At 47.8% G+C, this 288,358-nt stretch overlaps 2 protein-coding genes and 2 pseudogenes across 5 annotated transcripts in view; 2 read left to right on the forward strand and 2 right to left on the reverse strand.

Moving 5' to 3' along the window:
• The window catches only part of SLC25A51 (solute carrier family 25 member 51), an 18,905-nt gene extending 15,971 nt beyond the window's left edge, over window positions 1-2,934 (reverse strand). For 2 of the 4 annotated variants that reach the window (XM_040225807.1, XM_040225887.1), the window contains exon 1: window positions 2,236-2,429. The gene's annotated coding sequence lies outside the window, so the exon portion shown is untranslated. Of the gene's footprint in view, window positions 1-2,235; window positions 2,430-2,813 lie in introns of those variants that run through there. The other 2 variants (XM_040225762.1, XM_040225959.1) reach the window with 2 other exon arrangements.
• An 8,458-nt stretch (window positions 2,935-11,392) lies between these two features.
• On the reverse strand, window positions 11,393-149,555 carry SHB (SH2 domain containing adaptor protein B). The gene is made up of 6 exons (XM_040226066.1): window positions 148,201-149,555; window positions 99,416-99,536; window positions 61,911-62,126; window positions 42,982-43,153; window positions 36,200-36,319; window positions 11,393-15,314 (listed from the first exon to the last, which is right to left on the reverse strand). The coding sequence occupies exons 1-6, from the start codon at window positions 148,909-148,911 to the stop codon at window positions 15,131-15,133; spliced, it is 1,524 nt and encodes a 507-aa protein (XP_040082000.1). The 5' UTR covers window positions 148,912-149,555; the 3' UTR covers window positions 11,393-15,130.
• A 25,994-nt stretch (window positions 149,556-175,549) lies between these two features.
• LOC120852745 lies at window positions 175,550-177,551 on the forward strand (annotated as a pseudogene).
• A 17,379-nt stretch (window positions 177,552-194,930) lies between these two features.
• LOC120852811 lies at window positions 194,931-196,211 on the forward strand (annotated as a pseudogene).
• The last annotated feature ends 92,147 nt before the right edge of the window (window positions 196,212-288,358 follow it).

Consider the following 288,358-nt stretch of genomic DNA (forward strand, 5'->3'; position numbering starts at 1 on the left):
GTATCTAGCTGGGGCCTCCTTGACCTGCTGATTGCACTATTTTGACTTGTTTTCTGGAAAAGCACTTTTGATAAAAGCTGTATAGACTTCCTCCTTCACACCAAAAGTAATTTATATAGTACTGGCATTGTGCTGTGGAGTATTTGAAGACTTAATTTTTAAACTTATTAACCTGTTTCTGACTGTGCTAACTCCCCTTTCAACAGATGTCTCCCTTAATTCAGGATATGATCTGTATGTATGACAGCTGTCCCTCACACACAACTTTTCCAGGTATGCATAAATCTGACTTTGGGAGAACTGGAAAAAAACAACACAGTTTTTTAATTTGTTTAAAACAGATCTTCTGTTACATTTTGTGTTCTTAACGAATTAAAAGCATCAACAGCATTTTTAGTTACAGAAAATTTGTCCTATAGACGCTTGAGAAGTTTGCCAGGGCATAGAGTTTGATAATTATTAATCCATCAGTCTTCTATATCCTTTCTTCTTATCGTTTCAGCTGCCAGACATGAGTTCAAACTCTTACTAGTACTACACTTGTCAATCTAAGATTAACCAATATTTTAAAAACGGCTTAGCATAGAAATACTTTATATCCATGTAATGCTTTGCCCTTCTTCAGTTTCAGGAATAACCAATGTTAAAATCAACAAAAACATCCAGATTCATGTATGTTATTATGCCATTAACACAGTGACAATTTGTAATGTAAAAAAATTTCATTTTTACATACAAAACACATAACAGTCTAAATTATAAAGTCACAACCTACAAGCTATTTAACAATATACATCCTTGATAACACAAACCAAGATACTTGTACACCTGAACAACAAAATTTTGTTCATGTTCACTCTTAATTACTGGAATGGTACTTGCATTACGTTACAAAATTTTGCAAATTAAAGTACTTCAACCAGTTTTGTCATGACTCTTTGGGTCTGTTATTAAACACACAGAAAACTGTGGCTAATAGAAGCCAGTCATTTCTTAAGGACTACTGTATTGAATTATTTTAAGAAATCTGAAGAACATGTGTACATTTAGGGTTTCAGATTTTTAAAAAGTAAGCCTGGACTTAGGAAAAGGGAACATAATGAAATCTTTCCAGACTTCACAGATTTACAGCTTTTTCCCTCATTTCATCCTACACACCAGGATAGTGTGAACAGGTTCTCAATTTAGCAACAGAAGGAAGGCTAGTGTGCAGGATATTCTTCTGTAGCAAAATTTAAAATTTTGCATGTTTATCTCGAGTGTGAACATGACTAAATTTCTTTGCTAAACTGATCTGTATATTTAAATTCTTTAACATAGATAATAATTCTTTGCAATTTATTGCAAAACTTATTTGCCATAATTTTACATTTGTTTCCTACCTAAAATACTCAACCTATGTCAACATTAGGAAACAAAGTTAATTAAGCTGACTTTCATTAAACTCCAAGTATCAATCAAACTTCCGTGGCAGAAGAAAACAGTGTAAAGTCTAAATGCTCACTGTAATTTACAGCCCACGGTATAAGACCGAGATGTGAGCCAGCACAAAGGTCTTTGTGCAAAAACTGGGGAGAAAACAACTGTAATTCTCAAAGGATGTTGACTCCCACAAGTCAGCAGGTCTGAGTCAGCATTCAGAGCAAGATTAATCTGGGTTCTAGTCCTAGTTAGGACACTATCTTGCTACTATAAATACAAAGCAATGTCTATAATTTAAAAATCCCACTTCTCTGGGCTAACTTTAATCTACCAAAGGAGAGACCAGATAAATCCACTCCCTGTTAAAGGTAACAGCTTGTGATCTTTCCCTGGGATGCACTCGAGGTGACTCCAGATCCAAAGCGCCTAACCTGTGCTCTAGAACCACTAGCGGGCCCAACTAGTCCTGACACCTTTTGATTTTATGGAATTCTTCAAAACAAGGGCACTACAGAGTTACTTTAAGGGCTTCTGTTTCACTGCTTGCAGGTGGGGATTAAGACCAGATGTGTACAGCTGTAAGGGGCAAAAAAGAAAAGCGTAAATACAGCTGAGGCATCGACACGCTCCACCTAGATAAGCTACTAGATAAGCTTAGTAATTGGTACAGAGATTTTTCAATTCACAACAATGCCCACCCCCACTTCCCTACCATCACGGAAAAAAACCAGCCTAGTACAAAGGAGCTTCTCGCAACGCGAAGCAACATGGTGTCGCAGAACAAGCATTGTTTGGCAGGGTAGCTGAACTTACCGCTCCCCTGGCGTCCATTTCCCCGGTCTGTGGTTAAGGGGGTGGGGAGGGGAGTGGACGGGATCTTCCAGGCCTCTCCAGTCCCTGACATTCAACAGAACCAGAGGTCCTGGAATCCCAGGCCCCGAGATAGCAGGGGCCGTTCAGCGGTCCCAGCGCCGCTCTCCCAGGACTCAGGCAAAGCCCGGCCCGTCCCCGCCCCGCTCTCAGGGCTCGCCGGGAGGCACCTCCCCGCCCGGGGCGCACCCAAATGAACGCACAGCCTCCTCTGCCGAAGAGGCTCTTCCCAGCAGCCAGACGGCGCCCTCGGCCTGGAAAAGGCCGGTGGCGGGCGGCAGAGCAGGGAGCGTAGAGCTGGCCCCGGCGACTGCGGACCCCACCCGGGATGGCGCGCGCGGGAACAGCGGGGCGCACCGAGGGGAGGCAGCGCGCGCGCGCGGAAGGGGGTGGGCGCCGAGCAACCGAGCCAGAGGGCCGGGCAGACGGCCTCCTCAGAGCCTCCTTCGTGCTTCCACTCACTCACTCCACGCGGAGGCCGGGGGAACCCCGTGATTTCCTTTCGCCTGCCTCCCACTCACCCATCGCCGCGGGCGCCCGGCTTCCACGCCCGGTAGCGGCCCGCCGGCAGGTTGGTGAGCCTGCGAGCCGGCGCAGGCGCAGACCTTGACCGACCCAGCGCTCTGGGCGGAGCGTGACGCGGTCGACGCCGCCGAGCCGGGTCACGTGAGGGAGACGCGTCCGCACCGCCTCTCGGTAATCCCGTGGAGGGTCAGGTGATGCCGCCTAACTCCTGGCAGCGGTTCGCCGCCGCAGGGCAGGTGTAGGATCACCCATCACACCTGTCGTCAGGCTTTGGGATTCCGCTTGCTGGAATAGCGTACCCTTGGTGTATGGTGGCCTTGCCGTGCCACAAACAGCCAACGCTTTTGCTAGTGTACAGCCTGTGGGAGGACCACTGGGAATCGACAGTTGTGGATGGCAAGCTTGTACGTGGGCCTAGGCCTTCCAAGTCCCCATTTCACTACCCTTTGTATCATTGGTTAGATTTCATCAAATGCTTGGAGTTGCCTTTTGTCAGCTACCGATACTGCAGTTCACAAAACACCTTTAGAATATATAAATGTGTGTGCTCTAAAATAACATTATTTAAAAGCCCTGTTTCCTTCAGTTTCAGACAACTTGCACGTCTTGGACTCCACTGCACTTGGAGTTAGGAGCCCTAGGTCAAGTCATAGCGATCCTGAGCCCCAGATCTCTGAAAAGTAACCCCTGCCTTGCATGCATCCCTTGGCCTTTGTAAGAATCACTGGGAATAATGATCTGACTCTTTTTATCAACTGGAAGGCACACAGATGTGAGGGACCGAAGGAATTGGAAAGGTCAGCCTGGGAGCGAGGTCCTCCGGAGGATCATCAAATATGTGATGGCTTACCAGGTGGCTCGTTGCTAAAGAATCTGCCTGCCAGTGTGGGAGGTGCAAGAGACACTGGTTCCATCCCTGGGTCAGGAAGATCCCCTGGAGTAGGAAATGAAAACCCACTCCAGTATTCTTGCCTGGAAAATTCCATGAACAGAGGAGCCTGGTGGGCTACAGTCCGTAGGGTCCCATAAGAGTCACACACAACTTACAACTAAACAATAACAGCGTGCTCTTTACTTGGGGTGTGTCCAACAAGCAACTCCACTGGAGTGAAACTGGGTCGGTGGTTCTCCCTGTGCATTTACCCCTGAGATCACTTTGTAGATACTGACTGCTTGAGCTGGTCTGATTAACTCCTTGTGATGTGGGAGGCCGTGCTACCTAATTTCAGCCAATGCTCTGCTGAGGTACCTGCTGTGTGCCACTGTGTTCTCTTGGGGGAGCTTGGAGTGCAGTGAAGGCTGTAAAAGCAAAAACTGAAAATTCAGAAGCATGAGGGGCCTTTCCCCTTAAGAGAGAACCAGGGATGGCTTCATAGAGGGGGAAGTCATCTGGGCCTTGGAGGATGAATGAGTGGAATTTGGACTAGTGAGGAAAGTCATAGCAGAAGGAGGTAAAATTATAAAGGTCAGGTGGTGGGGTCTGATACTGCAAACCTTGACAGTCAGACGCAGGCACCTGGCATCTAACCAGTCTGCAGAGATAGATTTCGGGCTCCACAGATAATGACAAGGCCATTCTGTACCTTGGAATCATTAAAATCAGGCAACAGTTGGGGAAAGGCATTTATGCCGGAATTATGTTTGCCCTGTCTTGTGTGAATTCCTATTCAGATGAATTATTTGAAAAATAAATAAATTAGGCAGGCACCCAGCGTGTTCATAGCATAAATAATTCATTTCTGATTAGAATGGAGAGGTTATTCTCCTGTGGTAAAGCCTGAAAAGGAGGCAAAAATGGAAACTAAACACACAGCTGGATCACAACAGACTCAAAAGAGGGGGGAGTCCCCTCCAAAGACAGCAGTGTCGACAGAAACACTCAGGTCTGGAGCTAAGCCAGTCTGTTTCTTTTATGCAGCAGATCACAGCGCTGGCCTCTCCCCAGCCAGCTCTTAGTTCCTTGTCAGAAACCTCCCAGATCCTTAATTGGCTATTCTTTGACATATGAATGTTGAAGGTCAAAAACCTCTATTATCTGATTCAGGATTCATCATAAAGTTATCCTTTCATTTCTCTGTCCTCATCCACCCATTGTTGTATTCTTTCTTCAGTCTCTTAAAGTGTTCTCTATACCTCCAGCTTCCACAGCATCTGTCAGATAACATCCTCTAACCGAGTTTTTTTTTTTTTTTCCAGGTTGCAAATGGTAAGCATTTAGTGGTTTTCTTTTATTTATTTGGATGGTATTTTATGTTATTTTGTCTGATTGGAGAAAGTGAAAGTCGCTCAGTCATGTCCAACTCTTTGCAACCCCATTGACTATACAGTCCATGGAAATTTCCAGGCAAGAATACTGGAGTGGGTTGCCATGCCCTCCTCCAGGGGATCTTCCCAAACCAGGGATCAAACTCAAGTCTCCCGTATAGCAGGTGGATTCTTTACGAGCTGAGCCACAAGGGAAGGCCAAGAATACTGTCCATCTGATGGAGAAGTCATGTCTTTTTCATATTTTTTTCACTTAAAATTTTTTTAAATTGGGGGATAATTGCTTTATAGTGTTGTATTAATTCATGCCATATAACAATGCAAATCAGCTATAAATATGTATATAAACATATATATTTATAGCTTCCCTCTTGAGCCTCCTTCCCTCATCCTCTTCCACCCCTCTAGGTCGTCACAGGGTGTCAGCCTAGGCCCCCTGTGTCTAACCCAATTTTGATTATCTCTCACTTCTCAGCTTCCCTGGTAGCTCAGATGGTAAAGCGACTGCCCGCAATGCGGGAGACCCGGGTTCAATTCCTGGGTGGGTCGGGAAGATCCCTTGAAGAAGGAAAGGCAGTCCACTCCAGCACTCTTGCCTGGAAAATCCCATGGACGGAGGAGCCTGATAGGCTGCAGTCCATGGGGTCGCAAAGAGTCGGACAGGACTGAGTGACTTCACTTTCAGCTTAAAAACTTCTGAGGGCCCCATCTTGTTTCTGCAACAAATCCAAACTCCTTAACTTGGCTCATGGGTTCTCGGTGTCCTGCCCCTTTACTATCTGTCCACCTCATCTCTAGCTTCATTCTGTGCTTCAGCGTTGCGCAGTCTCTCAGTGTGTTGCAAACTCTTGTTTCTTAAACCTTTCTCCCTCTTTCATCATTGACTCTCAGTAGTCAAACATGTTAACCATTTAAGGCCTTCTGCCTTCTCCCTGGAAAAGCATGTCTTATTAACCTGGGCAGACATGGTTGCCCTTGCCCTGCCCATCGCACAGTTTGGGGCGCTTCTAATATATGTTTATGTTACAATCATTTGTGAAGGTGTCTCCCTTTTCTACTAAGGCACAGCTGTCTGACGTTTCTGACCCTCCAATTCAGTGCTTGACATAAAGGGTATTTCCCCAAATGAAATGCTGGTGGAGAGGGTCTGGGTTCTTGGAAAAAGGGCCTTGGGAGTGTTGCCGATGAATCTTTGCTTAAGCACCCTCTACTCCCCCTGCAACCTCCCATTAAAATGCTTTCTAGAAACTTGTCTAGTGTGCTTATGGGCCCTTCAGTTCAGTTCAGTTCAGTCGCTCAGTCGTGTCCGACTCTTTGCGACCCCATGAATCGCAGCACGCCAAGCCTCCCTGTCCATCACAAACTCCCAGAGTTCACTCAGACTCGCGTTCATCGAGTCAGGGATGCCATCCAGCCATCTCATCCTGGGTTGTCCCCTTCTTCTCCTGCCCTCAATCCCTCCCAGCATCAGAGTCTTTTCCAGTGAGTCAACTCTTCTCATGAGGTGGCCAAAGTACTAGAGTTTCAGCTTTAGCATCATTCCTTCCAAAGAAATCCCAGGGCTCATCTCCTTCAGAATGGATTGGTTGGATCTCCTTGCAGTCCAAGGGACTCTCAAGAGTCTTCTCCAACACCACAGTTCAAAAGCATCAATTCTTCGGCGCTCAGCCTTCTTCATAGTCCAACTCTCACATCCATACATGACCACTGGAAAAACCATAGCCTTGACTAGTATGTCCACAAAACTGGCTTTACGCAAGCTGTCGTCAGTGATGCCTTGGCTACCTTGAGAGGCTCTGCCCAGATAAGGTCACTGGCTTTGTCCCTAGCAAGGGGTCAATGACTTTTGTTTCCCTTTCTGGCCACTCCTCTACACATCCCCAGGCTCCAGCCACAGGCCAGCCACTTCTGGGTCCCTTCCCTGAACTTTCACCTCCCTGCATTCTTTGACTTGTCTTAGAACCATGTACATTTTGTCCTTTGCTCCTCAAAGGCTCTGTCTGCTTCATGACAAAGGTGTATTCACCCGTCACTGCTCAGCTTATGCAGAGGCTTTTTGCTGCTCTTTCTGACCTCACTATCTGACATAGAGCTCCCTCACAGGGCTATCCTTTGTGATTGTATGCATTTTACAGATCAAAAAGTTAGATCCTAGCAGATGCACTATGAAATCAGAATTTCCATGGGAGAGGCTTGTTGCCCTCTCTAGCTCAAACACAAGCCTCAGGTGGTTCTTTTTAGACACGTTAGAGAAACAACAGCTCTAAACTGATATTCTGACCCATAATAGTAACTTAAAGTTTGAAAATTTTAGTAACCTAAAGTTTGAATTCCCCAATGGCAGGGCTCAGGAATGCAGCCCAGACAGGAAATTGGGGTTTAGTCTTAACAAGAAATGAGCAGGGCTTGAAACAGACATATTGAAACAAACACTGTGAATGTCCATAGAAGAATGAAAATGCCCTAGCTACAATCAGGGAAGGCTACCTGGAAGAGATGACCCACAAAACTAGGAATTAAAACAAGGTGGGCTCCAGAAAAAGCATGGGACAGGAAGGAGTGTGTAAGGAAGGAGACAGCAGGCTTCTCATTCTTCTTGACCTCATCCCTGTCCCCCAGCTTTGCTTTTCTCCCAGTCACATTTCCAAGCAGAGCCTATGGTCCCTGGTAGCCCTCAGAGCTCAGAACATTGTTGACCTTGGGGTGGGATCCTGGGACACCTTACTTTGTATCTAAGTGACACATACTTGTGAAATACAAACACATTTCTATCTGGCAAGGGCTGAATCAATAAAACAACATCAAACATTTGCACAACAGTCTGAGTTTTCCAAGCAGTGACGCGATAGCTATCCCCTCTGGTTTTCATGTAATTTGTGTACGCAGGGAAGTCCTGTGACCTGCTTAAGTTTAGTAGGTATCAAGAGGTGAGGTTGGGCGGCACCACCTCCCACCATCTTTGAGAACAGAAGCACTGTTGAGTAACTTGTGCCTGGCACTTGGGGAAGAATCTATGGATGGTGAGCTGCAGAGCAGCAAGGAGACTGGCCCTTCACCCAGGACACTCTCATAAGACACCTGAGTAGCTTGTCACCAACACAGGTTCCTGGTGCCCGTCAAGGCCTACTGGCTCAAACTCTCTCGAAAGAAGGGCTTGGTGCTGCTGCTGCTGCTGCTGCTAAGTCGCTTCAGTCGTGTCAGACTCTGTGCGACCCCAGAGACGGCAGCCCACCAGGCTCCCCTGTCCCTGGGATTCTCCAGGCAAGAACACTGGAGTGGGTTGCCATTTCCTTCTCCAGGGCATGAAAGTGAAAAGTGAAAGTGAAGTCGCTCAGTTGTGTCCGACTCTTAACGACCCCATGGACTGCAGCCCACCAGGCTCCTCCGTCCGTGGGATTTTTCAGGCAAGAGTACTGGAGTGGGGTGCCATTGCCTTCTCCGAAAGAAGGGCTTAGGAATTTGTAATTTACAAGAGGCTTGAGTGAACTATATGAGGAGGCAAAGGTGGGACCCACTGAAGCAGATGTGGCAGGTTGCAAGATCAGCAGACCCAGGTTTGAGTCCTAGACCTGCACACCTACAGATCGGTGTGTGCACAACGTGAAGGGCACACACAGTAAACCCCCCGTACATGGGAAATTTTATCATTGTTATGTCACTTAACAAATACTTATCAAGCACCTACTGTGTGTCAGGAGCTCTCGACCTCTGCTTGTGTGGAGTCCACATTCTAGTGGGTAGAGACGGATAAATAATGGACGTGATATGACAGAAACAGTCAAGACACTGCATGGACTTGAAACTTAAACAGTAAAGACAATAAATGCGACGGGATAACTATTTAAATGGTAAACAACAGCTGCTTATTATTTAAACAATATAGTATGGTAGCGTTAATTTAAATACACAAAGATGGGACAGCAGAAGATGCAGAGGTAGGGGAATGAAGAGAGCAATTCTGGACTTCAGTCCGGACAGGAAAATGATCTTGAGCACTGATCCTTCGTGATGTTCAGTAGTGCTGGGGCACTTTTAATTTGTAAAGTGGACTCCTCTGTCACCTCCTACAGGAAGCCTTCCTAGAACCCCAGATCCTCTTTCCTTTGAAATTCTGTGGCTGTAATGAACGCTGCCTTTGCTGAAAACACACCTTGTTCTCATCCTAGCTGATGCTGTCTGTAGGTTGACGAAAGCTAAGACATGTGAACAGTGTTTATCCAACATTGTGTGTAATCTTTGCAGTAACCCCGTGAGGTCACTTCTCATGCCACTTTACAGTGGAGAAAATGGAAGGTTTTTACACCTTGCTCAGGTCACACAGCTGGAAAGCACAAGAGCCTGGGCTTTAGTTTCTGTCTGTGTAAAAGGCCCGTCGACCTGGAGCTGCCTTCCCTTCCCGCTGAGACTGGATGCAATGCTAAAGATAACCACATGAGGGCGCCAAAACCACACTGGTGACACCCTGCCACCCAGCCAGATCATGGTCCCTTCAAAATTATCCCCCACAGCCAGAGATGATACTAGTAAATGCAGGCTGGGACACTCCCACTCAGGAGGGAGCAAGAGAGAAGGAACCGGCTCACAAACTGTCCTAGAAAAATCCCCACCCCTACCCCCGTCTTTCTAGAGCTGCTGCACCAGCCAAGGTAACGCTCTGAGCTGGCCACCCTCAAACACCCATGGCACATGGAGATGGACTCGCTGCGTGGCTCTGAGCGGCCTCCTATCCCTCTCTGAACCTCAGCCTCTGGCCCTTGATGCTGGTCCCTGTGCAGAGATGCAGGGAGGCAGGCGTCAGGTCGCCCACCATTTCCTGTCGACTAGCTAAGGAACATGTTACCTGGGCTCACCTTGCTCCTGCTCACCAGCTCTTTCCAGGTCCTGTTTTATCCTCAATGTTTCTAAACCGAACCAAAACAGAAATTTAAAAACTCCCCCAAACATGAAATAGGCATTTAGAAGTGACCACCGGAGACATTTTCTCGTCTCTTCAGGAAATATCCCTGGTTTCAGAGTACTGGGGTTTGCCAGTGTTGGGCCCGGGAACATTCCAGGGCTTTGCCCTCCCTTGAACATGGGCCTCCCACAGCAAGCCCTGTGTGTGTGTGGTGGGGAGGTGTGCTCTGATGGGCTCAGGAGTTGGACCTGTGGATTGGAATATGGAGTCAAGGCCCGAGACCTGGGGAAGCAGTGGTGGAGGAAGCAGCCTGCTAGGGGACAGAGGGCCACACCCTTGGGAGGGAGGGAGAGATAGGGAGTTCCCGAGGGCCAGGTGGGGGTGGGGCTCCACTCCAGAGCAGGCTTCCAGGCAAGCTGGGGTGGGAGGTGTGGGGTGGGGAGGTCCCTGGCCTCCTCAGGTGACCCGTGAGGGAGGAAGGAGCTCGGGCTGCAGACCCTCTAGGCCTCCGTGTCCCAGGCTGCGTAAGGACGTCATCATGATCATGACACGGGAACAAACAATAGGAGACTGAATGCCAGTCGTATCCTACCTGCCTCTCCCCGGAACGCAAAAAGTGTGAGTGTCAGTCCCTCAGTTGTGTCCGAGGGTTGTAGCCCGCCAGGCTCCTCTATCCATGAAATTCTCTAAGTGAGAAGACCGGAGTGGCTTGCTATTCCCTTTTCCAGGGGATCTTCCTGACCCATGGACTGAACCCAGGTCTCTCGCATTGCAGGCAGGTTCTTTACTGTCCGAGTCACCAGGGAAGCTCTCAACGGGCCAGCATCTCTCAGTCTTCAGGAAGACCAAGAATGGCTTCCTGCCACAAGCGATGAACGCCCCTCTCCTTGCCTCCACAGAACGAAGCCCTCAGAGGCCCAGAGGCCTCGCCATCTCCTACTATGCAGGCTGTGCTACACTGTGACCCCCACATGTTACCTCTGCTGGATTACCAGGCTTTCAGGCTCATCCTCCAAGGCACAACTTTTCTTGACTGCTGCAGACAGACTCAATCGCCCCGCATCTGCCCCCCACCCCTGGCCCGCCTCTATTGCATCACGCGTAGTTGCCTGTTTTCCCCCACACTGGACGCTTCCTGAGGGCAGGGGTTGGGTTCTGTTCTCCTCTGTAGCCACCAGGCCCAAGGACTCAACAAATGTTTGCTGAACAAATTAATTTGTTTTCACTTAATGAGCTCATTAGGGCTCTAGCTTCCTCCTAATTAGGAAGCAAGAAGTTTCCTTTTTTCCCTGTAACGATCCATCTTTGGGGAATGATGGCAGAACTTCAACTTCGGCAAGAAGAAGGCAATCAAACTAGACCCCGGGCACACGTTTGCATTTGAAAGAAAGAAAACATGCAGGCTCAGTGAGGTACAGTTTAAACAAAACACATGTATATTAAAAGGTTCACATTAAATATACATTATCATACAGTTCATCACACAGAATTAGATCTTTACAGGACACTTTCAGCAGGAGGTGGTGGTCACGAGGCTCCTGGCAGTGAGACAACAGCCCCGAGGAGAAGGGGAGAGGCTGGGGGCTGTCCAGACCCAGGGGGTGCCTGAGTGGGTCTCTGTGGGGTTCTGGGAGGTGCTCCTGCATCTGGTCTCTGGGTTGTGCTGGTTCCACTGGACAACTTGCCCCATTTGTCTCTGTCAGTAATCGATGGTGGAAGGTAAAAGAACAGACGTGGCAGCTTGCTGGATGACCATCTGATCCCGCCAGGACCCTTCACGGGCATCGATGGGCCAACTCCAAACACCAGCCTGCCCTGTCTGCCCGTTTCTGCAGGCACTGTCCTTGGGGTCTGTGAGAGCACATGGTAAGCCTGGCTGTCTGTCCCTGCTGGGCCCTTGATCAAGTGACATCAACTGCTTCCCTGAGTGTGTACTGGAAAGCTGGTCAGAGCTCGGTGTTCTGAATCTTAAAAAGGCAATCTCCGGGGCCTGTGACTGCAGAAGCAGAACATCCACCAAGGGCTCCACCTGTTGATTCCCAGGCCCCCACTGGAAGATGGCCCTCTGTCTGCCCACCAGAGCCGCTCTGGGAGGGGAGGCACAGCTCAGCTGGGATTGGCCCAGCCTTCTGAAGAGGGGCCTTTTCACCTCTTTCTTTAGAAGGGTGGCTCTGTGAGCCTGTCTCCTAACAGGCAGGTGGGCCCTCTCTCCCCACAAAGCCTCCTTTCTTTCTGGGTCGCCATCTTGCTCTGGAGGGGCTGCCCAAAAGGCCTTGACTCCTCGGTACTCAAGGACATTGCTGCTGAAGTGGTTGGGGCATTATGGTCAATAATGAAGCCAGCAATGGAGGGAAAGAAAAGGGGGAAAAAAACCCCAACAGTCCTGTGGCTCTGAGCAATGCAGCCTGTTAGGGGTTGGAGGCTGCGCTCTGAGACAAAATGCTGAGGCGGGATATTGTGTGGCAGGGAGCTTTTTTTTTCCCCCTCTAAGAAATCCAGCTCATTTTCCCCCTCATTAATTGGCAGCAGATGAAAAAAAAAAAAAAAAAAGCCAAAACAAAACCCAAACCAACGCCAATAACCTGAATGTGAGTGTTTCTGAAAGGGAAAAGCTGTTTCAATTGTTAGATGTCCAAGAAAACATGAATACACGCCGCCAGAGGAAACAGTCACAATTAGAGGAAGAAGAGGGAGAGGTTCATAAAATTAAGGAAAAAAATTCCTTTTAGCAGCTCCCATCCTGTAAACTGGCTCCTCTGCCGACCTCAGTTCCCAAGGGGAGCTAGAGGTTGGGCCTCCCAGGGAAACTTCAGGAAGATGGAGGCAGGGCCCAGGAATCCCTTAAAAGAGTAAAGGCAAGAACAGGGGGTGAAGCAGCCTTTTTTCCCTCAGACCATGGGGTGGAGCCTTTTCTGAGGAGAAGTCTGTTCAGTGAGAATGGTCGTGGGCTCCTGTACTACCTGACCTGTGGTTCTTAGGAAGGGCCCTGTGGGAAATCTGGATTTGCTGGTGGAGGAGGGGCTACTGTGAGGTTCATCCCAACGCCCTACTCCTCGGGCTACCGCCCCTGTCTCCAATCTCTAACTGGGTCCTAGGGATCCACTCTCCTTTGGCACCTCTGTTTGGACAAGTGCCAACACTTCACTCATTTTCTCACTCACTAGGGGAAAAAAAAAAGAGGAAAGCGTGAACCACTCTAGGTACTGTAGCCTCAAAGGATGTTTTGGAAAGAGCAAAGGAAAGGTTAGGGTTGAAGTGTCGGAGACTAGGCCCAGGTCACAGGCAATGAGGCAACCAAGAGGTGGATGGACCTGTGGGATTTATGGATGGGAGGGGCTGGGGCTGCCTGGACTGAGACAAGGTTTCAGGAGACTGACCTGATTGGCTGAACTGGGCAGGAAGCAGATGCTAAGGGAACAGCTTTGGCCATAGCTTGCTAAAATCCACCAGACACCTAAAGGGACATGGCTGGCTTCTAGTCCTGCTTTGCACTGGCTTAACGGGCAGCCAGGGCAAGTCCTCTCCTCTCATGAGGCCTCCATCTCTTATCTGAACAGAGAGTCAGGAGCATCTCGAAGGCCTGACAGTGCTGGTGATGTTCAAGCTGAATTCAGCCCCCTCCTACTGGGGACGATGGTGACCAGACTTCCATTCCTCTTAGCCCACTGGCAGGCAGGATGACATGAGCTTGGTGAAGGTGCTGAAACTCGTGATGTATCTGGACCCCTCGCACCTCCTTCAGTAGGTGAAAGCCATGCCTTTCATGCTATTCCATGAGCTTGTTTCTTCCATTGCATTTAACTGTGGCATGGGGGTGGGTGGGTCGGAGGAAAAGGAAAGGTAAGAGTAACAGCAACCTCACTGTCTGCTCTGTCTTGAAGGATCCGGCTCCTGTGAAGGGTGGGGCAAGATGGTGGTGGAGTGTGGGTGTGTGTGCAGGCGCTCCTCTGTGTGGAGGTAGTGCAGATGGCCAAGAGGACTCCATGTCCCCAGAGAGGTCAGGATTTGCCTTCCTCCAGGAGCAGGGTGACAGCAAGAGACAAAGAACTGGCTCAAGGGCCTCCTCTGCTTGTGGACTGTGAACTTGGACAAAGCACTCTCCTTCTCTGAGCCTCCCTTTCCCCACATGTGAAGTGCTCGTGGGGTAGCACTGATCCCAGTTAACGGTGAGAGCACTTTATGAACTGCTGCCTGCTGTGCACCTGTGGGGTTGACACACACTTACCATCACGGGGTGGCTGTATGCAGAGGGAGCATGGATGCTGGGTCAACATTGGAGGCTACCACTGCTGGAGCGGAATGCCCCTTCCTGTAGGTTGACTCTCAAGGGTGCAAAGAAAACCCCTCTGCCCTGAGCTGGGGGCTCTGCCTCCTTCCCACGTGCCCAGAGGAGCTGCACCTTGCTCTGGGAACGAAACTCACAGGTAAGCACTTAACCCCTCTCAGAGACCCACTGCAATATATTAAAAAAAAAAAAAAAAAAAAAAAGGGATAAGAATATATATTAAATGACTATTTTATTTACACACCCTATTCATAAATAATTGAATCCTTTTTTGACTGCACAACGATCCCTTGGAGATCTCCTAATGATTACGCTGAGTGACTAGAAGTGGATTAGTGGGCTTACATCTGTGTGTGGTCGTGTTCTCCCACCAATGTGCTCACACGCGCGCATACACACACATACACACCAGAAGGGAGGTGGGACTCCGGGGCCTTCTGGGCTCTCAAAACACCAGCACTTGGCTCCCAGCACCAGGGGGGCCCCGGTGGGAAAAACATAGTCCCTGTACACAGGTGTGAATTCCTGACGGCTGGAGAACAAAGAGCCGCGACCCGGGAGCTGCCGCCCCCGCCCCTCGGAGCTGCTCTCCTTTGTTCATCCTGGAAGGCATCTCTTTGGATTTGCAAATATTTTAATTCACAGAAACTCGAGGAGGGGGTTGGGGGGGGGGGGGGGGGGGTGGCGCGCTGGCTGTCCTTCAGTCTTTATCCAGGCCTTCTCCAGCCCCCCGCGAGTGGCGACAGCATTCTAAGACATGCAGTGGTGTGCTAGTACCATACACACGACACAAACTGGACTCGACTGGCAACGGCGGCCGGGGGCCACCGGCTCCACGTCTGCGCCCCGGCTCGGCGGGGCGGGGCTCACAGGGTCCGCACAGCCACGGGGTAGAGGAGGGACAAGTGCTCGGCGCCTTTGATGGGCAGCTTCCTGGTGGTGTAGTAGTGGATGACCTCTGGGACACTGTCGAACGGGGGGCTGTTCTGACCCAGGACGTATTTCTCTTTGGTTTTGGCCAGTTTCATGTGCATGAAGCCCTGGTTGCTCCTGTGAACAAAGCGCAGAGGTTGTTAGGATCCGCAGAATGAGGAAGGCCGAGGCCGCCACGCTGCTCGGGAGGAGGGAGGGGGTGGGAGGGCCGAGGGTCCCTCAGGAGAGCAGTTCCCAGAGAGCCTCTCGCTTCTGCCCTGAACCAGTTTGTCATGAATTCACACTCATTACCGGAGAGAGCTCTCCCCTCTGGCCAACCTCCTGTTGAGGTGTGGAAGCCTCCTTGCTGCCTGGGACAGACAAGAAACAGCCCTGAGCTGCCCCTCTCCCAGCCAGGAATGGAGCCCAGGCCCAGCTGAAATGTGGCCTCACCCGAGGGCCCCTCAATCCTAGCAACAGGCACGGCTGCAGGAGAGTCGTCAAAACTCAGGAGATGTTGAGGAACTTCCTCAGGAAAACAAGCGAACCCCCAAACTTGGCTCCTCTCCCTATTACTGATGCAGAGGAGAATTTAAAAAGCCTTGCCTGGCAAGCACCGTGTCAGGGGTTATCACTCCCACTTTACAGTGTGGCAGGATGACAGGTGAATTGTTTGCAAAAAACTGATGCTCTCCCTTCAATAATAGGGAACTGTCAGCAGGAAGGGGCTGCCCAGCCTGAGACTACATTTCCCAGCCTCCCTTGCACCCACTGCTGTCATGTGACTAGTTGTAGCCAATGGAATGTGGGGAGGGGTGCTCCCCAGCTTTTTCCCAACGCTGGCAGTCTCCTCTTGGTGCTTCCTCTCTCTGCTCAGTAACCCCTGCCTGCCTCCTCCAAGGCCCAGCCTGAATGTCTCCTCTGCCAGGAAGTCTTCCAAGTTCCCACTGGCAGAGCTCCTTCCTTCCTCCAACTGCACCGAGGATATAATGCCTCCATCAGCACTTTTCCTTCCTGAACTGTAATTACTTATCCATCTTCTCGATTCCCCTGGGAGCTCCAGAGCAGGGTGCAGGCTCTGTGCCCACCATGCTTAGCATCTGCTGAAACGGGCAGTGGGTGGGTTCCTCGGAGATCAAAGCAGAGCCCTGAGCCCGTGACATGCATGCTGGGTGGGGCGCCACTTCCGCCTGGCCCAAGTGGACCTCTCCCACCTCCCACTGAGGACTCTGACCACATCGGGTCACTAACCCCCAGTTAACCCACCTTTGCTTAGGCTGCCCTTTCCCTGCTCACTCAGCTCCAAGCCTGGCCTAGCCACCACACCTGTGGATGCCTGGTTTCCAAAACACAGTCCAAATTTACTGAGTCACTTAGTGAGAAAGCTGGGGCTCTGACCTCCTGCGCCTTCTCCAGAACCCATCCTTTGTGAGCAGCCCTAGGGGCCGGCTTCCAGGAGACCAAGCCCATCCCAGGCGAGGCCAAGAGCACTGTGTGGACACAGGTGTGCAGCCTGCAGCCCTTCTGAGCTTTGGTTCTCGTTTCAGCTGTTCCCACATCTCTTCCATCCAGGACTGGGTTCTCCTCCCTTACCGGTGCCTGCTCTATTAATGCATCAATTTGGACTCCAGGACCATTTTCAGATGGGGAGAGCAAATGCTTAATGAAGTGCAGGCACTGAGTAATACATCTGCTCATAATAATGTATTTAAAGATGTCACCCCCAGCTTAAAGGAAATCGTTCGGAGAGCAATTATGTTTCAAGAGAGAATAATTCCTGTAAAGAACTGAAATTTAAATCAAGATTTTTTAAGGCTGACAATGTTCTAATTACAGAGCCTGTGGCAAGCTCTGCTCCTCAGTGAAGGGTCATTTCACTGGAGAATTGCCTCATCTGAGAAGCAGGAGGCGCACTTGCTTAAGCCGGTGCTCGCTTTAAAATACGAGCAACTCCCTCTGAGCCCAAGACTCAGCTACCTGCTACCCACCCCCGTGGAGAGACGGCAAATCTGTGCTGGCCTAGAAGAGTCTGTAACTGCTTGAATGCAGGGCTGAAATTGTATGGCTAATAAAACTGGGGACAGTTAATAAGACTTGTAGTCTTGGAGGCCACGTGCTCAGTTTTACCTGGAAAAGGGGTGGGTGGGTATGGGGGCAACAGGGCTGAAGCAGAGGTGAGTGACCTGAGTGGGTGGGAGGGTGTGGCCTCGGACATGTCATGCCCTCTGCCTGGGTATTTTGGGCTTTGCAGCTGGTGCTGCAAAGCACAGGATGTGTTAGATCTCAACAACTAGCTGTGAGCTGGCCTGAACGCCAAAGCTTTCATGGCATCGTGGGTATGAGGTCGCTAGGGGAACCAATTTACTATCTAAGGAGGTTAAAGAAAATAACTCATATGGGTTAACAGGATATTTTCACACCAGTTGTTCTGAAAATATTCAGTGAGGAAAGTGGGCAGGGATGCTGGCAACAGGACAGAGCCATAGAAGGAGGCTAAAGCTCCTCTGTTCCCAGATCGAAGGCTCTCAAGGTCACCACATACTAGGAACTCCACACTGATGTCTCCATCTCAACAGACATGGGCAGGCACTGGGACCTCCCTGCAGTCCTTCCTGACTCTCCAGGGCCACTGGTTTTTCCTCTGATGCTGGTATTTCAATACATACTAGTTTATAACCCTGAGCTGGGCTATGCCGAGGGGCAGGCTATCACAAAGTTCAGAGCTCAAGGCAGAGAACTCAGGCCTGTGACCCTGGAATCCAGGGCCTGACTGTCCCCGGCAGAGGGAGAAAGGCCCACGAGCTGGCCCTCAGGCTGGGGTCCCTGCAGGAACAGCCCTTCCCCTTGGGCTCATGCACTGCACCCTCTGGTTCTCTGGACCTCAGGCTCTCCTTGGGCCCTACTGGGCTCTGTCTCTACCCATACTGGACACACGGGAAGGCTAACTGCATGGCCTCTGAGGGCGCTTCTAGATCTAAGGTCCTAGATTCCATGTCTATAAGCATAATCTGCTGCCCATGAAGTGAGGGCTTCCTGCAGGAAAGGAAAGGATCAAGTCAGCCTCATGCCCCCTCCACTGCTGCTCTTGGCCTCCAGTCCCATTCTCACAGGGCGTTGGCCTGGATGGCTCTCAGGGCTGATGTTTCCTGGGCACTTCCTGTGAGCCAGGCCATGTGCCCACCACTGAAGCTCCAGATGGGAGGTAGCTGACTGGGGGTCATGCAGCCATCAGCTGCTGCTGCTTCCCTCCGCGGGGGCCTTTTCCAGAACCCATGCTCCTGACCTCAGCACCGTGAGCTCCAGAAGAGGGCTCAACCTAGCCCCCAACACTCCCCGTGAGGCCAGCCAGGGGGCAAGTGAGAGGCATCAGACCCTGAGCAGGTGACTTCTTGACTGCCAGCCTCAGTTCCTAAGGCACCCACCCTGCCGCTAACAGTGGATTAGAGCAGCACAGGGGCTGGCAGTAAATGGCCGTCCCGGGGACCAGGGATGGTATGTACTGACCAGTGGAGTCCCCAGCCATGGAGGGACCATCATAGAGTTGGTGGGCCTCGAGAGGTGAGCGGGGCTTTCTTTCTGAGACAATCTGTCAAACCCCGACTTAACGCAAACGATGGGCAGAGCCTTGTCAACACACACCCAGGAGGTGTGATGCAGTGATAAATCCTGATCGGTCACAAGGTCCCCACGAGTGAGATGCCACCTAACGACAGCTGAAGATTTAAAAACAGCTGCCAGGGATGATTCTATTAACTGCCAACTCAGAGGAGGAAATCCAGCACAAGATTAAAATTCTCGGAGAATGGAGGGTACATCGGATACCCAGCATGCACAGGGATGTGTGGGGCTTTAGGAGCAAGAAGTAGCCTAGGGATCATGCATCCAGGGCTGGTTCCAGGCCTGGCCACCTCCCCGTCATGGCTTCTGAGAAGGCATGGGTCCCCGGGGAGCTCAGACAGGCTGCCACCTCCTGCCAAGCTCCTGCGTCAGTCCTGTCTCCTTTGATAGGACATCCTGCGAGAGCTAAGTCACAATTAGGGGTGTCTCCAGCGGGTGACCTGTCTAATGAGTCTTGTAAGGCTGGTGGACGCTGGGGATGCTGGGGCTGTCAGGGTGTTCAGATCGCTCATTACCATCACAAAAAGCATCTCCTTGTAACCGGGATTATCAAACGTGCCTGGCGCGTCAGGCCTAATAACAGGCCCCACCTCGTCTCATAATCACGGGCTTTAATAAAACATCACTCAGCCCGCAGCTGCCGGCCCGAGCAGGGTACGAGGCCTCACCTCACGCTTTTAGACCTAATTGCTTGATGCATATTTCATGAAGAATCTTGGGTAATAGTTATGTTAAATCGCTTCTTTTCATGATGAAATGACTTAAAAAATACTCGATATAATATTTATGTGGGAGAAGTCGAGGCAATTGTCCTTTGGGATTAGTGTGTAGGACCTGGTTACAGGAATCCACGCTCAGAGGCGTGATCCCAGGGCTACCTCTTTTGAAAGGTAGTTGGGGAGCTGCTCTCTTCACGGAGATGCTCCAGCACATTGTCCCTCAGCTCAAGACCATGCAGGGGTGTCCTTGGGACCCTGCAGAATAAAGGCTCAACCCCGCTGTGCACCAAGCTGCCGCCACAGGCTATCTCCTTTAAGCCTGCAGCAAGGCTGACACTTTGCTTGGTGTCACTACCGTTGTTGACAGAGGGGGAAACCAAGGCTGAAGGAGGCTGTGTGCCTCCATGGGCACCTCGGGGCCTACATGACAGGTACTTCCTGAGGCAAGGCTGCCTCCGCAAGCAGATGGCTCTGATTCAGCACATCTACTCTCTGACCTCCAGGGAGATGTCTACACAGAAAAGTGTCTACAGAGAAGACACTTTTCCTCCTCATCACAGCTGTGAGCAAGCCTCTCCAGAAACACTCGTGAGTGTCTGCAGAGAAGCATGCTCCACGGAGCTGCTGTAGGAGAAACCACCCAGACCTCCAGTGATGGGGGCCTTTAGGGGAAAGGCACTGGGGTGACATCTCCTGAGGACTTTGCGCGTGCAGGTTGGCCCTGCACAAGCTTTGAACTTCCCGCTTGGGGCCAGAGAGCCTGGCAGAACAAATATGTGCAACGTGATTGTCACTGCCCTTGGTCGGTGACTGGACCAACCTGTGGCTTCACAAAGAAGCTGGGAGGGCTGACATTATCTGCAAGAACACCAAGTGCCAGAGGGAGAAGCAATCTGCCTGAATTGCAGTGAGAGGACATCAGGGCTTTCTGAGTCCTTATAGCCATGTGGTGGGGTTCTCCAGCTGTGCCATGCATGGGGAGGCATGAAGGCCCCTTCCAGCTGAGACGTTCTGGGGGTCGAGGGAGCTGGGGGAAGGGGTTTACGAGGTCACACACCTTCTGAAATCGCCTTCAGGGGGACAAGCCAAAGACACATGCACCAAGTTATAGAGCGCAAACATCTAAATGTGAACACCGCTGAGCCAAATGACTTGATTTACAACCAAATAATCAGACTTTCAATAAATGCATTGGCAGTGACTAGCCTCCCCAAGAAGCCCAGGCATTTCTCAAGCTCGAAGTTGGCGGCTCAGGGTGAGATCATCAGTAAATCATGATGAAAAGCCATCTCCAGGGGGAAGGAGAGCCAGCCGATGCCTTTTGCAGCAAGAGTTGTTTTGTGCCACAAAATGCAACAGGTGGGTCAGAACGAACCCATCGGGGGCAATTTTCTCAAGAGTAGACTAATAAAGGGTTAGACAGGAGGACTGCAATGATCCAGACAGCTGAAGAAGTGAGCCTCCCATCGCTGGAGGTATGTGACTGGAAGGGTAATGATGTTTGGATGACTTTTGTAATTCCTCTGGCTGGTGTCCCTACATAGGCTTCAGCAAGAGCACACGAAGACTACAAGGGGAGATGTGGGTGCAGAGCGAAGGGTGACATGTGAAATGTTTCAGAGCTTGAGGACTTTCCTGGGGATACGAAGACCCTTTTGTGCTTGAAGCACATGGGGTTGATGGTGATGGCTGGACTGAAGTCAAGATGCCTGGGTTCAAACTCTGATCCCACTCATGTCATTGGCTGGGCAGGTTCCCTCTCCCTGGGCCTGAGCATGCTTGTCTGGAAAAGGTAGAGGGGGTTCCTCCAGCGTGGAGGTTCTCAAGCCAGTGAGAGGCGTCACAGGGGCCTGGGGAGCCGCACCAGCACTGCCAGTGGGACTGGTGTACTCACACAGGGATAGCCAATTTCCGGGCTTGGGGAGAGCACAGGGGCAAAAGCAGGCTTCTTAGCATCTGTGCCAATGGAATGGACAGAAAGCATTCAGGCCTGGGGGAATGGGGCGGGGGGGTGTCTCCTTCTACAGGACAAGCCCCTCTCTACCCACACTCTCCTTGGGGCACTGGTTGTCAATGGGGCAAGTTTACCTCCTTCCTGGGGGCACTTGACAATGTCTGGAGACAGGGGAGCCGCTGGCACCTCTCGGTTGAGGTCAAGGATGCTGCAGAGGACAGAGCCACAGCATAGAATAACCCAGCCCAAACTTCAACAGCGGCAACTCACGGTCACCAGTGCCTCAAATCCTTCATCTGTGAAGTGGGGCTAATAAGAACAGATGCGAGGGAGAAGCGAGAATGTGTCTGTGAAGGAAGCAAGGACACCTGTCAGAGGTTAGTCGTCCAGCTCCTCATTCAAGGGGTGAAGACGTGGCACAGAATTTGCCAAAGGGATGCAGAGGCTCCAGGCTGCCTCCAAGCCCGCACGGTCACTCCAACCAGCAGGTGCGGGGGAACACGAAGCACCTGAAGGCGGGTCCAGAACAGGGGTCGGGCAGGTGCTGGGCAAAGGCAGCTGTTGAGGCAAGCACCAGTTGCCACGGAGAGGACTTGGAGGGCGCAGTGGTTTTCATAGGCAAAAGGGGAGCTGGAAACCTGAGGCTGAGCCAGGTGATGTGAAAGGGAGATGAGGGGAGCACTCCGGGGTGAGTCAGACGAGGGCAAAGGGATCAATGCCTGCAGGTCCAGAGGGACCCAGACCTGGGCTGAGTCTCCCAGGTCTGAGAGTCTCCCAGACTGCCACTTCTGAGCTGTGCCTCTCTCGGAGCCTCAGTTTCCTCACTGGAGCTTTCACTGCCCACCCGGAAGGACTGTCCTGAGGTCCCAGCTGGGTGGGGCATGGCTTTGCTTGCACCCACACACTGCAGGAGCCCTCGTAGAAGGTGCTGCCCCGGCTGAGCACTAAGTGTGGCCCCCCTCTGCCTGGTCTGCTGTTCGTAGCCGTGTTGGCGGCAGGCCCACCTCCTCCAGAGGGGCAGCCTGCCTGGCTGAAGTGGGAGGCCTGGCTTCTGGCCCCAGCTCTGTCACCAGATGGGCATGGTGTTTACATCCCCAAGATCAATTTTCCCAAACATCGAATGGTATTTCTCAACACTCTCAAAAGCACATTGTTATACACCGGGGTCCACATGAAAACAGAATGGGAATGATGAGGAAAGAGCCTTCTCTGCTTAAAAAATCCTGGTCTAAGGCAGTACTGTGGGTATTGCTTTGCAGTCAACATTTCTGATGGACACAAGACACCAAGCAGAGGCTTTTGAGGCCATGTCTTTCCCTGACTTTATTTTACAGATGACATGAGACCCAGAAAGGGGTGGAGGATTGCTCCCATTCTCCAGTGACCCCTACCTTGTGCCATCAGCCATAGGGCACTATCCATAGCCTCTGTATGCTCTGAGAAGGCAGTGATGCTCTACCGGGTGCAGGGTGGAGGTAGGCAGGCAGGGACGGGGAAGGAGACAGCAATCCATCTATACCCCAGTTCTCACCTTTGTCCTTAAAGCACAGTGCTTACCCTCGTTATCCTACAGGCTCAACTCCTTTCCTGGTGGGGCCTTCCTCGCTAACTGAGCAACTGATTCATTAGCACAGCAAAGAAGGGGACTCGCCCACAAAGCATCTGATCCAACTCACAGTTTTACTTTAAAAAACAAAAACAAAAACAAGTAAAGAAGGAAAATCCAGAAAGGTCTTTAAAAACTGCAGACTAAAACAGATCTATTTGCTCAGCAGCCCTGCCTCTAACCTGAAGATCCAATCTTTCTCCCTGGAATTTCAAAGGCACACACTTGACTCTAAACCAAAGTGGCCCTGGCCAAAGGCCTTTTGCAAATCATGTGAAAGACAGTGATCGGTGGTTTTCAGTGGAAAAGCTCCCAATAAGCCTTGGGGATCTGGGCCACAGTCTCTTCATCTGTGAAATAGGGAGATCTTTATGACGTTCCCTAACCTCACTGAAAGCAAGGGAAAAGAGCCCTGAGCAGGAAGTTGAGACCTGGTCCCACCTCCGGTTCCTGCCCTCTTAGGCCTTGGTTTTCCCATCTACACAACAGAGAGAGAGGCCGAGGTGATCACTGAGGTCCCACAAACTTCTAAACCTTTGAAACTTAGCACATAGAACATGCTCACACCATGCGATCAGGAAAGAATGACTTCAGATATTAAACAAAACAATTGACCTTCATTGCAGATGCCCCAGAGTTCCAGGGCTGGAAGAGAAGTGCAGGTTTCTCAAACATAGAGTTCCTTCAAATGTGCCCCGGGATGCCTACATCAAGGTCCCCGGGGATTTGCTAAGCCTGTGGCTTCCTGGACTTCTCTGGAACTAGAATCAGCCTTTAACACGCTCTTCAAGAGATTCTGATGCACATTCAAGTTTGAGAACCACCATTCTAGTTCTTATCTGGTGATGCAAAGTCCACATTCACATTTCATGTCCAGCATTTTCTTTTTGCTCACCCACAGCGCTGGGCTAGCTCACTCCTTACAGGGACAAGTTTTTCAACCTTTGATGGGTCTCCCCATGAGAAAGTCCTTCTACGTTCTGAGCTGAACTGTGACTTAGCACAGTCCTGCAGGCCACAGCTGCTCCACCTGCCCTGGGAAGGCCCGCCTGAAGAGCAGGGTACAGAGCAGGTAGAGACCCAAGGATGCTCCTCTCTCCAGCTGCCCTCAGAGGGCAGAAGCTCCCATCCTTTCCCATTCTGGTCCCCCCTGCTGCTCACAATCTCTCATATGCTGGAGCTGCAACCGGACAGTGTCTCCCATGGGTCTATCCCACTTGGCCATTAGTCCAGCTGTCTGGACATGACTCCATCACCTTCGCTGAACTTCTTTCTGGTGTCTGCTGACCTCCAGAGTCCACTCTGTCTTCCTCCTCGTCCTGATCCCAAAGGATAGGATCTCATTGGCTTTAGAGCGTTAGTGGGTCAGACAACATGCACCTCTTGACCCAAACCAAAAAGGGCACCAGCCCAAGAACATGAAGAAGCAAAAGCCCACTGGCTGTAGCCACACTTGGAAGGTTTGCAAATGTAATTTTGAAAGGTCACTGTCAGCCCTTCGTAATTTGGGCTCTGGAGGGCGAATCCTCTCATGTCGGGCATCCATTCTGGCAGCTTCTTGACAACCTCTGTCCACAGGGTAGAGCATTCTCTCAAAATTAAATCGCTGGCTCTTTGCTCCCTAATGAAATTGATTTCTGCCTTGATACACAACAAAGCTTTCATTTTATTATTTGGCTAGGGTTTGACCACATTAATTACAGTTTTTTTTTCAGCATGGCTGCAAGTAATTGAGTTCCAAAAAGTTACTGACTATTGGAACTGATGGCTTTTTAAAAGCATAACTACCACAGAAGTGAAACGGTCAACTCTCATTTTGTCACAGAAGATTTCTGGGGGGTAAGATTGGAACAATTCAGGACAGGAAGAAGCATTTTTCTGGTTTGAAAATCTGAACTCAAAATTGGATTGTGCTCACATTTGGAGCCTGTTTGTGAAATGTGGGTGTGCTCGGCACACACTACCTCACGCATTTGCCGCCTCAGTGGCTTGATCATCACTTGTGTCAGAACGCATAAACTGCCCCAAGTTTTTAATCATTATTATTGGCACAAGTCTACCTACCTTAGAGGATACGCTGTGGAAGGCTCTTCAAATCAGTTTCTAACACCAGGTACCAGGGATTGCAAAGTGCCTACCTGGCACTGTGTAAATGTGTTTTCCCCCGAGAGGCTGTGTTCAGCCAGGGCGGGCTATACACCTTAGTGTCAGGTGGAAATGATGGGCACACAACTACTCTGAGCAAGTTGTGGGGTGGGAAAGAATTCTGCAAGAGAGAAAGGGCCAGAAATGCAGAAAGCTGTGGGGAGAGAGAAAGAGAGCTGACCAGGACTTCAGAGTTTATAAGGCACAGCTTTGTCCACCTGGGCCAAATGTTTAGTCACCTTGACCAAGGAGGGCTGACATGGTGAGGACAATTGAAAACTCAAGTTGGCACCACAGGGAGAGGGGACACTGCAGGGACCTCTCCTCTAATGCCAAACCTAATCGTCCTTCTACCTTGCTGTTACTTCACAATACATTATTATACTTCTAGGCCCTGCTCACACGCCACCTCCTCCAGGAAGCCTTCCAAGATGCCACCAGTCAGACTCACTTTCTTCTTCCCTTATTTATTCCCTGCCACACTTCCCTCCACCACACCCCTCACCTATTCTTGTCCCTCTGTCTCCCTATCCAGCTGGAGGCCTGGTGCCCAGCGGGAATGCAGCAGTGACACCTAGGCAGCTGACCTGTCACCCCTGCCCTGAATGTCTGTGCTGAGAATGTGACAGGCTGATCCCCAAACCGCCTGGAGCTGTGAGCAGCATGTGGATTTTCAAAAGGAAAATAGCGAGAAAAAAAAAAAAAAAAAGGTTCTAATTAAAGCATTTCTAATAAGCCAGCTTTGCCAAAACCAATTGTTTCTTATATTCCTCCTGGGTGAAGCAATCTTTTTTTATAAGGGCATTAAAAGTGGCAGAAAGCACCCTAGGCTGGAAGGAGGTCGGGGGCTGCTCACTGTTGGGGGGTGGGGCGCACTCAGCAAAGGGCGGGTTTGAGGCACAAAATGTGTGCATGTGTGAGTTTGACACACACTCAGACACAGCAAAACATCATTTTTATAGCTTTAGAATTTGAACTGTGGGAGCAAAGACGAGAGCTATAAAATCTGACATCCGATTTTATAAATCTGCTGCAAATACCAAGAACGTTTATGGAGAAAATGAGAGAAGAAAATATAGTGCTATGGGGCTTCAGAAGGGTAATAACCCTGGGATGGGAGTCGAGACAGCTGGGCTCCACCAGCAACTCGCTGCGGGACCTTGGGAAGGTCCTTTTCCCTTCCTGTGCCTGTTTCTCTCATCTGAAAGCCAGGGTCTTGACCTGGATGATTCAAGACTCTTCTGGATGCAAGGGCCTGAGGATGCGAGGAACAGGAAACCTTGAGATTTTACTGAATGAAGCTGGGTGCTTCAAGCCCCACCAAATGCCTCAAGGAGGGGGCTGGTTATATTTCCTCTGGGGAACATCCAGTTATTTACTTAGCTATTAGCAAAATAAGATCCCCAATACTTCCCTGGGGAAGGCACAAGTCTCTATAAATAACCCCACCTGCATTTATACAGCCACTCGGGGTTTACAAGATCTTCCTTCCGCTGTGTCCCTGAGCCTCGGGGGTGAGGCTCAGAGACGTGAAATAATTCGCTGGGTGACCCCCACAGCCGGTGGAAGCAGTGGGATTCAGGCCCTGGTCCCCTGGCCCCTGACTGTGTCCCTTCTCTGTCCCTTCTCTGATGGCAGGTACGAGGTCTGTTAACTGTCAACACGGCTGGGCCTGCAGTACCCACGTGCCCTCCTAAGTTCCCAAACAAGCCATTCCCAGATGGCTTTTGCAAAAATATTGTTAAATAAATCCTATTAACAAGATGTTAGAAATGTGACTGGAAAGAAATGTTTTTCACCATTTTGAGACCAGTGCCTCAGAAAGGAAGCTGTCCCAGGGCATGAGAGGCTTCCTGGCAATGGACGGGCAGTTGGAATCGCCCCCCCAACCCTGCTCCCCTACTGCCACTCAGCAGGCAAGCCACACGGCAGATTTATGTGGCTGATACAAGATAATTAAAAACCAGCTGGAAATGTAATCAGGGTGGCTCAGATGCTGGAGAGGACTAGGGAGCTCCCGGGGGAGTAAAGGGCAATGCTGTGTGCCTGGCTGGGAGGGGAGATGCGGCAGGTCAGGAAGGGAAACCCCAGCCCATCAGCAGGCACCTTGGGCGCTGCCAGGCTGGCAGGTGCTCTGGACAACGGGCTGGCAGTGTGAGTGCAGGCACCTCTTGCCTCTGGGTTTGGGGCAGCAATTGGGGCAGGGATGAAAACTTGTCCTGAGTTAGGATGAGTTTCCTGGGTTTTTCAAAATTGACAGTTCCGGGTCTGTGTTGCAGCTGACGGAGCCACCACTCACCCGCCCGTTCAGAAATCGGAACGAGGCCCCAGGCTCCTTGCTCTTTCTCATCCTCTTCGGTTCTACCAAGACACGACCTCTGTTTACTCCCACTGCCTGAGTCCTTCGCTGAACTGTTGCAGCCTCCTCGGCAGGCAGCCCTCCACCCCGACCTGCCTTCCAGATTCAGCCACTGTCAGATGGGGCTTCTGAAAACCTCTATCTCTAAAGTTCACTGTTTTCATTTCGTCTCCTGCACAGAACGTTTGAGGAGCCTCTTGTTTTGCCTACAGCAGTAGCTCCTAATTGCACCATTTCCTTTAAACCTTTTAGAGAAGGAGAAAACATGCTGTCCACTAATTGAGCAGAAAGTTCATTTTTCCTCCATCACCCCTGAAAGGATGTGAAACCCTCCGTGTAGCAAGAGCAAAGATGCAGATAGCCCCACCCTCTGCTTGCTCTTTGTCTCAGGCTGACACAAATGCTGCCAAAACACAGGGCCTGGCTGAGAAGCTAGGAGGCAGACAAGCTTCTTCCTCTCTCTGGCCTTAGTTCTGCATGCCTGTTGAGGTGGCCATCATCTTCAGGAGCTGATGAGGAACTGGCAGATCAGAGAGGTAAGTGACTTACTCAAGGTCACACAGTCATCAAGAGGGCAGCCTGGATTTAGCATGGGCTCTCAGCTCTCAGTGATTTGTCTCAGTCATAGCAATGCAGGATTTTCTCAAGTGGCAGCCTGTCTGAACTCTAAGATCCTATCACCATAAAGGGGAGTGGATGTGGGCATGGACAGTCAGGTAATTCTCAAGGTACTGAACCACACCAAGCTCTTTTCTCGATAACCCATAGCTGTAGCAAAGTCTGTAACAAAGACAGTGAGCTACCACTGACGTACTGCCTGCTGCGCACAGGCCAAGCACTTCATGTATATCATCTCTTCATGAGTACCTCTGTAAAACCCATTTTATAGATGAGAAAACCGAGGCTCAGAGATGTTAAGTCCCTTTGTCCAAGACCATCCTGCTAGTAAGTGGCAGAGCTGGGGTTCAAAAGCCCATGCCAGATTGATCCAGAGCTCATGTCTTCTGCTACACCAAGCTGTCTCTATTCTGGGGAGATGGGGGGGATGTTAGTGATTGGATCGACTGAAAACTGGGTTGGAAAGTAGGCAGCTTCTCTTCTCCTGGTCTGCTGTTTCCTCAGCATGGGCAGCTGCTTATCCTGCCCATCCCCAACTGTCTCAGCCCTTCTCATTCCCCAAGGCCCAGGTCAAAACCCTTCCTTGCCCCACCCTCTCCTGCCATCACTGCCTGCCTAGAATCAGCCAGCTACCTCTGTGCCAGTTTGCCTGACCCCTGCCTCTCTTTCTTTGGTATCTCCCCTCTTCCAGCCCCTACACCCACCTGGCAGCTCACAGAGGTACAGAGTAAGGGGGTCGTGGGGGCAAACAGCCAGGAAACGAGGGCCCCGGTCATCAGAGCTGGGCAGTGCCCCGGGCGGTACATACCTGCCTTCCTTGAAGCCCTCAGGGGCAGGCTAGGGAGGAGGGCAAGCAGTGACAGAGTCCCACATTCTGGGGCAGGAGGTCATGCTGGGCAGGGAAGCCCACCGTGGCTGGGAAGCCTCCACTGTGGTCTGGGAGACCACCCTGGGGGGTGAGATCACCCTGGGGGCTCACCCATGGGAGCAGCCACGTGGGGCTAAGAGGACGAAGCCTCAGACGCCCACTCAACAAGGGGTGCTCAGACAGCAGAAGGAAGTGAAGTCCGTGCTCCCTCTGATGATCGAAGGGCAAGCAGTCTTTCTGCGTTCCCCCACCTCTCCCCACCCCACAAACTGCTATTATTTCTTGCTCCTGGCTGTCAGCAGCAACAAACTAAGATTAATCACTTGCCCGCCTGCCTAGACCCAGACATGCCTACTGTTTGAAAACTCTCTCCTTTACCATATAAATCAATGAGGGGAGAGCAGAAAGAAAAACAGCCTTAACAGAAATGCGCCCCCAGCACCCCAGGAACACAGCTCATCGTCTCCTCTGGCCCCGCCACACGTACCACCCTCCCGGGGAGCATCTGTTGGATGAAGGCTGGCTGCCCAGCAGTCAGCACAACCTCAGCTCCAGGTGGGAACCTGAAGGGCCTCTTTTGGCAATCAGACCAGGAGGCATTTTCTTGATAAATCGTCCCGCCCCCTCCTCCCCACCTGAAGAAGGAGGTGGGGTCTTCCCACTGTCCTTAGGACAGAGCAGAAAGAGAAGCTTGTCCTGACCATGGAGACCTTGACCTGGAAGCAAATTTACGAATCAAATGCTGGACCCTCTTTCTATGGGCACTGGGTGTGGGGACAGACACCGGCGCAAGTCATCCAGAGGCAGCCATAGCCCAGACACACCCCCAGGGTGTGTGATCCGGAGCACCCTTGTCCACCATGCTGGCTCCGTGGCAATTTCTAAAGGCTCTGGGAAGGCTGGGAGGAGTGGAGACCGGCATATACCGAGTACTTGCTGTGGGCCGGACCTGCTGGGCTGCGTTAATTTTTATAAGAACTTCATGAGAGTGGCCTACACAGCTTTCCAAGTGATGATCAGGGAGGTAAATTCATGTGGCTAGAACCACATAGAAGTTAAGAGTGGAGCAAGGATTCAAACCCATGTATCTCACTGGTTGCAGAGCCCATGCTTTTCACTCTACATCTTTACTTTTTTAAAAAAGCAGATTTTGGCCACACTATGCAGCATGTGCGGAGAAGGTAATGGCAACCCACTCCAGTACTCTTGCCTGGAAAATCCCATGGACGGAGGAGCCTGGTAGGCTGCAGTCCATGGGGTTGCTAAGAGTTGGACACGACTGAGCGACTTCACTTTCACTTTTCACTTTCAAGCATTGGAGAAGGAAATGGCAACTCACTCCAGTGCTCTTGCCTGGAGAATCCCAGGGACAGGGGAGCCTGGTGGGCTGCCGTCTCTGGGGTCGCACAGAGTCTGACACGACTGAAGCGACTTAGCAGCAGCAGCAGCATGCAGCACGTGGGATCTTAGTTTCCGACCAGGGATTGAACCCGAGCCCCTTGCATTGGGAGTGCAGAATCTTAACCATTGTACTGCTAGGGAAGTCCCTCCCTCTACATCTTTAAAAGTGATCTCCCCCGGGACTCCCACCCACTTCTTGGACTGTGCTAGCTTTGGTGGCATGTCTGTGGACATGAGAGGGCACAGGGAGGCAGAGTGATGCTCCACTCGACACCCGGTTCATGAATGGTTCTAGAGCACAGCTCTGGGGACAAGACTGCAACCCTGCTCAAAACCCTCAGGAACGCTCCCTGATGTACAGGATAGAGCCCCAGTTCCTCAGCTGGATGATCAGTGCTGCCTTTCTCCTTGGCTCCTGCCAATGTTACTTGCTATTCTTACACAAGCTCTGCATTTTCCTGTCTCTGTGCCATCTTCTCTGCCTGGCTATCCTCTCTGCCCTGTCCACAGTCTAAGACCTGCCCAGCCTTCCAACACCCCCTCTTCTGGTTCCTTCCCTCTTGCACGGACCTGAGCACTTTCTGCCTTGAAAAGTGAAAAAGTGAAAGCGCTAGTCACTCAGTCGTGTCCGACTCTTTGCAACCTCATGGACTGTAGCCCACCAGGCTCCTCTGCCCATGGAATTCTCCAGGCAAGAATACTGGAGTGGGTAGCCATTCCCTTCTCCAGGGGGTCTTCCAGACCCAGGGATTGAGCCCAGGTCTCCTACCGTCTGAGCCATCAGGGGAAGCCCACTTTCTGCCTTAGGTAGCCTTAAACATGTTCTGTGAGTATTTGAGTTACCAGTGTAAATGCCACCTCTTCCCCACTTGGGCTATGAACTCCTGGAGACTGGAGCCCAGTAACTGACAAGAAACTGAAGGGACAGAGCTTATGGGCTGAGGAAGACTCTTGAGAGATCGGGGCTGAGTTGCAATCTGATGGAAAGGTCAGAAATGTCTCTTGAGGACAGAATCTGGGCCACATTTGCAAGGTTGTTGCGCAGTTTGCCTGTGGGGATTTGAAAGCTGAAGGCACCTTTCGAGGCCTCCCTGGGGCTGTGTACCCTACTGGGGATGGCAGCTCAGGGCCTAAAGAGAGCTGGGCTGAGCCCAGGTCAAAGCAGCAGGGGCATCTCTGTGAGGCCAGGAGGGTCACTCTGTCTGTCCCCTTCCCAAGCATACGAGGAGGCCCTGGTGCCCTCCTTACCTCCCAGCTGTCAACCCTCCAGGCTTTGAAGTCCTGTTTCCCTCATCTTGTCCAGATTCCTTTGCAAAAACTCATGAAACTAGAACTTGCAAAGAGTCATTCACAGTCCAAAGTGCCTAAAGAACCTTTTTAATGAGTTTTTTTTTTTTTAATCCCTTTCTCCCACTGCTTGCCTTTCCAGACAGGAAACTGTGTAAGAGGGTGATGTTTTCTTGCCAGCTTCTAAGAGCTCAAGCTTTTGCTTTCCTGAGGCTAGAGTGAGTGTACCAGGGGTCAATGGTGTGTGCTGGCGGCCAATGGCCCAGTGCCCTGGTGGGTCAGGCTGGAGATGGGAAGACGGAGAGTTCTGCAGAAGGGGTTGAGGACAGTGTTGAAAAGTGACGAGGCAGGACCTCTGTGAGACTGCTTCATGGTGGGGGCTGCTGCCGTGGAGTGATGTGAGAAAATGAGGAAGGCAGGCACCGTCTTGGATTACCATGGGTGCAGGGAAAGGTTTTTGGTGAAGGGGCAGGGGGGTGGCTGCTTGGCCTGGTCCAGGGATCTGACTGGTCCCCACAGTGGGATGCAGACACCATCTCTATTGTCTGTGTGGTCACTTGCAGCTGGGTAGCTGGGTCGGTCGTGAGTCCCCTCTGGGTCTTGGCCTCCCTGGCCACAAAGCCAAGGGACTGGACCAGCTGGGCATCTAAGGTCACTAGAGGTTCGACATTGATGACGAGGGTGGTGATGTCTGCCCTGACTACCCCATGGGGCTGTCCCGACATCAACATGCAGGTTTTCTAAATTGTGAAGTACTGTGAGTACTCTTGCCTGGAAAATCCCATGGATGGGGGAGCCTGGTAGGCTGCAGTCCATGGGGTCGCGAACAGTAGGAGACGACTGAACAACTTCACTTTCACTTTTCACTTTCATGCATTGGAGAAGGAAATGGCAACCCACTCCACTGTTCTTGCCTGGAGAATCCCCGGGATGGGGGAGCCTGGTGGGCTGCCATCTATGGGGTTACACAGAGTCAGACACGACTGAAGTGACTTAGCAGCAGCAGCAGCAGCGAGTACTCAGGGTGGAAGTGAGGTTTAAGCATACGGATGGATGCCTGAGGGTGGCCCCATCACTAAAAATTGAGTATCAGCTCCTCTGTGGGGCTTGAGCCCTGCCTAGGCTCTTCTGCATCTCCAGGGCTCTGCCTGGCATGTCCCTTCTACCTGAGATGCCCACCAACTGTCCCTTCCTAGGGAATACCTACCCTCTCCTTAAGGTTCAATGTACCTCTGCCCTGCGGCTTTTCCAGACCCTCCCGCCCTTATGCCAGCTCTGGCCCCCAAGCCCTCTGCCAGCAACAAGGCCCAGACTGGGAGCTCTGCTGCTTGGGCCAGACTGTCCTCACCTCTGCTCCCCCCTCTGCCCAGCCTCGTGCCTGGTACCCAGGGCTCTGATAAGTATCTGCCAAGGGACGGATGGATGAGCCCTGTCCTCTGGGGTGGAGGGCCCTGTCCCCTGGGGCCACCCTCCCCCAAATTCTCTCTCTTCCCCAGAACACCCTCGCAGCAGGGCCCAAGGCTCACATGATAACATAGCCAGAATTCCAATGTCAATATGCACTGCAATCCTGATAATGCCACTCCCCACCCCACCCCTGCCAGGCAGCCTTCGGCATCAGAGAGACCCCAAACCTCCATGGTGGCTGGCAAAGCTGGCACCTGCCCCAAGCAGCTGGGACATTCAGTACCAGGGCAGTTCCATTTGGGGTTGAGGTGATGAATACCAGGTGTCTCTCCCTGGATGGCAGCCTGGCTGGTTACTGGGGTTGCTCTGGAAAACAAGCCCAACTCCCCTTAGTAGGTTGCCCTGACCAGCCATGGACCACCCAACCCTCCTCCCTACTTCTGGCCTCCTTTGAGGGAAAGCTGACCAGGTAAGACCACCCCTCTGGCGTTTGGGCTCTAATGGCTCTAGACAAGCATGCAAAACTAAACCCTCTACCTGTGCATCCATGGGCAGAGACCAGTCAACCAGACTGCACTTCCTGATAATGAGAACAGACAGGACGGGTGCAGGAGGACAAACGCGGGCTTGCTGGCAGAGTGCTCTGGTCGAGGTCCCAGCACAGGGCCCCCTGAGCTGCGCCCCCGACCTTCTCCTCTTGCCCGGGAGGTGCAGGGGATCTGGCCACAGCAAGCCAGGGGAAATCCGGAGAGCCAGGGACACTGGTGGGCCTCTCCGTCTATATGGAGAACAGCATTGCCTCTTGTGCACAGGGGAGGACACAGGCTCAGAAAGGTGACACGGCTGCTGAGGCCACGAGGTCGGGGAGTGGGAAAGCCTGGCCCCTGGACTGTAAGCCGGTGACAGAGCAGGAGGGTCCAGGGAAGGGAGCAAACCCGGGACGAAAAGGGAACTACACCCTTAGAACCGCGACACACACACTCTTCTGAAGCGTGAGCCAGCATTTGTGTCTGTCCACATGACAGATGGCACGGGCTCAGGGTGCTGGGGAGCGGACCCTGCGGGCCCTGCTGGTGTGAGTAGTTCCTACCCCTGGTTCAAGATTCCTCGTGTGCTCCCGGTGAATAAACGGAGGCGCGATGGGCCCCTGCCATGCACAGGAATGACTGGGCTGGAGTGGGGCGCCCCACCGCCTCTTCTGTGCCTTCAATCAGTCCTCTAGGGAAGATGCCTCTGACCTGGTCCCAGATGACGGAATTCCAGGAGGAATGAAATACACTGAGGAGCTCAGAGACGGCCAGTGTGATGAGTGTGAGGAAGACCAGGGAGTAGGCAGTCTGTCCAGGTCAGCAAGGAAGGATGGATGGTGACATAGAGTCCCATATCTGATGTCACTCACCTCTCTCACCTCCTGCAGCCCAGAAAGGCACAGCTCACCTGGAGGCAGGAAGGTGAAGATCTGGAAGCATCATTCATGGGCACCCGGGTTGCTAGGTTACCTCGAACAGTGGGGGCGGGAAGGGGCAGCATGGAGCAGTGGGGAGTTCAAGACCCCCGACCCTGGCAGCACAGCAGTGGTGTGCCCCTCTACCCACTGTTGCCCTCCCCCCTAGGCAGGGACAGCCCCTTTGATTTTGGCTGCCACCAGCCCAGCTACAGTTTAGCGTACTGAATTCTTGGCTGCAATAAAACCTGCCTGATTCTAAGCTGTCAGGCCTGATGGTGGACAATGAAGTAGCCATGTGCCGCTTGCTCTGAGTGCCCTCTCAGAGGCTCAGAAATCCCCTCGATGTCCTCCCTGGCAAGGCAGCTGTCCAGCTCCTGGTTGCACACCCCCAGTGATGAGACACTCACTACCTTCTGAGGTAGCTCTGATTCCTGATAGGCTTGAAGGGTTAGAGAACCGCACCTCTCGCTGACCTGGAATCCATATGCCCATCTACCACTTCTGCCCTGATGTCCTTGAGAGATCTGTGGTTCCTCCATGTCCCCACACATCCTCCCTTCTCCAGGCAGACTTCCAGTGCCTCTGTTTCCTGCCCAGGCTGTACTCTGCAGTTTGTCACTGTCCCTTGCAGGTGGGGTCAGTCATGAGCGGAGAACCCAGGCCAGTCTCTCTCTGTTTGTGCGCACTGACCCTACTGACTTCACGGCTGGCCTGCACAGGGCTCTTCTGATGCATCCTAGCAGTTCTCTCTGCATCACCTGGCCTTGAAAAACAGCAAGCTGAGTAGAAAGAAAGCAGGCAGTTGCTTGCTTTCTGGTGGTCTGTGCTGGCTGAAGGACCTGGGTTTATATCTCAGTTCTGTCATTAACTCTTTAAATCCCTCCTCTCTCCCAGCCTCACTTTTCCTATCTGTAAAATGGGTTTTAATCAATCTGTTGGGTTCCATCCAGCAACAGCATTGAAGGATGAAACCCTCAATCAAAAAACCCTTTTCTTATTTCAGGGGCACATATCCTAAAAGCAATACAAAGCAGCTGTAGGTGATCATGTCAGCAAGATTCTTCCTGGCTCTCCGTGGGGTTCCTTACAACCTTCGTGCGACACATAAAAGGTAGACTTTCCCAAACAGTAGCCAAGAACATAAGGAAAGGGTGGTTCTCATGGGGGCAGCAGGAGCAGTGGGGCGTCAAACATCCGGCCTTGAGTGCTGACCCAGCCCCCTCGGGTCAGCCCTGGCCCCTCTCTGAGCCTCAGTTTCCTCACCTGCACAATGGGGACAAGATGAAGGAGGGACAAGACGCGCTAAGTGCTTCTATAGTCCCTGGCTCACGGCAGATGTGGAAGCTATTCTTGGATATTTAACATAAATCCTAGGAAAATGCCCCTCCTCTTCAAGGAAGGTAGAAATGGAGAATATAAAAACTCCTCTGTGTCTCAGGAGAATTAGATCAAATTGGAAAATCAAGACCTGAAATAACTCATGCTGGCAAGTTTCCCCGGGGGGACACTGGTGGGTCTTTCTGCCTCAGACAGCCAGGCCGGGTGGCACATTGCGGGAGGCTGCTGAGGGCCAGGGGTGGCCGAGGTTACTCACTTCAGGGAGAGGGAGTAGTCGTGCCTGCTGGTCTGGCTGTTCCGGACAAGGTAGCTACACTCCTTACAGAGGCGCAGCAGGTTCTCAGCATCGCCCCTGCTGATGGCTCCGTGATACCATCTGCGGAGAAGAGATGGGGTCAGAGTGCAGCAGGGATAGACCTCCACCATTGACATTCCGAATCCTATCTGCCCCGAGGAGGCTCAGCCCCACTGGAGGGCAGCTGTGGGCATCCTGGGCCTCCTTGTCACTAGGCAGCATCCCTGTACATGCAGATGTCACATGTGCCTGTGCACACGTGTGTATTCAGTCATTCATTAGACATTGACAGAGCGCCTGCTGCATGCAGGTCTTGGGGAGAGTATGGTGAGCAAACCTGGCCTCCACACCATGATGTGCAAAGTCTAGTGTGGGTGCCACGAAGGACATGGAGCAGGGTCGCCTGGCTTGGAGCTGGCAGGAGGGACTGCTGTCTTAAGCAGCAGCAAGGGAAGCCTTCTGCAGGGCGTGACATTTCAGTATGGACCTGAAGGAGCTGAGGGAAGATGCCACAAATGAAGACGCTGGAAAACAGCCTATTTGGCAGAAGAAAGGCAGCCAAAGCAGCATGCCTGGCATGTTTTGGAAACAACAAGAAGGCCAGTGACGGCTAGATTGAGGCAAGGGGGTGGTGTGGGCGCTGAGGCCTAAGAGGCCCCGTGGCAGGGCTGGGTCGGGGGCCTTGTGCACAAGGTGATGCGAGGACTCTGGTTTCTCTGAGAGACACGGAGGCCGTCAGAGGGCGCTGACAGGCGGGACACATGCTGGCTCTGCGACATCTGCGGGACAGAGGGCGGTGCTCGTCACTCAGGAAAGCAAGCGGTGGGGTGGGGCGGCCAAACCAGTGCTCCCGCCAAGTGCACTGGCATCGACCGACCACGTGGGAAGCCCAGCAGTTCTGCTTCCGGGCAGAATCACATGGGAGGGTGCCGTGGCAGGTGCCTGGCTAAGGCCCCGAGCGCAAGAAAAAGCAGGACGTGGGTTCTCAAGACTGGAAGGGTTGACGGTAAAATTTCAGTGGCAGAGTGAAGACCTTGGACACTGGTCAGTAGGTGTACTCAGAACAGGTCACTGCTTCCTTACATTATGGTCTCTGAGGGATTGGATTAGTGGGAAGATGGCCAGAGATGTGGTTAGGAAGGGAACCAGAGGTGCCAGTGGTCAAGGATAGATCATGCTTTAGCCGCGGAGGCACAGACCTGGCTCTGCCACTGGCTGGTTGGGAGTCTGGGGCAAGAAGCTAAATCTGGGTGCATCTCAGTTTGCTAAGTTAGGGTCACTCCATTCCTGTTTTGGGGTTGTGAGGATTAAACAGAATGATGCATTGAAGGGCTGATGGAGAGCCTGCAATGGGGTGAGTTTCAGCAACTGGCAGCTACCAGCATCAGCCAAAAGAGAAGTGAACTTGCAGACAGCCAAAGGTCACTTCCCCAACTACCAGTATTTCAGGCTGCTGCTGTGTAGACTGCATTTTAATTTTATACCTCCCCCAGGTGTATGGAGGAGCCTGCCTCTGGAACGTGGGCCAGGAGTGCCCTGTGAACAGTACCCGTGAGAGTTCTGATACAAGACACCCTGCGTGGAGAAAAGCATCACACTGCCTTTCTCTGCACGTTCTGCCATTTTATAAGGCAGTGTTCTAAACAGTTAGCAGCAATGAAGATGACATAATTATAACCTAAAAAAAAAAAAAACCCCAACTCAACCAGCTCTAGGAAAGCAAAGACTGCAGAGTGATAGAGATGTGAGTATCCCTGTCCATTGAGCTTGTGATAGAGTCACTGATGGCCCAAGAGGTGACCGCTCACAGGTCAGACCCGGGGCTGGACATCTGGAGGGGGACTCGCTGAGGGAAAAGGCGAGGGGAAGTGTACACTGCAGACCCACCTTCCTGTCTATACTTACACAGAAACTAAGAGGATGTGATGCTGGGAATTGCACGGATTGCCATAATTACAACACTCCCAGGGATGGGACGGGCCAGTGTATGTTTAAGAAAAGATACGTGAGTGTAACTGGGAGACGTGGTTAGACAAGGATGGAGCTGACTTTAGAGATGAGAGTTAACAGTTTGGCCAAGGTTGTTTTCCAGGAAATTTCACCTGTGTAACACAGCCCCAGTGAGCTGACAAAATGCTATTTTATTAGCCAAGCAAGTTTCAGCTATTTGAAGCAGAGCCATCCTCAGGGAAGGCCAAGAAGTAGTCACCAGGGAGGCGCTGCCTGAGTCCGACTCCCAGAGCACAGGACACGTGTCTCTAAGGGAGGCGTTGGCAGACGGGCCTCGGGGGTTCCAGATCCTCGTTAAGGGTGACCCTGGTGGGTAAATAGGGTAAGCTGCTGGTTCCTTCCCCAGCTGCTCCAGCCATTCCACATGTAGAGAAAGGCAGGGGGCTCGGGGTCGAAGATCAAAGGAAAAACGGGAGGAACTGGGGAGAGAAGAGGCAAAGGATACTCAACTCCGGGATGAGGAGAGGGCAGACTGTCAGGATGAGGATGGCTACCAGGAGACAGGATGGGCCTGGCTGGCAACCCCTGGGCCCAGGGAGGACCTGCCTGAACTGAAAGAATCTAGGCAGGAGGCCATCTTGGGGATGCACTGGACTTTGTAGAGCTGGCCGCTCAGGCGTGAACCATGGGAATTAAGAAGACTCAACCATCACCACCCAGTCCATCCAACACCCATGAGATCATGCAATTATTTACTTACCACTTACTATATCCTTGTTAAAGGGCTGATGCAGGCAGATAGAGAGTCAACCAACAGATTCAGGAAACAATTTCAGATAGTGACAACTGCTATATAGCAATACTGGGTTTGTGATAAGGCAGTGACTGGGGTGGGGGAGGTGCCTACTATGGAATGAATGGACAAGGGGGCAACCCCGAGGAGATGACATTTGACCTGAGAATCTGCACGGAGAAGGAGCCAATCATGTGAAGAGCCAAAGAAAACACGTTCACCGCAGAGGCAGCACCAAGTGCAAAGGTCCAGGAGCAGGAATGAGCGTGGGGTGCTCACGGAGCAAAAAGGCAGCAAGAATGGTTCAGTGCTGTGACTGTGGGAAGTGGGACAGGATGCCGGTGAACAGGGGGCGGGGCCCAGTTCCCCGAGGCCGTGTGGGCCACAGGAAGAAGTCTGATTTCATTGTAAGCATAGGGAAGGCAATGAGAGTTTTAAATAGAGATGTTAAGAGATACTGGCTCTGGACGATTTTACAAAAGGAGAATGGCCAGAGGGAAAGTGAAGCAGGAGACAGGCGAGGAGGCTTCTGCAGTGGTCCAGACGGGAGGACCTGAGATGACAGGAATGGATGGATTCGGGATGTGTTTTGGACGGAAAACTGGCAGTTCGTAATGTACTAGATGCTGGTGTGACGCCAACAAAGGAATCCAGATGACTTCAGGACTGTGGCTTGAGCAACGTGGTAGATGTGATGCTGTTGGGGTGGGGTGGGGAAGGTGGTCAAACTGGGGAGGAGCGGGTGTCCAGGAGATCAGGAGTCCAGTTTTGAACGTGTTAAATTTAAGATGCCCAAGCCAAGTGGAGATGCCAAGAAGGCAGCTGGTCGTAGGAGTTAGGAGTTCTGGGAGAGGTGTGGGTTGGGAATGCAAACTGGTGACTCACCACCAGCATCCTGAGGAGACTACCCAGGGAGGGCACGTAGCTGGAAATTGAGCCCTGGACAGTATAACCTTCAGGTCAGCTTGAGGTGAGCAGCCGGCGGGGGAGGCAGAGGAAAACCGGGAGCAGAGAGCGTCTTAGAAGGAGGGAGCCGTCTAATGTGCTGGCTGCCACAGGGGTCAGAAGAGGTCAGCTGGTTACCCGGGCAGAAAAGGGAAGCAGATTGGGGTGGATGAGAGAATGGGAGGTAATGGAAGGGAGAGCGAATGCATTGACAGCTCTTTGGGGATTCTGTTCACCAAGGGGACAGCTACCTATTCACTGAGCACCTATTATGTGCCAGGCACCAGTCTAGGCACTGGGCACGCAATGGTGACCCAGACAAGTTCCTGCCCTCACGGAGGTTACGTTCCCAACAGGGGCTACAGTCAGATGGGGATGTCTAGTCGAGATTTATTTATTTGTTTGTTTTAAGAAGTTCATAAAGAAGGCTGAGTGCCTAAGAATTGATGTTTTAGAACTGTGGTGCTGGAGAAGACTCCTGAAAGCCCCGCGGAGAGCAAGGAGATCAAACCAGTCAATCCTAAAGGAAATCAAGCCTGAATATTTATTGGAAGGACTGATGCTGAAACTGAAGGTCCAAAACTTTGGCCACCTGATGCAAAGAGCTGACTCACTGGAAAAAACCCTGATGCTGGAAAAGACTGAGGGCAGGAGGAGGGGGTGACAGAGGATGAGATGGTTGGATGGCACTGATTCAGTGGACAAGAGTTTGAGCAAGCTCCAGGAAATGGTGAAGGGAAGGGAACCCTGGAGTGCTGCAGTCCATGGGGTCACAAAGAGTTGGATGTGACTGAGCGACTGGACAACACCAAGAAGTTCATGACTAGGACATGTTTATGTGCTGATGGTAATAATAATGCAGAATGGAGCGGGCAGTGGGCTGCCTCTAGGAGGCTGGGGAGCAGTTGCCCCTTAGTACCTGAGCAGCTTTTCCACTGTCCCAGGAGGGCCAGAGAGTAGTTTGGGTGCCTGGGCAGAAGTGTGACTACCCATCCCTGACAGCCCTCTAAGACTGGGGCACCTGCTCAGTGTGCCCACCTTCCCTCTCCCCTGCACTAGGGTGGGGAAAAGTCGGGAATTGGAAGTGCCTACTAAATTCTGAGGCAGCATCAGCCCGGTTGGGATATAGTGAACCTCTCGGCCTGGGTCCTGGGTCCTGGGTCCTGGGTCCTGAGGCCCTGCTAGAAGTGGGATCTTACCTAAGCCCACCACCCTACCTCTTGGGTGATGAGGCAGGCCTCTAGCAGGCTGGAATAACCCCAGGGAGATGAGATGATGGGGAGGAAAAGCCAGCCACGACTCTGGATTTGGCTGGGGGCCTTTTGGGTGGGAACAGGAAAGGAAAGGCAGACCTGCCCTCACAGGGCTCATGAAGTCCGTCCGGGTGTGGGCAGAAGGGAGGCTGGGCCGCTGAGCCCAGGCAGACCTGGGTCAGGATGCACGCTGAATAGCTCCCAGGCTTCTCTGGATTATATTTTGTTTGTTGATTAAAAAGCACACAGTCTGATCAGAAATAAGCAAAACCTGCCACCCAATCTGTGTGGCTGTGAGACGTAAGAGATTAACACGACACCTGCTGGGAGCCTCCCCCTCCCTCCATGTGCTCTGTGCAGCAGGCGCAGGGCTGTCACAAAGGAGGCTGCAGCACACGCTTAAAAAAGGGCACACGAGCGCATGACATCATTCGGAAAACTCTGCATCCTGCCCAGCGAGGGAGCATTTCCTGTGAGGGATGCACTGCCGGCCGGGCGAGACCAGAATCCCCTGGGTGGAGACTAATATAGTATATGAGGCACTCGACGAGGTCTCACAAGGAACCCGCTGGGTGTCTGCTAATCTCCTGGCCTTACTGAGTGCCTACTCTGTGCCGGCCATGTGCTAAAAGTGAGGGAAAATTGCATACAAGAGGGAAGTGAGAGGAAGGTGTGGGGTCAAGTCACAGCATTCGAATCCTGCCTCAGCACTCTGAGCCAGGAGATCCTAGCCAAGGCTCCACATCTCTTGGGGTCCCGATTTTCCCATTTTGCAATAAGATGATAACCCCACTTATCCCACATTCACCTGTGAAGAGGGCGATGCCCCTGATGGTATGAGCATGGGATCCAGGATGTGCTTTGTTAAGTTCCCGGAGAAACTTACTCTAGGGCAGGTATGTGGAACAATTCACAGAACGAGTGGCAATTTGGGGAGGTGGGATTTTATCCTGGAGGCCATGGGGAGCCATGGAAGGTTTCAGAGCAGAGCAGGGACCCGAGACCCCAGCGGAGAAAGGAGACGACCATCTTGGTCAAGGGGATGCAGACAACACTCACCGGAGTGTTGTGGAGAAGCAGGGGGCAAGGGGCAGCAGGGATGGGACTTGGATGCTGATTAAAGCTGGGAACTCTCTGGGGGAAACCCAAATCAAGAGTGCCAAGGTCTTGCCCAACTAAGACCAAGCAGATGTGGGGCAAAAAGATCACTCCTGCTATAAAATAAAGCTAATAGGCAGCAGGATTTAGCATGTGTATGTGTTGGTTAGTCGTGTCCAACTCTTTGTGACCCCATGGACTATAGCCTGCCAGGCTCCTCTGTCCATGGAATTCTCCAGGCCAGAGTAGTGGAGTGGGGAGCTATTCTCTTCACCAGGGTATCTTCCCAATCCAGGGATCAAACCCGGGTCCTGTATGGCAGGCAGATTCTTTACCATCTGAGCTTCCAGGGATGTGGGGCAAAAATATCACTCCTACTATAAATAAAGCTAATATGCAATCACGCAAGAGGGTTTAATATACATTTAGCTTTTTAAAAGCTCACTTGCTACATGATGAAACTAGAATGGAGGATACAGAAGTAAGGAGAACACCATGTGGATGATCTTCTATCCTTCCTACTAGCCATCCGAAGGCGGGCAGGTGATACAGAGGAGGGAGAGGAAGCACAGGGCCAGGAATCAGGAGAGGTGTGCTTTAACCCTGACCGGGCAGACTCGGCCGTGGCCTTGGCCTTCTATGAGCGTTGACAGCGACTCCGCGAACTGGCCGCTGAGACTGAGCTTTGCTCCCTGAGGACTCACATTTGCTTCTCCAGTGGCACAGCAGGGTCCACTCTCTCTCCCAGGATCCCACAGAACTCAGGGCTCCCATGTTTGATGGGCTTGAAGCCTCCTCCGGGAGCTCGAAGCTGGCGCCGCCGGTCCCGGGAAGGCGAGGGGGATGACTGCCGCTTCTCACTGCCATTAAACTGGGCTGTCGGGGAGAAAGAAAGAGCACGGTTACCTGGTTACCCAGAGCTCAGCCCAACAAGTTACTGGCGGCACATAGTGGGGCCAGGAAATCAGCACGGTTGGTTGATGATTTATAATCTGCAGGCAGAAGAGTTCCAGGCAATGAACAAACATAGCTCAAAAGTTGTGGGCTTTCCAAACCAGGATGTGAGGTGCCGTCACAATCAGATGGTGCAATCGTGGGGCTGGTTGAATCTCCAGAGGACACTGAGCTCAGCCTTATCCCCAAAGGAACCCTCCCGCAACCTCTATCAAAGGGGACATGGTACTCCCAGCGGGGGCCCTGCTCCCTAGACTGTTATCAGGGACAAAGTTTTTCTTTATTTTGTGCCAAAAACCTGCCTCCAAGTGGCTCCTCTCCTCCTCCATTCTCCTATCCTCCCCTGAGCCCAGGGCTGCACTGGCCACATCTGCCCCCTTTCTCCTGGGACAACCAGAGAGTTCCAATCAATGGGTGTGTTGCATCACAGCCATCTGCTCCTCTATACTCACCCCACTGCGTGGGTCCTCCACACAGCCAGCCCCGTCCTGGATTAGCCCCCAGGTGAGGCTGGAGCAGTGCCCACCACAGTGGGATGAGCCCTACAATGTGCCTTCCTTCCAGCCCTGGTCCTGCAAGAGCATCCTTCACCCATGGGCTGGGGAGGTACCTTTGGAGGGCAGGACCCTGGAGACAACCCACAAAGAATGGAAAATACTGAGCTAAAACTGGAGTTCCCAGGACATCCCTGGTGGTCCAGTGGTTAAGAATTCACCTTCCAGTGCAGGGGATGCAGGTTTGATCCCTAGTCAGGGAACTAAGTTTCCCACATTTCTCAGGGCAACTAAGCCTGCATTCTGCAACTACTGAGCCCATGTGCTCTGGAGCCCTTGTGGCACAATGAAAGATCCTGCAGGCCGCAACTAAATAAATATTTTAAAAACAAACAAAATTGGAGTTGCCAGAAGTGTTGGCAGAGACCAGTAGTCCACCTGCAAGTCACGTCTCTGGGCTTCCGGTTGCCTCATCTGAAAACTAGGGATGACGACTGTACCCAACTCGTGGGGCTGTTGTGAGGAGTCTGCCAGGGGGTTAACAGCTGTCTCGGCAGAGCGCCTGGCGTGCTCAGTAAATGCTATCATAAAGGTTTGCCTTCGTTACTCTGATCATGCCTACTCAATGTGGACACGTACTAAGTACTTCGCAGAAGCCTCCGAACTGCCCTGAGTCCCCCTCTGAAGTTGGCCATGACCAGCTGTGCACCTTGGCTAAGCCACTCCACTTCTCCGAAGCCCTATTTCTTATCATACCGACTGCTGTGGGAATCAGATGAGGGACTACATTTGATGGCCCAGCATATACTAAGTGCTGAGTAAACTGGGCCAGGGCCTGAGGAACCATGTACCACGTCCAGCTACAGGTCCACAGACACACAATGGTAGAAATCTCCCCAGGCCTAGCCAGCAAGCACGGACGTGGCGAGCCGTCCTCTGACCCCAGCTACACAGCAATCAACTTCATGTTCACGGAAGGTGGTGGGAAACTCCTGCCATGACAGTGGTGATGTGTGGTCTATGGACCACCGAGGATGGTGAATGAACTCGTGTGTCTCAGCCACGGAGCCAGATCATCCATCAGGGCGGTGGAGCATTTCCATCCCTCTGAGACAGGCTTCTCTAATAATCACTACAGAAAACAGCGGGGAGGGGGGTTCCTGCCAACGGAAGGCTCGAGACAGGTTGGACCCACGTGTCTGGTCACTCTCATGACTGCAGCAGGGTCTGACAGGCTGTCCCTTCTAGACTCTCGTCCACGTGGGCCAGGCATGGTTCGCAGTTGGGGAAACAGCACTGAGCAAAACAGAAATCCCCACTTCAGGAGTTCAGGGTCTGAGAGACAACAAGTAAAGTCAGTCAGATCCACAGCACACCAGCTGGGGCTAAGTGCTCTGGAGAAAAGGAAAGCAGGACAAGGCAGGCCTCTCAAAGGACAGCATCTGAATAAATGCCTGGAGGAAGCGGGGCGAGCAGTGTGGACCTCTGGGGGAAGGACATTCTGGGGAGAAGGAAGAACAGATTCAAGGCCCTTGACTTTAGGAATGGGCTGAGGGTGACTGATAAACAACACAGCCCAGGGCAACTGGAGCAGATTGAATTGGGTGGGATTTGAGGCCCAGGGGAGTGAGAGGGAGCAGGGCCACGTGGCTGGGGGTTTTGTGGACCCTGGGAAGGACTCTGGTTTTATTCTGAGAGAAATGAAGAGCAATTCTGACTTCTGATGGGGAAAGCTTTCAACCTGGTACTCTTTAACAGGCCTGCTGGGCTGAAAAGGGACGGAGGATGTGGGTCTATGGGAACTCTCCATAATTTCATCTCAATTTTGCTGTGAACCTAAGACTACTCTTAAAAAACCAAAAGTTTGTTAATTAAAAAGAGAGAGAGAGTGAGATGGATGAGGAGTGAGGCCGAGCAGTGAGAAAGCTCCTGTAGGACGGGCTGGTATTAGAGAGGTGGATGGAAGTGACTGAGAATCGGACTTGTGTATGTCTTCAGGATGGAGGGAGAGAGAGACAGAGGGTCAAGGTCACTACCGACTTTCGGCCTGAGCGTTGGAGGACGGGGCTGGCAAGTCCAGGTGAAGAAGGCTCACAGAAAACCCTAAGCTCCGTGAGAACACACAGCAGAGGCCAAGCCCCAACCTCCAGACACCCACAGCCTGTGATGCCAGGACTGGGGCAGAGTGAGGACCCTCCTGGGGCCTCCCTGCCCTCTTCTCTGGCTACAGTTCTGTCCTGTGTCCAACCATGGGGACAGACAGCCAGGTGGCAATGACCTCAAGGCCCTTCTAGGGGACAGATCCTGGGGTTGAATGTCTGAGAAACAAACATTCTCCTCCATCTGGCTGATGAGCTGAGCTTTCACAGTGGTGATAAAAGGGTGATGTTCAGAGCAGGGCTCCCACACATATGTCCTTCCCCCGGCTTCCCAGCAGCCCAGCTCCCCAGTCAGAGCTCGCAGGGAACCACACCAGCCCTCAGGGCAACCAATCAAATGGGGTACATGTTCTGGGAGGGGGTGTGAGGGAGAGGTGAAGCAGGTTCTGACCTGAGCCATCTAGCTTGCAAAGCCCTGGATGGCTGACATTGGGCAGGGGCAAGCACTGGGATCAGGTAGACAGGTGAGGGCCTGCTCACCTTTCTAAAGAGCTGGGACTTGATGCTATGCGTGGGTTGAATCAAGGAATGTCATCCTTCAGACTGGGCTTTAAAGACCTCTCTGACTGCTGATGGAGAGAGGGTTTAGGGGTGACCCTGGAGGCAGAGAGATAGGGAAGGTGATGGAGGCTGAATCCCTCAATGATGACAGGGGTATGGGAGGTGCCTCCAACAGGACTTGACTACTTGCGGGGCAAGTCAGGGGAAGACTCCTGTGCAACACTGCACTGCGATGGAGATCGGGGCCCAGTGGGAGGAGGGGTCAGGGAGAACGGGACCAGTGTGCACTTTCCCATGAAGCCTCCCGTCTGCTAGCTTTCTGGTTTTGGGGAATGGAGAGAATGGAGACAGGACAGTGCATCAGGCCTCTGGCCCAAGTGGTGAATGGTGCCCCAGGGGTAGCAGAGTGGGGGTGTGGGAAGGGTAGGTGGGAGACGAGGTTCTAGACTTAGTTCTGCCATAGGCAGATAAGAGTGAGAGACCAGATGAACTGTAAGGCACTTTCACCTCGGACAATCTGGGTGCTCCACTGGCTAAATCGGAATCTGGGAAAATCTGCCAGTATAAAATCCTACTACACACCTCCTGGCCCAGAAGGTGAGAAGAGAGGCATGGAGCATGCAACATGATCATGGAAGGAACGCAGGTTCTCAAGACCAATAACCGGGCAACCTATCTAGTCTCAGGTCTCACCATGCCACCTTCCAAGCTGTGTTCTTTGTGTGAATCATCAGGACTCTTGCCTTTCTCCTCATCCACCTTGTTCTTTAGGAGTCACCTCTTCCAGGAAGCCCTCCCTGGCTTCACCCTCTTCCCAGACTCACCTTGATCTCAGCCTCAGTTCAGTTCAGTTCAGTCGCTCAGTTGTGTCTGACTCTTTGTGACCCCATGGACTGCAGCATGCCAGGCTTCCCTATCTATCACCAACTCCTGGAGCTTACTCAAACTCATGTCCATTGAGTCAGTGATGCCATCCAACCATCTCATCCTCTATTGACCCCTTCTCTGGCCTTCAATTTTTCCCAGCATCAGGGTCTTTTCCAATGAGTCAGTTCTTTACATCAGGTGGCCAAAGTATTGGAGCTTCAGCTTCAGCATCAGTGCTTCCAACGAATGTTCAGGACTGATTTCCTTTAGGATGGACTGGTTGGATCTCCTTGCAGTACAAGAGACTCTCAAGAGTCTTCTCCAACACCACAATTCAAAAGCATCAATTCTTCGGTGCTCAGCTTTCTTTATAGTCCAACTCTCACATCCATACATGACTACTGGAAAAACCACAGCTTTGACTAGATGGACATTTGTTGGCAAAGTAATGTCTCTGATTTTTAATATGCTGTCTAGGTTGGTCATAGTTTTTCTTCCAAGGAAAAAGTGTCTTTTAATTTCACGTCTGCAGTGATTTTGGAGCCCAAGAAAATGAAGTCTCTCACTGTTTCCATTGTTTCCCCATCTATTTGCCATAAAGTGATGGGACCAAATGCCATGATCTTAGTTTTCTGATCTCAGCCTATGGTACCCTAATGGCCAGTTTCTTTGTTTGGCTCCCCATGAGCCCCTCAAGAGCAGAGGCTACACCATATTTGCCCCCATTCCCCCATCCTTAGTACATGACCACAACATAATAGGGACTGAATGAAGAAACTTAATGAGCTGCTGTTTCATTTTACTGGGGAAAAATATCAGTTTTCATACCAGATAAATTGGATAAAACCTAATAATGTTCCAGTCAACACTGCAATTCCCCACTGAATTAATTTATACATTCGCTTGCAAGCTTAATAATATAGACATATATTTTAGAGGGAACAGGTGGTGATGAATGACAGGCTTAATTAGGCAAATCATTCCACCTAAAATAAAAATATACAAACTCCAAGTGCAGTGATTCAGCAGCACAAGGGAAAAAAAAAAATGTTAAGAACAAAAGCTCCAAACACAACTGTTTTCATTCCTTCTAATTAAGTTTCTCTTTAATCTGCAATTTTAAAAGGCAGTTCTTTTAATTTAGTGATTTTCTGTAAAAGATAATGGAAGATACAGCCCTCAAAAGAATATCTGCATTTAGAGAAAAAACATACCATCCCTGTGAGTCGTTAGAATGACAGTATCTAATTAATTCCACCTATAGGCAATTACAAATAGAAGTCAGGGTTCTGCTGGAGGGAGGGGAGACTCAGGCAGGCAGGGCCAGGCCTCTGGAGCCCTTCATCCTTGGTGCGATGACGGGACCAGAGCCCTGGTGGCAGTGGGAGAGGTGGTCCAGTTAACGGCTCCACCAGCCTCTGTCTCCAAGGCAGGTGCGGTGGTCCTTCGCGATGCCCTAAATACCCTTCCAAAGCTCTGATCTGATGAGATCTTTAAGACCCAGCTCAGATCTCCTGGGAGGCCTTTCCTCCATCCAGGTTAGCCTTTGCTGTTGGTGGTCCCCTTCCTACTTGTATTATAGATTTCATAGCAATCAGGCCTGAAGTTGGGTCAGTGTTAACAAGCACCCATGCTAGCTCTAACCCTCAAGACAACCCTGCCACCCTGTGAGTGAAGGGAGGGGGTTACCATCTGGATCTCAGAGCTAAGTGACAGGGCTGGCCCGGCAGGCATTGTATCTCCCTTATTTAGTCTTTGAAATGACCACCAACTGTATGATGTCTAGAAGCTTCCAAGGTCTGGCACAAAAGCCTGCCTTCCACAAAACCTCCGCATCCTGCCTTCTGAGAACTCCCCCTCCTCCAGTATAGCTCACAGCACTCCACCCTTCTCTTGTATGTTGCTTAACAAGCCCCCAGCCACTCCTCCCCTGACAGCCCATGGGGTTCTCTGGGGGACAGTACCTAGGACTTATTTTCCTCTCCAATATCTTGTCAGCCCCTAAACTGACTACAGTGCTTGGCATAGAGGTGGTGCTTAGTAAATATTTGCTTAGATGAAATAATAAATGTGTTCCTTCTAGATCTGGCTCCTTCCTGTTTATCATTCAGGGCTAGCCAAAGAGATCAGGTTCCCAAATTCCCATAAGCCTCTAAAGCACAGCTCTCTGGGTCCAGAAACCCTTGCTAGCTCCTAGGTCCCCAGGACAGGAAAGGACAGAGAACTCACTCTGGTGCTTGAGGCCCTCAGTGACTTGGTGACAACCCTTCTGGGTTCCACACCCACCCCTCGGCTCCAGTCACAAAGAATAGCTGGTCTCCCATCCCTCACCTCCCTGCTTCCAGGCCTCTGCTCTGCTGTGTCTGCCCTGGAGAATCCCTTTCTTCACTATCAATGGGTGCAAAAATCCTAGCCATTTTTCAAAGGTCAGCTTTCATGCTGCCTCCTGGGGGCAACTTTGGTCAAGACCACCCAAGGTGGAAGGCTTCTCAGGTGGTGCTAGTGGTAAAGAACCTGCCTGCCAATGAAGGAGACAAAAGCAACATGGGCTGGATCCCTGGGTGGGGAAGATCCCCTGGAGGAGGGCATGGCAACCCACTCCAGCATTCTTGCCTGGAGAATCCCATGGACAGAGGAGCCTGGTGGGCTATAGTCCATGGGGTCACAAAGAGTCAGACACAACTGAAGCAAGTTACACGTACACAGGGCCCAGAAGAAAGGAATTCCTTTCTCCTTTCCGGAACCCCGCCTCCCCTGTCTAAGGCATTGTCTGACCCCACCGCAGTCCATATGACAGTGCAGGGTACACTGGTGTCTTCTCAGAACCAGATGGAGATGAGGCCTCATGCCTTAGCCTCTCCTGAAGTTCTCTGTGCCTGACACACAGTCCATGGGCTGCAACAAGGCCAGACAAAAGAACTGCAGCGGCTCAGCTTCGTGGAGAGGGTATGGACTCTGGAGTTAGGAAGATCCAGGTTTGAATCTTGCCTCTGCCACTACTGTGTGACTTTGGGTAAGTTTTTAAACCTCTCTGAGCCTTAGCTGCCACTTCTATAAAACAGGGCTGACAAGGCCTAAACCATAAAGGATTATGGAGGTGATTAGTAAGAGAGGACATACCAAAGTCCAGGCAGGGCCCCTGTACATGGTGGTCCCTTCTCCCCATGGCCACATCCATGCTCAGAGCAGCTCCTTTTCATTTACTCAGGAGGATTAAGTGCCTTGTATCAGAAACCACCTTCTCCAGCCTGAGCTGAAATTCCTAAGACTCCAAGAAGACAAGGCATATTCTGTTTTTTTCAAAGCTGAATTCCCAGTGCCTAGGATAGTGCCTGATGCTTAGACTCTATTGAGTGAATGAATCTCCACGCAAATTTATGGTCAGCAGGTCCAAAAAAAACCTCATTCATCAATCAAGAAAGGAAACTTAGGAGCTGGACACCCCCCTCAAATCATTTTAAAATAGTTTTGAAAAATGACTTGACCTTTATTGAGTGCTTCCTGTTCACAGGCAGGCATATGTGAGGACCCGATGTGACATTCTCTGACCCTCACAACAAACTGAGGAGGTTGGTGGGACTTTATGTTTTTATGAGTGGGGCCTGGACCGGGCAAGTAGACTGCCCAGCAGAGAGGAGCAGGCTGTCACGCCAGGCAGGGGGCCCCAGCCCTCTGCCCCTGCCCCTCTGCTTTGGGATAAAAGCCTGGGCAGCCTCCCCTCACCTAGGGGTGCTCTAGGAGTGCCTTTCTCTAGGCCAGCCAGGGAAAGAAGACTTGACAGTCTGCCAAACATCCCTGAGTTCTCCGGGCTGACCACGAGTATGGATGTTGGCCCCTAAGGATGGTTCATAGGGAACTGGAAGGAAGTGAAGGGGACCTAGGGCCTTGGGTCCCCAGGTGGGGCTTGTGGATCAGTGGCTGCATCTTTCTGGCTGGCCTCCGGCCTCCCCAGTTCTCCAGCACAGGACAGAGTCCCTTACGCAGGGGCAACAAGGATTAGAGAACTGAAAACAAAACCCTGTGCTCAGAGCTTTCAGGTGCTGAAAAGGCCTTTTAAGGCCCCATGTGGATGAGGCGGAAACAGATATGGGGCTGACAGGAGGGGCCTGCATAGTGTTCCAGGTCTGGTGTTTGTTCATGGATATCCTATTACTTTGAAAACACAAGGGCAGAGAGACTAGAACGAAGGTGCCCACAGCACCCTTTCCGCACAGTCTAGGGTGCTGATTCCTGCACACTGCTGGCTTTGACTCTGGCCGGTTTTTGGTAGAGGGGACAGGTGTGGAGTGGGGAGGGCAGGGGTGGAGAGGCATATAAGGGGCTGCAGCCCAGGCAGTCATGAGCCCCCAAGAGGGGGCAAGGAGGGAGACTGTGCACTGATTTGGGAGGGGAGCCCCCCATGACCCAGAGTCTATGGAAGCTTTCATGACAATGTGCAAGCACTCCTACTTGACTAAAACTCGGTTCCCAACAATGGTCCTCTGCTGCTTCAACTTTCTAAACATACCTTCTGCATCATCTCACTTGTTCCTCATAGACAAGCATTAGAATTTCCATTTTACAGGTGGAGAAACTGAGGCCCAGAGAGGTGAAGCCCCCTTCTCCCCTGCAGTTCAAGAGCAGGCCTCACTCTCTCCTCTCCCCAGGGAGTGAAGGCTGTACCTGCAGATAAGTTTTAAGACAATGGGCAGCTCAGCACATGTTTGGCTGGCTCTTTTAGGATCACCAACAACAGGCCTCTGTGTTCCCCTCACAGGCACATGCAGGCCCCAGGACACCATGCTGCCATATCTCAAGGGCAGTGCCTGAGAACAGAATTTCCTCATTATAAGAGGGTGTAGTGGTGACTTCCCGAGAAGCAGGGCATGGGGAAGCCTGTGAAGTGGGTGCCTAGAGGCTGCCTGGGCTCTAGGAAAGCCATCTGGGTTCCAGGAATGCTGTCCATGCATGTACACCCAAGCCTGGACTGGGGAAGGAGGGGCTGGCACGAGTGAGCATGCCTTTATCCTCCTAGTCTGCACCCCAAAAGGGAAACATGGATGTGGCTGCCTGGTGCAAAGACCCCACCCCGAGGGCTGCTGCTTGGCTGCAGGAAAAGCAGGGTTAAGTCCTGATGAAAATGATAAAATGACCTAAATGCAGAGGCCTTTACAGCTGCCAAAGCAGGCCATCTCCACCATCATAACTCATTTTAGAAATGAGAAATGACCAGCTGCAAAAGGGACTGTCCCATGTCGACAGCTAAGACTTGAACTTGAACCCATATCTTCCGAATCCCAGGGGTCTCTAACAAGTTCAGCACAAATCCTATCTAGAGTGCAACAGGTTCTCAAAAACAGTAGTGATGATAAAGATACCAAAAGCCAGCATCCACCGAACACTTACTGTGCTCCCGACTTCTGGCACCAATTCCAATTACCACCTGGTTTTACAGATGAGGAAACAGGCTGTTTGACCCAGGTCACCCTGCTAGCAAGTGACAGCCCAGGGGTTTAAATCTGGACCCTGCAGCTCTGCTAGCTCTGGGCTGGGCTCCTGTCAGATGGAGAATGCCCACTCAGATCTAATACAGTGTGTCTCCTAACACTTTCACCTGCAGATACCCACAGACACTTAGAATCAGTCCTAGGGCCTGGAAGAGGGACTTCGCTCATCCACAAGCCTCAGAGCATGTGCAGGAAGCAGGCTGGGCACTTGTAGAAATGAGTCTTCCCTCCCAGGAAGCCCCAGACCTCAACCCAGCTGCTCATTGTTTCTGCTGCTGCCCATCCATAGATGGAATTACAGGAGAGGAATGACAGGATGGGACAGGTGCCTGGCTCTCAGGGCCCTGCTTGTCACCTACTGGCATACCAGTCTCCCCACCCACAACCTGGCAGGCGGATTCACGGGCCAGTCCTCAAACATCCAGGGACACACTCTCGGCTTCTAGTTCAGACCAATGGCAGCAACCACAGCCATCACCAGCCACTCACAAACGCCCCTCTTTTGTGCAGGCCCCTCTTCCTCATTTGAAGAGAAGACAGGTGTACAGCTTGAAAAAGTGATGTGAAAACATACCATCTCTGTGAGAGCAGGCTGTGTTACCCCTCAAGAGAACTTGGGGTTGGTTTTCCTGAGACCTAATTTACTCAATAATTTAATAAATACTTGTGTGTTCATTACATGCCAGGCACTGATCTAAGGTGGGGACCTAGGTGTCAACAAGGCCCGCTGAGTCTCTGACCTCACAGAACTTAAAACCTCTATCCACACGAAGACCTCTGTCTTCTCATTCTACTAAACGTTTGGGTTTTTTTTCCACACAGGAAACAAAGGCACTTGAAGAAGAAACATTTCTATCAACATAATTAGCAGGCAAGCCAAAGCTATGAAACACCAGTGTTTTTCTTTTCTTTTTTTTTAAGGTTACTAAATGAATTCATTCATATGTCAAACAGAAAAACCAACTGGAAAAACCTGTCCCTCAGTAACATATCAGCCAAAGGAAGCGAGTGATCCCAGTTCTCTCCTTTAAACCCTCCCCCTCCTCTCTGCAGACCTGCTGTTCACACGTGTTAAACATTAATTACAACTGTTACTCATTACATAGCAAAAAGCTCGGAGTACCAACACAATTGTTAATTTCCTTCCAGGCCCAAGGGATTCTGGGAAGCTGAGCAGGGGGCAGGAAGCATGCTGGAGCCCCACTGGGGCCAATGGTGAGGAGGTGGCATGCGCAGGGTGCAGGTGATGGTGGCAGATTCCCCGTGGACTCTTCTGCCGAGGCTGAGCCTGTTTATTCTAAGCACACGAGCATGAGTCACAGGCTTGGTGGGAACAGGGAGCCTGGAGCAGGCGCTGACGCATTCAGTGTCAGCACCACCACCTTCAGAGCACTTGCGTTTTACAGTGACAAGTCGCCAGCTCAGTACGGAGTGGGCGCAGTGGCTTCTGCCTTAAGAAAAGCCACCTTGTAAAGTAATTAGCCTCCAATTAAAATAAATAAATTTATATTAAAAAAAGAAAAGAAAAGAAAAGCCACCTTACCCCAGCACAGGTAAAGGGAAGGTTCAGACCTGCCCGAGACATACTCACAATGTCAATGCAGCATGGGGAGAGCGCCTGACTCGACTTCATTAGCTCTGTGACTGTGGACAGAATGCTCACCGTCTCTGAGCCCGAGTGGTGCCATCTGTGTGATGGCAGTGAAACCACACCATCCCTTGCAGGACTTCATAGGGTCAACCTACGCCAGCCTCGTAACTGGGCCTCACTGTCTATTAACTTCCTGCCCCTCCTCCATCACCCCCTTACCTTCATGGGATTATCTTAAATTAGCCAACTGAGCTGGCTCAGGGATGACTCACAAATAGACATACCTGAGACCTCACTTTCCCCTTCCTCTGCCGTTTGAGCCTCACTTGATGAGGCTGGGAAAATGTCAAAACTCAAGAGAGTGCCTGCCAAAGGGGTGACCAACACAGCAATAGCACCCCTTCAGCTGATAGTGACAAGGGAGTATCTGGCTGTTCCAGACTAAACCAATGCACATCCACAGGGGATGTGGGGGGAGCACAGAGGGGCCCCAGCCCAAACTGGGACAGGGGTGGGGAAGGGAGTCATGCCAAGGGAGGCTTCCTGGAGGAGGTGGCAGTGACACCCCCGAGCCAAGCTGGGATACCCCTTCCCTACCTCCTCCCTGACCCCAGCACCTAACATATAGTAAATACCGAGCATACTGGAGGTTCTCAAAGTGGGGTCCCCACATCAGCAGCCTCAGCAACACCTGGGATCCTGTTTGAGATGCAGATTCTCCAGCCTCATCCTTGGAACCTACTGAATCAGGAGCTCTGGGGGTGGGGCCTTGTAATCTGCTTGACGCTTCTTGCAGGTGACTCTGCCACATGCTCTGAGCAAACCAGCCACCTAACGAATACGCCACAGGTAGAATCGAGAGGGCTTTGGGGGAGGCTGGCAGTGGAGACCCTCTCACACCTGGGGACCAGTGGCCTGGTCCTCGGGAGGGACCGAATAAAGGATGGAAGAACTGGGTGGTTCATGGTGAGAACCGTTGCTGGAATTGAGATGGGAGAATCTCCTACAGAAGCACTGTTTTCCACACTATCCATACCTCTCATTGCCTGCAGTAACTGGGAATGAATTTCACAAATGGGCCCTCTGTGCCCCCAAAGCAGCTTTTTATGCTGTACTGTTTTAATATATAAAATTAAATTTTATTGAATACAGCAAGCCTTCCCGGAGCACAAGTAACCATTCTCTCAGGCATGACCCTTTAGAGTTTATGAAGTCTTTCTTCAGTCTTCTCCCTTGATCACCACAGAGATCCAGTGTGATACAGTCTGTGACAATCCCCCGTTTTACAGACGGGAAAACTGAAGCTCAGGAGGCTGAGAGCCTGTCTGAGATCCCACAGCTGGTGAGTGGTGGGGCTGGCACTGCACTTGGGATTGTCTGACTCCAACTACTGTCCCAGTGGCTCCTGACACCAAGACACTGTGCTGAGCTTTCAAGGGCAGAGAAATTGGCCAAGGAACTTAGTAAGGAAGACAGATAAGTACTCAAAATAAGTATATTCAGCATTGACTCATGTCTGTCTATTCTTTTCGCTAGAAGGCAGGCCCATTGCTGGCTGAACCCAGGACACTGCTTTAAAAGTAACTTCAGTGGGGACAAATCTCCAGACAGTGAGTCAAAAACAAAATGACTTTATTTCTCTGAAAAATCTTTTTTTTTTAATTTGACCGTGCCAGGTCTTAGTTGTAGCACCTGGATCTTTGATTTTCATTGCGGCATGCAAAATCTTTCAGTTCAGTTCAGTTCAGTTCAGTCGCTCAGTCGTGTCCAACTCTTTGCAACCCCATACAAAATCTTTAGTTGTGGCATATGGGATCTAGTTCCCTGACCAGGGATCAAACTTGGGCTTCCTGAATTGGGAGCAGGAAGTTTTACCCACTGGACCACCATGGTAGTCCCTCTCTGAAATATCTTAAGGGTGCCCTTCACCCACTCTCTTGCTGCCCGGCACCTTTAGTAAGCACTCTGATCACTTGCTTCTTCTTGGAGGCAACTGCAACCATTAAAAACATAGCTTTTAACTTGACCCACTGAATTAAAAAGAAATGTTGATCCATCCTCTGTGTATGGCCCAACTGGCTCTGCCATGAGGTCTCCAGCAGTTCCTGTTCCCTCCCTGGGCCCCAGTTTCCTTGGCTGGACAAGAAGGAGTGGGATGCCATGGTGCGGGGACCCCTCCCTGTGCAAAGCAGAGGCAGAGCATGACCAACCCGTGGGATGGCTCTGGTCATCCCCATGCAGTCACGAACTTTCCAGAACTTGGGCTGCCACAGGCTCCTCAGTTGGAACCATTTCGAGTGGAAACCTACACCCCAGGCAAATATCCTACTCACTGTAGACACAAGGAGAAATTGGTGACATTGCCAACAAGGTCTATATAGTCAAAGCTATGGTTTTTCCAGTAGCCATAAATGAATGTGAGAGTTGGACCATTAAAGAAAGCTGAGTGCTGAAGAACTGATGCTTTTGAACTCTGGTGTTGGAGAGACTCTTGAGAGTCCTTTGGACAGCAAGGAGATCCAACCAGTCCATCCTAAAGGAAATCCTGAATATTCATTAGAAGGACTGATGCTGAAGCTGAAACTCCAAAACTTTGGCCACCTGATGCGAAGAACTGACTCAGTTGAAAAAACCCTGATGCTGGGAAAGAGTGAAGGTGGGAGGAGAAGGGGACGACAGAGGATGAGATGGTTGGATGGCATCACCAACTTGATGGACATGAGTTTGAGCAAACTCCAGGAGATGGTGAAGGACAGGGAAGCCTGGAGTGCTGCAGTCCGTGGGATTGGAAAGAGTGGGACACAACTGAGCGACTGAACAACAACCCAGGGGCTCTGGGAGGGTGAGGGCTCCAGCACGTTACATGCAGTTTCTTGGGTAGTGCCAGAGAATTGAGACATCAACAGGGTAAGGGCTTGGGTTCTAAGTGGGACTTAATAGGTTCAAATTCTGGCTCTGCAGCTGACTAGCTATAGGATCCTGGGCAACTGTTTCTTCTCTTTGGACTTCAATTTCTGTATCTGTAAAAGGACAAAACTAAGATCCCAGGAGGCGGCTGGGAGGATGAAATGAAATAATGCACGCTAAAGAGTTCTGCAAATACCAGCACTACCAGCACAGTGTTCTGTAAGCCTCACCAGGACTCTCTGCAGCAGACACATTTCCCCAGAGAGCACAGGGGCCCCAGGAGAGGTTCTATCCCTGTTCTTCCAATGGCCCCCAGAGATGTGGAGACTCCACATCCACGCCCGTCCCGCCCCCCGAGCCCAAGTCTGCTTCTCTAGGTTACCCACCCAGTCTTCAGCCGCCTCCCCATGTGGTCACCTCCTGGGTAGGTTCTGTCCATCTTACAAAGCCCAGGGGCCGGTCAGACCCTCTGCACCAAGCTGTGGCACCCGAGACAGCATGGAATCACTCAGGGTACTTCTCTTGCCCCACAGTGCGCAGGGGGCTGCATCAGTGAGGGGGTGGACCTGCTGCCTATGAAGTCTCTGGGAGGGTGAGTCAGAGCAGCAGGGGGAACCAAGTCCAGCCAGCTCTGAAGGCAGGTGAGTCTGCCGAGTGGGCAGGGGGCTGACAGCCTGATTGTAAACCTGATAAGGCATCCATTTTGGGGGTTGGGATGAACTCAGTCCAGGCATGTGTGCTGAGCCTCCAGTGCTGGGTGCGTGGGGGCAGGTATCCTGGCTGAGGCTATCAGCAGCTTCCCATAGGGAGGGCAGGCAGGAAACCTCCTTCACCTGCTACAGAACTCTGAGAGAAGGAAAGAATATCATTCCTAGGAAGTGAGGACCACCTCACACCCTGCAATAGCTGTTTTCACGACAACCAGGAAGTGATAATCGAGCCTTCTTGAAAGGCTGCACTGGCTGAGAAGGCCACCTTCTGTGGGGAATGCCGAAGCACCCCTTACAAAAGCCTCCTTTCATGAATGCAGTGCAGGACAGCACTGTGAAGGGCAGAAAGCACTTTTGCTTCATAGACTGAATCACAGAGATAGTTCAGAGGGCTCCTCTTCCCCCAGCCTCCGGCCAGCATGCTGGGGTCCTGATGAAATGAAGCATAGAAGGAGCCTTGGAAGTGGGGGGTTGCAGGCCAACCTCCCACCACAGGGCAAAGCCCTCCTGATACCAATGCTGCCTCACTCAAGCTTCTGCTGGCCAATCTCAGTGACAGGAAGCTCATGATACACTTTCAGGTGTACCACTCACCGGGACCGTATATTCCTATGGCTCCTCCTTGGTAGGCCCACCTCTGCCCTTTGGGGGTCCCCACACCGTACACCTTTGGAAATCTGAAAACACTGCCCAGGTTCCTTCATGCGAGCTGAACAGGCAGAATCAGAATATAAGGGATGGAAAGAGATGATGACAGTTTTGCCCAGTGGATTTTTAGCCCAGCTGCAGATCCTGTCCCCAGGCTCCCAGGGCCCATCACAGCACCCAAGGGCCCAGAGAACTGGGCAGGGCACTTCACACAGGTGTTGTGAAAATGAGAACGAGGCCCAGCTCAGCACTGCCTTGCTCCCTGACACCACCAATGACATGCTGAAGCACGTGCTGCACACTCTACTCATTCAGGCAGGAGGTGGGAGCCACCTTTGTTCCTGAGCAGCCACCCTTCCTGGTTTACAAATGGGGCTCTGGCAACACTTCAGCAACCCAGTAGAGCTGTTTCCACTCGTTCTGATTACCTGAGAGGTGGTGCATCCACCTCACTCCACCTGCACTTTGGGCTAGGAAACAGAAGGGTGCTCCTCACCTGACAATTTCTGTCCAGATGTGGGGAGGGGATCTGGTCAAAGACTCAAGACTGGTGCGCACAGCATCCCTCCAGCCAAGGGAAACAACTTCCTTATACGCCCCAGAAATCAGAACTGAGCCAAAAGCTTCTTGGAGAAAGCACAATCAGTATTCAGGGCTTCCCTGGGCACTCAGCAGTAAAGAATCTACCTGCAATGCAGGAGAACTGGGTTTGATCCCTGGGTTGGGAAGATCCCCTGGAGCAGGGCATGGCAACCCACTCGAGTATTCTTGCCTGGAGAATCCCATGGACAGAGGAGCCTGGTGGGCTACAGTCCGTGGGATTGCAAAGAGTCGGACACGACTGAGTGCCTTAGCACACACCCATAATGAGTATCCACTCCAGAGCAGGACACACAGTTGACGAGGTAAGTGACTTGATGAGACACAGGTGGGGACAGGATTCTTCTGCATCTGCCTCCTAACAGCAGCCTAAGAAGTTGACCTACAATGACACATGTGATAGCAACTCAGCAACAGAAAACCAAATCCAGAATGGAGACCTGTGGCTCAGAAACTTATGTGGGGACCAGTTCTAGCTGAGACCTTGTGATCCTTTGTGAAATGTATAGTAGTTCTAAGACCAGCTTTGGGCAGAATTGGGCAAGTTCTGGCCTGAGAGCCTTCTGAAGAGATGATGTCGTGAGGGGTAAGTGCTTTCCATTTTAACAAGCCTGAGAACCCCCTGGGGGTCTTTATAACTTTTTGACTCTGCAGGTCTGGGGGCTTCCCTCATGACTCAGATGGTAAAGAATGTGCCTCCAATGTAGGAGACCCAGGTTTGATCCCTGGGTTGGGAGGGCCCCCTGGAGAAGTGAATGGCTACCCACTGCAGTATTCTTTCCTGGAGAATCCCATGAACAGAGGAGCCTGGCAGGCTACAGTCCATGAGGTTGCAAAGAGTCAGACATGACTGAGCAACTAACACTTTCACTTTCTGCAGGTCTGGTCTGGGGCCCGAGACTCTGCATTTCTCACCAGTTTCCAGGTGATGTGATGCTGCTGGTCCAGGGACCACATTTCGAGCAGTAAAGCATCAGACTAGACCAGAACATCAATGATAACATGACCTGCAAGGTGGTCAGTCCAGGAGAGGGTGAGATGCCACACCTGCCTGCAGTGTCATCTCTTGCCATGGCCTCTTGGTATCTAGAACAGTTGTCACACGAAACGTTTGGCGCTTTAATCAAACTGGTGTTTGTGAAGAGCTGCCTCTGGAACAGCGTCAGTCCCATTCTAGATTCTCCCACACCCAGGATCAACCATGCCAGGGGATAGTCCTTGGCTTTCACTGTACCGAGGGCAGGAACGGCTGTGAAATGCACTGGAGAGATGTGAGGTGACCAAGGACCTCTCAGTTACCCAATTACTCTCAGCCCCGGCTTTTGGCTGGCACACACCGCCTGCCAGAAGGGCCCAGCATCTACAGCACTGACTCTATATGGTGAAAGAACTGCCCCACCAGGGCCACGAGCAGGAAGCTCTGCAGGCCTAGAGAGGCAGCAAGGAAGCCCGTGGGACGTGTGGATGTGCCAGGAGGGCTCACAGTGGTGGCAAAGGAAGCACAGGACTTTCCCAGATAGGACACAGCTGGGAAGGGCACTCAGCAGAAAGCAGAGACTGCACAGAGTGCTGCATCCAGGGAACTGAGACATACATGCTAGAGTAGTCAGAACCTCACCTGAGGGAATCAAGACAAGCCCTGGATACTGACTGTGCTTTCTCCAAGAAGCTTCTGGCCCAGTTCTGATTTCTGGGGCATAGAAGGGAGGGCGGAGGAGCTGATTTCTGGGGCCACATCTGGAGGGCGGAGGCCTCACTTCTGAGCCCCAGAAAGGGAGGAACGGTCTAGTTGTGCTTGAAAATGGGAGATTCTAAACAAAATGAATGTTAAAAATAAAAACTCTTCCTTTATGACCTTCAATGTGATAAGAGTTAGTCACCCCATGTTTCTCTGTTCATATGCCAAAACTCTTAGAAGCATACAAATTTTTTTGCATCTGACTTTTCCCTCTTAACATTAAACATAAGCATTTCCCGAGGCTGCTATACATAATAAACTCTTTGTCAACGTCACTTTTTAGTGGCTGCTCAATATTCCATTTAATCAATCCCCAATGCTGAACATCCAGGTTGTTCCCCATCTCTCATGATCATCATGCCTTTTTCTGTGCTTTCGATCATAAGTTTGGATCCTAAGGACTGAGATTAGGATCAAAGGGTGTGAACATAGCTGAAGACAGGTGACACATATGGCACACTGCTTTTCAGAAGGCTGTGGGAGCAGAGAGGCACCTGCGCCATTCAAGGGGCTCCGGGCCAGGGGCGGGAGAGGTCAGCCCCGAGGTCAGGACGTGCCCACAGCCTGTGCTCTGTGAACAGGCTTGGCTGAATGAAGCTGGGACAGGAAATGCAGTGGCCCTGGCTGCATGCAGGCCGTCGTAGCCGCACGACAGGATGGAGTCACTGGGATCCAGGAGGCCCAATAGGAGCCACTCTGCAGACTGATTCGCTTCTAGTTTTTAAAATTTCCTTCCAAAATCTTGGCTTCAGTGAACTCGAGCATTACCAACAGGACCAAGACAGAGTCAGACAATGAGATCATCTGGGCTGTCTAGATCCTGGCCTCCAGGATCTTCCTCATCTTTGAAGGGCTCACCTGCACTAGAAACCCTGTGGCTTACCTGAGCAGGCAGGGACCTGTGCACTTACTTCCTTTACACAGGTGAGTGCCATGCAGGTGAGCAGCCGCCTCTGAGTGGGGCCGCTGGCTCCTTACCTGCCAGAGCTGGGATAGTGACCCGGTTCCACTCCCATGGCTGATCGTACTCGTCGGCAGGCCTGTCGTCATCCTGGGGCAGCTTGCTCTCCCGCAGCCGGGGGCTGATCGTGCTCTCTGAGTCCGAGTCCACGCTTTGGCCCTCAGGTTCATAAGGGGTGTCGTATAACTGGATGCCTTTGTGCTGCGACCGGACGCTCTCCTGCCTCTGAAATTCTGCAGTCGAAAAGGAAGGAAGCAGAGATGTACAGTATGCACAGCACATGCCTCCTCACCTGGGACCTGCCAGACGATACCCATGGGAATTCAGAGCCGCCAGCCAGGGAGATGGGGACTGCACAGAACAGACCCCTCGTTGCGTTTAACTGCTGCCCTCCCCTCGAGGGCAGTGTCCATGGCTCAAGGCTTCCTCACAAAGATATCAAGTTCTGGACCAAACAACAGAACCAGAACACTCTCTGTCACCATCCGCTGTCTTCAAGGGCAGAGTCCAGACACGAGCGTGATGTCCTGGGTGTGTTCCAACACCAGCGCAGGACACGCAGAGCTCTCAGAAACCCCCCGCTTACAGATGGGGGGGTGGTCTTCCCACCAGGGCAGCTCCCTGGTCTCTGGACTTATCATTCTCCGTCTATAAGATGAGGAAAATGAAAGTGAAAGTCGCTCTGTCGTGTCTGACTTTTTGAAACCCCATGGACTATACAGTTCATAGGATTCTCCAGGCCAGAATCCTGAAGTGGGTAGCATTTTCCTTCTCCAGGGGATCTTCCCGACCTAGGAATCAAACCAGGGTCTCCCGCATTGCATAGGCGGATTCTTTACCAGCTGAACTACCAGGGGAAAGATGAGGAAACTGGGTCAAACGACCCTCAGGTTTCCACACAGCTCATATATTCATTTTACAGACCTAAGAAGCCAAGAGCCACCTCCAGAGAACCCAGGGTCACTGATTTCTCCCCTATAAAGCCCCACGAGTGACCCTTTCCCTGCATTTCTACTTCCCTCAGGGCCGGCCTGTCTCCTAACACGCTGAATACAGCCAAGACACTGGAGAGCAGAGGTCCAGCTTCACTTCTGAATAAGGAAGGAAAGCTCTTAATCTTCTGGAGAGGATGCCAGGGCCCGGCTCCAGTGTGGGCTGAGCAGCGGCCGCCCATCAAGATGAGGCCCCACACAGGGCACGATCCTGTCAGCGACTGCTCATTCCTGAGAAGACAGTGGCGGCTGAATGACAAATACCAGGACGCTATACTCAGGCTCTTCCTCATCAGAAAAGGGGGCATTTTTCTGGATGTGATCATAAACACCCACTGTGTGCAGGGGGACAGGCGGGGTTGCTGAGGCTGCTCTCAGCAACCTAAATTAGCATAATACTCTTTTCAGGAAGGGGTCTCCTGCAGGGCCTGTGAGGGATGAGGCAGGAGAAGAGATGATATTTGAACTGACAGCTCTGACAAGTGGAGGGATAGGATGAGGGACAGGATTCCCTGTGGTAGGACCAGGGCAAGCCAAGGCAGCACAGCTGGAGAAATGGTGTTCACTGCCCACTTTCTTGTTTTATTTGTAAGATATATAGCGTTTGCCATTTAACCATTCTTAAGTGTGCAAGTCAGTGACAAGAAGTATGTTCACACTGTCATGCAGCTATCACCGCCATCCATCTCCAGAACTTTCTCATCATCCTAAACTGAAACTGTCCCCCACTAACCCCTCCATTTCCCCTCCTCCAGCCCCTGGCAACCACCATTCCCCTTCCTGTCTGTGAATCTGACTACCTGGGTACCTCATACAGTGGAGTCATATAAGGAGGTACTTGGCTGGGGACACTTGGTCTTCTTTGACAGTCTTATTTCACTTACCACAATGACACATTGTAGCATGTGTCAGAAGTCCATTTCTTTTTAAGGCTGAATAATAGTCCATTATATGTCTGTTTGGGGCTACCCAGGTGGCACTAGTGGTAAAGAACCCGCCTGCCAATGCAGGAGACTATGAGAGATGGCGGTTCAGTCCCTGGGTCAGGGAGATCCCCTGGAGCAGAGCATGGCAACTCACTGCAGTATTTTTGCCTGGAGAATCCCATGACAGAGGAGCCTGATGGGCTACAGTCCATGGGGTCGCAAAGAGTCGGACATGACTGAAGTGACTTAGTGTACATGCAAATGTTTATTTGCTGCCTACTTCTGCTGGAGCACCAGGTCCAAGGAGGTGGGAAGAAGGGAAATGGGGCTTGACACAGAAGTGGTGAGGAGCCGTTCAAATGGAGTTATGAGGTGTTCTCCAAATCAGAATTCCAGCATCATAGAGATACAATAGGAACCCATGGGAGTCAGACGTCTTGAAGAGCAGTTGACAAAACACATAGATGATGTCAGCCCTTCCTAGGAACAGCATTCTTTAGACTAGGCTTCATCATCCAATACCAGCTCACAGGGCCGACAAAAATTCCACCCTATGCATAGCACCTGATACAACAGAAACTAACTGATGCTGGGCAGTGACCTTTAGTGTTTTAAATTAAAGAGCACTATGGTGATATCTTTCAGTGTCACATCTTTTGGACTTTTCATACTCATAAAGAAAGCTGAGCACTGGAAAATTGATGCTTTTGAACTGTGGTGTTGGAGAAAACTCTTGAGAGTCCTTGGACTGCAAGGAGATCAAACCACTCAATCCTAAAGGAACTCAATCCTGAATATTCATTGGAAGGACTGATGTTGAGGCTGAAGCTCCAATACTTTGGCCACCTGATATGAAGAGCTGACTCATTGGAAAAGACCCTGATGCTGGAAAAGATTGAAGGCAGAAGGAGAAGGGGGCGACAGAGGATGAGATGGTTGGATGGCATCACCGACTCAATGGACCTAAGTTTGAGCAAGCTCTGGGAGATGATGAAGGACAGAGAAGCCTGGTGTGCTGCAGTCCATGGGTTTGCAAAGAGTTGGACATGACTGAGCAACTGAACAACATCAACACCAGGTGGTATCTCCCAAACTTCACTGAGTTACACCCCAACTTCATGATTTTGCCATTTTCTAGTACCACCTGGGTTATTATTTACCATTTTTTCTTGATGTTGCCTCATTTTTTAGAGTAAATAAATCCACTTAAAAAGGAAACTTTTAATTACCACCCCATAAACCATTACCTTTTACCAAAAAACAGATGATAAACATAAAAAGAACAAACAAGAACAAAACCAGCTAGGTAGGTACATCTCCCAAAGCCCAAGGCTTGCTTTCTCTCTGCTGAAAAGGTGAACAACAAGCACTGGAGAGCTGATGGGGGGTGCAAGCAGCAAACCAATTACCGTCTTTGGCAAATAAGAATAACTTTCTCTTTTTAGAAAGAAAGAAAGTGAAGAGTGAAAACCTCACTATGTGGCCACCTAAAATCGTGTTTCCTGAGATGTCCCATACTTTGGCAACACATGGTTTTATTGGGACCCCTGAGTAAAGTGGGATGATTTACTAGTTTTGCGGATGATGCTTTCATTTTTATGAGGGAGTAAGAGAGGAAGAGGTTTCCCAGGTGGCGCTAAAGGTAAAGAACTCCCCTGCCAATGCAGGAAACATGAGACTCGGGTTTGTCCCTGGATGGGCAAGATCCCCTGGAGAAGGGAATGGCAACTCACTCCAGTATTCTTGCTGGGAGAATCCCACGGACAGAGGAGCCTAGAGGGCTATGGTCCATGGGGTCACAAAGAGTCGGATATGAACTGAGCGACTTAGTACACAAGAGGAGAAGAGAAGAGTTATAAGAGGAAGGACTTGGCCACTTTCAGGCAAAAACCAACTGGAAAGTACTGGAGACAACTCCATAAATTAGGAAATCTATCAAGCTATTTGAGCAGTGTTTTGTGGGGTTGTCATCATCCGCATCACTGCCGTCCTGGTTCTAAAGACTGTAGTTTTGCCTCCTGTCTTTGGAGAATTCCAAGGGCTTGGGACACTGGGAACGCAGCTGACAGGCACTGACCTAGGAAAACCACCTTCACTTTGTCTTCTTTCACAAGGAGGACTGACAACCAGTAATATGTGCTCTATAGTATACAAAGCACTTCGTATGAAAATTCGCCATTTAATCCTGGGCCTCAGAGCAACTCAAGGATGCTCTGTGGGCTGCCGGTAATCATGAACATCCTTGCTCATTTTCTGTCTTAGAGTGCAGCTGCAAACAGATATTCCATGAACAGGGGTGGGATAAATGAACAACAACTGACAGCCAGAAACTCCTCTTTACCCCAAATTCCAGTTAATTTATGAAAGTCTCTGACTGCAGGGTTAAGGTACCTGGAACAACATGAAAAATGAATATAGTCTAGTGTTACACAATATTCAGAAGAGATGGATATTCTGCATAAACACCAGCCTAAAAGGAAAACATGTGCAGGGAACAGATTAGCTATTAAATCAGAGGGACTCATGCATACACCTCTCAGACAGGATTTATTGTTCTCAAAGCATCTGCGCCTTACCAAAGCTGGGTTAGTAATGGCATGCAGTCAGGGCAGAGGATGTTAGAATGGTAATCATTAAAACGAGCTTCCCCCTGTATTACATGGTGAATTCAAATTTTCATTAAGGCTCCAACAATAGGGAGCAGTTAAGTAAATTATGGCACGCTAACTGGATGGAATATTAAGCAGCCATTAAAATGATAAATCTGAAGATTATGTAGCTACATGGAAAATCGTGCATGAAATTATGCTAAGTTAAAAAAGTGAAATATAAGACTGTTTATGTGTTGAGCAGACCCTATCTCGTGGGCTTTCTAAACAAGTCCTGGGCAATGTGAACAAAGCCCCAGAGGAATTCTACTCCTTGTTTAGGAATTGCTGGATACTGTCATCACACATTTTGCCCATAATATCTAAACTCTGATGACAGCTACGTTGTAAGAACTGATACACATGAATAAAGGGTGGAAAATCTGATATGGGAAGGTAAACAGTTACTGTGTTTAGAGGGGGGAATTATTGCATAATAATTTTTGAAAGTTTTAAATAATGAATAAGGATGCTAGTAAAGAGAAAATGTAATTAAGAGAATCTCACATGAAAGTAAATGTGATTTTAAGCAGGTTGGGTTTATAGGAGCTGTGTGTTTCAGAAGCAGCTGCTTTTGCCTGAGAAAACACCCATTTAGGGAGCATCTCTGCTCCTATTTAGGAAACATCTTTCCTCTTTCCAAGAGTCCCAGGAAATCAAGTGCTGTTGCACCATGCCAGCCCATCACTGTCCCCTGCCTAATGACCAGGTCCATCCTCCTTATAACTCTGACTGATCCATGACGGTCCAGAGACTGATCTAATAGGGAGCTGTAACCATATGTTTTAAGTCACGAGTTATCTGGACATCACCATCTATAAACTCATGAAAAATGACCTTTCATATTGGGTGGCAGGCTGTGATTTTATGCCTCTTAGGCAGGGAGCAGAAACATTAAATTGACAGGGCAGGGATTTCTGTTGACCTCTGGAGTAGAAAGGTTTTCAAGCGCACTACACATGGAGGAAGCACACACACAAAGAGCACTTTCTTTTAGAATCAGAGACTGTTGAGGAAGCCACCCTGAGCACATTCACCAAGGGCTTAGAGTCCAGAGGGTGAGGCTGGTGTGCTGACTAAGGACTGTAGCCCTGAGAGGCAAGGAGGGCCAGGGGTTCATCTGAGTGAGAAGCCCAGGACAGAGCTCAGTGCAAACCAGGGGCCTCCTAACTGGCTCTGAGAGTTCTGAGTTCCCCAAGTCCACGGGCAACAAGTTACACTTTGCTCTGGTGCTCACCAATTCTGTGCCTCCCCCTCACAGCTTTTTGTTTGTGTGTTTTTATTTGATTTCCTTTGTCTGTCTGTCACAGTTAATTCTGATGCTTAACCGCAATGGCTCGGTTAGCTTACACATGGGTAGATTCGGGTTCAGCTGCCCTTCCTTCTAGTATGATATCTATTATAGCAGCCTCATTATATACATTTCTTTGTATTACGCACAGCCTCAAACCTGTATTTTGAAAGCAGGTGGATATACAACTAATGAAAAAGACTAGAAGGAAAAACAAACAAACAAACAAACATTTCTTTATCTCTTGACCTTCCCTTCAGGAACAGATACAAAAGGGCAGGGCTTGACTTCACCTTTCCGGAACAGTCTAAAAAAATCAGCGCACATCGCTGGTGTACCCAGCCTTCTCCAGGAGCATGGGTATCCCCCTGTCCTCACACCCAGTCAGCCATCTACTGAATGCCCAGCACGTGAGCAGATTGAGATGAAGCAGAATAGTCCTGGTCTTCAGGACTTCCCTACACAGACAGGGGCGGCTTAGTGTCCTCAACAGGGGGCAGATGTGACCCTACAACTTAGTTGGGGGAAATCTGGGAAGGCCTTAATGAATTTAGACATGTGGGCATGCATGGTGGTGTGGCAGGGAAAATGGGCGTTTGATGAAGGAAGGACAGAAGCAGGGGCACAGCAGCTGGAACCACGAGGTGAACATGGGGAAGGCGGGCCGTCCAGGGGCTCAGGAGGAGAGGAAGCGGAGGCAGGTGGAAGTGGTTCTGGGTGGCCTTGAATGCTGTAGGACGGCACCCCCCAGGACTGTCTGAGGAGAGGTGCCCTAGAACCTCTGGGCAGGGTGGAGTTGGGTGGGGAGAGGCCGGCACAGACGTGCAGAAGCTGAGCTGGAAATGACAGATGCTGGCCTGCAGGCCCCTCATCTCTAATTTTGCCAGCTGGTTTGTCTGAGTATCCATACCAGATCCCAAATCATAGGGTAGCAGAGCTCAGTAGAAATATGTGGCCAAGGAGGCCTCCATTCCCAGGCCCCACCATCATCTCTCAGCCCAAGAAACCTCTATTCAGACAGTGGTGGGCATGCCCGGCCCGCAGGCCTCCATGGTCTAGGGCTGTATAATTAGGACAGTGCAACCGCCACTGCCCGGGGCTGCCCCACACCAGCCACCTGGGAGACAAAGTCCAGGCTCCAGATAATGGACAGGTGTGCTGGCTGAAACCAGGGATCCCCCCAGACTGCTGGGGCTCAAGTTCTGACCCCAGTGGGGGACCCAGAGCAAGCTGCCCCAGTTTCCTCATCTCTGAGTGGGGGGCAATAGTATCCAGGATGTTATAAGTATTAAATGAATCCATGCACCTTCAGTGTTTAGGACAGTGCCTGGTCCACAGAAGGTGCTCTGGGAATGTTGATTTCATTTCAGTTACCACTACCGGGGCATCTCTGGAATACCATGCCAAGACCCCTCCTTCTCTGAGATCACCCTTCATCCCCCAGAGCCACAGAAGTCCTGCTTACAAACTCTAACAAGCAACCCTGCATTGGAAATGGAAGGGTTTCATCACCCATCTATGAACCTTTCCTTTCTGGATCCACAGCTTCTGATTTTAGCTGCTGCTTTGGCAATCTCTTGTTTCCACATGGGAGCTTTGCTCTCAGATCCACTCTTGCACAGAACACAAAACACACAGGGAAAGGCTCTGTGCCCAGGAGTCTAATGACTACATTTTAAAACATCTTTTTATTTTATAGTGGAGTATAGCCAACTAACAATGTTGTGATAGTTTCAGGTGGACAGCAAAAGGACTTGGCAATACATATGCATGTATTCTTTCACACCCAAACTCCTCACCCATTCAGGCTGCCACATAACATTGAGCAGAATTCCCTGTGCTATATAGTAGGTCCTTGGTGGTTATCCATTTTAAATATAGCAGTGTGTAAATGTCCATTCTAAACTCTCTAACTATTCCTTCCTCTCATCCTTCCCTTACCGACAACCACAAGTTCATTCTCCAAGTCTGAGTCTGTTTCTGTTTTGTAAATAAGTTCTTTTTGTATCATTTCTTTTTAGATTCCCCATATAAGGGATGTCATACGCTATTTCTCCTTCTCTAATGACTACAGTTTATAGATGGGGAACCTGAGGCCTGGGGAAGGCATGAAGCTCTAGGTCCTCTAATTCCTAGACCAGGCTCTTCTTCCTGCCTTTCAGATGCTTCCTCACACCTTTTTTATCAGACTGTCTTGGTTGTAATCTTCTGGAGGAAGGGGCAACTACCTTGGTCAGGTCTGAGGTGTTAAAAGTCACACCCAGCACCACAGCCTGAGTGAGGCGTTCAACAGGAGGGGCGGGAGGCTGTTCCCAATTAGACACATAGCCCAAACCCAGCCAAGTTCCGGGCACCACATCAAAGGGAAGGAAGGGGATGCTCTCCTCATCTAAACTGTTAAAACATCTGCTAGAGAAAGACCCTCCCTCTAACCAGGGGTCTTCAGGGCTGGGCCTGAATTCAGGGTTCCCCTGGAGACCGAAGTGATAGCATGGGGCAGCAGGGGTCCTCGGGGTGGACGCCACCAGGCAGCAAGGGCAGGGCAGCTGGGAGACAGATCCTGGAAGCAAACCCAACCGAACACAGCCAGAGGCCCCGCCCCCTCCTCCATCGAGTCTGGTTTCCGGAGCTGTCGAAAAGCCAGGCGACTGACTAATCGGTGTTCCCTTACCATCTCTTTTCCAGGCATGCACAGAAATACCCCAGAAAAAGGGTGAGCTCTGTGGAGCAGAGGTGTGGAAAAAGAACAACGGTCATAGCAGCGGGAGCAGTGTGGGCGTGTCACTGCCTGGCGGAACCTGCACTGCCCGCTCTTGGACGCTCAGCCCAAGCTTGAGGGGAAAGCTCCGGTCTGAGTCAGGGAGCTGGGTCTGCTCCCTTCCCCCAGTCATCTGTACAGGGATGGGGGGTCTCCCCTAAAGGGCCCTGTTCTGGGGTCCCTGGAGGGAGACAGGCTTGCACACCTGGCGACACCGATTGTGCTTTGCTCACAATTTAAAAGGCCATGCAGGCCTCTTTGCAGGGCTCTCGGGAGCTGCCCGCAATTACGGCTGGCCCCTCAGCCCTGCCCGTCACTCTGCGCTCTTCCGGTGACTGCCTTCGCGTGCAGAGACCTCTTTGAGCTGTATCGCCATCCCCTGTGGAGACTCACTGAGGTGAACTGGCCACTCCGGGGTCCCGGCTGCTCCGGGGCTCAATGCAGTACGTGAACGAGGGCCCATATCGAGCAGCAGCCTCCTCAGGAGACGGCTCTCTTGCCTCCGTGTGAGCGGAAGATCCACATTCAGAGGCAAGCAGGGAGCCTGTCTGCTTTTCTTCCTCAGACCCATCATCGAGTCCTCACTGGGTGCCAGCGTGGACCCCAGGCCAGTGCTGAGCACTCACATGGTATGAGACAAGGCCCCTCAACCCCAAAGAACCCATGGCTCAGCAGGAGAATTGGGACACCAGCAACCATAAGCACTGAGTGGAAAACCATGACAAGTTACAGAATGCCTGCTCGTGCCAGGCACCGTCCTGGGTGCTGGCTGCATGTCCTTCCTCATCCCCATGAGACAGAGAGACATGGGCGACTGGCAGCCTCAGAGCCTCCACAGGGGCCAGCCCAGTTCTAAAGTGGTACAGAGGCTAGCAGTCCATGGAGGCAGAAAGCAAAGGCAGTCCCAGGGATTTCAAGAATCCTTAGGGAGGAGGTGGCACTTAAGAGGAGCTCAAGTCCTAGTGCAAAGAGGCCCCTCAAGGGCCACAGAAGCCAAGGGACCTCCCTGGCATCACAGACATCGAATGGGGAACCCAGGGTAGAATGCACGTGTGAGTACTCAGTCGTGTCTGACTCTTTGTGACCCTGTGGACTATAGCCCACGCGGCTCCTCTGTCCGTGGGATTCCCTAGGCAAGAATACTGGAGTGGGTTGCCATGCCCTCCTCCTCGGGGATCTTCCCAACCCAGGGATTGAAACCACATCTCCTATGGCTCCTACATTGCAGGTGGACTCTTTACCGCTGAACCACTGGGGAAGCCCCTCAGGGAAGACTGTGCTAAAGGAAAGCAGGAAGATTCGGACGGGCGAAGACACGGCCTCAGGAGAAAGGGCAACGGGGGCAGGGTGAACACAGGCCAAGTCATGGACGGAGCAGAGAGGAGAGACTGTGAGGCAGAATCAGAGACTGTGAGCTGTCTGAGCCCAGGGCTCCCGAGGAAAGGATGTGGGGCGTGGCTAGAAAAGGAAACTGGGGCTGGGCTATGGAGGGCCCCGAATGCCAGGAGGAGGGGTAGGAAACTGGAAAATGTGGCCAGCAGTCTTCATCAGGTTTGCGCTTTCAGGGAAAAAAAAAAAAAAGCCTTTATAGAAGCTGGCAGGAAACACCAGGGCGTGGTGATCAGCTGCTGATGACCTGAAGGTCTGCCCCTCCAAACAATTAGGGCTCTACCCGTTCAAAAAGTGGAGGATACCCAGGGCTCCAGAAGGAAAAACACACTCCAGTGAATAGTTCCCAAAAGGGGAAAAGCAAGCATTTCCACTGGGCTAACAGGCAGAGGTCGGGGTGGTACAAGCACCTTCAGGTCAACCTTGAAGGGGCAGGCGTCTGCTGATCCCTGTGCTGTGGACAGAGGCTGGGGCCCCCGGGGACTGCCAGGGGCCTCAGACGTCAGCCAGCCGTGATCCAGCCGTGTGTCTTTTGAGTACTGACGGACTGTACTTAAAGAGAGGGCTTGCCAGCCCCTCTGGTGAGAGATCTTCCAGTCTGCTGGGCATGGCGGTGGTCTCAGCTTCTAGAGAGGCCTCGGGCCACAGTCTAATGAGATAAAGCCATGGGGGACAGGCTTTCATGCCAGACCAGCTGGGCTACACCCCTCACCAAGCACCATCATTTACCCTTTCTCAAGGAACCTCCCAGCGTGAGCCTTGGAGGAGCCATGACCACACTCAAGCCCCCTCCCTACCTCACTGATGTGAAATCTGCAACTCAGACAGGCTGTGTGGTTCAGCCAAGGTCTGGGAGACTTAACTCTCAGTAGTATACTTTAAGAGTGCTTAGTGTGTGTGATGTACCAGGGTCTGTGCTAAGTCCAGTGCCTCCAGGTTCTCATTTAATTCTCACACTTCTGTACAAGGGTGATGGCGGTATTACTACTTTAAACTTGGTCACACAGCAAGCCAGTTGATGGAGGCAGCCTGGCTCCAAAGCTCATGCTTTTAACTATGCAGCTGTCTATGCCACCTTTCCAACACTAGTTGGTACTCCCTCCCCTCCACCAGGTACAAAACAATACAAACATGTTTGGGTCTGCAGGGGAAGAAAGCAAGCACTGGAAGAAGCGAGTCCTAGCTCCGTCTAACTTGCTCCTGGCTTCACCATGCTGAGTGATGCCAGGCAAGTTCCTTCCTCCTTCTGGTTACCACTTTGCTCTTTAGTCAGGGTAACTCAAGTCATCTTGGATTTTATCTGACAGGTCAACATACAGGTCCCTAGAAGAACTGTTAGGAAAGCAAAGGGTGATATCAGGAGGCAGAGAGCTGGCCATTGAGGAGGTATTAATAAACACATTCTGGATCTTTAGAGGGGTGGCCAATGCATGTGGCTGGTCCCAGGCTGGCTGGATCTAAGCAAGTGGTTACAAACTGGCAACGGTTGCACGGTGCCAGCCTCCCAGGGCAGAACCAGGGCCCCCTACCAAGCATGACCCTTCACTCCATCTGTATCTAACAGCCCACCTTGCCACGTGTCAGGTTTGCAGCCAAATTGGTCAAACCCCACACGCACCCATCTGGTGGAGGTGGCAGTCCTGGGGCTGGTCATGGCTCATGCTGGGGGGTGTTGCTGGCGTTGTGTCCCATGCCCAGCACAGCTGTCTGGCCGGAAGCACCTTGCTGAGATCTGGCACGCTCTCTGCCCCAGCCTTCCTTGCTTTTGGAACTGCTTCAAGAGAGGAACTAATGTCCCTGGGGACTTGTAGACAACCTCAGCCTTCTGGATGGTGATGATGAGGCTGCTGGCCTGGGACCAGCCCGGCCCTCTGCTCACTGGCTGTGTGACCTAGGTCTGCTGCCTCATCCACTGGGGTCTAAGATTTCTTGCAGGCAAGGCAGAAGCCAGTAAAGGAGATGGTCTTGGAGACCTTTTTGGCTCCAGAGTCCTCAGTCTGATTCTATGAAGACTGGATGTTCACACAGGCTTCTTGCTCCACTGCTGTGGCTCCAGCACGTGAAGGAAGAGGGGACATACACAAGAGCACCCATCCTACAGTGGACAGGTTCCCTGACCTCGGCATCCTAACCACCTTCCAGCAAACCCTCCCAAATTCAAGCCCAATATGCAGTTAGAATCCTCTGCAGTGAGAAGCTCTACCAACACAAAGTTGTATTTTCCTGCCTGTGATTAATTTTATGTGTCCATTTGAGTGGGCCACAGGGTACCCAGATACCTGGTCAAACATTATTCTGGGTATTTTGGGAAAGGTCTTTTTGAATGAGATTAACATTTAAATCTCTAAGTAAAGCAGATTGCTCTCCCTAACATAGTGGGCCTTGTCTAATCAGTTAATGATCCAAATAGGGAAAGAAAAAAAAAACAAAAAAACAGCCCTCCAATGATAAAGAGAATTCTTCCTGCCTGACAGCATTTGTACTGAGACATCAACTTTTTTTCTGCATTCAGACTCATACTGAAATACTGGTTCTGCCTGGATCTCGAGTCTGTTGGCTTTTGAGACCTAGGAACTACACCATCAGCTCTCCTGCTTCTCAGGCCTTCAGACCTGGACTGGAACTAAACCATTGGCGCTACGGTGTCTTCAGCTTGCTCACTCACCTAGGGACTTGCCAGCCCCTATAATCACACGAACCAGTTCCTTGTAATAAACCTCTCTTATTGGCCTGCTTCTCTGAAGAACCCTAACTTACACCTCTATGAAGAGTCCTTTCTCACATGTCTACCATGTGGTCCTAGTGCGGGCTGCTTGTCTGCTCCTTTTCTCAAACAGATCCTGCAAAGACTGTGTATCAAAACAGAGAGCCAGGTCCTTATCACAATGCAGAAGGGACCTGCACTTTTCCTGACCCTGAAGAACAAGGGCTGCAGCCAAGCATCAGCTTCCTAAGAGGAACATGCAGTGCCACGAAATTCCACCCTCAGGAGACCTCACAGTAGCAAAGCTATCACAAGACTGGTGATCTCAGCAGAGATCCCTACTTGGCCCAGGAATGACCACCTGCCAAGAGCCAACCCAAACTTAACAAAAAAGACCAACAGCAAGATTCCCTCATTCCATATAGAACTTTCTGATCCACAAAGCCCTTTGTGCTGTTTGGTTCTTATGACCTTCTGACTATAGACAGATTTTAATGGTCAGAGCCAGCATCCGCATTTAACAGGGCAAACAGGAAACACAGAACCAAAGTGATTTGCCAAAGTCAGAGTGAGAAATCTACATGATTCCTACTGTACTCATCTTTACGAATTTACAATTTCATCTTGTACTTCATGGCACAAAAAAACCCCCAATGAAGTGTTTTTGTTTTGTTTGAAAGAGGAATAGGGAAGGGGAAAGTGTGTGTGAGGTGCTACACACCAGAATTAGGAACCCGAAAGCTACCACTGTTGAGAACTGCCTTCAAGTGGCTCTTTCCTGTTGAGAGCTATCACAGATTACGCCATCCATATGACCATCTCAAGAATTTTTGGAAGGAAACATCTGGATAATGAATGCTTTCATATCGGGAAATGCATGAACAGCCCCTCCTGGGGCCCTACAAAGGTGTCCTGAAGAGACTGCATACTGTGTGAAAGTTGCCATCAACACCTGGAATGCGAGAACAGAGGCGCCCTGTGATGCTGAGCGGAGACAGCCTTCTCACTGCTGGTGGCCTTTCCCAACCAGCTCCCCTCTGGGAGTCCCCAAGCCCCAGTTCCTAGTTTCTGTTTGGGTTGGGACCCCATATATCGAACACTCACTGCGTGTTAGAGAACCCTTAATGTCACTAGCACTTCCCTTCAAGGAGCTAGGAAGGTGCTCATCACTCCCACAATGTTACTGGTGAGGGTCCCTCAGCCCTGGGACCCTGAGACCCTACCACAGTTCTAGCCATCTGCATACTCAGCCCTCACTCCCATTCCAGCTTCTGAGGGCTAAGTTCAAGTCCAACCCATCCTGACATAGCCTCTGCGGGTCCTTTAACACAGAAGGAGGTTCTACAGACCCTCTGCAAATACTGGTGGAAAGAACATGCAGTCTTTTGCAAATTCAGAATTTAGCACAGTGAAAAATATTTTTAAAACATGTTTACCTTAGGAAAGGAACTAGACTCATAGACTGATGGAGGGAGTATAAACTGGAAATGACCTTTCCAGAGGTAAAATAGGTGAATCTGACAAAAATTAAATACCCTTAGGCCTCAAGTTACACTTCTGAAAATCAATTCTACAGAAATACCCACAAGCAGAAATAAATGCACATGGCTGTTCGCTGCAGAATGTAAGAACAAAATACTTGACACGAGTTAAAAGTATATAAATAGGGGAACAGCTGAATATGCTGTGTTACAGTCACATTTTAGAACCAGTCAAAAGGTTCTAACCAGTCTAAAAGGTTCAGACTAATGACCTTGGACAAGATCTGTGATGCAAAACGATGTCTAGTAGGATAGCATTTGTGTAGGAAAAGAATTGCTGGTACTATGTAGAGATGTGTATTTTTGTAAGCCAGTGGGAAAAGGGCTAAAGGAATACAAAACAAATTATTGACAATTCTTGTCTCTGAAGAGACAGTTCATTTTTTATTTTCTATATGTCTATATGTTTTTCCTACCAGAGCACATGGTTTCTTTAATGGAATCGTTAAAAAATCTTTTTAAAGGAAATTTCACGTGCAAGGCACTTTATTATTATTGTTCGTGACAGCACTTGCTGAGGGTCTACTTTGAATCAGGCCTGGTGCCAGCAGCTTTATAGTAATTGCAGGACAGATGGGGAAACTGAGACTGCAACAGGAAGAACAGGTAAGTGAGGTCAGGGGCGGGACTGGGACTTGTCACATGTGCCTCCATCAGAGTCCATGAACCGCTGTCCTTCTCGCTCCCTGCTGTTTCCGGGAAGCACCACGTTTGCAGAATTCCTTCATCTCCTACTTAACATTCCTGTGGAACAGGCTTCCAATCAACAGCTTCTGCTTCTGTAACTGTTTTTAAACAATTACCAGTTCGTGTCATGTTTACACATTTGAAGTTTAGGAAATAAGAGTTTAGAGGAGATCATGTTTTGGTTTCTAACACGAAGATGTACATTTTAATTATAACACAGCTCCCAGCTATGCCCCGGTCATCTGGGGAGCCACTCCATGTTTAAAGACACATTAAAGAACTGTAGTTACAGTCTCGGCAACCACAAACAATGAAAGCTTTCCGAAAACACAGCTACAAGGGCAGGCCTGATCACTATTTGAGACCCGTGGTTTCACTGCAAAGGGCCCCCATCCTCTTAGGGGCTTGTTATCTTTTCTTCCAAGTGATGAGTCAAGGTGATAATTCCCTTCAACCAACACTGCTCGGCAAGTATTGGACCAAAACCAACCTGGGATGTGTGATAGCAAGCAGGCTGCCCTTTTTGGGGGAACAGATACTCAGGGAAGCAGGTCTAGACCTCAACACCCAGCTGCAAAAAGAGGGTGCCTTCTGAAAGATGGCTCCTTGCCAAAGGCATCAGAAGGGATTACAAGCAGCCTGACAAGTTCTTATCCAGAGGAGTGACACAGGATTCTGGCTCCTCCAACACAAGAAAGGTGCTTCGGGAAGTGGAGTGAGATCCTGACACCGGAAATCCACACAGCAAGTGGGCGAGGGTGAAGGTCTGGATATAACAACCTGCTTCACTGGTTCATTCTTTCACTTGCTCGCTCTCCCTACAGAGCCCCTGTGTCATTGGTTTATAGAGAAATATTGATCAGTCAAGCCTGGTCCTTGTCCTAAAGAAGCTCACAACCTAAAATACAGTCTTCTCTGGGGTTGTGTGTCACCTGCTTGAGTACCACCAGGCGAAGAGGATCACACTTCAGTGGAGAGGCAACGGGGAGCCATCGAAGCCTGCTGAGGAGGCTAAGAGGTGAGCAGAGCCTCAGGTCTGCCCCACCTCACCTTATCCTGTGCCAGGAGGCTGGGCTAGTCAGCCCAGGGGTGTCGTTTCCTCAAGTGTTAGATTGCTTTCTCACTGCTGCCTTGCCACTGCATGCAGGGGGGCAGGAACTAAATGATGACAACATATCATATCAACCATGGGTCCTACTGCAAGTGTTATCTGCGGGGTGCCCATGAGCCAGAATCAAATGCTACAGGTGCCAGGGATGGAAACAGGGTCTGGGGAGCACTGTGTGTGTGTGTACATACATGTACAAATATCCACGCATACACATAAATGTACACACACATGCACAGTCATGTGCTCACATGCGAGGCCCTCTAGCAGTCTGGCAGTCCCCCACGCCACTCTGGCCAGTAGGTTTTCTCTGCAGAGGTGGGGTGGGCGTGGAGTGCAGAGGTCCAAAGTATTTCCTATCAAGGGCACACGGGGTGAGTGATAGGTGAAGAGACTCTCAACAAAATGACAAGCAGCAGCCCATGTGACAAGAGATATTCTAGGCTTGCTGAAGACTCTAGGCTTGCTGAAGACTCTTCTTCTTCCTTTTTCCTGGAACAAAATAAGGCTTAGCACTTGCCTTTGGATTAAGTCTTAGGACCCAGTGAATGAGAGCTGGAGTTGGGGGGTGGAGCCAGAAAGAAAGCCTATTTGAGTGTGTAATAAATTCAAAGAAAAAAGAAATTACAGGAAGAAAAATGAACTAAGTTAAAAATAAGGTAGCTCCAACGTTATTGCTAGACAGAAAATATAACCCCTGTTAGGCAGGGAAGCCAAAGTGGTATGAAAGAGAAAATATAAAGTTCCCACCTAAAAATAACTGGCGGACTAACACAGACTCACCGTTGAGAAATATGGAATTTCTGAAATGAGCCTGAGATTGCAGTCTCACTTGGTAGGGAGGGGTTGCCACCGTCTGGAATTTAAAGTTCTCTTCCAACTATGAAGCTGGCAATAGAGGACGGAGATCAGCTCAAGAGCATTCCTATCTGTTGGCTCAAAGACTCGCAGAAAACTCAGATAAGCCGGTGGGCAAGAGGCAGAACTTGGGCTGAAGGTCAAAAGCCTGGCAGAGCTCATGGCCAGTTAGACCCTGGTCTCCCTGCAGCTTCCACATCTGTAAAGTGACTCAACACTAAGTGCTGACTGACCTCGCTTGTTCATTTGTTTACTAAATCACCCCTTTCCACACTGTTCCTTCCTTCTCACATTTTATATTTACATATGGCTGTATAATAGCAACTCAGTAGCACAGAGAGTAGGAAGCGTCTATGGGATCTGGATGTGCCTCTTATATCCAGGCCACTTCCGAGCTGTGTGCCCTGGTGAGTCTCCCAACCTCTCTGGGCCTCCAGCTCCTCGAGAGCCAGAAGACGTCACTCAACCCAATGAGTTACAAGGGAAGAGCACTGTGCATGAAAACACTATTGTCTTCTGCCTTTTCTGCCTTCTCTGCCTTCTAGCGTGCTTCAAACCTCGACACTCTTGGAATCAATGCAAATGATTAGCCTCCCACTTCCCCCAATAACGCAGGTGCGTGGTGCACACATGCTCAGTCGTGTCCGACCCTTTGTGATCCCACAGACTGTAGCTCGCCAGCCTTCTCTGTCCATGGGATTTTCCCAGAAAGAATACTGGAGTGGGTTGCCATTCCCTTCTCCGGGGATCTTCCTGACCCAGGGCTCGAACTTTCATCTCCTACATTTCAGGCAGATTCTTTACTGTCTGAGCCACCGAGGAAGCCCAATAATGCAGGTACTAAACTTTATGAGACCGATCAGTTGTATCCATTTTGGAACCAGACTCAGGAGTCTTAGGTTCAAGACCTGGTTCTGCCATTTATCAGCTCACAGCCTTTGGGGCTCGACTTGCCCCAGTAGAGCCTCGGCATCCTCTGTTGGGGAGCAGGGGAAATATTAATATCAACTCCACGAGCTGTTACAAAATAAAACCAGACAAAGGATATAAAGACAGCCTTATAAACCATAAAACTCTATGCAGACGTTACAGATTAGAGCAGCATATACAGACGTGTGCACACATACACAGCCTTGTTTCTGCCTGACATCTGGTATAAATGACTCGCCATTCCATCAGTTTACATCCACAAGAAGATGTGCCATTTCATTTTTCTTTTGTAATTTCAGCCATGTGCCAGGCCTCTCACTGGTGCTGAACAAACAGAATCAACTTCTACCTCACTACTGAATATTTTCCATTTTTATCCCCCAAAGGAAGACCCCTACCATGTGTGGCATTATCTGACTCCAGGGTTCGAAACATGACACATTTTTTGGCCTGGCACCTATCACCGAACAATTCAGAAACACTCTGGGGAAAGGAGTGCCTTGATGTTACAGAGAAAGGCTCCAGTAACTGGAACCGATGCTTTCTTCCTGAGTGTTTCATTAAGTACATCATCTGCTCACGTTTGGCGCTTTTCCACTGGCTAGGAACCTACAAAAGCTGATGTGGTATGACAGCTGAGTTGGTGCTGCCAGACAAGCTTCCTCCCTGGCTCGGAAATGGGGGTGGGGGCGGCGAGAGGGGAAGGAGTTGGGAGGGGTGGGAGTGGCAGCTGCCACATCGCACGCTTGCACTTCAGATTTCTCTCACATCCCGCCGACAGAAGCACCGGCCACACGACCGCCAGGGCTCCACGCTCATCCATTCTGGTGAGACAGAGGCCGTGCCTCGCCAGGATGTCCATGCTCCCGAGGCACTTCTCAACCCCTTCAGAAGGGCAAGCTCCCCTCTGGCGTTTAAACCTGTTGGCCTCTGAGCCCGGTACCTCAACCATCTGCCCATCGCTGACTCTGAAAAGGCTCTGCAGTTCAGTCTTCCTGCCAACTCAGTGGGCTGGCCACTGCGTCCTTCAGCCGGTTTGTAAAAACGCTCCCCTGAAGGCAGCAGTCACGGTGTGTTTTGAGCCTGAGGATCGGCCTCAGCAGGCCTTGGGGATCCTGCTGAGGTGCCTTCAGTTACCTAAGTCCATGTTCTGTCACCCAAGTTCATGAAAATCCCATTCATCCTCAGTCAGAGGAAGACTCCCTCCTCCTGGCCTGCTTTCCTCACTGACCAGGTGGGGACATTAATAGTGGGAGTGACATTGTGGGGGGCAAGGAAGGGGGAACAGAGAGACGGGTGCTTGAATTTTTCTCATCTGCTCTATAAGGAAGGTCGCCGCCATAGGACCCTCCACGGCACTCCCTTACATCTGCCAGAAGGAACAGTTCAAGACCAATTACTCTAAGAGCCAAATCATCATCCCAGGCAGACGTCTTTCAACATCCAACTGGCTCGTGTCCAGCAAGTCTATACAATAGGTCAAATCATTCTGTTTCCTGGGGGTTTAATTTGCAACTAATTCCTCTTGCAGGGTTCACCAGTAAGCTCCCACTGTTTGAAACAAGATGTGCCGGGTACTTTATGGAGATTGTTCTAAGTGGTGGGCAACCTGACATCGCTGTTTTGAAAAATGCCCGAGCTGGAATGACCGCAGCCATTCTGTGTGCCCGCAGCCATGGGCCACCTGTCCACAGGCTTGATCGGCTGGCTCAGTTTTCAGGGGGATCTGAAGCTCACCTCTGCCCTCATGCCCTAGAAGAGCTTCCTAGGTTCCTGTCTGCATTGACAGCCTTTGGGCTCAGCTGGGGCTCCCAGGGGAAGTCTGCTCAGGAGGGAGAAGGAACACATTAGAAGAACAGCCTTGCAGGCGAACTAACTCTGCATGGAGGGTCCCTAACCCAGGCCCCGTGGCCTGGCTGTGTGATTACGTGCATAGGTGCCAAGATGGCAGAAACCTGCTTTAAGGACTTTAATAGTGCAGCAGTTCTTTAAAAAATATTTGACAGATCAGCTAACACTTAGATGAGAGTCTGAAACATTCATTTCTACAAACACCAGCTTGCTCCCCATCATCTGAATGCTGGGCACATCCAGAATCACAAAGTTAGCACGTGCACTTTGTGTCAGGCCTGCTCCCTACCCCATGCCCCCCACAAATAATCACCTCTCCTTTCAGCTCCCCAAGGCCTTCCAGACCAGGTTGAGCTCATCTTCTTCAGGTGCTTCTTGGATACCTCGGGGAGGCATTCTGCCCCTCTGCTGCCCACTCCAGCACTGATGACCCAGACTATTCACACGTCAGTCAATCAATGCAAGGCCTCAAGACATTTCTTCCAGTGCCGGTTTTAACTGCCACAGGACTCTGTGTCCCCAACTTCTTATCCTAGACTTAGTTTTCCAACTTGACCTCAGTTTTAGAGCAGAGGCTCAATGGGCTCAATCTGTGGGCCCCAAGGGGCCCACTGACCACCTGGTCCCAGTAGGTGCTCAACTGATACAGGGGAAAAATAAGCTAATGGGTGGGAAGTGGATAAAGGGTGGGTTACAGTTCAGTAACTCCCAATAGTCACTGAGGTAAAGCCCAAACTCCTTTCAGGGGCTCAGAAAGCCTCCTGGGACCTGGCCATCAAGCACCTACCAGCTGCCCATCTTCCCACATGCTCTCCATGAACCTTGAAGCTGCAGCCACACCAGCCACTTGGGACTGCTCTCTTCACTCCCAGGGTGGCACAGGCTGTCTCTCCCCCTCCCCCACATAGCACCCACCTCTGAGCTTCCTCAGGGCCCAGCTGGCTCACCTGTCAAGACTTGGGTCAAGCTTCACCTCTTGGGAAGCCTTTCCTGCCTCTTTCCCTTGGAACCCGAGAGACTGTGCCATCTTGGCGAGGACCGCCACCCAACGAAGTGAAGTCCAAGACACGTCGGTGCCTCCCAGGGTCTCGTTTATGTCAGTGCTGCAAAATGGCTGGTGCAAGGACAAAATGCTCCTGAAGTCCTGCCAGCCCACCCCCAGCCCCCATCACAGCCATCTTTCTGTGGCTGACCCTACAGGCCCAGAGGAATGTCTGGTGCCACCCTCCTTTGGCCCCTCTAAGGCCCACAACCCCTCAGGATGGTTTCCGCCTGGTATCCATGCAGCATAACAAAACCAACAGGGTCAGGAGACAGGGAAGCCATCTTGCCGCATTTCGCTGGGGCAGAGCTTTTTCCCCTTGTAAAGTGATGCCCTGCTCACCTGCCTTCTTGTAAAGGGAAACATGTAAAGGGGATTTAGTGTTCCTCTTGCTCTGAGATCTCACCACTACGGTTTCAAGGCACTAGTGACCAGCAGCTGGCTGCTCGGAGGGACGAGGAAGCACTAGGGCCAAGGTCAGACCAGACTGTTACCCCACCAGCCTGGACCTCCAGACCACAAATGGCTCCATAAACTGTAAACTTCCCTGAGCCGCAGACACTCTGGAGACCCATGATATCTGGCCAACTGTTTTCTGCATCGCCTGTTTTCATATTCAGGAGAATGTGTGCTCCGACAGCCTCAAAATCATTATTTCTCTGCAAATGTTCATTTTTCAGGGACAAACAGGAGCTCTAAGAACCCAACTGATGATTACGTTTGCAGCCATCACACCAACTTCAAAGGCAAGCCTCAGACGCGTGCAGAGAAAAGGCCTGTTTTCATCCCATTTCGACAAGCTCTTCGCGAGGGCAGGGCCCCATGCTAGACTCCAAGGGACGACTCAGGCCTGGTCCAGGCTGCTGGAGGGAAGAAGGGCTCAGTTGAGACCCAGAGCAACAGGAAAGAGGGAGTAGAAGCACTGTGAGTCCTGGCTCGGTGGGCGGGGGGTGGGGCGGCAGGGAGCTCGGGGTGGCTCCTGGGAGAAGGAGGTTAAGGTGAGAACTGATGCAGGAGAGCACAGGTGTTGCCTGGAGTCTGGGGTCCCTGGGAGGGGCTGGGTGCAGAGGGAGGCCTGGCTTGAGGAAAACCTGGAAAGCCCGGGTCTGTGGGGCTCGGTCAAGGTGTTTGAACAGGGGAGTAACATCATCGGGCCATGTCCAGGAAAATCATCTGGGGACAGCAAGAAGGAGGGATCTGGGAAGGGTGAGCGGGCAGGCTGGCCTGTGGCCCCTCACTTGATCCTCAACAGGTCCCTCCTCTCCCTGAGAGCTCCCCTGATGTGTGCCCTGGGGACACGTGGGACCCAGGAGCTCAAATGCCCCTCCTCTTTACAGGATGATGTACATGCAAAATGACAACCTTTTAAAATGCATATTTTAAAAGTTTTTTTAAAAAAAGTAGGCATGGTGAAATCTGCTCCATTTGGAAGCAGGCCTCTCTGGAAAGACAGCCCCCAGGATCTCTGGTGTGGCTTGAGCTCTGGTTTGCAGGGTGAAACAGGCCGTGCGGGGGTCTGGTGGTGACTGGTGACAGAGAACAAAGGCTGCAGCCCTGCCTACAGTGCCCGGGAGGGCATCTGTGCAGGGGGTCAAATGCCGGGGCCAGGGCGCTCTGTGGGATTCCACTGTGTCTTATTGCTGCTACTGCCACCACCAATGGAGATTAGCACTTTAATCTCCTCATGACCAGGTCAGAGCTTTGACTTTAGAGATGGGAAAACTGAGGCCCACAGGGGCATGCCCATGCCTTGCCCATGCTTAAACCAGGAGGCTGTGGAGCTGAGATGAGCTCCGGAGTCCTTCAGCTCACAATCCCCCACCAAACCACAAAATACCCTCTATTCTGGCCCTGTCTAATCCAGTCACTCACAGATTTCTAGCCATAAGGTCACAGCTCTGTGAAACTAACAGGATGAGTCTGCAAGGCTGTTCCCCTGCCACTGACAACTCCCAGAGGAGGGGTTTCTGCTCCTCTCTGCAGCTCCCAGTGCTCAGGACTTGCAAGGCGGGGTGGGGATGTCAGTAAGATGCCAGAATGGATGTCCATGCCCCTGCAGCAGAGGCAGAAAGAGGAGGCAAGAAGTCAAGGAGCACAATGCTGCTGGCAGCCCAGACCAGAGTGCCAGGAATTGAGAGAGACTTCAGGTTAAAGTGAAGCCTCTCAAACCATGGGACCATCTGTCCCAGAGTCATGGAGCCAGCTATTAAAAGGCAGATCCCTGGGCCCCAGAGAGAGCGTATACTGGTGCAAGGCTTGGGAATCTGCATTTGCAACACCCACCTCCCCTGGCTTCCCATGTTGACTATGACACAAACTGACATTGGAAGGCCCTGAACTCACATCTTCAGGGTGGCCTGCCCCTCATCTTGACCCAGGGTGGCGGGCAAGGTGTTGGACTGACACTCTTCATGTTTCAGAGATCAGCAGAGGCGAGGGGCCTTTTGGCCTCCAGAGGGCATACCTGGGGGCAGAGAGCATGGGTGGGTGTCCCATGGAGCCTTCCTGTCTCCTGCACGCTCCTGCCCTGGTGGACCTGCTCTGAGGCAAGTAGGATGCTGTCTGCAACATGGGGCTAGCCTGTCATCTGGGGACTCCAGCATGGTTTGTCCTCCAGAGTCACTGCAGGCTGCCCTCATCACACCCCTCTAATGTGCAAGGTACTCTGGACCAGAACGGCTTCTCTTGCCCGCTGAGTGCCCCAGAGCACCAGGGGTGAAGAAGCTCCTGAAATGAATCACGGAAACTGCACTGTGTGTGCGGAAGCCAGGCTTATGGTCAGGTACCAGCCTCCAGTCCTGGTTTCCTGTGTGTTTTCAGGAAAGTGCCTTAACCTCTCTGAGTATTCATAGCCCTACCTACATAACAGGAATAAACACCACATGTCCCGTCCTGTCTACCTCCCTAGGGTGATATGAGAATCAAAGGAGCAAGGATATGTTCAGGTCATCAACACAAGGGCTATTGTTATGTGGTTTTTTGCTATTCTTTTTTTAAGCATTTGGAAAAAGGTGTGTTCTTTTCTTCTAATGCTAGAGATCAAGTTAATGCGAGGTAAGTTGGCACTTTTTTTTTCAGCAGCAGGCTTCCACCTGGCTGGCCACTTTCTCCAGGAAAAGAAGCCAGGGGTCCTTGTAGACAACTCTGAATGGGCCTTTCATAATTCTGAAATCCCAAGTGCGTGTGTGCTGTTTATGTCAGTACTTATAAAGGGAAATGGAACCACCCTTGTCAGGAGATAATCGTCCAGTATGTCTCCCTGGCAGAGGCACTGTCGTGTAATTAAAGATGATAATTATAGCTCCGCGTCTAGTGTCAAACCCGGGGCTCTTTCCAGATGCAACTGCGCCTCTCCTCGCGCTGTGTGAGCAAAAACACACAGGCTGTGGATGGGAGGGCCCAGGCAGCCCTGTACCGGAGCCTTGGGCGGCTCCTGTGCAGCCAGTGCTTTGGACGGTGTGACCTGGAAACTTTGTCCAGGACAGCGGGGTCCTCTGCAGTCCAGCCTCACTACAGGATGAGAACAGGTGTCTGGGGACATGGTCCCCAGACCTAAGAGCAGGAAGGAGGGCCGGCTGGCTCCAGAGGGAACCTAGGTTGGTTCCCTTGGAGGGCACATACTCGCTGGCACACAGAGCTCTCCCCTGGTGTCCACCAACAGAGTCCTCCGAACACTGACTTGAGCAATCAGTCTCCTCCTCTGTCCATGGGATTCTCCAGGCAAGAATACTGTTGTGGGTTGCCATGCCCTGCTCCGGGGATCGAACCTGGGTCTCCTGCATTGCAGGCAGATTATCTGGGCTTCCCAGGTGGCGCTAGTGGTAAAGAACCCGCCCACCAATGCAGGAGACACAGAGACTCAGGTTTGGTTGGTTTGGTTGCATGGAACCCTTGGGCTTCACAGCCTCCCCAGGACCTGGTGCCCACAGCTTGGAGTCCATTGGAAGTAGCGCTTCATCTGAAATCTGCCATCTGTTTCTAGCTGACTTTGACCTGAACTCTGGGTGTTGTTATTGGAGACCGAGGGGACTCCTTGGTCTCAGCCTCAGAAAGAGAGTCTGCCCTTCTCCTGGGAATGTTCAGGACTGAGGCAGGGTAAGGGGCTGGGGCCCAGAGGGCAGCCGGGAACTTTCCATTTGCACTGGGAGCTTCGGGATTTACAGCAAATCTTTGTCCAGATGAAAATTAATTTCAAGTCTAGGGGGCACACAGGCTGCGTGTATTAATAACAAACAAACCCTTCCTCCTAATTTCTGGGTGCAAATTATGAAAATCATAAAAATATTGCCTAGTTTCCTTTGAGGCTCAATTCAACAAGATTCCTTTGCATGAAAGCCTAGGCAAAGTTTTGGTAGAGGTGGGTTGCTGAGCTGGGGTGGAGGTGGGTTGAAGGTGGGGCAGAGGTTGGGGAGCCAAGAGCTGGGGCGACTGCCTTGGGTGGATGTCTTTCACAATTCAGAGGCCTCCCTGCTGCCTGTGGGCCAGTCCTGCAGCTCCTCCTTCCAGGTCTCCCTGGCGCAGGGCTCGGCCACGCCCCCGCTGCCTCTGCTCCCCCCATGCTTCTCAGCCCAGCCACCAGGTAGGCGAGTCTGTCCTAACCCATGCCACCCCCCAGCCCAAGCAGACCAGTCCATGCCCTCCTCTGCAGTCATCAGGAATGCACTTCTATGCCCACATCTGACATCCTCAAGCACTGACACAGTTCCATGGCACGGGCCACCTCCCCCTGGAATGGCCTTCCGGGGGCAGGCCCAGGTGCGTCCAAACTCCCAGCACTACAGGAGCTCCACAGGTGCTGGGCAAAACCCTCTCCTCAGCTTTACCCTGAAGGGTGGGGCTGCCCCTCCTCTACTTTATCGGTGCTGACACCACCGGCCCTACCCTCCAACCAACCTCCCCCTCCCTCCAAGAGCAGCTGGGCCAGCACTAACTCTTTTCCTAGCAGACTGTCCTCAGAAGAGGCCAGGGAAGGTGGGGGCGGGGCTGGGAGGTGGGGGTTGGAGTCGTCCACTGGCTGTTTTTCAGTTCTGCTGGCTTGCGCGGTTGTGTCTGGAGCACTGCATCTCCACTTTCAGCTTCCGGCTTCTTGTCACTGAGGGGGGTGGGAACTGACCCCCACAGATCCATTCAGTCTGACCCGACAACTGTCCATCCCTCTCCATCAATCTCAGCCCAGGGTCCTCCCCCTGCTCCCCACCCCTGCCTGGCCTCTGGAACACAACTCCCAGGATGCCAGAAATCTCCCTCACAGCCCCTGGTAGTTACTCAAGGTTTTGCTTCTGGGCTTCCTAGCCAGTAAAATGGAAACAGCCCCAGGTACTGCCTCCCTGGGCCTTAGAGAGGGTGAGGAGGGTGCTCTGCAGGACAAGGTTCCTGATGGAAGGCTGACTGGTCAGTTCTGAATTAGAAAGAAGCTGGTGGGTGGGATGGCAGGGCTTTGGGGGAGGGCGACCCTGAGCTGGCAGGCCGGGCTGGAGTCAGAAGGTGAGGCAGAGCATGAGCAAAGCACCGAGTTAGAGTTGGAGCCCAGTGAAGAAAAGACGGACAGGAGCAGACTCTCCCCCACCTGGCACTGTGCCAGGCCCGTTGGCTGGCAGGGTCGGGTGGGTGAGGCTAAAGATGTCCCTGCTTTGGCAAGCAGGATGCCAGTGCTGAAGAAAGGTGTGAGGAAGGCTGGTCATGTGAGGGAGACCAGGGTTCAGACATGTGGGCGCCCAGCTAGACAGGGAGGGAGAGGGGCAGCTGGTGACACCCTGAGCCAAGGGCAGTGCAGACTGAAAGGGCTCCCAATCTGGAGGGCACTGCGGTTGGGGCCTGGGGACACAACTGTCTGTGCTGGTCCCCGCAAGGAGACCCAAGGCCTGAGAGTGAACCCACAGAGGCACAGGCAGCGGGCTGAGCCCGGGACCCAGTGACCAGGACCAAGGGATGAGCTGGCCAGGGCGTGAGACCCAGCTCTGGACCTGGAAGCCTATAACCTTGGAGGGAGCGTTTACCAATTGTTTCACAACATTCCACCCAAACCAGCACATTCTGACCTGGGGACATTCTTCAACAGAAAGTTCCAGGCCAGGATCTCAAGCACTGGGTGCCAATAGTCTGACAACAAGGCTTCCAAGCCCTGTGGTCCCTGTGGTCCCTGCCCTCCAGGGGCCCCCAACCCAGCAGATAAATTACAAAGCAATGTGTTAAGCTCTGTATCAGTGAGATTGCACAGAGTGATTGTGGAGCCCATGGAGGGGTTCGGACCCCGGGAGGTGACCCCTTCCCCAGTACATCACTTTTCAGGTCGCCAGGTACAATTAGAAGCATGCATTCTGGAAGGGAGGGAAATGAGACAGTTTATTTATTTGTGCTCACACTGCCAGTTTCAGAAGAGGACCAAAAAGGAGGCAAAGTACCATGAAAACACACAGACCAAGCTAGGTGAGAGTTGAAAGGCAGGATTCCCCAGGAGGAGAAGATTGACGAGGTGGAGGAGGAATAGATCTCAGGCACCTGCCAAGTTGTCCCACAGACAGAAAGGTTGCATCAAAAAAAAATGCAAAACCATTGTTACTCAGCATCCTTCCCTTGAGCGGCCAGGCACTGACCCCGCAGGGAGAGGGGGCCTGGAATTGGGCATAATTCCAGGGAGCTTCCATGACTCAGCTTTCCCATCTGCAAGATGGAAATAATGGCACTGCTTCCTCCCAGGCCTTAAGGAGATTCTCGGCATAAACTGTAAAAGAGCCCTTTAAATACAGCACTCTGTCATTGTTACAAACTTGCAGAAAGCCAAGCTGAGCCCTAGTTAGAGGAGGGTATGAATTAATTAGTCAAATAATAGGGTGGCAGGGCAAATCACTAATCTCCCTCTTCAGGCTTCTGGAGGGGCAGAAGCTCCAGTGGGCGGTCTCCTTGGGTAGGCCCTGTCAAGCAGCTCCAAACACATGGAATGCAAAGGTGCCACGTCTGAACTCACCAAATCCTCCCCCAAGAAACTTCCTCCCCTTCTCGGATATGACAGGCCCCATTGGGTAACTGACACGCTCATCCTCCCACTCCCTAGGATCCCAGCTCCTCCCTCCCTCTCACCCACTGCACCCGATGGGCAAGCTCTTCTATCCCATCCACCAGCTCCCACCCACAGCACCCCACAGCCCTGGCCCTGGCTCTGGCCTCAGCCCCCTGGCCTGGATGACTGTCGCAGCCACAGGACCAAAGAACCAGTTGCCCTGCCTCTTGCTTCTCTTTGCTCTAATCCATCCTACACACCCAGGCGGCGTGACTTCCTAAACAGCTTCCTAACCTGCCCAGGATGGGTGGTGTTTCCCCACAGCCTCCGTGCTCTGCCCACACCCGAGGTGCGCTGCTGGGTGCATAGGGGATGCAGGAGCTTTGCTGCCAGCTGCCCGGCGTCTACTTCTGGATAGCATTCCCATCAGTCTCCGTGCCTTCAGATCTCTTAATGTCTCTCTGGAATTCGAAAGGGCAAGAGGCAGGGGTGGGGAGGTGAGCTCCTTAATTTCACATTCCCATTCCTTCATTTCCACCTTTGGGAGGATGCCCATTTCTCTCACAGCTGCCAGGAGACAGAGAGGAATTAGGTGCTGCGTTCCTGGGGTCTGGAACCTCACACCTATGAGGCTGGTGCCAGCACACAGGATGGGACTTGCTGCTCTGGGAAAATTCATGACACCCCCTAGAGTTCGTGCTCCTGCCCTGAGGCTGAGAAGAGAGAGGAACACAGCAGCCAGCCCCTGAGCCAGACCTGTGCCCTTCTAACCCCAAAGACAGCACTGAGACCATCCTGCCTCCTGAAGGTGGCCAGAGCTCTGGGGACAAGTCTCCATTCTGCCCTTGACTTTGAGAAAGCTGTTGAGCTGCAGTGCCCAGAGGCCGCAGAGTGTCTGCGAAACAGACCTCCCAGGACCAGAGTTCCCAGAAATGAGTTTATGGGAATCACGGTTATGTAACACTCCCCTTTGATCCTGCACCCAGAGCGAAAGCTTCACAAGAACAGGGACTCGGCTTGTTCACTGCTCAACCCCTAGAGCACAGAACGGTGCCAACGCACAGTGGATGCCTGCAAACATCCATCCAATGAACACACGCATCGCACATGGCTCCCTGACTCAGCCCTTGTGACTTCAGACAGCGGTTTCTCGGCAAAATAGAAAAAGTTGTTTATAGCAAGTAGCTGTTTACTGTTTGCTTTCTTTTCCTTCATTGATTCTTCACCTAGACTTGTACCTGGGCTCATTCATTCACCTGGTAAACAGGCACTGGGCCCAGAGGAGATGTGAGGATGGGTAACACCCAGTCCCCACCTTCAAAGAGCTCTCAGCCAGGGAGGGAGCAGAGGGAGGAGGCACCACCGGAGACCCCAGCGTGCCCTGCAGCACGGACACAGAACTGATCTCCAGGACAGAACAAGGTACCAAGCATCTCCTGCCCGACTCCCACCCAAGGTCAAGCCAGCTCCTTCTCTGCCTCCCCACCAATTCAGCAACTGGTTAAACTAGGACTTCCAGATCTGTCACCCTTCAAGGAGGATGTGATGTCTCTGGGCTCCTGAGGGGGCCCCAGCATGTCTGTCACCCAGCCCCTGGTCCCTGGAATTAATTAACAGCCTTACACATTCAATGACTATTTACTGAGTCCCGACTTTGCGCCACATACAACTTTAGCTACTGAGGTTACAGCAGGAACATAGCGGACATTTCTGCCCTTGTGAAACCCACATCTTAGTGGCAGACAGACTATAAATGGATGAAGTGTGTTAAACAGTGAGCGGAGTTAAGGAACAAAGTCAAGCAGAGAAGGAGAGGCAAGAGATGTTGCAGATGGGTTGAAATTTAAGGTAAGTGGCCAGGGAAGGCCTCAATGGGAAGTGAGTTTCAAGTCAAGATGTCAAATGTGGTCTGCTTAGTGGCTCCTCGCCGTGGAGCCCACCCTGGTCTTCCGGAGCCCTTCCCACCCCTTCCTCTGTTCTCTTGTGTGTCATTCTGCTTGGCCTGTTTCATACTACAGGTACCAGTGTTTGAGTCCTTGTCAAGCTCCCCATGTGACCAGGGGCCCCTGGAGGGCAGGGGCTGGGGTCTGGCACACAGCAGGAACGCCATCGGTGACTGTCAGCTGTCCATGGCCTGTCCCCGTCTTGTCGCAACTTTCCTGAAAAGCTGAACATGCTCAATGTCAAGGGTCAAAAGGGCAAGGGGCATGCAGGGTAAGAGAAGAGGAAGTGGCTGCCAGTGTGGGCCTGCTGGTCACCATGGGAACCTGGACTTCCTGCTGTCCTCCTCAGCAGCTCCTCTCCCCACCCGGCCTTCCCAGTCCTGGAGCTCAGCAGGTAAGCACCACTGGGTGTGTGTGAGCTGTGCTGTTTCTCAAGAACATGAAAGTCATTGGGTGACTAATCCAAAATCTATTTACACTTGATTATCTCCTTCCTGTCTGGTAGGTAAGTCATTCTGGTAAATGATAGACCAGCCAGGGAACTCTGCACAGTCCATGACCAAGCCTTCTATCTGTCAGGCAGCAGAGTGCCTGGGCAGGTTTCCAAACATTTCAAAACCAGGGCAGGAGCCCTGTGTTAGAAGTCAGGAGACCTGCTCTGTGGCTTGTGGCTGTGTGACTCTGGCCAGCTTGTGCCCCTCTCTGGGCCCCACGTGGAAAAAGGATGCTCAGCAGAAAGACTGCTCTTTAAGGGCAGCTCCATCTGCCACCCCCTAGCCGTTGGAGACCTGTGACCCTCCCCCTCCCCAGGACAGGCTGGAGCCTGAGGCAACTAGGAGAGCAGGCAGGCTGGAAAGGAGCATGGGGCTTGTACAGGGTGAGGGGAATGAAGGGTGTGGAGACTGTTCGGATAGCTGGGCTGTGGAGGAGGCCAGGTGAGAAGGAGAGACAAGTTCACAGATATCCTGGGAGCAGGGTCCACGGGTGCTGCAGAGCTAGGAAGGGCCAGGCTCAGGAGCCCAGACAGAAAGGCCCTTTACTTGCCCACTACTAAAAGGACAGGAAAATAGTGGCTATTATATAGAGAATAGGTAAAACAACAAGGTCCTACTGTATAGCGCAGGGAACTGTATTCACTACCTTGTGATAAACCATAATGGAAAAGAATATTTAAAAAAGAATGTATGGGCGTGTATAACTGAATCACTTTGCTGTGCAGCAGAACTTAACACATTGTAAATCAACTATACTTCAATTAAAAAAAAAAAAAAGGATTGCCTCAAGTGAGAGGGCAGGGACAAAAGTGAACATATAAGGAGGGCAGAAATCTCGAGCAGGAGGCGGCCCCTCTCTCTGAAGGCCAGGCAAGACTCAGAGAGCACCTTCTCTGAGAAGCATTTGCCAGTATCTGGGGATTTCATTCTGGGATTCAAGAATAGCAGCTCCAGGAATGGCATCTGGAGGTGGCCGTCGTGAGGGTGCAGACTTGAAGCTCCTGGGACGGTGCCACGCCAGCTCTTCTTCACAACCTGGCAAGACCTAGGCTGCTGCTATGAGTGGGGCAGTGGCGGCGGGGTGGGGTGGGGGTGTCAGGCCTGTCCAGAGAAGCCCAGTGTGACTACAGAGGCAGGAAACCTAAGGACTTATATCGACCCTCCTCGAGCCCAGGGAAGAAGGCAGAATCTGGTGTTTCAGATGAGGCAACTGAGGCCCAGAGAGGGGAAGCAACCTGTCTCAGGTCACACAGTAGACCAGAGCAGAGCTGGGGCTGGAGTCCACATTCCTGCCTCCTTCCTCCAGAAACAGACCACCACTGGAATACTGAGACTTGAAAGTGGTACACAACCATCATTCTCTCAGAAAGCACATTGCCAGTAGAGGAGGCCATGCCAGAGGATAAGAAGATATTAAAGGATGCCCCCACCCGCACCTCCACCTTTAAAATCAGTGACCTCCCTGGCAGTCCAGGGGCCAGACTCCCACACTTCCATGGCAGGGGGCACGGGTTCCGTCCCTGGTCCGGAATGCCATGGCCCAAAACAATAGCAATCAAATCAAATCAGTAACTGGCTTTACCTGGAGAGTGCCCATGAGCACATGGAGTTTAAAAGGGCACAAGGCAAGTCGTGAGCACCAGGGCTCTGTGTGAAATGGTTTTCTTTTAATTTCCTCTTATTATGCTATAAAGTTGATTTTATAATAAAAACATGCTAAGGATTTTTTAATGTATAATTGCTTACATATTAAAAATTATATGAAATGCTTGCAACTAATGCTTATATGATTTATCCTGTGAGATGACACTTTGAACAATTTTATATAGGATGGGGGGTGGGTAGGGGGAGTCACACCTCAAAATGAGGCCTAAGTAACTGTAAAATTCCCAGTTATTTTTGCAGACCCTCTGGGAGTCCAGGACAGATGTGAGTGCATTTTAGCTAAAGGCAGGGGCTCCAGAGGGTGCTGCTTTTCCTGGTTCTGCTGCTTCCTTAACCTTTCTGAGACTTAGTGTTCTCATCTGTAAAATGGGGATGATAGTAGTACTTAAACCTCATAGGTTCCTTGGGAGGGCTAAATGAGCACATCAGGGAAAGGGTTTGGAGCAGTGCCTGACACAGAGGAAAGCCCTCTAAAAACACAAACTACCACCTTCCTTGTCACCACCATCACCGTGGGCACCTCTGGGAATTCCTGGGGTTGAAAGCCTGGGGAGGAAGCATCCCGGGTGAGAAATATTCTGTGCCTTTAGGCTAACAAGGGCCTGATGATCTGATCGGTCTTTACATGCTCTTGCCCCATGCTTTTCCTATCAGGATCCTATCAGAAGCCTCATCTCCTGCCACTCCTCTCGGGCAGAGAGTTCCCACACCTCCATGCCTTTGTTCAAGCTCTTCCCTCTGCCTGGCTGCCAGGCCCAGCTCTCACACCCACCACTCTCACCTCCCACCCAACTGGGATGGCCCAACCGGAAGCTGCTGTCTCTGCTCTGAACTCCTGGAGGTTTACTGCTCACCTCCACACACCAACCAGCCCCCGGGTCCATGTCTGTCTCCATGCTTCTCTGATATTCCCAGAGGCAGAGGCAGTATTTGCCTAGGCTGCATGGTCCAGATGCCAACACAGCAGGGCTTGGCAAGGGCTCCGGATACCAAGGGTGCTGCCGAGGACCTGGGAACCAACTGCTCCAGCGTCCTGCTCGTTTGGCCACCCACCTTCAAATGGGTTGGAATTAGAAATGCAACCTGCTCCAGCATTCTTGCCTGGGAAATTCCATAACAAAGAAGCTTGGCGGGCTACGGTCCATAGCATCGCAGAATCGGACATGACTGAGCAACTGAGTATGCATGCATGCACTCCAAATGGGCAGGGCCCCGATGGGGACTGGTCAGAGAATTCAGCAGCACAGAAAACCACGTGAAGGACCAAACAGGCCCTCTGCCCCCAATATCAACAATCTCAAGCACACGTACGAAGTTTGTTCCTCCACCCAAGACTCACATCAGTGTTACATGCCTTGTTTTACAGTGCGACCCCCAACATGCTAAGCACCCTGGCCCACACAGTCACCCCAGTGGGTCTGACTCAGCCCAACAGCCTTCCCTCTGCATCAGTAGTGTCTCTGTGCATCTGGAGCTCTCCATTCCCAGCATCAAGCCTCAGGGAAGAAGGAGTGAACGGGCTGCAAAGCAGGGTTTTGGAGAGAGGTGGCCTGATTCTACCAGCTCAGTGGGAGCTGGGGGACACTAAAGGGGCAGGATGGACATCAAGAAGTGGTATGATCCTTCCTCTTCAGTGCATGCACGGAAAAGGTCAAGACCAGAACCTGACCTCAAGGGATGGGCCGAGGAAGAAGAAAAGGGGAACCAGGACTGAACAGTTGCTGTGAGTTAGGCTGGCACTGAGAAAGGAAGCTGCCAGCCCTAACCAGATCCTCTCCTATTCAGTGCTGGTCTCAGGTGCTCCCTTTGTGGGACCGGTCCTAGGTGTCTAATGACAGGGCAGGGCACAGTGAATCAGGACACCCTGGAGCTCAGGGCTGGCACAGACCTAAGAGGTAGCTTGAACCAACCACACATCTGAGACTTCACTACTTTCGTGTCATCTCCCAGTGCTGGTTGTCTTGCCTCTGCTTGGATGTGTCTAGGGATGGGCAACTCAGTACTTCACAAAGTAGCTTCATATTTAACCAGAATGTTTAAAAAAATCTCAAAAGGACCATGACCTTTTTGAGCTTCAGTTTCGCCACCTATAAAAAGGAAAGCTGGGGCTGGGTTACTAGCTTTCCAACTGGGTTCCATAGAGCCCTAGGTGTTAACTCCTTAACACCTAGGTGTTATCTCCAGAGCTGCTGTTGGGGTGAGAGAGGTGATCAGGACAAAAAGTGAGGTCCAGGCATACATGGGTTCTGAGGCTCCATGGAGACCTGAGCCTCCATTTTGGAGCCACAATCTAAATTCTGTGGATGACACTAAGGGGAACCAGTGGGAGAGGGTAAGCTGAAGCAGACCAGAGGAAAGTGGGTAAGAGGAGCCCCTGGAAAAACAGGCATGCTTCTCCACGCACTCCATCCTAGCTACAGCCAATGGGCTGGCCTGAGTTCTCTGTTCACCAAATCATACCTCCCACAAGCTCTCTACCGCTTGCTGCACAGTGCCAAGACTGTGGAGAACAAAACCTTGCCAGTTAATCATAGGCCCCCTACTCCACATGGGCCATGAGGAGGAGGCTGAAAATCAAGCTGGACAGACCATGGGAAGAAGTCCTATGTAGCTGTTAGACAGGGTGTTGGCAGACAGCACCCCCAACTGACTACCTGGCTATGTTGCCTTGGAGCACTTACTTAATATCTCTGTGCCTTAGTTTATCAGGGCAATGGGCACCTACACTTCAAAGAGTAATGGTGAAGATCCGGCGAGAATTCACACCAAGTGCTGTAAACAAGTATGAGAGAACTTGGCAATGGCCTCCACTGCTGCTGCTGTTATTACTGACCTATCCTTCCTTAAACCGGGAAAAACAGAGTCACAGAATGTGCTACCCAGGGTCTAAACAGCTAGTTCACAGCCAAAAGCAGCTACAAGTACTACTGACTGTCCACTCTAAGGCACCTGCTTCTCAGTGAGAAACTAAGGCCCACTTGGTGGCAAGTGACCATCCCAGATCTGCTTGACATCAGCCTGGTCTCTTTTCAGACCAGTATAGAGAGGCACGCCATCTCAGGCACAGAGGCCGGGCTCATCCCAGGAGCATTATTCTTACATACCAAAGAGACCTGCCCCGTTACTAGAAGCTACGTGCACTCACACACATAAATGTTACAGCATCAAAAAAAGAAACCCTTTTAGGGGGTTGAACGTAAACTTGTTCTGTGCCGCCCCTTGCTCGGCTGCCATCCCTGGCACCCACCTCTGTCACCTCCCCTCGCATGTGAGCTTCACGGCAGCTCAGTGAGCTACTTCCTGGAAAACTTACACGGTGCTGGCTAACCCAGCCCCCAGCCCCCAGCCCCCAGCCCCCAGCCCCACCATCAGTCACTGAGGCGATGGTGATGTTACACACAAAGAATTCCAAGTCAAAGAGAGCTGCTGCAAGGTCATTACACCCAGAAAATGTCCAGTTTAATCACCTGTTTCCTTAAAAACATAAAAATGTGGGTAAATTTGAGCATAGTCTCCAAGGTACAAAGAAAGCACGGAGCAGAAAATAGAAGGATGCTCCTTTGGAGAGAGAATGCCTGAGATCTGAACAGGTTTCTGGTAAACTCAAACTGCCCTGCGTTGGGCCTGGCCCCTGTGGGTGTGTCTCATTAAAAAGCCAAAGTCCCTCAGGACAATTCCACCCGGCAAACCAGCTCCTCACCGCTGCAGTCCACGGCAGCACCCAGGAGGAGCCCGGCTCCACTCCAAAGATGCTGAGCAACTGCAGACTCTCCCCAAAGTCTGGCTCGCCACAGATGCTCCCACCCACCCCTGTCAGCTCCCCGCCCCCATGTTCTGAAGATGCAAGTCTGGATCTGTAATGCCTTCTCCCTTTTTTGCTGGTGGGACCCCAGGGAAGTGACTTGTCCAGAGTCTCCATCACCTGTGAAATGAGACAACACCTGCTTTGCAAGGACATGGTGAGGCTTAATGAGCATGTATGTCAGAGTGCCCACAGAGGCTGCTCTGCCAAGAGAGACCAAGAAGATGGGAGAGGGCCTAAGAGGTGGCCCTCAGGAGTCTGACCAGTTGCTTCCTGCCTCAGCCCTTGACAAAGCAGCCAGGTGTTCTGGAGCCTACACAGGTAGCCAGAATATTGCTTTCCGTGAGCAGGAAGAACACGAGGCAGAGTCCTGGAAGCAGGGCCTGGACTCATACCCAGATTCTTCAGCAATTATCCTAGAGGGTCTCCGCATCCCGAAAGCAAACATTCAACACAGGCCCAGCGTGTGCTAAGAGCTCAGCAACTGGTGCTTCCTTTCCCTTCCTCCTCCTCCCCCCCACTCCTTCTTCTCTTCAATATGTTCTTTTATTTTTTATTTTACTTTTTGGCCACACCAGATGCAGGATCTTAGTTCCCCAATCAGCGGAAACACAGAGTCTTAACCACTGGACTGCCAGGGAAGTCCCTCCCTTCCTCCTTTAAATTCAGAAGGAATCAGGAGAACGTGCTCAAAAACATGAACATCAAATAAACAATAAGAGGGTCACAGAAGGAGGCACCTGAACCCCAAACCCTGAGACATACAGGGCACCAACTCAACAGGCTCAGAATTCAGGGCCACCATTCAGGAGGATGATCCAGGCAGGGAAGAACACTTGTGGGTCGGCCTGCTCTGCCCCTGCTCACATCACTGTCTTGCTCAGGGTCAGAGCAGGCCAACCCACAAGTGTTCTTCCATGCCTGGACCATCCTCCTGAGCAAGGGGGACCCTCATGGAGGGGTTCTCCCCTGCTTGTGATCTCCCTACCACCCACCCATGCCTGGGGTCGGTCAAGATGGCTGCTATCTGGTATCTGTTCATTCTTTAAAGATGCTCTGGAGCTTCCCTGGTGATCCAGTGGCTATGATTCTCTGCTCCTCAAGGCAGGCGGCCCAGTTCAATCCTTGGTCTGGGAACTAGATCCCACATGCTGCAACCAAGGATCTCGCATGTCGCAACAAAGACGGAAGATCCTGCATGACACAATTAAGACCCAGTGCAGCCAAATATACTTTTTTTTTTTTAAGATGTTCCAAGTATTATTCTGGTGAAAACAGACCCCCCAGGATACCACATACCCGGCCACATTCTCCTGGGCCCCACACTGCTGCTCTGACAGGTTTCATCATCAAGGGCCAATAGGAAAACAGTTATAGGAGAAAAGTCTCTGTGTTTCCTATAAACCTGCCACAAAGACCATGGTGCTTTAAGCTGCTTCCTGTCCTAAAACAAAGATTTTCTTGGATGGGGGCAGGGATAACTTTGTCCCTAAAGACCTAGTCTGCCCCCTTCTACTAAGTAATAAAAGCAAGGTAACCCCTCCTGTTTCTCTTATTGCCCTGGTTGCTAGGAAGCTCCAAGCTTTCCATCTCAAAAGCTGTATCTTTTTTTAATTAGAAATTCTTAAGAGAAACTTCCCCCACCTCCCTACTTACTTCTTAATCCCTCTCGTGATGAACTGAACTTAGTACCCTACTATCTCTGGACAGTCACTGTGCCCTGCCGGGTTCTTCCTGAGGTCAGTGAAACCTGAACAGATAACCTGTGGTAAAGATTCAACACAGTGCCACCTCCCCAACCATCACCTCCAAAGTACACACCTTCCCCTGCAGAGGCTGGTGGGTGACCACGTGACCCATCCACCTCCCCGTGGAGTTGCAAGTGTCTGTGCTTACCAGTCATGATCCTCTGGGCCTCATAGGGCTCCATGTAGCCTGCGCTCTCTCCTTTTCCTGCTTTGCTTTTGAGATCATTCTTGGCATCAAAGGGATCCGAGTAGTCATCAGCGATGGTCACCTGTAGGGAAGATGGCAAGGGTGTGAGTCCACCTGGGGCTTTCTACTTCACTTCCGTTCACAGCCAGGCTTTGCTCCAACAAATATAAACTGAGTCTGTGCCAGGTGGGCAAGGAAGGGGAGGTGGAGGCAGGAGTCTGAACTGGTGCCCACCAGCAGGGAGCTCTGATTCTTGCAGGGGTAACAGGGAACCCACGTTGCCGTGCTCCATCCTAAGGGAGGTTCCTGGGCCTGCACAGGCAGGATGGCTGCTCCAGGCACAGTGAAGTGAGAACAGAAGCACAGAGGCAAGAACCTGGAGGGCGTCTTCAGGGGATGTGACTTGCTTAGCGTAATGGAATGAATGGAAAGGGAGGAAAGTTGGAAAGGAGCTCGCAGAAAGCCCAGAAATGCTGACATGCTCCTGGTGTTTGCTGAGGCATAGAAGAGTTTGTCTCGAGATAATTATGTCCAGCGTTCCACTTTCCCAAATCTGGAACACAACCATGCCTTGGGTAATCAGACAACAATTCGGTGAGATCAACGCTCTGCAAAGATGACTGAGGCCCCAGCCAGGCCCAGTGAAAACACAAGAGCAGCTCAGGGATGGCCAGACAGACTGCTAAGGGCAGCAAGGGCCTTGGAAGCCACACATCAGAAGACTCTCCTGTGACAGATGGGGAAACTGAGGTCTAGAGCGGGCGGGGGCTGAACCGAGAACCTTGGCTGGCTCCTCTGCCTCCTTCCTGGACTCCTCATTTGTCTGTATTCCAGAAAACAACAAAAGTTCCACAACAAACAGCAGTCACCTGGGGCTAGGTGGTGGGGGCAGCCAGGGGAGTCCCCTGAGACCATAAAAAAAATCTGAGTTTTGAATACTTCAAAGCTTTCTCTTTTCCCAGGAGAAAGGTAAAAATTCCCAGTTGCAGGCTAAGAGCAAACACAGCAACTTTTCCTCTCGTTGGAGGTGCCCCTCGAGGCACCCTCACCAGAGGGGAAAGCACAGGTCCCTTTTCAACGCACCCTCGCTCCACCAAAACTCACTGTGACTTGGGCTCCTTTGGTCCCACATTTGGCAAAGGGCAAGTCCTCAGCTTCCCAGCCAGGGCCACCCAGCTGCCTCTTTTGGGAGGAGGAGGGCAGGTTAGCCTGTCTCTCAACCCTTGGGGTTTCATGAATTGTTATTTAAATTGTAAGTTTAATTAGAAACCACAGGAGCCTCCACTCTCACCCAGCTCCTGGAATGTAAGGCATTTGAGGGGCCTGTAAACCCAGGGGAAGGGAAAAATCCCCCTTTGTCTGCCGGTTAAGTGGCAGTTTGTGGCAGCAGCCCTGGTCGGGTGAGCAGAGTGACCTCCAGCTGCCCGGAATGTGATGCCCACGTTAGGACCGAGGGCAGCTGCCCTGTCACCAGCGTGCGCCAGGAGGGCCGCCGAGAGGCATCGCACACAGCAGTCACTGCTCCCTGAACAAGGGCAGGCTTATCCGTGAAACACCCAGGGTTGGAGTACCGTCTGAGCATGTGCGGGGCCCGCTGCCACCGCTCCGAAGCGGCTGTGGGTCAGGCTCTAGTTCCCAGTGGAGGCGCTTCCAGATGCTGACATTGTAATCGTGGCCTTTCTGGGGACTCCCTGAGCTCAAATGACACCAGGCAGGGAGAGATGGGGGAGAGGAGCGGTAGGGCCTTTCATGTCTTCCATATGATATTTCTACTCTACCATTTGCAGAACACATTAGGAAGAAAATTAGACACGTGAACCACTGTCCTTCAGAACAGCTCAGATGCAGATGTGGGGTGCACAGGGTTTTGTGCCTCAGAGTTCAAGGGGCCAGAAGTCCAATGGAGAAAATGATGAACCTGCTGTGGATGACATGTAATCTCATTTCTCTCGTCCTCGCTTTCCTTGCAGTCTCTTTTCTTCGTGAACACCCTCCGACTATTCTGCAACAAGGAAGGGAGCAAATATTTCCCCAAGAAAACAAAATCACTTTGGGGGGATTAGCTGGGGAGGGTGCTGGGCTGCGTAATCTAGAAATCAACATTCCAGCTCCTCCCGGAAGTGCTCAGTAATTTGCAAACACGGAGGCAAGCAGGATACAAACCAAATCTTTGTTCGCCCTGGGACAGGAGCTCTGGGAGGCCTTCGGTTCAGCAGGCGCTATCTGTATTTTCTAATTAAAATGAGATCTGAGCTCAGACTGTCACGGGGGCCCTCAGGCTGCCTGCCTTCTTGCTTCCGTTTCAATAAGAATTTACAAATCCTGAAACCAGGGAAAGCTCCTGGTCTCTGCTGACATATGGTTCTAGTTATACCTGCTGACAGTTTGAAAATCCTTCTGTTTACAAAAAAACAGTTTAGAATTCTGTTAGTTTAAGAAGCAAATCGGAAGGTTCCTAAAAATGTATAATATTAAATCAATTTCCTTTCAAACTTCAAAGTAAGGTTGGTAGAGGGGAGGGAGTTTGAGGTTTAAGCAACGTGAAACTCGGCAAACACTAACTGAGCTGTCTGACCTTTCACAAAATCACGTCCTGGTTTTTGGAGTAAAAATTTAACCAAGAGTTAGGAGAGTTGAGTGGGGAGCTTAGCGATGCAATGTGCCACCGGCCTCAAGCATGGCCACTATCCAAGCTGCCCAGGGACACCGCTTTGCTTTAAAACGCCCCCATTAGTGGACAAATACCTTAAATCTAATTAAACAGTTCAAGCAAAAGGGAGCCAACCGGGACCCCTCTGTAGGTCAGGCCACTCAGGTATATGAGAAGCTTTCCTCGATTTTAATCTTGAATTGGCAAACACCCAAAGGGGCACTGGACCCTTCAGATGGCCTGCCTGCCTTACACAGGGGCAGGTGCAGAGCTGAGAGGGGAACCCAAGCCACTGGGCCCACCACTCCCCCAGGGAGGAGAGCAGCAGAAAGATGGCTGTTGAGTGTGGCTGCCTAACTAGATGTGGCTGCCTAATACATCTTCTTTCACGGTTTTGCCCTCCTGGGCTGGGCGTACTGCCTGCCCCTCTCTGAGAAAAGAAGCCAGGTATGGCTAAAACCCAGGCAAGCCTTTTCTTGCTTTCAAACAAAATTGGAGATTCCCAGGTTAGCCAGTGGCCCTGAAGGACTTTCACAGGCTTATAAAGTGGTGAAACTGGAGTGGGGTGGGGGTGGGTGCTGTCCTCAAGAGCCCTGTCCCAACCTCCCATTTTTGTACATGGCCTTCAGCAGCCCCTGGTGGCTCAGCCAGTAAAGAATCTGCCTGGAGTGTGGGAGACCCAGGTTCGATCCCTGGGTAGGGAAGAATCCCTGGGGAAGGAAATGGCAACCCATTCCAGTATTCTTGTCTGGAAAATCCCATGAACGGAGGAGTCTGGCAGGCTACAGTCCATGGGGTCGTGAACAGTTGGACATGACTGAGTGACTTCACTTTCCTTTCCTTTCCACAGCAGTCCAGAGGATTCTAGAATCCCAGCACACTCAGTGCCTCTCTGACAAGGCTCTGGAGTTAGCTCCACAGGCCTCCTTTCTGCTTTGCACACACTGTTGGGTGGAACTGGTCCATCCCTGACAGCAGTCTGAAGTCTGGGTTTTCTCGAGGATTTAGTTTCATGATGGGAGGTCGTCTTTCAATTCACCCCCAAAGGGAAGCACTAGAGGAAAGTGGGTGTCTCCACTTGGCCACAGGCCTACATGCTTTAATGAGACAGTGGCACCTATATGGAGAACCGGGTCCTCTCTCTCCACAGGCTCTGGGTGGAAAGGTAAATGGTAGAGCCACTGTGAAGGTTAACTTTGGGCAGAATCCACTAAACTCCAAAAATGCACGTGGTTTGACCCAACAGTTTCACTTCTCTGTATTTATTCCTAAATGTGCACAGGGAGACTTGGGCAAGGATGTTCACTAAAGCAAGTAATAAAGAGAAACTTCAAGAACCTTCTATGTCCATCAATAGGAGAATTGCTAAATAAACCGTGCCAGTTTCTACTAAGGAATATTATGTTTTAGATTAAAAAAAAAAAAAAAAAAAAGACTGTCACTCTAACGCTATTGCACCAACACTGTGCTCCATGACATATCTTTGAATGGAAAGAAGGCAGGTTGTAGAATGATAAATACAAGATGATACCTATTTATGAAAATTAAACAGAAACTTGTATCTCTATTTAATGTAACAAAAATGTCTGGGGAGACAGACTCTTCAAACTGACAGCTCCCTCGGATAAACTACTTCTTATACTAGCCTGAAGATAGGCATGGCCTGGAATCCTTGTTTTATAAAACCCAGATTCTTAGCCCTAACAACTTGTATATTTAATAAGTAACCCAGGTGATTCTTATGAGGAAAGTTTGGGAAATCTTAAGTTAGAGCCAGCCCCCTTGCCCACCAATCTAAAGCTAAGCCTCTCGATATGACTCTGGAATTTCACTTTTCCCAGATGTTTCTCAGCCTTGTTCAATAAAGTGAAGCAAGAAGTCAGTGTAAAATGCAGCTTTCTCTTGCTTTCTTCCCTGGAGGTCAAGTGGAGTAAGAGATGATCCAACATGCCTTGATCCATCCCCAGGATCCAAGACGCGGGAGTGATGGCATCCTCTGTGCAATCCTGAGGGCTGGTCAGATTGAACAACATGCCTGAGCTGGGGGGAGGCCAGACACTGCCCTGCCCCCTGAGGGGAGCCGGGGCCAAAGCTGGGCCCGGCTGTGAAGATGGGCAACGCTCTCTGTTCAAAGCATAGATCCTATCAGAACAAGACTACTGTTCAAACTCTCCAGGAAGGTTACCTGGCTCCAGGGAGGGCTGGTGGGACTGTGGAGAAGAGGTGAAATGCACAGGTATCCCTGCTAAAAGCACTCAAGCCTGCTGAAAAGAAGGGACACGAGACAGGCAGCTCCACCTTCCAGGAGTGGGTGGCCTGTGCTGTCCCCACTGCCCCACTGCCTCCTCCAAGCCATACAGGCACCTCCTATGCTCTGCTGCCTGTGGGAACTGGCAGCATCGGGCTGCCCCAGCTCAGCCACTTGCGGGATGAGGCAAGACCAGTTTCCACCACCCTCTGCTGCTTTCCTCTTCCTGGAAAGTGAGGGGGCGGCAACCCATGAGGCTGTGTCCGTTCCAGGCACATGGCTTTTGTCTGCTCTACTCTAAAGCAAACTGCATGTGAACACACCTGGGAATGTTCCTTATCAATTTATTCTTAAAACTGTGCTGGCTTTCTTCATGGTTTGGGGGTCATGGATCTCTTTGGGAATCTGGTAACTGATAAAGTTGTTGCTCCCTCCATCACATTCCTGTATGCCTGCAAAGTGTCAGGCACTTCTCAAAAAGGTCAGGAGCCCCAGGTTAAATGACTAAGCCTCCCCACTGCATTCGAACCACTTTAAAGAACAACTAAGGGGCTTCCCTGATGGCTCAGTGGTAAAAAAAAAAAAAGATCCGCCTGCCAACGCAGAAGACATGGGTTCGATCCTTGATCTGGGAAGATCCACATGCGACTAAGACTGTGCCACAACTACTAAGTCTGTGCTCTGGAAGCCTGGGGACTGCAACTAATGAGCCCATGAGCTGCAACTTCTGAAGTCCGAGTGCCCCGGAGCCCGTGCTCTGCCCTAAGAGAAGCCACCGCAGTGAGAAGCCAGCTCACTGCAACAAAGAGCGCCCCAACTCGTGGCAATTAAAGAAAAGCCCACGTAGTACAGAAGACCCCCCAAATCAATCAATCAATCAATTTTATTTATTAATAAAGCCAAAAATAAATAAATAAATAAGACAGAGAGAACAGCTAAGACAAAAGGAGCTCTCTCTGCCTTAGAGAGGTGAGGGGTGCTGACTCTAGCATAATCCAACATCCCTGGCTGAAAATACAGGCCAGTGTGTGACTGGCCTGCCTTTGGACTGTGCAGGGGCAGAGGGGCCACAGACAGGCTGGGGTCCTGAGTCTTGGCTTTCCAGCTTGAAACCCAGGAGCCACACGGGCAACCCAGCCATCCCCTCCACTCTGGGGGTCAGAGGGCTCCTTGAAGGTGAGTGAACAGCATGCACGGTAGCAGCAGCCAGCGGCTCCCTGTTTCCGCCCCCATCAGGGGACTGGCAGGCAGGAGTCCTGGTCTTCCTCTGGGGCCCACCGTGACACAGGCCCTGGCAGGCCTGACATCCTCAAGAGGGAGACCTAGCTGCCATGCTGACCAAGAGATGGCATTAACAGAACAAGGATTTGGGGGTCTGGAGAGGGCTTAGAGGAGGTAGACAGATGCTCCACACAGACCCAAACTATACAGGAGTAAGCTCGGTGAGTCAGGAAGGACATCTAACAGCCAGTGAAAGGAACAGCTGCCTGGGAACTGGAGCTCCTGCCACTCAGGTGCCCAAGCAGAGGCACCGGTGGCTGTCTGGTTTGGGTAGAGGTCAGAAGACCGGATACTACCTGTCTGTGCTCTGTTAGCGCAGCTTCAGCTGTTCCACAGAACACCAGCTTCAAGGAATACCCAGCTGGGTGGCTGTCTGCAGAACCCCAACCGTGATGGGTGGTATTTCCAAAGCCCAGCAGCAGGCCAGAACTGTGCAAAAACACAGAAAAACGAGTGGCTCCATAGAAGGGACCCCACCAAGCAGAAACGTCCCAGACAGAGCGTTCTGGCCAGAGCCAACTCTCCTTCACCCTTGCTGGGTAATTTTGAGCAAGCTTCTTTTTTATCTTTCCAAGCTTCAGCAATTCTTCCATGAAACAGGGCAAAACTATTTGCTTTCTCAACTTTACGTGAGTTTCACGAAGAGCAAATAATGTCATGATGGGGACATGTCAGTAGTTTATAAAGAATAGGCTATGGTGGCACCTCCTGGGAGCCCGGGATCAAGCTGGGGTCTCTGTCCACAGGAAGCTGAAAATCTATTCGGGAAGACAAAACAAAGACCCAAGAAGAAACCCCAGAAAAGGCCCCAGTGATGATTACAGAGAGAAAATTGGCTGCAATTAGGCATGACAACAGCTGTCACATTTCTCAACCACAAAAAGAAAAATGTTTGTGAGCGATCCTTTATTTCGCCCTTTTATGCTTTGGGGAGGATGCACCTAGTCCAGGGACCTGGTTAGAGGTAGAGGACCTCCAGGACTCCCTCCATGTGCTGAGATGGCAGCGTGCTCTGGGTCTATGCCCACGTCCAGGGCTCTGAGGGGTCCACACAACAGGCTGCAACACACACAGGACTATGGGGACACCCCGCCCCCATGCAGAGATACAGGCAAGCAGTCCCTGCTCGCCACTCCCTGTCCCTGGCTTTGACCATCATAGACCACCTCTATTTATAGGCACACCAATAAATCATTTCTGACATGGTAAGAAAATTAATTTGGGGAAGATTAATTAGCTACATTCAGGCATTCAGCCGAAACTCCTGGAAATCAGATGGTGGGGAGAATGCTTTTCTGCACCGACCCAGGACAGATTCCCCTTCTCTCCTCTAAGGTCTGACTCAGCCACGCAGAGTCACCTCGAAGTGCTAGGCCCCTCTTTCACTGACGGAGGTCAAGGGTTCTGCCCATGAGGCTGCAGAGAGCTCACAACCCTACAGTTCAGTCATTCAGGACAGTTGTCACTATCCAAGCAGCCGCCATCCGTTTCTTTGTGCAGACCTTGGGTGTTTTGTGGTTAAACGCTTCTCTACAGACCAGCCAGTTAGCTGGCCTGCATGTCAGGAGGCGGTGGTCTCCACTGGTCTTTCCGGTCCTGCCCCTCCCAAGGCCACAGCTGCTTGCCTAGACACCTGCAGGCTCCAACTTGTCAGGAAAAATGCATTCCAAATTATAGCCTTCGTCAGCGCCTCTCCAGCCCTGCTTGCTCGCCTCCCCCTTCCTCTCACATGCACACCTCACCCTCCTTCAGTTTCACCCCATGAAGAAGGCTGTGGGTCCTAGGTGGGAGGTTGTTGGAGTGGAGCCTGGCCTGGCCCTCTGTTTATTTACCCCAGAACCTTGCTGTTATGTGGTAGGGACCGGATTCTCAGCATCTCTCAAGCAGTGGGAGGTTCTATTTTGAACTCAAGAGATAGCTCAATCCCAGTATTTTTTCATTGCTTTTAGCCAGAACGTATGGACAGAGAATTCAGTGCCTCCCTCCTGAGGACAGAAGCACCTGGGGGTCTGCAGAGTCACTACATGTGGGGTCAGAGTTCAGAGGGCCTCGGGAGACAGTCTAGTCCAGTGGATTTCAAACTTTTATGTGTATAAATTGTGCAAAGGAAATCTCACATGGAACCCCAACATGTTCCACTTTCCATAGCCTGAAAAGCACGAATGCACTGGGGAGCAGGAGGTCTTGGGGAACAGGGAGTGAAGGTCAGTGCCAGAAACAGACAACCAAATGTTTCTTCACTCCCAGGTCCACACGGTTTCCGTGATACCTGGATGGCTATCTAATTTTTCTCTTAAAGTCTTTCTTAAAATTTTTGGGGCATACTCACCACATTCATGCCCCAGGAAAAAACACACTAGCTCCTCTCACAAGAACCTTCATCCATCCCCGCAGACAGCTCCTTGTGGGAGGCAGCCCCAGGCCAGGCTCAGTCCACCTGGGGATACCCACTGGGCATCCCTTTGTCCTCCCCTGAGCTCTGGCTCAGCATGGCCCAGCCCTCCTGCAAACCCCAACCACCCGCACCCACCTTCCCAGACAGTCCTCTCTCCCAAGCTTCCTGCTCAAGAGGGGACAAGTGCCCCTCCTGGGTTTGGGGCCACTGCCTAGAAAGTGCTCTCAGATCAGACCCGGAACAGGAAGGCTAAGATGGGGATTTTCTTTTTCCCTGGCAGGGCTCTCTAGACTGGAAGTGTAGGAGGCGGCATCATCAGGAGCAGGGACAGGGGACAGTTCTGAAAGTCGGTCACCTCTCGGGGCCTTAGGCCCCTAGTCTATAAAATGACAGCAGGGTGGGGATAAAATGATCCCATCTGAGTGATATACTTAGAACGGGGCTGGCACATGGCGAGTCCTGAGAAATGTCAGTTCTGATGATCATCATCTCAACCCATCATCCAGCCTGCTGGGAGTCCCTCCTCTTATTTAGGAGGAAACAGGCCTGGGGAGGGAGGGGAAGGGTCTTGCAAGTGACCTGGATGTCCAGTAACAGAATGCTCATTAGCAGGGTGACAGAACCAGACTCCTGGCAAATCCCAGCCACACGAAAACCTAAGTCATTTGGTGACCTACATACATATTTATAGCCGCCTGCTTCCAAAATGGGTTTTAGATGGCTGAATTGGAGTCATTTTTTGGTCCCATCCACTGTTCCCTTCCCAAGGAAGGATCAGGCATGCCCGTGGGGCTTTCTCACGGTAACAGGAGGCTGTGTCCAATAAGAACAACTTCTCCAGTGGACTCAGAGGAAAAGTATGTAAAGCAAACGCAGTGTGCAAAGGAAAAGTATGTAAAGTAAAGAAGCCAAGGCCTTTCCCGAGGTCTCGGGCACTTCTGAAAACCCCTGGAAACCAGGCCTCCATGCTCCACGCAGGGCCCAGGAGAGAGCAGGAGTGGAGAACAAGGGGGCTTCTCCCACCAGCCTGTGCTCTGTGCTCACAGCTGGATCAAGGGGAGACGGGGCCCAGGCTGGCACAGCGCATTTCAATAATCAGCAACAGTGGTGCAGGACCGTACTAAGTGAAGGGTCATTCTCTCTGAATGCAGCCCATTAGGATGATTCATGCACTTTTCCAACCTGGGAGCAGCAAGGCAAGCCAGGCCCCAGCGCCTCTAAGATGTGAGTACTAAACAGCGGCCCCCACCCCCATCCCCGAGTCACTGCCTGTTTATGGAGGACACGCAGCATCGGCCATAATTACCACCACCATATTTGCAAGTTTCCAATTATATTCAGCTTAATAGTGGGTGCTCAATAAACGGTGATTCACTTTTGAAAACAATGCCATGTTCTCAAATCCTTCAGCAACCAAGCCCCAATTAACTCTTTCTCACATGCAGTCCTCTAAGTTAAGCAGCTGTCCTTGAAACCCACAGCACTTTTTCTTACATGTACTTGGCACCCACCCAAGGTACAGGAAAGTTACCAGGGACAGAACATTGCAATGTCATACCTGTCTGTAATGGTGTCAGTGGCTTGTTTAATCAGAGTTACCCTGTGCTCATGATGTGCTCTTTGCTGAGAGGCAGACTCGGGCGGGTCCTTCCATAAGGCAATCAGCCCCTGGGCACAGCAGGGGCCTCACAAGGTGCACTGGGCAGGAGCAAGGGTGGGCGGGGATGTTTAGGGCGGTACTGAATTCAGGGACCTGAGCTTCAGCGCTTTCTGGCTTTTCCCCAGGTGTGGCAGTCTGGGCACGTCTCTTTCTCTTCTCTGAGCCTGAGCTCTCACCCCTTCACTGTGAAAACACCTTCCTCCAGGGGTGGGAAGAAACTGAGTCAACAGACCAAGGGATAACACCATACTGGCATGGGCAAAAACACTAGAGAACGGGGAAAGGATGTTGTTCCCACCTGAGATGCCACAGGCCAGATATTTTAGTCTGGGTTCTCCCAGATGCAGAACCGGAAGCCAGGACTCAGGTGCAAGTGGTGTATTTGGGAGCTGACACTTAGGAAGGATGGGGAAATGGGTCAGGGAGGGGATAGCAGCAGGAAAGCTGGGTAATCAAGTCAGCTACCAAGGTGGACCACCCAAACTCTACCCAATTTGGAAACTTTTGAACACTGTCTACATAAACCCACTGTTCAGAGTCACTTTACCAAGGTGAGGAAGACAGGGGAACCAGATACCAACTAACTCTGGGAGGGCCCTTTGGAAGCTATTCTTGAGCCCTGACTTCTGGGCTGCCTCACGAGTGTGGGAAGGATGATCACCCCATTGCAAGTCCTGCACAAAGCCTTGGGGAGAGATGCAGGTACAAGCTAGCTGGAGGAAGCTGGACTGGTGAGTAGGAAGGACGTGGCGGAGGCTGACAGCATCTGCTGCCGGGGGCCAAGAAGAGCCTCACACCTGGTGAGTTTACCCCCAGCTGCAGCAACAGGAGGGCCCATCAGATGGCCCCAGACTCCTGTCCCACTTGGCCCCTGGCCTGCCCACACCACTGTTCTCCTCAGAATTTCAGGTTCCTCATCCATGCAGTGGTAAGAAGGATCTCCAGGTCCCATCCCCTCCAAGGGTTCTGAGCAGATAATAATGGCTTTGAAAAGGTGGTGGAAACTGTACAGACTCATGGAAGCAGGCCGTCCCTGGAACCAGGCCTCCCTAACACAAGCAATGTTCCCACACAAAGGCCCTGGGTCGTTTTCTCCTGGGTGAGGGCCACTGTTCCAGGGAACAAGTAACCAGCACCTGGACAAAACCAAATGGGGACACTGATGGGCCACTAGTCCCTTCAGAGGCCTGCAATGCCACCTGGCAGCTTCAGGGAGAGCTGAAGCTCCTGTTCAGTGGGTGGGCTGGTAGAGCACGTGAGCGTCTGGAAAGGCCTTGGGGGCCACAGACCCCAGCAGGGTGAGCCTGTGTGCAGAGGGGCCACAGCCCCCCTTGACTGGCTGACAGAGCACCAGACCACTGTGGGACCCACACTTCACCCACCCTGTAGCTGAGGACGCTGGCAGCCCGTGCCGGCTCCTGACCCCACAGGCAGAGAAGTGAGTGGCCTGCAGTGACACTGTTCTCAGTAGAGTCTAAAAATGCACCTCCTTAGTGCAGACATCTATGGCTCAGACCACAGCTGAAAGTGCAGAAGGAGAATATTCTGAACTGGCAGCTGGAGTTCTGACTTGTTCCAGGATAGGGTGAGCTGCCTGAGGACCCCCACTATGCAGCTAACAAAAGAGGGTAACAGAATCTTTTCAAAATTTATTTTTGATTGATTGATTGATTTTGGCTGTACCAGGAGGTCTTAGTGGCAGCATGTGGGATTCGATCTTTGTTGCAACATGCAGGATCCAGTTTCCTGACCACGGAACCAAGGCATCCTGCATTGGGAGTGTGGAGTCTTAGCCATCGAATCACCATGGAAGTCCCCAGAATCTTTACTGGTTAAAAAAAAGCCTTATCCTTGGCAATCCAGCAATCAACAAAAGTCCGATTTCAACATAGAAACTAGGAAGATTCAATTTTTCTAAAATATAACACCAAAAAAAAAAAAAAAGAGAGAGAAAGAGAGAGAAAGAAAGACGCATATTTAAGTACATTAAAAAAAAAAAAAAAAAAGGACAGCAGGACTTCCCTGGCTAGTGGTCCAGTGGTTCAGACTCCGAGCTTCCAATGTAAGGAGTACAGGTTCGACCCCTGGTCCGGGAACTAAGATCCTACATTCTGTGTGGATCAGCCCCCGAAAAAAGGGGGGGGGGACTGGAAGGAAATACAGTAAAATAAGCACACGTGGGCACTGCACACTTGCTCCCTCCATCCCATCACCCATGGCTCTACAAGACTTCTCTCTGATCAGGTCCTCCAGAGCCCGGGGGGTGGACTAGTGGGCTTAGGACCACTGAGTTTTCCAGGCTCGTGGATACATTTTCCCCATTCTCTTTGCTCCTGGATCCCCTACCCAGAGGTGCCAGATTTGTAAATATGTGAGTGATTTCAGGAAGAAGGTACTGGCACCCCACTCTAGTACTCTTGCCTGGAAAATCCCATGGACGGAGGAGCCTGGTGGGTTGCAGTCCATGGGGAAGCTAAGGGTCGGACACGACTGAGCGACTTCACTTTCACTTTTCACTTTCATGCATTGGAGAAGGAAATGGCAACCCATTCCAGTGTTCTTGCCTGGAGAATCCCAGGGATGGAGGAGTCTGGTAGGCTGCCATCTATGGGGTCACACAGAGTCAGACACGACTGAAGTGACTTAGCAGCAGCAGCAGAGTGATTTCAGACCTGCAGCCTTTGCCCTGAGAACCCCAAGGTGAAGCCACAGTGCCCAAAGCTTTCAACACAGGGTGGTCCTATTGGCTCTGCCCATCTACATCCCAATGCCCAGTCCCAGCCTGGCATAACGGGGGCCAAGTAAATGTTAGATGGGTCAATGAGCTAATTAATCAATGGAGGGTTTGTTGGGCCATTCCTCTCCAGGGGGAAGCCTGAGTTCATGCCTATAAGGGGCCCCTTATGCTTAGGGTACTAGAAACAAGCACATTTTCACTCAAGCACCTGTACACTTTCTGGCTGGGCCATCAACAGGCTGCATGACCTTAGGCAAGCTACACAACTTACACTCTGTCCCGAGTTTCCTCATTTATAAACTGGGAATACAAAGATTTACCTTAGGAGATTGTTACAAGAATTGTGTCTTAAATATTTGTCAAATGCTTAGAATCATGCACATAGCACAAGGTAGACATCATTTAAGTGTTTAGTAAATAAAATAAGTAAATATATACACACATGCCTAGCATATGCACCTGCACTTAGATGTGAATGTACAAGCATGTCCATAAAGGCACAACATCCCCAGCCTCCCACATGCTCCAGGAGGCCAAGGACCTCAGTTTTTTGTTTTTTTCCAGATAAGCTGTAAGGGTCAGATGTGTGCCCTCTACCACAGCCAATGGTCAAAGAGAGAAGGGCTCTGGTCTGCCCTAAACAAAACAAAAAAAAAAAAAAAAAAAAACCCAACGAGCAAAGTGCAGTTAGGGCACTGACCGACAGCTGTGGCTGTGAACCTTGACCTTTCACGTCAGCTCAGCTATCTGCCTGAGCCAGGCTCCTGTGACAGGTGACCTCAGCCCCCCTGGTCCTCAGTGATGTACAGTATCTCTCCCTGGAGATATGGCACCACCAGAACAAACACTAGCAGGTGAGATGGCAGGAAAAGCCCTGATCACCAGTCCACCTGTCCAGCCTTCTTCCTCCAGGTTTATAAGGGGCATTTCAGTTTTTTCAACACTGTTTTAAAAAATCAAGCCCTCCTTTGGATTCCAATGGTCTGGGATACATCCACTACTTAAAGGGGTTCGCTTTTCCTGCAGCTTACTCCAAGGGCACATTCCAGACCACCGAGAACTGGTCTCTATGAAATGCCAACACGGTGCAGGACAGTAACCTCATGAATCAAGCCAGAAGTGGCCTTAATTACTGGTGCACATTGTAAAATCGCCTTCCAAACAAGGTCATAAATCCCTAGCCACTGGAAACGTTCTATCCTTAAAGAGAGGCAAAGAGTTCCAGACTTATCAATTTCAAAAGAGTAAACTTTGATCCACTGCTGCTGCGTTAATCAAGCGATCGCGGAGGCTGAGCGCCTCTCTGACAAGGCACCATCAGGAGATATCCCCAACGTGATATCCCGTCATCAGCTTCCTCGCTTCACACACTTCTCTGCCAGGAAGTGAGACCCTGCTCTACTCCCTGAGACGACCACCTGGAAATGAGGTCCGCTGGTGCCAGGACCTGAGAACCTTAAACCAGACCCTCCAAGAGCCTGAAGGTGCTCGAGGGTGAGAACTGGCAAGAGGCTCAGACGTGATGCTGAGGATGGAGGGAACACCCACTGTCAGGCAAGACTAAAGATTTTAACACTGTCTTACTTCATCCTCCTAATTATATTGTTTTCAGAGGAGATAAATCAAAGCCCAGAGAGGTTTCCTAGTTTCTCCAAGGCCTCAGCACACATGAAGTGTTGCAGGGTTCAACTCTGGCCAGCCTCCCTTCCAGTCTTTGACTCTTCTGTGACACCCACAGGCTGCCGCCTGAGTTTCAAAAATCTGGGTTCCTTCCCGACAGCAGAACGAAATCTCTGAAGGGATGTTTGAAAGGAAGAAGAGGAAGCTCTGCCAATTTGGCTCAGATACACACCAAGCTGGGCAAGGGCCACCCCGACACTCCCTCATCAGCTGGGTGCTGGAAGTCTCCCTTCCTCTTCCTCGGCCTACCTGTGACTGGAACACACCTGCAACCTGCCAGGGCCACACCTGGGGAAGCAACCGCTTCTGCCTGGCGCTGTGCTCGGTGGCGGGCTTCTAGCAATTACTTCCCTGCACTGCTTACTGCCTACTCCATCCTGCCCAGGATCCCACCTCCTCCTACTCCCCACAACCCACCACCAAAAAATAGTGCAGGCATGTCCCTACACTAGAGGCAATGAGCGCCAGCGTTGTTATAAAGGTGTTCACAGCAGCTGTGAGGCAGTAGAAAGACAGGGTCCCACTTCTGCACACAGAAGCATCAGTCAGCACAGGAGGGGGATGAGAGCCAGAAGGTGAACCTGAACACCGGCCCCTGCTTCATTAACAAGAATTAATAACTGGCTGTATTAACTTTGCCAACAAAGGTCCATCTAGTCAAAGCTATGGTTTTCCCAGTAGTCATGTATGAATGTGAGAGTTGGACTATAAAGAAAGCTGAGTGTCGAAGAACTGATGCTTTTGAACTGTGGTGTTGGAGGAAACTCTTTTAGAGTCCCTTGGACTGCAAGGAGATCAAACCACTCAATCCTAAAGGAAATCACTCCTGTAGGTTCACTGGAAGGACTGATGCTGAAGCTGAAACTCTAATACTTTGGCCACCTGATGTGAAGAACTGACTCATTAGAAAAGATCCTGATGCTGGGCAAGATTGAAGATGGGAGGAGAAAGGGATGACAGAAGATGAGATGGTTGGATGGCATCACTGACTCAATGGACATGAGTTTGAGCAAGCTCCAGGAGCTGGTGATGGACAGGGAAGCCTGGGATGCTGCAGTCCATGGGGTCTCAAAGAGTTGGACACGACTGAGCGACTGAACAATTTGGGGAGAAGGATATGAACCCCAGAAGGATGTACTCCCTGGGGACATTTAAACCATCACCCCAGCCAACCAGCCAATCTGAAGGGGCTCCACTTGAGTGGTGGACCTGAGTGGTCCACCTGAGTGGTCTGGCCCCACTTGCCCTCTCCACAGTTCCATCATGCCCATCCTCTGATCTGTGAGCAACAGGTCTAAACGGATGGCCCTGAGCTCCCCATCATTCTGGATCCCCAAATTGGAGCTGTCCTGACCTGGCGGCGCTGGCTTAGGGACCAGCTTGAGTGAGCTGCTGCCGCTTTCCCAGCACCCCTGGCTGGCTGTGTCAGCTTGGTGAGTAAGGCAGGGAGGGCCCTCAAAAGCTGTCCACAACCCCTTCCACCCAAGAAAAAATTTGCTCTAAAATATTGACTCCCTCCCCAGAACTGCCTCCTGGATTTAAGAAGGGGAGAGGTTGCTTGGCTTTAAAAAGGAAATTGGATTCCCATTCATGAACTTCCCACACCAGGACACCTAACAGGTAAAACGGGTTCTGCCATTGATTAATGAGCTGGGGTAATAATGGGGCTCACCCTTTTGCCATTAAAAATATTAACCTCGTTCCTGGCCCAGGGATGTCATAAACCCAGGGCCCACGAAGCTCTCTCACAACCACACTACACATCTGCCAGGTGAGGGGGCTGGGTGCATGTCTCTAACCTCCAGGGTAAGCCAGGAAGGGACAGAGCCCTTTGGGAAGCCCACAGACACTCCACCAGGCCAGATGTGGGCAGAAGGAGAAATAATGCCATAACTTGCCATAGATATGCAAGAACCCAGGGATCTCAGCTGCCTGGGACCTTTATAAAAGTGATGCTGTGCTCGCATGGTCTAATGGCTTCTCAAAAGCCAAGCTGCCCACTAGGGGCATTGACAGTGGTGTGACCTTATGACTTCCACCAGCAAGGAGGGACTGTCTCCCTCCATTCCTCATAAAGCCGAGGGATGCTAGAGAATCACGTCCAGCTCTGGGCCCTGCACTTTAATTAAGAGCTGCCACCAGGATGATAAAGAGCCTGAACTCCATGTCTCGTGAGCATAATTAAAGAGACTGAGAAGTGTGTATGTTCTAGAGAAGATTTAGGGGCATGTGTGCACAGTACAGGATGGATAGTTAATTCCTGGAACCAGATGTAGACATGTTCTGTGGGGCCACAGACAACAGAATGAGGACCAACTGGTGGAGGTTATAGAAAAGATTTCAACTCAAGGTTAGGAAGACTGTTTGATCAAACACAGCTGTTCAAAATAGCACAGGATTATTTTAGGAGGCAGTGAGCTGCCTGCCATAGGGATCTCTGGGCAGAACCTGGGTGAGCCAGCAGAAGGACCTAGACCAAGATCCTCTGCCACTGGGATCTCTGCTCCTTCTGTGATTTTTATGGTACCCCAAAGCAGGGGACTGGGGGTGGCAGAGGCAGCAGCTGGTCCAACCTTTTAGAAGTATAACCCCTTCTCTCACTTCCTCAAGAAGCCCCCCAGCTTGAGAGCCCAAAGGGTGCTGCTCTGCAGTACAACTGGCTCATTTCCTAAAAGTAGGTGAGGGTGGGAGGATACACAAGCCTGCCCGCTGAGAGGCAGCGTCACCATCTAGGAAAGAGATGAGACATATCTCCAGATTGGGACCAGGTCACTTAGTGGGGGAGGGTCTCAGCCTAAGCTAATCAGGGCCTCTTCTCCCAATTGATGGGCTGGGACTGACCCAGGCCACTTCTGTTTTGGAATTCAGCAACGCCCGTGGTGATCTAGAAGGGGACAGAAGGACAAATAGCTCAGTGTCTGCCCTCAAAGAGGGGAAGAGTCTAGCGAGAGATGTCAGCAAATTTCTTCTGTAAAGAGACAAACAGTGGATAATATTTTGATTAGCAAGACATACAGTTTCTGTGGCAACAATTCCACTCAATTGCCACTGTAATGCAAAAGCAGCCACATGTACAACTAAATAAATGTGCACAGCTGGGTGCCAATAAAACTTTATTTAAAAAAATAGGCAGCAGTTGGATTTGGCCCAAGGGCTGCAGTGTGCCCACCTCTGGACTAGTCCTATGGTTCTCAACAAGTTGTGCTTTAGAATCCCTTGGGGCGTTTTCACAAAGCACCAATGCCTAGGTTCTGCCCCAAATAATATTGAAATGGTGTAAGGTGAGGTCTGGGGTCAGTGTTCTCTAAAAGCTCCCCCAGATGATGGTAACATGCAGTCAAGACTGAGAATCACTGATCTCTAGCAGAAAAGAAGTATGTGAAATCCCACTATAATCTCACAATAATCCATAGGATTTGACAAACCCAGCCCAGGCGAAGTGACTGGCTCAGGCTCATAAGTGAGTCAAGAGGCAAGGAATCCCAGCCCATGAGCTTCCCCAGCACACAGCAGACAGCATGGGCAAACGCCCCCAACCCAGCGCTTGGGATGCAGGTGCTTTCTAGCGCATGACCCACAGTTCCAGGAAGACAAGACCCTGCAGACAGAAATCAATACCAAACACGCTCAGAAGACACACTCTAATGCATGAAACTGGGCCCTCTCCCCAGACCAACCTCGATGACCTCGGACTAACGGGGGACAGAAATCCCCAAACAACTTGTTTGTCTGTTTTTGAGAAGCAGCATTTAAACCAAATTTCAAATAGTTTATTAGCATCTGGGAAGAACAAAAGGAGACTATAAAAACTGTGTTTCCTCAATCCTAACAAGCGCAGCCACAGGAAACTCTTTACCAATGACACCACTGAGGACCTGCCAAAACGTGCTGCCTGCCTGGAGCTCTACCCACGCAGGACTGGGGCACAAGGAACCCCCAGTTCCTGGGGAATGTTGCAAGAGCTTGGCTGAGGCTGCGCGGCCGTTGGCAGCGATGATCTCAGCATCGACACTGCAAACGCGCTTGGTAGATGGGGCAAACCCAGGCATCCCTGGCCTTGCAGCAGCTCTGTGGGTGGCCAGAGAGCCTCTGAGCCCCAGACCTTCCCTTCCACTGAGTCATGGGGGCAGTCAGGGGCTGGAGACAGCAAGGATGGGACAAGCATGATCATAAGACAATAAATACTGAGAGCAGAGACCAGGGGCTATGTGCAATTCTTCTCATGTTCCCAACAACTCCTATAGAGCAGATTCACACGTTGTCCCCATTTTGCAGATGGAAAAACTGAGCAAGCGAGTAGTTGAGTAATGTGTCCACAGTCACCATGGCAGCAAGTTAGAGTCAGAATTCAAACCCAGCTCCTCTGTCCCAGATTCTGGCTCTCAATGTTATGCTCCAAGGACTTAAAAGAGACTCCACTAAGGCAACTCTTTTCCTGCAGAGGTGATGAAACACAACCAGAGAGAGTAAGGGGCTGGCATGGGGCCACACATGGGGGGCTGGGGCAAAACCAGTTCCATGTACCATCCTTTCTCTCTGTAGAGAAGGGTCCTGCCAGTTTCTCCGAGGGTGGGCTCACTAAGTTGCTGAGGGTCTGCAGAACTGGAGAAAAAGTCAGCTTGAGGGCTCCTGTCTGCTAGCCTGTGTGAAGGAAAGCCTGTGAGGAGACCCCACATCACTCAGGATCTTCTGTTCCACCTGCGTGGTGCAGAGGCCTGCTTGTCAGCCCCTCACTGTCCACCATGGTCCACACTCAACTGCAGGAGTCACCAGCCAGCTTCCCAGTCATGGCTCTCTGCCCACCCAGTGCCCACCAAAGACGCTCCATTCTCCAGTTACTGCACGTTCAAATTCTACCTAGGCTCCAAGGCACAGTCCTCGAGAACATGAGCTCCAGTTATAACTCCAGTTATAGCTGAGCTCACATCCTAGCTGTGTCACTTTGGGAAACTTGTTCAACCTCTCTGGGCCTCAGTTTCTTCATCTAGGAAGTGAGGATAATAATGGAGCCCACCTCAGGCTTGCAGCAGTAAGGGTTCTACTGTATTATCATCATCATGGTTCAACCTGCGCGTACCTTCCTCTGAGAAACTCCCCCTCCATGGTTAGACGTGAGCTCTCCCTCCTCTGAGCCCCTAGTTCTGTCTGTACCCCCATTCAGCCCCCAGGGCTGACTCTGGGGCAGGTCCCATGCTGGGCTCTGGGACAAGCAGAGTGAGACACTACTTCAGTTCTCTAGGAGTTCCCAGACCAGTCTGGGGGACAGACACAGGCTCGCAAAGAGCTGTGAGGGCTAAGAAGTGACATTTCATATCCTGTGACACTCTAACAAGAACTTTTTTTTTTTTAATCTGGCTCACTTCCCACTGACTAAAGGCAGTTTCACTAACTCCTGATGAGCTGTATAAGAGTTTTAAAAAATCAGGTCAAATCACAATCGGAGAATTCCAAATGACTCCCAGAATTTCCCCCTTCCCTTACCTTACAGTCTGGATTTAGCCATTCAGGTCCCCCCTTCTCCACCTCACCTCTGTACCCCTCATATATGTGTGACTAGGCCCAAGCATTCTACACACGCTAGGGCTTGGATGCCACAGAACAGGGTGGGTGCATAGGCACCAGGCTGGAAGGGATCTTCAGACTCAAGAGTGGCGTTGTTCTGTTATTAAGACCTCCTAAATTGGGGTTCTAGGTCAAGGTTTATGCCTACTTATCTTCCTGGTACCTGTGTTTAACACAGCACCCAGCACATACTAAGGTGCTAAGTAAAAAAAAAAAAAAAAATTACAAGTGGGGAAACTGGTTCAGAGAGATTAAAAAATTTGCTCAAGGTCACACAGCAAAGGAAAACAGCTGATCGGCAGAAGCTGAGTGTAACAGAGCAGGACAGTGGGCAAGGGGCCATCCACCAGGGGCGGGTGAATGAAAGGTGGAGTGGAAAATGGCAGATGAAGCTCCAGGAAGGGAGTGTCTGACCAGGAGAGAACAAAGACAGGCCCTGGGAGCAGGATGAGAGGGGCCAGAGGAAGTGAGGGGATGGAAGTTTCTGAGACAGACTGTCAGCCGTGAAGAACAAGTTTCTGAACTCCTGAAGCTTATCAGGCAGGCTGGGCTGACAGGAGGGTGTGACAGCCCTGGACGATACAGCACAGGAAAGGGTTCTTTATAGTTGGCTTTATTCTTTTGAAAAATGTGGATAATTTGTTGTTAGAATGATGAAAAGCTGTCTTAAGATAAAGTGCTCTGTCAAATGTCAGGCCATTTAGACCTCCAATACAGTCCCCAAACCAGGCAACGGGAGTCTTTAAAAATTTCAAAACTATTCCTGGCTTGTCACTGCATCTAAATAAGAAAATGAACAAGCTAGGCTCTTTTACAAAAAAAAAAAAAGGTGCACTTTAAATGAAAAGCCCAAGAGAAAGCCAAGTGCAAGACTTTATTATAGCCCTGGAATCACTCTGTCATCAGCCTATTTGCGCTACTGCAGATATCAAGGCTTCAAGATCCAAAGAAAGGGGGTCATGGCCCCTGGGCCAAAGACTCCATCCTATTTTTGCAGCCCAGAGGTGTGTGAATAAATGGATTCCATGATTCTTGGCTCAAATCTCCTGATTTTATGATCCCCTGTCCCTCCCCCATCTACAGAGCTGAGGTCACAAAGCCACAAGGTTCCCTTGTAATGCTCCTTCCTGTAGATGACCAGGCTGGCTTTCTGAACAACCTCTTTAATTTGACTGTACAGCTCGCAGTTGTCCAGAAATGACTTTGATACAAGAAACATCTCAGGGAATCTCAGGTACCTCCCAAGTCCAAGACATATCTGGCTTGGGGCCTGCCATCAACCACTCGCCCTGGCAGGGGCCATGCCCATCAACTTGGTTCCAACAGCCCAAGAGCCCACTCCTCCCATGCCCAACCCCAGGGTAGCTCAGGGCTGACTGGAGCCGGAGCGAGGGAAGAGGAGGAGGAATTCCGCCAGTGGCTCCTGACAGAGGATCTGGCCTTGCCCTGCTCTCCACAATCCCTGGGCCACATTCTTATTCTGAGCCAGAAAGGGTGATTGGGGTTCTGAGGTCACGTTCTAATGCTGCACCACAGATGGGAGTGTTGATAGCAGCCTGAGCCTCACATTGTGATTGTTCTCAGAGGATAAGGCTTATTATCTGTCCTCAGAAATTCCACCCTCTCCTCTCCTCCGAGTTCTCTCCTTGGAGGCTCAGCTCCCTCAGAGAAATGCAAAGAGTGACTGAACTTCCAGGTTCCGAAAGGCAGAGAGAGCCAGGAGAGATTGTGGTTCCCATCTGGGCCGCCGGCTGGCAATGTGACTGACCTGGGTAAGGCTCAGCTACTTCTCAGGGAAAACAGAAACCGTGGTCACCTGAGGGCTGTCTCATGTGGGAATGAGACCACTTGTGAAGCCACACAATGGTTGGCAAGGCTGTTCTCACCGAAGCCGACTGCAGAAGGGTGGCCTCAGACGTGCATTAGCCCCTACGGAGTGGGAGGAGGGTAGAGATGGGGATGCAGAGAGGGGACCGGCCCACAGGCTCCAGCCACTCTGCTTAAGGAGATGAGATATGGTCACCAGAGGGAGCGGGCAGGCAGGTGGTACTGGTGGGGGTCAGGTGGCCTTCTGGAGGAGGCATATCTCCTGTGGGCTCAGGCGGGAATAACTGCACTTGAGGCGGGTGGATCTGTGGTAAGGCATCTGGAGGGGGCGTGGAAGTGAGGGAAGGAAGAGTAAAGTGATCAGGCTACACTGCTAAAGAGGTTGTACGGTGGGCGTATAACAAAGACACATAGAAATGGAGGGTGGGGGGGGGTGGATTGAGGGCTCCACTTTGGGGCTTTACTGTAAACAGAGAACGTGTTAATATTCTGAAGCAGAGGAGTAACCAGCAAGGTGAGGGGTGATGGAGTGTGCAGGCTGGGAGGGGAATGCAGCTGTCCCATGGCAAGGAGACAGTTTGATGAAGAAGATTCCTGCTCCACAGATGCTTAGGGGGCAGTTAACTTCCAGAGGACCTGGCACTTGGGAGACTGGAACAGATGAGAGCCTATGACATTTATCCTCACTCGAAACCTCTCTTAGAACGTCTAGCCAGGGATGAAAGGCCTAAGTACAGTCACCACCAGGTTCACTGTTTTCTACACAATCAGAAATAAGCCCTTCATGCCTGATACCCAGAAAGCCCTTTTCACTAATCAGGAACCTTCATTTGCCTTTGCCCACAAAGGCTCTATTTGCCCTGTCTTTCCCCTCACCATGCGTACAGGTGAATCCATCACCCAGCCAGGAGCTCTGCACAGGGGAGGGGCAGTCACAGCACCACACAATTACCTGTGAGGCAAGTCAGGCCATCACAAGCAAGGCCCAGAAATATGACCCATGGTATGGGCGGCGGGATGAGGGAGCAGAATAAAGACTGTGTCCATGTTCTGCCAAGAGGCAAGATCTGAGCTGAACCTGTATTTGCCAGACAGGATGGAGTGGTGGGAGGGAAGATGGGCATGCTAGCCTTGGAATAGCCAGGGGCAAAGCTCAGCGGGGTAAAAATTCAGTGAGTTTAGGTAAGGATGTTCCTGGCACATCAGGAAAAGGACTGGGGGACCACCTTGTAGGTGGCCTTGAATGCCAGGTTAAAGCAACTCCATATTACACCAAAAGGCAATGGGAAGCCACTGGAGGTTCTGAGAAGCCAATGGCCAGGCAGGAATCGTGCTTTTCTGGAGTGACATGATGTCAGCTGTCCCCCATAACGGGGTGGTAGGTGGGGCTGGTACGGGATGCACCAAGGACAGCAGAGGAGACAGTTATGGCGGGAGCCAGCTAGCTGCCAAAACGGAGCCAGCTGCAGTTGGCTTGCAAACATACTTGTTAAAAATAGCGCTTTGGGCCTTAGTGGAAACAACCTCATTCTATACCTATTTCCTTTCTCGTTCTTGAATATTCTCCGGAGCGTCTGAATACGCATCTCATGAGGAAGTCATTAGCAGAAATTCAGTCTGTTCTAATTATAAAGCAGGCAAGGAGTCTGCTGAGGCAAATGAGGGGCTCATGCCCGTCTGGCCTCACAGAGACACTAGGGCATGGGGGTTAGAGCAGGCCCGGGGGTAGCACCATTAGGGCTCAAATGCCATGTCTGTCCTGTGCTGGGTTGTTATGCAAGTTACTCAAATTCCTGTGCCTCAGTTTCTACTCACTGGGGATTAAAAAAAAGTATCTACTGGGAACTTCCCTGATGGCCCACGGTTAAGAATCCACCTGCCAATGCAGCAGACACAGGTTCTATCCCTAATCAGGGAACTAGATCCCACATGACGCCAAACAACTTAGCCCATGCTCTGCAACACGAGAAGACACCGCAATAAGAAGCTTGTGTACGAAGAGTAGCCCCAGCTTGCAGCAACTAGAGAAAGCCCGCTTGCAGCAACTTGAAGAACCAGCATAGCCAAAAAATTCTTAAAAAGTACCCACTGACAAGGTTTGTCGCAAGAATGAAGCAAAAAAAAAAAAAAAAGCTTAACACAGCACCTGGCACACAGTAGGAACTTAACATGTATTAAGTGAAACCAAAAATCCCCCACCATCTTCAGCTGTCTAACTGCAAACCTCATCTCCTAACTGTGCCAATGCCCTTAAATTACTGAGGACTGTCTCCTAACTGTACCAATGCCCTTAAATTACTGAGGACTGTGCTGAGTGGTGAGTAATACACTGGGCCGGGAGTGGGGAGGCCCAGCCCTGTTCGGGGTAGGGTCGGGGGGCCTCCCTGGCCTTGGGGGGGGGTGCTTCAAGCAGTTCACTTCCCCATCCCTAAAATGGGAACTGGAAATCCCCACCCCCACCTCCTGTGCTCTCTGCCTCCTGGAGCAGCTGAGACAATACCAGTGTGAGGGCCCAGGGCAAACCAAGTGCCCGTGTGAGGGTCAGCACTCCCCTGCTCCGCAGGAGTGGCCCTTCCGTCCTGCCCATCTGCTGGCTTGCCTCAGAAGCCACTGTGACAGGCTTTCTCAAGGCCAGCCCAAGCAAGCAGATGCCGCAGCCAGAACAGCAGGGGCTCATTTCCAGCCTGGCCAAGCACGGGCTTTCCTGGGGTGACCAGGCCCAGCCTAGACATCCAATTCCTGCTAATTCTCACCATGGGCCAGGCCCTAGGTTTTCCCCATGTCCCTGAGTGACAGAGGGACGCAGCCAGGGGTCCCTCAGACCCGTTACTACAATACAGAACTGCCTGGCTAATTCTGGCCAGGCCCTCAGAGACACTCAGAGGCCCCCATTGGCCAGATAACCCACAGCCCAACCTGTTCCAACTGTGCTCCAGCCCCATGACTTTCCCACCAGACGCCAGCTGTACTTGCTGACTTCCACGACTTTGGTCAAGCTGTACCCTCTGCCTATAGTTCTCAATCTTCCTGCAGCCACTTTTCAGGGCCAGACTGGAGCCTCCCTCGCACGCCCCCCAGTATCAATGCCCCTGTGACGCTGATCGTTTTGCTGTGTGGTGGAACGCTCTGTGCCTGTGGCCCTGCCCCCCAGCCTCTCTACCTACTCCACAATGCCCTGTTCTGCATACTTCACCATGCCCACACCAGGGGGCTCACCCAATACACATGTAGGGACCTGAACCACTGAAACAGCCCCCTGTGAACAAGGTAACAGTTCTGCAGACTTAGATTCCAGGGACTGATGTCTTTTTTATTTTTTCAATTGGAGGACAATTGCTTTACAATATTATGTTGGCCTCTGCCACACATCAACATGAATCAACCACAGGTATACATATGTCCCCTCCCTCCTGAACACCGCCCCCCTCATCGGCCTCCCCACCCTACCCTTCTAGGTTGTCACAGAGCACTGGGCTGAGCTCCCTGTGTGTGTCACACAGCAAATTCCCACTTGCTATCTGTTTTACATATGGTAATATATGTGTTTCCACGCTCTTTGGTCAAGTCGTCCCACCCTCTCCTTCCCCCACTGTGTTCACAAGTCTGTTCTTTATGTCTGCAGGACTGATGTCTTAACTGCATTTCCCAGGCTAAAAACAATGAGTTGCATCTTTCCTGGAAAAGTGGTCTCTGGGGGATGAGGGGGTGACAGCACTTAGCTGTGGGTCCAGCTGCCTTCAGAAAGGAGAAGCCCAAGGTGACCCAGCCTGGGAATGCAGAGCTGGACAAGCGGAAAGAAATCAAGAGGCAATGGTACTCCCTGCTCCCCTGCCACAGGAACCATCAACTGAGTCAGCAAGTCCTGGGAAGAGCCAGTCGGCTGCCTTTAATCCTCCCAGAACACGCTAGCAGCAGGGAAAGCTCAGAGGGGCAGACCTTGCGTCAGGGCCGCAGCCCCTGTGCGGCGACATGGAGAGGCAGGCAAGTCCTGGCTCCGCCTGGCAGCCCACTCCAACCTGCCACTACCCATGAATTACAGGGAGGAGGCTGTGGCCAACTGGCTTCAAGGCCGGCCCTGCCTCTCTCGGGCACAAGGAAGCACTTTGTGCAGCCCAACACCTCATTATCTGGCATTATCTGGCCACACCGGAAAGGGCAAATAATGGGGTAAGCGTGACACATGTTGCACAGGTGCCCCTCCCTGCACAAACCTGTCCTTGAGTCCCCACTGCCTACGGAGCAAGGGCTCAATTAATTCCTTAGTAAGGCATTTGTGGCCCTTCCATCTGGCCACAACAAATCCTTCGAGAAAAACCTCCTCCTAGTCTAATTCACTTATTCATTCAAAAAATATTTGTCGAGCACCTAGGTGCTGGGCACGGTGCTGAAAGAGCCGAAGGATCCCTAAATCCTACCGCCCTGAGCCTGCGCAGATCACATGCAGGGCCCCGGCTGAGAGCTCTGCCTGTGGAGGGTGCTCAAGGTGGGCTGCCTGTTATGATCCTCACCCCCACCTGTCCCTGAGGAGGGAGGAGGCTGCTCTTCTCACATGCCCACCTACTCGCCCTCCAGTGTCACCACCACACCAGAAAGGTGGGCACAAAAGTTACTCTGACTGTTGGAGGCCCACCAGGTGCCATAATTTAGAGTGTGCTGGCTGCTCTGGGGTGCACTGGGCTTTGGGGGTTTCCCTGTGCTGGAGTCATAGGAGGTTTGGAGACTCAGGGGTTTGGAGCACATTGGGTCCTCAATCAACCTCACTGAGGCCACTCATCTGACATGCACTTCTGGGTTCCTCCAGGTCCGGCCCTGTGTAAGGTGCTCCCACTGAGAAGGATGAAGAAGGTAAAGGTTAAAGGTGCACAACAGGTAAAGGGCATGGAGGTAAAGTCCTGGCGGAAGGCAAGTACCTTCCAACCAGCTAGCCAGGAATCATGGAACAAGAGGGAACCTTTCACAGAGGTAAGGGTCAGCTTGAACATCAAGCTATGAGTAAAGACATGGAAGCTATGGAGACTGTTTAAGCCATAACATGTCTGGAGTCACTTTTGAAAGATAGAAGATGAAGGACTCATCTGGGGCTTCCCAGGCAGCGCTAATGGTGAAGAACACTCCTGCCAATGCAAAAGACATAAAGAGATTTGATCCCTGGGTCGGGAAGATCCCTTGGAGAAGGAAATGGCAATCCACTCTAGTATTCTTGGCCTGGAAAAGCCCATGGACAGAAAAGCTTGGCAGGCTACAGTCCACAGGGTCGCAAAGAGTTGGATACAACTGAAGCGACTTAAAAGAGTGGCCAGAAAAGTCAAGACTCAAGCACTGTGGAATGTTAGGGGTGGAATTTTTCTTCTGACAGCATTTGAGAAACGTATAAGAGTAAGCACCTGGACACTCCATCAATTTCTTACATCTTTATAAAGAGCCAGACAATACAACAAGAGATCTCACATAGGACTACACAGTTGGAGGCGAAAGTAATACACTTTTAAAAGGCATACTTTTTGACATGAGAATGTGGGCTACTTCTGTGCAACTAAATATTGGTGAAAGCTCTCATAGCATGTTTAGGTCAGAGAGAGCTTGCAAGAAATCCATGAGTATGGGGAGGAGCGGTGGGTGGGGAACTTCCATACAATCAGGAGGTCAAAACAAGTATGTACAAAATACAGAAGGAACAAGTCAACATGGGCTGTGATTATGAAGAGATGTGCCTAACATTTTATGCCAGAGGTCCGCAAAGTTTTCTCTTTATTTATTTGTTTGATTACGCTGGGTCTTCATTGCAGCACATGGAATTTTTTATCTTCACTGCAGCAAGTGGAATTTTTTTTTTTAGTTGTGGCATGGAAGATCTTTCAGTTGAGGCATATGAGATGGGATCTAGTTCCCTCCTGCATGGGGTGGAGGAGGGGGCGGCCACTGGACCACCAGGGAAGTCCCTGCAAAGTTTTGTTTTTATAAGTAAAGTTTTATCGAAACACAGCCATGCCCATTCATTTGTATATTATCTCCAGGCACTTTCTAACAACAAGGAAAAAACTGAGAAGCTGCATGTTGTCCCTCAAGCCTCAAACACTTACCACCTGGCCCTTCACAGAAAGTTTGCTCTGCGTGGGAATGGGCACATGCAAGCAAGAACAAGAGCCACCACCCCTACCCTGGGAGGAGCAACCTTGTCCCCAAAGCCCCTCTGGGCTCCTCTCTGAGTAGGGCCCCCAGTGAAGGCCACATACTTCTTTGAACATCTTAGGGTGGTAAATCTTCCATCCTTTAGAGTGTATTTGATTTCTGGAAACTGCCCAAGGCTTTTCAAACCAATTCAGGTGAAAAGGTGGGTGATCACGCCAAGGAATGAAATACGAGAGCTTGCCAAGGGCAGGACGCGTGCCTTAAACACTGGGTGAATTGAAATGATAGTGAGAAATGTGGTTTCATTATAAAGTTGCGTAACTTTATTTCTTGTGTCTCGTTAATTGGGGACAACAGTCACCTGATATTCGGGCCTCAACTAGATAGTAAAAGACCTCTTACAAGATCAACCGCATTCCACAGGCACCTGCAGTCTGGGATGGCTGTCCTAAGTCTTTAACTTCTGAAAAGACCAAGCCTGGTATCAGAGAACACCTGGCCATTACAGATGGAGGCAGTGTTGCCCAGAGAGGAGACAGGACTTGTCCAAGCCACCCAGCCATGGAGCCTCAAGGTTTAATTCATCCAGAATGGTTAGAGTGTTTCAAGCTTTGAGCCATGAGTTAAAAGTTTAAATCAAAAATGTGTACATGCTGAACTCCTGGTCTCCAATGAGACAGGAATGTCAATAAAAACATGGAAATTGGACAGGCCTTGGCCATGTTCCCTGACCTGGGTCTGTTTTCTTATACAAAAAATGGACAATAAACTCCTTGTAGAGTTCCTGAAAGGATTACAGTTTAGTGATACACCTAAAACACTCAGCAGAGTAAAACACACAAAGGGTTCTCAATACAAAGTAGCTCAGAATCTCTGATGCAAGGGCAAGTGCAATGGCAGCAACATTTCACCATCTTTACCCACAGTGGGTGTGCACACACACCCTCCCATACAGCAAACTCCAAGACTGCACAGCTTCAGTGGGCACCTGCCCGTGCATGGCCTAGTTTGGCCTGCCTCCAGCAAGGAAGTTTACAGGGGGAAACTGCCATCTGCCTCTGGAGAAGCCATGTTCCCAGCTCGAGGGAACCGTCCCCTCTTTCAGGGACTAACTCCCATCAGCAGGACCACAGTTGTAAAAACAGCTCAGACAGACAGGAACCAAAGCAGAGGAACAGCAGGTAACTCTGGCTTTATGAGGAGGCCAGGATCGACGTCTTCTGAAGGGGCAAGGGAAAATCCCCACACCTCCCCTGGTGCAATAATGCCAGTGAATCCCTCCACGCTGGCCTTTCTCCTCACGTGTAATAGCCAAACATGCCAGCAGGTGTGCATTGCGGCTTCCAGTGCCTGGCTGCGCAGTTCTGATAACAGGACTCTGCCCAGACGAGGGCTGTGACCACAGACACAGACGGACGACGTCCTGATCCGGCACCAAGGGCCAGCGCTGGCACCATCGAGCAAGACTGGTGAGCTTATATAACAAAGAGCTTGTCATCACTTCCTGTGAGCCTCATCGCCCACATTCCAACACAATGAGACGCTCTCTCTGCCCTGGCTTTGAAGTTCAACAGCTCATTCACAAGGCCGGGCAGAGCTCTGCTGGGAGGCAGAGAGCCTGCACTGGCTCACCTTCCCATTCCCCTTGCCCTTGCCATGTCATTAGTTTACTTGGGAAAAAAAATGTACCTTTGTGATTGCTGCTGCTACTGCTGCTAAGTCGCTTCAGTCGTGTCCGACTCTGTGCGACCCCAGAGACGGCAGCCCACCAGGCTCCCCTGTCCCTGGGATTCTCCAGGCAAGAACACTGGAGTGGGCTGCCATTTCCTTCTCCAATGCATGAAAGTGAAAAGTCAAAGTGAAGTCGCTCAGTCGTGCCCAACTCTTAGCGACCCCATGGACTGCAGCCTACCAGGCTCCTCCGTCCATGGGATTTTCCAGGCAAGAGTACTGGAGTGGGGTGCCATTGCCTTCTCCGACCTTTAAAACTGAAAAATGTCCAACCTTATAGGGACAACTACTATTCACACGTGGGTCTATTTACTTCTGGCCCTTTTTCTACCTTTGTAAGTGGGAATGGAGTAGAAGGAGAATACAAGTATTTGGTTTTTTAATATCGTACTTTGAAAAAGTCTTCTGTGGTGAGCCTTTCCTCCACAGAAAGGCCTTTGACCCTTTGCAGTTGAGTTACTCAATCCAGCTTTGGATAGCCGCATTCCTTTCCACCATATGCGTGTGCCTTTCCCACCGCTGGATACTTAGGTGATTTCCACTCTTTCGTTTTTCCAAATGCTGTAGGATACTGTTAGCTAAATCACTGTGACTCTCTTCACTCTCTCCTTAGGATAAACTCCTAGTGAGGCCACAGAGTAGCAGCTTCTCTGTGTTATTCCCTCAGTTTCCCATCACTCTTTCTGACCGGGAACCAAGTCTATAACATTTTTGAGGCAACTATGATTTATAAGGTCCTTGTGTGTGTATGCACACAGGCTAAGTTGCTTCAGTCATGTCTGACTCTTCTGTGAGCCCACCAGACTCTTCTGTCCATGGGATACTCCAGGCAAGAATACTGGAATGAGTTGCCATGTCCTCCTCCAGGGGATTTCCCAACCCAGGGGTCACACCTGCATCTCTCACGTCTCCTGTATTGGCAGGGCGGCTCTTTACCACTAGTGCCATCCAGGAAGCCCCATGAGGTCCTTTTCAGCTCAGTCGTGTCTGACTCTTTGCGACCCCATGAATCGCAGCACACCAGGCCTCCCTGTCCATCACCAACTCCCGGAGTTCACTCAGACTCATGACCATCGAGTCGGTAATGCCATCCAGCCATCTCATCCTCTGTCGTCCCCTTCTTCTCCTGCTCCCAATCCCTCCCAGCATCAGGGTCTTTTCCAATAGTCAACTCTTCGCATGAGGTGGCCAAAGTATTGGAGTTTCAGCTTTAGCATCAGTCCTTCCAATGAACACCCAGGACTGATCTCCTTTAGGATGGACTGGTTGGATCTCCTTGCAGTCCAAGGGACTCTCAAGAGTCTTCTCCAACACCACAGTCCTTTTACATTGGTCTTATTGACTGACCTCATGATAGGGATGAACATCCTCATTTAAAGATGGGAAAATGGACTCAGGGAGGTGAAATGACTTGCCCAAGGTCACAGGCCCTCAACTTGAACCCAGACTAAGCCTGAGCAGCCAGTGCTCCTTCACTGCTCCACACCGCTTCTCTCAGGCCCCCAGGCCAGCGTGACAGCAGGCATGACAGGCGTAGTTTAAAACTGAGTGCACGGTGATCTACAATACACACAGCTTGCTACAAATCCCAGGGTCCACCTGTCTATGCTTGTCAGTCTTGACCATCCAACCACAGACCAAAGAAGGGAAACATCCATAGTTCTTCGACCACAGGCTTCAAGCGGTCTTTTGTTGGGCAATGGGGAAGGTTTGTTTTTACCACTAAAGAACTATTGAGTAGAAAATGGCTACTAGTGGCTGCAGGGATAAACTTGATAATGGCAATCTAATTCACTTCTTCTTGATTTTTAGTTGTAAATGCCAGATGACCTTAGATTTAACATTCAAACAAATCTTTGAAATTCATAAACACAGATCCTCTAAAGAAGCCTGGCTTCTTCCTAGGAGGGACGCCCTGATTTCCCTTCTCAAATTTTTTTAAAGAAAAGTCTGGGGAGCACAGGATGGCATGAATTTATTTCATTTCAGTACCCTTTGCAGATGTAAAATCTCTTTCCTACCTATCAGCAATGTCCCAGACAAAATGATTCTCTGATTGAATGAAGGCATACAACTGATATTTACTTGCAGGATAAGAAACGTTTGAGCACAGACAGAACTACATCTGCCAAACTTGAAAAAAAAGGCAGTGCTCCAAAGTACTTGCTATGTTGTAGAAAAATAGGTAAAACCAGAAGAAACCATCAAAAGCCAAAGGGGTTACGATATTTTCTGGAATAACCATTCCCCAAAGGATCTGGCATGTATTTTAAAAAGGCATTTCTAGGAGAGGAATTAAATAGTTGTGATGTTGTTTAGTCACTAAGTCATGTCCTGTACTCTTTTGTGACACCATGGACTGCAGTCCACCAGGCTCCTCTGTCCACAAGATTTCCCAGGCAAGAATACAGGAGTGGGTTGTCATTTCCTTCTTCAGAGGATGTTCCCAATCAAGGGATCAAATCCTTGTCTCCTGCATTGGCAGGTGGACTCTTTACCACTGAGCCACCAGGGAAGCCCAGTACTTCCCAACGGAAAAAAAAAAAAAAAAAAATCAAGAACGTTCCCTCACTCCCATCCACTGATTTCTTACCTCCAAACTCCTTATCCAGGGCTCCTCTGTAAGCTGTCACTACGAGCAACTTCTGCTTTCTTGGAGGTTTTATGTCTGATCATTTAAAGGACTCTCAACACAAAGCGTTTGCCTGGATGGAGAAAAGTTCCTCAGCTTTTTAAAAACCAGGCCCACTTCTGCCTCAGTCTGTGGGTGATAAAGAACCAGAATCAAGGGTGCAGACAAAACTCGACCCCAGACACACGTCTAGGGTGGGGCTCTGCACTTTGACAATGCCAGGGCCAAGGCCTGCACGTCTGATCCGGGCCTTGACAGTGTTGTCAGCTGTCCTGCGGGTGATTCGGAAGTGATGACACCGATTCCCACCATCTTGTCACTTTACAGTCACGCCACAGATGGCTTTCAGATGGATCCTGAGCCCTGCAGAAGCTCAGTGAGCAGGAGCCGAGTGACAGCTGAATTCCCCAAGCGTGTGCCCCAAGCATGTGGCAAGAGCCCCCTGAGCTGGCCTGATGGCACATTATTCCTAGATCTTATTTACAAAGCATCTCTTCGGGAATTGGGAAGCATGCTCTGGGCCAGAGGGGCCCTCAGATTCAGCAGTGAATGAGGGAGGAATTGGCCAGGGATCCTCAGGGGGCCCTTCAACTGAGACCAGCAACATCTTCATCTTCAACGAAGCTAATGTTCCTTCCCCCCAGGAACTCAAAGGCTCCTGAGCACTTACTGCTTCTCAGATCTCCTCCCATGGGGGACGTCCTCTGAAGGTCAGCATCCCAGCGGCAGCCAGAGCGCTGGCGCTCCCGTGTCCCTTTTGCATTCCTTTCTTCTAAAGGCTCCAACTGAACCAGCAGCAGCTTTACTGTGGCTCCTCTGACCTGCTATAGTGTTTCCCCGCACATTCTGGGATGCCTCTAGCTCCCCCTCAACCCAGCTCCCCCAAGTGCTGCCATCAGATGGGAGAGCTGAATCTTGGTCTCAAGGTCAGGTGACTAGCTCAGCAGTGCCCCAGAACAAACCCTGAGCGCTCCCCTACCTCCTTCACCATGCACAACTTCCCTCAACAAGTAGCTGAGGTGCTGCCGGTTCATACAAGACCTCTACCCACCCAGCTCTCTGGAAAGGCACGCGTGGAGAAGCCCCTCCGTTCCTGACCCAGGCCCTGGGACACACGATCCATCTGACTCTGACAGAATGTGGACAAACACTCTGCTGGCCTGGGTAACTTACAAACTCCACAGAGGGCACATCCCAGCTACTGATGACAGTGATTCAGAGACTCTATTCCCTAGACTCAGTTGATTTCCTTCCACTGACCATTTTCATCTGAGAGCCCCATGAAGCGTCAGTCACAGTGGTTCATGGCTGAAGGATGCAGACTGGGGCCAGGCCCTTGCTGCCTCTGCCTAAAGCATACGATGTCCTCTTAACAGGACCCCACACTTACCCTCTCTAATCTGTCCTCTCTAATTCATTTTCTTAAGATGCGAATGTCACCTCCCTGGCTCGGATGGTAAAGAATCTGCCTGCCATGCAGGAGACCCAGGTTTGATCCCTGGGTCTGGGTTGGGCAGATCCCTTGGAGAAGGGAATGGCTACCCACTCAGTATTCTTGCCTGGAGGATTCCATGGACAGTGGAGCCTGGTGGGCTACAGTCCATGGGGTTGAAAATAGTTAGACACGACTGAGCAACTAACACTTTTCAAGAAGCAGACAGATAGGTCTCCCTAAAGCAGAGATCTGATCTTATGTTCCACCATCTTTCACTACCCACAGAGGACAGACCCAACTCTGCTGCCCGGCCCTTCAGGCTTTCTGACACCTGGCTTCATCTCTCTATTGTGTCTTTTCTGTCTTCTCACAGCCTCTTCTTTATTCACTATGGATCACTCACAAGACCCCTCCCAGGAAGTCCTCACATCCACCAGTCTCTAAATATCCAGATCCTCTGTATCCAAGAAGGCCCCCCTCATGCAGCCCGTCCTCCATGAAGCCTTTCTGATGCTCCTTTGGCAGCATTATCCTGAGAAAACACATGGAGAGTACCTGGTCCAAACCAGATGCTTTATCATCAGTGGAGAGTTACAGCTTTTAAGTGGCTCTGGCGTTGTGGTTTCGGGACCACCAAATAATACAAGAGCTGACCTCTGTCACTGTTCTCTATAACTGTGCAGCACAGAGGTTATGGGCAGACAGAAGCCAAACTAACTTCCTGAGCTGGACACCTCCATCTGCAGCTCTGCCCATTACTAGCTATGCCACTTATGACAAGGTACTTAATAAAACAAACAAACAAACAAACACATCTGTTTGCCCCAGTTTCTCCATCTATAAAATGGGACTCTTAACAGAACTTGCATTCTGGGGTGTGTCACGAAGTTCAGTAAGTTAATATTCATGAGCACTTAGAACAGAGTGGTAATCTAGATAGATCCAGGTAGTTATTACTTCTACTGCCCCACTACAGGGAATCATGGGTCAACCACAAACTGATTGTCAAGGACAGGGTCACTTTTTGAGGACAACCTCACCAGGCCAGAAAGGGAAGTCCCACTAGCTTGACTGTGGGTGTAGGAAGCCCAGAGTTTGAGGCTGGGCTCAGGTCCAGAACAGCCTGTGGCCCAAAGAATTCATAAAGTTCTTTCCACACGCCAAGCATTGTGCTTAGCCGTTTAAACAAATAATTTTATTATGACCTTATGTATTGCCCTTGAACCTCATCTCCAGAATGTTACCTCATCTGTAAAAAGGGGATTCTAATGGAACCACCTCAAAGACCGGCCCTGAGGCTCACACACAGAAAGTGTTCCACAGGTGCGAGGCACAGAGTGAGCGAGCAGTCAGGAAACACCACCTATTATTATTACACCCACATCAGGACAGATGGGGCATTCCAGGCCTGAAGAAACTAATCACTTGTCCCAAAGTACTAAGCTTCTGAGACCAGGAGCCAGGATTGGAGCCCAGATTTCTGACCCCAAAGCCAGTGCTCATTTCACATCGCCACAGTGGACATCACTAGGATTTTGCTGTGTTTGAATCAACAGCTCTGGGCACTTGTGTGGGTAGTATCACTAGTGGTTACCTCCACAAAAGGCAAAGAACCTGGACCAATAATATTGGGCCCCCGGCACCACCCCACTCTCAGCTGGGCAGCTGCTGCTCCGCTTGCTGTGGACGCTCAACACTGAGGTCCTGATGGCAAGATCCCCCTGGCCCCTGATCCCCAGGAACACACTCCTGCCTGCTGCTTTACTGTTCTCTTTGCCTTAAAAACCACCCCCTACCAACCCCCCTGCCCCACTGCCCTGCTCCTAATCCACCTGCGAATCAAATCCAACCATGCTCCACATTTAGTCACACTACGGCATGATTAACTCCTCAGTGTCGACCTCAGCCCACCCACTCAGAACCCACTCTGCGGCCTGCCACTTCCTGCCCAGGAAGCTCCTGGACTGGGGTCCACCAACGCCCTCCACACTTGTGATGCTAAAGGGTACTGGCCCTCAGCAGTTGGTGTCCTGGCTGGGAATCCGGCTCTGTGGGGAAATAGTACAGCCTGCAGCTTCCGTCTGCCTTTGAAGATACACATCTGAGGGTCGTCATGTGGAAGATGTAAGGTTAGACTGGTTCTGCTTGACCTCAAAGAGCCCAAGTAAAACAATAACAGAATCCACAGAGAGAAACAAGTCAGCCAGCAGAGTGCCCATAAACACCAAGTACTCAACAAACCTGTACTAAATTGGAGGGGATAGCAGAAAAAACTTGAAGGCCCAGCTGTGCAAAGGAGTGTCTGGTTATGTGACAAATTCTCTCATCACTGCATATATTCAGGCATGGGCGTAGGAGGGCTGGACTGGGTGATCTCCAAGCTCCCTGGGAACCCCAAACCAAGTCTAGGATAGTGACTTGTAACTTTAGCTCCACAGCAGAATCATTGGGGGACCTTTCAAAACTACTGATGTCCAGGCTCTGTCCCCAGAAACTGTGGTGTCATTAGCCTGGGGTGGAGCCCAAGCAACTAAAACTTTTGAGAAATGCACCCCCAGTGATTCTAATAGGCTCAGGGCTGGTCTAGGTAGGGCCTGTTGACGTGGTGACACCCAGCATAGTGAATCAGGCAGACACTCTCAGCTCCTTAGAACCATAGAGATGTTATTTGGTGTTCAAAAATCTGCATTTTTCCCCCCTGATTTATTCACCATGAACACTCCTGGGTTTAATCTGTTCTGTCAACACCGATACCTTAATGTCACAAACCCCACGGCAGACACTGCAGAATGGATTATCCCAACACTGGCCTGAGCCAGGAAGAAGAACATGCCACAGAGATTGGGAAAGGCTCTCTCACTAACTGAAGACATAAGGACTTCTGGGTTGAGGGGACAGAAAAGGCTGGGGGTGGGGAAAGAACTCGGTAAATTCATGTTACTTGCACTGGAGTCGGGTGGGTGTGAAAAAAAATTTATATGACTAAAATAAAATAGTACCCACAAGCCACATCTTTAAGTTCTCCCCATCCTTCCAGTCTGAGCTTGGCTACTCAAGGTCCATGCTAAAAAATGTCTGCTGCACGAATGACTGAATGGGGTACACTTTCCCCACAAATGTCACCACTGTGTAAAAGCTGAAACAGACACACTCAAATAAGGCTGCACAGGCAGGGCAGACAGTAAGTGGCTGCCCCAAAATACATCTAGGCAGCCAGCCCCTGGTCCTGGAGAGGGAAACTGACTCCATCAGAGGTGAGGCGAAGGTTTCCTGGTCTCATCCCAGAAAAGCTTTGGCATCAGATCTGGCATCCAAAGTGAAGTGCTATTACCCAGTTACTCTCCTAAAGTGTCAGGAGTTGAATGTGTAATAAGTGCATGGGTATCTACAGATGAAAGGTGTCATTTTACAAAGACAGGTGAAATCATCATTATCCTAATAGTTGATGAGAACATAACGCAGTCAGGGTGAGACGGAGTCAAAATATTGAAATCTAAAAAGGCACCTGAAGAAATACAGATAGCTGATAGAGCAAGCACAGAGGAGAGGATGTCCAGACACAGACTGGTCATTCAGAAAAATAAAATTACCTACCTTGTACTCTGAAATCATACTCCAGATTAAAATGTCAATGGTAAAAAAAAGAAAGAAACCATCAAAGTACTAGAAGAAAATACACTGGAGTACAGAAAACTTCTCTAAGCAGCACACTGGTTACCCTTTGTTAAACATCAGTAATGATCCAGGAAGAGAAAACAAACAATTCAGTGTAAACAACCAAAGCAATCACTGGATACAGGGGAGGACGGCAAATTACAAACTTGTAAAAAATATCATGCAATCTAAACGGCAGGCAAGGGACTGCCATCCTTAATCCACAAAGAGCTCGTATAAATCAATAACATGATAAACTCTATGGCGGAAATGATGGACAGACAGAAATACACAGTTTTGGAAAAGAGACACCAGTGGTAAACACCCATATGCACTAGTAACCCAAGAAGCTGCAAATTAAACTAAACTGCATTACAGTAAAGCAGGCAAAACTTGTGAGGCCTTTCTAGAATACAAGTTGAAAGTCTGTATCAAATGTACCTTCCTACTCAGTTCTCCTCTGGGAATCAATCCCAGGGAAATAATCACAGACTTATTTATGCAAAGAACTAAGTTACAAAGATGTTCATTACAGCACTGTTAAATTAGTGAAAACTAGGAAGAGCCTAAATAGGCAAATAGAATACTATACAGACATTAAATTCTTGTTGTTGAATGTTTAAAACAATGTAGACATCTTTCCATGTCATTAAGTGAAAAGTATATAAATACACACAATATTGATTTTTGTGAAGGAAAATACATACACACATACAAGCACTGAAAAAGGTTAAATGGAAAAACAGTGAAATGTTAAAGCTGTTTCTTTGAATTGTAGAACTGAAGTTGGTTTCTATTTTAGTTTTGCTTATCTGCATTTTCTATACCAAACCTTGTCTTAGTTTTGTTGAAGGGGGAAGAAAAAAGTTAACACAGAGTTAAAAGAGTTAAGATTGGTGGTGGTCTAGTCACGACCCCAGACTCCTCTATCCATGGGATTTCCCAGGCAAGAATACTGGAGTGGGCTGCCATTTCCTTCTCCAGGGGATCGGTGATCGAACCCACGTTCTCCTGCAATGCAGGTGGATTCTTTACTGCTGAGCCACTGAAATTTATTTAAAACATCCAAGCTTACTGTTCTGAGGAACTGCCCAGAACACAGGCAACTGGTGTCTGCCCCCGACAGGAGGGCAGGTAGGGACCTCATCATTCTGAGAATGCCACACAGGCCCCAAGCCACATGCACGGCTTTGGAATGCACCGGGGGGATTACAAGGCTGTCTGGCTTTCTGAGAGTGCACGTCCCAAAAAGCAAAGAAGCTTCACTTTGAAGAACTTTGGGGACATTTTCATTTTTAGAATTTAGCCTTGGCCTGGAGAAGCCAGGAAAGTTCCATTCCTCCTACTTCTGTTTGCCTCTCCCCCATAGCCCACGTTCTGGTGAGCCCCAGACAAGAAAGAACTTTCCCAGCAATCACAAATACCCTGCATTGAAATGTTCTGCTGAGCAAAACAGGCACGCTCCAGCCTCACATTCACCCTGCCCTAGTGCCGAGCTGAGGCAGACAACACCGCAGGTGGCCTCCTGGTTTAGAGAATTGGGGCAATTTTCAACCAGGAGAGGTGGCCCTTCACACCTAAGCCCCTGCCTCCTTCTTTTATCACGAGCAATTCCACTAGGCAATCTGGAGGCTCTGGCCACACCTGCTTGAATCCAGCAGGGCTCCCTTCCCTCTCGCAGTCACTGCAGACAGGACCCCTTCTGTCTGGGATGCCCATGTGCACCTTCCTCTGGACCCAGCTCCCAGATGACTTCCTCTTCCTGGTGGTTCTTCCCAGCCCCTGACAGAGGCTACTATGCTTCAGAGCATTTATGGCTCTTAGTCCCGGACTCACTTGCTGGATCAACTCTAGCTGGACTGTGACTGCACCGCTGGGGTCCTATTCATCTTTGCTAATGGCAATTCATCCTTCTAAATGCTCAAGTTAAAACCTGGAGTCATCGGCGACTTTCCTCCCCCATCAGATCTCATACTTCCTCTGTCAGGAAACCCTTTAGGACGCGTCCTGAATCCGGTCTCCTCTCATCACCTATCACCAGCGCCCCAGTTCCTGCGGCTGAAGGTCACTTTAGTTGGCCCCCCGGCTAGTCTCCTCCCATCTATTCTCCACTAGGCCATCAGAGTGATTCTTTTGAACCCCAAAAGCCAGATGATGTCATTGCTCTGTTTAGAACCTCCACTGACTTTCCATCTCACTTAGAGTTAAAGCGAGAAACCCTTTCAGCACCTCCAAGACCCAAAGCTCTCAGCCTTCCCATCCCAACTCATCTCAGACCTCTCATCTCCCCACTTCCTCCCCACCTGCTCCACTCAGTCATGCCGATCTCCCTGAAGCAGCCAGGCGTGCTCCTGCCTTGGACTTGTGCCCGGACTGTTCACTCTGCCTGGAATGTACTTCTCTCTGCGAGCCGTGTGAATCACACCATCACACCCTTTAGCAAAGCCCTCTGAGCATCCATCTGAAGCAGTTCTCCACCCCAAACTCAGGCCCACCCCAGTTTTACTCTTCTCTACACTCTACCCAACATACTATATTTGCTTGAATCCTCTCCTGAGAGGGCAAACTCAGGGGAGCGTGAATGTTTATGTTTTCTCCACGCTGTAGCCCCAGCATCTAAATAGAACAATACCCAGCACGTAACCTACTCTCATGGAGAAGGCGATGGCACCCCACTCCAGTACTCTTGCCTGGAAAATCCCATGGATGGAGGAAGCCTGGTAGGCTGCAGTCCATAGGGTCACTAAGAGTCGGACACGACTGAGCAACTTCCCTTTCACTTTTCACTTTCATGCACTGGAGAAGGAAATGGCAACTCACTCTAGTGTTCTTGCCTGGACAATCCCAGGGACAGGGGAGCCTGGTGGGCTGCCGTCTATGGGGTCGCACAGAGTCGGACGCGACTGAAGTGAATTAGCAGCAGCAGCAGCCTACTCTCAACAATGTCTGTTGAATGAATGAAGAGAAAGGACCTCGCATGGCCTCTCATGGCCCAGCTGAGGACTTGGAGTCCAGCCTGTAAGTGAAGGCCCAGCAGTACACCAGAAGTACCCATCTCCCCGCCAACCCACCCACCTGTCAAATCATTTTTCTACTCACTGGCCTCGGGAAACCCCTTTCTGACCATTACTCTAAAGTTTTGCTTGGAAAACTCAGGGCCTGAGTCATTCCCCAGGGCTCTGACTAATTCTCGCTCCATCCCTTGAACCCACCTCCAAGATCCTTCCTCTACAGCATAATGGGAAATCCAGAGAGAGTTCCCCTTGGAGAAAATGGAAAGGAACTGAATGATTTAGAGGAAAATTCAATTCTTCCTAGCTCATCAGTTGAGAAAGCGCAAACTCTCAGGAAGCCAGTGCCTCCGAAAGTGAAACATTAATAGAAATATTACTGGAAAATACCAAACAGGAAGAGAAGGAAAATTCCATTGTGGAAGCAAGGTCCTCTGTCGACGTTCCTTAATGGTCTCAGTTACTTGTTTCAGAATCAAAACACAGAAAGAACCGGAAATCAATCAGGCTGTCACCCTTCCTCTGGACTGGAGCTTTGGCCAAAACATCTCCACATCACCCTGGCACAAAGGGCATTAGACTCAGAACACAAGGTCAACAGCCTGGCCGCTGTGTTGGCTAGTACCTGCTATGAGGTAGGGCAAGCTCCATTCCTTCTGGGACCCTCAATATTTCCATCTATAAAATGGGGGTTACAGCACCTTCCTCAAAGAGTAACTCTGACAATTAAGTTAATTATGGGTGTGAAAGATTCTTTTAAGCTTTGGAATACTTATGCAAATGTAGGAATCTGTAGATCCTACAATGCTAACAGAGGAGATTTTTATAAGAGTTTAAGTCTAGCCACAAATAAAGCAGAGAAAATTAAGGCATGAAATTGTGCAGCCTGAGGTGGTATGGCACAGTGGTTCAAAACAAAGATCCTAAATCTGGTTTCAAGTCTCACCTCTGCCATTTACTGGCAAGGTGACCTTAGATAAGTTACTTAACCTCTCTGCCTCAGCTCTCTCATATGTAAAAGGGGAATGTCAGTAGCATCTACTCAAATGACTTTGGTGAGCAGTATGACTAATTCTGCCCTTGTGGAAAGCTCCTTCAACTCCAGTGACTACTCCTCCTTGATTCAAGGGCCTCCTCCTCCAAGAAGCCTTCCCTGCTTCTCTCAGTTGAAATGAACCTCCTCCTGACCCTGCTTCTCCTTCAGTTCCATGGAGTCAAGGTTCTGCTCAGGACAGCTTCTGTGCCAGGATGGCTCCCAGCTCACCCACACCACTCTGGTTACAGATAAACTGCCACACAGAGCTGTGTGGTCCCTGTGTCCTCACCAGAAGATAAGCTCCTTTCGGGCAGGCACTACCCCTCCCTTGCTCGTCCCTGTTATCCACACAGCTTCTGACAGTGGCCTGCATATGCAATTTCCCAGTCAACACAAGCCAAGCAAGGTATAAGGCAGGCAGGGTGGCAGATACCGCCGGCAGCCTGTCTCCATCCTGCAGGAACAGCCCCTGCTCAGAAAGTGGGCGAGATGCCACCACCAGCCAGCCGGCAATTCAGCTTTCTGCTTCAAAGCCACAAATCCCAATTTATTTTCTAGGGCGCCGCCTGACCTCTCCCTTCACCACAGGCCACTACCACTTGGCTCTCCCATCACAAGAGGAGAAAGTCAACCCCAAGTGAAACTGCCCAAGGGAGCGCCTGACCACAGGCATCTTCAGCTTTGCTTAAATGACCAGAGGAACGCACACCTTTTCAAGTTTGCCTTTTAACCCCTACTTTATGGGTCAGAAATGCTTTGGGGTTGGGGAGAGGACGAGATCAAGGCTTGGGGGTTAAGTCTGGGGAAATCAGTTATGTTTGTCCTGAGGTGGTCAGATTAGAAGACAGTCATCTGATCTCCTTCAAGGACACTCAGATTCTTTGTTGACAAGGGCCAAGGTACTGGGTTTTGTTTTTTGCTTTTTTCCTTAAAAAAGCACACATGCAGGCTCGCCAGTCCTTCAATGAGAAGACATGACAGTTACAAGACACGTTTTGTGCAGCTGTCCCTTGGGAAGTGCCAACTCTGGGCATGGAATTTCTCTATGAAATAACTCGGGTGCTGCATTAACATCTCATTTAGGGAACTCAGAGTGAGATGAGGGAAGGGGAGAGAAAAGCTGGCTCGGGGGCCCCTTTGGGGACCACCAAAGCCCAGACTGAAAGAGATGGGAATTGGGAGGGGGTGGTATAAGAGGAGGAACATTAAGGGGAGGAGGAGACATACAATGCACATTTCAGTAAATATCAGAGCTTTACTATCTCTATCTAAATCACTGAAAGGAGTTGAACAAATCGATAAAAAGCATACAGGCTTGTAATTCAGACTGAACAGGTGTAATTCTGGCCCTGTCGCTTAGTAGTTTTGTGACATTAAGCAAATCAATACCTCTAAGCCTCAATTTCTTTATCTGTGAAATGGCCCAATAGTACCCATGGTAGAGGCATAGCACTAAACTCCCTGATTAATGCCTGCCTGTATCCCTACCCTCTGCCACAGGACTTCACAGCTTCCGCTCTCTCCCTGAATACTGGCTGGCAAAGGAACAGTAGGCCAGTTTCTAACTTCAAGCAACCGTATGGGCTTCTGTAATTTCTTGGAACCCTGCCACCATCATATGAACAAGGCTAACTTGCTGGACGATGAGAGATCACATGGAGCAGAGCCGAACTGAGGCAGCCAAGGCCAACCTAAAGCAAACAAGTAAGGCAGCCCAGCTAGGACTGGCAGAACTGCACACCCACTCCACACTGACCACAGGTGCCTGAGTGAGCCAACTGAGGCCGGAAAAACTCCTCAGTTGACTTGTGGATTCATGGATAATAATATAGACTTACCATTTAAATCCGGGGTTGGGAATTACAGGCCACAGGCCAGCTGCCTATTTTTATAAATAAAGTTTTATTGGAACACAGCTACACTCTTTAATTTATATACTGTCTGTATGCTTTCAAGCTACAATGGCAGAGTTGAATAGTTGTGATGGGGGCTGTCTGGCCTACAAGCTAAAATTACTTACTAACTGATTCTTTTGCTAACCTCTGGTTTACAACCAACGACTTTGGAGTAACTTGTGATGCAGCGATAGCTAACAGACACAGTACCTAAACCCCTTCTAGGGTGACTGTGAAGATTAAATGATCAATTAAGTGGTCAGCCTGAAGCCTGGAGAATGTATTTCTTTTCTGAGGAATCGATGGGAAAAACTGGATCTGATATGCAGCATTTCTCTCACACTACTTTCAACGGACAGGACTTCAAAGTGTTCCAAGCCAAACCACAGCTACCAAGCTTGGTCTTTACTTTTTCAATCAATTACTTTCTAAGAACTGGAGAATGTGGCTATTAACCAAATGGAAAATGACTCTCAGCTTATGCTTCACCCTGGCTTCAGTCAAGCTACATATCAATGATTTGATGTGAAAAGGACACAAAGACCCCAATTCCCAATTCCTCCAAAAGATACATGAGACATTCTCTTGTTTTGCGGCTCCAACCTCTCTCTACAATTCCCCCACCACACCCACCTTTCAGAGCCTCCATCCATTCTCTTGGCACCAGCTTCTACCTGGAGAAGCTCAAATGCCACCACCTCGTGAAAGCCCTCCTTGAATTCATAGACAGAGTTGTGAATTCCTCAGCCCTCTGCACACACTGCTGTTCTGGCATGCCTCACACTGTGACACTGCTTCAATGCCCGACTGTCTCCCAGACTAGATCTTAAAAAGCTCATGTTCAACTGCAGACTGAGAAGCTTCCCTCTTGGAAAAACTCGCCACCACTTATTTCTCTATGAGGTTCCCCCTGCCTCACATGCTGCTCAGAAACTGTTTGCTGAGTATTTAAAAAAAAAAAGTTGAACATGATATTATTCATTTCTTTGGAAGCATGTTATTTAACTCAACTCTGTGGATGCTGACAAAATACAAAGTGTTGGTACACATCAGCATGTATTTAAACTTGGGAAACTGATGTCATGGTGCATCTCGACTTTCTCAGTTGCAATGGAAACATTTACTTAATTATGATAAAAGAAACAAGGCTTCAGCAGAAAACATAAGTGGATAACACTTGTCTGGCTGCACATAAGGAGACCTACCAAGTTACTGGCCTCTTTGTCATCATTATTTTTTTTTTTTATAAAGACAACCTGAGGGAATAATATTTCTACCTACTAAAGTTTTGTATTTTCTTCCCAGGAGCTCAGGCTCTCTCTGTCTCTCACTGGGACTATATTGTAATTGCCTCCCAACTCCAAACCCATCAACCCCAGATTGCAGCAGCTTATAGACTGGGATGCTCCTCAACCATGGCTCTGAGTCTATCCTTTTCCTGATTCAACAGTCTTTCAGGCTCTCCCTGTGGGGTCCAAACTCAGGCCCCCACCTATCTCACACTGTCATCTCTCATTTCCCAAGTGAGGCCCACTGCAAGAAAGCTTTCATTTCCAAAAACACTCTCCCCATTAAGGTTTTATATATATACATGCACACACACGCCAACACACAGACATACATGCACGCACACACAGATGCATGTTCACAGCACATACACCTAAGGGCTCCCATAGGCTGCAGTCAGCCTTTCCTTGCACTGAAATTCCAACTCCGTTCCTAGATCCAACTCAAAGCTGCCTCCTAGATGAAGATCTCACCGAATTCCCAAAGACAAAAACACTGGGAAACAAATGATGAAAAGGTGGAAAGCCTTCAGAGGCTTAGGCCAAAAATTTCTGCCAAGTCTTTTTGCAGCCTTTATTCCTTCCCCCTAGCTTGTCCTTGTACTGAGAGATCTCTGAGCGCAAAATATGTGCTGGGTAAAAGTCGGTTAAACTGAAAACAGACTCTGTCTTCCATGTGATTCTAAAAGGGAAACTACCCTCAACTGGAGACTGGCTGGTAGCAGGGTATATGTAGCCAGGTGTGTATGTACCCCGGGATTCACCTAGGAGAACAGGAGGATGCCTAAGTATGTGTCAGAAGGGGGCACAGGTACGGAGGGGGGCAGAAGGGCCCCCAAGATAAAGGTGGGTGGGGGGTGGCGATGGAGGCCCTGAAAGGAGGATTTGTGGACGCAGCTCCTAGTCCCATGCCACAGTAACTCTCAACATAGGCCGACATTAAAACACAGGTCCCCACACAGCTGGGGCATTCAGCAGCCCTATGGGTACTTGTTCTATTCCCTAACAACTGATAAGAGGAAGCTGGGCCAGAGATTAAGTGGGCTAGGAGTACGTTTTCCTGGATCCGTGGGTGAGGGGCAGATGGTGGACTCTAGTGTGTTCAGGGCTGGACCTGCAGTGTCCCTGACTTCCAAAAGCTGTCTGGCTGCAAATAATGTGAAAACCAGGCTACCGCCTGGCGGTTTGACCAGGAATGCAGGGTGGGTATTGGCCCCCGACTAGGTGGCAGCCCCACAGAGGGCAGAGATGAAGAGGGCACCCGGAGTCTCTGTATCCCAAAGTAACTCCAACCAGAAGACCCAGAGGGAGGGTTATGAAGCCACTGTTGCACTGGTGTGGTCCCAGGATCAGCTGCAAAAGATCACCTGAGAATTTGTTAAAGATACGCCTTCTCAGGCCCCATGTGTTTTAACCAGTCCTCCAGGTGCTAGTTTGAGAACTACTGCATAGTATGACCCTCCCTGTTTCTTCCTCTTACTCCCGAGAAAGAACATCTGGCAGTTGCAATCCCTCTGACTCTGAAGATGGCAACAACCTCTTAAAAGATCAAAGGGCTCAAAGTCACAATCTAGTAGGTGAAGTGCACTCCAGAGATATATTTTTTAAAGAAACCATATCTGCTCATATGATTCAACAGCTAAATCTCCTCGCTGTGCTTAGGAAACAAGGTTCTCCCCGACCCAGGACCTCCTGCCCCTCTGGGGTCCTGCCCAACTCTAACCTTTCAATTCCTGCCACAAGGCCTTCACCTACAATCCCCTAGAGCACCAGGTTCTCTTCTGCAGCCAACCATAACAGTGGTCCTCCCTGGCCACCTCCCATTAAGCCCTGCCATCATAGCACTCAACATGTACACCGCAGCCTGAACCACAGTAGTCACTGGACCCTACTCCAGGACCCAGCAGAGGGAAACAAAGAAGAACTCTAAGAAATATCTGATGGAACAAAGCCAAGTTTTCAACACACTTAACACTCCAGCTATTAAACTTAGTATTCCTCAGTATTTGAAACAGTCTTATTTATAGTTAGGAAAAAACATTTATTAAAGTTTTGAAAACCATAAAGGAAGATTCTAGTGAGTAGGCAGAACCACAAGCAGCAGGAGAGAAAGGAGATTTGCCCACCTGGGAGGTGGTCACGGAATAACAAGGGAATGGTGGGATCTCTCTGGAGAGCTAGGTTAGGCCATCCTTCCATTTCCAGGGACTCCAGGTTCTCCCAGATCAGCACCTAGCCAAGCCTGGGCCACACAGAAGGCAGCAGGGAGCCTCTCTGTTGTTTCCCTTACAGATGGACCAAAAACTCATAATCCTGGGGGCTCTCAGAGAAATCTCCTCTGCCCCCAAGGCAGCACCAAGGTGGCCACCCAGCTCCTAGCTCTTGTCATTTAGGTGTGGCACCCCAAGTGCTTAGGAAGCCCAGAGTCTATGCAGATGCATCCCCAAACTGGCCCCAGAGGGAAGTGGAATCCATAGGTTACCCATGCTGCCTTCAACAGACCCAGCAGGAGGCAGAGGTATGCTAGGGGGACCTGGGACCCTGGGGAGAGGAAGTCAGGCAGAAAAATTCAGGAGGGGCACCGGCTTACTTCTTCTGCCTGGAAAACAAAAAGTTCCCTTCCCAAGCACCAGCTGGGAGGTAGGGGCCTGTCTTCCTCCTGTCTGGAAATCCAGTCCTAAAAGAAACTCAGACTCTATCAGTTTCCCCCAGCCCACATCTGGGTGAAAAGTTTACCTTTGGGAGAAAGCGGGGCGGTGCCGGAGAACGAGAGGGACAGCCGTCTGATAGCCATCACAGGGCACTGGGCCTCAGATGTAATGAAAGCACTGCCTTCCACCAGAAGTAGACAGAACAAGTATTATTTTATGGGGGAAAGGAGGGTGTCACAGGAGTGTGAAGGGGGAGGAGAGGGCCCAGTCTGGCTGTAATTAACTAGACTGCTCCAAAGGTCCGGGGGATCAAGATAGTCTGATCTGTTAGGGAGGAGAGTGTACAAAATCGTCCCCCTCATCCGTGGGGCTATAAAGGGTAAGGTCAGGAAGAAAGATGAGGATGGGAGGGGTGGTCTCCTTCCAGCTGGCCCGGTAGGCAGACCCCTCCCGGGCCTGGCTGGAGGAACTGACAGGTCGAAGTGGAGCGCTCTTGTAGACCAGCGCACTTCAACCGGAAAAGCACGCGTGGGGGTTGGAGGGTGGGGGGCGTGTTTCCCGGTACAGCTCCAGTACAAAAGGCTGCCCCATTTGGAAACCTGGCGCGGGGGGTGGGGCAGGGCAGGGCATTTAGAGGGATTTACATATATCCGTTCAGAGACAGCCGGTCTGGATCTGCCATCGAAAATGTGTAATATCCGGCGGGTCCCTTCCCAGCTCTAGACTTCAGTTCCCATCTATAAAGTCAGGGGCGGGAGGAACAGGGGTAGACAAGAATAAACACTCTTCTAAATACTTGGAGAAGGAAATGGCAACCCACTCCAGTATTCTTGCCTGGAAAATCCCATGGACGGAGGAGCCTGGCGGGCTACAGTGCAAGGGGTCGCAAAGAGTCAGACATGATTGAGCCACTTACACTTTAAATACGTAAGGGCTCTAATTCTCTGACTTTCCTCCTCGAAGGGCTGGTTGGCTGTCTCTTGGACCAGGCTGGGCAGAGAGCTCTCTGGTCAGGATACTTCCAAAGAGGGCACCTGGCTGGGAAGCGGCAGCGTTAAGAGACTGTCAGGAGGCCAATGATCGGGGACAAAGCGCGTGCAAGGAGGCAGAATTTGGTAGCATCGTGGGAGGCCTGACCTCGGATCCTAGCCCGAAGTGATGTAGGAACTCGAAACTAGAGCGGTGCCTCAGTTTCCCCGTGCGCACAGTGGCTCTGGAACCTCTAGTGAGGCCAAGGGCGCCTTACCTTGTCCTTTTTGCTGGCACCGCTCTCCTCCGCGGCTGAGGCACCGCACTTGTTGAGCAGTTTCTTGCCTCCGCAGGCCGTTGGGCTCCAGGTACGGCCGCCGGAGCAGGCGCCCCCTGGGGGGTCCCCGGCACAGCCCGCGGCGCTCTCCACCTTAATGAGGCGATGCTTCGGGGAGATGTAGCGCACTTCGGCCGGGGTGGTGGGCCGCCGCTCGCTGCTGCTGCGGTAGAGGTGCGGGGAGCCAGAGGACGAGGACGAGGACGCGGCGGCGCCCGCGCCGGAGGAGGCACAGCAGCAGCCCGCGGCGCCCGACGCGGACGAGGCGGAAAAGGCGCGCTGGCTCCCACCCGGCTCCCCGCCGCCGCAGTAGTCCAGGCGGCACATGGCGCGCAATTTGCGCAGCGAGGAGCCGGGCCCGTTGTAGGGGTCCTCAAAGTCGCGCTCCTTCTGTGCGCGGTAGGCGCGGATGAGGTCGCTTGTGCTGCCGCTGTCGTCGGGCAGCGATCCCGACGAGGCCGAGAAGCAGGAGGCGGCGGCGGTACCGCAGGACGCGGAGGCAGCCGCGGGGGCCTGCGGCACGGCCTGGGGGGGCTGCGAGGGCCGCTCGCCTCGGCGCCGCTGCTCGCGGTAGTCGGGCCGCGGCGGTTGCGGGGGGCTCTTGGTCTTGCTGTTGCCCAAGCTGAAGTACTTGTTCAGCCACTTGGCCATGGCGAGAGGCCGCCTAGGGCCGCGGCGCGGGAGCCGGGTCCGCCGCCGCGGCCATTCGGGGGGCAGCGATGCCGCCCAGGTCCCTCAGCGCCCCGGCCCCGGCCCCGGCGAGGGGCGTCCGGGGCGCCCGCTCCCGACGCCAAGTTCAAGTTCTCTCCGCTGCCTCCTGCCGGCCGCTCCCCGGCTCCGGCAGCTGCAGCACCGCCCTCTGCCTCCGCCGCGCGCCGCCCGGGCTTTGGATCTCCTGCCCCTTGCGGGCGCGTCTCATGGGATCCCCGCCGCGGCCCCACGGATAGCAAAAGGCCCGGGCGCCCCCCGACTCCTCAGACGCCCTGGCCGTGCACTCTGCCACGGAGCGCGCTCCTGTCCCGTCGGAACCGCAGCCTCCGCCTCGGCCGGGATCCGCGGCTGCTGCTGGAACTTGTCGGCGTCCTCAGCACCCCCGGCCCCGACTTCTTCCTTCCCGAGAGCACTGGAGCGAGCTCGGCCCCTGGCCGGCGAGCAATCGGGCCGGAGAGCAAGCGAGTGATGGAGGGAGGGAGGCAGCCGGCGCCCGCCCGAGCCCGCGCGCCCGTGCCCGTCCCGGCGGCGCCTGCCGCTGCCGCTGTCGCCGCCTCCCGAACCGCCGCGTGTGTGACACTCGGGCCGCCAGAGCCCGCCCCGCCCCGCGGCCCCGCCCTCCCCGGGCCCGCGCGCGCCCCGCCCCCAGCCCGCCCCCTCAGACCCCGCCCCGCCCACCCCCACGCGCCCTGCAGCCAGACCTCGGCCCTGGCCCCGCCCTCTAGCGCCCGGGTTCTGGAGAGCAGCGGCTCTCCCCTTCAGCACGCGCCACCTCCTGCGGCCGCCTTGGCGCCAGCCCCCGGGTCGCGCCTGAGGGCGCCGGGGTCCCGCGGCGCAGCAGGCCCCGCCTCGCTTGCCGCCCGCCACCGCCTTGGGCGAGAGATTGCCAGCCTAAACCTGCAGCGTGTAGAGGCCAAACCTTCCCCACCCCGGCACCCGAGCGTTGTGTTCTCCAGGGATCCCCACTTTAGGGGACAAGAGGCATTTTTAGTCTACGGCGTGACCCTCTTAGAGGAAATGCGGTGCCGAGACCCTTAGGAACAGGGTGTCTATTCTCTGCTTAAACGGACGAAGACTTCGGTTCAACCCTCTGTTGCCAGACCATCGGAGGATTCTTTATGCAAATGAGCTCTTTAGCCATCCGGACGACGAATGCGACCTGGATCGTCTGCAGGGGCCTGGCCCCTCACCAATTGGAAAGCCAAGCTAAGGGGAGATCGGAATGTTTGCTTACCTTTTCACCTCTGAGGAAGTCTTGGCTTTTACCCTGATCAGTGTCAACCTGGCAGAGCAAGCTGTGGAAATGTTTAATGCCTAAAATTGTAGGAGCTAGCAACACTCCATTTAATCCAGGGCCCTCATTTTACTGATGGAGAAATTGAGGCTCTGAAGGAGGTCACTCAGGTGGGTCTGGATGTCAGTTCCTGGTCTGGTGGTGCCAAAATTGTGTCATTTCCACTCATCTCTACTTTGCAATTTAAGACCGTCCTCTGATTATTAAAATGAGGAAACTGAGGCCCAGGGAGGAGCACAGTTTGCTCAGGAAGGCTTTTCCCGAGAGGAGCATATGTTCTGTGGAGACAAAAGAGTTAACTGCCTCTGGAGCCGGTGCTCCTTTGCCAGTGCTCATTTGAATTTGGCTGATCAAGCCCCAGACTATGACATACAGTTAAGGTGTAATACTGAGAAATTCTCAAAGAATGCTGATTTATTAGGATGATAGTCCAAATCATTATCTCCACTTGCAACCTGCATATTACAAATGGGCTTTGGGGAAATCTGTTTCCTGTATCCTGCAGGAAAAGCAGGACCTTTTAGGGCAGGGAGCAAGGTCAGTGGCTTCTCTGGCCAGGACTAGAGGTGGAGTTCAAAAGAGCAGTTTGAGACTCTTGGGTAGGTAGGGCCTCTTCCCCTGCCTAAGGCCACAGTGGGGAAGTGGCAAAACCAGAAGTCCAACTGGGATCTTACTCTGAAGCCTGAGCTCTGTCCACTCAGCCACCCACAGTAATCCAGTGGAATTGACTGCAAACTGTCCCTTTAGGATCAGGCTATTCACTCTTTCCCTCTGGTGAGACAGGACTGTAATCATCTATGAGCCAGTTAAATTTTACAAACCCAATATATGACACACAGCCATATATTACCAACTACACAGCCCCTTCATTGCCTGAGATCTACCTATTCGGAATGTCATAGGAAATAATCTAGGATGTGGGGTGTTTGTGTATGGTGTCTGGGGATGGTGGGAGGACCCAGAAGTTGACCTGGACTAAAATGTTTATTTTAAATGTCCCTAGATTTAACTATCTCAAATTACCCTTTAAATCATTCCTCTACTCTATAAGCACTTAATTATCCCGCAAGTAAGGGAAGCTCAAATAGAAAACCTGAAAGGTGAGGATATCCTCGCTGTGAATCCCACCTTTCAACCAACCACAAATCCTCTCCTACTCCCTCCCTTCCTATCTCTGCTTCCAGGTTTAGGAAGGAGGAATGGTCAGATGCTGGCAACAGGCCAGGCCACCCTGGGCAAGACAGGCTTCTCCACGATCTAGAAACTTGTTCCCTGCATGTGGGTTGCACATGGAAGAATTATCTATGCCTTTTCCAAAAGTTTAGGAAGAGAAGTTATATTTCACAACTTATTTTTTCCATTTCACTTTCAGTGGGCCATGGGGTCAGACCCACTTTTCCATGTGATGTCTCTGCTGGGGTATAATTTGCAAGCCAAAATTATTGTAATGCTATAGTATTATGCCAAAAACTTCCAGAGCACTTGTGTATCTGCTTAGCCCCTACACATTCTGTATATAATTAACCCTCCTCAGCATCCCTACAATCTGGTATTATTCCCAGTTTACAGATGGGGTAACTGGCCTAAAGTAGTATTTATTTCAAGCAGGCAAAAAAAACCACATGGGTGTTTTTCTTCGGGAACTAATAGCGACATCCTACAAAACTCAGAGTCAGAAATAATCACTGTGAAAAGAAACAGAAAATTTCCTGAAAGATGATGTTGGAGAAGCACTGGGTCAAATGGCTAGAGGAGAGGGGAACTTGTAAGAAAAGGATCAGAGCACTACAGATGGTTAAGCTAGATAGACTCTTTTTAAAAAGCCAGTGACCCCATTTCACAGGGAGAAACCTGGGACCAATGAAGAGAAGAGATTGAATCAGAAGGCAGGACTGGAATTGACACCCGGTCTCTTTGGTATCACAAATTTAACCCTATGCCTGTCATTCTTGGCATTTTTTCCTTCAAATCCCCCTGCCTGCCTCCTTGTCCCCAGTTTTCTTATTGGAGGGGTTGGGTATGCTACTGTTTCTGTTTCTGCCCTGTTTCAATTTCTTACTTTTCTCTGCACCCTCAATATCTGGAGGTATGCTCTGCCATTGGTAAAGGTCTGGAAAAATGGTGCCACCAACCCAACAGATTGATCTACTTTTTCAGTTCATTTCATCAAATGTTGCTATGTACCAGCCTAGGAGTCTGAGCTAGAAGCATGGATTCCAGAGTCATTAATCCTCAGTGAACATCTGAAACAAATCCCTCAGTCATTCTTGACACCTTTTTTTTTACTCCTGCTCCATCCAACCATGAGCAAAGAATATGCAGAATCCTACCATGTTTCACCATCTCCACTGCTTCCATCCTGGTCCAACTCCTAAATCTCTTGACCGAATCATTGCAAGTATCTCTCACCCATTTCCCTGTTTCTCTCTCAGAACAGCAGCCGGTAATCCCATTAAAAATGGATCGGGGGAGTTCCCTGGTGGTCCATTGGCTAAGACTCCATACTCCCAATGCAGGGAGCCTGGGTTTGATCCCTGGTCAGGGATCCCACATGCAGCAACTAAAAGATCCTGCATGCTACAACTAAGACTTGGCACAGTCAAATAAGTAAATAAAAATAAATATTTTTTAAAATGTATAAAAAAATGATTCTGATTATATCTCTTTTCTCTTCAATGAGTAATGAGTTTATGTGCTCAGTCATGTCCAACTCTTTGCAACTCCATGCCTGTAGCCCGCCAGGCTCCTCTGTCTGTGGGATTTCCCAGGCAAGAATAGTGGAGTGGGTTGCCTTTTCCTTCTCCAGGGGATCTTCCCGACCCAAGGATCAAACCCATGTCTCCTGCATGCAGGCATTCTTGACCTGCTGAGCCATTGGGAAAGACCTCCACTCAAATCCCCCATCAAATCCCCATTTCCCTAAGAATAAATGTCAAAATCCTTATAGTGGCCCATAAGACCTCAGATGACATAGTTCTCTTAAATTCCTGACTTCATCTTCTACTGTCCTCTCTCTTGCCCCAAACAGGCAGCATCTTGGGTATTTCTTGAACATCTCTCAGGTTGGGTCTTTGCACTACATCTCTGCCTGGAATGCTTCCTCCAGCTGGCCCCTGGTTCAACATTCATTCCCTTCTGGACTTTATTTAAATGACAGTTGCTGTGAGACCTCCCCTAGGCACCATATCCAGAGTTGTCCCCACTCGACACTTTCTGTCCTCATCTCTGCTTTATTTTTCTGAGTATCACTCATTCCCTTTTCACATATAACGTATTTGAGGTACCTTTCTTGTTTATTCTTTATCTTGCCCCACAGTGGGGAAGGGATCTTTGCTTTTTGTTCTCTGTATAACTTCCGTGTGCAGAACAGGGTCTGACACATAGTAGACTTGTGATAAACATTTGCAGAATGAATGAATGAACGTGAGTGGCTGATTGTGGAGGGTAGAATGGCAGAGGGCTAAAAGTACATCATCTCTCTGCCTCAGTCCTGGTGCTCCTGGCTTGGGCTTTGGTCTGGAGGTGGGAGCATGTCTGACTTGCTGCATTTTTAAAGCAAATGTGCTGGAGTGTTCTGTTCCCAGATGATGTCTCCTCCTTGAAGGAAGCAGAATGAGATTCGTCCCTGTTTTCCCAGCATCTGCAGGGGCCTCCAGGAAGGTTGTGGAGTCCGGGTAGCCTATTCCACACAAGTCCCAGTCATCCTGACACACAAGCCTGTCCGTGGTGTCGCTGAGCCGGCTCTGTTGTTCTCTCCACCTCAGGTACGACTAATCTTAGGAATCTCATTCCTGGTTGAAAGATAATCCTCTGTATCTAGATTAAAGGCTATGTTTTGACCATTACTGTGCATTGAACATTGAGCCGACAGTTTAATTGAGCTGTTTATGCCGCTGCCTTGATCTCTTCCCAAAGAATTTACAACTAATTCCAAGTGTCTCTGTGAATTAAGTGGGCCTCTCCCAACATTCTCTGCCTGTCGTTTGCCTGTGCCAAATCCCACTTGTCCTTGTGTTACCCAATTATGGTCTCTCGCTCATAGCTGTATCTGGCCGGGACCACTTCCAGCCCGCTTCCTCCCTGAGATGGCCATTAGTGATATGCCCTGAGCATGACTATACCCCAGGACCGCCTCTGTGGTATCTGCAGCAGTAGAAAGGGGAGTGTAGGTAAGGACTGAGACAGTAGCAGAGAGGACATAAATCAGACTCAACCCTTTGAAGTCACCTCTAGGCGACTGATAATAACCCCCTAACAAGAGAAGGGTGTAAATGTCTTTAGCACAGTTCGGTGTGATGGAAGGAAAAGAATTCTAGATGGAGGTCAAGACCCCTGATTTCTTATCCTGGCTCTCTTCTGACTTCCTGTATGACCTCTGGGGCCTTGGTGTTACTGTTTATACAATGGAAGCTGGCAGATCATTGTTTCTCATGCTATGTCATGGAGCATCTAAGGGCAGAGTTGCCAGAATTAGAAAAAACCAAAATAACAATCACAAAAATGGACATCTATGCAATGTTTGGAATATTCCTATAGTAAAATATTATTTGTTGTTTATTCAGAATTAAAATTTAACTGTGAAATGAAAATCACTCAGTTGCGTCTGAAGACTCTTTGTGATCCCATGGACTGTAACCCACCAGGCTTCTCTGTCCCATGGAATTCTCCAGGCAAGAATATTGAAGTGGGTTGCCATTCCCTTCTCCAGGGATTGAACCCGGGTCTCCGGCATTGCAGGCAGATTCTTTACCATCTGAGCCACAGGGGAAGCCCCAAATTTAACTGAGTGTTCTATATTTTATCTGGTGATCTCAGGTAAGTGTACCCACAGAAGATAAAGGGGGCTCCCCATGCCTAGTGCAGCCTCTACTGATGAAATGGACCAGAGCAGACTTCTCAACTCACACTGAATATTAGAATCACCTACAAATCTTATACAGTGCCTAGTGTCCAGTCTCCTGTTGTTTAGTCCCTATGTCGTGTCTGACTTTTGCGACCCCGTAGACTGTAGCCTGCCAGGCTCCTCTGTCCATGGGATTTTCCAAGCAAAGAATACTGCAGTTTCCTTCTCCAGGGAATCTACCCAATTCCTGAATCTACGCTTCTCCTGCTTTACAGGCAAGTTCTTTACCACTGAGCCACCAAGGAACTTCCAGTGACATGTCTGTATTTCAGACCAGTTAAATCAGAATTCTGAGGGTGGACTCAGGCATTAGTCTATCTTTTTTTTTAACTCCCCAGATGAGTCCAATGTACAACCGAGTTTGAAAACCACTGAACTGGAGCAAGGATTCTTAAAGTGAGGTCCCTGGAGCTTTCCTCGTGGTCCAGTGGTTAAGAATCCACCTTCCAATGCAGCGGACACATTTTAGATCCCTGGTTAGGGAACTAAGATCCCACATTCCACCAGGCAACTAACCCCATGCACTGCAACCAGAGAAAGCCCATGTGCTGCAATAAAGACCCAGTGCAGCCAAAAAAAAAAAAAAAAAAAGCTGAGGTCCTTGGACCAGCATCAGCCTCAGCTGAGAACCTATTAGAAATACGAATTCTGATTTGCAGACCTTCAGAATCAGAAACTGGGTGTTGGGGCGCAGCAAGCCCTCCAGGACCTCTGCTGTAACTGAAGTTTTAGAGCCAGTTCAAAAGTTCCTTTGATGGCAGTAGGGCACCTGATCAGCAAGTAGGTGCTAGGAAACGGAATTAGTTGAATTGCTTTGCAGTGATGCATCTTAATGGAGAAACTGCCTGAGCTCTGGCAGTTGCAGCCTAAATTATGGCGTTTGCAACCTACCAAGTACAGTGACTGTTTCAGTCTCAAACTTTGGTCTGACGACAGTCTTGGAGGCTACCACACCTGGCAGCATGTCAGACTGGGCCAGGAAATGCCATGAGTGGGCTGGAGAAGTCTGAGGGCATAGAATTCTGGGTCAGGGAGAAGAGGCTGGGAGCCTGTGGACAACGAGGAAGCAAAAAGTGTGGCAGAAAAGAACCAGACAGGGTCAGAGAGGCCGGAGGTCAGTCCAGGTCCCAGAGAGGCCTTGAGACACAAGGATAGCTCCAGGGCTGGCTAGACTCAGGCACTACTTCTGCAAGGAGCCAGGGCCAGGGCAGGCCAGAGCTGAGCTCACCCGGAGGAGGTGGGGAAGGACGGCTGGTTTTGCTTTTTGTTAAGAAGCAAGTGATGATTCAGAACAGGGCAGCATTTTTCTGCTGCCGGGGAAGTCTAAAATATAAGTCCACAAGCCCCGGCAGGCCTTTGTCCTGCAGTCCCTGGTTGATCTGTTTTTGGGGTGCCAGGTGTCCAGGACATGTGACTCTCATGTCCTGGAGAGAATTCTGGAGGGCAAGGAACAGGGGCTGTGCGCAATCTATTGCTGCCCACTCCTAGGGTTCGCTGAGCATCGGGCAGATGTTAGGCCCTGAGTGACTGTGTGTGTGGAATTGAATCCAATAGAGATTCAACAAAGCGGGGGGTCTTAAATATGAATTATTACCTTGTGCCTTAATAAACCACACTGATCAGGAGCCACAGACATCCCACATGCAAAAGGGCACTTGTTACCCCCGGAGTATCATTGCAACTCTCCTCCTGGCTGGCTGCCTGCCTTTCTCCCTTCTCTCTGCTCAGCACCCTTCCTATACGAGGCTCCGCTCCACCACACTGCAGGGAACATTTGAAAAACAAGGCACACAGGCAGCAAACACTGAAACCTCCCAGGTGACACTTACCTGGGTTCTAATGCCAATGATTTTGTGTGCCAAACTCTAAACCTGAAGACTTTAATCTGATTCTCCTTATCTCCATAATACACTTTGGAGTTTCTGAAAAGGTACGTGCGTGTGTGCGTGCTGAGTCGCTTCAGTCGTGTCCAACTTTTGCAACCCCATGGACTGTAAAAGGTACAATATTACGTTAAGTCCTACAGTTGGGAAAGGGATTTATTTCTTCTTTATTTATTTCTTTATAACTGCACACACACACATGTTCTTCTGATGCAATTTCCATCCTTTCACTTTGATTGTAATATTTAAAGACAATTTTTAAAAGTCACTTTCTTTCCATGCATAATTTTCTCCTGCTACATTTTGTTTTTTTCTGGAATGAAAACGGTTGTCATGCTGCCATGTGAGACTTTCCTAGGGGGTGCATTGTTCTTAGCCAGAGCCAAGAAAGAGTTAAAGTTGTAAAGGACAGTCTGTCTTCTGTCTCAGTTTGAGGGTGGGGTGGGGGTGGAGACTACCCAATTGTCCCTCCTTCTTTTCCCCTCCCTGGGGCTGAGTGCAGGATGTTGAATCTCCCAAAATAACTCGGACCCTGTGAGTAAATGCCTGCCCAGAGCCTGCTTGGAATAGAAGATTCTCAGGGTTAGAGAAGAGCTTTCCCAATTAAATAATATGATATCCTGGCTGGAAGAGAGAAGGGCCCAGCACCTTCCAAACCAGATGTCTGCTACCAAGTCGTCACTGGACCACAGGAAAACCAGGCGACCGTTGTCAACTTCTTTCCCCCAGGTGGCATCCCATAGAGGACTGTCCCCAAGGAGAGGTCTGCAAGGCCAGTGGGAGAGGTCCCATCAGACCCTGGGCAGAATCTAAGTGAGCCTCTCCATCACTGGAATTCCTGGAGATTTGGGGATTTACATGATGCTGTAGGATCACCACTTACTGCACATGCCCAGAAGTGGGAACTGTTGGTTTTTGCAGCTTCCCAGAGTCCCAGTGAGTGGACGGGCTCCTTCTGCCCAGGCCTTGAGCCCCCTCTGATCCCTCTCGTCCCAGAGTTCAGACAGTTAGGAACTCAGAACAGCGTTTCATTCATATACTTGGAGTCTGGAGCTGGCAAAGCCCAGAGAGGAACATTGCTTTCCTTAGTGCCCTGCTTTTATCTTTATGCACAACTCCATTCGTATTTCCATTTGTTCCCATTTGTGGACATTTTTGTGGCAGACATAAACTTTTTATGTTATTGTTAGGCTCTAACCACAAGAATCCACTTCTCCAGTGGACCAATTTAGCTATAAAGTAACACATTCACCGTGGCCACGATGTAGGTCAGAGGAGCTTAAACTCTTAAATGTGCCTTAGGGTCACCTAGAAACTGTCTTAGAATTAGAATGTACACTGGCAACACACTGGCAAGAAGCTGACTCAGAGCCTCAGGGGCCCAAGAATCTGCATTTTTACATGAACCACAGCCGATTCTGCTCAGATGGGCCAACTGTCCCACTTTGAGAAGCTCATGGCTCCCACTTTGAGAAGTTCATGGCTAGTCTCTGAGCGCTGATCCATAGTGTAAACCAGCAAGTCGTGGGTAGAGGCATTTTTGACTTTTGTCCCCAAGATGCGATGTTCAGAGGGTTGGACTGCCTGTTTCTCATACAATAAATGTCCCTGCAGGGCGCCATGTCACCTCAACTGTGCATTCTACAGGACACACAGTTGTTCTTATTTATACTGAGCAAATCTCCCTCAGTGGCCAGTATAATGGATTCTAAGAAGTGGGGCTTAGGCAGGAGGTAGGGAGGAGAACAAATGTGAACACAGAACACAAGAGGATGCTGTGCCCAGCTGAGGACCTGAGGACTCAGGGGTCACAGGGCCAGTAAGTGCTGGACTCAGGTATGTTTGACTTAAAGCCCTCCTTTTTTCTATTCCTTGGTTGTTGTTGTTGTTGTTTTGACTGAAATGGGTGCATTTTCAAACTTTTTCAACTTTTTTGGGGAAAAATTTCAAACTACAGGAAGATTGCAAGAACAGTACAATCAACTCCATAGACCCTTTAATTGTTAAGGTTTTGTTGCATCTGCACTCTCCCTACTCTTGACAGAAACACAAAAACCAAAACCCCTTGACATGAGAGCTGTAAGTTCAGTTTCATTTAGGGACTTACTGAGGACTATATGCCCGGAGACAGCCTCTCAGATAGCTCTGAGGAACTGCTCTGAAGAGGTTGGTGGCGGGGTGGCGGGGGGGAGGTCATAGGATTTTGATGAAGGGGATGCATGCAATTGAGAACACATCTCTACAGAAGGTTGCTGCTGGTCAAAGGAGCAAATGTCTCCATCAAGGATTACAGTGCTTTTCTAGCTATGAGAAGATGTAGGAAATCAGGTTCGTAAAATTTCCTCCTGAAAATATCTCACTCTCTGAAGGCCTGTTCTGCCAGTTTTCCAGGATCAGAGTGTCTCACTCCTGATCTCCATACTGAGCTCCTTTCAGGGTGTGTTAAAGGTCAGTGACTGCAGCGGCTACTGACTTCATTCTTGTAGAGCCAGATGGTGAGCAACATTTTTTAGTTGTATCTATCCATCCATCTATACATCCGTCTATCAGTTATGCTAATCCATTTGAGAATGACTTGGAAGTATTTGATTTACTCTCAAATATTTCAGCTCATCTCCAAAGAGCAATGGCATTCTTCTACAACACTACAATAAAATGATCCCACTTGGGAAGTTTAACATTAACACATGATATCTGGTTTACTTTAATAATTGTTTATAAAATGTGCTTTGTAGTATTTTTTTTTTTTTTTTAATTTAAGCATCCAATTCAGGATCATTCATTGTATTGAGCTGTTGCATTTCTTCCGTATCTTCTCGTCTAGAGCTTGGCTTTCCAGTCATGATTTTTTGTCTTTTATAACACTGACATGTTTTAAGAGACCGGGCCAGTTGTTTTGCAGAAATCCCTCCATTTGGATTTGTCACGTTGCTTCCTCATTATTATAATCTTCTTAAGGCTTCATGTCAGAGGGACAAAGCCTTTGCCCTTTTGATTATTCTCCACTGCCTCTCACCAGGTGAGGGTCAAAGTTGGCCTTTTGTGCTGTTATAAGGACCAACGTTGGAAGAAAAGCAGCATAGAGTGGTGGAAATGAGTGCAGGCCTCGATGAACAATAGAATTGATGTTCAAGTCCTGGCTCTGGCCTCTAGCTGATTTACCTTGACATATCAGTCAATATTCCTGGCCCTTGGTTTTCTCAACTGTAAATGTAAATGGTTCCTGCCTTGCAAGGTTTTATCTAACATAAATAAAAAATTTAGCAGATTATCTGATATATGTTGCTGCTGCTGCTGCTGCTGCTGTTGCTAAGTCAATTCAGTCGTGTCCGACTTTGTGCGACCCCGTAGATGGCAGCCCACCAGGCTCCCCCGTCCCTGGGATTCTCCAGGCAAGAACACTGGAGTGGGTTGCCATTTCCTTCTCCAATGCAGGAAAGTGAAAAGTCAAAGTGAAGTCTCTCAGTCGTGTCCAAATCTTCACGACCCTATGGACTGTAGCCCCCCAGGCTCCTCTGTCCACGGGATTTTCCAGGCAAGAGTACTGGAGTAGGGTGCCATTGCCTTCTCTGTATCTGATTTATAATTAACTATAATTTTATAAATGGCAGCTATTATTAATTCCTTAAATGTGACATACCAAAATACCTTATTTCCTTTTCCAACACGTCTTTCAGATGCACCTTTTTTGTGCTTTCACCTCTCTCCCATTTTAGGGCATCTCTGTTGTCACTGTCTCCTTTTGGTGCCCACACCCTAACTTGTCACATAGATGCCACCACTGTTTGCCCTATAGTGTGGCCCTTGCCCTCATATTCGCCTGACTCCCTGTTTCCTCAGTGCCTGAAATCTGCATGCCTGGCATTCAGTGCTTCCCATCAGCTCACCTCATTCCACCCACCTGAACTTGCCTCCCACCAGTTTTCACAGGGAAATGTGGCTGCTGTTGATTGACTGCTAGCAAATTCTTCCTCTCCTCTGTCATCAGAGTTATAGATCCTACGCTATGCTCCACCCTTGGGGTGTATGCTTGTATCAGTTAGGATATGGTCATAAACAGGAACTGCTCAAGGTATTTTAAGAAGGAAAGGACTTAATAAATGACATTAGGTCCTTAAAAAAATCATTGGAAACTCTGGACAAAGGTCAAGGAAGGCCACTAGCTTTTACAGACAGGAATTTGAAGGAACTCAGGAAACCAGTAGGAATGATCATAGCTGCCTCCCATCCTGAGGCCCGAGATTTTCAGGAAAATACTTAGAGACCCCTGCAAAATGTCATGTCTGCCTAAGCCCAAAGTTTGACAGTGCCAGAGGTGGGAAAATCTGGCTTCTGCCTTATTTTGCCTTTCACATCTTGATAACTGCTTCTCCTTGAAGAACTGCTGTCTCTGAAGGCAGGGATTCTGGGACATACCCCTCCCAGGCTTCTAGCCCCTTGATAAAGGGAAGAGCATAGAAGGGTCAGGCTTCCCTGGTGGCTCAACTGGTAAAGAATCCACCTGCAGTGTGGGAGACCTGGGTTTGATCACTGGGTTGGGAAGATCCCCTGGAGAAGGGAACGGCTGCCCACTCCAGTATTCTTGCCTGGAGAATCCCATGGACTCTATATCCATGGGGTCGCAAAGAGTCGGATGGGACTGAGTGGCTTTCACTTCACTTTATAGAAGGGTTATTGCCTCCATCCCTGGCCAATGGAAGTCTTCCCTGGGGACTCTTCTGATGGAACTAGTGGAGAAGACTTCTAGGGTCACATCTAGAAGTACATGAAACTGGTTACCTTGAAGGCCATTGTCCCTGACTTTTAGAGGAAACCAAGCTATGGTAGAAGAGAATGAGGCCCTCAAAGAGTGGAAAAGGAGTGAAGAGTGAAAACCATAGGTGCAGATGGAGGGAGAGGGAGAACAGGAGGAGAGAGGAGGAGAGAGAGCAATGCTTGTGAAAGCTGATGACACTGGGAACACTGTGTCAGCGCTGGGTTTGGGCATACCCTTTGCCACTGCTGTCCATGTTTGCCTCAATTATTTCAATTCATACATTTCTTTTTTGTCTAAGCTCATTTATGTTGCTGTTACTTGCAACCAATAGGGTCCTAATGAATAGCAGAAAAGAGATTAGTAAACATTACAGAGTCTGAGGGCAATGTATGCTCTGCAAAGTGGTAGGAAAGTGCTGCTGCTGCTGCTAAGTCACTTCAGTCGTGTCCGACTCTGTGCGACCCCATGGAAGGCAGCTCACCAGGCTCCTCCGTCCCTGGGATTCTCCAGGCAAGAACACTTGAGTGGGTTGCCATTTCCTTCTCCAATGCATGAAAGTGAAAAGTGAAAGTGTAGTCGCTCAGTTGTGCCCAACTCTTTGCGACTGCAGCCTACCAGGCTCCTCCGTCCATGGGATTTTCCAGGCAAGAGTACTGGAGTGAGGTGCCTTCTCCGAGGAAAGTGCTAACAGCGCCCAAAAAAGATAATAAGAGAGTTTATCTCTCTTTAGTCTTTCATCTTGGAAATATTATTTTAGCCATAATTTTTTTCTTGGCTGTTACTTTCTTCTTTTTTTTCCTTCTTGTGATGCCATGATTTATAATAAGAAATATATATATATTTGGTCTTTGTCGTGTTCCTGGCACAGAGCTCCTGAATATCTTAAGTGTTATATCTTAAGTGGAATATCTTAAGTGTTAAGAGCACAAAAGTAAAATGGGTATCTTTTGTTATTCTGAAAAAGCTCCTTTCAACCACATCTGAGTTTACGTTAATGAGGTGACTTTTGAAAGGCTCCTCGGGCTGCAGACTGGTTGCTAGAGGGACTAACCAGGTGATTAGAGTGTTGAAATTTTCAGCCCCCCCTTCCAGAAAGGTGAGGAGAGCTGGAGGTTGAATTAATTATCAATGACAAGAAAATGGCAACCCACTTCAGCATTCTTGCCTGGGTAATCCCATGGGCAGAGGAGCCTGGTGGGATATAAGTGCACGGGGTTGCAAAAAAGTGGAACACAATTTATTGGCTAAAAAACAACAGCAATACTTAATCAGTCGTGCCTATGTGGTGAAGACTCCTTAAAAACTTGAAAGAATAGGGTTTGGAAAGCTTCTGGGTTAGTGAACACATTTGCAAAGGCTAGTGTCCTGGAGAAGGCACGGAAGCTCTGTGCCCCTTGTCCTATGTCTCTTCCATCTGGCTGTTCCTGAGTTATAATATTCTTTTACAATAAACCAGTAATCTAGTAATTCCTGAGTTCTATTTGCTGTTTCTAGCAAATTAATCAAACCTGAGGAGGGGTAGTGGGAACCTCCAAGTTATGACTGGTCTGTCAGAAACACAAGTAATTGGACTTGCAATTGGCCATCTGAAGGGCTGTTCAGTCATTCAGTCGTGTCCGACTCTTTGCCACCCCATGGACCGTGGCATGCCAGGCTTCCCTGTCCATCTGAAGGGGGAGGGGTACAATTTTGTGGGACTAAGCACTTAATTGATGGGCTCTGATGGTGTCTCCTGGTAGAGTCAGAACTGAGTTAAATTGCTGGATACCCAGTTGTTGTCACAGAATTGCTTGATGTTTAGAAAACCCACACATCTGGTGCCAGAAGTAGTGTAGTGGTAAAATGAGATTACAGGAGCCACATAAGAGTATTTTCCTTTATTTTATTTTTGGCTGCACTGTGCAGCTTGCAGGATCTCAGTTCCCCAATCAGGAATTGAACCTGGGCTATGTCAGTGAAAGCCCAGAATCTAAACCATTAGGCCACAGGGAAACTCCCAGGAGTGTTTTTTCTTTACACTTTTTGTTTCTGAAATACTTCCTGTCTTCTAAATATTAGTTCAAATCTGCTGTCTCCAGGGAGTCCTCAACTATTTGACCTCAATTCTGAATTCTTGAAGTTCTTGGCACAGAATAGTTGAACATTAAATTATTAAAAATTTTTTGTGTATTTTGACTCTTTTTACTGATGCTGAACTCCTCAAGGTCATGGGCTACATCTTACATCCATTCTGTAATCCTCCATCTCCAGGCTTATCACCATTGACCTGTGCTCAATTAATACCAGGGAGTTGATGGAGTGATTGGACTGATCGCTCAATGAGGATGCTGAAGTTCCCATGGGCAATAGACTGGAAGAGTAGGCGTGGAGATGAATCCTGTCCAGGTGCCAGCCATCCAGGAATAAAGAAGCGTTTCCAGAAAGAGTAATCAAGCTGACTCAAAAGTACTTGGCACACAGGTGTGGACCTTGAGTCCCAAGCAGCGCACCGCTTGTGGTGGCCACAAGGGGGCGGCAGAGGGCACAGTCCAGGTATCAAGCTGTAGATAATGGCGCCTGGTCAGCTAACAGCCCTGCTGGGAAGGAGATATTGGTCTAGGTGATTTGTACAGGATAAAGTGGGCTTCTTATTAGAAGACCTGAAAGCAAGGTGCCTAGACCAAGATTGGGAAAGCCAGAGGATGAACAAGTGGTTGGCAGACATCAATAACTAAGAATATGAGCTGAACTCTCCAAAATCAAAGCAGTGAGTGATCTTTAAAGATATCTAGATATTATTCTGGAGAAGGCACTGGCAACCCACTCCTGTACTCTTGCCTAGAAAATCCCATGGACGGAGGAGCCTGGTAGGCTGCAGTCCATGGGGTCGCGAAGAGTTGGACACAACTAAGCGACTTCACTTTGACTTTTCACTTTCATGCATTGGAGAAGGAAATGGCAACCCACTCCAGTGTTCTTGCCTAGAGAATCCCAGGGATGGGGGAGCCTGGTGGGCTGCCGTCTCTGGGGTCGCACAGAGTCGGATACAACTGAAGAGAATTAGCAGTAGCAGCAGAAGCAGATATTCTGCTAAGGATACAGGAACTGCCTCAGTGTTTTGGCAAAGGAAAAAGGACATCCAGGCATGTTATCGTGGACAAGAAAAAGTCCAGGGGCGGGGGGAGGTAGTAGAGTCTCATCTCAAAGCCCCTAAGTCCTCGGTACTTGATGAATGCTATTGCTGTGTGACCTATGGGATGATCCACCCCTCTCTGAGCCTCCAGTGTCTCTTCCTATACAAAGAAGATTGGTGTCTAGAGATTCAGAGACTGGGTGTGGTTTTGCACTTGTCTCCACCACGGCCAGGGATCCTTCTAGCTTAGATGGTCTCTGGATTTACAAGAACAAAGAAGTTCAGTTGGCGACAAAAAGCTTTATTACCGTGTCTGTGGCCACTTGTTCTCTTTAAACATTTTGATGGGCCCCATGGGACCAAGGCTGTTTCAGTACCTTTGTGGGAGCCAAGCAGTCTAACCTGCAGAGGCACCACCCCATGTCATAGTACATACCAAAATTCCCCCAATATTGCACTATGAATGCAATTATTTTGCTTTAAAATAGTCTTGAGGGCATTTTAAATAATTCTGTTTTCAAGATTATTTTGGCCATTTAATTTTCAGTGACTGAGATTTCTCAGAAATCATTAGGGCAGTTTTAGGGATTCCTTGAAGTGAAATAATCCACTAATTGTTTTCAAATACCGTATAATAACATTTCTGCAGATACCAAGTTGAACAATTTAGGGAGTTGACATAATAACTGTATTTCATGGACATGTAGTTAAATTTCAATTTTGGAATTTTCATTTTGTATCTTGGAGTTGATGAGAATGTTTGTGATGTGTAAGGATTTTTCTAGGGCCTTAAAAGGCTTGCATGTCCTCAATCCTGTGTCTGTGGCACCTGATGAATAAAACCCTCCTGCCTGCAGCAGCTGAGACAGGGTTGGGGGCGGAGGTGGCTTCTTTCAGTGATTATTTTTTGTCTTGTGTCTTCTGGCCTGGGAGCCTGAGCAGGCTTTGAGTGCCTTGACGAGAAAAGGACTCCTCCTCCCACTTCCCTTTAAGCTCAGAAATTTCACTGTTACCACCGTTTCTTTCAGCCGAGTCAGATAGGCAGGCTCCAAGGTGGCAGAGTCTCCTTGCTCGGGGATTTTTGTAGAGCGGCACCTCCCAGTCCTCCCAGACAGACCACATTCAAGCCAAACACCATCCCCATTGTCAATGCTTCCACAGAAGTAGTTATCTCACAAAGGGCAATATCTCGCCAGAGAATTTGTTTTCTCTTGCTGATAATTTCTCTCCATAAACATTTTTGAGAGAAATGAATAGGTGTACCTTTCTGGAACAGCGGGCAGATGCTGGGGCGTGAAATGACTTTGTGAGGCATGTTTTATGGATGAGGGAGGGCAGAGTCCTGAGAACCATCTTTTGTTTCCCCAGCCTCCAACTTGGTTGCGGATGGCCAGGTTCCTCTTCTGCAGGTGGTGATTCTCTTCACTCCACTGCTGCGCACCTGAAGATTTAAAGGCCCAGTTTGGGTGGATGCTACAGAGAGAGACTCCCAAAGTGTTGGCACAAAAGGCCAGTAACACTCTGGGTCCACCATGGAGCCCTCGGTTCTCTTGGGACATTTCACAGCCAGGCCTACAGTCTTCAGATACTCTGTTATGCTGGTATTTAAAATTTTTTCCTGTCTCTTTTTTTTTTTTTCTGTCTCTAACAGCAATGAAGGGAATGAATTCTTTTCCATCATAGAGTTAATAAATCTCAAATGAAAAAAAAAAGAAGACATGATCTCAGAAAAATAAGGAAACTGACATAAAAACAGCAAACCCTGTGACCTTCAACAAAATGAACAAGTGTGGGATTTTTCCATCATCTCTGTCTGGGAGATGGGGAGGGTGATTGTTATTAACAAAGTGGCACCAAGTGATTCACCAACAGCTCACCAGAGTCTCTTTGGAGCCTGGAGTCAAGAATGCCAAGTGACTCAGGAAGGTGGCAGACCACACACGGGTGAGGTGGGGCACAGCGTCCATAGCCCCAGGGCACAGGCTTCCAAAGGGCTTATTTTCTCCCCAGGGTCAGGATGCCAGATTCAGCCAAAATAATATATGGCGCCCAGTTATATTTGAAGTTCAGGTAACAAATAGTTTTTTAGTATATTTGTGACATCCTTGTGCTAAAAATTTTTGTGTTTATCTGAAATTCAAATTTAACTGAGAGTCCTTGGTTTTCCGTGGCAACCCTACCTCAGGGACACAATACTTCTCTTCATTTCCCAAGTATGTACCTATTTCTAGGTTCAAGCTCCACTAGGAAGGGTCTCTCTCCAGTCTCAGCGTCTTGAATTTTGTGCTGTCTTATAGGGTTCAGTTCAAAGACCACACTTCTATGAAGACTTTCCCCCTAAATCAGCTCCTCCTTTCTCTCTGTCCCTTTGCCCCAGAGCATTTTATTTCCTATTTTGGTTTATTTCCAGTTGCTTATAAGTCTGTTTCCCCCACTTGATGGGGAACAACTCAAGGGTACTTGGTCTAGATTTTTTTTTCTCATGGCCTCAGTATAACTTTATATAGTAGGTAGTCTGAATATTTGATGAGTGAACGACCATACCTAACATACTGGGGGTGCTGACCATATGGGCTTGGGTCTCAGCATTTTACATGGACATAAGTCCTTTTCTCTTTGAGTAGTCCTTTGAGGTAGGCATTATCTTTATTTTCACTTTAGAAATGGGGAAATGGAGGCACAGAGAGGTTAAGTATTGCCCATGATCACACAGCTAGAAAAGGGCAAAGCTGGGATCTGAACCTAGATAGTATGACTCCAGGGTCTGTGCTTGCAACCTCTACGATGTACGGAATGATTAGATGAATAGAGAATGTGTGGAAGAGCAAGTGAAGGAATGTACGAGCAGAGGCCGCAAACAGGTATTAAAATCTGGAAGACAGAACAGTTGGGGATCAGAGTGGGTGATGAAGAGCAGAGGCTGGAGGGGTCGGAGAGATATCAAGAAACTGCGAAGGAACCTCGATGAATCACTGACTTGCACTCGGAAGGCAGTGTGCAGTCCGCAGTGGACGGGCTGATTTCTTCTGGTTTCTGCTTTGGAAATCAGTTCCTGTGTCCCATGCCTTCCACATCTCTGCAGGGGCCTAACTGTGAGTCTTTTTCTGCTGCACAGCCCTCTTCCCAGCGTGGAACCTATGGAAAAGTCTTAGGAGGCTCAGCTCAGACAAGTTCTGAGGCCAATCCTTTCTCCTCCCCGTACTCCACCCCTCCGGGGCTCTCAGCTGGAAGTCAACAGACTTCATTCTTGGGCTCCAGTCCCTCGTGTCTGGTGCACCTCTGCCTGGCTCTTGCCTAAAGTGTGGCCTGTGTGTTACACGGAGGAACCAATATGATCCAAGAAGGGTGATGGTGAACTCGAATGAGCGCACTGCCCAGGTTATTATAGTAATGTAATAACTTTTCCTTGTCAAGTCTGTGGGAACGGTAGATAGTAACTTGCTAATGCCTTCAACCTAGTTATTTATTTATTTTCACAGTGGCTTTTAAAAAATAAAGTTTCTAGTATTTTATTTATTTTTATATATTTTCTTGGCCATGCCACATGGCATGTGGGATCTTTGTTCCCTAACTGGAGATCCACCCCCCATGCTCCCAGCTTTGGGACACAGAGTCTTAATCACTGGATTTCCAGGGAAGTCCCTAGTCTTTTTGTTTTTAATTGTGGTTAAAAAAAAAACAAACACACATAACATAAAATTTACCATCTTAACCATTTTTAATTGTACAGTTCAGTAGTGTAAAATATATTCACACTGATATGAAACTGATCTTCAGAACTTTTTCATCTTGTGAAATTGAAACTCTATACACATTAAATAACTCTCTTTCTCCCTCTCCCCCCAGACCCTGTTAACTACCATTTTATTTCTATGTCTATGAAATTTACTTTACATACCTTTTTTTTTTAGGCTTCAGTAGTTCCAGCCCACGGGCTCAGTAGTTGCGGTGCACAGGGTTCGTTTCTGCGAGGCATGTGGGGCTTTCCTGGGCCGGGGCGATTCTTAACCAGTGCACCATCAGGGCAGCCCTAGATACCTCTCATAAGTGGAATCGTGCAGAATTTGTCTTTTTATGACTGGCTTACTTCACTTAGCAGAATGTCCTCAAGGGTCATCCATGTTGTAGCCTGTGTCTGAATTCCCCCTTTTTTTTTTTTTGTTTCCAAGGCTGAAGAATTGTAAGTATAAAGCACATTTTGTTTATCCATATATCTGTTGAAAGGCATTTAGGTTGCTTCTCTATCTTGGCTTTTGTGTATAATAATGAATAATAGGTGTACAAATATTTATTCCAGTCCCTGCTTTCAATTGTTTTAGATATATATCCATAATTTGGATTGCTGGACCATATTCTATTTTTAATTTTTTGAGGAAACTCTATACTGTTTTCCATAGGTGCTGCACGCATCCCATCAACAGGGCTCCAGTTTCTCAAATCTTTATCAATACTTGTTATTTTCTGTTTTGTTTTTTGATAGTAGCCATCTTAATGGGTACGAGGCTGCCTGGAACCCAGTGTTTATTAGGAGGCTGTGTTTCTGAAGTGCCTTAGGACATTATTCACTGGCACTCAGCAATGGGGAAAACAGCACAGAGCTCTGGGCAGACAACCTGATAACCTGCAGATAGAGCATATCATAAATTCGCCAAAGATTTTGTGACTCTGGGAAAGTTATGCAAGCTCTTAATTTCTATCTGCCCACTGGGGAGGAGGCTTCCTTGATGACTTAGCCTCCTCCCTCCTTTCCCCAATGTTTGCTCCAGGAAAAGACAGGAAGTGAGAGATGGGAAATGACTCGTAAGATAAGCACCTTCATCTCAGCTGCCGTCACCCTGAGTGCATTTTTTCCTGTCTTTTTCTTATAAAAACAAGTCATGATTATTTTTAAAAAATTAGCTCAGAAAAGCCTTAGAATCAAGGAAGTTTTTATCCATCCCTCCATCACTTGGAGGCAACCCCTGATAATATTTCAATCTGTTTCTTGTAGTTTTTTTTTCCTAAATGAGGCAAACTTCTTTAATCTTTGAAAGTCCCTCTTTTCCTAGAGATGAGCACCTCATTTTCACAGCAATCAAAAGCGAAGTTAACTGAGCTCTCAATTTCTTAAATATATCTTTCTTTGTGTTATTTCACGTCTTAAATGTGTCACTTTGAGTGAAAGGCAATTAATTACAGTGGAAACGCTGCTTAGAGACGTCTTATGAAATTGTGTTAATACATGTAGAGAGAGGGAAAGGAAGGGGAGAAGGAGCTGGTGGGCAAAACGACTAGTCTAGTTAAATGGATAATTTCTCTCCCTTTGTTAAATGGATAATTCCTCTCCCTTTCAGGTTTCAGAGTGGAGGGTCTCTTTATTTATGAAAGGATCAGAAAGTTATTATGGTTGTCTCAATTTGTCAAAATTAGTAAAACTCCATGGAAAAGCAAAGTTGATCAACAGTAAAAAGGTAACAAACAACAAAAAATATTTTAAAAAGAACACTATCAGTTCAGGTAAAAATCTGAAGATATAAAAAAGATGTAGTATGGGACTTCCCTGGCAGGCCAATGGTTGAGACTCTGCGTGTTCAATGCAGGGGATGAGATTTCAGTCCCTGGCCAGAGAACTAAGTTCCCACATGCCACGTGGTATGGCCAAAAAAGAGGGGGAAAAAAAAAAAAAGGAAGGAAGGAAAAAGGTGGAATGTGGGAGAGCCTGGAAGATAAGGCACTTTCTTAGGAATTTTTGACCTCAGGATATTATGCTTGAGGATCTTCTGGGCTGGTGTTGTCTAATGGAATTGGGCTGAGGGACTGTAGGAGACCTAGAAGTTTCTATCTTGGTAGCTTGGCCTGACTGGGGCCACTGAGGATTGCAGATCTGACTCCTAGGCTGGTAGAATAATTCCTGAGAGGAGTTCAGTACCAGGCACAGAGGAAGTACTCAAGAACCATTCTGTGTAACTGCTGTTATCTGGAGTGGAGGAGGAAGTGAGCTTTTGGATCTTCTTGACAATATGCTAAGGGTCAGAAAGTGTCATACTTGGAAGGCAGGCAATGGTGGCGAGTGGCCTGGTCCTTTACCTTCTTTCTGCATGCGTGTGTGCTAAGTTGCTTCAGTTATGTCATGCTTCAGACTCTTTGAGACCCTGTGAAATGTAGTCCACCAGGCTCCTCTGTCCATGGGGATTCTCCAGGCAAGAATACTGGAGTGGGTTGCCATGCCCTCCTCCAGGGAATCTTCCCCACCCAGGAATTGAACCTGCCTCTCTTATGTCTCCTGCATTGACAGGCAAGTTCTTTACCACTAGTGCCACCTGGGAAGCTCAGCTTCTCATTCCTCTTTAATCTAGGCTTCCGGGTCCTGGTTGGGAAAGGCACGTGTGCATATATGTGTGTGTGTTGGGCATGTAGGATGAGGAAGTCTCCAGGAAGTGGAAGAGTCAACTGATATAATTAAGCTATACACCAGACACCACATTCTAAGTGTTAAAAAGCCAAAAGACACCAATCTTGCAAGAGAGTTTAGGTAACTTGACTGCACATTTGGACCAGGCTTGTCTGTCAGAACCTAAAGCTTGAGCACAGACATTCTCTCCATTTTCCATTTTAGAGAGATTTTCTCCATCAAGTTTCAAGAGTTCAAGTCTAACCTTGCCTTGGGTAAGGTTGCAAGAGGCAGAAGTTTTCCCATTTGGGGAAAATCAGATTTGGGGAAATCAGAGGCTCTCCAGCTTGGGATGTTGAGGTTTTCTGCCAGTGACAAGGAACCACACCATCACTGGCTCCCGTTAGCACTAAGGGCCTCTCCTCAAAGGGACTAAGTGGGCCGTCCTGATATAGGCGTGCCAGAAACCTCCTTCTGGGCCATGTGGGAAACCAGGCAGCCCTTGCCTGGTCTGATGCAAGCCCTGGGTAGAAGGGAAGCAAGCTCTAGCCTGCAGGCCAACCCTGGCACACAGTGGGGCAGCGGGCAAACAGCCATCCTTGGCGCCACTGGAGCCAAATTTCTTGCCAAATGGGCTTCAGTTTCAACGCGCTGATAGAGCACAGGAGCCTAGGAGTGTAACTTTGCCATCGACCCTGATGCTGAGCCAAAGAAGACCCCAGAGAGTTAGCACAGTGGGTAGAAGGTATGGCATGGACACCGGGCTCTCAGGGACCCAGCCCTTCCGTGGGGAGTGTGTTATGCCATCCACCCCCAGGGACCAGCTATGACAGGGGTATGTCACACGCCATCCCAGGGTGGAGGTGGGCTTTCATCACCTGTGCTACCTGTGAAATCTTAGAACTTAGACTAGGAAGCCTTTTGTAATGATCTCCCATTCTTGTTCAGCCTGAATCAGGAAAGGAGGTGAACTATAATTAACAGATTTTTTTTTTTAAGCAAGCAAGACATTTTATAGTGTGCTTTAGAAAGATTTACATTCAAAATGATTGTAGTTCTTAATTTATATCCAAACTAATGATAATTTTTAATATTTTGGCCAATGGAAAGCTTCAGTTATCAGCAAATTTCATTTAAGTGGAATGGAGAGTATCAGATTTTGCTAGGTAATGATGAGTCACACTTACTGAATGTTTGCCATATCTCAGGCCCTATTTTAAGCACTTTACTTGCATTAACTCCTTTGATCCATGTAACAACCCTATGCAATGGTATACATAGTCTTACTTTAGGAAGGAGGAAACTGAAACACAGAGGAGTTTAGTAACTTATTCAAGGTCACACAGCTCATAAGTGGCATACTTGGATTTGAACCCAAGGAGTCTGGCTTATGAACCTACGCTCTTAAAGCACAGTTCTAAAGTGTCCCAAATAACGAAGACTTTTCTTCGGATATTTTACTAAGTGATCATTTACATAAAGTTTTCATGGGAATTTTCACAGCAACAGTTCAGGGGTCAGAACAAATTGGGAAGACTAGAAACTTGACATCTTAATCCCTTCCTGCCTCCCATGCAATATTACAAATGAGAAAATGAAAGCCCAGAGAGGTATTAGTGACCTATCTAAGATTACACCATGAAATCTAACTGGAAGTTAGAATTTAACATCCAAGCTGAGTATTTCCCAACATATCATTCTTTCTGATTTTTTTTTGACCCCCCGACCAGGCACTGAACTTGTGCCCCTTACAGCAGAAGCATGGAGTCCTAATCACTGAAAGAAGGGAACCAACCAGGGAATTCCTTATCATTCTTTGTTCTGAATGATTTCTATGTAAGTTTCTTAGAGTTCTGAATTCTACCCCTAGCCCCTCTTTTTCTCTCCTCTCTTTCACAGCCCAAGTTCTTGTCAACCAGAAAGTGTCTACACTTTCCTCTCCTGTACACATAATCCCTGGTTCTGATTCCATCACAAACACTCCTGGGGTCCCCCATGTCAGTCCTGGCTGTTTTGCAGGGGCTGTGTCTGAAGGAAGAATACAGGGTCTATTTTCCTCTTAAAGTCAGGATCGAAACAGAGTGGCTAGGAAAGGAACTTTAAGCAGTAAGGCCCAGACCACGTGATTGGGTGATGGACACCAGGGCCTGGTGACAACAGCCACCCCCATCACCCCATCAGCTCCTCCCTCAGCTATTTATCACATCACTAACTATGCTGAGATGCCACTGACTCAAAAGTACTATAAGAAACAAAGATTTGAGGGTCATGGCTAAATGCTGGAAATACTGGAAGAGTTTAGACTAGTAATCGGAAGCCTGGCTTCCAGGCTTGGCTCTTCCACTAACCAGCGGTGTGGCTTTGGGCAAGTTGACATGCCTCTCTGGGCTTCTTGTTTCTCATATGTTACATGGGTTAATGAGCTGCTTGTCCAGCCTCACAGGATTTCTGTGAAGCTAGACTAAGAGAACAATAGTGCTTTGGAGATGACGATACAGTGTGAAGATGCAAGGAATTATTGTTGTTACACTGAACTAGATCCAAACGGCCCAAGGCTCTGGATTCCCTGCCCTGATGAAAAATAGTGGCATGAAAGACTTTATTCACCTCATCTACTGTATCAGGACTTGTTCCCTGGAAGGGATTTGGGAAGTAGAAAAACAGAGCCCAGTCTGGGGTTGCGTCCAACCCCACGGATCAGTTCTTTGGAGCACTGTGCCAGGAGTCAGGAGCCGGGGCTCTGGACGCCACCTGTGTGCCCCATGAGGCTCTTGGCCTCCCTGTGTCTTGGCTGGTTCTGAAACTCTGATGCTACATTGTCAGTTTGAATTCAGGGAGTTGGATCAACTCTAGGATCTGGGGAAGGAGGAAAATGGAAAAATATGCCTAGTAAGTGCCAGGTCCTTCCCATGTTATCTGTCCCCTTTCATTCACTCAGCCCCTGATGGTGCCAGACTCTGTGCTAGAGGCTGGGATCAGCTGTCAGTAATCAAGACAGACCCAGCTTTCTGGCAATTCTGATGAAGCAAAAGAGACAAGCATAAAGCCAAAGTTCACACAAATATCGAAAGCTAGAAGGGGACAAAAGAATATGCCAAGGGAACAGGTGTGAAGGTCCTTCGGTTGAAAGGAGCATGGCATGGCCCAGAGATGGAGGGGCATGGCAAGTGTGACCAAGGGGCAGTGAGCACGGGGTGGTCTGTTGTTGGTGTGGATACTCAGAAGCTGACCAAGCCCTTTCTTACAGGCCATGGTCAGAGCAGAGGTCTTGATCCAAGTTTTGAATGTGAGCTCTGCTGACCTAGGTCTTCTGAATACAAGTAGAATTTCTTGTTTTCTGGACAATCTGACTGATCCCATTCAACAAATTTAATAAACATTTACTGTCCTGTGCCCTAGAAAGACAGGACAAAAACAGAATCTTTGTCTCTGTCCCTTGTGTTGCCATCTGGACCTCAGGCTGGGTACAGGGCAGCAGGACAGGACTACTTTATTAAGTAGCCATAAAGCAAGAGAGTCGGAGATGAGTGCCACAAAGGAAGTGCAAGGTCTAAGGTTCAATGAATAGAGCTGACAGGTACAGGAACTTATCATGTTAATGGCCACATCTTTGAAATGCTTGTCACACCCACTGGGAGAGTTTCCAGGAAAAAAGTATAATTTCAACTGAGCCTTGGACACTGGTAGGACTTAATATTTTTTTCCAATTTAAAAATAATGTATACTTCTTAAAGAAAATTTGAGAAATGCATAGACGAGTGAAGAAGATAATTATAACCACATCTAATCTGGATAAACCATTGTAAATGTTTTAGTGAGTAACCTTCAAGTCTCCTTACCTGCGTTTTAACAGTGCTGAAAACATCATGTAGCTATAACTTGGCAGCTCTCCCTTTTTTCATTTCATGTGTTAAGTCTTTTCCTATGTCGTTAAATATTCTTCAAAAACATGATATGGAATGGCTGTTCAGTATTCGATTTTTTTGGATTTGTGTAACCAATTCATTATCATCGGATATTTTTGTAGTTTCTAAATTTGTTGCTACTATGAATAATGCTGGAGTGAGCATCCTCATACATGAAACCTACGACAGCACCTGGGTATTCCCTTAGGGCAGATCCTGAGGAGTAGAATTCCTGAGGGAAAAGGGTGTGAACATTTCTCTGGCTTTGGATTCACACTCCCACCAGTAACATAAGAGCTCTCCTATCTCACTGCACATTTGCCAAAACTAGATTCTGATTTAAATCCTTGGAGAAGCGGCTGCAACGCCGAGCGGAGGAGGCAGGAACCCGAAGGCAAGCAGGAGCTGGGTGGGGACCATGGCCGGGATCACCACCATAGAGGCGGTGAAGCACAAGATCCAGGTTCTGCAGCAGCAGGCCGATGATGCAGAGGAGAGGGCCGAGCGCCTCCTGCGGGAAGTGGAGGGAGAAAGACGGGCCCGAGAACAGGCTGAGGCTGAGGTGGCCTCCTTGAACCGTAGGATCCAGCTGGTTGAAGAGGAGCTGGACCGAGCTCAAGAGCGCCTGGCCACTGCCCTGCAAAACCTGGAGGAAGCTGAGAAACCTGCTGATGAGAGCGAGAGAGGTATGAAGGTTATTGAAAACCGAGCCTTAAAAGATGAAGAAAAAATGGAACTCCAGGAAATCCAACTCAAAGAAGCTAAGCACATTGCAGAAGAGGCAGACAGGAAGTACGAAGAGGTGGCTCGCAAGTTGGTGATTATTGAGGGAGACTTGGAGCGCACAGAGGAGCGAGCCTGGCAGAGTCCCGTTGCCGAGAGATGGATGAGCAAATCAGACTGATGGACCAGAATCTGAAGTGTCTGAGTGCTGCTGAAGAAAAGTACTCTCAAAAAGAAGACAAATATGAGGAAGAGATAAAGATTCTTACCGATAAACTCAAGGAGGCAGAGACCCGTGCTGAGTTTGCTGAGAGATCGGTAGCCAAGCTGGAAAAGACAATTGATGATTTGGAAGATAAACTGAAATGCACCAAAGAGGAGCACCTCTGTACACAAAGGATGCTGGACCAGACTCTGCTTGACCTGAATGAGATGTAGAGCACCCCAGTCCCGCCCTGCCGCTGCTCCTCCCTCTCACCCCGACTCAGCTGAGGCCAGCCTGCCCGAAGCTGACCTTTAAACTGAGGGCTGATCTTTAACTGGAAGGCTGCTTTCTCCTTTCGCCACCTCTCCCACCCCCCTACTCCTGTGTCCTTTTCGCCAAACTGTCTCTGCCTCTCCCCAGAGATTCCAGCTGGGCTAGAGGCTGAGCACCTTTGGGAACAACGATTAAGGGAATGTGAGCACAGTGCAAAGTGTCTTTAAAAGCATGTTGTGATGTACACATTTTGTAATGACCTTTTTTGTTGTTGATGTAACAACCATTTGTAAAAAACATTCCAGATAATTCTGTAGTTCTGAAGCAGCAGTCTAATGCCTTTCTCATTTTTGGAAGGTAACATTTCAGCTTAATACATATTGCCTTCTCCAGAGAGAAAGGGAAAAGGTTTGGGCCTGCCTTACTGAGAGGCTAGCAGCCCAGAGAAAGGCTCCATTTGGGGAAACCTCATTGCTCTGTAAAAAGCACCTGCCAAACCAGAAAGATGATTCCAGGAGGAGTTAGCAAAAAAAAAAAAAGTGCTGTTCAGGTTTTCAGCTTTACGGTATCTTTGGACAACCTTTTTTTTTTTTTTTTTTCATCAGAAGTGACCAAACAATTAAGATGGTGAAACCTCTGAGACCAAATCCTTGTCCCAGCTCTACCCTGTTCCCAACTGCTCACAGAATGGACCATGTGCCCCTTATGTTGAAGTGACCACTTATTTGCTCTTCTGCCTCCTTGAAAGAAAGGAAAGAAAATTATGTTTTGCCACTGATTTAGCCATATGAAACTCATCTCATTACCCTTTTCTGGGTCTGAAGCTGCTGTCTCTAAAAAGTGCCCTCTCATTGTGCTTTGTATCGGTTAGTGCTGGAGAAATCTTGAAAAGCGTATGTACAAAACTTTAAAATTTTTTCTATTATTTTGGAACTTTGCTTCTTTGGGGTTGAGGCACACTGGTCACCCCTCTGCCTATTAGAGTTCTGTACAGTCTGTGGGCTAGCAGTGTGCTGATCTTTTCAAGTTTCTTTCCCTACTCAGTCCCCCTTTTTTGATGAGGTTTCAGTGAGGTCTGTTAGGTGCGCATCCTGCAGCTTAATTGGCTTAAAATGTTCTCTCCTTTGGTGTGGTCTCTTTGGGGACCAACTGGGAGAAAAAAAAAACAATAGTGTAACTGTTTTGATACTGAAAATTGATAAATGTCTTTTTAAAAAAAAAACCACCCCCCCCAAAAAAAAAAAAAAAAAAAAAGGAAAAAAAAAATCCTTACCATTTTGACGCGGGAAGGAGAGGAGCTGTTTTCTCTTGCTGTTTGAGATGATCCTGACCTTAGCCAGCAGAGGAGAGGGACTCAGGAGGTGGGAGAACACAGAACAGTTTGAGGGAGGTCCTGGTAGGTCACCTCCCCAAGCAGCTCTTCAGAAGTGTCTGGAGTGTAAGGGAATCACACAAAGTTGCCTTGCTGTAACTCCTCCTCTGCTGTCTGTGGCCCATGAATCAGGATATTTCACCCAGAGGACAGGTGACTGCCTGAGACCCTGTTCCAGGATTCACCCAGAAGGAAGTGCATCTTGCCCACACTGCTCCCCTATAGAACACCCCAAAATTTCCCCAGCAAGGGGAGAGTCTACTTTCAATCTCCATAAAAAGTGAAATAAAGTGAGGTGGGATGTGGGAGTAAAATTTTTTTGGCAAATACCTTCAAATTTAGGACTTTATTTATAGACTCCTGCTGCTGTTGCTGCTGCTAAGTCGCTTCAGTTGTGTCTGACTCTGTGCGACCCCATAGATGGCAGCCCACCAGGCTCCCCCGTCCCTGGGATTCTCCAGGAAAGAACACTGGAGTGGGTTTCCATTTCCTTCTCCAGTGCATGAAAGTGAAAAGTGAAAGTGAATTCGCTCAGTTGTGTCCAACTGTTCGTGACCCCATGGACTGCAGCCCACCAGGCTCCGTCCATGGGATTTTCCAGGGAAGAGTACTGGAGTGGGGTGTCATTGCCTTCTCCGTATAGACTCCTAGAGGAGCATAAATTAGTTCAACCCTTTTGGAGAGCAACTTGGTAATCAAATTGTAAAGTACGAGTACTCTTGAACTCAATAATTTTACTTTAAGAATGTGTCTGAGGAAATAAGGGGCTTCCCTGGTGGCTCAGTAGTAAAGAATCTACCTGAGAATGCAGGAGACATGGGTTTGATACCTGAGTTGGGAAGATTCCCTGGAGAAGGAAAAGGCTACCCACTCCAGTATTCTTGCCTGGAGAATCCCATTAACAGAGGAGCATGTCAGGCTACAGTCCTCAGCGTTGCAAAAGAGTCGTATCAGTTCAGTTCAGTTTAGTTGCTCCATTGTGTCTGACTCTTCGTGACCCCATGGACTGCAGCATGTCAGGTCTCCCTGTCCAACACCAACTCCTGGAGTTTACTCAAACTTATGTCCATTGAGTCGGTGATGCTATCCAACCATCTCATCCTCTGTTGCCCCCTTCTCCTCCCACCTTCAATCTTTCCCAGCATTAGGGTCTTTTTCAGTGAGTCAGCTCTTTGCATCAGGTGGCCAAAGTACTGGAGTTTCAGCTTCAGCATCAGTCCTTCCAATGAGCACTCAGGGCTGATCTCCTTTAGGATGGACTGGTTGGATCTCCTTGCAGTCCAAGGGACTCTCAAGAGTCTTCTCCAACGCCACAGTTCAAAAGCATCAATTTTTTGGTACTCAGCTTTCTCTATAGTCCAACTCTCATATCCATACATGACTACTGGAAAAACCATAGCTTTGACTAAATGGATCTTTGTTGGCAAAGTAATGTCTCTGCTTTTTAATATGCCATCCAGCTTGGTCATAACTTTCCTTCCAAGGAACAAGTGTCTTTTAATTTCATGGCTGCACTCACCATCTGCAGTGATTTTGGAGCCCCCCAAAATAAAATCTCTCACTATTTTCACTGTTTCCCCATCTATTTGTCATGAAGTGATGGGACTGGATGCCATGTTCTTAGTTTTCTGAATGTTGAATTTTAAGCCAACTTTTTCACTCTCCTCTTTCACTTTCATCAAGAGGGTCTTTAGTTCTTTTTTGCTTTCTGCCATAAGGGTGGTGTCATCCTCATATCTGAGGTTACTGATATTTCTCCCAGCAATCTTGATTCTAGCTCGTGCTTCATCCAGTCCAGCATTTCTCATGATGTACTCTGCATATAAGTTAAATAAGCAGGATGACAATATACAGCCTTGATGTACTCCTTTCCCTATTTGGAACCAGTCTGTTGTTCCATGTTCAGTTCTAACTTGCTTCTTGAGCTGCATACAGATTTCTCAGGAGGCAGGTCAGGTGGTCCAGTGTTGCCGTCTCTTTAACCATTTTCCACAGTTTTTTGTGATTCACACAGTCAAAGGCTTTGGCACAGTCAATAAAGCAGATGTTTTTCTGGAACTCTTTTGCTTTTTTGGTGATCCAGCAGATGTTGGCAATTTGATCTCTGATTCCTCTGCCTTTTCTAAATCCAGCTTGAACATCTAGAAGTTCATGGTTCACATACTGTTGAAGCCTGGCTTGGAGAATTTTGAGCATTACTTTGCTAGCATAAATTGTGCGGTAGTTTGAGCATTCTTTGGCATTGCCTTTCTTAGGGATTGAAATGAACACTGACCTTTTCTAGTCCTGTGGCCACTGCTGAGTTTTCCAAATATGCTGGCATATTGAGTGCAGCACTTTCACAGCATCATCTTTCAGGATTTGAAATAAGTCAACTGGAATTCCATCACCTCCACTAGCTTTGTTCATAGTGATGCTTCCTTAGACCCACTTGACTTTGAATTCCAGGATGTCTGGCTCTAGGTGAGTGATCAGGCCATCGTGATTATCTGGGTTGTGAAGATCTATTTTGTATAGTTCTTCTGTGTATTCTTGCCACCTCTTCTTAATAGCTTCTGCTTCTGTTAGGTCCATACCATTTCTGTCCTTTATTGTGCCCATCTTTGCATGAAATGTTCCCTTGATATCTCTAATTTTCTTGAAGAGATCTCTAGTCTTTCTGATTCTGTTGTTTTCCTCTATTTCTTTGCATTGATCACTGAGGAATACTTACTTATCTCTCCTTGCTCTTCTTTGGAACTCTGCATTCAAATGGGTATATCTTTCCTTTTCTCCTTTGCCTGTTGCTTCTCTTCTTTTCATAGCTATTTGTAAGGCTTCCTCAGGCAACCATTTTGCCCTTTTGCATTTCTTTTTCTTAGGGATGGTCTTGATCTCTGCCTCCTGTACAATGTCACGAACCTCTGTCCATAGTTCTTCAGGCACTCTATCAGATCTAATCCCTTGAATCTATTTGTCACTTCCATTGTATAATTGTAAGGGATTTGTTTAGGTTTTACCTGAAGGGAATGGCAAACCACTTCAGTAATCTTGCCTTGAGAACCCCATGAACAGTATGAAAAGAGTTGTATACGGTTTAGCAACTAAACAACAACAGCAACAACTGAGAAAACAAATAGATAAGAATTCAAAAATGAGTGCATAGGGTTGGGCAGAGAAGGAGGTACTGTCGGTATTCATGAAAACAACCTGAGTGGGTATCTTCTCCATGCCTAAGAAATAGAGACATTTACATGAGAAATTTCATGGGAGTCTGAGTTGAGGAAGAGGCTGATGCCAGCTAAGAAAAAACCTATCTGGAGAATATCTGCAGGATCCCCTGCCCAACACCCAAGAGGTGCCCCTCCTCCCAACATGGCACCTAATACGGTAGTCACACAATTCAGGAAGGGTACCAGGCTGGCTCACTTCAATCTGTGTCCATAAACAGGGAGAATAAGTCATTCTGCCAGGAAGGTGAGGGTCCTGTCAGGCTACAGTCCCTCCTGGTGCCTCTCAAGCTGCTAACATGGCCAATAGGAAAGCAGTTCATTCATCCTGAACTGAGACATTCCAATAGGGAGTGGAATAGGCCCTTATCAGGCGTCTTTCATGAGGTTAAAAACAATCCTAATCAGGGGACCAATTAGACTAAATGTCTTTTCTGGAAAGAGATACATCACAAAGAATAAAAGAAAAAAATATTTAACTTCAAATGACAGCAAGCTTTGAGAGGACATTATTTATTCATTACAAAAAGCATGCAGGGACCCCCACCCTGTGCTACAGTGAACAAAGCAGGCACAGTCCCTGTCCTCATGGAGTTTGCTTCTAGGAGGGCAGTAGGTAACAAACGAGGAAGCAAGACATATGTGATGGCTATGTGGAGTGCATGAATGGAGACCTGATGAGACCTGATTGAGAGTGAGCAGCCCTGCAAGTAAGGGTGCTCCAGGCAGAGGGCATGAGTCTTGGGACAAAACAGGGGCCAGTGTGGCTTCTGTGCGGGGCAGGGAGAGTAGTGTGGGCTGGGGGTGGGGTAGGGTGGGTCACAAAAGGTCTGATTCAGTCTGAAAGCAACTGGCAATTATTTTTTCAGCCGTTCAGTCATGTCGACCCCATGGACTGCAGCATGCCAGGCTTCCTTGTCCTTCACTATCTCCCTGAGTTTGCTCAAACTCATGTCCAAGGAATCAGTAATACCATCCAACCATCTCATCCTCTATCACCCCCTTCTCCTGCCCTCAATCTTTTCTAGCATCAGGGTCTTTTCCAATGAGTCAGCTCTTCGAATCAGGAGGCTACAGTATTGGAGCTTCAGCTTCAGAATCAGTCCTTCCAATGAATATTCAGGATTAATTTCCTTTCGGATTGACTGGTTTGACCTCCTTGCTCTCCAAGGGACTCTCAAGAGTCTTCCCCAGCACCACAGTTTGAAAGTATCAATTCTTCGGTGCTCAGCCTTCTTTATGGTCCAACATTCGTATCTGTACATGACAACTGGAAAAACGATAGCTTTGACTATACAGACTTTTGCTGGCAAAGTAATGTCTCTGCTTTTTAAGATGCTGTGTAGTTTTAAATAGGAGAAGGAACAGATGATTTTTTTGCTGACCCTTTCCAATTGGGCAACAACAAGGGTCCTCCTCTCTGGTGTCATTCAAACCCATAGAATGAGAGGAAGTTCAGTTCAGATGCAAAATTTTATTCTTTTCTTTTTCAAATTTATCCTTTAATTGAAGGAAAATTGCTTTACAATGTTGTGGTAGTTTCTGCCAGACAACAATGCTATTCAGCCGTAACTATACTTACATCACCGCCCTCCCCTCCGCACCCCACTAGGTCTTCACACAGCTCCAGGCTGAACTCCCTGTGTTATATAGCAACTTCTCACCAGCTATTTGTTCTAGTCAAATAATGGACAGCTGCAAGCCTATACTCTAGAGTACATGCTTCCCCAACAGGGTGAAAGATGTCTAGGGGGCTTTATCAGGTTACCAGTGAGTGGCGAGGGGGTGGAGTTCTCCTGAGGCAAGAGCAGCTGTACTGCTCTCGCTCCAGGTCTGAGTGCTGGGTGCAGCATCTCTGCACGTGGCTCGCTGCCTCCATTTTGAATTGAGTGTCGTGTGTGGCTTCTGCACGTGGTCCTCCAAGCTGAGGTGTCGGCAGAGCCATTTTGCCCTCATAACTTTGTTTTGAGGCATCAGGAGCAAGGTCTCTGCTGTCGTCCTGTGAGCAAGTGAAACTAGACAAAGAACAAAGGAAAAAAGTTAGACTTTTAATCCAAATTCTAGGGGTTTTTTTGGACTGTGTTGCTCTGCATATGGGATCTTTGTTCCCCTGCTGCTGCTGCTGCTAAGTTGCTTCAGTCGTATCCAACTCTGTGACCCCACAGACAGCAGCCGACCAGGCTCCCCTATCCCTGGGATTCTCCAGGCAAGAACAGTGGAGTGGGTTGCCATTTCCTTCTGCAATGCATGAAAGTGAAATGTGAAAGGGAAGTCGCTCAGGCATGTCCAAGTCTTAGCGACCCCATGGACTGCAGCCTACCAGGCTCCTCCATCCATGGGATTTTCCAGGCAAGAGAACTGGAGTGGCTTGCCATTGCCTTCTCCTCAGTTCAGTTCAGTTCATTTCATTCGCTCAGTCATGTTCAACTCTTTGCAATCCCATGAATTGCAGCACGCCAGGCTTCCCTGTCCATTATCAACTCCCAGAGTGCACTCAAACTCATGTCCATCGAGTCGGTGATGCCATCCAGCCATCACATCCTCTGTCGTCCCCTTCCCCTCCTGCCCCCAATGACTACTGGAAAAACCATAGCCTTGACTAGATGGACCTTAGTCGGCAAAGTAATGTCTCTGCTTTTGAATATGTCATCTAGGTTGGTCATAACTTTCCTTCCAAGGAGTAAGCGTCTTTTAATTTCATGGCTGCAGTCACCATCTGCAGTGATTTTGGAGCCCCCCAAAATAAAGTCTGACACTGTTTCCACTGTTTCCCCATCTATTTCCCATGAAGTGATGGGACCAGATGCCATGACCTTCGTTTTCTGAATGTTGAGCTTTAAGCCAACTTTTTCACTCTCCACTTTCACTTTCATCAAGAGGCTTTTTAGTTCCTCTTCGCTTTTTGCCATAAGGGTGGTATCATCTGCATATCTGAGGTTATTGATATTTCTCCCGGCAATCTTGATTCCAGCTTGTGCTTCATCCAGTCCAGCATTTCTCATGATGTACTCTGCATATAAGTTAAATAAGCAGGGTGACAATATACAGCCTTGACGTACCAGTGGTCATGTATGGATGTGAGAGTTGGACTGTGAAGAAAGCTGAGCGCCGAAGAATTGATGCTTTTGAACTGTGGTGTTGGAGAAGACTCCTGAGAGTCCCTTGGACTGCAAGGAGATCCAACCAGTTCATTCTAAAGGAGATCAGCCCTGGGATTTCTTTGGAGGGAATGATGCTGAAGCTGAAACTCCAGTACTTTGGCCACCTCATGCGAAGAGTCGACTCATTGGAAAAGATTCTGATGCTGGGAGGGACTGGGGGCAGGAGGAGAAGGGGACAACAGAGGATGAGATGGCTGGATGGCATCACTGACTTGATGGCTGTGAGTCTGAGTGAACTCCAGGAGTTGGTGATGGACAGGTAGGCCTGGTGTGCTGTGATTCATGGGGTCGCAAAGAGTCGGACATGACCAAGTGACTGAACTGAACTGAGATACAAACTATTATATACATTTAGAATGCATAAGCAACAAGGTCCTCCTGTATAGCACAGGGAATGGTATCCTTTCTCCTGGGATAAACCATAATAGTAAAGAAAAAAAATTTTTTTTAAGAATGTATATACATATATATATATATATGTATAATAACTGAGTTACTTTGCTGTACACCAGAAATTAGCACAATGTTGTAAATCAACTATACATCAATAACAATTTTAAAAAATTCATGCTTTAAAAGTGTGCAAGTCAGATGTTTCTATTGTATCACATATTTGTGCAGCCATCCCCATTGTCTATTTCTAGCACATTTTCATCATCCTAAAAAGAAACTTCATATCCATTCACATAACTCTCAATTTCCCACTCCTGTCAGTCCTCAGCAAACACTAGTCTACACGTTGTCCCTATGAATTTACCTATTCTGAATATTTCCCAGAAACAGAATGATACAGTATGTGGCTTTTCTGACTGGCTTCTTCCGTTTAACATGATTCCAAGTTCATCCATGTTATAGCTCGTATCAGTACTTCATTCCTTTTTATGGCCAAATAATACTGTAGTGTATATAGATATACCACATTTCTCCTTTTCTCAATTGATGGATATTTGGGTTGTTTCCACATTTGGGCAGTTATGAAGAATGCTACTATGAGCATCATGTATGAGTCTTTGAATGAAGAACATACGAACATATGGTTTCCCTGAATAAGTGTTCCTTGGATTGCTGCAAGACTGATTAATTTTCAGAGTTCAGAAAAAGTAGATTTTGACAATTTTTGCCAGTTTTGACAATTCTCACTGCGTGTATGGAGAGGATTTTTGGAGATCCTTACTCTGCTATTTTGCCAATGTCACTCTGAATCACTTCATTTTAAACCCTATATTAATATTTGATGAATCAAAATAAACTGAATTTTAAAGGTCAGTGACCCCAAAGGTTGTCTTCTAAGACCTGCCTCTGTGTTTAAATTTATCGTTTCTGATGGGCCAAATGTTGATTAAAATAAGGGGCCAACTAAGCAAGTTAGACCTTCAGTCAGCCTCTGGGTAGGGCTTCAGGGCTGGGAACAGTGCAATTGTGTTTCTTGAAGAGATGGCCGGGTTCCCGCAGAACAAGCTGCTGCATACGCCACTCTGGGAAGGCCAAGGATTTCCAAGTTTTTATGGCAACTCTTCAGGACTCTTGGTTGTTATGGGGACTCTTGGTTGCACGTGAGGACACATCATAACTTCGGTAGAATTTCCTGTTCAGATAGGTTGGGGGTGTTGTCTGGCAGCAGCAGGATGCGTAAGTTGACCTCTGTTGTTCCCTGGGGATGGGGTATGGTCACTTCTCTTGGGTTGGCAGGAAAGCAGATATTCATGCCCATATGGAAGATGGAGGAGCTGAGGCCAGAGCAGGGCCAGACTATTTCAGCTGCCCCTCACTTGCCTCTAAGTCCTCAAAGGGGCTTGGCTGGAGCTCTTCGTGTTCCAGTTTCCAACTGGTTAGTCCTGTAGATGGCCCCATGGCAGGGTGGAGTTTATCCACGTCAATATCAAGTCTTACTCTTGGAGATAAAAATCCAATTGCAGAATTCTGGTTCAATAGAGGTAAATGAGAGCAGGGCTAGGTGATGGAGTTGATGGAAATGAGTGGGAAATATGAGGGGCTACCCTTGGGGGCCAAGAGGATCCCAGGATGTGCTAATGAAATAATGTCTAGAAGGAGGGATGTTAAATTTCTGCATACTCTGGGTTGCATCAGACTTTCCTGGGATTTTGTGTCCTGGAGTATGTCTAAGGTAGGGAGGGCAGCCTGGGAACTATATTGTGTTAGAACAAGTGAAGGATTAGAAACTGTCTAGCTGAAGAAGGACAGATTCAAGGGACATGGTCTACAGATCTCTAATGGGCTGTCCTGGGGCAGAGAAGGCCAATTAGAGAGAACCCTCTGAGGGCCAAGTTGGGTTCAATGGGGGAAGTCACAGGGAGGTAGCCTTAAGCTCAGCATTGAAAAGACCTCTGTAACAGGTTGAGTGTCCACATAGGTAAGGTGGGTTCAAGTCTGTAGGCAGTAATCCCCCAGTCAGCCCTAAGGGGCCAGAACAAGAGAGTTCTAGAAAGTGTTCCGTACCACATCTGAAACAATATTCTCTTAAAAACATGATGAAGCTGGGCAAGGTCATTGTACCTTCAGATCTAGCCTTCCTACATTCCAATCTCCAAAGGGATGTCCCTAACCCCTCCCCGCACCCTCCATCCCCCACCAGTTTAGCATCAGTCAGAAACCAGGCATTCTCCTAGACTTCTCCCCTTCTCCCACTCACGTCGATAGATCAATCACCAGATTCTGACGGAGACAACCTCAGGATAGCTCTTGCATCTGGCCACCTTTCTCCCTCCCACTGCTGCTGTCTTAACTCAGATTTTTATCATTTCTTGTTCTGTCCTTTGTTACAGATTCATGTCTGTTCAGGGGTAATCTTAACTGATGATCCTTAAATGCAGTCTGATCATTTTAGTACTTTGAAATATTTACCATCTCTCCATACTCTCAGGATAAAGCATAAACAGTTTAACATGATATTCAACCCACCTTTCTGGGATCACTCTTCTCCAGGTGCTTCAGGCTCCAGCCACATGTCATGACCACCCGGCCTTTGTTTATGCCGGCTTTTTATATAAAATTCTCTTTCCTGGCTTTTTTTTTTTTTTTTGCTTGTTTGTTTTTTAGGTTTTCAGAAAGAGTGATCAGAAAGTGCAGAGTTCTCACACACACACAACCCCCTCCAATTTCCCCTGTTATTTACACCTTGTGTTAGTGTAATATATTTTCCCGCAACTAATGAACCAATGTTGATACATTATTATTAAGTCCATAGTTTACATTAGGGTTCACTCTGTGCTGTACATTCTGACAAATGCATGATGACATGTTTCCACTATTACTATATCATAGAAAAATTTCACTGCCCTAAAAAGCCCCCGTACTCTTCCCTCTAATCCCTCAAAATCAGATCAAAATCTATCCATCTTATAGGATCTTATGTAGATACTACCTCCTCCAGGAAACTTTCACTAATTCTATCAATTGAAAATATTTACTCTCTTCTCTTAATAATCAGTAGCATATATGGTACATCTTTTCAGTCCTGGGTGCTATACCAATCTTCTCTCTCTCTTCCATATACCAACTCTGCTGGATAGATTCTAACTTCCAGATGAAGATACAGAGGCTCCTTATTGAAATGACTTGCTTAAAACCTTACAACTAGCAAGTGTCAAGACTGAGATGTGAACCCAGGTCTGTTTGCCTCCAAACCTGCCAAGAGGCCTTTTCAGTCCTTGACCTCATTCACTGTTTGGTTTCTACACTGGACTGAGAACTTGAGTTCAGGTGCCATCTCTGGGTCCTTAGAATCCAGCACAGAGCCTAAAACAGATCAAGGTTTTAAGGTAAATGTGAACAGATTGAAAAGTATTGTGTTCATGGGAATTCTGATAAACTACTAACTGAAAGTGCCAGAGGAAAAAATCCAAAGTCTTTGGTCTGTCTGCAGCAAAAATTTGCCCCATTCACTCCAGCAAATGCTCTGGGCTGAGCCTCTTGAGTGAACCTGTTAATTCCAGTGACAATGCCCTGAAGCTGTGTGTGAGTCTGTTAGTGTGGGAGATCCCTCTCCCCTACTCCTAGGACACTCTTAGGAGTGAAATGGACTCCTTTCATCTCAGCGTGGAGAGGGCTGGAGAGGCCCAGCCTTCCCGCTGGGCTCTGCTGGAGATGGGCCAGGCCCCGAGTGTGCTCACGTGTGTGCACTTGAACTCCAGCGTCTTCTCTTCTTCGAGATCACACCACCAGATGCGTAGTTCTCTCTGCTAATGCAATTTATATGTCTGAACATGAACGGAGGATTTGTGAGCCTTCAAGGCTGGGGCTTTGGAAATTACCTCGGCAGGCCAGGGCTGCTGGGTAGAGACCTAGGGTTTTAGGAGACTTTGGGGGAATTATTTTCAAAGGTGCTGAGGCTCCTCCTGGTGGGAGGAAGGGCCATCCCCATTCCTAGGGTCTGTTTTGAAACAAACCCAATAAGACTTTCTGGTTTAATAGTGATCACAAGGGAGCTACACAACGTGGCAGAACAAAGGCTCATTTAACAGGTCAGCTGGGCAGGGAGTGAGGGGAAACGGGAGCGGGTCGAGCTTGGGCTCTCGTCCAGAAATGGGCACTCACCAGCTGGAAGCTTCAGTAAAGTTTTAAATCTCTGCCTCAGCTCCTACCTGAGGAAGTTGAGAGGGATAAATAATGTACGCCAGGAGACTGTCTCATTTTGCAAAAAGACTCAGGCTTTTGTATTGGAAAAATTTGTGTGGTCTCAGGCAAGCTATTTCACCTCTCAGAGTCTCCTTTCTGTTATTTGTAAATTCGGAAATAATAATGGTTACCCTGCAGGATTGTTTTTTATTATTATTGTATTTAATTTTTTGGCTGCACCACATGGGATCCTAGTTCCCTGACCAGGAATCACACCTGCACCCCTTGCATTAAGTGCAGAGTCTTAGTAACCACTGGACCATCAAGGAGGTCCAGTGCAGCATTGCTTTGAGGGACTAAATGAGATAGTATGTAGAAGTGCCCAGAGTAGCGCTGGTACCTAATAAGGGTTCAGCATCAGCTGCCTTCTCTCTCTTTGGCATGTCAGTCACGCTCTCCCACCCACTGCAGGGCCTCAGCCACCACCTCTGTCTGAAGTGCTCCTCACTCACCTCACACAGTGCCCCAACCCCCATCATCTCTCTTGACTGACAATCCTGAGTCTGTCGATTTTCTCCCCACTTGCGGGGACCTTATTGCCTTCTGTTCTGCCTACAAAAGGCTCTCTCTGAACCGTTTTGACCATGTCTTTTTCCTGCTTATAAAACCTCTTACAACTTCCCTCTGCCTACACAATAAAACCTAACCTCCTTTCCACCTTTCACCTTTCCAGTCTTCCTTTATCTCCCTTTAAGTAGATGTCACACTGCTGGATCAGGTCCAATGACTGTGGCTCCCTGTGTTAAGCATCTGTTATCCCTGTTCCTTGGGTGTCATTGATCTTTCTCTCTCCCAAGTTGAGGATGGTTTCTGTACTGAATTTTGAAGATGATGATTGCTTGATCTAGTTTAAGAAAGTATTCTATGGAAAAACAAAACAGCAATTTTTTTCTTTATACCTCAGAAGCCACCTTAGTTTTGCTATGGATTTATTCACTGTTTTCCTATGAGCCAGCTATAGAAAGATCAGGACATCCCATTTCTTTGTAATTTCCCTGTGCTGAGCTGCAGGCCTGGAAAATGATAGATGCCTAAAATTGATCAGGGTAATCGATGCTACGTGAAGTATTTACACATGATGGATGTATCATCTGCCAGATGTGAGTGTTGGCAACGGCTTGCTTGTTTATAAAACCCCTGAGATCTCATTTGTATTAGTGACTAATGTTTGCACATGGAGCTGTTTGCAGTGTTTTAGAAATGACTATTTATTCGACATGCCCACCTTTCTCCTTTACTTTCCCATTTATCACAAGCCTTGCTGCTCTTTCCTACATAACAAAATTAGGGTTTTCTTCAACCTTCTTTCTCCTTGACCTTGCTGATATATGGGGGTGTTTTAACTTTGCATTTCCAACTGGGCTTCCCTTTCCCCTCTCCCTCTAATTAAAAACTTATGTGTTGTTGGTATTATCTCCTGAGACTCTGACTACTCATTACCCATTGCTGTACCAACAAATAAACTCCAACACCCTTCATATGGCATTTAGAATCCTCCCCAACCTGGCCTCTGCTGATCTTTCCAGCTGTATGTCTTACTGAGGATCCCAGCATTGGACAGGGATATTCCCATAAGTGACAGAAATGCAGCCTGCCTGACCAGCTTATACCCACAGAAGTATTTATTGAAAGATCCCCATCTATGAAGAAAGATCTGCCTGAATGAGCGCAATTCTGGGAATCTCAAAGACAGGAACCAGGGTCTCTAAGACTGTCATTAACTACCATAACACCATTTCTGCTTCCTCTCATTTTTGCTTGTCTCGTGTGTCATTCTCTCCTGCAGATAGGTTTTCCTGTACCTGGCAAGCAATAAGGCCACTGTCAGCTGAACTCCTCAGTCGGGAAAGTGTACCTTTTCCCAGTTGCCCTGGGGGAGGAACTCTGAATGGCCTGGCTTGGGCCCCCTGTATCCTGGGTGAGTCTCACTATCTGGGGCATGGGGAGTGATAACTGTCCCAACCCGCATTGCTGGCCTGACTCTGTGGCCAGGAGGGCAGTGCTGGCTCCTAGACAAAGGGGTGGGAGGGCACACTGGGCACCCAGAACTGCATGGCTACCATTCCTATTTCCTGGACTAGCTACAGCATGTGTTCCATTCAGTAACGACCAATGCTCTGTGCCAGGTTCCTAGCCCTTCTGTCACCTGAGCTCACAGTCTGGTGGAGAAAACAAATACTCAACAGGTCATTACAATGTAGAGTGTAGTGTGTGGCGATAGAGACAGACTCAGAATGCTGTCAGAGCACAGGCAGGAGGCCTTGAACTCAACCTGTCTCAGTCAAGGAGAATTCTTTTGGAAGAGTGACAGGAACCTGAGAATACCAGATTCTTATAGAACAGCAAGAGGGAATGAGGTAATGAGGGAGGGAAGGGCATTCCAGGTGAACAGCTGCGTAAAGGCCTGAAATGGCAGACTGGTGCCCAGAAGTATAAGGGATTCAGGAAGGAGGAGCTGTGGTGATGGTGATGGGGGTGGAGGTTGGGAAAAGCAGGTAAGGCTCTTAAATGCTCACTTCTGGCTTTCTCTCCCCTCCTCCCCTTGAACTGAACTCCCAACTTTCGTCTTCAGGATGAACCGCTAAAGCTGTCCTGTCTTTGAATCTGGAGGCAGTGAACTACAGCTTATCACAGCTTCCTTGGGGACTCTGCGGCGTCTCAGGCTCCTCTATGCTAGGCTTCTGTTCTGCCTCCTTTCAGTTATTTATTTACATATCTGAGGTCCTTTACCACATCAAAAGACCCTTGGATGCAGTAACCATGCCCTAAATGTTCTTCTCTCTCACACAGCATGGCTTAGCACAGGTCCTTGTTCATTATCCAAAAAATAATTCTTGAATTGTGACCACTTGGCTAATTGGGCATTTTCCCCCCTTGGGATCAACTAGCAAAATGCTATTGGCTTCATGTGAGTAGAAAGAATCTTTAAAATTATCTATCAACATTTTCTCAGCATAGCCAGTTTTTTTTTTTCTTCTGCCAAAAAGAGCTTTATAGATTTTAGTGATTATAAAGTTGATACATATGCATATATATAATGTAAGTAATACATAAAAGCATTAGAATAAATTTAAAACTACACAAGATACCATCTCCCAAAGGCAACCACTGTTGATATTTCAGATAACAACTTTCCAGGCATTTCTCTATAAATCCAGCTGTAATTAACATATCACTTTGTAAGAAGGTAGTGCAAAATACAACATAAGCTTAAGTTTCAGAGATATAAGTTTAAAATAATTTATTAGTTGAGTAAAATGTTTCTTTCTACATTATCTAAATGAATTCTTGATGTTCTCTGTGGGATTAAGCAACCACTGAATATTTGTTTTGGAAAGTTCTACCTGCTCTTTCTCATTGAAGTATAATTTACATACCATAACATTCACCCTTTTAAAGTGTATAATTCAGTGGATTTTAGTAGGCTCACAGACTGTACAACTCTCACCAGAACATTTCATCATCCCCTATACCCTTTAGGCAATCACTCTCCATTCATCTCTCTCTTTAGCCCCTGGCAACCACTAGTCTCTCTGTCTCTATAGATTTGCCTATTTTGGACATGTCATAGAAATGGAATCCTATAATGTGCTGCACTTGGTGTCTAGTTTCTTTCATGTAGCATAAGTGTTCAAGGTTCATTGTGTTCTAATAAGAGTCAGTAGTTCAGCCCTTTTTAAGGCTGAACAATATCATATTGTATGGATATACCATATTTTGCTTATCCATTCATTAGCTGATGGACATTTGAGTTGTTTCTACTCTTTGGCTATTATGAATAACATTGTAGTGAACATTCATGTAAAAGTTTTTATCTGAACATATGTTTTCACTTCTCTTGGTAGTATACCTAGGAGTAGAGTATATGGTCATATGGTAACTCTTTGCATAATGTTTTAAGAAACTGCCAAAATATTTTCTAAGGCAGTTGTATCCTTTTACATTCCCACTATCTATGTATAAGTTTATGATTTCTCTACACCCTCAATAACAGTTGTTATTGTCTGTCTTTTCTATTATGACCATTCTAGTGGTCATAACAGAAAAGACAGTGGGTATGAGGGGGCTCCTCCAGTGGCTCAGCTGGTAAAGAACCTGCCTGTTAATGCAGGAGATACAAGAGATGTGGGTTTGATTCCTGTGTCAGGAAGATCCCTTGGAGAAGGAAATAGCAACCCACTTCAGTATTCTTGGGGGCTTCCCTGGTAGCTCAGTTGGTAAAGAATCTGCCTGCAGTGCAGAAGACCTGGGTTCAGTCCAGGGGTGGGGAAGATCCCCTGGAGAAGGGAACAGCAATACACTCCACTATTCTTGCCTGGGAAATCCCCTGGACAGAGGGGCTTGGCAGGCTACAATCCATGGGGTTGCAAAGAGTCAACATGACTGAGGCACTAACACCTTCACTTTGGGGGTACTCTGGGGGCTCAGATGGTAAAGAATTTGCCTGCAATGTGGGAGACCCAGGTTTGATCCCTGGGTTGGAAAAATCCCCTGGGGAAGGAATGGCAACCCACTCCAGTATTCTTGCCTTGAGAATTTCGTGGACAGAGGAGTCTAGTGGGTTACGGTCCATGGGATCACAAAGAGTCGGACATGACTGAGTAGCTAACACACTCAGTATTCTTGCCTGGAAAATTCCATGGACCAGAGCAGCCTGGCAGGCTACATTCCATGAGGCCACAAAGAGTAGGACACAACTGAATGCACATGTGTGTCCAAACACACACACACACACACACACACACATACACACACACAGAGTGAGTATGAAGTAGTATTTCACTGTAGTTTTGATTTGCATTTCCCTAATAATTAATAATATTCATGTGTTTATTGGCAATTTATATATCTTCTTTAGAGAAAAGTTTATTTCTTCAAGTCCTTTATCCACTTTTTGTTTGGGATATTTATCTTTTTATTGGTGAGTTTTAAAAGTTCTTTAAATATTCTGGATACTAGACCTTTATCAGATACAGGATTTGCAAATATTTTCTCCCATTCTGTGGCTTATCTCTTTAGTTTCTTGATACTATCCTTTGAGAAGCAAATATTTTTAAATTTGATGAATTCTAATTTGTTATTTTGTGTGTGTGACTTGTGTTTTAGGTGCCATTCTAAGAAATCACTATCTAATACAAGGTCATGAAGATATGCACCCATATTTTATTATAATTGTTTCACAGATTTCGCCTTTACATTTAGATATTTAGTCCATTATGAGTTAATTTTTGTATGTGGTATGAGAGAGAGGTCCAACTTCATTCTTTTACATATGGAGATCTTGTTCATGGACCATTTGCTGAGAAAGCTATTTTTTCCCCATTGAAAATCAGTTGATTATAAATATATGGGTTTATATCTGAACTCTCAATTCTATTGATCTATAGGTCTACCCTTATACTAGATCCAAGTCATCTTGATTAGTATAGCTTTGTAATAAATTTTAAAATTAGGAAGTATAAGTCCTCTAACATTTTTCTTCCTTTGCAAGATTGTTTTGTCTGTTCTGGATCTCTTACATTTCTCTATGAATTTAAGGATTAGATAGTTTCTTAAAAGCAAACAAACAATCCAGCTAGATTTTGGTAGGGATTGAGTTGAATCTATAGATTAATTTGAAGAATATTGCTATTTTAAGTTCCTGAACATGAGATTCTCTGTATTTATTTAGCTCTTAATTTCTTTTAATGATGTTTTAGAATTTCAGTGTATGGATCTTAAATTTCTGTCTTGAATTCATTCCTAAATGGTTTATTCTTTGAGTACAACTGCACATGGAGTTGTTTTCTGAATTTCATTTTTGGATTCTTCATTGCTAGTATACAGAAACAGAACAGTATTTTGTATATTGATCTTGTATCCCACAATCTTGCTGAATATATTAGTCTAAAAGTGTGTGTCTGTGAATTTCTTAAGATTTTCTTTATATAAGACTAACCATATGATAGTTTTACTTCTTTCTTTCCAGTCTGGATGTCTTTTATTTCTTTTTCTTGCCTAACTGCCCTGGCTAAAAACTCCATTACAATGCTGTGAAGTATTAAGAGAAAATCCTGATCTTGGGAGAAGGCTTTCAGGCTCTCACCATGAAAACTTTTTCTCATTTTAATGTTTGGCAATTTCTTCAGATAAAAATCCTATTTCCTAAAAGTTTTCAGATTATCTGCATTTAAAATATCTGGAGAGGCGGCTCTCGTGGAGGCAGCTAGTGCGAGGCTGTGGAGCTCTGACCGCACGTTGTGCCCTGCGCTGCCCAGACGAGAAAACAATACAGTCAGGATGGCTAAAGGTGATCCCAAGAAACCAAAGGCAAGATGTCTGCTTATGCCTTCTTTGTGCAGACATGCAGAGAGGAACATAAGAAGAAAAACCCAGAGGTCCCTGTCAATTTTGCTGAATTTTCCAAGAAATGCTCTGAGAGGTGGAAGACCATGTCCGGGAAAGAGAAGTCGAAATTCAATGAAATGGCAAAGGTGGATAAAGTGCACTATGATCAGGAAATGAAGGATTACGGATCAGCTAAGGGAGGCAAGAAGAAGAAGGACCCTAATGCCCCCAAGAGAGCACTGTCTGGATTTTTCCTATTCTGCTCTGAATTCCACCCCAAGATCAAGTCTACAAACCCTGGCGTCTCTATTGGAGATGTGGCAAAGAAGCTGGGCGAGATGTGGAATAACTTAAGTGACAGTGAGAAGCAGCCATACATCAACAAGGCAGCGGAAGCTGAAGAAGTATGCGAAGGATGTCGGAGACTCTAAGTCTAAAGGGAAGTTTCATAGCACCAAGGGTCCTACTAAAGTTGCCCGGAAAAAGGTGGAAGAAGACGAAGAGGAGAAGGAGGAGGAGGGAGAGGGTGAATTAAAAAAAAAAAAACTGTTGATCTGTCTCCTTGTGAATACCTTAGAATAGGGAGTGCCTTGATTGACACACCTCTCACCCAAGAGGTGTCTGTTGCCCTCATTATGTTTAATTACCCAATTGGATCATGATCATATCGTAGTCTCTCAAAGTGCTCTAGCAATTGTCAGTGGTTTACATTAAGTGGCCATGGGTGTCCAGAGCACCTGGAAACTGTTTCAAAGTTGTACATATTTCCAAACATTTTTAAAGTGAAAAGGCTTTCATGTTATCCTCACTCTATGCACTTTGCTGTTGGTGTGACAAGGCATTTAAAGGTGTTTCTGGCTTTTTTTTTTTTTTAATTTCTAAAGTGGTGTGTTAATTCTGTGGTCATTGGCTAGAAATTCCGAGTTCTCAACTGTACATATCTATAGTCTGTAAAAAGAACAAAGCAACCAAGACACACTCTTGATGCTCCTTGCTTGGAATGGAGGCTGTGGGCACAATGCCTTCCGGAGGGGCCGTAGCTCAGGGCATGCACTGTGGGGCTGGACCTGTGGACACTGCAGTGGGCATCCATTTAGCTTCAGATTGTCTTGTTTTTGTATACAGGCTCTATGTCCAGGGGCTTAAATAGTTGCCACTTGTGGGATTAGTTGCCCCAGGGCCTGTGGAATCTTCCTGGAGGAGGTATTTTTACCGTGTCCCTGCATTGACACGGTAAAAGTCATCCGTACATACAGGAAAAGTCATCCATACATACAGTAAAAAAAGCAACTCAAATTAAGAGGCCCACAAACAAGAAAAAAAGGGAAAACTGAAGAATGAAAAGGTGTTGCATCTCAACCTTATTGGTGAAAAACTGCAGTGGTTTCAAAATCATCTTGAACCTCAAAAAAGTGGGATATTCAAAGAGAGATGCTTGTGAATTAATTGAAAGGTATTTGAATCGATTCAGTAGCGAGCTGCAGCAGATTGAGTTACAGAACAGCATCAAGGACAGGCGGCGGGGGTAGCGTCGGGGGGAGTGGCACTGTTTGCAGGAGGCAGTCATCAAGCAGACCCTGGAGTGAGAGCGGCAGCAGTACCAAGGCTATAGCCTCGAGATTCCAGACATTTTATTTATTTATTTATTTTTAAATGTAATACTGTTTATTTAACTTCAAAAACACTTCAACATTCTAAACATACAAAAAAAAAAAAAAAAAAAAAAACCAACATTGCAGATCGTGTTTAGTACAGAAGGTTCTTGAACTTTCACTGGTGCAGTGGCTCTTGGCTTTGCTGACAATAAAAATTTTAAAATTTTTTTTAAAAAAAAAAAAAAAACAGTTTAAAACTACCACACTTCAACTAAAAAGGATCCAAAACACTTCTCATGCCTGCTGACCACCGCCCCTGCTGCCCCCCGCCTTTTCCACAGCTAAGAATGACAGCAGGATGCTATGTCACCGTATACAAAAACAAGACAATCTGAAGCTAAATGGATGCCCACTGCAGTGTCCACAGGTCCAGCCCCACAGTGCGTGCCCTGAGCTACGGCCCCTCCGGAAGGCATTGTGCCCACAGCCTCCATTCCAAGCAAGGAGCATCAAGAGTGTGTCTTGGTTGCTTTGTTCTTTTTACAGACTATAGATATGTACAGTTCACAAGGTGACTTGCTCTTTTTAAATTCACTTTTTAAAAAATTTCTCTTCTTCAGTTGAATCATCTCAATTGACCTAACTGCAAGTTTGCTGATTCTTACTTCTGCCTGCTCAATTCCGCTGTTGAGTTCCTTTAGCAAATGTTTTTATTTTGGTTATAGTGTTAATACTTTTCGACCTCAAATTTCTATTTGGTTTGTCTTTATAATTTCTGTCTCTTTATTGTTATTCTCTATTTGCTGAGACATTATTCTCATTATTTTATTTAATTCTTTAGATATGGTTTCTTTGCCTTTTTTGAACATAATTGTGTGTGTGTGTGTGTTAGTTGCTTAGTCATGTCTGACTCTTTGCAACCCCATAGACTATAGCCCACCAGGCCCCTCCGTCCATGGGATTCTCCAGGCAAGAACACTGGAGTGGGTTGCCATTTCCTTCTCCAAAAGGAACTATAGAAAGAAAGAAAGTCAAGTTGCTCAGTTGTGTCCTACTCTTTGCGATCCCATAGACTGTAGCCTACCAGGCTCCTCCATCCATGGAATTTTCCAGGCAAGAGTACTGGAGTGGGTTGCTATTTCCTTCTCCATGAACATAATTAAAAGAGCTAGTTTAAAATAGCTGGGTTTCCTCAGGTAGAGTTTCTATTGATTGCTTTTCAACTGAAGCATATTGTGTCATATGTTCACTATATGACACCGTCTCTCTTTTTCTTTGCATATCTTCTATTTTTTTGTTGTTATTGAAAACTGGACATACCTAATAATTCAAAAAGCAACTCTGGAAATCAGATTGTGCCCCCATCCTCAGACTTTGTTTCTGCTATTCCCTGGAGTGTGTCGGGGCACGTTTCCTGATATGCCTTTGTATATCTGATTGTTTTAGCCCTGCCCTAACTAGAGCTCTCATCTGCATTCTGACTCTCCCTTCTGAGTCTTGCAGGCAACCCAGGCACCGACAAATATTGGGATTTCTTGTTACCCAAGGTTCCTCTGTGGTCACAGCACATTTTCACACAAGACACTTTGGATTAACTTCAAGATTTGTCTTGACACTTGGCTGAAAACTTCCTCCAGCTTTGGCTTCTGTGACAAAGACTCTATTTATTCTCCCTCTACCTCTTTCTGCTCCTCTTTGACTCTTTCCTGGGCTCATGGTCTTGCTTGGGGTTTGCCACACTCTCACTTTTCTCTTTCTCCTCTCTCCAAGTGCATCTAGTCTTCAACTCTCTCCTCTCTGTAGCTCTTCCATGATGAAGCTGGAATGCAGTGATAATGAGAGTTAGCTTTGGAGTCAGCCAGACCTGGGTTTGATATCTGGCTTGGACATTTACAAGCTGGGGAATCTTGGACAAATTTATTTACAGCTCCATTTCTCAGTTTCTCATCTATCCAATAAGGATAATAATTATACTGCCTCAAGGAGTTTCAGGAGGCTTAAAACTTTCATGTGCTCATGATAGAGTAAGTGCTCCAAAAATTAACTTTGGGGTTCTACCGTCACTTAGACTCAGTCTATCCAAACCAAGCTCATAATTTCACTCCAAATAAACCCTTCTGTCTTCCATGCTCTCCAGCCCTCTAGTCTCCTCACTTTGTGAGTCACCTGTAATCTGGGCTTGTTCACTAAGGATGATGACTTCCCACATGGATCTAATATCACCAGAGCTTTTGAATGCCCAGTTTTTTTGTTTTCTTTATTCTTGAAGCATCATTCACTTAATCCTGCTAACTTTTCCTTCAAAATATCCCTCTCCCCATCTTTTCTTTCTGCCTTCACTGACTTTGCCCTAGCTCCACGCTCACTGAACTCTGAGTGGAGTGACACCCCTGATACCACAGCTTCTGATCTGCCTCACAGGAGCTAGAGTCCAGGCAGCTTCCTGGTCACTGAGGCTCTTGTCCTTTCTTCTGGCAAGGTAGAGCCACACACTAGCCAGGGAAACTACGGGAGGGGGTTAACTGTGGGATTTGAAGGCAGGAGTTCTTGATTCTAGACGAAGCTCCGCCATGGATTTACTAGAGAAGCCAGGCAAGCCCTTCATATTCTTTGGATCTTGGTTTCCCCATCCATGCAGTGGGGATGCAGAACTGAACTGTTTTGAGTGCTCCTGCCAGCCAGCTCTGATGTATGCTGATTTATCACATGTGATTTCTTTCACATGCCAGGCTCATTCATGGGGCTTCTGGGATGTTATTCTTCCTTCATTCTCTCTCTACTTTGATAGACTTGTCTTCTAAGGCAAATTCTCCTTTGCCAAGTTTTATTCAGACCTTGTTTCCTGCCCCTGACTCACTCTTGGCTTCTTCCCCTACCCTGCAGCCTACGGTGTATATGCTGATACACAAATTTACTCTGATTGTTGGCGCAGCTTCTACTTCTGTTGTCGCTTGTCTTTCCAGAGAATCTCTGCAGTATGCCTCTCCCTTTCCATCCAGCTGCTACACAGATACATACAGGACTTCCCTGGTGGCTCAGACGGTAAAGCGTCTGCCTACAATGCAGGAGACCTGGGTTCAATCCCTGGGTCAGGAAGATCCCATGGAGTAGGAAATGGCAACCCATTCCAGTATTCTTGCCTGGAAAATCCCATGGACAGAGGAACCTGGTAGACTACGGTCCAAGGGGTTGCAAAGAGTCAGACACGACTGAACGACTTCGCTTTCACTTTCGCTACACTGATGGCCTGTGGGCTTTTTCTAAAGCATAAATTGGAACTTGTTACCACCTTGCTGAAAAACCCTCAGTGGCTCCCCACATCCCCAGAATAAAGTTTATTTCCTGAGCCTCCTTTTGTAGGTTCCCACACCCCTCTACAGTCTGAACCCAGCTGTTTCTCTGTTCAGTTGTTTCTGAAGGAATGGTCCTTCCAACCTTTTACTCTCTGTTCCCTCTGCCTGGACTGCACCTTTTCCCAATCCAAAGAACGATTGCATACTTCTTTGTCTATTGAAATCCTGCTTACCCACCAGGTCTCAGATCAGCTATCGCTTTCTTGTGAAGCCTTTCTTGATGTCTTTATTCAAAGCAAAGCCCTATTGCTTTTGGATCCCCGCAGAATGTTACTCATCCAGTAGAGAAGAATCACTTTCTTTCTTCTTCATATTATAATAAAGGCAAAGACAGTGTCTGTTTTAGGACAGATGCTTGGCAGATATGGTCTTCCCTGGTGACTCAGACAGTAAAGAATTCACCTGCAATGCAGGAGACCCAGGTTCGATCCCTTGTTTAGGAGGATCCCCTGGAGAAGGGAATGGCAACCCACCCCAGTATTCTTGCCTGGAGAATCCCATGGACACTGAAGCCTGGAGGGCTACAGTCCATGAGGTCACGAAGAGTAGGACACGACTGAACAACTAAGCACACACACACTTGGCAGATAGGTGGTGCTCAGTAAACATTTGTTGAAATACTGAATAATTTTTCTCAGGTTATCTGGCTTTAGACTCACTCCCCAACCAGGCTACTTGAGAGGCCACCTCCAATTCATCTATCATAGAAAGATCTTCTCAAAGAGCAGCTTGGTTTATCTGCTGCTGAACCCAACTCCTGTTTATCCACATTTAAACAAAGGAACAGGAAGAAGCAAGGATTAGTGCAAGATCCTCATCACTGAGTGCAGAGACACCTACTAGCATGGGGAACTCTGGTGGAATTCCCTGCCAGTGTGCACAAAAGCAAGTGGTTGATGATGTCCACAGCCAGGATTTGCATTGGTTGAGCTGGGAAATCTGAACATTTGGATCCTTCCAAATACTAGGTTGTCAAAGCTGGAGCTGGCCTTCGAGATCACCATGTCCAAATAGATGCAGAAGCTAAAGTCACATGAAGGCTTCCCTAGGTCACACAGCAGGTTGGAGCAGGGCTGAGAAAGAAACCCAGGGCTCTCACTCCTAGGTCTGAGCTCCTCCCTCTCCACCAGGCTGTGAAGTTTTATAAAAATTGTTGTAACTCCTGAATGTCTTACTTCATGAACAGGGATTTTCCTAGAGCTGGATTAATATGACCTTGAAATTGGCACCAGTGCTTTAAATTGCAAGAGCAGAAACACTCATGGATGAGTAAGAGAGAGAGAGAGGGAGAGAGAGAGGAAGTGTGGGAGAGAAGAGAGAAGAGGCAGACAGAGAGAAATACAGGGGGAATGAGACATGGACAAAGAAAGAGATAGAGGCAGAAAGAGAGAGAGATGAAAATGATCAATGATCCACAGGCAAAGAGGCCAAAAGAGAGTCAGAGGAAGCAGAGATGGAGGAAGGCTATGCAAACAGAGGCCCACCTCTATTCTTCCTATCTCCTCCCTCTACCCATCCCTGGGAAATGCTTCAAAGGTGAATACAGCTGTTTACACTTTGGGTTCTCTGAGGCTTATAGGATGACATGGCCCCAGACATCCTAAGACTTCTTCATTGGGAGCTGCAGCTTCAGCTCTTTGGGTGGCATAGGCATATGAGGTGAGGATTCAAAAAAAGTGTTGGGGTTTATCCAGTAGCTTCTTCCAGGTTTCCTGGGGCTGCAGAAAGAGCTTAGTGGAGCAGGGATGTCAAGAACTCTGGCTCTGGTTTGAGTTTGGCACTGCCTGGCTGGGTGTCTTGAGGTTTTCAACCCAGGCTTTGGACCAGCTGATCCCTGAGGCCTTCTAGTTATAAAATTGATGACTGAGCCTTTGGATTTAAAGATAAATGGTTCTAGCTCTTCTTGGATGCTCAGCCATTATTTTGGAATTGTGTTTGCCATCAAGGATGTGAAAAGAGAGGGATTATACATCCAAGGAGACAGACTCCACATGTTGATACCTCCAACAGCAACAACAACAACAAAATCTTTTTGGTAGAAATGTTAAGTTACAGACCATCAGAGCTGGAGAGCACCAGACACATCTTTATTCATTGCTCAGATGGGAGAGAGAGACACAGAAAGCTATTGTCAAAGTAGAAGCTAGAACTTAGATCTACTGGCTCCCAGCCATGTCCCAGGTATCAGACTAAATGTTGAGTGGCAGGGGGCGGGGCAGTTGGGAGAACACAGCTGTGGTTTCATTGGCAATGAAAATAGCCAAGGTGCCAGAAACATCCCCAGATTTTGGGTTGGGCAGCACTTCTTTACCCTTCCCACTCCACACTTTAAATTAGGTTGTTATTCAGAGCTCATTGTGTAGTCCCACATCATTGCTCTAGGAGCTGAGAGGCAACTGGCTGCACATCTACCCTTCATTCACAAAGAACTCCAACTTGTAGCTCCTCTGTCTCAAAGCCTTGCCAGCTGTTTCAGCACTATCTTGGAGGAGGTTGCTTCAAGCTTTGGAGAGTGCTTGACAGTGGCCGAAGAAGGTAGCAGATGGGATAGTTGGGAAGGTGAAAGGGATGTTAAAAAGATGAAGGTCAGTAAAAACTTATTTACATTACACACCACAAATCACCATGTGATGGAACTAACTTCCAAAGGCATGCTGGGGTTAACTTTTTCTTCATTCCCTTACTTATTCATATACTTATTCATTCTTTCATGTAACGAACCAGCTAGTCATTATTGACGTACATGCCCAGGAGCGTTGATGGTGGTGGAGATGGGTGGCATTGGTGGTGGTTGGTAGTGGTAGGGGGTGATTTTACCAGTGGGTGGTATTGTTGAATGTTAGTAATTGTGGAGGTACTGATGTTGTGGAGTAGGCGATGCCACCCCACTCCAGTACTCTTGCCTGGAAAATCCCATGGATGGAGGAGCCTGGTAGGCTGCAGTCCATGGGGTCGTCACTTTCATTTTTCACTTTCATGCATTGGAGAAGGACATGGCAACCCACTCCAGAGTTCTTGCCTGGAGAATCCCAGGGATGGCGGAGCCTGGTGGGCTGCCGTCTATGGGGCCACACAGAGTCGGACAGGACTGAAACAGCTTAGCAGCAGCAGCGACTGATGCTGTGGTGGTAGTGGGTGGTAGTGATAGGTTGGTAGTGTTGGCAATGGTGGGTCCTGGTGATGAGAGATGGGTGTTATTTGTGGGGGTATATTGATGGGCAGCGGTGATTCCAGTGTTGTTGATGGGGTAACAGTTGTGGTGCCGAGTGGGTTGTGGTGGTGGTGAGGGGGTAGTAGTGACAGGTGTTGTTTTAGGATAAAGATGTTTTTAATGGGGGTAATGGTAACAGTGATTTGTTGTTTATGATGATGATGGGTTTGGAGACGGTGACTGTGATGGTATTTTTTAAAACTAATTTTAAAAGTTTATTTATTTTGGCTGTGCTGGGTCTTCAATGCTGGGCAGGCTTTGCTCTGGTTGTGGTGAGCAGGGGCTACTCTCCAGTTGCCGAGCTTGGGCTTCTCATTGTGGTGGCATCTCTTGTTGCTGAGCATGGGCTCTCGGGCATGCAGGCTTCAGCCTTTGTGATTCCCAGGCTCTAGAGCACAGACTCAATAGTTGTGGCACATGGACTCACCTGCTTCTCAGCATGTGGGGTCTTCCTGGACCAAGGATTGAACCTGTGTCTCCTGAACTGGCAGGTGGATTCTTTACCACTAGCAGAGAAACTGCCAGAGAAGCCTTGTGATGGTGTTTTTAATGGTGATAACAGGGTGCTGTTTTGAGGGGTAGTGATGGTGGGTGAGTGGTTGTGACTGTGGCAGTATTGTGATGGAGGTTGTATTTTCTACTGCTGTCACAAGTTACCACAAATTTAGTGGCTCAAAGCAGCACAGAATTATTGCCATATAGTTCTGTAGGTCACAAATCCAACGCAGGGCTCCATAGGTTAAAATGAAGGTGTCAGCCAACTGAGCTCCTCTCTGGGGGCTCTAAGGGAGAATCTGTTTCTGGCCTTTTCCAGCTCTTAGAGAACACCTGCATTCCTTGTCTCATGGCCCCCTACTTCCCTCTTCAAGGCCAGCAATATCACAGCTCTCCGACCCTCCTTTTATTGTCAATCTCTCTAACCACAGCCAGGAAAGAGTCTCTGTTTTTATGTACTCAATGGTTAGATTGAACCCACACAGATAACCCAGGATAATTTCCCCATTTCTAGGTCCTTGTCCTTAATCACATCTACAAAGTTCTTTTGCTATGTAGGGTAATACATTTATAGGTCCCAGGGATTAGGCTGTGCACCTCTTTGGAGAGTGACTGTTCTATCCCAGGGCTTATAGTCGTGGGGGTGGTGATGGTGGTAGTGATGATGATGGTGGTGGTGGTAACTCTGGTGGTTTTTGTTGATTGAGGTGTCAGTGATAGTGAGTGAGGTAATGGGGTGGGTCACAGTGGTTGTAGTGATGGGGAAGAGGTGATGGTGATGATGTTCGTGGGCAGTGGGTGTGATACTGTGGGCAGGTGGTGGATGCGAGAGTGTATTTTTGAAAAGGGGAATGGTGGTGGTAACAATGGAGATATTGGAGGTGGTAAGCTGGGCAGTGGAGACAAATCACCCAGTTTGGTTCTCAGTGCACTGGTAGTCTGGTTGGGAAGAAGGTGTGACCTGGCTACAACACCATAATTGCAGATGTACAATGCTCAGGGATGTGGAGGGGAAATGGAGAGCTTTGGGGGCTTGGAAGAGGTAGACGTTTTTGCTGTTTAGGGCTTAGGAAGTTATTCCTGGATCCTGAAGTGTAAGTAGCCATAATTAAAGAAGAAATCTACATAAAAATAATAGTTTTCTTGCTTTTATATTTGTAATGACTGCTAATTCAACAGAACCAAGACGTATAGAAAAGAACAAATGAGAAAAATTTTAAATTAACCAAAGTCTCACTTCCTAGACATGATGATGGGGGAGACAGGTCATTTTCACATTCGGAAATGGAGGTTTAGAGGTTTTGGACTCAGGACATTCCCTTCCGGATGGAAGAAGCAGTATGAGTGATGGCCTGAAAGTGCCAGAATGTAGGGGTTATTCCAGAGCAGCTGTGCCCATCAGCAGGCGTGAGGATCCTGCCTTCTGCTGGGGAAGAGAGGGCACATGGGGCGATGAAAGTGGAGATACTGCTGACAGAGTTGGACGGGGTGGTGGGGTAAGGGTGGAGCAGAATGCTCTCTCCCTCTCCCTGTGCTTTGTCCTGTGACCCGCCTGGGTGAGCAGATAAGCTTCGCGGACCACTGCGTTCTGTGTGTCGCTCCCCAGGAGTGTATTGAAGTGTATCGAAGCAGGTTGCTGCAGCATCTCAATGAGCAAGGGAGATCTGGAAAGGAATAAGGTCATAGTCCTTTTCTCTGCTCCCTTTGCACCAACCCTTCCCCTTTTGTGCCCATAACAGAGCCTCCCAGAATCCCTGACATTTCTGTTTATCTGTGGATCTGTATGATGTCAAAGGAACATGCTAAGCAATGACCTTGGGGAAAAAGATCTCTTTGGGTCCTACTGAGATTTAGGGTTACTTGGAAGTTTTCAGTGCAGTTTGAGAGCAAAAACTTGTCAGAATTTTAAGAGCCTTTAAAAAAAAGTATACATTTCTTTTAAATTATTTTTGAGAGGACAGCATCATGTGGCATGTGGGACCTTAGTTCTCTGGCCAGGGATCAAACCCACATCTCCTGCAGAGTCTTAACCACTGGACCCCAAGGAAGTCCCTTAAGAGCCTTTTAAGGGTGATCAAGACCAGATCTTTCCAGCCCTTCCATCCTTCTTATTTTATAAGTCATGACAACCTTTTGTCAAGCAATATCTTCAGTGAAAATCCAACATGGAGAAGCCTCCAACAAAAAGGAGGCTTCTCTGGTTGAAGCAAAGGAAGAATTTCTTGCCTAGCTGAATCCTCGATCAACTCAACCCCAGCCAAGGATTGAAGTGTGAGATGGGGATGATCACATTTGTCTTTCAGGGCTGTAGGAGGATAGAATGTGATAATGCATGTGAAGCTCCCAGGATGATGTATGTAGAGCTCCTTGGCACTGTTCTAAGGCTTCCACATGATATCTCATTTGGTGCTCCAAAAACAAACTCTTCCAAGGCAATATTATTATCCTACCATTTTATACATGAGGAAAATATATCACAGAGAGGGTATGATTTGCCCAAGGTCACGCAGGTCCCAAGTAGCAGAGCTGGCATTTGATGCAGGCACCATTGTGCTAAGACCCACAACCAACAGGGCCTTCTCCATTCCTGAAATTTCAGTTGTCGCATCTCACTCCCTGGCTACAGCTCCCCTCTGCCCTTGCTCTTCCACCTTAGAGACACTTATAGGTGCTTTTGTATCCTTTCCCATTTCGCCCCCTTCTATTAGCCCTTCTTATCTTCACTTTATCATCTCAAATGCTTAGATTCATACTGGCAAACTCATTGGCTCTCTGAGCCCCAGACTTACTTACTACCACGTCTGATGAAAATTTGACTTTGCCTATCTGGAATGAGACAAAAATCTCTTGTTTGATAGCTGGCTACTTTGGAACCTTCTAGAAGGACTGTCAAAGTCTTCTTCCAGGTAAAATTGCCCCTTTGCTCAGAGAAGCTCTTTTAAGAGCCTTTAGGTGAGACACAGGGGGTGGGTGGAGCTGGGGCTGTTGGGGGAGGTTACTCTCAGGTCATGCCTTGTGTACCTTTAGGGGCCTACTCACAGTGCTTCTACTTAAACGGGACTCAGCACATTGTGGAGCATGTCCTGCGCCCTCCTGCCACCTGCACCCAGAAGAGCCTTAGCGGGAGAGATCACAAAGGATGCTTTTCAACACTACCTCTGGAATATGAGAGGAAGTTATACTCTTATCTGAAAATCCTCAACCATCTGTAAAATGGATTCCAGTGTCCTTACTTTGGACTCAAGGCCCTACAAAATCAGGTCCCTGCGTATCTCATAGGATCACACAGCTGCACCCACACCAACTTCCCATCTCCCCTCAAACACCAAGCATAAGACAGCCTCAGCCTCTGCCTTTGCACCTGTGTCCCCTCTGCTGGGCCACAGACCCCTAGATACCCAAATAGCCTGCTCCTTGATTTCATTGTCTTTGCTCAAATGTCACCTCCTCAGAAAGGCCTCCCCTGACCTGCCTAGCTAAAATTGCATGCTGTCACTTTCTAACTCCTCACTCTGCTTATATGTCCCTCAAGCCCTGATCATTATCTGATGTCAAAGTATAATTTCCAAAGAATCAAAAACATGACTTTCACACAACCATCCAGTGGGATGTGCCAGTGATTTATTTAACTCACAGTGAGGGTGTCGACAGGATGACAAAATTGGTTCAAGGAAAGTATGAGAAACTGATATATGTGATCAATGGAGAAAGAGACCTGGAATAAGATTGCAAAGTTAAGATACTAAGTTGGTTGATGTCTGATAACACAATGAAACTGCAACCTTTGGGGTTATCCTTTCCTCCAGACAGAGGAAAGGATACTTTCCCATTTTCTTCTCTGCTGGACAAAAATCACTTGCTGCTTATCAATCTTCTTTAAGTTAGCATTGTACTTCTTAGAGTCTGGGCCCTAATCAATAGTAAATAGTAAGTCAAACAAAAGTTACTTTCCTAGAGCAGTGCTGTCCAAAAGGACTTTCTATTATGAAGGAAACATTCTGTTCAATATAGCTATGCCACCCCATATGATAGCCCCCCATGGGACTAGTCAGTTCTTGAAATGTGGTTGGTATGACTGAGAAATAGACTTTTAATATTTAATTAAGTTAAATGAAGTCTCAGTAAATTTAATTGATACATTAAATAAACCTTATGTCTTTGTATATACCAATGCACCCTGCTTATTTAACTTATATGCAGAGTACATCATGAGAAACGCTGGGCTGGAAGAAGCACAAGCTGGAATCAAGATTGCTGGGAGAAATATCAATAACCTCAGATATGCAGATGATACCACCCTTATGGCAGAAAGTGAAGAGGAACTAAAGAGCCTTTTGATGAAAGTGAAAGAGGAGAGTGAAAAAGTTGGCTTAAAGCTCAACATTCAGAAAACGAAGATCATGGCATCTGGTCCCATCACTTCATGGGAAATAGATGGGGAAACAGTGGAAACAGTGTCAGACTTTATTTTTGGGGGCTCCAAAATCACTGCAGATGGTGACTGCAGCCATGAAATTAAACGACGTTTACTCCTTGGCATATTGAAAAGCAGAGATATTACTTTGCCAACAAAGATCCGTCTAGTCAAGGCTATGGTTTCTCCTGTGGTCATGCATGGATGTGAGAGTTGGACTGTGAAGAAAGCTGAGTGCCGAAGAATTGATGTTTTGAACTGTGGTGTTGGAGAAGACTCTTGAGAGTCCCTTAGACTGCAAGGAGATCCAACCAGTCCATTCTGAAGGAGATCAGCCCTGGGATTTCTTTGGAGGGAATGATGCTAAAGCTGAAACTCCAGTACTTTGGCCACCTCATGCAGAGAGTTGACTCATTGGAAAAGACTCTGATGCCGGGAGGGATTAGGGGCAGGAGGAGAAGGGGATGACAGAGGATGAGATGGCTAGATGACATCACTGACTCAATGGACATGAGTCTGAGTGAACTCCAGGAGTTGGTGATGGACAGGTAGGCCTGGCGTGCTGCGATTCATGGGGCTGCAAAGAGTCGGACACGACTGAGCGACTGAACTGAACTGAACTGAATGTAACGTATAATAATGCAATATAAATATAATATGATATAAATAATTTACTATGATATAAATATAAATTACATGTAAATATATAGTTTATATTAAATATATTCTATTAATTAATATAAAGTTAACAAGTTAAAATTAAATTTAGGTGTCCACCATAAATTTTAGTGGCTACCCTATTGCCCAATTGGACAGCACATCCCTGGAAAGTCAGATGACAGCTTGTTAGACAATGTTGTAGCTGAAAGGGAGTTATTTTCATATTTTGAATAATTTTTCTTAACTTTGACATCATATATTTGCTTTTGTCTTCTGTCCCTACTAGAAAGTAAGTTTCAAAATAGTGGGCACTTAGTGCTGTTTTCTACATGTCGCCAGTACAGAGGAGGGGTGCCCAGAACATAGAAGTCAAGTCAATAAGTAAATGTAAGGGGGCTGGAGTCTCACCAGAAGCTGAAACAATAAGGGACTCCCCATAGTATGTTTGGCTGATAAACTTTAGCAAGAGTGATGCCTGATGTTTAATTTTAAATGATTTTCTTACTCCATAAAGTAATATTCTTCCATGACCCTCAGACCTTCAGTGAACTTACATGGCTCTAATAGTTAAAGGTTTGGGGTGGAGGTGGGGATAAGGGCTGTGGGGAGAGGGCCAGGCCTGGAGGCAGGTGCTGACATGCTGGGGATGGGGAGGTGGTTGATTTGGGTGCAGACAGGTAGCACTAGAGTGGACAGAGGACTCCCCAGAGAGATGGGAGTGCCTCCTGGGGATCCTAAAAATACCAAGGAGAACCTCAGGCACCATGAAGTTAAAGAAAGATGAGTCTAGTTACTTACTTTGCACGATGTATTAATATTAGAGTAAGTGACCTGTAGTAACAAATGTCTTACAGTCACAGTGATTGAACATCAGCAAGGTCTCAGGACAGGGTCCAGATCTTAGAGGACAAGGTCTAGTGTGAGTAGAACTAGACCTTGTAGTAGGTTTACATAGAGTGAAGGTGTGGTTGATAAATTCACAAATCACTTTTTCCATCTTTGGGCTGCCTTGGGGCCTATGTCTAAATGGGGAAGTGTTTACTTAGGGAGTTTACATGGGGTCTGCCAGGAAGTTCTGATGCTCTGGGTGCAGAGAAGCTGGGAGACCACAGCTCCCCTTTCTTATGCCTCCCCTTTCTTGATCCCACGCATTCCTCCACTTTTGGCCAACCTGAGACCACACAGCTGACTCTTAGATCAGCTGAGTTGCCTGCTCTGCTGGCTTCCCTTCTCTGCCCAAACTCCTCTTGCCCCACTTTTCTGAGCCACCTAAAAAATGTGGCCTGTCTCCTGAGGGTGGGAATGGTGGCGGGGTTGGCATGAGGAGGTGGCACAGGTCTCATTTGTAAGGCACCCTGGCTGCCCATGGATGGCTGAAGATTATAAATGGAATGAAAAGGACTGTTTCTCTCTCTTATTCAGGATGGTCATCAAATGCACTGGTAAATGTGATTATGAAGTTATCAAGCTGCACCATCCCTTTAAGAATGAGACCTGGAATCATTACTGGAGTGCCTCCCGGAAAGACAGAATGTCAGATATTGAGGGTTCTCGCCTCTCATTGTACAGAGACCTGGCAATAGGGTAGCAAACAGGGCAGGACTGGGCCATGAACCAGGGTCTCCTGTCTCCCAGCCAAGCACTTGTACCCTCTCCCCTAATCTCAAAGCCTCCCTCAAAAGTGCCTGTGTTATGGACTTGTCCCCTGGTCCTCCCTGCCCTTCTCCCTGCCACCAAAAGGCCAAGATGAAGTGGGATAGGAGACACAGTGGAATGCAGAGAAATGCCTTTTTAGGCTGCAGGGGCTTCCATTCTGGGACTGGAGCTGAGAACTTGTTTATGAGGGCCTTATCTCTGGGTATGGGCCCCCCATGTCACTCTTCTGTCTGGACTAAAGGGCTTGGGTGGGGTGGCAAGTACTGGTCGCAGGCTGTGCCTGGGACTGGGATCCCAGCCTGCCACGTGACTCCATATCCCTGATATCTGTGCTCTATACTGTCCTCCCTGCCTGGGAATTCCCTGTTCCTCTCCCTTTCCATGTAACAGGGAAATCCACCAACATCAGAGTTAGAAAGGCCCTTAGAAATCTTCCAGCCCCCCTCATTTTGTAGCTGGAGAGAGAGGGGAAGGGGCTTCTGTTTGGCTACAAGCCAGTCAGGGCAATGCTGGGACTAGAGCCTGAGGTTTCTGAACCAGCCTAGAGTTTTCTGGTGCTTTATGTCGCCTCTTGCTGATTATCTTGTCTTGTCTCATCTTGTCTCATCTCATTAAGGATGAGGGGCTAGAGAGGCAGCACTGAGATGGGATCCTTAAATTGGCTTTTGAAAGCTCTTGGCTTGTATAGTGAGTGTATCATCTGAGACAAACCCTTCCCATGCCCCTTACCCAGACTCCCTCCTGGTGGCTCCTCCGTTGGCCAGGCTGTCTGTGTGGGGTTTCAGGACAAAGGCTGCACAGGGGAGGAGTGAGTAATAGTGAGTATGCTACTCCTCTGGGCTTGTGCTCTTGGAACAAAGGAGGATGGACAGGCAGCCCCCAGTTAGGACAGGTCCTTTGGGATTTCATGGAATTCTGTGGAAGGGAAATTAGAGCAGGTAAAGAAGGAGCAGAGATGTGATTTAGCCCTCTTGTTGCCCCAGCCAGTTGAGGGGTTTAATGGCACCTCTTCCTATAGGAATTTCTCCAAGCTTGATTTCTGGATTCCTTAGGAGAGAGGCAAAACTCAGAATGTGCTTGGTTCACTCTGTCAGGATGCTCTTGGTTATCACAGAAACCTGATTCACATAAGTGTAGGACAAGGAGGAGAGGAGGTTATTGGGAAGAAGCTGGACTTTCCCATATCACTAAATCTTGAAAGTCCTTTCTCACCTCTACAGGTTCACTTCAGGGACATGGGAACTTGAATGCAGCCCAGCCCCTCCTCCCATCTTTCATCTCCACTTATCTGTATGTCAGCCCTGTTCTCTAACAGCTTCTTCCATGTTAGGGGACACAGCACTGACCATTCTCCAGGGTCCCATGACTCAGAGCTTTGCTATGAGGGACAGACGACTCCTCTGCCTTTGGGTCCGGTTGGGGGAATCTCCAGGAGGACTTAAACCATCCTGGGGTCGGGGGAGAATCCATCCACGGCCTGAACCATTATGGTGCTGGGATCTGTCTTCAGAGAACAGAAACCATGGTGAGCTAAGGGAACCTCCTTCCAGGAGCCTATACCATTTGATTTCTTCTGAATGCTTGTTGATGTTTCCTATAAGCCATACTTAGGTGGGGCTGAGCTGTGAGCAGCCTCAGATTCAGGGCCATTGCAGTTGAACCCAGTAACAAAGCAGAAGGCAGAAAGTGCTCCAGGGCTAAAAGAGACAGAGGTGGTGCTCTGGGTTGAGAGCAGTTTTAGAATGAGAGAGAGCAGAATACATAAAAACTTGGAGGAACCAGGACTCTCTAGTGTATGGGGCAGGTAGCATGAGATGAGGCTACAGAGTTCCAGGAGGCAAGTGGAGACTACAGAGGACAGGAAAGTGACAGGGTCAGACTTGTGTGACTACCTGATGTGGGTTAGCGATCTGTCTGGCATAGGGTTGCTGAGTGGCCTGTTTTGGGAACACACTTTCAGTGAGGTGTAGAAAGAAGGGACTGAGGTTGAAATCAGATGAGGGAGTGGGTGGCAGCCATGGGCTTCTCCTAGGATGGCCTCAGCACTCCTGCACCATTTTGGAAAAACTGTATTAGCATAATTGAGCCCCTTTGTTCTGTGTGGCTGTTTCTCCAAGGAAGGGGAAAAGGAATTGCTCTGTGAAACTTAATCAACCAAAGAAACTGCTTTTGGTCGGATTCTAACATCTCACTTAACTTTCCTTCCCTGGCCTTGGCTCTGCCATCAGCTTGTTGAGGCAGACAGAGTTAGGTTCCGTCCTTTAGGGGCTGGAGTAAGCTGAAGTTTTGGCCGGTCACTGTAGTGAGGGGGGAAATCTTGGCGGCTTGGTTGGGTGGCAGGAGAGCATCTGAGGCTCTGGGGATGGGGAGGGCAGGGAAGGTTCAGATACATGGCTTCTCCTCATAGGGATTCAGGTGTCTGGGAGTCCCTCCTGGGTCAGAATAAACAGAGCACCTTCTTAGAGCTTCAGTTGTCATCAGAGATTTTAGAAGAGAAAAATCCTGTATCATTTTTATATTAAAGTCTGATGGATATATTATGGAGTAAAATGCACATTTTGAATACTTTAAAAATTTTTTGGTAAAATACATGTAACATAAAATTGACTACCTTAACCATTTTTAGATGTACAGTTCAGTAGTATTAAGCATATTCACATTGTTGTGCAACCAATCTCTAGAACTCTTTTCATCTTGCAAAAATGAAACTCTGTACCCATTAAATTAAAACTTCTCATCCTTCCCTCCCTGCAGCTCCTGGAAATCACTTCTACTTGCCGCCTCTATGAGTCTGACTACTCTAGATACTCTATATAAGTGGAATCATACAGTAATTGCCTTTTTGTAAATGGCTTACTTCTTTTAGCATAAGATCCTCAAGTTCCCTCTGTGTTATAGCATGCAACAAGATTTCCTTCCTTTTAAGGCTGAATAACATCCCATTGTGGGTTTCCCTGGTGGCTCAGTGGTAAAGAATCTGCCTGCCAATGCAGGAGACATGGCTTTGATTCCAGGGTGGGGAAGATCCCCTGGAGAAGGAAATGGCAAATCACTCCAGTATTCTTCCCTGGGAAATCCCATGGACAGAGGAGTATGGTGGGCTACAGTCCATGGGGTATCAAAGGAGTCCAACACGACTTAGTGACTAAACAACAAGAACAATAACATCCCATAATATGAACAGGCCACACTTTGTTTATCCATTCTTCATCTATGGAATACATGGGTTGCTTCTACCTTTTGTGAATATGCGCCTATGAACATGGCTGTGCAAATATTTGAGATCTTTCTTTCAATTCTTTTGAGTATATTCCCCAAAGTGGAATTGCTAAATCATATAGTAGTTCTATTTTCAATTTTTTGAGGAACTACCATACTGGTTTGCACACTGGCCATATCATTTTACATTCTCATCACAGTGCATAGGTCAGTTTCTCCACATCTCAGTTAACCCTTGTTATTTCTGTTTTCTTTTACATAGTAGCCATCCTAATGGGTGTGAGGTGGTACCTCCTTATGGTTTTGTGCAGACATTTTTAAAAGGAAAAGAAACATCTCGCTTCTGATGGCTACATTGAGCCTCACTCTCAGGGCCTGAGACTAGGGCATTCCAGCTCCTCAGCCCTCAGGAGCTTTCAGATCAGAGGCAGAGAGAGCATCCAGACCTGGACTCAGCATGCTGTGTGGGTCTGCAGGAGTCACTGCCCTTCCTCCTTCCCGCCTGCTGTCCTTCTTGCTCTCGTAGCTTAGAGGGCAGGATAGACCGCACGTAACTGTGATGTCCAGCCGGATGAATCCCTTTTGAGGAGAGTCAAAGCATTAGGCTCAGAGGATAGGGCAATTCCTCCTCTCTGGTGATATCCAGGGAACAGCTTTATGGAGAGGTGATATCAAGCTGAAGGTAGAGAGGATTTTGCAGGTGGAAGGAAGTGGCATTACAGAGTTTCTCCTTTTATTAGTTACAGGAGCAGGTTTGAAGGATTTCAGTGTCTCCACACTTTCTTGCCCTCCCCATCCCTGCTGGCCAAACTGCCCCTCCTGTAGGTCAGGGGAGCCAGTGTCTTCAGGCTCCTTCTCCATCCCTCTCCTCCAATGTGGCATTTAGCCCTGCAGATCACTCTCTTTTTCTTGAAATTCTCTCCTTGGTTCCTCAACACCTGGCTCTTTTGATTTTTCTCCTCTTCTCAGACTGCTCCTCCCTGTCTTCTCTGATATTTCTTCTAGCTCCTGAAGTGTTTCTAAGGGTGAAGCCTTGGCAGCTTTCAGTGTGATGGGCTTGTGCAAACCTGCCATCAGGATCCCAGAGCAGGGGCTGGCAGTGGTTGAAGGGGTGACCAGCCCGTGCATTTAGCCTTGATTCCTGGTGTCCCCAGAGGAATCCCACTGTGTCCTGTTGCCTCTCCTGCCCTAGATAAAGTAGCAGCAGCAGCTCCTTTCTGGTTGAGTTCAATTGATTTAAGCTCCCACAGGCACCTGTGCATCTGGTTAGGGGGACAACAGTAGAGGACACCAGGCAAAAGCTTCAGGGGTCATTCTTGCATCTAGTTTTGTCATGAAGACATAGATGAATCTTTCTGGCCCTGCCCTTTAAGCGGAGAGCCGGATTTGGTAAAAGGCAATGGCAGTCACTGTGATAGGCTGTGTGAGAGAGAGGTGCCCCATTTTAGTGGGAGCTGGAGGAAGAAGACAGCCAGCCAGCCTCAGGCAAGCTTCAAGTGGCCTTGACAGCCTCCCTGGAGAGATAAGCGGTGTGAACACACAGTAAAAAGGCAGTGTGTTCTCAGAGGCATTAGAGAAACAAACGAATACTTTGGGTTTTGGAATAAGAAGACATTTACCCCTATTTGGGCATGAAGTTGTCACAAAGACATCCTGATGAGACAGAGATTGAGCCACACCCTGGGAGAATGGAAGCAGAGAAGAGATGGAAATAGAAGGATGAGGGACAAGAGTCAGAAAGGCCCCAGGGGCAGGAACCTGTGCAGTATGTCCAGGAAATGGCATGAATCTGGCATGACGGGAGCGTTTTGGTGACGGAGAAGCACAGAAGATTCTAGAAGAGAGGTGGGTGGGTGGGGGGAAGTGTGCAGTGATTAGCAAGTCACTTCTAATGACACAGTTGAGACTGCCATTAGCTAAAGTACCAGGTTTGAGAAAAGTGAAATCCAATCTGTGTGGACTCATTAGCAATGATTTCTAGGCCAGTGAAGTGGGAGCAAGTCTAACCTTTTGGAAAGCAGTTGCTTGAGGCATCAACGCACAGCTCCTGTTCAGCAGATCCTCAGTCTTTCTAAGGATGCCATTTTAACCTAGTTTCCTGGAGCTTGTACAACTGAATATTTGATGTTTTAACAATTGAATCAGAAAACCTCAAACAGGTTAAAAAGAGCTGTCATTTTAAGCTTCCTGTTGGCTCAGTTTTTGCCTGGGTGTCTATCGGCTGGAGAGGCTGAGAAAAGAGACACAGATGGAGGAGCAGGTCTGCTGGGGGAGCGGAAGGCATGTTTAGTTCTGGCCTGAGGTGCACAGTGACTCCCAAGTGGGGATTTCCAGCAGATTGTTGTGTTTATGAATGTGACTTCTCGGGTATAGATTTGGAAGTGTATTAGACAGGGTATTTCTAGTTGTGAGAGACATAATCCTAATTTTAACTACATGAAGCCAAAAAGGCTTTTTTTTTTTGGCTCATGTAAGTAGAAAGTACAAAGGATGGTTGCCCCTGTTAGATGTGGCTGCATTTAGGGGTTCAACAATGTTGTTAGAGCTTTGTCTATCTGTCCACATTCTCAGTTCTGCCATCTCGGCCTCATTCTGCAGGGAGCTTCTCTCTATCAGACAGGTTTTAGTATCACCAGTGGAAAGAGGCTAATTTCTTCCAGCAGCAAAGTCCTTTGGCCAGGACTAGATATGAATAAGGGTACTAAGCACTGGGGCAGAGGGAGGAGTGATATTATGATTGGTATTTCCACTCTGGTCACATGGAATGGGGAGAGAGGAATTCTCCAAAGCAGACGAGGGGCGCTGTTGCTGGGGACGCATGTGGGCCAACAAATGCTACGGCATCCATGGGCTCTGTCTGGGCAGCTTCATTGCACAGGTGGTAATTCTGAAGCTAGAGGAGTGGATGAGATCATCTTGGGAGACTGTGAAGAGACGAGAGAAGAGAACTAAGGCTCAACCTGCCCAAGTTCAGGGTAACGTTAGAGGCAGAAGATTGGCCCTTAAGAGTCTTCCAGGAGCCAGGACAGGCAGTAAGGGTCTAGATCAACGCAAACCCCAAGAGGAGACATTTCAAGGAGGAAACAAGGATTGGATTCACTGCAGATAGCTCCAGCAAATCAGCAGTGGAAAAGTGTCCATGATTTAGCAATTAAGCCACGGATGAGCTTGGAAAAAAGCTAGGGAGGGGTGGGTTAGAGCTTGGGGCTATGAAAGGAACTAGAGAGTGAGGGAACCAGAGAGGTTGGTGCATTTTTTCTTTTGTTTTTGTCCTAATGAGGAGACATTGATCTTGTGTTAGTGCTTAAGGGAGGGGTTAAAATTTGGGGACAGGGAGGAGATGCTGGAGGAGATGGGCAGGGCTGGAACTAAGGACAGAGGCAGCAGGATTATCTTTGTCTCCAAAAGACCTGCATACAGCCGTGCTACATGAGTGCACTATTTATCTTACTTTTAAAAATTGTTTTAGGGATAATATTATATCATATGAATTTCCCATTTGCCTTACAGTACTGATACTTATGTTTGAAAATTAATTTTTTAATTACAAAGATAACATTTGTGTATGATAAAACAGAATTTAAATAATTCAGAAAGGAATAAAGACATAAAATAAAAGTCTTCTTCATTTTCCTTCAGGCTGCCTTCCTCAAGGTAACTGCTTTTTAAAGTTTTCTCAGGAATTCTTCCAAAAACTTTTCATGCATATGTAAGTGTATATGTGCATATATATAGACACGTGGGATCCTACAGTGCATTTTGTTCTGCCCCTTGCTTTTTTCACCTGGTGATGTGTCTTAAAGAAACTTCCTCACTAGCATATACTGAGATCACTCATTTTGTTCCAGAAGCAGGATGGTGTTCTGTTGTGGAGTGGAGCAGGGTCTGTTCAATCAGTTTTCCACCACATGAATTTACTGTTGTCTTCAATCTATCGCCATTAGAAATAATATTTCAGTGTACATTTTTACTACAGGTGTCTGTACACTGAAAGAATTATATTTGTCCATTAAATTCCTAGGAAATGAATTACTGGAGTATATGCACTAGTGGTAAAGACCTCACCTTGTCACAGGAGACACAGGTTCAATCCCTGGGTTGGGAAGATCCCCTGGAGGAGGGCATGGCAACCCACTCCAGTATTCTTGCCTGGAGAATCCCATGGACAGAGGAGCCTGGTGGGCCACAGTCCATGGGGTCACAAAGAGTTGGACAGGACTGAAGCGATTTAGCAGGCATGTAGGACGCAGGCAGCACACATGCATAGAAACATATACATTTAAAGAGAATATAGATTATTAATGGAATTTTTGGAGTACACACGAGAATATACTTTTAAAAGAGTGACAAGGCTTCCCTGGTGGCTTGGCAGTAAAGAGTCCACCGCCAGTATAGGAGACATGGGTTCGACCCCTAGTCCAGGAGGATCCCACATGCCTCGGAGGAACTGGGCCCCTGCACCACAACTATTGAGCCTGTGCTCTAGAGCCCAGGAACTGCAACTATTGAGCCCACGTGCTGCAACTACACAGGGCTCCTGTGTGCTCTGGAGCCCATGCTCCACAGTAAGAGAGGCCACCACACTGAGAAGCCTGAGCACCACAACTTGGGCGTGGCCCCTTCTCGCTGCAACTTGAGAAAAACCCATGCAACAATGAGGACCCAGCACAGCCAAAAAAAAAACGAAAAAAATTAAAAAATTAAAAAGAATGATAATGACAAATTGCAAATCAAAGAAATTCTATAGATTAAATATTTTTGGCTGTGCTGGGCCTTTGTTGCCGCGTGGGCTACTCTCTAGGTGCGGTGCTTGGGCTTCTCATTGTGGTGGCTTCTTTTGACGCTGAACACGGGCTTTAGGGCGTGTGGGCTTCCAGAGCTGTGTCACACACACTCAGTAGTTGTGGCTTCCTGGCTCTAAGGCACAGGCTCAATATTGTGACGCATGGGCTTAGCTGCTCGGTAGCATGTGGGATCTTCCCGGATTAGGGATTGAACCCTTGTCTCCTACATTCACAGGTGGACTCTCCACCACTGAGCCACACCAGGAAGCCCTACAGATGTTAATATTTCAAAAGCTGAGTCAAAGATATACAGATGTTTATTATATTCCTGTCCGTACTTTTCTTTGTGTTTGGACAGTGTATACACACACACACACACGCACACACACACACACAATTATTTATACTTCCATGAACAGTAAATGAGTATGCTTCCATTCTTTCAAGAGGACATTAACAAAAATTTTAATCTTTGCCAGTCTGAAAAATGAAAAATGGTATATCTCTATTGCTTTAATTGCATTTATTTAATGACAAGGGTGGCTGATCATTTTTCAATGAATTGCTTTTCCATTTCTAATGAGTCACATTCCTTTAAGGCCTACAGAATATTTCATTGTATGTGTCCTAATTTACTTAACTATATTCTTATGAGTTATTTATGTTGTTTCCAAATGACTGTGAACATCTTTGTATATAAAGCTTTTTCTCTTTTATTTTCTAGACTTTTTTCTCTAGTGTACGATTTCAGAAGATGAATTGCTGGGTCGATAATGTGGACATTTTTATGCTTCAAAACATACTGTCAAATTGCTTTCTCAAGGGACAATACAATACATAGTACCCCCAATTTCATTATACTCTTATCAGATTGGGTTTGTTAATAAAAATTAATTTTTGCTAATTTTATAGGTAAAAATAGGGTCTTAATTTCATTTGTATTTTATATTACCAATGAAGTTTAATGTTTTCTTTATGTTTGTTAATTAAATGAATTTCACTTCTCCAAACAATCTGTCCTTTTTCTCGCTTCACTTGATGGATAGCACATCCTTGTACAAAGAAAATAAAATTATGTGTTATCAGGGAAACCCTTATTTCCTCAGATTATCAAGTTAGCCTCTTGCATGGGAACACGGGGAAGGCAGTGGTTGAAAAGCCTTGGACTAGGGACGGGGGAGCCTGGTGGGCCGCCGTCTATGGGGTCACACAGAGTCGGACACGACTGAAGCGACTTAGCAGTAGCAGTAGCAGTGTGGCCTGAGCACTGCATGGCCAGGACTCTAGGTATAGTGGTTGCAGAGAGAGAGGTGAGAAGGAATTTGTCAGTTAGGATAAGAATTCATGGTCAGCATAGAGAACATGCTAGACTTGGTGTTCTTCACCTCTGAGCTTCCCGGTGGAACTCTGCGTGGACTGGGTAGCCATGCCTATGTTTCAGAATTCCAACCAGGTCATCGTTTCTGCTTCTTGAGGCCTCCTCCCAAGGCCAGTGCTGCAGAGTAGATAAAAGATTGGAATAAGGGAGATTATTGTTACTGGTATCAGTTATTGCGTGCCTTCCCCCTGCTTTATCCAGATATTTACTTATTTATACACATATATTTTTTAGAAATTTATTTTATTTTGAACTATAGTTGATTTATAATGTTGTATTAGTTTCAGATCAGACAGCTATTTATTGATAGTTTCACCATTATTGAATAATCTTTGTCAATTAATTTAATGTCTAGAGTTGTTTTAATTCTTATTTCTTTTATACTACTTTTATATAGAGAGATATTTTTATCAGCTTTCATATTTAGGTGTATATATATAAATTATATTTATATATCCATACCATTTTATTACTTCTTTTCATATCTGTGTGTGTGTATGTATATGGTATGTGTGTGTGTGTAGTCTCTCCAAAAGAGAGACTGTTCATATTCACTTTATTTTCCTTTTAGGATGTTAATTTTATTTATTTCCAAATAATCTTTATATATTAAAATTATGAGATTGTCATTTTAACTAACATTACTTCTAATTTTTTGTTTATCTTCCATTTTTTTTTTCATTATTTACTACTGAGATGCACAGAGTACGTTATGTTTGATGAGTTTTGACAAACACATATACCCATGTAACCCAGATTTCTATCAAAGTATAGAATATTTTTATTACCCCAGAAGGTTTCCCGGTGACCCTTCCCAGTCAACGCTCAGCCCCTGCCTGCTCTGCCAAGCGCAACCACTATCACCATATATCAGTCCTGCTTGTGCTAGCCTTTCATGTGAAGGGAATAAGAAGTGTGTACTTTTCTGTCTGGCTCTTTTCACTCAACTTGAAATTTAGCCATGTTGTTACTGTTGATACACTTTGCTCCTTTTTATTGCTTAGTGGTATTCCTTTGTATGAGTGGAGCATGGTTTATTCATTCTCCTGTCTACTGACATTTGGGTTGTTTCTAATATTTAGCTATTATGAAGAATGCGCCAATGAACATTCTTATGCCAGTCTTTTTGTAGACATATGTTTTTATTTTTCCTGGATAAATATCCAAGAATGGAGTTGCTGGATTATATAATGTGTATGTTTAACTTTTTTAGAAACTGCCAAACTATTTTTCCAAAGTGATTATACCATTTTACATTCCTATCAGCAATACTTGAGGTTCTAGTTTCTCCACATCCTTGCCAATATTTGCTGTTGTAAGTCTTTAGTGGCTTAGTGGTGTCTTATAGTAATAATCATTATTGAACACTTTTTCATGAGCTTATTAGCCATCATATAATAATAAATTTGACTTAGAGACTTAAAATTTAATGTAGTCAGGTTCATTAATTATTTTATGAATTTTAAAGCTTTTACATTCAGAAATTCTTTAAAAAACTACCAAATATTTTTACTTATATATCCTTCTACTACTTTATTGATGAAACACCTAAATGTTAAACTCTTTTTAATATACCTATAATTTTTTTAAGTTGAAAGGAAAGTATTTGTCCTCATATAATTAACCAACTGAACTATATATTAAATAATCACTTCCTTCTTTATCCCCTTATTTGATTTACTATATTTATCTTAAACCAATCTTTAAATATACTTGGATATATTTCTGTGCTACTGTGTTACAGGTACTTTTTCTACTCATAGTATACTTTCAACAATTGGAGTTTTAGAGTTTAATTATCAAGTGAGCAAGTTTACTTTCATTCCCCTTTATTTCATCGAAAGTTTCTTAGCAACTCCAATTTATTTATTTGTTTAATCCAACCGTCTAGTCAAAGCTATGGTTTTTCCTGTAGTCATGTATGGATGTGAGAGTTGGACTGTGAAAAAGGCTGAGAGCCGAAGAATTGATGCTTTTGAACTGTGGTGTTGGAGAAGACTCTTGAGAGTCCCTTGGACTGCAAGGAGATCCAACCAGTCCATCCTAAAGGAGATCAGCCCTGGGATTTCTTTGGAGGGAATGATGCTGAAGCTGAAACTCCAGTACTTTGGCCACCTGATGCGAAGAGTTGACTCGTTGGAAAAGACTCTGATGCTGGGAGGGATTGGGGGCAGGAGGAGAAGGGGACGACAGAGGATGAGATGGCTGGATGACATCACTGACTCGATGACCATGAGTCTGAGTGAACTCCGGGAGAAGGTGATGGACAGGGAGGCCTGGCGTGCGGCCATTCATGGAGTCGCAAAGAGACACGACTGAGTGACTGAACTGAACTAAACTGAACTGTGTTGTTGTTTAGTCACTAAGTAATGTCCAACTCTTTTTTGATCTCATGGACTGTAGCCTGCTAGGCTCCTCTGTCCATGGGATTTCCCAAGGAAGAATACTGGAGTGGGTTGCTGTTTTCCTTCTCCAGAGGATCTTCCCAACCCAGGGATCGAATCTACAGTTCCTGCATTGTCGGTGGCTTCTTTACCACTGAGCCACCAGGAAAGCCCCTGAATCTAACTAGAGCAGACTGAATAACAGCCTCTCAAAGATGTCTGTGTCCTAATCTTTGCAACCTGTGAATGTTACCCTACATGGCAAAGGGGATTTTGCGGATGTGATTAATTTAATGACCTTTCTATGGGAAGATTATCTTGGATTATCTAAATGGACCCAGTATAATCACAAGGCTTCTTATAAGAGGGAGACAGGAGTAAAGGAGAGAGAAGATGATGGGGACACAAGCCAAGAAATGTAGGCAGTCTCTAGAAACTGGAAGAGCTAAGGAGCAGATTATTTCTTGGAGCCTTCAGAAGAAACAAGCCCTGCCAACATCTTGATTTTATTCCTTAAGCTTCACCTCAGTCTTCTGACCCTCCAGAACTGTAGGAGAATAAATTTGTATTATTTTAAGTCCTTACATTTGTGGCAATTGGTTATAGCTGCAACAGGAAACATACACCAACTTAACATTCCTTTTAAAAACTAAGTTCTAATTGTTGTTCTTAGATTTGATTGGATTGTGTTTTTGTTTGGATTATATTAAGCAGAGACTTTAGTTTAGGAAGGACTGACATTTTTATACTATTCAGACCTGCTATGCAGACTGCTCCAGAAAGGTGCCCCCACAATTTCTACCCATTGACTGCTATCTTTGTTTGGGTTCCCCAGAGGTAGACATGAATGCAGGGAGTAGGGAGAAGGGAAGGCAGGGGAGGGAAGGCAGCCAATAGAGATTCGTCATCAAGCGTGCACCTCTGGGTTCCCTAAATCTTTTTTATTTAATTAAACTAGTTTATTTATTTTTTGATTGCGCTGAGTCTTCATTTCTGTGTGAGGGCTTTCTCTAGTTGTGGTAAGCACAGGCTGTTCTCAGGTTGGTGTGTGGGCTTCTCATTGTGGTGGCTTCTCTCGTTGCAGAGCACAGGCTCTATAATGTGCAGGCTTAGCTGACCTGCAGCATGTGGAATCTTCCAGGAGCAGGGATTGAACCCATGCCCCCTGCATTGGCAGGTGGATTCTTAACCACTGACCCACCAGGGAAGTCACCCCAATTCTTCTTGAGACGGCAAGTGTATCACCTCAGCCTTGGGAATGGAGGGATATCAGGGTGAAGAAAGACCTTCAGACCTGGTGACAGTAGCAGATGGAGACTGTCATCATTGTTGTTGTTCAGTCATGTCCAACTCCTTGCGATCCCATGAACTGCAGCTCGCCAGGCTTCCCTGTCCTTCACTATCTCCCAGAGTTTGCTCAAACTCATGTCCATAGTGACTGGCTATTAAGGCACTCACTTTTTTCCCTGGGGCCCAGCGTCCACACATTCCCTGCTCCCTCACATGGAGGCAAGGTTACAAAAGGGATCAAGCTGGCCTAACTCTGCACAGGACATGATAGCCAGCCAGCTTCCCAGGGGAAGCTGCCTGCCAAGTGCCTAGCAAATAATCCCTTCACCATTCCCATTGAACATCTGGTTTCCAATGTCAGCGTCTGCATCTCTTTTCCCAGGGGCTTATCCTGCTGGCCAGAGCCCATGGGAGATCAGAAGTGCCAGAGAACTAAATTTCCTTGCCAGCAGCTTCCAACCAATGACAAGGGGGATAGAGAACTCTGATCCCCAGGGTGCCCCAGCGAGTTGACAGTGGACCATGCCGACTTACTGGCTGCCTTTCCCTCCCTGCCTTCAAAAGGTGCTTCCTGGGTTCATCTCCCAAATATGTATTTATGCCTGAATTCTTGTCTCATGGTCAACATCTGGGAAAATTCAAGTAGCACAGAAGGCAATGGACCTAAGTGGCCAGAGGGGTGAGAAGGAGGCATTCCAGGTGTGGGAATCGAAGGCAAGCCCCTTGTAGCTGAGACATAGAGATTCTGAGCCTAGGGTGGCAGCTGAGAGGATTTTGACCTTCTTTACACTTGATGTTTTTATGGATTCCCTGACATGATATCTTTATGGCTCCATCATTATGGTGCTTGGCTGGCTAGTCACTATGGCTGCTCTTTGGGGGTCTGGCCTGAGACTGGGATCCTAACAGTGGTTCTGGCTACTGGGCTAGCCCATTTGAAGGGTAAGAGTATATGGAAAGTCATTCAGTTTCATTGAGGCAGCAGGACCAACAGGCCACCTAGACTTCATTTTGGCAGGAGAGCTGAAAACAAAGGCTTCTGGTAGAAAGAACTCTCCATTCTGGAGGATTTAATGCATTCCCAGGAGGGGAAAAACATCAGTGGAGAGTGAGCTAGTGCTCCAAGGAAGACGTTCCGCTAGGCCCTCCCTGGTAACCATGGGGATGGAGGAGAGTGGGAGCCAGGCAGGATCCATATCCCATAAAAATGTTGGCGGCTGGATTGCAAGATGAAGGGCCTGCAGAAACCCTCTGACACCATATAATTTATGGGGTAATCAGAAGTCCTCCTGAAGGGCGGAGGGAAGAGGAGCTGTGATTCAGAGCCTCCGGGCCTTGAACATTTAATGAGGCACTGAGAGCCCATAAAGATTAAGATCAGAATGATTTGCCCCTTTAGGGTGCTGATTTTATCTTAGCATTGCCCCTGAAGGATATCACATCTTCTCTGAAATGCCTGGAAGTCTGAATGTGGAAATCAACAGCCCAGAATTTGCGGGGTATCTTGTAAGGATATGGTTGGGGAATGCTGAACTCCTGGAATTTCTGGATGCTGAAACTCTTCATTTTGACACTGGAAGCTGCCTACTGCCAAGAAGTTGAGAGAACCTAAGAATCTCAAGCTGGAAAACCCCTTACAGAAAAGGATGCGGAAGTCCAGAGAGGTCAGGCGACCAGTTTAAAATCACAGTACACCAGGAACTGTTGGTTCCAGCTATAAGATCAGGTGGAAGAAAAAGGAACCTTCAGTCCGTATAAGGGAAGTAGCTGGCATGATTCCTTTTTAGAAGGCAAAGAGCAGTCTACAATGTGCAAAAGGCACAAATAGTATCTTTTGGGGCTTTAAACCTCGAACATTTAAATTGGTTTCCTAAGTGCAAAATATGTATTACAACATTTTCAGAATCTCTAATGGTTGGTTGAGCAATTAAGAGACAGCTTATTAATATACAGTGACTGACTCATGAAATTGATTTAAAATGGCATCTGTGTGCCTTTAAGCTGAGATGTTTCCAATGTCTGGAGACATAAGGGCCTGAAAAAAGATGCTGCAGGAATATTCACTGAATCAAAGGATGAATGAGACTTGGCCCTCTGAAACGGACCTGGCCCTGGTCAGGGAATCTTAATCTTTTTCCCTTTCTGATTCTAAAGTTTATTGTAGAAAATTTGAAAAATGCAGAAAAATATGTAGAAGGAAAAAAAAAAATCACCTGTTAACCAGCCCCTTCAAATATTTCCAGAAATAACATTCTTAACATTATGATATATTTCCAACAAGCATTTTTTTGGGTATACATGTATTTTTAAAACTTGTATTTAAAAATCTCAGCTTTAAGAGATTTGCATTTTGCCTTGATTCTAACTTATGGTTTAACAGTCTCCAAAGAGATTAATTTAGGTAGCTGCATTGTATTCCATTGAAAGGTTGTGGTATAATTTATTAACCTGTTTCTAGGTCATTTCCAATTTTTCAATATTATAAATAACACAATGATAAACATCCTGGTGCATAAATCTTGGATGCCACCTCTGACTGCACTCAGAGTCCATTTCCAGTGATGGGAACTATCGGACAATCCTCACCCTCCCTGGATGTCTGGCCCCAGGGGCTTCAACTCCAGTAGAGGAGAGACAGGGTGCCATGAAGGCACAGCTGACTGTACTATACTAAGCTTGACACAATTAAGCACCTACTTTTTATTATATTAATTATTTACATGCTTGGTAAGGTAGCTTCTGCATTAGTTGCATTGCCCCAGGCTCTGTCCCTCCTAGGAACAGCCCTGCCTTCTAGGAATAGCCCTGCCTGGTTGTACCATGTCTAGTGACCCCTGAGCTCTGGGGTAGCTCCTCAGAGCCCCAAGGTCCTGTAGACCCAGTCTGAAACCTGCGGCTTCTATGCGTTCCAGGGACACCACTGTTGACACCACTCACGCTGCTGTTACTTCTGCCAGCCGCTCTCGTCCCCTGAGTTCTCCCTGCTCACCAGGTACCATGTTCAGTGCCTTATGTGTGTTAACTCACTCAGTCCTCACAGCCTTTGGGAGGTGGTGCCTGTCATCATCCCCATCTTACAGATGGGAAAACTGAGGTTCAAGGGTGTTAAGCCCCTTACCCGAGGTTATAGTCCATTTGCCTCCAGAGCCCATGCTCCTATCAACCACACACACTGCCTCTGCGAGCTCCCTTGATGCCTCAACACATGGCAAGACCCTCCCACTATTGACTTGTGCCCAGCCCTCTGCAACCCATTATCACATCCACTTGCACTGCAAAGAAGACTGAGAATGGGGCCTGTTTAGGTGACAACGCTCGTTCCATGTGGGACAGCCATGGGTCTGAATGACTGGACCTGAACAACAGTATGAGTCAATAGCTGAGAGACTCAGATCGCCTGAGTCTACCTGGAATCCCTGACCCACCCTGAGCCCTGCTTGATGCTCACACTACCTCCCTTCTGTGGCAGAAAGCTATTGGCAGCTTTCTCCTTTCCTGCCATCTCAACTCAGGATCACAATGGACCCCAAAATAATTCCAGGCAAAGACTAACCAGGAATTGAATCTAGGGTTCTCAGAGAACTCTGGCCAGGGAGATCTGGGTCCAGCTCCACCACCTACAGCTTCTTGAGCCCAAGCTTCCTTGTCTATGAAATGTGAGGCTGACTACCCTCCTCCTCTTTATCAGGACTTTGGGGCTCAGAGAGATGCCCGATGAGAACATGTTTTGTGAACCTGGAGTCTTGCACTTGTAGAAGGAAGCCCGGCTGTGGCTAATGGAATGAAGCTACAGGAAATGGTGTTCACAAATAGACGGAGTCCCGCAGATCCTTAGGGTAATGCCAAGCTGCCCCCTTCGGGCTTGCAGAGGTTGGTGATTGGCCAGCGGTGACCCCTGTAGCCCCCTTTGACTTTAAGTCTCCTTATCTGAAAAATGGAGTCATCCTACCCACCCCAGACGAAAGTCATGAGGATGAATGGAGACAACAGGCAAGAAGGTCTTAGCACTAGCCCAGAACCTAGTAGGTACGCAGCAAGTGGGAGTCCCGACCTCTTCCTCCCCTTCCCTAAGATTGGTTCCCAGATGGAAATGCCCTAGCAGGTGACAAGCCCCTGGGGCTGTGGGAACAGGTGTGAAGGTCAGTGGCCAGGTCCCCAGGCAGGCCCTGGTTTAGGCTGGGTGTAAAAGCAGCGGCTACACCAGGGCTGTGGCTGCTGTCCAGTGGGCCTGGGGGTGGGTGTCGGGAATGGGAGCCTGGAGCTCTTTTGTCTGTTGCTCCGCAAATCTCAGGAACCCTGAGAGATCAGGTATTAAATCTTCAAGATTTCTGCCTTCTAAACACGGGAGAGGGGTGGGATGTGAAAAGGGAGAGAACACTTGGTTTCCTGTCCTGTTTCTGCCACTGACTCTGTGTGACCATGGGCAAGCCCCTCCCTTCTCTGGCACACAATTTCTGTACCTGTGAAACTGAGGTTTGGTTAAATGTGTGTTTAGCAGTTGTGACTCACAAATCTGTCTCCCCTACCTGGCTCCTGGAGATGCTTTGCCAGTGTCTGAGTCTTGGGTGTTAGTGGGGAAGGGATGGGCCTGCAGCTCACGGGGTGCCCACTGGCCTGTGAGATCCCCAAGGATAGAGACTGTGTCTGATCCATCTTGTCCATGCCCTCCAGGGCCCTGGGGCTGCTCAGTCGTGTCTGGCTGATGAGGGAAGGAAAGCCTCCTGCGGCGGAGTGGAGGGGGGCTGGCCACCCAGTGTTGCCATCTGCCTGCCCTCCCCCATGACCAGTCAGGCTCCAAGTCTGGGGGTGGGGGTGGTAACTGTCGAGGAGACAGGCAGGTTTTATATGATTTCATTATTATTTCTCCGTGTATTGGGGTTTGTCTGGATGACACTAGATAAAGCACTCAGGGTTTCTGTTATCAGCTTCCAGATCTGTCTACTTGGCCAGGCTGGGCTTCCAGAGGTCAGGGGCCTGTTGGATTCCTCTCTGTGTCCACAGTGTCTGCACAGGGTCTGGTACAGAGGTGGTGGCCAGTGAATAGTCAGAGAACCTACTTCATGGCTGGACTCCCTCTGACTCCATTTAAACCTTCATTTGATAGCCCCTTACTAACTGTCAACAAGAGCCAAGTCCATGACAGGCTGTCCCGTGGGGGAACAGAGATAAGCCTGACTCCTGATCCTCAAGGCACTCTCAGTGTAACTGCAAAGAACTAAGTGAGCAATGTGCAGGAGGGGTCATGGAGGACAACCCAGGGCTCTGTGAGCACAGAGGAGAGAGAGCACATGGCCTGGCACCTGAAACAAGCTTCTGAAACCACAAGCCCTGGAGCCAGCTTGTGTGTTCACATCCCAGTTCTGTCCTCTCTCAGCTCTGCAGCCTTGAACGAGCCATTTTATCTTTCTGGGTCTCAGTTTCCTCATCTGCCAAACAAGTACCGTAAGTAGTGCCTTAGAACAGTGCTTGGCAGATAGTGAGTAGTCAATAAATATCAGCCAAAGGAAGACAAGAAGCGGCCAGCACTTCTTAGGGCAGGAGAGGGACTCAACCTTCTCCCTACAGTTACGAGGACTGTATGCTCCCTGGGTGTCTCTTCATAATTCTGCCACCCAGTTTTAACACTGCTAATGTAGGGGGAGACAGGCCCAGAGAGGGGCAAGGACTTGCCCTGGTGGCTCAGCAGTAAAGAATCTGCCTGCAGTGCAGGAGACCAGGGTTTGATCCCTGGGTTGGGAAGACCCCCTGGAGGAGGGCATGGCAACCCACTCCAGTATTCTTGCCTGGAGAATCCCCACAGACAGAGGAGCCTGGCAGGCTCAGTCCACAGGGTCGTACAGAGTTGAACACCACTGAGTGACTCAGCAGCAGCAGCAGCAGTAGCATATAGCCAGTGGCAGAGCTGTGACTGAACTCATGAGCTCCTGCCTCCCAGCCTGAAGGATCGTCCTCTTTTGCAGGTCACTTCCCTTGTAAAAACCCCATGTCTACACGCTCGGATTGATCCCTTAAGGCCCATGTGAAATGCAGCTGGATGCTCTTCAAAATTTGGCTCAAAAGGGAGTGTACAAGCTGGCTTTCACTTATCATTGGACCAGCCAGAATCTTGCTGCTCTTCTAGGAATTTAAAAGAATTTCTCTTTTTAAGTGAAGTACTTTGGTTGGCTTTTGCCATTTAAAAACATATTCAGGGAGGAGTGATCCAATGGCTTCTTTTTCGTATATATGTCATCTGAATAAGATGGAACCTGGACTGTTCTTTTTGAAAATTACCTGCTCTCCTTCTGCGTCCCTTCTCTTCATGTTCTCTGCCAGATTTAAGGCCTTTGTGAGCATCTCTCCACCTGACTGCTCTTCCAGGATCCATTTATCTTTATCTCTTTCAGGTGTTACTGTATAACCACCTTTTTCCTGTATCCTGGCATATGGTTTTGTACTTCCCATTTCCTTCTCTACTGAACTGAGATGTATTTTTAAAAATCTACTTATATCATTTTCCCTATTCTAAACCTATGGCTTCCCAGAATCTTCAGGAAAAGGGCCATAGTTGTCATTTAAGGTCTTTTGTGATCTGGCCTCAGCTTACCTATTCAATTTCATTTCCCTTCTTCCTGGACACAAATTCTTTATCCCCTATAGATAAGTCATGCATGCATGCTAAGTTGTTTTCGTTGTATCCAACTCTATACGACCCTATAGACTGGACTGTAGCCTGCCAGGCTCCTCTTTCCATGGAATTCTCCAGGTAAGAATACTGGAGTGGGTTGTCATGCCCTCCTCCAGGGGATCTTCTCAACCCAGGGTTTGAACTTGGGTCTCTTGCATTGACAGGTGGGTTCTTTACCACTAGCACCGCTTGGGAAGCCCCATAGATAAGTCAGGGCAAAACTAATTACCCAAACCTCTGAGGCTAAGAAGATTGCTGTCACTGAAGTCAGGTTTCTGGCAATCAGGGCTTGTCTTAGTTTCCTGTGGCTGCCCTGACAAATTACCTCAAATTTAGTAGCTTAAGAAACAGAAAATTATGCTCTTAGAGTCCTAGAGTTAGGAATCTAACTTGCATCTTATCAGACTAACTCCCATTCTCTCAAGATGCTCCACGTCCCTGCCTCTTCCAGCTGCTGGTGGCTGTGAGCATTCCTTGGCTTGTGGCTGCGTCACTCCAAACTCTGCCTCCAAGTTCATGTTGCCTTTTCCTGGTCAAACATCAAATCTTCCTCTGCTTCCCTCTCAGGAGCTTCCTTATGATCACATTTAGGGCCCACCTGGATAATCTTCTCAACTCAACACCCTTAACTTAATCTCATCTGTGAAGCCCCTGTACCATATCAGGTGACATTCCCAGGCTCTAGGATGAGGGCCTGGATATCTCTAGGCTCATTCCTCAGCCAACCACAGAGCTCAGAGGGAACCAGGCTGCATCTCAACAATTTTCCCATGTATGAGACAGACTTTTTTTCTGCCACTCTGAAGATTGTTACTTACTTGCTGTGTGCAGCTTTCTCTCCTTTTAGCTTGGATTTTATGGGATGGGAGAGATAAGAATTATTTCTGTAAAGTGCACTGGATTGGATTTTGGCTACCACTGGATATGCAACGATGGGATTATTGAGAAATTAATTGGTGTCTTGTTTTGTTGACTCTTGTGGGCTTTGCAGAAGGAATGAAAGTATTTTCTCTATCATAACTCTGCATATCTCTACCCAGGGAGGAAATGGTCTGTTTTTCCAAAGGTCTGGGCCTTTTCTTTCTTGAATCATTCACTGGGGAAGGAAGCAGGTTTCCGGGTGTTCTCTGGTCGGAGTGGAAAACTGGCCTCATGGAGGTTAGCTGAGGATCTCCTTGAATGGGGATGGTTAGCCTGGGGTGTCCGAGGACAAGGTGTGAAGTTTTGTGCGCTGGGAGTTAGGTTACACTGTCTGCCTGCTTCCCTTCCTCCGTTCTCTACCCTAGGAAGGGTGGTGGCGTGGTGGGTTCCTAATGGCATGAAGAAGCCTGAATCTTACCACAACCTGGCTCCTAGGGGTATGGCCTGGGGTGGAGATGTCCGCATGGAAGCCAGGAACCCCAGGAGCCTCTGCATAGACTGTCTCTCCACCCTGATGGGTTTTCTTGGGGCAGAGGGGAGTAGGATGACCAGCAGAGTGACCTGACTTTGGATGGCCACACAGGCCTGAGCAAAAACACAGGCAGCCGTGACCATGAGGGGCAGCAGCCCCAAGACCAGGATGAGTAAACCTGGGGGCTTCCTGTACCATCCAAGGGAGGAGGAGGGACTTCTTGTTGACCATGGACATGTGTAGGCAAATGGGCTTCATTATAGAAAGCATGACATAGTCCCTGACCCCGTGAGCCATGGAGCAAATCTCAGGCCTGTTATCCATGTGGGAAGTGAACGGGGCTAGCATGCTCCCTTTGAAGCGGAGTGGTGATTCATGCCGGTGCAGCAAACGAGAGTCAGATGCTCTCAGGGGCAGCTGTGCTCTCCAGGGCCTCTCTGTTGGCTGGGGCAGATGCAAACAGCTGTGAAGCCATGGTGCAGAGTTTGTGATCCTGAGACTAGGACAACGAGCTGGAGTGGGGGTGAGGGGTGGAGAGGCTTAGGGCAAGGGCATGGTTATCGCCTCAGCTACTAAAATCAGAGAAGGCTTCCTAGAGGAGGACCCATTTCTGCTGAACCTCAATGGAAGAGAATTTTGGCCCAGGACAGACAGAGTTGGGAAAATGATGTCCCAGAAAGGGGACGGAATGGGGTGGGAGCCAGAGGGAGTGTCCAGAGCATGAGCCACGTTACAGGGTGACATGAGGGAGAAGTCAGGACAGGAGGTGGGAGTTGGCTTTGGAGGGAATTGGATGCCAAGCCAAGGAGGTAACAAGGGGAAGGCAAGAGTGTTGTGACCAGTTCCAGCGATGACTAATGATACAGGTGGAAATAGCCTGGCCAGGTGTCACTTTCAGGAGTGTGGCACTTGGGAAGTCACCCTCTAAGGCATAGCTGTGGTTACCTGCCTGTATGGCCTTCCTCACCCGGCTGTCATCTATGAGGGACTCTCCTTTTCTAGATTCTGTGCTATATACAGTGTCAGACTTTATTTTTGGGGGCTCCAAAATCACTGCAGATGGTGATTGCAGCCATGAAATTAAAAGACGCTTACTCCTTGGAAGAAAAGTTATGACCAACCTAGATAGTATATTCCAAAGCAGAGACATTACTTTGCCGACTAAGGTCTGTCTAGTCAAGGCTATGGTCTTTCCTGTGGTCATGTATGGATGTGAGAGTTGGATTGTGAAGAAGGCTGAGCGCTGAAGAATTGATGCTTTTGAACTGTGGTGTTGGAGAAGACTCTTGAGAATCCCTTGGACTGCAAGGAGATCCAACCAGTCCATTCTGAAGGAGATCAACCCTGGGATTTCTTTGGAAGGAATGATGCTGAAGCTGAAACTCCAGTACTTTGGCCACCTCATGCAGAGAGTTGACTCATTGGAAAAGATTCTGATGCTGGGAGGGATTGGGGGCAGGAGAAGAAGGGAATGACAGAGGATGAGATGGCTGGATGGCATCACTGACTCGATGGCCGTGAGTCTGAGTGAACTCCGGGAGATGGTGATGAACAGGGAGGCCTGGCGTGCTGCGATTCATGGGGTCGCAAAGAGTCGGATGTGACTGAGCGACTGAACTGAACTGAACTGTGCTATATACAAGTATCATTTCCTTCAATCCTCACAAAAATCCTATGAGACAGATACTAGTTCCATCCTCATTTAACATTTGAGGGAACTAAGCAGAGAGAAGTCAAGTAACTTGCCCAAAGTCTCCCAGATCATTTTGGCAGGATGGTCGAGCTACCAGTGGAGCTTGGCATCAAGGTGCCAGGTAGTCAACAGCATTAAGAACAAAGATTCTGAGCAAGTACCTGCTCTGACCACATTTGCACAAATGGAGAAACTGAGGCTAGGGAGAGGCTGACCAAAGTCACCCAGTAATTAGAGGCAGAGCCGGAAACCCAGGGGCCCTGGCTTCTGGGCCAGAGGTCTCCCTCAGGAGTGGCCATGCCTGAGGATGCAGCAAACAGATAGGATGCCTGGACGTGGTGCTGGTCAGCGTCCAGCCCACCATCTTCTATCCACTCCTGGCCCTCAGCCACAGACATGTTTGTGAGCAGAGCCCACAGAGACTGCCTGAGGACACTATTTGTTGGTCATAAGCTAGTTTGTGATTCAATTTTTCAAGATATTTATTATGTAATTATATGTATGTATATGTCTATGCACACAGAAAGAAACCAGTATTTGTGATGTATATGTTCATGGCAAAGCATAATAGTAAGATTAGCACCTGTGACCCACTACCTGCATTCAAAATCAGAATCTTCCTAGCATACTTGCATGTGTCTGGATGCATCTTCCCTGTCTTACCTCCTTGCTACCCCCAGCTGAGACCATGACCCAGATTTTGGTGTTTGTCATTTCCTTCCTATTTTGTAGTAGTTTTAGCACACATGTATAGATTCCAAAGCCATATGTTATTTACTTTTGCTGGCATTTGAACTTCATAAAAGTAGTATTATAATCTATATTGTTGTTTAGTTGCTAAGTCACGTCTGACTCTTTTGCAACACCGTGGACTGTAAGCCTGCCAGGCTCCTCTGTCCATAGAATTTCCCAGGCAAGAATACTGGAATGGGTTGCCATTTCCTTCTCCAGGGGATCTTCTCGACCCAGGGATTGAACATACCTCTCCTGCATTGGCAAGTAGATTCTTTACCACTAAGCTACCAGGGAACCTCTATAATCTATATTACCTTCTATGAATTCTTTTCTAAACTCAATGTTTTTTTCTAAAATCCATCTATATTGATGCACGTAGCTATAGTTAGCTCATTTTTCCCACTGTATAATATTCTGTTTTATGGAATGCTGCATATTATTGATCTATTCTTTTACTGTTGGGTATTTAGTTTGATTCTAGTAGTTTGCTATCATGAATAATGCTGCTATGACCATTCTTGGACATGTGTCCCAGGGCACATGGAAGAGTTTCTAAAAGACATACCTTGGAGTGGGACTTCTGGATATATATAGTATGTGAACAGTTAACCTTATTAGCTAAAGCGAAATCAGCAGATGCTCCTATCTGCCCGGTGTGCTTCCCTTTCTCTTTTACCTTGTGGTCTCCCTCTAGTGCCCCCTATTGGCAGAAGCTAAAAAGGTTCCAAATGGCCGAGGAAAGTCGCTCAGTCGTGTCCGACTCTTTGCGACCCCATGGACTGTAGCCTACCAGGCTTCTCAGTCCATGGGATTTTCCAGGCAAGAGTACTGGAGTAGGTTGCCATTTCCTTCTCCAGCGGATCTTCCCGACCCAGGGATCGAACCCGGGTCTCCCGCATTGTAGGCAGACACTTTACCCACTTTGAACCACCAGGGAAGCCAAGCCCTGCAAAAACAGAGTCCCAGGTCCGGCATTACAATGCAGGATTTAGAGGAGTAGGGTTAGAGATGAAAGGCATAGCAACTAATTTAGAGATGTGTGATCACTGTGTTTACCGGATAAAAAACAACAAGGCCAGTGTGGCCCAAATGTCGTCCGTTTAAAACCTCTTCAATGTAACCTGATCTTTGCTCAGTCTTTCTGCCCTTGCCAAAAGGAATGGCTAATCTTTCCCCAAACATGATGCCCTTCCACCTCCACGCTTTTATTTCTATTTCTTTCCATCTCAGTTTCCCTCTTTGCCTGGATATCTTGCTCCTTGTTCTTCTTGGTGCTGAAAGCCCATATCGAATGCTGTGTCCTTCATGGCTTTTTCTCTAATCTCTCCAGTGGAGGTAATAAAAATATCCTTCCCTTGGGTTCCATGGCCTGGTATCAGCCCTCTGTCTGGGCAACAAGCACCGTTTCACTCAGCATCACAGTTGTTTGGTTTGTGAGTCATCTCCTCACTCAGAATTTTTCTTAACATTAAGAAAAGCAAGGCAGCATATGATAATAGAGAAAATAATCACTTAATATTCTACTGCTGGCACGGTTTTTACCACTTTTGTGTATTCCTTGCATGTTTTTCTGTCTGTGTGCTTTGAATAGGTAGCACACTTGTAACATCATAGCGGATTTCTTTTTTATCCTTGTTAGGTCAAAAAGCTTCTCTCCTTTGTTTCTATAGTCTTCATCACAGTTTCTAATAGTTGTGCATCCTTCCAATGTGTGTTAATAACCTTTTGGCTCTAAGTGACAGAAACTCAGTCTAAATGAGCTTCAGCAGAAAGGGGATCTTCATGCAGAGTATACTGGGATCTCACAGTAACCAAGGGTAGCCTTCTGGCTGGACCTTGGGGACTCCCAGAAGAGGGTTGCAAATACCATGAGGTGTTGTCCTACGTCTGTGTCAACTTCATTCTTTCTTCCTTCCCCAGCTGATCTGCTCTCTCTGATTTTCCTCCACATGGAAGAAAACATCTACACACCAGGTCCAAGGTTTACCTGTGATAGTCCAGCCAGCTCTTTGAGACTGGTCCTTTTTTCTCAGGGGCAGATTCCGCTTGTATAGCTGCTGCTGCTGCTGCTAAGTCACTTCAGTCATGTCCGACTCTGTGCGACCCCATAAACAGCAGCCCACCAGGCTCCCCCATCCCTGGGATTCTCCAGGCAAGAATACTGGAGTGGGTTGCCATTTCCTTCTCCAATGCATGAAAGTGAAAGTGAAGTCGTTCAGCCGTGTCCAACTCTCAGCGACCCCATGGACTGCAGCCTACTAGGCTGCTTGCATAGATAGGGACACATTTTACCAAGGTCAGTCATACTTGAACAACCAGGTGGCTTGTGTAGAAAGGGATCCTGGTAAGAGACTCCCATGGTGAGATTTTTATGTTTCCTCCAGATAACTGCTACAGTAGTCATTGCATGTATTAGCATATACATTTTTCCTTATTTTGAATTATTTTCTTTGGTTCAATTTTTAGAAGTGAGATGACCAGATCATAAAGTTCATACATTTTTATATATGATATTATTACCAATGGGATTTCAAAGAGTTATTCAATTTCACTCCCATTGTGTGAAAGAGCCATTTCTTTGTACCATTGAGAAAATTGGGCATTATGACTGGAAATGGATTTTTTACTATTTTAATAATCATAAAAAGATATCTCTGTAATTTTTATTAGCATTTTTCTGGCTACTAGTGAGACTGAAGATTTCCCCATATATTTATTTTATTAGAGTGTATTCCCTTTTGTAAATTATCTTTTCCTAGTTTTGCCCATTTATCTAGTGGCATGTTAATTCTGTTCAGATTTAATTGCTTCTTTCTTTTGTGTGTGCATTTCACTTCTTCTACCTTTTTCTACCTTTATGCATGGTCTAGCTTGTATTATAGTTACTTGTCTAATCTTTCTTATTAGACTATGAGCTCCTGGTGGACAGAGCCAGCCCTGAGCACTAGCCTAGCATGGAATCCTAGTAAAGCCCTCAATGATGGCTAATTGGATAAAACAAGCCTACAGTTATGGTCTCCATGAGCTTCTCTAGTGGCTCAGAGAGTAAAGCGCCTGCCTGCAGTGCAGGTAGACCTGGGTTCGATGCCTGGGTCAGGATGACCCTCTGGAGGAGGAAATGGCACCCCACTCCAGTACCTTTGCCCGGAAAATCCCATGGACAGAGGAGCCCGTAGGCTACAGTCCATGAGGTCTCAGAGAGTCGGACACGACTGAGCGACCTCACTTTCCCTTTCCTTTCACTTAGTAATTGTTCAGCTTGAGTGGTGAGCATATAGGTTACAAGGATGCAAGAAACGTACACTTCATTCATTTAGACTGAAGATCTGCTACATGCTAGGATCTAGGATGCCTTGGAGCCACAAGACAGTGGAGAAGAGAGAATTAAACATAAATTACACAGCTGTGAGAACTCCTACTTATCCTACAGAATTCCAGAGAGTTCTATGAGCTTTAATAGGGAAGGAACATAGATTCAACATTAAAGCAGAAATCAGCAAACTTTCTGTGAAGAGCTAGATAGTTTTTAATTTTATTTATTTGGCTGTGCCTCATCTTAGTTGTGACATGTGGAATGTTTTGTTAATGGTTGTGGCATGCAAACCTTAGTGGCAGCTCCTGGGATCTATTTCCCTTACCAGGGAATGAACCCAGGCGCCCTGCTTTGGAAGCGTGGAGTTTTAGCCACAAGACCACCAGAAAAGTCCCTAGATAGTTTATTTAAGGTCTTTCAGACCATATACCAGAGAAGGCAATGGCACCCCAATCCAGTACTCTTGCCTGGAGAATCCCATGGACAGAGGAGCCTGGTGGGCTGCCGTCTATGGGGTCACACAGAGTCGGACACGACTGAAGTGACTTAGCAGCAGCAGCAGGCCATATATGGGCTTCCCAGGTGGCACAGTGATAAGGAAACTGCCTGCCAACACAGGAGCCACAGGGGATGTGGGTTGGATCCCTGAGTCAGGAAGATCCCCTGGAGTAAGAAATGACAAACCACTGCAGTATTCTTGCTTGGGAAATCCCGTGGACAGAGAAGTCTGGCAGGCTACAGGCCATGGGGTCACAGAGAGTCGGACCCGACTGAGGACACATGCATGCACAATGCCATGTACAGTTTCTGTCATGTAGACTTCCTTGTGATTTTCTTTCTTGCAGACACAGCTATAGGTTTGATTTGGTCTGCAGGCAATTGCCAACCACGTCCAGACTCCAGAGTTAAACAGCACAATAGCTGGAAGAGCCAACTTCCTCATTACTATACAGATGGGGAAACTGAGTCACAGAGGGCCCAGTGCCTGCCTGTGGTAAGATGGGCAGCTAAGGGCTTTGCTTGGACTTTGGCAAGGTCCTCTCTGGCTGTCTTCTGGGATAACCTGCTCCCTTCCCTACTTTTGTGCTGGGGCTGGTACTGTCCCAGGAGGTTAGAGGGCAGTCTGATAAGAGTACCCCTCCCTGAGGGATATCTCCTGTCCCTCCCGCCATGGGATTCTTTGACCCTATGTTTTCCCATTGAATTGGGGTTGAGGGTGACAGAAAAGATGAAATGGCAGCATGATTAATTAATGCATGTGTATCCTGAGGCTGAGAATTTTGTTGAGTATAGAAGTATGTCCCTTATTACAATTGATTTTTACAGGGAAGGTGACATTCTTTTCTCAACTGAATCATGTATGGGGCAGAAAATGCTAAATATAATTGCTTCTTCTCTCCCGAGATAACTCTCCTGATCAAGTACACATAGTGACAGATGGGACCTGAAGCTGCTGGCTCAGTCTCCAGAGGTTTCGGCAGGCTGAGGGCCTCACTGGCCGCAGAGTTGGAGGGGCTGTGGGGCTGTGGGGCCTCCCCCCACCCTCCCCTCACTACGCAAAGGGAGACAGACCACAGGGGCATCCTCCTGGAATTGTACCTGGGTGTTATGTTACTCTAGGGCCACAGGCCTGGGCATTTGAGGTGTGCACTGCCTGAAAGGGCAGGCTTCGTGGGAACCAGCACCTGTTCAGCCACACATCTCTCCCGGGCTCCCATCTCTGCTATCAATGGGCTGTTTCCTGCAAGTAACAGCTACCACCTTCCCCAACCCTGTGCTTTTACCATTCTACATAGGAACATCTTGATACTCCAGTTTGGGATGGATAGAACTTGCAAGCAGCGAGGAATGATTTGATTTGATAATCAGATCATGAGTTAGGGGGCTAAGGTTCTGGTGTTCACACTGCTTCTGCCAGCAACATGACCTTGGGTGAATCTCAGCCTCTCTCTGGTCTCAGTTTCCGCTTTGGTGCTAAGAGAGGACTGACTTTGTTTTTCTTTTTTACACTATTTCTGGCAGCCTTGTGATGAGGCTGACTTAGGATCAAATTCAGCCCTGAGGACCACCAGAGTGCTCCTGGGACCGAGGCTGCCCTTCCCCCATGTTGCCCTTCTCCTGCCTCCATGGTGTCTTTGTGCTTTTCTTCTGACTCCTCTCCTCCCACATTTCTGCCCCACTCATGATCCAGCAGGGCTCTCTCCCCTCCTGGCTTTTGCCCTCTTCCTAAAATGCCCTTCCTCCCCCCTTCATAGGATAGCTCCTGCCAGCCTTGCTGGGGTATGCCCTCCTCTGGAAAGGAGCCTCCACCGAGTTCTTGCTCCTCCTCCCATGCTGGGTTGTGGCGATGGGTATTGAGGGGAGGTTACTACCAAGGTTCTCCAAGCCAGGCTTCAGCAATACATGAACCGTGAACTTCCAGATGTTCAAGTTGGTTTCAGAAAGGGCAGAGGAACCAGAGATCAAATTGCCAACATTTGCTGGATCATCGTAAAAGCAAGAGAGTTCCAGAAAAACATCTATTTCTGCTTTATTGACTATGCCAAAGCCTTTGATTGTGTGGATCACAATAAACTGTGGAAAATTCTGAAAGAGATGGGAATACCAGACCACCTGATCTGCCTCTTTGAGAAACCTATATGCAGGTCAGGAAGCAACAGTTAGAACTGGACATGGAACAATAGACTGGTTCCAAATAGGAAAAGGAGTACGTCAAGGCTATATATTGTCACCCTGCTTATTTAACTTATATAAAGAATACATCATGAGAAACGCTGGACTGGAAGAAGCACAAGCTGGAATCAAGATTGCTGGGAGAAATATCAATAACCTCAGAGATGCAGATGACACCACCCTTATGGCAGAAAGCGAAGAGGAGCTAAAAAGCCTCTTGATGAAAGTGAAAGAGGAGAGTGAAGAAGTTGGCTTAAAGCTCAACATTCAGAAAACGAAGATCATGGCATCCGGTCCCATCACTTCATGGGAAATAGATGGGGAAACAGTGGAAACAGTGTCAGACTTTATTTTGGGGGCTCCAAAATCATTGCAGATGGTGATTGCAGCCATGAAATTAAAAGAGGCTTACTCCTTGGAAGAAAAGTTATGACCAACCTAGACAGCATGTTGAAAAGCAGAGACATTACTTTGCCAACAAAGATCCGTCCAGTCAAGGCTATGGTTTTTTCAGTGGTCATGCATGGATGTGAGAGTTGGACTGTGAAGAAAGCTGAGCGCTGAAGACTTGATGCTTTTGAACTGTGGTGTTGGAGAAGACTCTTGAGAGTCCCTTGGAGATCCAACCAGTCCATTCTGAAGGAGATCAACCCTGGGATTTCTTTGGAAGGAATGATGCTAAAGCTGAAACTCCAGTACTTTGGCCACCTCATGGGAAGAGTTGACTCATTGGAAAAGACTCTGATGGGAGGGATTGGGGGCAGGAGGAGAAGGGGATGACAGAGGATGAGATGGCTGGATGGCATCACTGGCTCGATGGCCGTGAGTCTGAGTGAACCCCGGGAGTTGGTGATGGACAGGGAGGCCTGGTGTGCTGCGATTCATGGGGTCGCAAAGAGTCGGACGTGACTGAGCAAATGAACTGAACTGAACTGAACTGAACCGCCTCCCCAGGTTGCCAGTCCCCAGCTCTGACTCCTCTTGGTGCCCTTGTCATGGATCTGGACACCAGGCAGGGAGAAAGGGTAGGCCTGATGGGGCAGAGCAGGCACAGGGAGTTCATGGAATGACTGAACTATATTTTATTTTCTAGAGAAAGGAGGTGCTGGAGCTCTGTCTGCCTCCTTGCCTGCCTCTCTGCCTGCTCCTTCTCCTGGGTCCATCACCCTGAGCTCCAGGGATCTAGGAATAGTGGCTCATTTGAGGAACCTGCATGTGGACATGAGGGCAATGGGAGGAGGCCTCTCACAGGCTGGACAGCAGTACCTCTGGCCCCTCTTCACTGTGGCCAGCAGGTCACTGGGCACTCCTGACCACTCATAGCTGTGATTTTGTGCTGTTTTCCCCAACTTTTCCAGGAGGACCCAGCAGTAGGATCAGGACTCCAGTGTGAGAGAAGGGATTCTTTTGGGGGCCATGAGATAGAACGAGCCCTGGCCCTAGAGTTAGGGTTCAAGTTCAGCTCTGCCTTTGCTGGGTGACTTGGGCAAATCCTACCCCTCTCTGGGCCTCAGTCTCCCTTCTACATATCGAGGAGATCAGAAGGGATGATCTCTAAGACACCTTTCAACTAAAGAAGGATGCAACTCACATCCTGCAAAGGAGGGTAGAGGTGGAAGGTACTCAGTGTCAAGATGACAAGCACTCTGGTGATTCACTTATCCTGAGGCTGTTCTGGGAATGAGTTGCCACAGATGAACAGGAAGGTGCAGCATAATTCCAGTAATCTGAATGGAAAGATGTGGAGATAGCCATATACTGGCCATGATAGCAACATGTGGCATTATCATGCTGGAAATGAACTTCCGACCACTGCTGAGATGGCATATCCATAACTGTCACTCAGGAGATGGGGCAGATGTAGTATTCAGGGCGTGGGTGTACATATGAGTGCTTGTGAATATGTATGTGTTGGTGAGTGAGTTGGTGTGCCTGTGATGGTAGCCCTCAGTGTGGACATAGGCCACTGCTTGTGCATGAGAACTTGTGTGCATGAATGAATGTGAACTGAGTGTGCGTGTGTATATTGAGGACAAAGCCTTTCGATTAGCTTGGCTCTATCCAGACAGATCAAGATCTACTATTTCTTTGTTTATTTTCACATACCTGTGTGCATGCACATATACATATACCACGCCACACACACACACACACAGAGCTTCAAGGGGTCAGCTTCAGCTGGTACAGACAAATCCCCAAAAGCCTATCTCAGAGTGGTAAGTCACTTTTGACATGAATCCATTTGCAGTCTAGGTTTTGAAATGCACGGGGAATAGATTCTCCTGAGATGGCCAATTTAATCAAATGATTGATGTGGAACAAACCACATGTTAACAGGTTATTTGTCAGCTTGACCACTTATTCAAGACAGTAGCCAATAAACAGAGCTGATGTTAGAATTCTCTAGCTCATCTTTATCTTCTTTTCCTGCAGTTTTTGGTTCTATTCTCTTCTTCCCTCCTTAAATATCTATCAAACTCCATATCAGAAAGGGAATTGAATGGGGTGATTAAAAGTTTCTACTTAATTCTGTGGTTCACAAGAAACCCCTGGAGTTTTCTAGATGAGTGAGTTTCTAGTTCAGGGCTTTGGGCACTTGCTGTTTAGTGGTTTGGATACTGGCCTTGAGGAGGTGGTGATTGGCCTCCTTGAGACCTTTTTTAAGGTGATGGCCATGGTGACGGTGAGAATTGCTGACACTTACATGGCTCCTGTGAGCTGGGCATCATTTCAGTTGTTTCAAATCCATGAACTCCTTTACCCTTCACAGCCCTCAGTGAAAACTGCTGTTATTATCCACTCTTCCTGGATGTGAAAACTGAGGTCCAGCGCAGTTAGAAGACTTGCCCTTGGCCACACAGCTGCTAAATCAAGCCAAGATTGGCATCAGGCAGTTGAGCTTCATAATGCACACCCTTTGCCATATACTCTCCTGTCTCTTAGGGCAGGGGGAACAGAGGGAAGAATCTGAGGGGCATGAATAGGACTCATGATTGCTGGGATGTGTGGGTAAGGGAGAGGGCAATCTGACACACTCCCAGCTTTCTGGTTTGGGCTACAGAGGACAATGGAATGATTTGCTTCAGTCCCTAAGGTTTCAGGGCCTGCCTTGGCTTTGGCCTAGAGCCGTGGACCTCAACTCCATTAAAGGTAGAGCGTCCGGACATCATTGTACCCTTTGTAGTTCCCTGGAAAAACTCAATACATTTAATTTTATCATGCAAATGAAAAGCAGAAACAGTTTACCTGTAGGAAGCATGGCTCTGTTCTATGTGTGCAAAAACCATAGTAAAAACCATACGCTCATGGAAAAATTGTTGAATTTGCAATTTTATTCTGTTTCCCATTAATATTCATTACTCTGTTTGCCATTTGTTCACTTGTTTTTGTTGAAAAAAATCTTTGCTCAAAAGTAAACAAGCAGTTGCAAGCACTAGTTTTAGGAAAAATGTATCAAATGGAAACTTTTAGTTCAGAAAATTCTCCCCATGAACTTAATGTTATTATCATTATTTAGAAACCATTGAGGAGATGACCCTTTCCAACACCCAAAGCATTGAAGTTAGAAAACTGTGTCTAACTGTCTTATTTTCTGTAGAGAATGAACCCCTGGAAACAATCTCCTTAATTCCTTCGTCTTAACTCACTGTAGGTGCAAAGAAAGTTACATTAACAGTAACAATTTAAATTACGCTGGTTCTTCAGTCTACCTCTTAAATTCTCTCCAGGTTTTTCCCTGAGTGTGTCTCACCTGTGTTCCCACAATGGGATATAAATAAAGATGGTATATAAACCTTAAAGAAGTCCTTTCAAAGTAGGAAGATTGCTCTCCTTTATTACTTCTTGCTTGCTGGAAGGTAGGTGTAATGGCTGGAGGTCTAGCAGTCACATAGGATCATGAGTCAACTTTGGGAATACGGTGTAGGGAACAAGATGGAAGGAACATGAGTTCTTGATCCTGTGGCATGCCATACTAGCTTAGTATTTCTTATTGCTGGACTTCTCAAAAGCAAGATAAATGTTTATCTTGTATAAGACACTAACTTTAGGGTTTTTCTTTTCTGCAAAGCTGAACTTTAACTCAACCAATACTGATGCCAAAATGGAACTTGTTATTCTCAATCTCCTGACCAGAACCTCTCTGTGTCCATGTTGGAGGGAGGTAGTATGTCTCTTCCCAGATCTGCTGCTTACTTGGGCTCCACAGCAAAAGGTCTTTAGCTCCCCAGAGTAGCCCTTCTCCTTACCTTCTTTTTCTCCCCTTGCAATGTGTTATTCTAGGCTTAGGCTTCTCATGCTTCAGGGTACATGGATCACCTGGGGACCTGTTAAAATGCAGATTCTGATTCAGTAGGTCTAGAGGTGGGGCCAGACAGTCTGAGTTTCTAACACATTTTCAGTTGGCATTGCAGCTATTGGTCCAGACCAGGATTTGAGTACTAGAGCTGTTAGAATGCTCAGCTGTGAGCTGCTTGCAGGCGTGGACACCATGTGGAATCTCACCTGTTTCCATATCAATAACCTCAGATATGCAGATGACATCACCCTTATGGCAGAAAGTGAAGAGGAACTAAAAAGCCTCTTGATGAAAGTGAAAGAGGAGAGTGAAAAAGTTGGCTTAAAGCTCAACATTCAGAAAACAAAGATCATGGCATCTGGTCCCATCACTTCATGGGAAATAGATGGGGAAACAGTGGAAACAGTGTCAGACTTTATTTTGGGGGGCTCCAAAATCACTGCAGATGGTGACTGCAGCCATGAATTAAAAGACGCTTACTCCTTGGAAGAAAAGTTATGACCAACCTAGATGACATATTCAAAAGCAGAGACATTACTTTGCCAACAAAGATCCGTCTAGTCAAGGCTATAGTTTTTTCAGTGGTCAGGTATGGATGTGAGAGTTGGACTGTGAAGGAAGCTGAGCACCGAAGAATTGATGGTTTTGAACTGTGGTGTTGGAGAAGACTCTTGAGAGTCCCTTGGACTGCAAGGAGATCCAACCAGTCCATTCTGAAGGAGATCAGCCCTGGGATTTCTTTGGAAGGAATGATGCTAAAGCTGAAACTCCAGTACTTACTTTGGCCACCTCATGGGAAGAGTTGATTTCATTGGAAAAGACTCTGATGCTGGGAGGGATTGGGGGCAGGAGGAGAAGGGTACGACCGAGGATGAGATGGCTGGATGGCATCACTGGCTCGATGGACGCGAGTCTGAGTGAACTCCGGGAGTTGGTGATGGACAGGGAGGCCTGGCGTGCTGCGATTCATGGGGTCGCAAAGAGTCAGACGCGACTGAGCGACTGAACTGAACTGAACTGGTGCAAAGTAGACGCTCAGTGTGTGCAGAATGACTGACAATAATAGGCCATTAGTATGCAAGATGCCAAGAAATCCTGTGGAAAGGAAACTGACTCTCTGTTTACTATGCATATCTCAAATTTATTTTCACTGCAACCCTATTTTCAAAAATACCTATTGACGTCCCATGGAAATAGTGCTCTGAGAAACCCACTTTGACTGATCCTGTAGCTAGAGTGAGGCAATTTCCATACGGGACCCTTGTATCCAGGATTCTATTTGGGTGTCTGCTTCAGCAATTAGGAGAAACTGCTTCGCTCAGACTCCCTGTATCCCTGAGGGCCTGCAAACTCCTAGCGGGGACATATTTGAATCCATTAATGCATAGGTGCCTGGTGCCAAAGTGTTCATTTTTTCTCTTCCCCTGGCAGTGCCCAAAAGGCCTATAATCCCCTCAGGGCAATGGAGAGCTTGAGTTGTTTGCCAATTAGCATGTTCCTGTGGATTTGTACAAATGTCTTTGTTCCCAGGCTGAGGCAGGGAGGAAGTGCTGGGGAGAAAACTGAAGGAGTTTGAAGGTGGGGAAACGGCTGAGTTTCCCTCCAGGGATGATGTTGACTAGGTGAAGCCCTAGAGCTTTTTCCTGTAAAAAAACTGTCCTGGGCTCTGGCAGGTCTGTGTTGCCAGCTTCAAGGGAAAGAAGGAAGCTAGGAGGTGGGGCTTTGTCATCCCTCTGTGGGAGCTTTCTCAGAGATGCAGGTCTGGCTGCCCAGGAGCCCCAGGAATAGTCTTGCAGCCCCCAAGGAGAGATTCACAGGAGCAAGTTGTGGGATCTACAGAGCTGCACCCCCTGAACTTGGGCACCCAGCATTTCACCCTCATTTTGGATCTTAACATCAACTCTGGATCAATAAGGAAAAGCCTATTCAATGTTTTGTTACCTATGTCAAAAGATATGTCCCCTATGAAATAAAGTCATAGGAATAGGGAGACAGACATTCTTTAAAAACCGCAGAAGGACGATTTTTTTTTAAAAAATTAAATGAAAAGGGAATTAATGAGAAAAGGAAACTCTGTGATAGAAACTAAAAATGTAATCACAGAATTAAAACTCACTATTAATCCCTTGGTGAGATTAAAGAACAGAGCTGGTGCTGTGAAATATTAAATCAGTGCTGTAGAGGTCAAGGTTGAAAACTCTCATCAAAAATTCAGGGGTAAAGATAAAGAAATTAAAATGACTAGAGGAAAGTTTATAGGTATGGAGACCGGAGAATAAAGCAGTGCCAAGCAGACATTCCATGTTTGTGTGGATGAGACTGGAGAGAAGCAATCATCCAACAGACAAGAGAACACCACACAAATCCTGAGTGTGCAGCTCAGAAGAGATCAACCTGTGCCAGGCAAACATCACTGGAGATGGAACAATACCTAGACATCTCACAAAATGTTTGAAGGAGCAGGATTTTAAAAATCCTACAAGCATATGCACAGAAAAAAGAAGAACCTATGAAGGAAGAAAAGTCATACAGCCTTCAGACTATTGTTGCCATCAATTTCAATGGAGTACCTCTATACAGGTTTTTAGAATAATAAAGAAAAAGATTGCAATACAGTTATTTGATACCCTACCATGGTTGTTTAATGTTTGACATCTCAACAAAGATACTCTCAAACAGAGAACTTGAAAAAGTATTAAAAATTGTCAAGAGATGAAGCAAATTTAAGAGCTGAGAGTGGTGAAGCCACTCCCTTGTACAAGCTACTCTCTTGTACTCCCTGTACAAAAGGACAGTGAACAAGTGCCTGTTTAACAAAGAAAAAATACAAGTTGTGAAAGTGGCACAAAGCAATGAAAGTTAAAAATATTCTCAAAAAGAGGCAAAGAGGACTCGGGAAGTACAGATTTACTCTTGTTTAATATTTAGGAAAAATGTGGATTAAAGAATAGTTTTAAAAAATTAAAAAGTTGAATTATAGGCAGAATATATATTTCATATATATTCATAAACATAATAGAAAATATTAAAATCTATAATAATGAGATGTAATATGTACATATGTTTACACACACGTGCACACACACACACATACACACTCCCCCTCTCTCTCTGGAAGACAAAAAACAAAGAATACATGGTCCCACACCAAAGAGCAAGGAAGTATTACAATAATTTAGGTATTTCAAGATCTACTCTCTCTGTAACCTTCAAACAATCCAGTATTATTAATTATAGTAACTGTGCTGCACATTGCATGCAGTGACTTACTTATTTTATAACTAGAAGGCTGTGACTTTTGACAAGGAGAGTAAATCTTAAAAGGTCTTATCAGAAAAAAGAGATTTTAATCATCTTTAGGTGATGAATATGATATACTAAGTAAATGTTACAACAATTAATGTAAAGGCATTACATTTCTGTAAGATAAAACTTTTTATGCTATCTATAAGAAAAACTTTCAAAACAAAGTGAAACAGGAATTAAAAAGCAAATGGAATCCAAAATCCTTGGTATGTACCTAAAAGCTGAAAGCATGAACTAAGACTTGTGTGCCAGTGTTCACAATAGTGAATGCTAGGTGGGAGGAACCCAAGTGTCCATCAACAGATGAATGAGTAAACAACATGTGGTGTATAAATATAAAAGAATATTATTTCTACTATAAAAAGCAATGAAGTTCTGATTGATATACGCTACAACATGGATGAGGCTTGAATTCATTATGCTAACTGGAAGAAGCCAGACATAGAAGAACAAATACTGTGTTATTCCATTTACATGTGTCACCTAGAATAAGCAAATTCATAGAGACAGAAGGTAGATCAGAGGTTGGCCAGTAGATTTGGTGTTGGTAGTGCCTTTAAGCTGGTTCCTGTGCCTCCATCATTCTTTGAATACTTCCTTATTTTCAAGCATGACAAGAGGTTCTGGGCTCATTTGTACTTTCCCTTTCTAAACCCTGGACATTTCTCCAAGGAGTCCTTGTTCCTTTCAGTGGAGGCTAGTATTAAGAAGTCAAGATGTGAGTACTGGGTATGCTTATTGCTATTGGAGTGTTGCAGCTCCCAGGGCCTTCTTTGGAATTAGGAAATTAGCCTGGCCTCTCAACAGTGGGTCCCAATGGCTCTCACTTGGTTGAATGTGCTAGAAAAGGGGGGACATGCACCAAATGAGCTTTTTTCTCAACTTCTCTCTATAAATGGAACCGTTCTGACAAAAGCTTCCATTTGAGTCACCCTCCACCCAGGAGAAGACTAAAACCTCCTAGATCACTGTCGGCTATTGACAACTCCACTTACCTATCCCACACCTCTTAAGCTCCGTCAGGGGCCTTACACTTGCCTTGCCTAAACTCTTTTCTCTTCTAGTTGATGTTCACAGAGCTAAGGCACAGCAGGACCCAGGCCTCTTCCCAGAGGGAGTGGGATGTGGGGCAAGGGTGAGGGTCATCAGGGAGCTCATGTCCCTCAGCACATCTTCATTCCAACCAGAGGCAAAGAAAGGAAAGACATTCCAACTCTGGAGTTTCTGCTGCTCGCCCCCAGTGCAGGGAAGCTGCTGTCATATGGGTGCCTGCAGCACAGCCAGGGCTGGGAAGAAGCTCAGATATTGCAAATTCAGAGGGAAACATGACTTCAGAGTTCTTTTCCAAGAAGCAGCCCTTTTGCTACCACAGGGAGGTACCTGCAGACAACAAATATTATCTTTCATAGAAATAGTCCTTCTCAGTCTCCCTTTCTTATCCCCAGAAAGAACCGAGTGATTCCCAGAGAGGGGAGGGCAGGAAGAGGAGTCCTGTGAACTGGGGGGCAGGGGCTGCCCTTAAGCCTGAGTACCCTAGTAGTCATGATCCCCTTCTTCCCATACTTCTGAGGTCTTGGATGTACTCCATGCCATGTCATCATTGATTTGAACCTTCCCAATTGTGCCATTGCATGGGTCAGATGGTCACTGAGAATTTAGACATCTCACGCCTCGACAGGGACCTACTGTGCCTTAACAAACTGCTTTTCCTGTATGCTGTAGCTGGGAGGGTCCCTCTCTCTCAATAACTTTATTAAAAGATAATTTGCATACAATTCAATTCACCTCTTAAAAGTGCTTTGAGAGAATAGCACTGAAACATGTACATTACCATATGTGAAATAGATAACCAGTCCAAGTTCAATGCATGAAACAGGGCACTCAAAGCCGGTGCACTGGGACAACCCAGAAGAATGGGATGGGGAGGGAGGTGGAGGTAGTTCGGGCCGGGGGACACATGTACACCCGTGGCTGATTCATGTCAATGTATGGTGAAAACCACCACAATATTGTAAATATCCAATTAAAATAAATAATTCTTTTAAAAAATATGTACACTTCAATGGTTTTTTAGTAAATTCATAGATATGTATAACTATTGCCATAGTCAATATTAGAATATTTTCATCTTAAAATAGAGAAATCCTGGACCCATTAGCTATCGCCCCTCTATCCTCCCATCCCCTGCCCCAGCCCTAAGAAACCACTAATCTACTCTGTTGCTGTAGATTTCCCTAGCATGGACTTCTAGATAAATGGAATCTTATAGTACACACAGTCTTTTGTGACTGGTCTCTTTCACTTAGTATTAGGTTTTCAAGGATTGTCCGTGTTGAAGCCTGCATCAGCACTTCATTTCTTCCACATTTCTATTGAGAGTAATGAGCAGGCCAAGTGTGGATCCATGGAGTAGGGGACTATCTCCAGAGGCCCCCACATTCAGACTTGCGGTGAATGTGGCTCATTTCAGAGCACTTCATTTGCTTCCTTCCTAGGCTGTTGGTGGATCAAAGACCCTTAACTTCTCCCAGAAACATCCTGCCTGTCTGGTATAGATTATCTTTGTACTCTACATACAGGTTTCTGCTCAAGGCTACCATGGTTACCACCTTGATCTTGCCAAAGGACATTGGCTGGTTCCAGGTGTTTTGAATGTCCTCAGCCTGCTGTAACTCACACTGGTGATGAAGAGAATCAAATAGTATTTGTAGGTGCCTGCACACTTCTGAAGCTCTTCTGTGGGGTTCCAAGTCTTAAATTTTTCTTGGCAATCATAGGTAAGGAAACATTCTTGACAGGCTTGGACTTGAACATAGGCTGCCCACACTGTAACAGAGGTTTTAAACTTGTAATAGGTTGGCCTGGACTTTTTAAAACTAGAAGTAACTAGAAAGCCACATGATCTGTTCTAATGTCAATATGGGGCAGAAAGAAGAGACTAGGCAGAATTTGTTTGAAAGTTAGTGAACTGACAGAAATGTTTATGTCCTGCTGACTTCAAACTGTTTGATAAACTGGTTCCAAACTAAAGATCCTAGAGGCAGAAATCCCAAATGAAAAGTGGTATGTTAGAAGAATAGTATCTTATGGTTAATCAGTTTTATTTTAAGAATGTAAAGATGACTCAGATTGGGCAGTACATTCATTCAGCTGATCACAACAGGTCAAAAGTCTTGGCAGTAGTTTGGAAACCTGTTCACACAAGGCATTTTTATTCCTCTAGCACAAGTGCCAAACAGAAGCCAGTGGACAAAGGTGATGTCTGTTTGCCGCTTTGATAACCTCAAAGATGCCATTTGATTTTGGGGGTGATGACAAAGGTGTTTCATGTGACTAAAAAGCCACCTTGCTTCATTCTGTTGCAGCAGAGGAAGTTCAGTTGCGGGTGAATAATTTCTTGAGTGTGGAGGAAAGTCCCAAAGTTAAGGTGACAAGAATTGCACTTGAAAAATTCTTCAGGCTCCATCTATAATCCTCAATAGAGTTTTACAAGGTGCTTCCAAGACCAGGAAAGGGAAATTGCTGAATACTATAAACAGCAACACACACACACACACACACACACACACACACACACACATATTTACTGCAATATATATATAAAATCCAGTGAATGTGAGGCCAGAGGTTATCAGGGCAAACACGGACATGGCTTCTAGACATCTCAAGGCCCCAACTGATTTTGCTGCTTGATTTATAGACAGTTCTATTGTGATATAATTTACATACAATATCACCAGTTTTAAGTGCAGAATTCAATGGGTTTTTGACAAATATTTTCAGTTGTGTAATCATGACCATGATCAAGGTATAAAACTTTCTGTCACCCCCTAAAATTTTCTGGCATTTCTTTACAGTCAATTGCCTTTGCACAACTTCAGTCATGAGCAGCCACTGATATATTTTCTAGTTGTGCTTGCTATGGGTCTTTGGACCTCCCTCGGAACATCTCTGCCATCTTCAGCATTCTATACTGCAGATTCTAAGTGCCTCCACTTCTTTGAACTCTGATCTGCTCTTCAACTCAATAGGTTTGCTGGTCTCAGTTTGGATCCCCCTCCCTGTGCTGTGGCTTGGAAATTCCCTCTGGGCAGACAGCTAGGACAGCTGTAGCCTCATAGGTAGTTTTTCTTGAGACCAAAATCACAGTCCTGTATCCTGTGTGATATGTGTATGAGATAATTTTGCCTGGTTTTTAGTTGTTTAGGCTAGGATGGCAATTTCTGAAGCTGTTAATTCTTCATGAGGGGAAGTGGAACTGCTCTGACTCATAGTTTACTGTTTGTGTAATGATCTCATGTTACCTGGAGTCACCAGAAGGTACATTCAGGCTGAAGGCCACTCCCTTGTGGCAGGTGTACAGTTTCAGCTAAAATGGAAAAATTGTGTGTCCAGTTTGGAATCCATTGCCTCCTCAAGGCATGAAGAAGTATACAGATATGTTTTCAGTTCAGTTCAGTTCAGTTCATTTCAGTCACTCAGTCATGTCCGACTCTTTGCGACCCCATGAATCTCAGCACGCCAGGCCTCCCTGTCCATCACCATCTCCCGGAGTTCATTCAAACTCACATCCATCGAGTCAGTGATGCCATCCAGCCATCTCATCCTCTGTCATCCCCTTTTCCTCCTGCCCCCAATCCCTCCCAGCATCAGTGTCTTTTCCAATGAGTCAGCTCTTCGCATGAGGTGGCCAAAGTACTGGACTTTCAGCTTTAGTATCATTCCTTCCAAAGAACACCCAGGGCTGATCTTCTTTAGAATGGACTGGTTGGATCTCCTTGCAGTCCAAGGGACTCTCAAGAGTCTTTTCCAACACCACAGTTCAAAAGCATCAATTCTTCGGTGCTCAGCTTTCTTTACAGTCCAAATCTCGCATCCATACATGACCACTGGAAAAACCATAGCCTTGACTAGATGGACCTTTGTTGGCAAAGTAATGTCTCTGCTTTTCAATATGCTATCTAGGTTGGTCATAACTTTTCTTCCAAGGAGTAAGCATCTTTTAATTTCATGGCTGCAGTCACCATCTGCAGTGATTTTGGAGCCCCAAAATAAAGTCTGACACTGTTTCCACTGTTTCCCCATCTATTTTCCATGAAATGATGGGACCATATGTTTTAACTTTGCCCTAAAAAATAACAATAGAATAATAGCTATCATCCAGCGAGCATTTATTATGTGCCAGGCACCATGCTAAGCATGTTTCATATAGTAATTTAATCCTCAAACACTGTGAATTAGGTACCATTTTTATTCTCTTTCACAGACGAGGAAACTGAGTATGTGTGGTAATGATTTGGGACACACTGCGTGCCACCTGGGGCTTTCCAGATGGTGCTAGTGGTAAAGAACCCACCCGCCAATGCAGGAGACTCAACAGACGAGAGTTCAGTCCCTGGGTCAGGCAGATCCCCTGGAAAAGGGCATGGCACCCACTCCAGTATTCTCGCCTGGAGAATCCCGTGGACGGAGGAGCCTGGCGGGCTACCACCCCTAGTGTCACAAAGAGTCAGACATGACTGAAGCGACTTCGTGCAAAACCACCTATTCAGTCTTCTTGACTAAAATAAACTTTCCAATTATTGACCCCCAAAACTGTAAAAGACATATAAAGAAGAATTAAGAGCACTAAACAGAAGTGGTTTGAATTTCCCCCTTGTATCTCAAATAATTGTGTTTTTGGCAACTAATGACCCAGAGGTCCCATTTGATGCTTTAGTAGATAATACTCCTTCAAATCTGCAGCCAGTTAAAAATTGGGTCAAAGATACTTATTCAAAGCCACCACAGTTGTCAAAAATAAACCCCACTAAACCTTATTACTTTACTAATGGTAGGTCAGGTCATAAAAGGAAAATGAAAGGTAAAGACTAAAAATGTCAACGTAGCCAATGCCTTCTGGAAACTTGCCAATGCAGGGACCAACCCCAAAGAGACCTAGACTACTGTCTCTATGTACAAAGAGAAACCCTATCACAGACATTATTAAAATATGAGAACTGATGGAGCAATTTTGATGTTGGTAAAAAATTATGACACTAAAAATATTTTCAAATATCCTTGTGAAAGGGACCATAATTTTCTCATGTATTAATTATAAATTAAGCACTATCAGTCTCTGTCTCAGTGCTTAATGAGTATTTTTATCTGAGTTCATTTTTATTGAATCTCCCATGGGAGAAGAATGCTGGATTTACAGATATTTTACTAGGGCCCATTTATCATGGGCCATTTGCTTTGGCCATAAATTTTGTGGTTGAGTGACAATGAGTGAAGAAGGAGTAGAGCAAGAAGTGGATTGAGGTTGAGAAATAGGATGGGATTAAAGGTGGGTTTACACAGAAAATAGTTTTTACATTTTGATACAGCTCAAAATGACCCAGTAAAAGTACCATGTTGAAATGTCTTTTGAATGAAAATAGCAACATTAAAATGGACTGCTTCATTTATATGCCCATCAAAACCCTCACCTCAGCTCAGAAGATTCACAAGCATAACACACACTGTTTTGGCTTTTACTGAAAACCCTAAAAGCTGTGATTGGAATCCTGGGTTTTGAGACCAATGTGCTGAACCAAGATCCTGAGCTAGTGAGTGAACCTAGATGACTCCTGGGCACTTAATTCCCACTGAAGTCCTCAGTGGGAAGTTTTGATGTCCTCAATTTATCACTTAGGGAATGACTCTACTTAAGTGATACACACTTTGTTTTGTTTGGGGTTTGTTATATGTGTATGTGTGCCCATGTATGTAGTAAACGGAGATAAACAAAACTTTAATGAAATCTGCAAAAGGCAGCTGATTAGTAATGGTGATACGGAACAAATAAGAACAGTAAATACTAGTGTTATGTTGGAAATGTGATTCCAGAAATCATGAGCCTACATATCTGAGTTCATTATTTTGGTGATTCAGAAGTATTTTTGAAAGTGTGGGATGATGACTGATTTTTCTTTCTTGTATATGATAGACTGTTGTTTAGTTGCTAAGTTGTTTCTGACTCTTTTGCAACCCCAGGCACTGTAGCCCGCCAGGCTCCTCTGTCCATGGGATTTCCCAGGAAAGAAGGCTGCCATTTCCTTCTCCAGGGGATCTTCCTGACCCAGTGAATCAAACCTGTGTCTCCTGAATTGGCAGGTGGATTCTTTACCACAAAGCCTCCTGGGAAGCCCATATAGGAGATAGCTGCGTTTTTGCTGAGCCCATGGCTTCCCAGAAGAAAGACTACATTTCCCAGACTTCTCCATAGATAGTTAAAAGAGTTAATAAGGCTTTGTAACAAAGTTCTCTCTATGGGATGTAAGTCATGTGTGCAACTTGGAGGTTGTGCCCTTGAAGGGAAGAGGCATGTTCTCCCCTGGCCCTTCTAGCTGGCTGGAATATGGACACATGGTGGGTCATTCTGAACCAGGTGAATGAGGAAACCGCAGAATGATAGAGCAACAAGAGAGAGGAAGCCTGGCTCCTGACAGCTTCACAGCCAGGACTGCCATCCTTCTCAGATTTACGATTTCTGACCTATTTCTTAACTAACACTGTAGTAAGTCAAGGATCCATTGTAATTGTTTCCATGCTTGTCTCCATTACCAGGTTGTGAACTCCTTATGAAGATCTCTCCCCATATTTCCAGTTCCTCACTGTAGCCCCAGAACTGCTCTGCGTCCTGGCACAGAAAAGGCCCTTGCGAATGTTTATTGAATGAATGAATGTTCTGTGACATATACCAGCTTGTGACGGAAGTCGTGACAGCTGCATCAAAAGAACTGTGGAGGAAGAGCCACCTCTCATTTGAAATGTGTGTCTGGGAAATTTCTGTTTGGCTGCTTATAACAGAAAACCCAAATAACAGTGACCTACAGCATAGTCATTCATTTTCTTCCCATGGTGAGGGTTTGGGAGTGGATGATTTCTAAACTGGGTCTAGTGCTATCAGGCCTGAGTTTCTGCCAATCACTTTGCCTCTTCCTCATGGTGCCAACATTGTAGCCAAAGTCCAACCATCACATCTATTTTCCAGAAAAGCAGGACTATCATATGGTGAAAGGGAAAGCCAGCCAAGCCTGTCCCCTCCTAAAGGGCTCATGCTGCTCCAGATATTTGCAGGGACCAAGGCAAGAGTATGAAGGGAGACCCAGCTACTATATGTTTGTCTATTTAAAAGTTGTTAATTCGAGTCAGCAGACTATTAAATAGCGTATCTTAATCTTATTGCTTTGACAAAAATACCTTCAAAATGACAAAATCTAGAATATATGTCAAGCTATAGTTTTTATATGACTGAAAATCAACGAAACACCAAAGATGAATTTAATTATGACTGAATATATCTGTATATTCTTTTGATGAGCTGGCAAACTCTGAATGAATAATAAAATCAAGGTACACATAATTCATAAGTTATATATATTCATTCCATATTTTTTTGCTTTCATCTCAACAAAATTAAATAATTATCATCAAGGTTTTCACAAATTTGTATTCTACTAACAGTAATGATCTAATGATCTGAAGCAGAGGTTGGCAAGATATGATCTGCAGGTCTGTTGCCTGTTTTTGTAAATAAAGTTTTATTGGCACTCAGCCAGGCTCATTTTCTCACGTGCTGTCCCTGGCTGTTTCCATGTTAGAATGTCAGACCTGGGTAGCTGTGACAGAGGCCATATAGCCCATAAGCCTGAGATATTTACTCTCTAGTCCTTTAAGGAAAAGTTTGCCAACTCTTGATCTAAAGGACTAAAACACAAAATGTAATTGTAGTGAAAATATACAGAATTTGAACACATTTTTTATCAAAAAGTGTCAAAAATAAGTGAACATAGGGAATTCCCTGGCAGTCCAGTAGTTAGGATTCTGTGCTTTCACTGCCGAGGGCCCAGATTCAACCCCTGGTAGAGGAACAAAGATCCTGCAAGTTGCAAGGTGTGGCAAAAGAAAAAAGAAAAAGATGACGGCAATTAAAATCAAGTGACCATAAAAACCAAAGAACTAAGATCATTTTTCACATACATGTTCTAGAGAAGTTTTTTCTAAAGAAGTCATAATTATTTAAAATTAAAAGGTAAAATATAAATTACAATTCATGTATAAGAGCGGTATTATTTAAATGCATTTATTTTATTTTTTAAAATTTAGCTAAACAAATCTTATTAAACATCTCTATATTTCTATAAAGATAAAACTTGGCACTCTGTCATTCAATATCCACATGATTGCTGAGGTTAACACCTCATGTATGTGTCTAGACCTACACATATACAAATTTGAGAGTAATATGAGTTGTTGAGTATGGCAAAATGTTCTTAAACTGCCATATACAACTGCTGTGAACAGTGAGCAGTAATAGTAATAGTGAACTGCTAATAGTGAGGACCCCCAGGAAGGGGACTGAAACTGGGAAAGGAGCAAGAAAATGGATGCATGGCACTACAGGGAAATGGGATATTTTGGTCTGTTAGGATATTATATTCATGCTATGTCCTGGGAAGGAATTAACCATTTTTCCTGTTACCTAAGCTCTTCTGCCGTTTGATCCTTCCTGATTTCGGAAGCAGCATTCATCTCCAGGGTCATCAGGCACAGGCACAAAATTTCCAGACTCAGGATCACTTCAGGGAAACGGCAGGGGATGTGGAAGTGTATTTCCCTGGGGCCTGAGTGGTGTTTGTAACGGGAACAGATGTCCAGGGCATGGATTGCTTGTGTCAGTGTTAAGCATGCGATCTCAAATGATAGAGAATGTCTTTGTGTTCATTAAGAAAAGTGTGTGCTTATACATGCCTGTGGAGAAGGCAATGGCAACCCACTCCAGTACTCTTGCCTGGAAAGTCCCATGGATGGAGGAGCCTGGAAGGCTGCAGTCCATGGGGTCGCCAACAGTCGGACACAACTGAGCGACTTCACTTTCACTTTCCACTTTCATGCATAGGAGAAGGAAATGGCAACCCACTCCAGTGTTCTTGCCTGGAGAATCCCAGGGATGAGGGAGCCTGGTGAGCTGCCGTCTATGGGGTCGCACAGAGTCGGACACGACTGAAGCGACTTAGCAGCAGCAGACATGCCTGTGCATGTGCGCGTAATATGCAAGGCCCACTAAGTCATGGGGCCCAGAGTGGGGTCTGAGGACAGACAATACTAAAAAAGCTTTCTTGGAAATCCACCCAAATGACTTCTGCTTACATTTTATTGGCCGTAACTATATGCTTTGTCCATTGATGGCTGCAGTGAAGCCTGGGCACATTGTAAGCTGGAAAACCAGGGAGAAGGGGAAAAACTATAATGTTGCCTGTGAGTAGTCTCCGCTACACTGCCCTCTCCTCTCTGCTCTTTCTATCTGGCCTTGACCTTCTCCTCCAACATCTTTTCCCTGCCCCCATACACAGGTCTTCCCTGGAGTACCTCTGTCTCTGTCACTCAGCTCAAGCTCTCTGCCTGAGGGAGCTTCACTCCCAGCCAGGACTGAAATGCTCTGGACAAAGAAACTGACAGTGGGAAACCTCAGGGGGCTCCTCAGTTCCCCCCCAAGCAGCGCCTCCAGAAGCGCGTCATTGTCTGTGAGTTGTCACAGAGCCAGCTGGCATGAGCAGTGCAGGGGCCAGGTGCCACCTGCCTCCCTGCTACCTCTTTGCCCAGGTGTGGAAGGACCTTATCACCAACTGGTTATGGGCTATTGTCCTCTGAAGAGCTGCCAGAGGGTTTTGCTGCATTCCTGTAGATCAGTGAGCTGTGTCTCTGCAGGAAGATGAGGGCCCCACTCAGGCCAACCACAGGGATCCAGCTCCAGCTGGTGGGTGAGGGTGGGGGCCTCGGTTAGTTCTCCTCCCCTCTGGAACCCTGTCCCTTTCAATGTTAATGTAATAAAGAGAAGGAGATTTGGGGGAGCATGACTCAAGTCTGGGAAGGAAAGAGATATCTTTTTACATAATTTGTTACTGGAGGTATGCCAACAAGAATCACATTTTGTGGGTGCAGAAGTATGCCAGACTTTAGGTATTTTACCTGAGGCTAGATCACAGTGAACTCACCTTGCTCCCCTTTACCCCTGAGACGTGGAGCACCCGTCACTCCACCGAATGGCAGAACTCAGGCAAAGTAAGTGACGACTGACAGCTGGATCTGGAGGCTTGGATTTAGAATGAAGCAGAAACTCTGGCGGAAGAAGTGGAGCTCAGAGGAACCAGGAACTGTGGGGGAGAGAGTGGGCATGTGTGGGAGGTTGTCTGCGGATAACGCACGTGTATTTGCCTGCTGAGGCAGTGGCCAGGCCACTTCTTCCCTTGTAACTTCCTCTTTTTGGGGGACCTGCCATCCTTGAGATGCACATGTGGGCAGGGCAGTGAATTTCCTGGGTGCCTTGATTGGCAGCCTTTTCAGAAGTATTAATAGATGGGCGTGTGTGTCTATGTAAATGTGTGTAAACCTGTGTTGATGGGTATGTCCAAGAGTGAGTGTGCAAGTACCTGTGGGTGCCCGGGTGCAGTCAGACCCTCTTGCCTTCCTTGTGACTTCCCTCTATCAATTTCATCTTTTGCTCTGAATGCACAGGTGGAAGAGCTGAGGTCCCTAAACTGCCGCCACTCAAAAAAATAAATGTACAGAGCAGCAACTCAAGCCAAAGCCTCAGGGACGCAGCTTTGCAAGCTGAACACCCTGCAGAAAAATAAGCCAAAGAGCTCGTGCCAGTCAGTGGCTGGTTTTCACTTTGCACTGGTGAGACCTGCCCGGTGTCACTGATGAATATTAGTGAAGCACAGAGTGGCCACAGACCTTGAGGGGCTAGGGAAGAGGTAAAATGAGCTGGTTGGACAAATAAAACAGGGAGACTTTTCTTGTGACTTCCTGGCTACATCTTCTGCAGAGGAGCCAATAAAGGTCTTGTTATTTCTGTAGGAAAATTGTGTGTATAGGTTTAAGTACATGTGGTATCAGTGTAAGTATGCACATGTGCACACAGAGTATGTGTGCAAGTATAGGCACATGCATGTATGTGCACACAGGAGTGCATGAGTTTGTTTGTGTGCATGAGTATATGTGTACACACATGTGCATGTAGATGCACTCTAAAATACGACAGTTGTCATAAAGGGTCAGTTCAGTTCAGTCGTTCAGTCGTGTCCCACTCTTTGCGACCCCATGAATTGCAGCACACCAGGCCCTGTCCATCACCAACTCCCGGAGTTCACTCAGACTCACATCCATTGAGTCAGTGATGCCATCCAGCCATCTCATCCTCGGTCGTCCCTTTCTCCTCCTGGCCCCAATCCCTCCCAGCATCAGAGTCTTTTCCAGTGAGTCAACTCTTCGCATGAGGTGGCCAAAGTACTGGAGTTTCAGCTTCAGCATCATCCCTTCCAAAGAACACCCAGGACTGATCTCCTTCAGAATGGACTGGTTGGATCTCCTTGCAGTCCAAGGGACTCTCAAGAGTCTTCTCCAACACCACAGTTCAAAACCATCAATTCTTTGGCGCTCAGCTTTCTTCACAGTCTAACTCTCACATCCATACATGACCACTGAAAAAACCATAGCCTTGACTAGACGGACCTTTGTTGGCAAAGTAATGTCTCTTCTTTTGAATATGTCATCTAGGTTGGTCATAACTTTCCTTCCAAGGAGTAAGCGTCTTTTAATTTCATGGCTGCAGTCACCATCTGCAGTGATTTTGGAGCCCCCCAAAATAAAGTCTGACACTGTTTCTACTGTTTCCCCATCTAATTGCCATGAAGTGATTGGACCAGATGCCATGATCTTCGTTGTCATAAAGAGTAGGGGGCCCATATTATGCTTTTAGCTTGAGAGTTCATACCAGTGTCCATGCTTGTGAATCCCCTGAAGTTACATGCAAAAATGTGTTTTTTTTTTGTGTGTGTGTTTCTTCAAACAAAGCCCTGATTTCCCTTAGGTTCTCCAGCTTCCCAGATGATGTAGGACTGTGATAGGCAGAATAATGACCTCCAACATCCTAATCTCCAGAACCTGTGAATATGCTATGTTATGTGGCAAAGGAGAATTAAGGTTGCAGATGGAATTAAAGGTGCTAATCAGTTGACTTTGAGATAGAGAGAGCATCTGGACATCCAGGTGTGCCAAATATAGTCACAAGAGTCCTTCTAAGTGAAAGACAGAAGCAGAAGAGGCATGCGAGAGTAGCAACATATGAAAAAGACCCAACCAACCATCATTGGCTTTGAAGAAGGAAGGGGACCATGATCTGAGGAATGTAAACGGCCCCTAGAAACTAAAAAGGCCAGAAAACAGATTCTCCCCTAGAGCCTCCAGAAAGGAAGGCAGCCTGCCCACACCTTGATTTTAGTCCAGTGAGACTCATTTCAGAGTTCTGACCTCAGAGCTACAAGAAATTAGTGTTGTTTTAAGCCACTCAGCACAGAGTCGTGTCAGACACAACTGAGGGGACTTAGCAGCAACAGCAGCAGCAGCAGTTCAGTTCAGTCCAGTCGCTCGGCTGTGTCCGACTCTTTGTGACCCCATTGAATGCAGCACACCAGGCTTCCCTGTCCTTCACCAACTCCAGAGCTTGCTCAGACTCATGTTCATCAAGTCAGTGATGCCATCCAACCATCTCATCTTCTGTTGCCCCCTTCTCCTCCTGTCCTCAATCTTTCCCAGCATCAGGATCTTTTCAAATGAGTCAGCCCTTCGCATCAGGTGGTCAAAGTATTGGAGTTTCAGCTTCAACATCAGTCCTTCCAATGAACACTCAGGACTGATCTCCTTTAGGATGGACTGGGTAGAACTTCTTGCAGTCCAAGGGACTCTCAAGAGGCTTCTCCAACACCACAGTTCAAAAGCATCAATTCTTCGGTGCTCAGCTTTCTTTATAGTCCAACTCACATCCATCCATGACTACTGGAAAAACCATACCTTTGACTAGACAGACCTTTGTTGGCAAAGAAATGTCTCTGCTTTTTAATATAGTGTCTAGGTTGGTCATAGCTTTTCTTCCAAGGAGCAAGTGTCTTTTAATTTCATGGCTGCAGTCATCATCTGCAGTGATTTTGGAGTCCAAGAAAATAAAGTCTGTCACTGTTTCCATTGTTTCCCCATCAATTTGCCGTGAAGTATGGGACCGGATGCCATGATCTTAGTTTTCTGATTGTTGAGCTTTAAGCCAACTTTTTCACTGTTCTCTTTCATTATTATCGAGTCTCTCTAGTTCTTCACTTTCTGCCATAATGTTGGTGTCATCTGGTTATCTGAGGTTATTGATATTTCTCCCGGCAATCTTGATTCCAGCTTGTGCTTCATCCAGCTCAGCATTTTGGTTTGTTTGTTTTTTTAATTTTTTTAAAAAAATTTATTTATTTATTTATTTTTAATTTTTACTTTACAATTCTGTATTGGTTTTGGCATAGATTGACATGAATCCACCACAGGTGTACATGCGTTCCCAAACATGAACCCCCCTCCCACCCCCCCCCCCACAACATCTCTCTGGGTCATCCCCGTGCGTCAGCCCCAAGCGTGTCATATCCTGCATCAGACATAGACTGGCATTTCGATTCTTACATGATATTATACATGTTTCAATGCCATTCTCCCAAATCATCACACCCTCTCCCTCTCCCTCTGAGTCCAAAAGTCCGCTATACACATCTGTGTCTTTTTTGCTGTCCTGCATACAGGGTCATCATTGCCATCTTCCTAAATTCCATATATATGTGTTAGTATACTGTATTGGTGTTTTTCTTTCTGGCTCACTTCACTCTGTATAATCGGCTCCAGTTTCATCCATCTCATCAGAACTGATTCAAATGTATTCTTTTTAATGCCAGCTCAGCATTTTGCATGATGTACTCTGCCTATAAGTTAAACAAGCCAGGTGACAATATACAGCCTTGACAAACTCCTTTCCCGATTTGGAACCAGTCTGTTGTTCCAAGTCCAGTTCTAACTGTTGCTTCTTGAACTGCATACAGATTTCTCAGGAGGCCACTCAGTTTGTGGTAATTTGTCACAGCAGTTGCAAAGAGCTAATACAAAGACTGTTTCTTTACTTAATCTTGTTACTTCACACTTCCAGGCCCTGTGCTGGCCTCCCTAGTCCTCCTCACGACTCTGGGGATGGGCCTTGCTCCTCCCCTTAGAGCAGGAAGGAAACTGGCTCAGTTAGGTGAAGTGGCTTGCTGAAACTCATTCAGATGTTAAGTAAGGAAGGTCCCTTATACACCCAAGGTTGACAAGGGGTGGATTTAGCCAAGAGGCAGTGTGGAGCAGTGGGCAGAGCTGCATTGGCAATGGGGAGACCTGTGTCTTAGCCTAGGCTCCATCCTAACTTGTTGTAGGACTTAAGGCAAGTCACCCACCCCTCTCTGGGCCTCAGTTTCCCCATCTTTAAAGTGAAAGAATTGTAACAGAGAACTCTCAATCCTGAGGCTCAGTGACTCCAGGCAAGAAGATATATGTGTATATATATATATACACTAAAGTGGCTTATTAAGACTCTGGGAACAACTAGAAGGAAGGAGGCACTGCCCTTCCCCACCTCTCACATCTTATTGCCTGGGACCAAAGCAGCTGGGTGGGGCCCAGGAGGGGTGGTAGTGATCCTGCTGAGGAGAGAAGAGAGTGGAGTAATTGGTTGTGTGTGTTAGTGGCTAAGTCGTGTCAACTCTTTTGCGATACCATGGACTGTAACCTACCAGGCTCCTTTGTCCATGAGATTTCCCAGGGAAGAATACTGGAGTGGGTTGCCATTTCCTTCCAGGGGATATTCCCATCACAGGGATTGAACCTGTGTCTCCTGCTTGGCAGGCTAATTCCTTACCACTGAGCCACCAGGGAAACCTGGAGTAATTCGTTAGGGTATGAAATTAGAGCATAAGAAAGAGCAAGCAAAGGGAAGAACCCCAGGTGTCTCCCCACCTCCAAAGTTCCTGAGATGCCACCTGGGATTATTCTGGTTCTGCGGTTTTGATGGTGAGGTTGCTTTCATGAGCCACCTCATATGTACTTTCATATGTACTTAGGAAATGACTTGATTTCCCAGAGATTCCCTATGGCTCAGAGAGTAAAGAATCTCCTACAATGTGGAAGATCAAGATTCAAATCATGTAGGAGAGGAGTCTGGGGACTCCTTGAGGATTATGAGCTTGGAAACTGCAAGGTGAGGACAGCATTTTAGGGGAAGTTTTGGGTGGAAGCATGGGGAGTTTGCGGGAGGGATATGAGCAGCAAGGGGCTTCACTGGTAGCTCAGCTGGGAAAGAATCTGCCTGCAATGCTGGAGACTTGGGTTCGATCCCTGTTTGGAAAGGTCCTCTAATGAAGGGAATAGCTACCCACTCCACTATTCTTGCCTGGAGAGTTGCATGGACAGAGGAGCCTGGCAGGCTACAGTCCATGGTGTCGCAGAGTCAGACATGACTGAGTGACTTTCCCTTCACCAGCAGCAAAATGCTGAAATGTTCTCCTGTGGCTCCTCCTTCTAAATTTCTTCCTGCTAAGTGGGCAGGATAACACAGATCACAGATCAAAGTGTGAAGATTTGCAGACCCCACACCTACTTTCTGATCCTTAATCCAGATCCAGGCTGAGAGAATCAGAGGAATGGCTGGGTCATCACCAGACCCTCAAAGCATCTTTGAGGACTGTTGCAGATTGCTCTGTCTGTATTGGAATATTAATGCAAGGGGAGAGGTCACATTTGTAATTAATCAAGCAATAGCGATAGCAAGTGCAGGGAGCTTGCACTGACTCCGAACACATCAAACAAAATGGCGCCCAGCAGCCAGCGATAGCAGCCTTGGAGAGGCTGGTCAAATTGGATTAGCAGACCAAATGTCTGTTCTAATGCCTGAGAGATGGACGAGGCACTTATTAAATGGTCCACAGGCGGGCATGTTTCGAGTACTTAATCAACCCTTCATTTCCCTCCTCCAGGGATGGGGGAAGCCTCAGTGCCACCCATGGTGAAAAATTACCCATCCCTGCAGGATCTCTCCCTGCCATTTCCACTGCACAATGTACATGAATTATAGAAAGAGTTCAGGGAAGACAGTGTAAGGCCAGCTGGCAATGGAAAATGCATAGGTCTGGGATCAGGAGACCTGGGTGCGGTCCTGTCTCTCCCACCTGCTTACTATGTGGCTGTGGGTCTGTCATTCCCCTTTCTGGGCCTCAGTGCTCCCTTCAAGGCCTCCTTGCTTTTATGAGCTTGAAACAGTTCTCTGAGGGTGCTTACAGGAGGCAGCAGGCAAAGTGGCTTGTGCAGCCAAGTGGTTTTTCTGGGCTGAAGATTTGCTCTGGGTGCCCTTGGGTTTTCTCTTTGTGACTTGAATTCAACCTCAGCCTACAGGGTAGAAAGCTGTTTCCATCCTCTCATCACCTCCCCCTCCTCTTTTCTCAATTAGGAGACTTAAATTTTAGAGCCAGAGAGCACCAAAGAAGGCTTCAGGGCCCCTCTGTCAGAGTCCCGGAGTCACCCCTTTCTATTCTCTGTTAAGATCGCCCCCAGGGTGGCTTTTGAGGTGGGATCCCCCTTCCCTGGCCCCGCTGCTCTTGCCTAATGATGAAACCCTTGATTAAGCTCATTTCCCTTCTCAAAGGAAAAACAAAAGGTAGGGGGAGATGGTCCCCTGTTAGACTTTGCATCAAGGCCCATTACTGCCAGCCTCATGGTGACCTTGACTTGAGTGGCCCAGGTCCATCCTTTTATGGTTCGGGAAACTGAGGCCCAGACAAGGGGACGGCTTTACCCAAGATCCCAGGGTGAGTTTGCATTTGCTGTGGAGCAGGGCTGGTCCTCTCCGGTGCATTCTTTCCTCCCCTTCCCCATAGACCTGCCCACCTAACCCAGGGGTGGGGCCCCCACTGGGCCTGGTTGGCAGAGGACATAGTCACGGTGGAGCCCACCGTGCTTACCTAGAATATCTTTCTCTCAGTCCTGAGGCCTGAGATCCTTTCTTGGTCACATGGATGTCCCCTTTGCAGGCTTCGTGTGCACCGGGAGAGTACAGTTTATTCCTTTCCTCCCAGAAGCATTTCCTACAATTAGAGTAAGCACTCCCACCCCCATTCCACCCCACTGGGACCCACCAGGTTCTAGGTGGGTCTACTTTACTTCAAGGAAGCTTAGTAAGCTTTTTCATAACTATCCTTATTAAGAGCCAAATACAAGTAAATCCCACAAACTTCTAGTGAAAATTTGGGCTCCGTCACTCTAATTCTACTACCCATCAGTGGGCTTCCCTGGTAGCTCAGACGGTAAAGAATCCATCTGCAATGCAGGAGACCCTGGTTGAAGCTCCAATACTTTGGCTACCGGATGTGAAGAGCTAGCTCATTAGAAAAGACCCTGATGCTGGGAAAGATCGAAGGTAGGAGGAGAAGGGGATGACAGAAGACGAGATGGTTGGATGCTATCACTGGCTCAAAAGACATAAGTTTGAGTAAGCTCTGGGAGATGGTGAAAGACAGGGGAGCCTGGTGTGCGGCATGCAGTTCATGGGGTCGCAAAGAGTCGGACACAACTGAGCGACTGAACAACAACAATCTGTCAGTGCTGAACCTCATCCCACTGTCATCACCGCAATTCAGTAGAATGCTCCTTTCAAGCTGGCCAGAACGTTTTTTTCAGGCAGAGTCAGACATTTTTACCTTGATGATCCTGGTAGCAGTAAGGATGGGGTACTTAATCTCTACTGATGGAGTACCAGGCATGACCTCCACCATCAAGCCTCTGTGACTCCACAAGAATGATGGACAAAACAGTTGGATAGGGGAGTGAGACAGCATCCCCCTTGGTCTCTAACCACCTCTCCTTCTGCCTTTAAAGGATCAAATGGAGGGATGAGTTATTGCCTCAGCATGTTGGGGTGGCCCTGCTCCCTGTCCTTTCTGGTAGGAGCTGATTTCTTAACTGATTTATTTACCTCTCTGGCCCTTTCATCTGTCTGATTAATAGTTTAGTTGGGGGTTCTGGGAAATTTACATTCAATTGTTACCATAGCAACCAGCTCTCTTGCACAGGATCCCATAGAAAATGCATTTTGGGCCTTCTGAAGGAGCTGGGTTTATAAGGATCTCAGCATATACCAAAGCAGAGTGGGCACAATGATATTCTACAGATATGAGCAAAAATTATGAGCATGGATATGAAATGGTCTCACCATACCATAAATTGGGTGCCTTCCCTCTCCCCTTTTCTTGTGTCTCTTTCACTGGACAACCCTCCTCCTCAATGTTCTCTTCTAGGTCCCCAGAAGGTTAGTTCCCCATGGGACAAAGGCAGGACCAGTACATGGAGATCATGGGGAGGCCCATCTGTAATGGAAGAATTTGTAGCAGGCAGAACCATCTGAAGGTCCACTTGGCCGCCTTGGGAGGGGGTGCTCTCCCCATTGCTGGAGGTGTGTGAAGAGGACTTGATGCGGGGTTCTAGGGAAGGTTGCACGGCGTGAGGGGTGGCATGTGTGGAATCTCTGGGTCCTCTCTGCCCTGGGATGGGAGAGTTGACTTGAGCCTGCTTGTGAGTCCAGCTCTCACCTTCCCCCAAGCTAAGCAGAATGTCAGGCTTGAGCATTTTAGCTCCTTGGGCACCTGGGGTGTCTTCTGGGTCCTCATAAACTCAATGCCCAGCACCTTGCCTGGCCCATGGGTGAATGAATGAATTCCTTAGGGTTTTAGTAAGTGTATGGGCAGAATCTACTGACTGTTTATGTGTTCTTTAATTATGATAATACAAATCTATACTTTAAAGCATGGCCAAATAACAACTTGAGCTGGAAACAAAAGAAAAATGACATTGCTTGTAAAACTCCATCTCTTATGCTGGAGTCATTCTCTGAATTACAGTTGAGGCATGAAAGTCTTTGTCATCTGCAACCATGTGGAAATGAGGAAGCTATGTGGTGTGGGGAAAAGCTCTGCCCAAAGGGACAGGAAAACCCTCTTTGGACAAGTCCCTTACCCTCCCTGTGCCTCCATCTTCTCTATGAATTGGGAGGAATGGAAACCATCAGGACTGACCAGCTGCTTTTCACTTATGGCTGACTCTGACTAATGGGTAGAGGCTGCCCACAGTGCTGTGTACCAGAGGATTCAGTTGTTTCTCAGCTTAGCCAAAGAGTGTGCGGTAATAGATTAGCAATGTCTGCCCTGGGCACCAGATGGGAGGGGGGCAGACTGTGTGTAATATATTTTCCACCCCTGAAATAGGTGATCCCAGAAGGCCCTGATGGCTTCAGATGCCAAGACTTAATGGTTCTAAGTCACCTTCCATCATTTCTCTGCCTTTAAGCCAAACTTCTTGACCCTTCCCTACTCTTGAGTTTGTAAAATTATGAGAAAGTTGAGTGTCTACTGCTGCAAAACTTTTTACATTTTTTGTTCTAAATAGACTAGTCTGTGGAAGACCTCAGAATTAGTTTGTGAATGATGCAGATTTGTGGAGAAATGCAGGAATTAGATTCCCAAGGAACACTCAGTTTACAGCAGCTTGCAGGAGAGCCATCTGCAGTGGGAGGGGGGGGCAGTTGAAGTCTTTGGGAAAGAGGACAGTAGATGGGCTACTGCAAGGAGTGGATGGAATAGGGTCTGTGGACATTTATTCTGGGTGCACAGCTGTGTTCCCAGACTGAGACTTCTCCTTGGTAACAAGTGGCCATAACCTGCAAGAGATTGAGACCTGGCTACCTTCTTGGGTAAAATACCCTCCACTATTTTCCCCCAATATCCTCTCTGGCCTCATCTACCTCCTCTCTCTCCAACGCCCACCCCACCCCCCAACCCTGGGCTCCAGTTACACTGTCCTCTGCACCATTCCCACTTTTAATGTCTTTTCTTAACTCCATACTTTTGCCAGCGCTGTTTCTGGCACCTGGCATGTTTTCCTCCACCCAGCAGACTCCTAATGTTAATGGGAGTTAACATTCAGCCTTAACATTCTCTCTGAGATGCCTCTCAGCCTTCTGGACCATGTAGAGCCCCTGCATCCCCATCCCCGTCTCTGTGTTTAGACTGGCAATGTTGTCTGGTTTCTTGGCAAATCCCTACTTTGTTTGGTTCTGGGTAAGCCTGGACATAATGGCATGAAACATCTAATGAAATCATTTTGTGATAGAAAATAAAGATGGCTTAATTCTCCGATAACAGCAGGAAATTCAGTTTCTGTAAGAGTTCTCCCTGGAAGTTCACCCCTCAGCCGAGGGCTGCTTGAGGGTGTAGGATGGATTCCTTTGGCCCTTGCACAGACCTCTCCTGAGGGCTAGGCTATGTTGGGGGATGGCAGGGGGGCCCTATGGCTGGGTTGATGTCATGAAAGGTTTCATATTTCATCTTTTGATGCTATTTCCAAGGCAGGTTATGTGGGTTATATATCCCATCACAGAGGTAACCTGACCTGATGAAAGCAGAAAATTCTCAGCCAACAAAGAAATATTTGCATCTCATTATCAAACCACACCACTTGTGGTTTACTATAAATTAATATGCTTTTAAAATAAATGTGTGATTATCTTGTGATCAGCAATTATACTGCATTGCCTTTTTCTTTGATATTAAAAGTGATAACTTAATATATGTAAAAATTTAAAATATGTCACCATTTGTGTAATTGTTTCTTGATATCTTCATTTACTAGTATATAAAGCACCTCAAAAACAGGAAGTGGCCCAGGACACTTTTAGCCTCTAAGAAACCCCACTTGTCTTAGGTTAAGAAAACAAAAGCTGCAGAGAGACCTTCATCCTGGGACACGGGGCGCAGCTGAAAAGGTGGCCGCCCCTCATCCGTCACGTACCACACTTTCATGGGGAACCTGGTGCTAAACCATTCGTAGACAACCTGCTTCTGGGTTGGGGTTTACTGTGATCTACTGAAAGTCAGTCCTCGACATAAGGGTTTAAAAATAAACAAAAACTAAAAATGTAAAAAAATAATAAGAAATTAATAATAATTAAAAAGATGAGAAAACAATAGCTGTGTGACTTTGGGCAAGTTGCATAAACTATCTTCATAGCCTCAGATTCCTCATCTGCTCCACTTGCAAAATGATGAAAATAACTCTGCCTTGCTGAGTTTCGATGGTAAGATAACACTGCACGGAATCCATAAAGTAGCCAGCAAAGTTTCAGATACACAAATTTCCCAATAGGCAATAGGTACCCAGTGATTGGTAGTGGTGATCATGTTTTTATGGAAGCTTATTTCCAGCTGCTTTGATGCAGAATACTCCTATATCTGTTATCTATTTCTGTGTAACAAATCACTTTACAAATTTGTGGTTTAAATTAATAGCCATTTATTAACCTCAAGATTCTGTAGGTTGGCGGTTTAGGTTGGGCTCAGACAGCAGGTTTCCTGGACTCAGCTGGCATTCCTCCTGCTTCTGGGGTCATTTGTGCTGGCTTTGCTGACTTTGACTGAGCTCTTCACATGTTTGGGGACCTCTGCTGGGACAACTGAGCTGACTCATTAATCTATAGAAGCCTCGCGTGGACTTGTTCACATGGCAGGAATGAGTCTCAAGAGAGTGGCAAAGATAAAGGCCTCTTGAGGCTAAGGCTTCAAATTAGTACAATGTCATCTCTGCCACAGTCCATTGGTCAGAGCTAATCAGTCTCATTTGGTGGGGAAACAGGCTCCATGACTTCCTGATGGGAAGAGCCACAGAGTCACATCTCCAAAGCAGCACAGATACAAAAAGGAAAATAATATGGAGGTCACTTTTGCAAACAATCTACCATAACTCCCCCCTTTTTAAACAAAAACCAGAGCCTTGAGTTTATTCCCCATGTGCTCAAGTGAGCAAGTGGGAATGATTTCTGTTCTTTTCCACTGTCTGATTCAAGCCTATTTTTAGATCTAGCCTAATAAAATGAATTTCACACCTGGGTTACTCACCCAACAACAAACACTCAGTTGTTATCAATGCTTGGGAGAAACACCTAGGCAGCTGGGATTTGTAGTTCCATTAGCTCCAAGCACAATAATTGTTAATTACTTGCTTTATTTGGTTCTGTTGCATTTGCCAATAGTCAATTATGTTAGGGTTTCTTGTGATCAGTGGGGCTTATCCAATATTGCAGCTCAGCTCTGTTTTTGTCTCAGAGATGCCTTTCCAAGAGGGTTAAAGAAAACTCTTGTTCACTAGTTTATTGAATATTAGCCTTTATCTGCTTATTTCAAAGGCTCCTTATTCACTGCTGAAAGTACCAAAGTGCTCAGGCTGAGCTCTTAGAATTGAACAAAAGACTAAAGATAAGCCTCCCCTTTGCCTGATCTGGCTAAATCCTGGTACATGGAATAGAGGAGAGAGCGAATCATGGGATCCTGGGGCATTCGTTTAGCTCAGGCCTGAATCTCTGAAACTGCTGTATCCCCAGGCGAAAAGGGAGATATGGAGGCAGGAGAAGTAACTGGACCCGGATGTTGCAAGGTTTCACCTAGACTTTATGCTTCAAGCTACAGGAGACCAGTGTTGGGGTTTAACCGTGAGAATGATGAATCAGCTTTTGTCACATAATAAACCACCCCAAATTGCAGTGACTTAACAATTAGTATTCATGACTTACCCTCTGGAGTCAACGTTGGGTGGCTGGTTCTGGCTGGGCCTTGATGAACTGGTTCAGTTCTTCGTGAGCCTCTTATCTTCCTCCTGGGACCATCAGGCCAGCGTTGGCATGTCTTGCTCATGGCAATGGCAGGGGCAGAAGAATGCAAAAGGAGATACGCAAGGCATCTTGAGGCCTAGGCTCAGACTGGCACTTGTCACCTCCACCTCACTCTGTTGCCCAAAGGACATCACATGGCCTAGTTTGGATTCAAAGGTATGCACCTGCAAAACTGTATGAGGCAAGTCATGACCGTAGGGAGCCCTGAGGAATGGCATCCATCAACACGCCCTAGCACAAGCAATACGATCGGATCTCTGTGTTAGATCTCCTGGCCACAGTGTGAAGGGTGTTCATGCCTTTGAATCCAAACTAGGCCATGTGATGTCCTCTGGGCACAGAGTGAGATGGAGGTGAGAAGTGCCAGTCTGAGCCTAGGCCTCAAGATGCCTTGCGTATCTCCTTTTGCATTCTTCTGCCCCTGCCATTGCCATGAGCAAGACATGCCAACGCTGGCCTGATGGTCCCAGGAGGAAGATAAGAGGCTCACGAAGAACTGAACCAGTTCATCAAGGCCCAGCCAGAACCAGCCACCCCCAGTTGACTCCAGATGGGTAAGTCATGATTACTAATTATTCAGTTCAGTTCAGTCGCTCAGTCGTGTCCTACTCTTTGTGACCCCATGAATCGCAGCACGCCAGGCCTCCCTGTCCATCACCAACTCCCGGAGTTCACTCAGATTCATGTCCATCGAGTCGGTGTTGCCATCCAACCATCTCATCCTCTGTCGTCCCCTTCTCCTTGTGCCCCCAATCCCTCCCAGCATCAGAGTCTTTTCTAATGAGTCAACTCTTCCCATGAGGTGGCCAAAGTACTGGAGTTTCAGCTTTAGCATCAGTCCTTCCAATGAACACCCAGGGGTGATATCCTTTAGGATGGACTGGTTGGATCTCCTTACACTCCAAGGGACTCTCAAAGTCTTCTCCAACACCACAGTTCAAAAGCATTAATTCTTCGGTGCTCAGCTTTCTTCACAGTCCAACTCTCACATCCATACATGACCACTGGAAAAACCATAGCCTTGACCAGATGGACCTTTGTTGGCAAAGTAATATCTCTGCTTTTCAATATGCTATCTAGGTTGGTCATAACTTTCCTTCCAAGGAGTAAACGTCTTTTAATTTCATGGCTGCAAACACCATCTGCAGTGATTTTGGAGCCCCCCAAAATGAAGTCTGACAATGTTTCCACTGTTCCCCCATCTATTTCCCATGAAGTGATGGGACCAGATGCCATCATCTTCGTTTCTGAATGTTGAGCTTTAAGCCAACTTTTTCCCTCTCCACCTTCACTTTCATCAAGAGGCTCTTTAGTTCCTCTTCACTTTCTGCCATAAGGGTGGTGTCATCTGCATCTCTGAGGTTATTGATATTTCTCCCGGCAATCTTGATTCCAGCTTGTGCTTCTTCCAGCATTTCTCATGATGTACTCTGCATATAAGTTAAATAAGCAGGGTGACAATATACAGCCTTGACATACTTCTTTTCCTATCTGGAACCAGTCTGTTGTTCCATGTCCAGTTCTAACTGTTGCTTCCTGACCTGCATATAGGTTTCTCAAGAGGCAGGTCAGGTGGTCTGGTATTCCCATCTCTTGAAGAATTTTCCACAGTTTATTGTGATCCACACAGTCAAAGGCTTTGACATAGTCAATAAAGCAGAAATAGATGTTTTTCTGGAACTCTCTTGCTTTTTCCATGATCCAGCGGATGTTGGCAATTTGACATCTGGTTCCTCTGCCTTTTCTAAAACCAGCTTGAACATCTGGAAGTTCACGGTTCACATATTGCTGAAGTCTGGCTTGGAGAATTTTGAGCATTACTTTACTAGCATGTGAGATGAGTGCAATTGTGCAGTAGTTTGAGCATTCTTTGGCATTGCCTTTCTTTGGGATTGGAATGAAAACTGACCTTTTCCAGTCCTGTGGTCACTGCTGAATTTTCCAAATTTGCTGGCATATTGAGTGCAGCACTTTCACAGCATCATCTTTCAGGATTTGAAATAGCTCAACTGGAATTCCATCACCTCCATTAGCTTTGTTCATAGTGATGCTTTCTAAGGACCACTTGACTTCACATTCCAGGATGTCTGAGTCTACTAATTGTTAAGTCACTGCAATTTGGGGTGGTTTATTATGTGGCAAAAGCTGATTCATCATTCTCGTGGTTAAACCCCAACATTCGTCTCCTGTAGCTTGAAGCATACGGTCTAGCTGAAACCTTGCAATATCTGGGCCCAGTTACTTCTCATGCCTCCATATCTCCCTTTTCACTTTACACTTTAGTAGTGACCCCCAAATGGCTTGCAGTTCTTCAAATTCATCATGCTGGTTTCCATGCCTTTGCGCCTCATTTGCCCGTGCCTGGAATGCTCTTCTCCTCTCCTTTGTCTGCTGGGAAAACTTCTATTCAGCTGTCAAAACCCAGCTCAGGAATTGTCTTTTCTAACAAATCTCACTGTATTCTCCTCTGTGGTAAATCATCTTCACTTCTGCAAGAGGTTTGGACTCAAATTTGCTACCATGTGACATAGTATTATGATATGGTCTTTTTATTTTGTCTTTGCACATTTTTGCCATCTATTAGACTGATTCACTTGAGGACTAGGGTGACCCTCATTCATCATTGTATCTCGGTGCTTAAAGTACTGTCTGGTTCCAACAATGCTTGATGACTAAAGGAGGTGTTAGGATCCCTCCTAGCTGGGGGAATTGCCCACAATGGGAAGACGGTTATTTCTTGCTTCCTTCCCACCTACCCCCACTCTCACATGGTGGAATTTACCTATATTGTGTCTCTGCACTGAGGTTCTGACTCCACTATAGGGGGTGCTCAAGTGCTTAGTGAACAAATGAGTCCTTGGTTCTGTGGGGTCCCTCCCCACTAGGCTATGAGCTCCTCCAAGGATGAATCTGGGTTTGTCTACCTCTGTGTCCATTCTGTAGGCAATGAGCCTATACACGAGAAGTTTCAGAAAATCCATTTATTCAAAATATTTATATTCCTGGAATATCCATCAAGTGCCAGACACTGCTCTGTGAGCTGCTGTTAGGGGATGACCAAGACAGACACAGCTTTCCCACCTCCAGGCATCTCAGTTGGGGAGACAGGAAAAAGAGTAAATGATTTCGTTAAATATGTTCCCGTGGCTGTAGGAATTTTCTTTGCATTTGGAGGTTATTGGTGAGTAGTGTCCAATTTAAAAAATTAGCCATTTGTGAATAGTGCTTGGGATGCTGAAGGGCATCTCAAAGAGAGAGCAGTTAGTTGCTCTCCAGAAAAGTGAGCTCTGAGATACAGCTAGAGGTCAGCGACGGCTGATGCTACTTCAATGGCCAGGGTGCACTATGAACAGAGATGGTGTGAGGGGGAGGCCGCGAATATGAGCCCCTCTTCTGAATGGCTCTAGGGCACATTCCAAATTGCAAGTGCTGATTTGCAATCGGGCTGTTTTTCACTTGGACAACTTTATATATTGTGCTCCAGGGTGAGTAGTAACAGCGATGTATTTACTTAATGATGTGGGGGAGGCCAACCAGTAAATAAAATAATTACAAAGTGTGACAAGCACTTTATAAAGGAGCCTGAGATGCAGTTTCAGGGGAGGCAAAGGCCAGATTATGTGGAGCCTTGAAACTGTGGTGAGGGCTTTGGATTTTAATACAAGTGCATCAGAGAGAAAGGGAGAGATAGGATCTGACTCATGTTTAAAGAATATCACTTCTGCTGCCGTGTGGAGTAAATTTTTGTTTAATCAATTGTTTCTGGAGAGCATCCCAACAAATTGGCTTCTAGTTCTTGAAGCCATCACCTCCCCTTGCTGAATTTCACTACCTCATAGAACTTGGGACCCTAATTTTTGAAGGAGACAAACATTCAATTTCTGCTTTGGATTTGCATTAGAAAGAGACCTTAATTACTCTGATCTCTAACACCTCTGAGAAGCTGATTTGAGCTTTTCAGATGCAAAGAGTGTTAATTGGCTGAGGGGCCCAGCTGAGCGGAAACCCTCTGCCACCAAGTGGGTAGGGAGAATGAGGCTGGGAGATGGGGAGGGGACTTAGACAGAAGGGGATGCCTCACATTTGTCAAGTTGCCTTGAGGTCTGCAGAGGGGAATAAGGGGAATCAACACACAGCAGTTTTCTCCTTGTCCTTCAAGACCAACTCAGTCCCACTTACTCCAACAAGTTCCCCGACCCGTCACTGTTTCCCTTGCCCCCAGCTGCTTCCTGGGTGGCCAGTGCCTCCCTGGGATCCTGGTTTCTAATCACAGCACTCCCCTTTGTATCGGATGGTCGGTTAATAGGGCAGCTCTTCCACTTAGAGGACAAAGACCCATCTCATGCAGCTCTGCATCCATGCATAGCTCCCAGTGGGTGCTCAGGAAATGAGAAATGAATGAATAGAACAAATAATAATAATAATGTTAACAATAACATAATAATAGAAACCATCATTTATACAGGGCTTCCAGTTTCCATGGTGCTTCCCTGATGGCTCAGACAGTAAAGAATCCACCTGTAATACAGGAAACCTGGATTCGATCCCTGGGTCAGGAAGATCCCCTGGACAAGGGAATGGCTACCCACTCCAGTATTCTTGCCTAGTGAGTCCCATGGACAGAGGAGCCTGGTTGGCTATAGTCCATCGGGTCGCCAAGAGTTGGACACGACTGAGCAACTATCACTTTCACAGTTTCCAGTTTTTATGCCATTAGTCTCAGAGTTAGAAGACATTTAATCCTGTTCTCCAGGTTTTGCCAGAGTACATGTCCTGTATGAATCACTATTGATAATTGTAGATTTGAGGGATCATTTAATATTTACCACCTCGTGAGAACAAGATGCCAGTCTTCTTTATTCACCACTTGATCCGCCATGCGTAGGCCAACATCTGTCATATAGAAGGTCAATAAATATTGTTGGATGAGTGAAACCTTGCATACCTCAAGTGTCAGGGAGCTCACTATCTCTTGATAGTCTTGTGCATCTTTGGCACCTTTTCCTGTTTAGTTGTTCCTTTTATGGAAGCTACATATGTTCCCTGGAGCATCTATCTATCTAGTCCTGGCTCCTGGACTCTCCCAAAGACAGCTTCCCCTTCCTCCCTGAGGCTGGAAGGCTATGACCTATAAATGTCTGTTCTTAACCCCCTCTAATCTTCCCTGGGTATAGCACAGCCATTTCCTCCCTCATATTACTCAGCAGCCAGTCACAGCCTTGTCCGGGTCATCCAGTCTGGACACAGTCCAGATTGTCCTGCTCCCTCTCACAGTAATGAGATGTATGTAAAGATGGGAGTCTCATTTCCTAAATTCTGAGAATTACATTTTTATTACTGCAACCTTTTCAATGTGTTTACCTCTACCCTATTTAAATCAAGAGACAAGGCATCTGATATGGAAGGTGGGTTGGCCAAATGAAGTCTTTTTATTCCTTTCTATAGGAATAGAAACCGTTGATGGTAGACATACGGTATTCCCTAAAAAACTTTTTTGACTTTTTGGTATGTTTGACATTTTTCTTAATAAAATGTTGGAAAGAGAAAAAAACTCAACAGAGTAATTAAAATGAAATACTAAAGATATTTTAACTCCAAAGAAGATAAAAGAAAACACAGAAAAAGAAAATAGTACAAATAGAAAGTAAACAATAAAGTGACTATTCTAAAGGTGGCCATATAAAAAATAATACTATATGTAGAACTAAATATTTCATTTAAAGTCACAAGTTTTCAAACTGGTTAAAAGAAAAATAGTTAATTAACTGCTGTTTACAAGTATTTGCTTTCTGTGGACATTGCTGTCTACAAGTGAGAGAAAGATTGAAAGTAAAAGGATAAAAAAAGATGTACTATACAAAAGCACTAATTACAAGAAGGCTGGAGTAGCTATATTAAAATCAGACAATACAGATGTCGAAGCAAGAGGTTTTATCAGAGATAAAGAAGTAAACTTTCTAAAGAAAAGTTGGTCAGTTCATCAGGAAGACAAAAAAATTTAATTATGAATATGGGCAAAAACAGACTTTCAAAATACATGAAGCAAAAATTGATGGAGAAAAAGATAAATCTACAATCATAGTTTTAACTCTCCTGGTAATTGGTACAGTTACTAGAACAATAATAGGATATAAAAGATCTCAACAACACTATCAAGCACTTTGACGTTCAACAAGGTAGAATACTTATTTTTGTCAAGTGCCCATGGAACATTCATCAGGATAGACCATATGCTGGATCAGAAAATATCAGCAAGTGTTGATAAATTTTAAAAAATCAAAAACATGTAGAGTATGTTCTTAGATTACAAATAGTGATGAATATAAAGGTGTAGATTAAGAAGCTCAATGAGCTCCAAGAATAAGAAAAATGAAGAAAATGACATCAAAGCATAGCATGATATAATTGCTCAAAAGCATTGCTAAGGAGAAACTTTAAAGAGCAACAAGAGAAAAAAGACATGTACAGAGAACTAAGATGAGGACAATAGCAGATTTCTTATCAGAAACAGTATAAGCAACAGCGCCTTTGCATTCTGTATGATTTAAAAAAAATCTGTCAACCCAAAATTTCATATTCAGCAAAAATATTATTTAAAACCATTGGCAAAATAAAGACTTTTTAAGACATATAAATGCTGAGGGAATTAATCATTAGTACACCCACACTAAAAAAAATTCCTAAAAGAAGTTGATTAGACAGAAGAAAAATGACACCAGATGGAATTTTGAATCCACAGAGAGTAATGAATAGTGTTCAAAATAGTAATTATATGGTAAGTATATGCAATATATATTTGTATTATTTAAAATTCTCTTAATGATATTTTGCTGTTAATATGAAAATAACTACAATGTAATGTGAGATTTTTAATATATGTAAACGTAAAATGCATAAAACAGTAGCTCAAATGTTGGCAGTAGAGAAATGGATGTATACTATTATAAGAATTTTATAAATTAAATTATATATTACTTGAAGGGAACTGTGATAAATTAAAGATGTATGCTGTAAACCCTAAAGTAACTACTAAAACGATAAAAGACAAACAAGTGTGACAGCTAATAAATCAACAGAGGGGACAAATGGAATCATAAAATATTTCGTTAATGAAGAAGAGGCAGGAAAGGAAGAAAAGGGAATAAAGAACAGCTGAGTAAAGTAGAAAAATATCTAGATGATAGATTTAAACCTGACCACATCAATAAGCACATTAATATAATAGGTCTAAATGCCTAAACTAAAGGGAAGAGATTACTAAGTTCCATAAAAAAGCAAGCCCCAACTATATGTTGCCTTTGAGGAAAACATTTTAGGGAATTCCATGGCAACCCACTCCAGTATTCTTGCCTGGAGAATCCCATGGACAGAGGATCCTGGTGGGCTACAGTCCATGAGGTAGCAAAGAGTTGGACACGACTGAGCGACTAATGAGATGCAGATGACACCACCCTTATGGCAGAAAGTGAAGAGGAAATAAAGAGCCTCTTGATGAAAGTGAAGGAGAAGAGGGAAAAAGTTGGCTTAAAGCTCAACATTCAGAAAACAAAGATCATGGCATCCGGTTCCATTACTTCATGGCAAATAGATGAGGAAACAGTGGAAACAGTGGCTGACTATTTTGGGGGGCTCCCAAATCACTGCAGATGGTGATTGCAGCCATGAAATTAAAAGACACTTACTCCTTGGAAGAAAAGTTATGACCAACCTAGATAGTATATTCAAAAGCAGAGACATTACTTTTCCAACAAAGGTCCATCTAGTCAAGGCTATGGTTTTTCCAGTGGTCATGTATGGATCTGAGAGTTGGACTATAAAGAAAGCTGAGCGCCGAAGAATTGCTGCTTTTGAACTGTGGTGTTGGAGAAGACTCTTGTGAGTCCCTTGGACTGCAAGGAGTTCCACCCTGTCCATCCTAAAGGAGATCAGTCCTGAGTGTTCATTGGAAAGACTGATGTTGAAGCTGAAACTCTAATACTTTGGCCACCTGATGCAAAGGGCTCACTCATTTGAAAAGACCCTGATGCTGGGAAAGATTGAGGGCAGGAGGAGAAGGGGGTGACAGAGGATGAGATGGCTGGATAGCATCACCAACTCAATGGAAATGAGTTTAGGTGAACTCCGGGAGTTGGTGATGGACAGGGAGTCCTGACGTGCTGCGGTTCATGGGGCTGCAAAGAGTCGGACACGACTGAGTGACTGAACAGACTGACTGACTGAGCGACTAACACTTTTACTTTCACTGTAGTTTGCCAACCCTAGTTTGGATTTTTTTTGCAATATTTGTGCTAATTCTCAGCTCAGTCATGGTTGAGGAGCAGCAGTCCCACAGAGCTGCCTTCTAGTCTTTTGTTTTGCAATGAATGAATGAGATCAATGAATGAAGCAGAGAAAGATGGTGTGGCTGGTGGGGTAAGGTTGGGGGCGGGCACAGGCAATGGGCCTGCCCCCATCATAGGGCTGATCACACAGAGCAATTTCAACCCTCAGGGTCACTGCGCAATGTTCAGACACGTCTTTAGTTGGAGGAATGCTACTGGACCTGGTGAATGAAGGGCAGAGATGCTGCTCAACATCCCTCAATGTGCAGGATGGCCTCCACCGCAAAGAAGTGATCTGGCTCCAAACATCAACAGTGCTGAGGCTGAGACACTATAGCTTAAACATAAGCATGACAATTTAGAAACCCTGTTTAGGGACTTTCCAGTGGCTAAGACTCCATGTTCCCAATGCAGGGATCCCAAGTTCAATCCCTGGTCAGGCAACTAGATCTCACATGACTCAATGCAGGAGACCCAGGTTTGATCCCTCGGTTGGGAAGATCCCCCAGAGAAGGAAATAGCAACCCACTCCAGTTTTCTTGCCTGGAGAATCCCATGGACAGAGGAGACTGCTGGGCTATAGCCCCTGGGATTGCAAATAGCTGGACACGACTGAGCAACTAACACCAGTGGTTAGGAACCTGCACTCTTGCTGTGAGGGCCCAGGTCTGATCCCTGGTCAGGGAACTAGAGGACCCCACAAGCCACATGGTGTGGTCAAAAAGAAAAAAAAAATTTTTAATATAAAGACACAAATAGGTTAAAAGTAGATTGATTGGGGGAAAAGTCTATGCTAATGCTAGTCAAAAGAAAGCTAGAGAGACTATGCTAATATCAAAGTATATTTCAGAGCAAAAATTATTGCCAGCGATAAAGAAGGTCATTTTATGACTATAAGAGAGAATCAATTAATCAAGATAATATAATCCTGAATGTTGTTGCTGCTGCTGCTGCTGCTAAGTCGCTTCAGTCATGTCCAACTCTGTGCAACCCCACAGACGGCAGCCCACCAGGCTCCCCTGTCCCTGGGATTCTCTAGGCAAGAACACTGGAGTGGGTTGCCATTTCCTTCTTCAGTGCATGAAAGTGAAAAGTGAAAGTGAAGTCACTCAGTTGTGTCCGACTCCTAGCGACCCCATGGACTGCAGCCTTCCAGGCTCCTCCGTCCATGGGACTTTCCAGGCAAGAGTACTGGAGTGGGTTGCCATTGCCTTCTCCGAATCCTGAATGTTAGATGTGTAATAATAAAGCTTGAAAATACATAAAGCAAAAGTAATAGAACTAAAAGGAGAAATAGAAAAATAAAAAATTATTGGAGATTTAAATAAGCAATCTCAAAACCTGATAGAATGGGTAGACAGAAAATCAGTGGGAATATAGACAAACTTGAGCAACACTATTAAGCAACTTAATCCAAATGACATTTATTGACTACTCCTCCTAATAACAGCAATAGAAAAGAGAGAGCAAATGAAACCCAAATAAACTAAAGAAAGCAAAAAGTGAAAGTGGCTCAGTTGTGTCCAACTCTTTGCAACCCTGTAGACTATACAGTCCATGGAATTCTCCAGGCCAGAATACAAAATGTAGAAAAGCAGCAGAGAATCAATGAAATGAAAGCTGTCTCTTTGAGAAGATAAGAATGATAAGCCTCTAGTTACACTGGCCAGGGAAAATAGAGCAAAGATACATACTTCTAACATCACGAATAATAGGTGGTATCACTATAGATTCTCCAGATAATAAAAGGATAAGAGAACATTTTGAACAACTTTATGCTGATACATCCAACAACTTAGATGAACTGGACAAATTCCCTGTAGGACACAAATTGCCAAAGCTTACTCAAGGAGAAATATTTAACCTGAAAAACCATCTGTCTATTGAAGAAATTGAATTTACAAGTTATAAAAACTTTCTCATGCTGGTGAATTCTACAAAACATTCATGAAAGGCAAAATAACAATTTAACACAAATTCTTCCAAAAAGTTTTAAAAGTAGGGATAAAAGGGGACAAAAAATTTTCCAGTTCATTCCATGAAACCAGCTTTGCTCTGATGCCAAAAACTGATAAAGGCATTATAAAAAAAGAGAACAACAGTTCAATAATTCCCTATGAACACAGATTGAATCCAACAATAGAGTAAAAGGATAATCTGTTAGGAGCAAGCAAGCTTTCCCCCAGAAATGCATGGTTGGTTTAATTTTTAAAAGTTAATCAATGTGATTCACCATGTTAACAAACTGAAAAAGAAAAACATGATTATCTCATAAATACTGAAAATGCATTTGACTAAGTCTAACATCCATTCTTGATTAGAAAAAAAAAACTGTCAGCAAACAAGTAATGAAAGGACTTGCTTACCCTGATTAAGGACATTTATAAAATCTCAATAGATTTTTAATCATGAAAGACAATGCTTTCTCACTAAGATCAGGAATAAAGCAGAAATATCCTTTCTTGCCACTTCTGTTAAACATTGTACTGGAGTAAAGCCAGTGCAATTAGGCAAAGAAAAGAAATGAAACATCCAGACTGGGAATGTAAAACTGTTCACACACAATATAATCATCTATACAGAAAATCTACTGGAATCTACAAAAAAGCTACTAGTAGTAATAAATAAGTTTAGCAAAGTTGCAGGATACTGGATCAACTTATAAAATTAAAAGATGCTTCCTCCTTGGAAGAAAAACTATGACAAACCTAGACAGCATATTAAAAGCAGAAACATCACAAAAGTCTATATAGTCAAAGCTATATAGTAGCTTTTTCCAGTTCAGTTCAGTTCAGTTCAGTCGCTCAGTCATGTCCGACTCTTTGCGACCCCATGAATCGCAGCACCCCAAGCCTCCCTATCCATCACCAACTCCCGAAGTTCACTCAGATTCACGTCCATTGAGTCAGTGATGTCATCCAGCCATCTCATCCTCTGTCGTCCCCTTCTCCTCCTGCCCCCAATCCCTCCCAGCATCAGAGTCTTTTCCAATGAGTCAACTCTTCACATGAGGTGGCCAAAGTACTGGAGTTTCAGCTTTAGCATCATTCCTTCCAAAGAACACCCAGGGCTGATCTCCTTCAGAATGGACTGGTTGGATCTCCTTGCAGTCCAAGGGACTCTCAAGAGTCTTCTCCAACACCACAGTTCAAAAGCATCAATTATTCAGTGCTCAGCCTTCTTCACAGTCCAACTCTCACATCCATACATGACCACTGGAAAAACCATAGCCTTGACTAGATGGACCTTAGTCGGCAAAGTAATGTCTCTGCTTTTGAATATGCTATCTACATTGGCCATAACTTTTCTTCCAAGGAGTAAGCGTCTTTTAATTTCATGGCTGCAATAACGATCTGCAGTGATTTTGGAGCCCCCCAAAATAAAGTCTGACACTGTTTCCACTGTTTCCCCATCTATTTCCCATGAAGTGATGGGACCAGATGCCATGATCTTCGTTTTCTGAATGTTGAGCTTTAAGCCAACGTTTTCACTCTCCTCTTTCACTTTCATCAAGCGGCTCTTTAGTTCCTCTTCACTTTCTGCCATAAGGGTGGTGTCATCTGCATCTCTGAGGTTATTGATATTTCTCCCGGCAATCTTGATTCCAGCTTGTGTTTCCTCAAGCCCAGCGCTTCTCATGATGTACTCTGCATATAAGTTAAATAAGCAGGATGACAATATATAGCCTTGACGTACTCCTTTTCCTATTTGGAACCAGTCTGTTGTTCCATGTCCAGTTCTAACTGTTGCTTCCTGACCTGCATACAGATTTCTCAAGAGGCAGGTTGGGTGGTCTGGTATTCCCATCTCTTGAAGAATTTTCCACAGTTTTTTGTGATCCACACAGTCAAAGGCTTTGACATAGTCAATAAAGCAGAAATAGATGTTTTTCTGGAACTCTCTTGCCTTTTCCATGATCCAGCGGATGTTGGCAATTTGATCTCTGGTTCCTCTGCCTTTTCTAAAACCAGCTTGAACATCAGGGAGTTCATGGTTCACGTATTGCTGAAGCCTGGCTTGGAGAATTTTGAGCATTACTTTACTAGCATGTGAGATGAGTGCAATTGTGCGGTAGTTTGAGCATTCTTTGGCATTGCCTTTCTTCGGGATTGGAATGAAAACTGACCTTTTCCAGTCCTGTGGCCACTGCTGAGTTTTCCAAATTGTTCAAATGTGAGAGTTGGACCATAAAGAAGGCTGAGCCCCCCAAAATTTAGGCTTTTAAACTGTGGTGCTAGAGAAGTCTCTTGAGAGTCCCTTGGACAGCAAGGAGATCAAACCAGTCAATCCTAAAGAAAATCAGTCCTGAATGTTCACTGGAAGGATGGATGCTGAAGCTGAAGTTCCAATACTTTGTCCACCGGAAGAGTTGACTTATTGGAAAAGATCCCGATGCTGGGAAAAATTCAGGGTAGGAGGAGTAGGAGGCAATGGAGGATGAGAGGGTTGGATGGCATCACCGACTCAATGGACATGAGTCTGAGCAAACCAAGGGAGATAGTGAAAAGCAAGGAAGCTTGGATTGCTGCAGTCCATGGGGTGGCAAAGAGTTGAACATAGCTTAGCCGCTGAGCAGCAACAATGTGTTTTATAATACACATGAGCAACAAACAGTTGGAAAAAGAAAATTTAAAACTTACCACTTAACCATAGTATCAAAAGATATAAAATACTTAGGAATAAGTCTGAGGAAAGTTGTGAAAGACCTGTACCCTGGAAACTATAAAATATCGCTGAGAGAAATTAAAGAAAACCTAAAAAAGAAAAGAAGTTGGAAGAACCAATTTTGTTCAGAAATCAGTTCTCTCCAAATTGTGGTCTATAAATGCAACATACCCCCAATCAAATTCCCAACAGGACTCTTTGGCAGAAATTGATATGTTGATTCTAATATTCGTACTAAAATGCAGAGTCCATAATAGCTAAAATAATTTTTGAAAAAGAAGGACAAAACTGGAGGGCTCACTCTACATGAAAGCAAGACTTATATAGTACTAAAAATCGTGATTTTGACATCAAAGTAAATAAATAAATGAGACAGAATAAAGAGTCAGAAGAGAGTCCAGAAATATAAGTATACTGACAGCTGATTTTTGACAAAGGTACAAAGAAAATGCTGTGGAGAAATGATAAATTTAACAAAGGCTAGAAAAACTGGATATCCTTTTTTTTAAAACAAAAAACAAGGCCAAAACCCCAAAGACGGATTTATATTTTATACTATACAAAAATTAATTTGGTGGATCATAGAACTAAGTGTAAAATCTAAAACTATAATTTTTAGAAGGAGACATAAGACAAAGTCTTTATGACCTTGGATTAGGCAAATATTTCTTAATATGTCACCAAAAGCACAATTCACAGAAGCAAATTTGATAAATAGGACTTGATCAAGTTACTGTTATGAGAACAAAAAGGTAAACAGACTAGAAAACATATTGTACTTCATATCTGACAAAGAACCTATATCCAGAATGGAGAACCCTCAAATCTCAGTAATATGAAAATTAGGAATCCAACTTTAAAATGGACAAAAGAGTTGAACAAATGCTCAAAGAAGATACAGGGATGGCAAATAAAACCATAAAGAGATGCTCATCATCAATGCTTATCAAGGGGATGCGAATTAAAAGCTACAATGAGATTATTGCTCATTGGTGTTGAATATAATATAATACCCTCTGGCTTGAATATAAAATGGTACTACTATTTCGGAAAATAATTTGGCATTTCTTCTCATTTTTTAAAACCTATTTATTTTTGGCTGTGCTGGGTTTTCATTGCTGCTCAGGCTTTTGTCTAATTGTGGCGAGGGGGTGCTACTCTTTAATTGCTGTGTGGGGCTTCTCACTGGAGTGGCTTCTCTTGTGGAGCACCGCCTCTAGGGCATGTCAGCCTCAGTAGCTGTGGCTCCCAGGCTCTAGAGCACAGGCCCAATAGTTGTGTTTACTGGCTTAGCTGCTCTGAAGCTCGTGGGATCTTCCCAGATCAGGAATCCAACCCATGTCTCCCGCATTGGCAGGTAGATTCTTTCCTACTCAGTCATCCGGGAAGCCCAATTTGGCATTTCTTAAAAAGTTAAACTTATACCTACCGTATGATCCAGCCATCCTACTGCTAGGTAGTTACCCAACACAAATGAAAGCATACGCCTATTAAGACTTGAACACAAATATTCACAGCAATGGTATTTATCCATCAACTGGCAAATGGTTAAATAAAATATGGTACCTTCACACAATGGAACACTATTCTAAAATAAAAAGGAATGAATTATTTCTACAAACACATGTATCTATCTCAAAATGAATCTGAGAATAATTATGCTGAGTGAAAGAAGCCAAACAAAAAAAAAGTATACTTATTATATGCCATTTATAGAATCTTAAAGAAATGCAAGCTAGTCTATAATGACAGATAGCAAATCAGTGAGGATGGGGTTGCGAAGGAGGGATTTTGAAGAATGTGAGGAAACCTTTGTAAACAATGAATGTACTCTCTCTCTCGACTGTGGTAGTTTCATGTGTGTTGTATATCTTAGACCTTATCAAATGTATACTTAAAATATGTAGTTTATTATATGCCAATTATATTTAATAAAACTGTTTAAGTACATTTGACCTTAGTAAGATATGCATACACTCACACACACAAAATCCCTGGGTCCTGCCCTAGGTCCACTGATAATGTGGGCAGGAGGCCTATGATCACAGTTTTGCAGTTCTGTGTATATTACTGAGGCCCCATTGGGCTGAAAGTAATTCCTGTGGCCTGCGAGGTTCCCCTCTTCTTCTCACTGCCTCCTGTGAGAGCCTCACCTCTCCTACTCCCCGTCTCATTCTCTGACCTCCAGCCAACCCAGCTATCTGAGGTTTCCTAATGGGTACATGCATTTATGACCTTGAGCTCTTGCAGACACTTTCCTACCTGGAATACCCTTGTGCTCTTCTTCAGCAGACTAATTCCTACTTGTGTTTCAAAACCCGACTCAGGAGGCACCTCCTCTGGGAAGCCTTCCTAGCCACTGCACTGTCTGTCTGAGAGTCCCCCACATATGCATTTTCCCCTGGGGACCTCTCTGAACTTTCTTTTCTTGATCTGTAAGACAGGCTTAAGAATAATACTTATCTTGAAGAGTTGTTTCTAACTCGATGAGCTAACAGAAAAACTATTTTGTATACCTCTTGGTGTATATTCAGTTCAGTCGCTCAGTCGTGTCCGACTCTTTGCCACCTCATGAATCGCAGCACACCAGGCCTCCCTGTCCATCACCATCTCACGGAGTTCACTCAAACACATCCATCGAGTCGGTGATGCCATCCAGCCATCTCATCCTCTCTCGTCCCCTTCTCCTCCTGCCCCCAATCTCTCCCAGCATCAGAGTCTTTTCCAACGAGTCAGCTTTTCGCATGAGGTGGCCAAAGTACTGGAGTTTCAGCTCAGACTTCAACAAATAGTGCGTGCTGTCGTCATGACCATTACTGTTGTTTCTCATCACTGGTGCCAGAGTCCTTGGAGCCTGTGCTGCTTACTTCCCAACAGCTTGGTGACTGCTGCTTGATCTTCCACCTCTGGATGGTGACTTCCCTGAGTGTGTTACAGGTGTTCACTTAGTTCAGCCCACAAGGATTTGTTGAGCACCCTCCGGGTGTCAGACCCTATCCCAGGTGCTGGGGACAGAGATTAGGAGGAAGAGAATGGACAGCAGAAGTGAAGGCAAACGGGAAGTGCCAGAGGAGAGTGTGAGGGGCACAGACTTCTGAATCATCCGCTCTGTTACATGTAGCTGTGTGACCTCAGACAAGTTTGTTAACCTCTCTGTTCTTATTTCCTCAGCTGTAAAATGGGAATGAAAGATTACCTATCTTACTAGGTTGATGTATCATTATACTGTAACAACCATATGTAGTTTTGCTCAAATGAGCTGATATCTATAAAACACTCAAAACAAAGGCACTGGAATTGGCCATTAGCAGGGCATCGGAGGTGCGGAGAGAGTTGTTTTAGAGAAGGTAGAAGCCCAAGTGCGGAAGTGGGAGAGTGAGTGGACTGAAAGGGCGAGACAGGGAAGTGGAGAGAGCTCCTGAGAGCTATTTGATAGGAACAGGAGGAGAAGAGGGAGCGGAAGAGGGTGTGCAAGGGTGCCGAGAGGAGTGCTACCAAGTTGAGGAGAAGGTTCCAGCAGGAGGGAAGTGACTGCAGATACAAGGAGGACAGAAGGACAGAGCAAGGAGGAGACAGCATGTGTGTACCCTGGGAGGTTAGGAGTGGTTGCTGGTGCTCCTGCCTGCATGGTCTCATCCCGGTGGAGGGAACTTGGCGGTGGAGGGGAGGCAGCAGTGGAGGGGAGGCGTGTTGGGGAGGGCAGGAGAAGTGTGAAACAGCTGAGAGTGTGGGGGAGGGTTACACAAGACTGACAGGCAGTGCTAAGCAGAGACCAGAATTTGGATGACTGCCAGTCTACAGGGACTGGGGAAGGGAGGCTGATTCACCTGCAGCTGCAGCCACTGGGTGGAGGACAGAGAAGGTGGAGGGAAGCGTTGCTTTAGGACTGGGCTAGAACACTGGTCAGAGGGCCAGCTTGTCTCTGCTTACTTGGGACTGTCCTGGTTTTAAAACTGAAAGCCCTACATTCCAGAAACTCTCCCAGGGTGGCTGGTCACCCAACCAGGCAGGCAGAGTGGTGACAGCACGGGTATCCAGGGGCTATGAAGTTGCTGGTTTCCGGGATTAGTGCCTAGATGGAGGGCTGTGCAAGGGACAGAAACATAACCTGGACACTCAGGATATGGCGTG

Source organism: Oryx dammah, unplaced genomic scaffold (assembly GCF_014754425.2).
Source record: "Oryx dammah isolate SB20612 unplaced genomic scaffold, SCBI_Odam_1.1 HiC_scaffold_1, whole genome shotgun sequence".
Lineage (NCBI taxonomy): Eukaryota > Metazoa > Chordata > Mammalia > Artiodactyla > Bovidae > Oryx > Oryx dammah.

Bases quoted from the DNA above. Each gene is read 5' to 3' on its own strand.
- SHB (XM_040226066.1), bottom strand. From the start codon at position 148,911: ATGGCCAAGTGGCTGAACAAGTACTTCAGCTTGGGCAACAGCAAGACC. The intron at 43,154-61,910 runs GTAAGGAGCCAG...TCTCCCCGACAG, and splicing joins CACTATCCCAGCTCTGGCAG to CCCAGTTTAATGGCAGTGAG. The intron at 15,315-36,199 runs GTGAGTAACCTC...CTTTGTTCACAG, and splicing joins GACTACTCCCTCTCCCTGAA to GAGCAACCAGGGCTTCATGC.